The sequence below is a fragment of the Sciurus carolinensis genome, chromosome 5, assembly GCF_902686445.1.
Source record: "Sciurus carolinensis chromosome 5, mSciCar1.2, whole genome shotgun sequence".
Lineage (NCBI taxonomy): Eukaryota > Metazoa > Chordata > Mammalia > Rodentia > Sciuridae > Sciurus > Sciurus carolinensis.
The window spans coordinates 169,586,809-169,808,597 of record NC_062217.1 but is presented as its reverse complement, the minus strand read 5'-3'; the positions used below and the strand labels follow the sequence as shown (position 1 = coordinate 169,808,597).

Here is a 221,789-nt window from a genome sequence, read left to right as displayed (position 1 = left end):
CTCAGGACTCATTGCATGAATCCCTGCTTCTCCAGGAGGAGAAAAGCAGACAAAAGTAATACTTGTTTCTTAACAGCAGATGTGGAAAATATAGTAAAGGATAAAGAAGAAAATTTCTCATATGCCCCAAATCAAGAGAGAGAAACATGGATAAAATTTTAAGAAATTTCCAGAAATATAATATTTGAATTTATCATTATTGGACGTGGTTTGAGTGTGCATATTTATGGATGTGTTCTACCTTTTTAAACTCACAGTTATGATTTTCCTACATAATTATATGTGTGTACACATACTCATAAATATGAACACATACACAAACCACATCCTTAACTGTATTATAAACAATACTAGCATGAACATTTTTGTGCTGAAATCTTTCTTTCAGTCTCTAGTCAACAGTTTATCAACATACAAACACTACTTATAAATCTGTTTGGGAAATTCTCCTACTTCTTGTCCCTGGACATTCTGATGAATGGTGAGACATTATAGAACTCAACATGGAACCTGGACTCAGCATTCCTGAGGTAGACTGGCAGCCTTGCCACTGACTTCCTGTGACTTATACAAATCACTTAATCTCTCTGAGCTTCAACTTCCTCATCTGTGAGATTTAAATTAAGGGAATGATAATGTCTTCCCATCCTCTCAACACTCAGGGGTCATCATGAGAAGCAAATGAAGGCACAGATAATGAGACTCTGTATGGGTAAGGAATTCCCATCGCTTGCTGTACTCCAAAAGAGCTTTGCACACATTTTTCTCTATTTCAGCTCAGACCTTTGGCTTTGGTCTCTTGGAAAGGCACAAGATGACTCTAAACATAGGAAAAGAAGTCCAATAAACTGAGATAAAGAATTATTTCCCTTTACTTCATGAGACCCTTTGGGACAACTTGTGTACATATGAGGATATTTCATAAATAGGGTTTTGCTCAAAAAGCCCTGTGTTCCCTTAATCTTTATAGTAGCTACTCCACTTTTGGCTGCTCTTGATTATTAAGTTTCCATTTCCTGAAGAATCATTTGCACATGCATCCTGACTTTGGTTAGAACTGAAAACGGAGCCAGACATGGTGGCAAACACCTGTAATCCCAGCATTTCATGAGGCTGAGGCAAGAGGATGGCAAGTTCAAAGCCAGAGCTCAGCAACTTAGCAAGGCTCTATGCAACTCAGCAAGACCCTGTCTCTAAATAAAAATATATTTTTAAAAAAGGGGGGCTGGGGATGTGACCCAGGTTATTCTCCAGTTCCAAAAAAAAAAAAAAAAAAAAGAAGAAAAGAGAAAAGAAAAAAAAGGAATTAATAACAGGCCTTTTACCAATGTTTATCCCTGAACTTCACATATGAAATATTAGTTGGAAAGATACTCTTGCTCTTTTAGTCAAGTGCGTTGACTGGATGGGGTTCTCTCTTCTTTTATTAAGGCTATTTTGATAGCTTTGCAAAAAAACTCCTTGAGAAAGAAGCAATGGAGGGACAGGCTTACAATTTGGAATCTGATTCAATAACCAGTTCTTTTGCCAAATCCAGTCCTAAATGTTTTCTCCAGACAAAACTCGGAGACAATAATAACATTGCCATTTTTGGGGAACTTATCTTGAGATGGTCCTGTATCCAGGCCTGCCGTGTTCATTTCTGTTCCTTCATTAATCACAGCCATGACCGAGCAGTCTCCCCAGGCCAGACTGTGCTCAGCTCAGTAAGGCCCCCCCCCCCCTCGCCCTTGAGGTGGCTGGAGTGCAGATAAACCCTGCACTGCAGAGCAGATGTGTGCTGCGATAGAGGCAGGCTTGGGGGCCTGCAGTCCTTGTCCTGGAAGGCTCCTCACAGAAGGAGCACCTGAGTTTTGAAGGATGGGGGTGGGGGTAGAGGGCTTTCTGGCACTTTCTTAACCTTCTAGTCAGTATACCCCCTTTCTGGAAGAGGCTGAGCTTGGTGCAGTCGGGAACCAGATACTTCCCCTGCTGCTTGGCAGACCTCCTCAGCCAATTCTTTCCTCCCAGGTGCCATTTGCAGCAGAGCCCATACCCGCCCTGTGGCGTCTAGGTGTTGAGCAACAGTCCCTATTTTAGGTCATAAAGACTATGATATGGTTTAAATCGAAACCACAGCAGTTCACAGCTTCTCCCAAGGGGAGCCTGAGGGAGTCAAGGTCCATCTTTTCTGTCTCCCACACTCCACCCTCCTCAACCTGCCAGCTGCTCCCTGTGGCTCCCCTGGACTTGAAGCAGGGAGGAGGGAGGAGGGTCCAGAGAGGAGCAAAACTGTATGGTCACTTAGCTTGTTATTCTCTGTGATGGCAGATGTCAAGGTGCCCTCTCTCTCTCTCTCTCTTCCTCCCTTTCTCAGGATACACTGCAGGTTAGGGACCCACCCGCCCCTCCAAAGCTACCCCTGACATCACACAGGCCCTGATGCAGGTGAGTCAGTCAGGCTGACCTGTCCCAGTGCCCCCAGCTCCCAGCCCTCTGCCCACTCCTTCAGGGGTGGCATCCAGCCAACTCTGATTTACCCAAAGCTTTTCCAAGTTCACCACTAGTAGCTCTGCCGGGGAGAACTGCAGTTCTGCAGATGTCACCCTGAGGGGTAAGCCGAGAGTCTCCCCTTTGGGCAGCTCCCACTCCCTTGCCTTGAGGAGGGAGGGCCTGGGAAGACCCACAGCAACACGCAGCCCTTCCCAGCCGTTGGCGGCACCCGGTGGTGGGCTGGGCAGCAAGCCAGCTTGCGGAACCAGTCTGACTCACTTAGGTGTGCTGCTGCTGGGATGTGGCCCGTTCCTTTCTTTAGAGTGAGGGGGACTTTTGTCACCCACCAACGGAAAAAGTTATATAAGCAAATGAGACTCGTTTCAATCAACTGCTGAGGATTATTTGACAGGACTCACTGCAGGAAAGGGCTGTTTTGTTGTCAGTGTTGAAATTGTTTTCATAGCTAAACAGAGAGGAAAGCACCTGGAGTGCGGAGTTTGCATGGGTGACTCCATGGTCCCGGCCCAGAACCCTGCTCCCAGCATGGAGGAAGCACAAGCAGCCAGGGGCCGGGGCTCTGCAGGAGACCTGTCCCACAGGTCCAGCTGGACTGGGAGGGCTGGCTGGCAGTGACCAGGGCACTCTGTGCCAAGGCTTCTGGAGGCAGGGACCTTCAAGGAGCACCCATGGAGGAGCTGGAGGCCTGGCACAAAGCAAGTGCTCAAGTTTTCCAGTCCACATTAACCTTGCTCTTCAGCCAAGAGGAATGCAGTACTGTATCTTTTTATTAAGATTTTATTTTTTTTCTTTTGCAGTACTGGGGAGAGAAACCAGGGGTGCTATACCACTGAGCAACATCCCAACCCTAATTAAAAAAAAAAAAATTTTATTTTGAGACAGGGTCTTGCTAAGTTATTGAGACTGGCCTCAGACTTGTGATCCTCCTGCTTCCTAAGTCACTGGGATTATAGGCATATATACCTGGTTTTTCCAAGAAATTTTATGCAATTACTGTGAAGACAAAGCAAAATTTTTTTCAATTGTTCTTCAATTTCAACATAAGAACAAGAGAAATTGAGTAAAATTGGAACTAATATTTTATATCTCAGAGGGACTCACTTTAAATTTTTTAATTGTACTAGATTTGCCACATAGGAATAATCAGCATAATTTTATTTCATTCTTTACCAAGCAAGTAAAAGATATTAGAAGGGGTTTTGGGTTAAAATGATTGTATCTGGGCTGGGGATATAGCTCAGTTGGTAGAGTGTTTGCCTCACAAGCACAAGGCCCTGGGTTCAATCCCCAGTACCACACACACACACAAAAAAAGATTGTATCTAACTTCTCTTCTTCCTGAAATCTCACTAATACTGCAATAAAGGGATTAAAAACAAACAAACAAACACAATTAAAAATTTGTAAAGACAGGACTGGAGTTGTGGCTCAGTGGTAGATCACTTGCCTAGCATGTGTGAGGCACTGGGTTCAATTCTCAGCACCATATTTAAATAAATGAATAAAATAAAGACCTATCAACATTAAAAAAAAGAAAGTTATTTTTAAAAAATCTGTAAAGACAGAAAGAAGAGAAAAACAGCAATATTTTAGAAACTCGAAAGTCAGTGAACTAATAATGGATTTAAGAGGCCTAAGAAAGGTAACTCCCACATTAGCCTTGAAAGGCAGGACCTAATGGTAAAGGCAGTGCCCTAGACCAGGGGACAGGGTCGAAGCCATACCCTTGAATTCCTAGGTGCCCTCCTTGTCTATGCGACTGGAATTCTGAGATTTTGGCTAACCAGGAAAAAGTCCCAAAGTTACTGACAATAGGAGCTCCCTCAATAAGTGGCCCACCTGAATATGCTGTGGAGTACAAAGTCAACGAGTTCCACTTCTACATATAGAGCTTCCAACAAGGTTTGTAGTCCTTACTTTATCACAAATAGATAACTGAGGATTATTAAATATTTGCAAAAACCATAGGAAACCAAAAGAAACAAAGGGGAAAATACTTTAAAGGAAATAGAAACTAGGTACAGAAAAAACTAAATTAAAAAATATATATCATGAGAGATATCACATTCATGAAACAAGAACAGGATACAATGAAAAAGTAATATTCAAATTAAAAAACCTCTTGAAATGATGAGTACAGAAATTAACTCAACAGAACCCAACAAGTACAAAAAGGCAGCAAAAAAAAAAACAACAAAAAAAACAAAACAGAGCTGGGGATATAGCTCAGTTGGTAGAGTGCATGCCTTGCATGCACAAGGCCCTGGATTCAATCCCCAGCACCACAAAAACAATTTAAAAAAATACAAAGCATGAAGACCAGAAAGGAATAAATAAAACTGTATTTGTAGACATGATTGTTTACATTAAAAATCAAAATAATCTATAAAAAATGAGTAGAAAATGACAACTCTTACAGAAGAATTCCAGTTAATAAATGTAGAAGGAAGGAAAGAGTAATACAAGATCGCCATTAAAACACCACAGCAATAATTGTTGCAGGCAAAATTCACTGATGAATGCTAAATTAGTGAGCAAAAGTTTAAGCAGAAAGAGGATCTTTGCCTAGTCTCAAAAGTATTGTGTCCAAAATAATGATTTCAAAAGGAAAAATAGTAACTTTCAATGGAGAAACCCAGCAGACACCACTTCAGCCTGTCACCAATAAGACATTTTAACATCATTTTTTCATTGGAAGATGTGCTGAGCTGGACACTAGCCCTGTGTCATTCTTCCCAGGAAGGCACAACCTCAATCCAACAATTAGAAAATACCAGACAAACCCAAACAGAGAGATAGATGTTCTACAAAATAACTAACTAGTAGTCTTAACAAGTGTCAAGGGCATAAAGGACAAGTAAAGACTGTCCTCAGTCCCAGATGGGAAGAAACTAAGAAGACAAGACAATTAAATGCAATGGAGGCTCCTGAACTGGATCCTGGCTCCAAGGAAGACATTAGTGGAAAAACTGGTGAAAGAAAAATAAGTTCTATACTCTAGTTAATATTATTAAATTCTTACTACTGATTATTGTTCTGGGCTCTTACAAGGGAAGCCTTGTGCAGGTTGTACAAGATCTCTCTGTATATTCTTTGCAAGTCTTTTCTAAGTCTACAATGATCTTAAATTTAAAGTTGTTAGTTTTAAAAATAGATATTTGCATTCTTTTTTGTTTGAACTATCTGTCCACATTCACTCATTAAATTGTTTTCTTTTATAGAAAGACTTCTAAGCAGTCTTTTATTCATTAAGAACATGACTGTCATTTGTCTTTTTGTTTCTGATTAATTTTAAAGCAAAAACATTGCATCTGTTTTTGTTTTTTGGTGTGAGAGCTTGAACTCAAGGATGCTTTACTACTGAGCTGCATCCACAGTCCTTTTAAATTTTTTATTTTCATACTGGGTCTCACTAAATTGCTAAAGTTGGCCTTGAACTTGCAATCCACCTGCTTCAGCCTCCTGAGTCACTGGCATGCACCACCATGCACTACCATTATAGGCATGCACTACCATGCCTGGAAAAATTGGTTTTTTGTATTTTTTTTTACTGAGACAAATTTATTAGGTTTTCTTTTGTGGTTTCTGCATCATGCCTAGAAAGTGTTCTTCTAATGTATTTATGGTTTTGAGTTTTACATTTAAATGTTTTTTTCTTACTGGAATTTATTTTGGGATATTCATTTCAAATAGTTACCTAGCATTTTCCATATTTTTACTAAATTATTCAACTTTTTCTCACTGATTTGAAATGCCACTTGGAGTATGTACTATATTGATTTTTTAAGAAATTTTTTATAAATAGCCATGAAAACTCAGAAATGACTGTGTAATGAGGATGGAACTGAACCAACCTGGTGTTGGAGTATGTTGTAAAGCTACTAGTAATTATGACCACTTACGTACCAGACTATGAGTGCATTGACTACCAGGGCTAGTTCATCTCTGTGCACAGCACAGTCCTGGCTAAAGTAGGGTATCAATAAATATTTGTTGAATGACTAACTAAACGAGTGAACAGAACGAGAAAGGTAAAAGAAACTTGAGAATCCACTCTGTCTGGGGGGCTTTGCACTTGTGTTTATCTTTTCTTTTCATCCCCCTACCCAGCAGTCTATACCTGAGTGAACGGGCTCAGAATAGCTGGGCCAGGAGCATGGAGCTGAACTTTGGCAATGACTGATTGCCCACTGAACCTCCAAAGCCTCAGAGAAGCGTCCCCCTGACCCCTGACAGGCTTCTCAGCCCACCCACCTGGCCAGACCTTGCAAAACCTGCTCACTGCCAGCTATGATCCAAGCCACATCCCAGTTCATTGTGCAGGGACAGGGTCCCAGCCCAGGACCCATGGAGTGTTCTGGAATCCTAGTTTCCAGTCTCTCAAAAGAACAGTGGCCAACACCCCTGGGCAGGGACCCAGAAAGGAGCCTCCTGAGTCTGTGCTGGAAGGCCTGACGGAACAGCATCTGATGCACAAGCACTTGGGGGTGGGCAGGTGGGGTTCCAACCCAGGCCATCTGCTGTGCATCTTAGGCAAAGCCTTCCCCTCTCCGAGCCTCATCTATAGAGTTACTACCGTCTTTATTGATGTGAAATGTACAAACAGTGAAATTCACAGACTTTACAATTCAGTGAATTTTGACAAAGTATAAGACAGAACATTCCTGAACTCCAGTGAATTCTCTCAGTCAAGTCTCTATCCCTGAACCCCTTTGGTCCTAATCAGGTATTACCAGACACGAACCTTAACTCTTGGACTTCCTACCAATGGAATCACATAGCACACACTGGTGTGTGTGGCTCTGATCAGCGTATTTTTGAGGTTCATGAACATCACTGCTATCTGTGTATCAGCACATCGTGCCCTTCAGTCTACATCCATTATCACACACATACCATCAGATATGCGTCCCTTCATCCATCTGTGGACATTCTGACTGTTTCCAGGGGTGGTGGTTGTGATTAAGGTGCTAAGAGCATTTTTGTTCTCTTGGATAAATTCTCAATGGCTACAGCACACCCATGTCTCCTTTGAGAGATTTTTGAAGAACTGGGCACACCCAGCACTGCCCCTTGGTTCCCCTGCCTGTTCCAGCCCATGACTGAGGAAGGCAGGGACTCTGCTGGCCCATCCCTGCAGAACGCAGGCCTCTGCGTTGGCCAGGCTGGATGTTCCCAGAGCCTCACAGATCCTGGTAGCTCTTCCTACCAGGTCCTCCTTCCTGCCCTTCTCTGGCACAGGGCTGAGAACAGCATCCCCTCAGAGGGCTCGGCCTGCCCCTCCATCTCCCTCCTAGGCACTTCCTTTGTGCCTAACCCTGTCATGACACCCACCTCTTGTGAGACCCACGTAGCTCCCCCTAGGGTGAAATTGTGGGTCACGCCCTGCTGACGTGGGTGAGAACACGTCAGAAAGGTATGGGTGGCGTGGAGTGGGGCCTCTACCTGGCAGCATTGGCGGGGCAGGGAGGTGGGTCTGCAGCCTGGAACTGAGAAGGGAATTTCCTCCCTTGACCAGGTCAGGCCATGGGCCGGAGGCAGCAAGAAAACCCTCATGCCTGGGCAGAGGGAGAATGGGAAAAAAGGGAAGGAGGGAGCGGGGAGGGAGGAAGGAACAGAAAAACTGACAAATCATCTTGCTCTTTACAGGTTGTAAGATGTGTGTCACCTAACACATCAGCTTTTGATCTCAGAACGCCCCATGAAGGAAGCAGGTAATTACCTGTCCATTTAACAGGAGAGACTTGGCCTCTGCTCCCTAGAAAGCTTTGGTAAACCATTGTGCACTTTTGGGGGTTCACAGTCCCCTCTATGTATATTGGCCTGGCCCCGAATCCTCATGTTCCAGGTCGGCCCTGCTTTACAGACTCTCAAATGCCACAGCTGCTGAAACAACTTTTTTTTTTTTTGAGAGGCTTCTTGTGTCCTCCAGTTTCCTTCGGGTGACCATGGTGTCTGAGGCAGTGACCCACTCTCTCATGACCATTCGGTCGTCCCTTCTAAGTCCTTGGTATGCACCAGGCATTGTGCTGTGAGGTATGGATGGGAAATACCCGGCATATAGTGGGCCTCACCCTAGGAGCCAGTAGTGACCAAGACCCAGGTCCTGAGGGCAGAAGGGCATAGTCTGGGGCCCCAGCAGTGGGAGAGTTGTTTTTTTTTTTTTTTTTTTTTTTTTTGGCGGTGCTGGGGATCGAACCTAGGGCCTTATGCTTGCAAGGCAAGCACTCTACCAGCTGAGCTATCTCCCCAGCCCCGGGAGAGTTGTTTTGATTGCTGAAGGGGGCTAATGACTGCAGACAGCCCAGGGATTCAGGAGCCCAGCAGGGTGTGGGGAGTAACTCTGGGCAGTGTGGAGGTTCTTAGGAGCTGCAGTCATACATGAGTTTCTAGAAGGCTGGAAACAGGTTGGGGGCACCAATGGCTCAGGGAAACCAGGAAGTCACTGCCCAGAACAGAGGGGGATACAGAATGTTCCAAAGCTTCCCTCTGCCTGGAGCAAACCTCATCTCCATGTGGCTCCCTTCACTCAGCTCTGATGTCACCGCCCAAAGAACCTCGGGGGTTGCCCCACCTTACTGGCTCCCCATCCCACCCCAGCCTGGTGCCCCCAACCTGGTCCCCCTTACAGCACTTGTTACCACCTGAGATCATGCTGTTCTCTCCTCCCCACTGGAGGGGAAGCTCCCTGGGAACAAGGTCCACATCTGTCTTGTCCTCTAGGCAAGGCGCTGTGAGAAGTTGGAGAACGTCCCTCACCCTCCATGAAAGACACCCTCATCAGAGCTCATCAGAATCCCCAGAACTTGGGGCCGGGGCTGTAGCTCAGTGGCAGAGCACTTGCCTAGCATTTATGAGGCACTGGGTTCGATCCTTAGCACCGCATAAAAATAAATTAATTAAATAAAGGCATGTTACCCATCTACAACTACAAAAAAAAATTAAAAAAAAAAAAAAATCCCCAGAACTCAAGAATATGTCACCATACAAGGCTAAAGGGCTTTGCAGTTACGACTAAGTGTCTTGAGATGGGGACACATTCCTGGATCATCCAGGTGGACCCAGTGCCATCACAGGGTCCTTATGAGTGAAAAAGGAGCAGGAGCTGGAGTCGAGGAAGAGGTGCACATGGCGGAGCAGAGGGTTGCACAACCATGAGCCAAGGGAGGGCAGCCTCTGGGACCTGGGAAGGCCGGGAAGTACTCTCCCGCAACCCTCAGAGAGCCATTCGACCTGATTTAGCCCAGCAAGACCCACTTCAGACTTCTGTCCTTCAGGACTGTGAGATTTATGTGCTTAAAGCCACTGAGTTTGTAGCAGTTGCAGAATGAAGACCATCTGGAGCCCTTGGGGCCCACCAAGGGAGCACTCCCATCCCCACACTGAACTCTCTTGGGGAGACAGGAAGAAAAAACCTCTGTCATTGTCCCTGAGGGAGGAGGAGTCACTCCTTGTGAGGTGACCAGGTGAGGCCTGCCAGAGCGGGCAAGGGAGGGAAAGAGCAGGGGAAGGAGGTGGGAATAGAAGAGAGAGGACGGTAGGCTGGGGGAGGCAAGCTGCCACATCCCCCAGCTAGGGAAGGCGGCTGAAAATTGGCACCACCACCCTCTGCCAGCAAGGCCGGTCCCCATGGGGTCTGGCCCCACTGCTGGAATGGGGGAAGAGTGGAAAGAAAGCCTGCCTTGGGATTTGGGTTCCTACCTGGCTCTCACTTTAGAGCTCACCAAGGCCAGATCCTAGAGGTAGGAGAGTAAGTAACAACAGAAATAGGGCATCTCACGCGGTAACCTCAGGCTTAGGGAAGCTGAGCGATACCTGGCTGGGTAGTGTGTACGCTGGTTTTTTTCCTGTACATGAGTGAAATCATACTCCGCATTCATGTTTTTCCCTACTCCATATCGTGCATCTCCTTCCATGTCGGTGAACGCGCAACAACTTGATAGGCCCCCTTCTTCAGAGACACAGGGCCACGTTCCATGGAGGAGGTCCCACAGTCCAGTCCATGCATCCTAACTGAGGGACGTTTGGCTGAAAGTTTTCATGTCTAATGACGGGAGAGCACACGGCGCCCACAGATGGGTAGCCTCTCAGCCACATGCCACCACAGCCTTTGAGGCCACCTGACCTCTTCCACCTCCTCCCACTTTCCTCCTGGAGCCTAGCCCTATGCGCTTCAGCCACTGCCATCCAAGGGGCCATGAGATCTTCCAGTTAAGCACTACACCTGAGAAATAAGTTGGCAAGAAAGAAAAGTTCACTACCTGTGTGAGTGAAGTATTTTTTCTTTCTCAATATGCTGCCTGACTTTGGACTATTAAAACCCACACTGAATAAAACGACCTTGGAAACTTCCCTGGGGGGAGGGGTTCCTGTGTGGTTGAAACCCTGATAAGATATATTCAGAGAGCAGGAGCTTTGAGGGAGGATTCTGATGTATACTCACATTTTTCAAGTTCAAGACAAATTAAATGAGGAAAAAAAAAAATTCCAGCAGAGACTGGGTGTGCCTAACATTGTTCAAATATCTAGCATATGACTAAGGATCTTTTTTGGAATATTGGCTCTTCTTGTTCAAAAAAGCATTGCTGGCATGTAATGTGAGTAGTTTTGCCTTTTTTGTTGTTTTTTAAGCTTATTTCCCCCTGCTCCCTAGAAGCAGCAATCTGAAGTCTATTTCCTTAGCTAAATATTTCTTCACTGAGGCGCATGTATCCACACACATTGGCACTTGGGGGCAACTCCTATGCCCAACCAGATTGATTGCAGCTGTAAGATCAAATAAAAAAGAAAAAAAAACATACAAGATTTCCTTGAACTTTCTAGAGCTGATAGAAAAGTTGAAGGGACCCTGGCCACCAGACAAGGTCTCCTGTGTGGATGGCACCAGGAGAGGAACCCTGCCAAGCTCACCAAGGACCAAGTCCACAACATAGCAAGTAGCAGCTCCATGGCCAGAAGGTGGTAGGTGGCAGCTACATGTCCATATCTGCTGGCCCACATGGCGCCCCCAAGCCCCATCTCTTGTGTTCCCCACCACCCAGCAGGCACTTTCCAGGGCAGTCTCTCCCAGAGTCACTGGGAGAAGTAAAGACACAGGTGACTGACACATTTCCGGTGGAATCGGATGTTAAGGATATTTGTGATTAGTGGCCACTGTGTCAGAGGACTGAAACCGGGTCCCAGCACAGCTTTCAGGGAGGCAGTAAAACACCTTGTCCGGGAAGCCTAGAAGCAGGGCAGGAAGAACAAGCTGCTGTGGGCAAAGCCATTTCCTGCCAGGTTCACCTTGCTCCTCTCTGGGTGGCTCCATGGCTCCACTGGGTGGCCACCATCATCTGAGTGAATGATGGAGTGGCCAAGGCCACCAACTTGGCAGCCAAACTGCCTGAGTTCCAGCCTTGCTCCACCACTTAGACGTCCTTCAACCTAAGTGCACACAGGTTATCTAATCCCTCAGTTTCCTCAGCTGTAAACGGGAGCTAATGTTAGTAGTTGCCTTCTAGGCCATTCTGAGGGTTGAACTAGATACTTATGTGAGGAAGCACGTTCCCGACCCTTCGAAGGGGCCTGACAAACGTCAACTATGACTGTCATCCGGAGTATATCATCCCTAGACTAACCAGCCTATCTGAATCACAACAGGCCAGGGGCTGAAATGGACAAAAAGCACCAGGTCAGAAGTGCTGCACAGACTTGAGGGCATCGCTGCTCTTCCCACAGTGTTACGGTTGGGATATGAGGTGTCCCCCCAAAACTCATTCATGAAACAATGCAAGAAAGTTCAGGGTGAAATGTTTGGATTATGAGAGTTTTATAACCTAATCATCAGTGCATTAATCCCCCAGCAGGGTTTAACTGGATGGTATCTGTAGGCAGGTAGAGTGTGGCTGGAGGAGGGTGGGTCATGAGGACATAGCTTTGGGTTATAATTTTTTTTCTTGTGAGGACAGCTTTCTCTCTGCTTCCTGGTGGCATGTTCTGAGCTGCTTTCCTCCACCACACTCTTCTGCCATGATGTCCAGCCACACCTTGGGCCCTGAGGAATGTACTTGGCCATCTGTGGACTAAGACCTCTGAAACCATGAGTGCCATATAAACTTTTTCTTCTTTAAAATTGTTCTTTTGGTCATAGTGGTGAAAAAGTTGACTAAAACAGACAGTTATGCAGAAACATCAGCTCTAAGGACTTGGCAGACACCTGGATAGAAGTCCCCAGAACTGTTGTGCTTCAGAGGACAGAGAAGACTGAGGAACTTTTTAAGCCCTCCAGGTGGTCCTGAGGGTTGACCAGGTTTGTGGATGACCAGGCTGCTCCAGTTTCCACCTTGGACAGCTGGGAAACAGAGGGCCAGGGAGAAGTGGCTTGTCCAAGGCACCACTGTACAACTAGTGGCCATTCAGTGCCTGCCCTATGGTCCTCAGAGTCCATGGTCCTTCCTTCACACAGGGCCTCCTACAACATGTCTATGGAGAAAACCAGCAAGAATTCTTTGTGTTCTTCAAAGAACTTTTTTAAAAAAAATGTTGTAGTTGTATATGGACAGAATGCCTTTAATTTATTTGTATTTTATGTGGTGCTGAAATCAAACCCAGGGCCTCATACCTACTAGGCAAAGCGCTCTGCCACTGAGCTACAGCCCCAGGCCTCAGAGAACTTTAAAACTCAAACTGTAGAAGAGTGAATTTCCTGCCAATGTATTTAAAACATTTCTTTAAAGAAAGCAAACTTCATGGTGTTTGATTAGCAAAATCTGAGTGGGGGGCCTTGACCTGACTTTGTGGACAGAGAATCCCTGGCTAAGAGGATTGTTTCCTGGCAGTATCAGGAAGATGTGTGCTTAGCCGTCTGTTTAGAATTCACTCTTTTCAGGAGGAAGATAATATTAATCTGTCATTTTGGAAAGGGAACATATGGGTGTCAAATGACAACCATTTTCTTTTAATGGCAGACATTTGCTTAATGAATATATAAGTGTCCAGAGGTGAGGCTGGGAAAACTCAGCCATCACTGGGCAGGATTTCTTGGAAATATTCTTTCGCATTAAGGGACCAAATGGCATTTGGGTTGTCAGAGATGCCAAGGAGCAGAGAAGCAGGTATTTGCTCCTCCCTCCTGCAGAGACCCAGGGAGGGCCCTGCAGACTGACTTTCCCTTCCTGGAGGACGAATGGGACTGAATGCTCGGGTCTGAGTCAGGCAGCTCCAGGATGCCTCCTGACTGGTCACTTACTCCTGTGTGACCCGAAGCATGTGTCATCACCAGTGAGTGTGAAGGATGCCACCTGCGGGTGAAAATGCGCTGCACAGAGCCTGGCGGGTCGTGGGGTGTGTCGTGAGTAACAGTGGCTGTGGTCAAGCAGTCCTGGGCTCCTCCCATCAACCTGTCCTGCTCTGGGGCTAAGACGCTGGCTCACTGCCATGCTGTGATTTCCAAAGGGAATGTTGTACAGGTCACAGGCAGGGCGAGAAATAGAGCCTGCCATTGCAGCCCACGGGGCCTCGGGCCTCAGCTTTCCTGGGTGAGACTAGAAGGCTGCGTGAGGGGAACAGGGCTCCCTCCACTCTCAGCAGGACACACAGTGAGTGATATGGAGACTTGGATTGGCCCCCTCAGCCCTGACTGCTCACTAAGATGGCTGGAGAGCTCTCAAGTACACCAAGGGCCCAGCCTGCTCCACACCAGTCAGACCAGGAGCCCTGCAGGTGGGTCCTGGCGGTGGTGTTGGCGGAAGTTCCCTAGAGGGTTGCAAAGTGCAGCCGCAGGAAGAACCACTGATAAGACAGAGGAAGCTGAAAGCTGGGAGTGCTCTCTCACGGCCTGCCCACCCTACCACAGATGAAAGGGCATGTCTCCCATGGACTTGATGGTTTGGCCTCGCTGGGCCCAGCCCAGCCACGGGCCAAGGGAAGGGTTGCCACCCCACTGTGCAACCCCTCTGCTGCCCTGACTGGGAAGAAACAGGCCTGGAGGGGGCAAGACTCAGGCAGCAGTGCCTGGGGAGCAGAGGCCAAGCCTAGCCAGGCTGCCATCCCCGGCTGCTCCACTCCCGCCCTCAGGCTGCACACCGCCCTGGGCTGGAAGGGTAGCCCTTCATAGAAAGGACAAGCAGTGCCCCCTGCCTCCATTCAGGCCTCTTTCTGACAGCTGGGCCAGCCAGGCCGCAGCCTGTCAGCCCTTCCCAGTTGTTGGTGTCTGCAGCATGCCGAGGACAGAGGCCTGTGATTTCAAACCAGAGCATTAGCACCTCCACTGCCACCGTTTCCTCAGGGCTGGCAAGTGTGGCTGGTGCTACCTGCCTCACAGACATTAGCCACAGGTCAATTCCCACAGCAGCCTGAAGGTAGGTGGCCTGCTCCCCTACTCCACATGTACAGAAAGAAGCTTGGAAACTAACTCAAAGTTCTCACCAAGAGTAAAATTACTTAGCCAAAACGCATTCCTCAACTGACCGGCCAGCTCACCCAGACTCCTCTGTCAAACTTCCCTGCTCCTGTGTAGGTCTGTCTGCGGGGAGGTTGAGTCCATCACCCAGACCTGCATCCTGTCTGCATGTGCTTGGGGGTTCCAGCTCTTTGCAACTGGCTCTTTCAGCTCTGACCCACTTGCAATAAAGCCTGGTGCAAAGATCCTCAGGGATTCTGCTTCCTGCCGTGACATAGTCATTAGAACATGCTGATTTTCCCACTGAAAACAACTAGAAAACACATGTGTGTATGCGCACACACCCACACAGAGGAAAGGGTTAGGGTTAGAAAACCCTATGACCTGTGGAACAATATTCTATAGCTAAACATTTGTTTAGTTGGATTCTCAGAAAGGGAGGAGAGAAAACAGAAAAAAACACTTGAAGACATAATTACAACATTTTAAAAATTTGATGAAAAGCTATAAAGCCACAAATCCAGAATTCTTAACAACCCCTAGTAAGACAGATACAAAGAGCATCATGCTACAGCACATTATAATCAACCTGATGAAAACCAGAGAAAAAAGAAGTGGGGTTTTTTTTGTTGCTTTTTTGTTTGTTTGGTTTTGGTTTTTTGAGGCAGTTTTACTAAGGTGCTGAGGCTAGCCTCCAACTTGGATTCTCCTGCCTCAACATCCCAAGTCTCTGGGATTACAGGTGTGTGCCACTGCAGCTATCAAACTTTACACCAAAAATACAAAGAACCCAATGAATAAATGGGATAAGGAACTGGCAGACACTTCACAGAAGATATATAAGTGATCAACAAATATATTAAGAAATGTTCATCATCTCTAGTAATTAGAGAAATACAAATCAAAACTACCCTCCTCACTCCAATTAGAATGGTCATTTTCAAGAACACAAGCAATAATAGGTGTTGGCATGCATGTGGGGAAAAAGGCACACTTGTACGTTGCTGTTGGAGTTGCAAATTGGTGTAGCCATTCTGGAAAGCAGTATGGAGAGTCCTCAGAAAACCTGGAATGGAACCACCATTTGACCCAGTTATTTCACTCCTCAGTTTATATCCAAAGGACTTAAAATCAGCATACTACAGTAACACAGTCACATCAATGATTATAGCAGCTCCATTCACAATAGCTAAGTTGTAGAACCAACCTAGATGCACTTCAAGAGATGAATGGATAAAGAAACTATGCTAGGCCTGGGGATATAGCTCAGTTGGTAGAGTGCCTGCCTCGCAAGCACAAGGCCCTGGGTTCAATCCCCAGCACCACAAAAAAAAAAAAAAGAAAGAAAGAAAGAAACTATGCTATATATACACAATGGAATATTATTCAGCCATAAAGAAAAATAAAATTACAACATTTGCAAGTAAATGGACAGAGTTGAAGAATATCATGCTAAGTGAGCTAAGCCAATCCCAGAAAACCAAAAGTCAAATGTTTTCACTAAGAAGTGGATGATGATACATAACAGCGGGAGGGGATAAGAGAGGAATGGAGGAATTTTAGATTGTGTAGAGGGAAATGAGGGGTGGAGGGGGCACAGGAAGGAAAGATAGTGGAATGAGACAGACATCATTACCCTATGTACACGTATGATTACACGAAAGCTGTGACTGTACATCGTGTTCAACCACAGAATGAAAAGTTGTACCCTATTTGTGTACAATGAATCCAAATGCAGTGTATAAAAATAAATAAAATCTAATAAATAAATAAATACAGTAAAATACACACACACACACACACACACACACACACACAAAGGAAAATCTTGAAACAGCTTTTTGATGCTGTGATGGATGCTGCATATTCTGGCACTTGGGAGGCTGAGGTGGGAGAATCACTTCAGCCCAGGAGTTCAAAACCAGCCTGGGCAACATAGTGACACCCTGTCTGTACTTAAACGAATAGATAACTGAATAAATAAATTTTAAAATCCAGTCACAGTTGTTTGTTTTAAGCACATTAGGAACAGAGGAACAAAGAATGACTGTAGGCCCCCATCAGAAACCATCCAGGCCAGAGGATGATGGAAAAACATCTCTAACGTGCAGAAAGCAAAACGACTATAAACTAGATTTCTATACGTAGTACAAACATCTATTGTAAATGAACCTTTCTCAGACAGAGGAAAAGGGAAGCCAAGAGAATTCACTGGTAGCAGATCTGATCTACAAAAAAATATTAAAGGCAATGTTTCAGGAAGAAGGAAAATGGTACAAGAACGAAATCTGAATCTATACAAAGGAGTAAAATTTGTCAGCAATGGTTAGTATATGGGTAAACACAAAATCTGTGTAATTCCAATAAAGCCATACTTAGAGGGACATTTAGTCTTAAAGGTGCATAGAGAAAAAGAGCAAAGGCTGTGTCCATCAAAAGAAGCTGGAGAAAGGTCAATAATAAGTGAAACTCAAATAAACTGGGAAAAGCAAATAATAAAGATAAAAGTGGAAATTGATTTTTTAAATGTGCATTTGAGAAAAGCAATAAAGCCAAAAGTTTTTTTTTTTTAATATTTTTTTTGTTGGCAATGGACCTTTATTTTCTTTATTTTTATGTGGTGCTAAGAATCGAACCCAGTGCCTTGCACGTGCTAGGCAAGTGCTCTGCCACTAAGCCACAAGCCCAGCCCCAAAAGTTGTTTTTTAAAAACAAAATATATAGACCTACAGCAAGACTGATCAAGGAAAAAAAAAATCAGAAATTGCACACATTACCAATCTTGACCGAGGGGGCATAACTATCACACAGCAGATAATAAAAAATATAGCAAGAGCCCTCAGTCTAAGGAAATAAATATGCACTGCAGCATTTAAGGTCAAAGTAGCATGCTTCATCAACCTGCGCTCCATGAGTCAGAAAGGATGAGAGACCCAGCCGACAGGGATAAGGTCAACAATGGTGGATATGGGTGAAGAGCCAGCAGGGATTGTTTGTACTACTCCTGAAACTTTTCTATTTGTTGAAATTATATAAAAACAAAGTTACAGAAATAATATAATGATATAAACAAATTAAGGTCAACAATTTGAAATCTAGATGAAGTGGACAAATTGTGTGAAAAGTAAGAAGAAACAGGAGGAAGGGACAGTGCCATTTCTGCTAACTACATCGGGTCAGAGTTAACCTTCGCACACAGACGGCCCCCCAACTACAAATGGCTTCACCAGTGAATTCTTTCAAACAAGTTAAGAAAAATTTTAAAAAGCCCCGGCGTTACATAAACTCTTTTGGAAAGTGCAGGCAGATGGTCCCACAGCACCTCATGTTCCTAGAGGCAGCCCGGGGACCCGCCACCTGGGCCTCCCACATCAGACTCCTGCCTCAGTCACCCTCTGCAGAGTGCTCAAAGCTCCGTATGAGAAAGAACACCACCCAACTCATTTTACAAAGCCAACATGACCTTGATTTCAAAACCTGATAAGAACATTACAAAAAAGAAAAATTACAAATGAATCTCTGTCATGAATTGAAGCAAAATCCCTTAGCAAAATATTAGCAAACTAAACCCAGTGATGTACAAAAAGGTTAACACTTCTAACAAGAAAGTTGGTTTATCTTACAGATAAAAGGTGTTTTAACATTTAAAAATCAATCAAAAAGAAAGTTAGTTTATTCTACAAATGAAGGATTGTTTAACATTTAAAAATCAATCAGTGTAGCCCCAGTGGTGACACATGCCTGAAATTCCAGCGGCTCAGGATGCTGAGGCAGGAGGATCACAAGTTCAAAGTCAGCCTCAGCAATTTAGTGAGGCCCTAAGCAACTTAATGAGACCCTGTCTCAAAATAAAAAATAAAAAAGGGACTGGGGATGTGGCTCAATGGTTAAGTGCTCCTGGGTTCAATGGTTCAATCCCTGTATCTCCCTGGCTCAAAAAACCAATCAAGGTGATTTATCACATCTAACAAAAAAAAAATTTGATAAAATTAAATATAAATTGATAGTGATAAGAAGAAAATGTCAGTAAACTAGGAATAAGTTTTTAGAAAAGTTCAAAACTTCCTCACTCTAATAGGATATCTTCAAAAAACCTATAGTAAGTATATTATTAATATGAAATACTGAAAATTTCCTTTCTGAGATCAGGAATGAGACCAACACTTCTGTTTAACATTATATCTGAGATCTAAGTGCAGAAAGGGGAAAAAAAAAAAAAGAAGGAAAAGGTATAAAGACTGGAAAGAAAGAAATAAACTGTCTGTATCCACAGGAAACATGATCGTACACAGAAAACCTAAAAATCAGGAAAAAGACTTTTAGACTAATAAGTGAATTTAGAAAGTTGTTAAATACAAGTTCAATGTCAACAAAAATCACTTGCAGTTCAATGAACTAGTAACGAACAAGTAGAAAATGAAATTTAAAACACAATATTACTTATAATAATATGTGTGCATACACATATACAAACACATGTGGAAAAAACACACATCAACTGCCTTGGAATAAAACTAATTAGGCTACTCAAGACCTCTCCACAGAATACAGATCAGTATTTACATCTTTTAGACAGATGTATCTGGTTCACAGATTTTAAGACTTAATATTGCATAGATATCAATTCTTCCCAACTGGTCTATAGATTCAATGCAATATCAATGAAAATTCCAGCAAGGTTATTTGGGGGATTGTGGAAATGCAAAGAGCCAAGAAACGGCAAGAACAAAGTTCAAATATTTCTACTCCAATTTTCAACAGTTGTGACCAAACAATAGGAAGATGGATGAGTGCTAGAACAAAGAGTGTTCAGAAACAGATCTACATTTGATTTGTGACAATTGTGTCAATTTGGTACAATGGGGAATGGATCATCTTTAATAACTAGGACTGAGTCAATTATATTTTCATAGGGAAAAATAAACTTTGACTTTTAGATCACATAACACATAAAACATTGACGCTGACCTCACACCATGTACAAAAGTCAAAGAGTGAATAGTTAAAAACCATAAGGCATCTAGGAAAAAAAACCAACAGAAAAGTTGCATGACCTCAGTATAGGTAAAGATTTCTTAAATAAGATGCAAACACACTTAACCATAAAAAAGTTGCAAAACTGAATTAGATTATTATTAATAATTTTTGTTGAGAAAAAAATGAAAAACATCATTAGGAGAGTAAAAAGATAAGCCACATACACATATATCTTAAAAATTCATGTCTGGGGCCGGGATTGTGGCCCAGTGGTAGAACGCTCGCCTAGGAAGCATGAGGCCCTGGGTTTGATCCTCAGCACCACATAAAAATAAAATAAAGGTATTATGTCCGCCTACAACTACAACAAAATGTCAAAAAAAATTCATGTCTGGAATATACATGAATTCTCACAAATCAGGAGGAAAAAGGCAGACATTTGAAAAACAAGTCAAGTCACACAAAACCTCACAAAAGAAATTCTACAAATGGCCAATGAACATTTGGAAAACCGCTCACCCTCATCATTTCCAAGGAGGACCAACTACAAAACACAATGACCACTCACACTAGCCAAAGTGGCTAACATGGGTTCAACTGACCACACCAAGTGTGGGCAGCGACAGAGTCCTGGGACTTTGCTGTTGGGACTGTGCATGGGTGCCATCACAACTGGGAGGTGTTGGCGACCCCTGATAATGCTGAACGTTTGCCTACTCTGTGACCAGCAGTTCGCTCTAGCCACGCATCCCAAAGAAACGCAGGCTTACAGCACACTACCAAAGCACCTCGTGATGAGGACAGACCTGCATCATTTGCGTGCACATCCCCTGAGGATTCTCGATTGCCTGTCAACATTTGAACAACTGTTGGACTCCGCAATGGGTCTTACGAACACAGCGTGGAGTGAAGGAAGCAGGTGGGTTAGTAAACACACAAAATGATGTCAGCAGTCAGGAGAGCAGGGCTAATGACCTGACTGGACAGACGGGGACATTCTTAGGCTCAGGTCTGTTCTATTTCACCACCTTTGTGACAATTACATAAGTAGGTCGATTTTGTGAAAACTCAATAAACTGTTATTATTTGTGCACTTTTCTGTATTTATGTTATAATTTGATAAAAACTGGAACAAAAGAGAAAAGAAGGGAAGGAGGAGAGAGGGAGGGTGGAATAAAAAAAGATAAAGGCAAGAAGACACCAAGGAAACAGAGCCGGAAATTGGCCCCACCTGGTCCCCAGGTGCCTGGAGTACCCTCTCCAGCATCTGTGAGGCACAGTGTACTCACATGGCTTTGGTCTGGAGCAGATGGCTAGAGAGAGGTGCCAGGGCTCTCTCCCGCCTGCCCCTGTTCCTGAGGGCTTGGATGTCACTCAGCCCTGCCCGTAACTTTGCCCGCTCTCCCTGGGTGGATGGAGATTTGAGTGCCAGCCTCCGGATAAAGAAGGGGATTAATTTGATCCTCCACCTGGGTACCTCTTTGAAGGCAGGCTGAGGGAATGAGCAGGTGGAATGTGTGCATGAGCTGCAGAGATGGGCTTGACCTCCACTCGATGTAACCTTTCCTGTTTGATTCAGGCAGGGGAAGGAGTATGCTGGTCAGAAAAGGGGTCATCGAGATTGCAGCTACCCCAAGCAAGGTCCACTCACCCTTGCCTGTTCTGGTCTGCCTGCATCAAGGTGGCATGATGGTGAAGGGCATCACGGTTTGGGCAGAAGATAGCCACGCTCTCTGAGCAGTATGCCAGGCCCTATGAGGGCTGCAGAGAAAATGTGCAGCTTGTTCTTTGTTTACGTCTGTCGGGACAAATGCTGCCCAAGATGATGTCCGTTGTCCTTCCCTGGACTGGCATTCTCTGAGCCTACTGTGATCAGGAGCAGATGCAGCTGAAAGAGGAGACAGGAGGCCTGAGCTCTAGTTCTTTTACTGGCTTTGTGAGCTTGGGACTACTCCTGCCTCATTTGTCCCCTCCTTGTGAAATAAGAGCAGCATCATAGGCTGACCAATATGGTAGCCATGAGCCACATGGCATGCAGTGATTTAGATTTAGATTTAAATTAGTTAAAATTGAATAAAATTTAAAACTCAGTTCTTTAGTTTTGCCAGACATGCTTCAAGTGCTTAGTAGTTACATGTGAGTAGAGGTAATTGTACTGGAGAGTACAGAGAGAGAACATTTTTACCATGACAGAAAATTTGATCGGACAGTGCTGGGCTAGATGGCCTTTTTTATTCTTCTGGCCAAACCTTACTCAAAGCCAATCCAGTCAACAGATAAAACAAAGAGGCACCTAAGCCCCAGTGGGTCTCCATCTCCCACAGTAGCTCCAGATCTTACATGGGGCCCCATGTGTGGAACAGCTCTGACCACAGGGGCTAAGCTTATGGCACCAACACCTGCTGATCTGTGATCTAGAAAAGTGTGCATCCTTAAGGAAGACGAGGTTCCATACAGCAGTAGCCTCAACTTACCAGCACCATTGTCTTTCAGACTCTCATACTCTACCTCACTTGATCCTCACCATGACCCTGTGAGAAGTAGAATTACTCACTGGTGCCTACAGGTGGGATTCGGAGACTGAGCTGCTGGCCCCAGAGCTCACGGTCAAGGCAATGACAAGGTTGGAATTCACACCCCAAGTGGATCTGACTCCCAAGCCTGCCATCCTAAGCTATTTCCCAGATCTGAGAGAGGTGGGTGGGTAGACTCTGAGATCACCACTGCACAGTGGGGATCACTATCACCCCTGGATAGGTAGCACGTTAGTGCAAAATCCTGTGGTGCTTTCTGGGACAGCTGATGTGCTGGAGGGAGGGACTCAGGAGAGAAGCCAACGCTGCATGACCAAGAAATCCTCCAAGCTGGACCACAGAGGAAACCTGGGCAAGAGCGAGGAGGCTAAGAGTGCCTCTGCTTCGAGAGGAAAGAGAACAGGAGGGTCACTCTCCCAGAACACCATGACAGGTGAGATGGTCAGGATTACTTGTGGGACCCACTGGCTTAAGGCATTATGTGGACGCCAGTGCTAGGAGGCTAAACCGCCTCCCTTCCCCGCCTCATGGATTCTCCCCCTCCGCTTTTCCTTAACCCAAGGTTACGATTCCCCCAGGTGTGTTCATTTCTTCTCACCTATTCAGCCACAAGGGAATAACAGTTTTCCTGGTCCTGATTGACCTAGGATGTTACCAGGTGTTGTGGTTTGGATGTGAGGTGTCTCCCAAAAGCTCACATGTGAGACAGTGCAAGAAGGTTGGAGGAGAAATGGTTGGGTTGTAGCCTTAACCTAATCAGAGGATTAATCCCTGGTGGGATTACCTGAGTGTAACAGAAGTGGGTGTGGCGGAGGAGGTGGGAATTAGGGCATGGCTTTGGGGTATATATTTGTATCTGGCAAGCAGCGTCTCTCTCTCTCTCTCGCTGCTTCCCTTTGCCACACTTTTCCATCATGATGTTCTGCCTCACCTCAAGCCCCAGTGGAGCCGGCCTTCTATGGATTAAGACCTCTGAAACTGTGAGCCTTCAAATAAACTCTTCCTCCTCTACTGTTGTTCTGGTCAGATCTTGTAGTCACAGCAGCAAAAAAGCTGACCAAAACACCGGGCTTTGCCCATTTTTCTCTGAAAAGAGCAGTCCATAAAGCAGGTTTTAGGGTGTCCTACAAAACTACCATCCCTTTTTTTGGTAGGTACTGGGAATCGAATCCATCGATCCATAGTGGGGCACCCTACCACTCAGCTACACCCCCAACACTTTTTTTTTTTTTTTTAACTTTGATATGGGGTCCCTTAAGTTGCCCAGGCTGACCTTGAACTTGTGATCTTCTTGCCTCAGCCTCCTGAGTTACTGGAATTGTAGGTGTGTATCACCACAGGCTAAAACTGCTCTCCTTGAAATGCCATTTGGGTCCTTGGGTTCAGTTTAGACAAAAGTCAGGTGACCACCCATCTTGAGGGTATTCAGGACATGGGGATATTTAAAAAAAAATTGTTTTAGTTGTAGATGGATACAATACCTTTATTTTATTTATTTATTCTATGTGGTGCTGAGGATTGAACCCAGTGCCTCACATGTGCTAGGCAAGCGCTCCACCACTGAGTCACAACCCCAGCCTAGGACATGGGGATTTTGATGCTAAAGCCTGGAAATCTCTGGCAAAGCAGGAAGAGTTAGTCACCTGTATTAGTGACTGCTGCCCAAGAGCCTGCTTTCAAAATGCTGCTGGCCCATGGACTGCAGCACCTGAAGCCATTATCAGAATGTCACAGAGGGGAGGGTGGGGGCCACAGCTGCTCATCCATGCTGTCTGCGGCCAGCAGGGCAGGGAGGACCTGTGTCCTCTATGCGTATGAAGGTGCCTGAGCACTCAGAAGCTCGGGACCCCCTCAGTCAAAACTGAGCAGCTGCTGAAGCAGGAGGGGAAGGATGTGAGAGGGTAGCTGGGAAACAAAAGGCCCCAAGCTGTGGCACGGCAGGAATGGGCCACATGCCTGTTCTGAGAGGCTCAGGAAACGCCCCCTGGACCTCAAGCAGACAGAAGGACAGGAGAAAGCCCACAGGAGAGTGCCACTTGGTTTGCCCCCGCTGGAAGGGAAGCTGCTCTGGGTTTTGGGCGGGGGAAACACAAGCCAGCTGAGCTTCTGCTCCTCTAAACAGAAGAATGGAGTAGGATGCGGGGCTCACGGGGACAGCAGGTCCTCTGGGCACTGTGTGAGACCATCTTAAAATCCTCTCTCTGGGCCCTCTCAGGTAATTCCCATGGCAACTCAGAGGGAGGCAGGGTTGGATATCAGCCTCACCTCACTTTAAGGGAAGCTGAGGCGCAGAAGGTCATGGAGCTGAATGAAGGACACCGCCCAGTAGCATGGTCTAAGGCCTGGGGTTTCTTGAATGCAGACCCAATCCCTGCATTACTCCCATGGAGGGGTATTCACTCCATGGTGCCTCGCGCCTGCCGGACAAGGACTGCCCCATGCACTACAGGAAGCACCTCCCTGGTTGGCAGCAGTGGGCCTTGCCCACCACAATGTCCCTCCTTCAGCACTCAGCTATGAAACCACTGGTCACACAGGCAAGGAAGCCACCCATGGTCCATCCAGATGATGGAATAGTCATCAGCACTAAAAAGAAATGAGCCTTAGAGCCATGAAATGACATGGCAGAAACTTAAATGCATATGACAAAGTGAAAAAGGCCAATCTGAAAAGGTCACACACTGTGCATTTCCCACCAGATGACTCTCTGGAAAAGGCAAGATTATGGAGGCAGTTAAAAAGATCAGTGGTTGTCAGGGTCAGGGGAAAGGGAGGGACAAACAGGTAGGAACAGAGGGCTTTTAAGGCAATGAAAGTGACCTGGAGTACTGTAATGATGGACACATTATCAAGTATTTTTCCAAACCTAGAGCGAGTACAACATCCAGCATCAACTTTGGTCTTGGCTGATAATGACATGTCGATAGGGGTTCCTCGACCGCAATGAATGCCACTGTGGTGCCAGATGTCAATAGTGGGTGAGGCCATCTGTGAAGGGCTGGGGGCATGTGGGAACTCTGTTCTTTCAAATCACTTTTTCTGTGAACCTAAAACTCCTCTTAAAACAAGGCTCATGAATTAAAATCACAACAACAATCCTGGGCATCGTGGTGTGTGCCTAAATGCCAGCCTGTGAGAGCCTGAGGTTTGAGCCCGAGAGTTGAAGACCAGTCTAGACAACATGGTGAGACTCCAAATCGGAAAACAAAACAACCACCCAACAAGAAACCACTGACCACCCACTGAGCACAGCTAGCCATTTCCTGTGTCTCCATCTTTGTCCACATCATCCCTCTGGCTGGCTGGCCACCTACTCCCCCAAGTTCATACCTCTCCACCATGTCACTCTCTCCCTGCAGCTTCCCCTGACCTGCTCTGGGCTATTCCCATACTGTAAACATGTGTTTATGACTTCACACATCACACAGCATTCTAATAATTTTTTTCACAGCTATTGTCTTGTCTGTTCTCACCCTGGGGGCCTAAAGTGTGTCTGTGGATTGCCCTAAACCACTCAGCCTTCCCCAGACTCTTAGAAGTTCCTCTGAAACCCTCTCCCTGCACTACTTCCAGGTCCCCAATTATTAACTGGTTTTTCCTTGATATTCTGACCAATAATTAACACGAGACATTTATTTACCACAGGGAAGGAGGAGCTGTTAAGTGCTCTCTGGAATTCTAGACTGGAAACTCCCTGAGGGTCAAGTGTCATCAAGGATTTCATAAATGAGCCCTTTCTAACTTTGGTAAGAAAATAGTATTTTCCAGAAGGGCTCAAGTAGTACACTGTCAAAGGAAGAGCAGGAGAGCCCAGGCCAGGGTGGGCAGGAACTAGGACACCTCAGAGGTCTCTGGGATCTCAGAGGCAGAATTCCTCCAGTCATCCCTTTAGGCTATGGCCACCAGGTGACTCAGCTCTAACCACTGTCATGTTCTGTATATCTCCACTTCAGAATCAAATTTGTAGAGAATATGACTGGCTTAGTTTGGGTCAGGTGTCTACCACCATGATTAGGGGTTCAGAGTCTTCTGAGAGCTTTCTTGAACTACATGGAGGAGAAGGGGTGTGAAAGCATCATGTCCAATTGAAGCAGAGCAGGCAAAGACATCAACTAAGATTATGGCATTACATAAGGCTTTAGACCAAGAGGATGAAGACACTCTAATTTAAAGGATTAAATAATGATCATCATCAAAGGGGAGAAGGAAGCAGATCAAAAGACCCTTGCCACAATTAAGCTTCTCCAAAGACCCTCCCCATAATTATGCTTCTTGTCACCAAGATTTTACAGAGTGTCAACCAGAATGTCAGCAGGGTCTCTGCAGAGTGCACTGTGGTCTGAAACTTCCTCTTTCTTATAAATGCCAGGTTTGTGGACAAGGGTGTGATAGAGACTGTCTCAAAGAGGGCTTACTGCTATGCAAAAGATACTTTTTCTTGGTAAAAATTTGTAAAACCTCTGTCTAACCTAAGAATATGGGACAAAGAGTAACTGTTATGAACCCATCCACCTACATATAACCACCCCACTGAATGTAAAGTTTAAAGAATTTTCAGACTCAGTGTCCAGAATTTTTTAGGTATTAGTCCCTCTGAATGGCTGCAGCTAAAAATAAACCTGCTTCCTGAAAATTCCTCCAGAGTCCAGCTTCATCTATCCTACATCAGTAAAGCCAAACATAGCAGGCATTTGGATATTTGTAGATGCAAGAACCTGCTCTTCTGGGCCTTCAGCCATCTTCCTGTTCCATGCCAGGCTGTGCCCAGGACTCTGTCTTTTTGAAGACTGAGAATGGCCTCTCTCAAGACCTGCCCCTGGTAAGAAGGCACTGGGCATTGAACCAGCTCGTCAGCAGAGCCACAGAATCTGGAAGGCAAGTCAGACACAGACCCCTGCTTCAGACTACAGAAAGCCAAGCTTAGACACAAGATTAAGCCAGAGGAGAAGGAAGACCTGTCCTCCACCAGAGTCTACTCCAGGAGATGTTCCTCAGTGGTGGGCTCCCTAAGTACAACTAGATTTATGAACACTAACTTTGCCTGGAATTTTCCAGAAAAAATGGATTTACTGAAACTTGGAAATAAGGGAACCTAACAAGTCATCTATGGCCACCTTTTACTTTTGCAGAGCAAGAAACTGGAGTGAATGGTTTGCTTAAAATCATAGATTCCTCATCTCCTCATTTCAGTTCAGGATCGTTGTCATTGGTACTGTGGTCGAGCGAGCCCAGGGGCACTCTATGACTAAGCACACCCTCAGCTCATCTTTATTTTTTTATTTTGAGGCAGGGCCTCTCTAAGTTGCCAGACTGGCCTGGAAATTGTGATTCTCCTGCCGTAGCCTCCGAAGTAGCTGGCATCACAGGCATGTATTCAGGGCTCTCCTGGGGCCATGTGGGATGCTGGAGACTCCAACCTTGGGCCTTTCCTTGGTGACCCAGATGCTGACCAGCTTGGTCAGTTTGTGGGGGTGCTTTATTCCACTCTTCCCATCTTTTGGGTTGAACGATCCAAGCTGTTGATAGTTTCTTTTAGGGATACAGTGTCATGCACAGTGGAATTTCCTCACCTTCAATCAATGCTCAGTACTAATACCCAATCTTGCTCCCACCCACAGCTGGTAGCAACTGCTGCCTGACAATTAACCCCTAAAATGTAGTAGCTTAAAGTAAAAACCTTTTATTCAGTTCACTATTCTACAGAGTGGCAATTTCAGTTGGGCTCAGCAGGGAAGTTTTGGTCTTAACTCAGATCCCCATTCTTTCTACAACCAGCCATGAGATAGGTGGATGGATCTGTTATATATTTTAGGTTATTTCAAGAACTAAAGAAAATACATTAATTCATTATTTCTGTATTCATTTATATTCCATAGCAGTCATTGAATATTCTTAAAACCACCCCTCTAGGGAATAGTAGAGTAGAAATTATTAGCCCTGTTTTGTTTTTATTATTTCCCCTAACTTTGTAAGTGTGAAATGTTGAAAGAATAATACATAGATACTCATATCCCCATCACTCAGATTCAACAATTGTTGAAACCATCTTTGCCATTGTTGTTGTTCTCTGCTTGTGTGTTTTCATTTGTTTGTTTTTTGTTGTTGTTGGTTTTTTTTTTTTTTTTTTTTTTTGGTACTAGGGATAGAATTCAGGGGTGCTCTACCACTGAGCTCCATCCCAAACCCTTTTTATTTAATTTTTTGAGAAAGCGTCTTGCTAAGTTGCTGAGGCTGGCCTTGAACTTGCAATCCTCCTGCCTCAGCCTCTCTAGCAGGTGGGATTATAGGTATGCACCACCATGACCAGTTTGCATGGATGTTTTGAGCAATTTGAATGTAATCTGTAGCCTGGATTTCCTCCGTATCAGGAGGTTGTCTCTCTTACTTATACTATTATTTGTATGTAAGAAAACTCAGTAATTTCCTATTTTACTTTCTCCAAATGTCCCATATTTGTGTGTGTGCGTGTGCGTGTGTGCGCGTGTGCCCGTGTGTGTGTTTACACAGGCTTTGCGCATTCTAGGCAAGCAGTCGACCAGTGAGCTATATCCCCAGTCCAGTGTCCATGCTTTTTTTAACAGTTTTTTCAAAGTTGAAGCCAAACAAAGTTGCTGTTTCTATCATCTTTTTTGATCAGTATGGCCCCTTCACCATTTTTTCCCCATGACATTGACTTTGTGAAGAAACTAGGCCAATTATCTCATAGAAAGTCACACTTTATGGATTTGTCTGATGCTTTCCACATGATATAGGTCAATCTATTCCTGTGCATTTATTTCCTATAAACTGGAAAAAATCGGGCCTTAGTACTGGGTGAGATTTGTTAGAAAGTTAAGGGGAATATTTCACAGGTGACTGACACTTTGTAACTAAGTCATGTCGTAGGCCCATGGTATCACTCTGCTTCTGTCATTGATACTGGAACTTGTCACTTGCTTATGGGGGCAACAGTACCATCTCTTCACTACAAACAGACAGACATAGTTGAGATAGCCAAGGACACTGGAACATGGACAAAGTACTGGATAATATTAAGGAATTATGAACTTCATTAGAAGTGATAATGGGGTTATGTTTGTGTAAGAAAATGTCCTCAATTTTCAGTTGTGCACAGAGAATTCTTTAGAGGGGGTGAAATGATGAAATGTTGGGGAGTGATTTCAAAGAAGACAGTGGTAGTTTCTCAAGGGAAAAGGGGTAGATTAAGTGAGGGTGTCAAATGATGATTCTAGAAACTAAAGGAGGGAAAAAAAGAGTGGTTCTTTTATGATCCTCTCCTTTTTTTTCCCTCTCCTTTTTGTATATCTTTTAAAACATTAAAAAAGAGAAAAACAAGAATGAATGATTGATTTATTGATAAATGATGGTAAAATCAAACTCAGTTAAATCGTGAATAGTAACTAGTTCAGGCTTACGTCTCTTAGATCACTAATCACATCTTTGGTCTTGCTCAAATTATTTTCCTGTTCTCCTAGCATATCAAGCAAACATCATGCAGCCATGACGGATAACAGGAATATCATCACAATTGTTTTAAAGGGTGAAATCGGCCACTCTCCACTTTTTAAGTTTCATTCACACCTGTTTGCTCAAGGCCACAATATTTCTTAAAAATCATCGAAGGATGAAGTTAACGATAATGGCTATTTCTTAAAGGTAGGCTTTATTCTTTGGGTAATATCATTTGCATCCATTTTCTGTCCTGCCACAATAGGCAATTCTGCAAGCTGCACCAGTTTTTGGTTTCAAATGCAGTTGGCAGAACCCCAATACGACCTTGGAGGCAATCTGAGAAATGCTGCTGCAGGAACTGCTTTCCTGACCCTTCAAGGTTCTTTCAGGGGCTGCCAATCATCTCTTCAGATGATCTTGGCTTGTCAGTCATTTTACCTAGGAAGACACTAAAGTGTGGCTAGGCCAGCTGCCAGGTTATTGAGTATGTGGTGCTCCATAGTTTGCAAAGACATCTTTATGTACATTTCTCATAAATTCCCTCAACCATGCTGGAGGATGGGGGGCTTCTCCAGACACCACAGCTACTGTGGGGCAGAGTTCCCACACATCATCCGACAGCCAAGTCTCCTACCTTGCCTCTACACCGTGTGGACTTGTGCCTCCCTGCTACACTGCCTAGTGGCTCCACAAGGCCCAGGTAGAACTGTTCAAGAAGGCTTCAGTACAAGAGCAGTTTAACACAGTCAGAAATTGTGTTAGTCACCTCTCCACCTGCTAAGCTTTGCCTCAGTGCCTAATTCTTCAGACTAAATACACCTAGGACACAACTTGGTTTATCTGACTCCTTTTACTACTGTTCCTATTTTAACACTCAAGCAACAGGTGCCTACTGATACCCACTGTGCGCAAGGCTCTGGGAATTCTGGGATGCCTTGGTCACTGTCCTGCCCTCCATGCTCTGCCACCTCCCAGAAGGCACACTCAGTCCAGCTCTAGCCTGGGCCTAGTGCTGTGTGGAGTACATGCGAGGTGGTCAGGTCGCATAGTCCTCGGAGTGAGTCCAAAAGGTTTTCTGAAGGAGGTGACACTTGAGCTGGTCCTTGAACAATGAGGAGGATTGTGACAGACTGAGAAGATGGAGAACGCTTTGAGGAGTCAAGTTGTATAGAATCCCTCTCTTAACTTCCCATCCCATGTGTGCCAGGGATCTCACCTTGTGCTTATTATTTTTCCAGAGTAGTTGCTTACTGTTCCCCAGTTCCTCCGACATCCATACTTCAAAACTGTCAGAAAGGTTTTTTGGATGATCCACAACCTAGTACAGATAAATCACATCTGTTTGTAATCAGTGGAGACCAATGGACCCAGCTCTATTAACCACAGTTGGCTGGCCACAGCAAATGTCCCAAACAAGTAAGTGCCTTGCTTTAGAATCAATGCCTCCCAGACTTGTTAGTATGTGGATTGAACTAACCAGAGCTGAAACCTTCTAACACTTCATACAATCTAAAGTATCCCCAGCAGGAAGGGAACTGTATTTTGGGGGGGGGCAGGGTATTGGGGATTGAACCCAGGGGTGCTCTACCACTGAGCCACACCCCCAGCCCTCTTTATATTTTGTGACAAGGTCTTGCTAATTGCTCACAAAATTGCTGAGGCTGGCTTTGAACTTATAATCCTCCTGCCTCAGCCTTCTGAGTCACTAGAATTATAGGCATGTGCCACCACCCACAGCTAAGGGCACTGTAAAAAGAACAGCAGCAAGCAGGACACACAAATCTTGCAAAGAGAGTATCTGCAAGATCAAGGAAATCCTTCTTACATTTTCAGACTCCAAATATTCAAGTTGTAGTAAGCACCTTTGTCTTAGGGAAATATCTTTTAAAAATTCCTCTAATTTTGAATCACCTTCATTTTCTGAAGGCCTTTCTTAAGTGCTTCTTGGAAATTTAGGAAATGAATTCTGAACTAAGAAGAGTTGAATTGGCTCCAGATTTACTAGAAAAAAAAAATCAATGCAAAACAAAGTGTACATCTGTGATTTGTCTGGAAATGAGACAAAGGTGGAAGTGCAGGGAAGTTAGTGGCACCAACCAGGTTGATTTTTTATTGACTACAAATCTGAGCAAGTGGAGTGTATTGAAGAGAACCAGAGAAAGAGGAATGTTTCTAGAATCACCTCTAGGGTGATATACATGAAATAATTCATGTAGTCAATAACCATTGTTTCTGAGGATTTATTGTATAAAGTTGTTAACAAAAAATTAGAAAATGCACATAAGATGGAAGAAAAATCACTCTTATTGTCATGACCCAGGGGCAACACTGGTTAAAACTTAGGTTCCAGATTTGTTTTGGCAATACTGGGAATCAAACCTAGGGCCTCATGCAAGGTAGGCAAGTGCTCTGCCACTGAGCTACATCTCTGGCCCTTTTTAAATTTTTTATTTGAGACAGGGTCTTGCTAAATTGCCCAGGCTGGCTTTGAATTTATGGTCCTCCAGTTTCAGTCTTCCAAGTAGCTGGGATTATAGGTGTGGCCACTACACCTGACCCAAATGGTTTTTCTATCAAGAACAACCCTACAAGTCAGGCAAGGTAGCACAGGTCTGTAATACCAGAGACGAGAGAGGCTAAACAGGAGAATCCAAGTTCTAGGTCAGCCTCAGTAACTTAACAAGACTCTCAGCAACTTAGTGAGACACTGTCTCGAAATAAAAACAAATAAATAAGCAAGAAGGGCTGGGAATGTAGCTCAGTGGTAAAGTGCCCCTGGGCTTAATCCCCAGCACCATTAAAAACAAAACTACATTATTTTTTTTCCCTTGCAAAAACTGTATCATTTATAACATACTATTCAGAAACCTACATTTTTTCATTTAGTATCTGGAAATCATCTTTCCATGTCAAGAAATCTTTTGACTTCTACCTTAATATTTTTAATGACTACAGAAGCTGTTTTTTCTGGGGAATGTACCAAAATCTAACCATTTGACTATCAGCATGACTGTTACTTTGTTTCTTTGCTATTAGAAATATATGGCAATGAGCTTCCTTTTGCTAGATCTTTGCATGCAGAAAGCTACTTTTAAGTGCTGTTCTAGATTCTGACCACGGTGACATCTGGCATTCAAGGAGACATCTCCCTGTAGATGTTCAAAAGCCTCCTGTCCCCATTTCCCCATTTCCAGGGATCAGAGTAACCCCAAATAACCAGCTCCAATGTATTTCACATCCTGACTTTTGCCTTATTTAGGACATTACAACTGGAAAGAGGAAGACAGTTAGGCCAAATCCCAGGACGTTTTGGAAATCTGTTTGTCATCAAGTCGAAAAGTAAACATTTTCCATTATTTATTGGTACCACATTTGCAGGGCCATTGCCCTTCAGGTTTCCTGTCTGGCAGAATTCAAGTTTGCTGTGGGAAAAGACAAAGCAAAACCTTGTAAAAGAGTGAAGATCTTTTAGTAACTGAAGTGAAACCTATAGTCGAGGCAAACCAGATCCAGAGGCAGTTAATAACCTTTACTATTTTTACTGTATTTCTATTTTACATTCTCCCAGACTCTTTTTTCATCTCCTTAAAGTATGGTTTTCCAAGACAGTTAATTTAATTTTTTTTATTGAAGCAGTTAATGTCCCACTGCCTGGAATTTTAAAGTATATATCTTGAGTATTTGGGGATAAGATTTTTATGTGCTGATCCTACTCCAGAAAAACCCAATTACAACGTGTCATTAAGCATTTCCAGACTTCTAAGTAAGTAAAAGAATCCAGCCTTTCTTCCTCCAAGTACCTGGAGGAGATTCTACTGAACACAGATACCTTAGATTCTGGAAGAGACATTATTCAGCTGTACTGGCTCCCCAGAATCCAGAACACACTCGGTGGTCGAAAGATCCACCTTATATGAGCCCACCATTTCTAATATGCTTCCAAAAGTACCAAGATCTACACCTCAGCTGTTGGAGACCCAGGCTGGAGTCACTTCCAACATGAGCAGCTCTTCTGGGGACCTTTCTAAGACTCACTTTCAACTGATACTTAGTTTTTTGGTAACTGAACTGAACTTGGTATCCAACCTGCTTTCCTTGAAATCAACAAACTTTTTTTTTTTGGTGTTGGGGTGTTCCAGGGATTGAACTCTGGGGTGCTCAACCACTGAGCCACATCCCCAGCCCCTTTATATATTTTATTTAGATACAAGGTCTCATTAAGTTGTTTAGGGTCATTAAGTTGCTGAGGCTGGTCTTGAACTTGTGATCCTCCTGAATCAGCTTCCGGAGTCACTGGGATTACATGTGTGTGCCAACATAAACATTTTATTTTAGTAAATTGTGTTCTTGGACTTCTCCTGAAACCTGTCTGGCAAAAAGTCTGTATGGAGATTGGAAATGAATTTTAATACTCTTTTCTTAATTTTTAAAAATCTGTTCTAATCGGTTATATATGACAGTATTGATACTCTTTTTTTTTTTTTTTTTTTTGTGGTGCTGGGGATTGAACCTAGGGCCTTGTGCTTGCGAGGCAAACACTCTACCAACTGAGCTATCTCCCCAGCCCAACAGTATTGATACTTTTTTAAAAAACTCTACCATCTACCAAGAAATGGCAGAGTGAATCCATGGAGGCAAGACTTCGCTGGGTGCTGAGACAGACACGGAAACAATGGCATCATGATCAAATAAGTCTTTATTGTCACATTTAACTGCTTTGTCAGATATACAATGTAGATTTCAGTATGGCATAAAAAATAAAAATATTTTCCTGAATGTCAAAATCTGAACAGAGGAGATGGCAATGGCACTTGAAAATAAAAATGAAATTCATACTGGTGCTGAAGCTGCAAGTAGGTAGCTGATAAAAACAGGAACGCATCTGCAGTGAAGTGATCTGCAACATTTCAATCCAATGGCAGTGGCATAAGGCCAGCAAAACCAGGACAGCAGTTAATATGTAGACCCCACAGAGTGTACATCCAAAGAATGGCAGTTTCAGCATTTCATTTTAAAGTCCGTATTATATTGTCTAATTTAGTTTTAGAACCGGAGCTCAGCGAGTAAACATCTATCCTATAAAATGAAACTACTCTCTTGGAATGGAATTTAAGCCTTTCTAACAACTTCCTTATTCTTACAGGTTTTAACTAGTCCAAAGCAAAGGCAGTTTAGCTCCCAGTATTAACTTCATGGGCTGAAGTCCTCATAAACAGTGGGTCTTGCCATTTCCAAACCAGGCGCCCAACGTAATTCATGAATGTCTTAGTGGTTTCACACATTTTGGGCAAAACTAGAAAACAGGCAGTAATTAAATAAAAATATAAGTGCATCCCAACAGTTTCTACACATTCCACAATTATCCCCCAAATGGCAACTTAAAGTATGTTATTCAGATTTAAAACGAATCTTTACCAAGATTCCCAAACAGTTTATTAAATGTCTTTCCTCCGCAAATAAAACTAACACTAGGATTTGTCAGAAGATCTAAATGAGTTATATCCTTTACATGTGAACTCAGCTAAATCCTGTGTCTGGAATCTGTTCGTCATAAAACTCAGGTCTGGGAAAGAACTCCTTTTTGTGATCCACTGCTGTGTATCCTTCCTCTACGACTCCAGAACAGAGACCATAATGTGCTAGTGCAACACAGCAGTCACTGTCATTCACCAAAAAAAAAAAATAATCAACATTTTATGACATACTTATTTGGATGATTACTTACTGGTAGTTAGTATTTCTACTTTTTTTTTTTTTTTAAAGGCAACCATTTTAAGTGACAATACGTATCAGACTAGTAGAAAAAAGTTGAAACAAAGCCCTCTCTTTCGATCTCACAAAGTCATGCAGACAAGAGAAGGTATATCCAATTTGTTCCAATCAGGCTTCTTGGAATTAGCAAAATTTCTTTTCTGGCAAAGATGAATTTGGCTCATGATGGAAAGAAGTTCTTTGAAGGCTGCTGCTGCTAAACTTGTTTCCCTTTGAAAAAGTAAATTTCAAGGCATGATAGTGCAAGAGGTAAGTTTTTGATTTATTAGAACATTTATAGACTAATTGTGCTTAGTCTCTAATTTCCAATTTAAAGAACAGAAACTATACTGATAAGTTTTGCTTTGCCTAAATTTACCAGTACATCCATGAATCGCACCAGAATTAGGACAATTTGATTATCTGAATGATTCTGTCATGAAACCTGCACACTGCATCGAAGGTGAGGACCTACGGCAGAGGCTCCTACAAGTCCTGCACACGAGGACTCTCCTCTAATGAGCCACAACTATCTGGTAAAGCCGTTCTGTGCCCAGATTGAGTCCTCAACAAACTCTCAATAAGCAATTAAGAAAAACAGTGCTAAGTGGAGAGTTTCTTTTGTTTAGTTAAATCTGGGAGGTCTGAGTGTTCCTGGGATCCTCATCGGGATGTGTCATGGGTCGTGAATCCTTCGAATATGAGTATTCACTATTAGAGGGCTCTGTAGGGTCAATCAAATTTTCATAATCACTGTCGTCTGATTCTTCACCACTGTCTCCAGCTGCTCTTTGGGAAGGAAGAAGGTCTGCAACACTTCCAGGGTACTTCAGTCCGGCACTGGTGGAAGCATAATTAGAAGAGCCCACGGCTTGAGGTCGCGGCATAAAGACACTCCTTTCCATGCGTGAATGGCTCAGAGTACTCTCTTGATTGTTTGGGTGAAAGTCGGAATAAGGAGGAGGAGGGTCAGAGGGTTCCACATCTGCAAGTGCACTTCTGCCTTCGGCTGCAAACCCAGAAGAGGGCCTCCGAGGACTGAATGCAGGCTCCACACCCTCAGATGGCATCTGTCTGCTAAACACTGCCTGCTGCAGTCCTGGGCGAAGACAGGAAGAACATTCTAATACTTTCTATTACTTTCACAGCTTTTCATCAAGGCATTACACAGTCTACTCAAATATTCTGGAAACAGCATTGAAGCAGCAAAATTGATTGCTACTATTATTTTTCAACTGTATAATGTTATAACTTATATGACATTTCCCTATACATTAACTCAGTTATGCCCCAAACCACTTGAAGTGTTATCATCGTCATTAGCATCACTGTCTCCATGAAGGCTGAGCAGTCTGACTGGAGTGGGGCCCTGAGACACGGAACACAGGCCTCCTCACTCCAGATCCTGTGTTGTTTTGCCCACACATTGCTCACTATGTTCAAAACTTTGAGACTGAAGGATAAAACTGAAACCATTTTCTCCACTTTTTCCAGGTCACGTAAACGTGGGACTTTTCCTTGATAGTCTCATATCACATACCATATTTTTATACAGTTACCTGGTACAATGCACTTATTCAATTCCTTCATCTTACAGGTTTAAAAGTCCTAAGTTTAGGTGGTTGGTTTTTCAGGTCCTGGACCACAATTTTACCAGTTTTAGGAATGCTCAAAAATGGTCCACATCTATCTGTCTACACAGCCTTTCAAAATTGCTTTAGAGCCTGGGGGAGAAGCTCAGTAGTAGAGTGCTTGTTTAACATGTGTTGGTCCCTTGGTTGATCCCCAACACCACCAAAGTGACCCCAAAAGACAAGAAAATGCACCACAAACACACAATCATATATAAAAGATATATGATTATATATTATATATTGGACATTAATCCAAATTCACTTCAATAGTTGTATAATATTCCATCATCTATATGAAATCTTGTAAATTAAAAAAAAATTTTTTTCTATTTTATTAATTTATTTTTATGTGGTGCTAAGGATTGAACCCAGTGCCTCATGCATGCTAGGCAAGCACTCAGCAACTGAGCTACAACACCAGCACCACTGTGTGATCTTTTAAATTTTTAATTTTTTAGTAACTTGATAAATTATAGCTGCATATAGCTGTAATACACTATATATCTATATATTTGTATATCTATACATCATCTCCCTCCCTGCAAGGCATGCAACCATCACAGTCCCTGTACAGAGATCGTACTGGTGCACATCTGTGAACACATGACCAGCCTTGGTCTTTTTCTTCCAGTTTCTGAGACTTGAGCCAGATAATACAAAAAAGAGTACCTCCCTTCAGAAAAACTTCCCTCCCCTAACACACTGACTTGACCTGCGGGCTGCTGAGTACAGGATTCACGTCACTGAAGGCATAATCCATATTTAAAATGACATATTTTTCTGATATGGAATGGTAAAATTAACAAGGAACTTACTTCTTTCTTGTTCCTTTTCATTCTTCCTCTGAGTGATTTGTCTTCTTAATTTGTTCACTTCTGCCTGACAAGATTCAACAACTCGCTCACTCTTTTCTACATCTGCACACACTGCCTGAGAAAGTCAGAAGAAGAAAGGTTAACTTCTAGCCCAGCACAAGGTTGTCCATAAATTCAGCCTTGTTACAACCTTAGGAAAAGTCCAGGGGGTTAGGAAGCAGACAGGTAAGCAGAACAAAACTGTGAAGGCCGAAGAGACTAGTGTTGTACTTATTCACTAATTTTAAGACCATTCTTAAAAAATAAGGACAAGATGGGAAAGATACTATCTTTCCCCTTGATTAATCATTTTTATTGAAATGAAAAGGGAATTTTGGTACCAATCTAGTGTACAAAGAACAGAAGATAAGGCAGGAATGAGATGTTTCAACTTTTATTTATAACCAACAATCAAAAATAACATAAGACAGATTTATTCAACAGAAAATAATTACAGTGAGGGAAAGCTGGAAAAGAAAGTAAGTTTCCAAGTCGAGGTTTAATAAAAGATAAGTATTTGAGGTTGCGTCTATGTATTTCACCATTAATAAGCAAAACACTAGGAGCTATCAGTGTTAGCAGAGCTGGGCTTCTTCCAACAACAAGGAAATGGGTAACAGCTTTTTGAAGTCCTCTGGTCAGTGCTGATAGTCTGGAAAGGGCATGGTCATGAATTCAGAACAAAAGCCATTTTCCACTGCACATTCCTTCCATAGCAGAGATACCAGAGACTTCCAGAAAGTCTCTGTCATGAGTGAGCCTGCAGAGTTCCCTCCATGCAAAGGGCAGTGAGCAAGGAGGCTGGAAGCTGCCTGGCACTCTCTGTGCAGGCTGCTCTCACTGTGCTCTCCCCTCCTTTGGATGCTGCCTCTGTCCCTCTCTACTCCTTGGAGGCTTCTTAAAACTGGGCTTTCTCTAGGCCTAGGAGGGCTTCCCCAGCTTTCTACTTCCCTTCTGGGTTCTTTTGTGATTAGGATTTTGGAGCAAAGTACTCTTAAAAACACATCAGGGATAATGGAAAGAACGTGGGAAAGTACCATTAGCACCTAATTCAGTACCTAGCTCATTTGGGATGATTCCAATAATACTTGTGGCATGAAGGAGCAGGAATGACAGGCTCCACTGTGATCCTCCCACTGGATGGAGGCAACTGGGAGCAGTGAGTGGACTCGAACAGAGGAAGCAGAGCTCTGCTGAGTCATGGTAGCTTTAGATGTTGTCTCAACATCTGACTTAGAACTTAACTGAAGGAGAAGGCTGTGTTCTTAGCAACCTTCTTTAAACTCTACATTTTCCTAGGAAAAAAACCACTATTACAGCCAGCTGTGGTGGTGCACACCTGTAATCCCAGTGACTTGGGAGCCTGAGGCAGGAGATCCCATGTTCAAGGTCAGCCTGGGAAATTTAGCAAGACCCTGACTCAAAATAGAGGTTAGAAAGGACTGGGGATGTAGCTCAGTGGTAGAGTACTCCTGGAATCAAAACAAACAAACAAATAAACAAACAAACACACTATTACAAATGGGGTCACAAGGATTTAAAACAGAAGCATTGACAATGTACGTGAGCATTGCAAGTCAGGCACATGAGTGAGGCAGGTTATGGAAGGCGGTGGAAGAACCACTCTACAGATTTAAGAAAGCACATTCTCACTCTTGAACTACAATTCATTTGTCAGTTGAAACATTATAAAAAATTAAAAGCATTTGAGCAATAAAAATAAGATGAAACGTGTAAATCAGTTACCTGTACTTTCTCCTGAAGTGCATTATAAACCTGATAAATGGCCCTGATGTCTTTCATCACTCCATCCTTGTCAAAAAAGTCAGTACTAGAAGACAGAAGAGAAACGCCACAAAGTTACTAAAACTGCCATGAACCTGAAAGGTATTTCTACTATAATTTATTAAATTAATGCTGTGACTCCAAGGTGACAATATCTAAGCATAAAATGCCCATTCTACTAGAACTACAGAAAAGAAAAAAAAACACAAAATGCCAAAACTAAATATAATAAAAGCTATATACATTTTTCAGTGATAAATAAAAGCTACATTTAGCTTTTATTCTTTAAATGTGTGTGTGTGTGTATACACACATATACACATATATACACACAATTTTAAAAATATACATTTTAATTGTACATTATAATAATACATGATAGTGCACTGTGTTGTTACATATTCATACATGTACATAACATAATTTGGTCAATTTCATTCTCCATTATTTCTCCTTTCCCTCCCTAGTCGCCCATGTTTAGCTTTTAGAACCTGAGAAATACATATACCCTGTCCAAACTTTTGTATCAATCATTTAAAAAAAAAAAAATTGTAGCAAATGGGATTTTCTTTTTTAAAGTACAGTAAACCATCATTTCAATAAGAATAAACTTTGATATATGGTGGCAGTGGTCTAGAGAATTATTTTCTGTATTTTTCAGTTTCAGTCATAATAAATTTGGCTTTATATTTCTCCACACACTTAAAAAATTATTAATAAAAGAAGTATTATTGACAAAACAATGGGGAAAAAACTCATTTTACCTTTCAACTTACCCATGTTCTTTAATAACTTTGGCATAACTCTGAGAAGTATTTGGCACTGAAGACACTTTGTACTCTTGTTGGCTAGTATTGCCTAGATTGGGGATAGCAAGTGATATTCTTTGATTATACCTATGGAGAAAATTGAGAAAAAGAAAAGTATTAGAAGCACCACTCTTATTTTATCTTATTTTATTTTTTGAGACAGCTCTGGCTGTGTTGCCCAGACTGGTCTCAAACTCAGACTCAAATGATCTTCCTGACTGAGCCTCCCAAGTGCTGAAACTATAGGTGTGTGCCACCTTGCCTGAATTTAAAAGAACTGCTTTAAGAATGGGCTCTGGGGAGCAGGGGACATAGCTCAGTAGTAGAGTGCTTCCCCAGAAATAATGGTAAGGTCCAGGTTCCTTCCCCAGCACCACATAAACAAAACAAACAAAACAAGAATGGGGCTTGGCAATAGGATTCTTAGTCTCCGCCACCAGCAAACTAATGGAAGGTGTCATGGGGCGCCTACTTCTATGGACAACTCAAGGAGGCATGAATTAGCGATTTTTTCCTTTCCTTAAAGTAGAAATTCAACTGCAAACTACTTGAGAGTAGAGGTCATGTCTTATATGCCTTCTGCATCCCCATAGCAACTGACAAGGGCTGAAGAAATACCTATGAAATTATTAGGGGAATCTTGCAAATAGTTATTTCACAATTTATGATTATTGTCACTGATCTCAATTTAACTTACTCTACTACAAGTGATTTTCCAGAGGGAGAGTTTCCTGCTGTTTACAGGCAAACATGATCACATAATCATGTTTTTCTCACTTTAACGAATTCACAATGCAAAACCCTCATTAACCAGTAGATGGGTCAATTTTACAATTTTGTCTTTGAAATCTATGTTCTAAAATTACTGAAGCAATAAAACTGCATTTTTACATAACAGATTATGGAGAAGCAAATGATGATTTCTTTCTACTTCTATAAGAACTTACGCATAATAAACAAGTCTTGATAATGTTTATTGATCCCCAATCATTTTAACTTGCATGAATAACTGACATGGGAAACACCTTCTCTAACTACAAGGAGAACCAGCTAGAGAACAATAAAAGTTTCTCTTTTAAAATGCTATAAATGCACTCCAGTGCACATTTTCAAAGTCATCAATCTCAATTACTGTGTTAACATCTTTCTCTTTATGTGAAGCTGGTGGGAAAATGTTCTTTACCTGCGATTTGGTCTAAAGAGAACATACTCTAAAGCGTGAGTGGAATTGTTGGCAGTGGAGATGAAGCTGAAGAGAAGGAAGACAAGGTCAGGCACGCCAAGGATGCGGGTAAGCTGTTTATGGATAACTTGCTCTCTGTATGACATCTGTTGCTGTGTGTTTCGCCGGAATCTATACCACCCGATAACTTTCTAAAAAAAAAAAAAAAAGAAAAGAAAAAAGTATTAAAAGTTGCATGAAATCTTACAGATTTAATTACATATTCCATATAAACACTTGTACACAAATGCTCAGTTTGATAGCCCCAAACTGAAAACAACCCAATCGGTTCATCCACAAGTGAAAAGATAAACAAATGTGGTATATCATTTGTATATACTGGAATCCTACTCAGTAATAAAAAGGAATAAACTATTGGCACATACAACATGGATGAATCCCAAATTAATTATCCTGAGTGAAAGAAACTACGTCCAAAGTAAGTATATGAGTCTATTTTTTAAAAATTATTTTATTTAGGGACTAAAGTTGTGGCTCAGTGGCAGAGTACTAGGTTAGCATGTGTCAGGCCCCTGGGTTTGATCCTCAGCACCACATACAACTAAATGAATAAAATAAAGGTCTATCAACATCTAAAATATATTTTTAAAAAATTATTTTATTTATATATTTTGGCACTAGAGATTGAATCCAGGTGTATTTTCTTTACCACTGAGAATCCTTTTTACCTTTTATTTTGAGACAGGATTCACTAAATTGCTGAGGCTGACTTGGAACTTGTGATCCTTCTGCCTCAGTCGCCCAAATAACTGGCATTACAGGTATGCGCCACTGTGCCCAGCAAAGAAGTCTATTTATATAAAATTCTAGAAAATGAAAACTAATTCATAGTGACATAGGGTAGTTCGGTGGTTGACAAGGTTGGAGGTGGGCAGGGTGAGAAAGAGGGTTTAGAAAAGGGCATAAGAAAAACTTGTACACGTGATGAGTATTTCACTATTAAATTAAGGCGATGGCTTTGTGGTGCGTACATATGTCAGACTGACCAAACATACACTCTACATATGTGATGTTTACCATATGCTAAATATACCCCAAAACCTATTTTAAACGTTTACCCTACCATTTGACCCAGCTATCACACACCTCGGTTTATACCCAAAGGACTTAAAATCAGCATACTACAGTGATACAGCTACATCAATGCTCACAGCAGTTCAATTCACAATAGCTAGATTGTGGAACCAACCTAGATGCCCTTCAATTGAGGAATGAATAAAGAAACTGTGGTATATATACACAATGGAATATTACTCAGCCATAAAGAGGAATAAAATTATGGTATTTGCTGGTAAATGGATGAAGTTGGAAAATATCATGCTAAGTGAAATAGGCCAAGCTCAAAAAACCAAAAGCCAAATGTTTTCTCTGATAAGTCCATGACAATATGTAAGGGGGTGGGGAGAAGAATGAAGGAACTTTGGATGGTGTAGAGGAAAATGGGGTGGGAAGGGGTGTGGGACAAAAAGATAGTAGAATGAAACAGACAGTATTACCCTATGTATATGTATGATTACAAGAATGGTGTGAATCTACATTGTGTACAACCATAGAAATGAAAAGTTGTACCCCATTTATGTACAATGAATCAAAATGCAGTGTGTAAAAATAAAAAAAGAATTTAATTAAAAAAAAAGTTTACCCTTATCAGCTTTAACTACAATATAGCTAAACCAGCTACACGAATTAAACTCTCAGAATGATATGTCTCATAATGTGACCTGCTGGACCTGGAAGACAGATGACACTTGAGACATCTGGAAGCATGCAAAAATGCAGATTCCTGGGTCCACCCAAGTCTGCAAAATCAGCCTTTAAGGATAGAGTCAGGATTCTGAATTTAAGATAAGTTTCTTGAGTTATTTTTTGCATACTGAAATGTGAAAATCTCTGTTGTAAAAACAACTTAATTCTTTATTAGAACAACCACCTTCATAAAGCTTCCTTCTTTGAAATAAACTGAGTAAAGATTCTGTTTTAAGAAGTAAGGTAGAAGAGAAACAAGATGTATCCTATTTGTTTACAATAAAAGTAAATAAAAAAAGAAAAAAAAAGAAGTAAGGTAGAGGTTGGGTGTGGTGGCACACACCTGTAATCCCAGTGGCTTGGGAGGCTGAGGCAGGAGGATTGCAAGTTCAAAGCCAGTCTCAGCAATTTAGAGAGGCCCTAAGCAATGCAGTGAGACCCTGTCTCTAAATAAAATATAAAAAAGTGCTGGGGATGTGGCTCAGTGGTTAAATACCCTGGGTTCAATTCCTGGTACAAATAAAAAGAAAAAAAAAAAAGAAAGAAAAAAGAAGTTAGTTAAAACCATTAATTACTGTCACATTAAGTTAATAGTAAATTTAAATCATGCTCTGGCATTTTCACCTATAAAGGAAGTAAACTATTGCTGAATTCCTGTGTAAACTCACAATTGTTTTCTCCAAAGTCACACAACTGAATGACAGTCAAGGTGTAGAACTTGGCGGCCTGTCTCCTCCTGTTGTGCAAAACTAGCTTTCAAATTCTGCATTAGTTGCAAGAGAAAAAAGTTAAAAGTAGTTTTCTATTCAAGAAAAAGTGAACAGAAACTCATCAGTTGGCTAGAGCTATCAATGTATGTGAATATGGTGCACTTCACTCCAGCACTCAACCCTCTGTATTAACTGCTGGAACTACCTCCTCTGCAGGACTGGGGCACATCTCACGTTGCCTCTGTCCCTCTGCAAAGACTAATGGCACTCAGTACACTGGTTGTTTTCACAAAATACTCAATGATTAACAGAACCTTGCAAGTGGCTATAGGATAAGCAATCATGCTTTTCAGTGCTGATTCTGTTTTTGTTTGCATTTTCTAAAAAGTAGGAACTTTACGTCAGTTATCGACTGATGTTAATCAACTTATTGATTTGACACCAACAGTTTTAAACCAACTCTTAGCCATTTTGATCAATGAAGGATGAGATGTCAAATTAATATGCCCTGGTCATATTTACAATTCTACGTCTTAGAGCTAACAGACAAACTAGTTGCAAGATTACTGAGAAACTAGGTCTCTGTGTTACAAAGTACCCTTTGGACAGCTTTGTCTGGGCCATGGTGAAGAATCACGGCTCTCTCCCTACACTTCACCTCTGTTGATGCTTCACAGCCACTTTTCCACACAGACTTTGTTCTCTATTTTTCAAATTCATGTACATTTTCAGGAGTCAAAGCAACGACCCCAGTGCAGGGCACACTATGGGCTTAGCCTGTGCCCTTTGGGTTATTAAGGATAACAGGATGGCTGTTATGCTTCTTGTTACTGATTTCAGGGTCCGATGCTTTGGAAGATAGAAGTCCTCCTTCTCTCTTGCCTTGTTTGTACCTTTGCCTAAACCTGAAAATCTGTGGAAATGTCACAAGCTCAATACAGATTCTGACAAAACAACAAACAGCACAGCAACCTGACTACACTGTGCCTACCGGGGCATCTCAATGTCAAAAATATTAGCTTCTATCTCAACCCCAATGTGTTAATGCACCTTTAGGAGGTAGGATACCACCCTTTTGAGGTGAAGGTATAACTCTATGCTTTCCTGGGGGGGAAAATAATCCAAATTAGAATCAACTGTAAAGTCTTTTCTGTCATATAAATATTATATACATCATTTGGTGCTTTTGTGCTAGAAATCTGAATTTTTTGGAAAAAAAAAAAAAAAACCTTACAGAGTTCTATAAGTACCACAGGAAGTACAATGAAATATAAAAAACAGTTCCAAACCTCAACAAATTTCAAGAAAAACAACATAATTTCCAAATAATGCAAGGAATGTAACAAACATGTATTTTACAAAGGAAAACAAATATTTGTTTTAGCACAAAGTTCTACAAATAAAATAAAAAATAAAACATATCAACTTTCAACTTTAACTCCTGGTCCCAGGAAAAGCAGTCAATCACAGATAATAACCAATGAGTAGTCTACTGTCCACAGCAAATCCTATTTTATTCATTTATTTGTAAATTTTAAGACAGGGTCTTTTTTTAATTTTTTTAAATTCATTTTTATTGTAAACAAATGGGATACATCTTGTTTCTCTGTACATGAAGTAGAGGCATACCATTTGTGTAATCATACATTTACCAAGGGTAATAGTTTTTGATTCATTCTGTTATTTATTTTCTCCCCCACCCCACCCCCTAAGACAGGGTCTTGAGCTGGGGTTGTGGCTCAGGGGTAGAGCACTCATCTACATGTGTGAGGCACTGAGTTTGATTCTTAGCACTGCATATAAATAAATAAAATAAAGGTCCATCAACAACTAAAAATATATTTTTTAAAAAAGAACCTATTTGTAGTTAAATAAAATAAAATAAAGACAGGGTCCTGCTATATTGCTCAGGCTGGTATTGATCTTGCAAACATCCTGCCTCAGCCTGAAGAACTGATGGGATTACAGATGTGCACCACTGCACCTGGCCTCAGCAAATCCTATTTTAAAATCCTCAAATTGATTTGAAAGTGTGCCCCCACCAACTACTGAGAAGATTAAACAGAGGAGTCATTTTCTTTTTTCCAACTGATTTTCGATTGTAAAATATATGATCATTAAAAAAAAACCTCACCAAAATCTCTTCATCAGAGGCATCCCACCCTTTTTCCATTCCCCCTTTATGAATTGGCTGGCTTTCTTCCAGTCTTTTTCTGTGCATTTGAACTCTCACTCAGACTTCTGTTTTGAATAAAATGGGCTCAAATTGTATTACTGCTTTTTCCTGGGGCTGGGGATGTAAAGCACATGCTAAGCATGCCCAAGGCCCTGTGTTTATTCTGCAGCACCAAAACAAAACAAAAACCACCCGACAAACCACCAACCCCCTTTTTTCACTTGACATAACTTAGAAATCATTCTGTCTCATTAAATGAAAACCTCCCTCATAGCTGGGTGTGATGGTGAACACTTGTAATACCAGTTACTCATGAGGCTGAGGCAAGATTACAAGCTCAAGATCAGCCTGAGCAATTTAAGGAGATCCTGTCTCAAAATAAAGTTAAAGGGATGGGGATACAGCTTTATGGTACAGTGCTTGCCTAGCATATGTAAGGCCCTGGGTTTGATCTCTAATACCACAAAATAAAACAAAAAGATCCTTCCTAATTCTTTTAAAAGGCTGGTAGCAAGGACCGGTACCAACATAACTGACTTAATCATTCCATACTGGTGTACATTTAGGTTGCTTTTAAATCCTCACTATTCACCACTGAAGCAACAATATCTGTACCCTGGCTCAAGAGAATAGATTGCCTGGCTTAAACCTTGGCTCCATCATTAATGACCAAAAATCACTTTAGTCTCAAGTATAAAATGAGTAATCTGCCTTATAGGGCTGCTCTAAGGATGAAATGTGTTAATACACGATGAGTACGTAGAACGTGGCCCAGAAAAGAGTTAAACTGCTTAATAATGACAGCTTTTTCCATCTTTGTGCCCAGGCACACTAATTTTAGGGGGCCAGATTCCTAGAGTCAGGGCTATATAGTTAAAACTGTTATCGTAAAATCATCCTCCCAGTGTGTCCATTCACCAGCTGCTGCTTCCCCATGTCCCTCAGCTTTTCAGGACTGGTCATTACCAATCTGATGGGCAAAAAAAATGGCACCTCATCTGTTCCAATCTGTGCTTCCTGATTGAAGTAGAACATCTTTTCATTGACTTCTTGGTTGTTTGTAGATATTTTTTTTTTCTTTTGTGAATTTCCTATTCAATTCCTTTATTTTTATAGTTTAAAATTTTGAAATCTACTTAAAACTTCAATAAGAACCTCTATGGAAAAAATTTTAATTTTGGAAAACACAATAAAGCCTCCCAATCTACAGTATGAAAAGGAAGGAAGAAGTAAAGTGCATCTAAGAGATGAGGGATAAACAGCTGCAAGGTTCCAGAACACATGCCGCTGGGCGTACCACTGAAATCATAGAGCTGTAGTTGAGGCCTCTGGCTGCCCTAACACCCTTTGCCAGGTGGGTAAGTAGGTTGGTTGAACCCCCCAATGTAAAAGACATTTGCTGTTTGATAAGCTGAGAATTTTTACTGGTACTTTCCCCCCCTGAAATATGGTTTTATAACCAATCTATTTTTCTGGACTATCCAAGGCAAAAAAACAAAACCCAAACATAGTACAACAGAGTAAGTCATAAATAAAACCATCAGACAATACCGCAGCAGTAAAATTTGATTCATTTTCAGTTTTATTCAGATTTGCTTACCATATATAACCAGAACAGCACATGTATGTGTTGATGGAAATAATAAATATATGACCTTTTGGAAAAATATCTGTGTTCATCTTTAGTTGAGCTTGAAAGAGTAACATATCTAAAGATGTTTGAATGCAATTTACATTTTTTTAGAACTATTTTTCCTGATTACAAGATTAATGCATGTGTATTAAATATTTGCCAAATTATTTTTTAAATTACACAGTAGAAAAAACAAACTACCACAGTCAACTGAGCTATTCTTTTTCTTTTGCTGGTACTAGGGACTGAACCCAGGTCCTTAACCACTAAGCCATATCCCCAGTCCTTATTTTATATTTTTTTATTTAGAGACAGGTTATTGATGATTTACTCAATAAGTTGCTGAGGCTGGCTTTGAACTCGTGATCCTCCTGCCTCAGCCTCCTGAGCCACTGGGATTACAGACATGCACCACCACGACCAGCAAGATCAACTGAAATATTCTTTTTTTTTTTTTTTTTTGGGTGCTGGGGTTCAAACCCAGGGCCTTGTGCTTACAAGGCAAGCACTCTACCGACTGAGCTATCTCCCCAGCCCCTGAAATATTCTTAACTTCCCAGACTATAGTAACTTTTTCCTTCTCATTATTATATAATGGAATAATAAAATCATTTAATTTTCTTCTATCAGTATATTGTAACCATTGTCTTCCATCTGCAATTACAAATTACCTTTAAAATCTGCTTAAGTTGGGCTAGGGAGACAGCTCAGCTGGTAGAGTGCTTGGCTCGCAAGCACAAGGCCCTGAGTTCGATCCCCATTACCGCAAAAAAAAAAAAAAAAAAAAAACTGCTTAGGTTGACAGAACTCTCATGTCAGTATTGACTCTTCATTCTTACATTTTATATTTCTTTGTTTTTAAGTTTGGGTATTAAGAAAAGAAACTACTTACATATTGGACTGGGCAATAAATAGAACATACCTTTCTCCGATCTTTAAGAATTCTGTCCAAACTCTCTTCATTAACTTTGCTTGCGTAGTCATAAAAACTATTTTTTTTAAAAGAAGAAAAAACATTTATTAAAATTCCATAACATCATGACATGAATGTGCTTAGCTACAGGTGTCTATGGGGCACCTAACCCTAATAAAGATATAATTGCTTGCCTTCAAAGGTATATAAAGGACAATCAGTTTAAATGCTTTCCTTAATACAATGTATTTTTTGTGTCAAAGAATACTCAAGAGATTGCTACATTCAAAAGATATCACTTCCACACGTGGGAGGTACCCACAGCAAGTCAGTACAAAACATGTGGTTTCAAATGGCTGTGGCATCTTTTCTTCTTTTCTAAGTATCAATTACTTATGAAAAAAGATAACACTGCTTTATTTTCTGACACATGAAGATAGGAAATGAACATTTGTTGAAAGCTTAACATCACTAAGCTGCATGTTTTCTCATGTCAATTCTCATCATTCCTGCTTCAATGCCGGGAGGTATTAGTTTAGCTCAGTAATTCAACAAATTTTATTCCCATTTTTGTAAATAAAGATAGTGAAGTTAACTGACTTGCTCCAATCACAGAGCTAGCAGATGGAAGGGCTGCAATTTGAAGCCATGCCTGGAAAGCATCACACAACGTGCTTCCTTCCAAAATTACCAACGTGTGGCTGGGGTTGTAGCTCAGTGGTAAAGCGCTTGCCTAGCATGAGAGGCACTGGGTTCGATCTCCAGTACCACATAAAAATAAATAAATAAAATAAAGGTATTGTGTCCATGTACAACTTAAAAAAAAAAAAAAAAAGACCAATGTGACCAGTTTCCTGTGGTGAGCAGCCCAGGTGTACTAATGTAGTGGCTTTTCTATTTCTGGTCATGGTTCTCCAAATACCATCCTCCTCCTCTCATCATAAGCCCAGTCCCTAAAGGCAGAAAGAAGCTCAAGGTATGGGAAAAGCTCTGACTCAGGAGTCAGGAAACAGCTGCTCCAGCCCAGTTCTGCTTCTCACTGTAGGATCTGGGACAAGTCACTTAGCCTATCTGGTCTCCAACTCCTTTTTATAAGACAAAGAGTTTGAAAGAGACTAATGATTCCCATGGTTTCTTTCAGCTTTAAGAATGATGAATCTCTGAACTAAAGTCAGTCAAATCTTGTTCTGATTCTACTTTGCTGAGAGTGTTTTAAGGAATTCCTCAGAAAGGGGAGGCAGAAGCTGGACAGGGTGGCACGCATCTGTAATCCCAGTGACCTGGGAGGCAGGAGGATTACAAATTTGAGGTCAGCCTCAGCAACTTTGTGAGACTGTCTCAAAATAAGAAATAAGAAGGGCTGGAGAAGTAGCTTAGTGGCAGAGTACCCTTAAGTTCAATCCCTAGTACAAAAAAAACAAAACAAAAAAAAAAACAAAAAAAAACAAAAAAGCACCACCAACAAAAAACTCTAACAGGCCCAGATCAGATACTTCCACAGGCCAGAGAGAAGCAACATATGGGCTGGGTCTGAATGATTTCATTTGTTTTGATGCTTTTTTCCAAAGAACCCATGGTTGATCACCAAGCTCCCCACTCCTCTTCCACATGTGGGTGAATCTAGAAGAGGTGAGGTTCTTGGCTACTTTGAGGCTTTGTTTGCAGGTAGCCACCTTGCATGCTGATAATCCTGAGACAATCAATGGGTAGGAGTGTATGTGTGGGGTGAGCATGATACAAGTCCCCAGTGGTGCCTGGGTGTAAAGGAGGGAGGGTGTGTGGAGAGTAGCCAGGGTGAAAGCTGTAGGGAACACACACAGCAACAACCAGGCAGAAGGGCCTGCTGACCAAGAACACTGAACGATATGCATAGGAGCATCCTGGAAGAAGCACTGGCCTGGCTTCTGGAAAGGGGGAAGGTGGCCTCAGGAAGTTTAGAGAAACACAAAGCTGAGATCATACCAGCCATCAGGTGGAAGGGTTTGGGCCGAGCAAGAAGACAGAGGTCTGGGTGGTGGTGTGGGAGAAATCCAATGTGTGAGATACTGGACTTCCTCTCCTCACTCTTTCCTCCAGATAGCTCACTGCTGTTTGCTTTCTCTGTTTTGATTTTTTTCTCTTCCAAGTTTTTTTTTTTTTTGTCCTTTAGTTGGTTATAACATGGAACTGGTATATATTAAATAAATAGAAAAAGAAAGTTTTATGTTTCCTTTCCCTTTTTTATTTGAGATGGGGTCTTCTTATGTTGCCCAGGTTGGTCCTAAACTGCTGAGCTGAGGTGATTTTTCTGTCTTAGATACTCAAGTAGCCAGGACTCCAGTGTATGCCACTGCGTCCAGCTCCTTTCCTTAGATTTTAAAGTTGACCCCTGAACATTTTTCATTTCTCCCAGCTCATTCACTTATTTTTAATCAATCCTTTTAATAAGGACTAAACTCTCCTTAAAGAAGGATGTGGCCATCTGGCAGCACCCACTTGTAATCCTGGCAATTCGGGAGGCTGAGGCAGGAGGATCACAAGTTCAAGGCCAATCTGAGCAACTTAGTGAGACCATGTCTCAAAATAAAAAATAAAAAGGGCTAGGGATATGACTTAGTGGTTAAGCCCCCCTGGGTTCAATCCCTGACACCAAAATTACTAAAATTAAAATTAAAAAAAAAGAGGATGTGGCTTACCTAAAAAGTTTTGAACAAGGCTGATGGTTATGGATTTCTGTAATCAGAAAGAGGAACACATCTCAGTTAAGTATGTAAGACCCAGGCAACTATCAAATAGCTCAGGATTTTTTAAAATTAAAATCTCAGACAATAAAAAAAGACAGTCTTCCTCTCACAAAACAGGTGCTGTGTGTATATCAGGGATGGCAGAGTAGCTTCTGAGCAGTTGTACCAGAGACACATTCTCAGAACAGAGTAGACTGAAGAATGTAAGTTCTGTTTTCCTTTGTTCCAGTATGATGAGCACTTATTCAGATGAGCTCTTATTCAGAGTTCTTATTCAGGAACTCACGGTTATTGTGTGCCTTATTCAATCTTACCTATTTAAACAAAGCATCATAGGAAAAAGTAACCACTGACTGGAAGCACTTAATCAAATTAGATAAAAGCTTTGAGGACAGCTTGGGGAGAGAAGGCTTTAACCACTCTACCATCAATAATCAACTAACAACTCATGACAACTTGGGCCAGGTGTTTTGAAGGGGAAGGAATTCTGGAAGTCTACTAACCCTTTCAAAGTGGTCATTGCTGAGGGAGACAGTCATTTATAAGGCAGAGCAAAACAGCTTCTGAAAAGCTGCTGTGATTCAGCGGAGTGAACACTTCTTGAAGCTCACCAGGGGGCTTAGGGGCAGGGTTGGTTTCGTGTAAGACTGTGAGACTAGTTGACCATTTAACTATCACATGCTCTAAGACAGCAACTAATCACCTGCTGTTTAAGAAGCCACAGCCTCAGAGTTTTAGGCTACAACTTTACCTGAATACAAATGAAACCAGAGCCTTAAAGGTTAAAAAGCTTAAACACAAGTAGCTTCTGTACTTGTGTTCCTGCTGCTAAAATTCAGGCACAAATGCACTTCCACAGGAAAGAAGATGATTCTTTTGTCTAGCTATGGTGTTGATGTAGTGATGCAAATAAGAAAACCTCATCTAGAAGTATTTCCCTGTTCTGTCACTAACAATGATCCAGCATACCTCTTTATTTCAGAAATACTGCTAGTCATTAAGATGAGGAACAATTATAGCAAAAACCTTACTTAGAGTCAGGAAAAAGAAAAACTCACGTTCTGCTTTAAAGCAAAGGTTTCATTTAATGAAATCTCTAGAGTAAGTTCTGAACTCTGAATGCACACTCCTGTCATGCCACCTCTGCAGTTTCCTTCATAATTTACAACCCAGATTAGAAACACACGCTCCAGGGCTGGGGACAGCTCAGTGCCTAGCTCTAGATATCATGTGGTATTTTCTGCAGGAAATTAAAACTTTCTTAAGATTTTGTGTAAACACTAAGCACTCCATGGAAAAAATAGGGTGTTGATCTCAAACTCTATAAAGCTGCAGATGAAACAAAGTTGGGAGGACATGTTAAATGACAGGTGGACCTTAGAAAACAGTCAGAGCCTGGGCAGCTTTGCTTGGGACGTCAAGTTTTCTATGCTTCAACAGCAAATCCACACAGGAGAAAACTCTTCCTGTACTGTGAAGATCCTGTCAAAAGTTCTCACTAGGGGCTGGGGATACAGCTCAGTTTGTGGAGTGCTTGCCTTAGAAGTCCAAGGCCCTGGGCTCAATCCCCAGCACTGCAAAAAAAAAAAAAAAAACCCTTCTCATTAGGTGCTATGTTATTCTTGTTTCTCTTCTGGTTGCTGAGTTGAATAATTCCTTTTCCCCCTTTCCATTATTGCCAATGATTGTTGCTGACAGCTGTCCTCACCACCTAAGGACATTTTTTTTTCTGTTCCTACCTCCTCCCTACCATTCTTAAAGTGAACAGCTCTGCTTGAAACAAGTTAGTACAATTTCTTAAATGAGTATTTATTCAAAATAAGATGCAGACATTCCATGTTCAAAATGTGATATTCTATATAAAATCCTCTCTATTGCAAAGGGTAAGGTAAAAGGGCTGGGGGTGTGGCTCAGCGGTGGAGCACTTGTCTAGCATGTGTGAGGCACTGGGTTCCTTCCTCAGTACCACATAAAAATAAATAAAATAAAGGTATTGTGTCCAACTATGACTAAAAAATTATTTTAAAAAAAGATGCCTGCAAATGGATTTAGACATTTTCAATAAGTAACAAATGTGACCAATTTATTTTACTTAAACACCTTATGCTGGAGGGTCAGCTATGCCAGAAAATCTCCTCACCCCTCCAGTAGGGGATATTACCATGGCACTTGATCTCACATTTGACCTTTCAGGCAGGTTTCTAGTATCCCTGGTTTACATTTTCAAATATGTACTTATTTTTAGAAGAAAAATGTTAAAAAGGTAATAATATGTTTAATATACTAGCAAACAATCTGTCCATGAGATCTAGAATTGTTTTAATCAATGAACTAAATATAGCTAATAATTAAATATTATACGCAAAAGATGACTGTCTTGGCACTTTATTAACTGAAATTCTCTAATGCTGGGTACTTCTCTGTTATCTATGATACCAGGGAAGTTGGTCAAGAACCAGAAAGTTCACAAGAGTCAGAATATTATCTTGCATAGAATTTTAATTATTTGAATGAGAAATTTTAAAATTACCATTCTGTTTCTTTAACATTAAATAGCTAGAGGGGCTGGAGCCGTGGCTCAGTGGTAAAGTGCTTGCCTGGCACGTGTGAGGTCCTGGGTTCAATCCTTAGCATTGCATATAATAAATAAAGATTCACTGACAACTAAAATAAATAAATAAATAAATAGCTAGAATATTCTCAGAAATGTGATTTTGCTGTTAGTTAACTACATCTGGCAATTTAACTTTCATTTATCAGATTAATTTTGAAAACCCAGATGGAAATAATAAATCACTATACAGATGTTCTATGAAACAAAATTCTGTTTTAGAATTTTAAAGAATTAAGCAAAACAAAAACAAAATCCCTCTATGAAAGATTAACTACATCCTATACATATAACAAGTATTTTCTTAGCAGGGCAGTGTTGTGGTGAGTGACTTCTGCAGTTGTGACTCTTGGAGACAGTTATGGCACTTGGTGTTCCCCATTTCTAATCCCAGCTCAATTCTTACCTTTGCCCCACAATCCATGCACTAGAAGGCTATCAGTTCAGGGCCAAAATTGAGGATTTGGTCTCAAGGTAACCTGCCAGCAGTATTTCAAACCACAAACACTCATCTTCATACATCCTGTTTCAGTCACCCAGAAATGGGCCAGATGCCCTGTTGTGTTCTATTCTTCCTTGCTGTGCTCCCCTGAACACGCAGCCCACTGGCCCTAAGTTCATCTCCTTCAAGATGTCCTTACTGATTTCCCCACCAGCACTTTTTCTCTCAACTTCAGTTGGGGTTTTCTTTCTTACAGCATTTATCTTGCACTGTCAGGTACTTCTGTGTACTCCCACAGTTCTGGAAGACAGGGATGAATCTGGGTATTTCTTTCTGTGCCTAGCACATGCTTCACACATGGAAGTTCTTCATTCAATGTCTGCTGAAAATAAAGGTACCCCTTGCTTTGCCTGTATCAGAATGTGCTGCTTAATGATCTGCTCAAGGTATACCTGAAAGAACCACAATCTCTATCGATCAATAGGAAACTGATCTGAGGAGAGTGGTGCATCTGTTTACACTCCCTCATCTTCCCCAGTCCCCAAAGGGACTCCTGGGTGTGTCCCTCGGAAGGCTGGGCAGATGGAGCAAACATCTCACGTAAACAAGTGTGAACTTCAGATCTTCCTAGGAAGGAACAGCGTAACATAACCATTCTTTATAATATGAGGTAATACTGGCAATGGGGCAAGTTTAATGGACAAACTTGAGGTTCATTGTGGTTCTGAAGAGACTATAAAGGGGTCACATATGATTCAGTAAAAGGCCAGTTGGTGGGTAAAGATAGTTTTATAGAAAATCTACACTACACTTAAGTTATACACTGTAAGCTTCATTACCATAAAACATACCACTAGGGCAAATAATTTTCCTTTTTTATGTACTCTTTTAATACTTGAGATGAAAACCAGTTACGGGCCAAAGAATAAAACAAACAGTAAGTATGCATACAAAAAAGATATTTCTAAGGTCAATGATAAATTTACTTACCAATTACTTGCAGAAATTCCGTGTTGCTGATTTGTGAGTCACTTATGCTAAAGGTTTCCTCTTGTCTTACCTCTCCCAGCAAAAATCCTTCCTAAAAGAAACAAAAAAAAAAATAGTCATAGGCTAAATTTTTTAGCAAAATTAGGAGAAATTTAGGATATGTAATTTATAATTTCATCAATAATCAAAATAAGCTTGCCATATAAACTAGGAGTTATAAACCAATTAGACTAGAGCAATAAAAGTATATCTATTAATGGGATTGTATGAACAAAGGATTCCATAACAAGATAAAATATTATTTTAATCCCTCAAGTCTTCTCTGTTTTGGGGGGAATTTATCACTTAAATCCTACTAAGTCTCACAACCAATGTCAGAAAAGCTCAGGAAGCAGAACTATTCACTTAGGGGATATCTTCTTCATGTGTCCTTGTGCTTGTTCAGCAGGTACTCAGACAATAGGTAATAGGATTTAGGTTTTCTTGAAACCATACAATTTACTACATTGCTTTAAAATCCCTGCTGACAATTAAAGGATAAAGTAGTTAGTACAGGCTGAGCGTGATAGTGCGTGCCTATACACCCAGCTACTTAGGAGACTGAGACAGGAGGATTGCAAGTTTGAGGTCAACCTGGGCAACTTTAGCAAGACCCTGTTCAAATTAGAAATTATAAAAAGGATGGGGGTGTAGCTCAGTAGCAGAGCACCCCTGGGTTCCATCCCCAGTATGGGGAGGGGCATGAGGGAGAGTTAATACAATGACAATGAAGTGCTCTTAAATAGGCTGGCATAAGAAATTAGAATTTCAGGGGCTGGGGAGATAGCTTAGTTGGTAAAGTGCTTGCCTTGCAAGCACAGGGCCCTGGGTTCGATCCCCAGGACCGAAAAAAAAAAAAAAAAAAAAAAAAAAAAGAAATTAGAATTTCAGTAAACAAAGTCATATGATTCATATGAAAGTGTTTTTTAAATAAGCGTAGCAGTTAATTTATGTACACATTTGGAGATTACCTGTCACCACAACTGAACCGGATGATTTAGCCTATTACCTATTGTCTGAGTACCTGCTGAACAAGCACAAGGACACATGAAGAAGATATCCCCTAAGTGTCAAAATAACTTTCTGTAGAAAGGAAGAACTGATCAGCTGTCCTGGAGTCTCTCTCCCCAGATACTACCATGGCTTCCTCCTTCCCTTCACTCAGGTCTTTGTCCAAATGGCATCTCATCAGACACGCTTTGTCCGAAGACGCAAGAGAAACAGCATCTGTTAGGCATCTGTCCCCTTTAACCTGCATGCTTTTTCTTAGACTTCTCACTATCTGGGTTGGGGCTGTAGCTCAGCAGTAGAGTACTTGCCTAGCATGTTCCATCTGGAACAAAAAAAAAGAAAAAGAAAGGAAATCTTCTGCCATATTAAATATTTATAGAAATAAATAAATGCCTTTCCCAGTTAAAATGTAAGCTCCATAAGAGCAAGTACTTTGTGTTTGTTTACTGCTAAATCACCACATTTACTATGATGCCTAACATCTAGTAGGTGCTCAACAAAAACTAGTTGCATAAACTGGTTGAATCAAGGCCTTGAACTGTATTCCCTTCAATTCCAGATTGATCCACAAAATCAACTGCAGAAGTTTCCTAGTTTAAAAACATTGCCAGCAGAAGTACAATTCTGGGGATGAGAGGAAAGAGATGATTTACAGCCTCACTTTTCTATTTGATTTGGGGAAGGAGATACTCTAAATTCCCAAATTATCACATACAGAACATTCCTTAACTTGATAAACAGATTTCTTAAAAAAAAAAAAAAAAAAATACTCTCAGATCCAAGTGTCCACGAATACCAACTAAATAATCTTGTTTTACCCTATGAAAGTCTTTCAATTTTGAGTTCCCACTATAAAAAGCTTTGCAACAAAAAAAATTTTAAATCAAAGTGAAAAAAATCAATTTAATCTTCCCAAAGAACTTTAGCTTTTAAGGACACAGCTAGATTCCCAGCGTTCTACAATCTTGGGTTCCCAAATTTAGCAAAAAAGATCCAGTTAAATTTGAATTTCAGATAAATAGCAAATAACTTAGAATACATATAACCTAAGTATTACATAAAAATTACTTGTTTATCTGAAATTCAATTTAACCTGTTCTGCTTTTTACTTTGTTCTGGAGGTACTGAAGGTTGAACCAAGGGGTGCTCTACCACTGAGCCATATTCCCAGCTCTTTCTATTCTGAGATAGTCTCACTAAGCTGCTCAGACTGGCCTCAAACTTGTGATCCTCCTGCCTCAGTTCCCCACATAGCTGTAATCACAGGTGTGTGCCACCATGCCTGTTCATAAGAGTCCTGCTTTTTCTCTCTGGCAACGATAATAGTCCTCAGTATGAAACGGTGACATAAATTAATAGTGACATCAAAATGTTCTACAGTCAAGTGAATGTTTAGTTATCTACCAGTATGGACTATCTCATTGTTACTTTATGGCAGGAAACCGCTCCAATGCCTGTTAACATACTGCAAGTAAGTATGGTTTGTAAATTTTTAAATGATAGGAAAAAATAAAAATAGGAATGATGTTCATGAACTGTTAAAATTACATGAGATTCTTGCTGGGTACAATGGTGCATGCCTGTAATCCCAGTGGCTAAGGAGGCTTAAGAAAGAGGATCTCAAGTTCAAAGCCAGCCTCAGCAAAAGTGAGGTGCTAAGCAACTCAGTGAGACCCTGTGTCTAAATAAAATGCAAAATAGGGCTGGGGATGTGGCTCAGTGACCAAGTGCCTCTGAGTTCAAACACCGGTATCTGCCCCTCCAAAAATTACATGAAATTCTAATTTCAGTGTCTATAAATAAGGCTTTATTGCAACACGGTCATCCTCATTCATAACTGTCCCTGGTTGTTTTCTCCCTGTAACAGGTGAATTGAATAGTTGCTACAAAAACCATATGGCTCTCAAATCTTTAAAAAATTACTATTTTTTTTCACTATCTAGTCCTTTATGGTAAAAAGTTTGCTAACCCTAGCTCTTTAGAGTAAGGTGTTGTTTTAAATTCATTTCTGGACAAAACAAGTGTGTATTTTAAAAGTAAATTCTTAGTTCAACTTTAAAATCTAAATTACTTTCAATCATTCCACATACATAATAGTGGCAAAGCTATATAAACTACAAACAACTAGTACTGGTGAAAATATCCATGAAGTCTAGCACCATGCCTGGCACAGAGTAGGTATTAAGGAAAGAGCTCCTAAATCAAACTAATAATGGTCTAAGCATTATGGCCATCTTACCAATTCGTAGAAAAACTCAATTTTTCAACAGGTAGTCGCTTATTCTTACGATAAACTTGCCTTAAACATAAACTGTGATGTTACTAGGCATTCTGACATAGAATAAAGAAGCATCATTGAACCCGTATTTAATAGTTTATGTTTAGGAGTACCACATACCACCTACATACTCAACTGTATTACATTATTAAATACCTGGCTACAGTACCAAAGGCCAGGGTATAAAGCTGCCTCTAGAAAAACCTATGTTGTATATATTCCTATCATTAATCTCTACCACCAACACTGAATAAATGAAAAAGTACAGTAACTTAATTCCATTCAATTTACTAATGGAATGACTTGTGAAATTAATTTTTATTAAGGTAAGATTGCTGACATCAAGCTAAATCCAGTTTATCCTGAGGGGTATCATTTGCTTTGTAACGACAACCACAAAAATCCCACACACTTATTTAATGAATTTGAATCATTCACTATTAGCATCACTTAAAATAATCCTCAAATTTGGTAGGCAAATTAATACGTCTTGTAAGAGAAAAACTACCTACTTTTCACGAAGAATTTCCATCCAAAGATCCATAACATTACAAGGCAATTCATAAAACCTATACACTGAAACAGAGAGGCTCTGCTCCCACTGTGGGCTCCAAAACCTAAGCATTTCTGATCACTCGTAAGCGGGCCTGTCACTTCCCTATTTCACTGCGACTAGTTCCGTGGTCTTAACATTGAACAAGGAACCAAACATGCAACATCAAGGAAATGCAAACAGACCTGCACTTAACACTTTTGTTTACATTCTCCATTTTCCATAGGGGCGAAGAAAACACAACCGTGTTTAACAAGTATGAACAGTGACAGCCAGGGTTTCACTCGTGGTACTGCACGACAACCTGTAAGACCGGCGGGCGGAGCTCAGTGCCACTCCTAGACTAAAAACCTGGCCTCTCGACTGCTTCCCGACCCCGGGGTCCCTCGTAAGTCTGGAAGCCTGACTCAGGGAGGGGCAGGCGCTCAGTTTCCACCAGGCGACTCCTGACACTGCGGGGGACCAGGCAGGACAAGTTTGCTGGGCCCGGGAAGGCCTTCCCGGGGCCGCCGGGTGCTGAGTGCGGGGGCCCATCAGAGGCAAAGGAGCTGGCGGGGGCGGGGGCCGCTGGGTCACTAGCTCTCGGCCCGGCCCCAGGGCCCGGGGGGGCGAGGCGCAAGCAGTCCCGCTTTGGCCGCGGGCACTGGTCCGAGAAGGAGGTCGAAGCCCCCCCCCCCCCACCAGCGGCCGCGGCAGGGCCCCGGCACCTACGTGGTCCGCGTTGCTGTTGGCGCTGTGGAAACACACAGCGCTGAAGGTGTAGCCCGAAATGGAAGCCGCCATGATGGAAATCTCCAACACCCCCATCATGCCCCGCGAGGGCGCACGGCCTTCCGGCCGCCCGCCCCTAGGAATCCTGGGAAATGCAGGCGACCGGCCCGGGGCGGGGGCGGGGCGGGGGCGGGGGCGGGGGCGGGGCCGGGGCGGGGCCAGCGCTGGGAAGCGCTGGCTGGTGTGTCGCAAAGACCGGACACCGCCTCCTCTGTACAGTCTTTCCTTCCCTTAGTTTGTCCCTTTGGCAAATGAAACTTTTAGTATTAAAAGCCAGTATTTGCCAAGCTGAAGAATGAAAGGCGGAATATGATTCAGGCAGTTGAACGGTTTCGGGTTTGACACCTGAGTGACAAGATATGATTTCAACTGTTTAACGTCACCATCCTGCCTGGAAGGTTGAGACTGCAGTGCTGAGGGGAGGGAAGAGGGACAGGAAGATAGAACAGTGGACTCGTCATGATGGTGGCACAAGGGATGGAGGGTTAGAAGCGAATGTGGTGCTCTCTGAAAGCTTTGTTTAGTTAGTGCTGGATAAACATGTGTGCCCTGCCTGTCCCCAGGATGGTTGAGAGGATCAAATAATGAAGACACTTTGAATACCATAATGTGTTATACAATTTTTAAAATGTGAATGGTGGTAGTAGTGAAGGCAGAAAGAAGCAATTTGGGTACAAAAGAAAATTCTGGGTACAAAAGAACATAAATTTAATGAAAAATTATGGAAAGAAGAACAAAAAACAACAGTGAAAATTATCAAAGTGGTGGTGCATACCTCTAATCCCCAAAGACTCGGGAGGCTGAGACAGGAGGATCACAAGTTTGAGATCAGCAATTGAAGGGAGACCCTGTCTCAAAAATAAAAAGGACCAGGAATGTAGTTCAGTGTTAGAGGACCTCTCAGTATACCTATCTCAAAGTTAGAAAAAAGAAACTCAAGGAAGGAACCAACATTATTTTTAAAATATTTTTAGTTGTAAAAGGACACAATACCTTTATTTTATTGATTTATTTTTATGTTGTGCTGAGGATTGAACTCAGTGCCTTCCTTACACATGCTAGGCAGGTGCTCTGCCATTGAGATACAGCCCCAGCCCCAAGGAAGGAACCAACATTATCAATCATTATTTTTCAATTTGTTGAATCTTTTATGTTCAAAAATGATTTCATATAAAACTCCTTTGCTCACACTTTTTTTTTTGTACCTGGGATTGAATATTAGACTTTCCTCCACTGAGCTACATCCCCCATCCCCAATCCTTTTTATTTTTGAGACCGGGTCTTGCTAAATTGCCCAGGCTGACCTTGAACTTTAAGTAAGCTGGGATCACAGGCATGTACCATTATACCCAACTTCTCACACCATTTTCAAGCTCTGCAAATAGAATTGCTTCAGACAGTTACTCAAGTCAAAAACCTTGCACTCATCCTTCACACTTCCCTTTCTCTAACTCCCTATGTTTTTATCAGCTACCACAGTCTTCAAACTTTATCCAGAATGCTACAATTCACCAACAGCACATCTACCACCCGTATACAAACCACCATTATCTCTTTCCTGGTTACAAAAACACCTCCGCTGCACGTGGTGGTACATGTCTGTAATTCCAGTGACACAAGAGGCTGAGGCATAGCAAGTTTGAAGCCAGCCTCAGCAATTTAGCAAGACTCTGTCTCAAAATAAAAAAATTAAAAAGGGCTGGGGATGTGGCTCAGTGGTTAAGCGCCCTTGGATTCAGTCCCCAATACCAAACCAAACCAAAGAATAACAAAAGCCCACACCTCTAACTCAGGTGACAGTTTTGCCCCTCAAAGGACATTTGGCAATATTTGGAGACATTTTCTGATGTCAAACTCAGGGGAGGGGCTCACCACTCTGAAAAGTACCTATAACAAAGAATTATCCCCTTCCAAAAATGTCAGTGATGATGAGTTTGAGAAACACTTCCTTCCCGCTTTTGCCTTTAACTCCTACCTGGCCAAATCTGTTCTCAACACAGCAGTCAAAAAGGTCATGTCAACATTTAAATGTAAGGTTTAAATCATGTCGCTTCTGGGCCAAACCCCAAACCTTACAGTGACCTGACTCCACTCACTGTGTTCTCTGCATCTGTCCCCTTTGTTTACTCAGCTTCAGCTATGCTAGTCTCCTGCATTCTGAATCTCTCTAGCTCATTCTGTCTCAGGGTCTTTGTACTTGCTGTTTCCTCGACCATATTGGGGATTGAATTCAGGAGCTCACACATGCTAGGCAAGCAAGTCTAAAGGGTCATTTCAGTTCTGGGGTGCTCAAGGGTGAGTAGAAATGGGGTTTGCTGGATCTCTGTTGTAATGGTACCCCTAGCCCATCCATTTCTTTTACCCAGTGGTTGCTTCTTCCTCAGCAGGTGCTGTTGATCCTGAAACACTCCCTACGTCCTCTGCATTCTCTCCCTGGGAAGACAGCTGTTGACAGGCTGGGTTAGGTCTTCACTGGGTGCCAACCCTGAAAGAGCCCTTCCCTGCTCACCCTAACCAGGATTAACACCCTCTCACCATATTCTCAATCTTACTTTTCTGCTTTACTTTTCCCTTTGCCACTTAATCACCATCTAGCACCATCAGTTTTAGTCATTTTTCCTCCCCAGCAGCCAATTCTGAATTTGATGAAGATAAGCCTTGGTGTTTAATTTGCTTATTGTGGCATCTCCATTATCTGGAATAATACCAGCACATACATGCTGCCCAGTACAAAATTGTTGAGTAAATGTTGCATGGAGAGGTGCAAAGGGTAGGCACGGTGGTGCACACCTATAATCCTGGTGATTTGGGAGGTGTAAGCAGGAGGATTGCAAATTCAAGGACAGCCTGGCCAACTTAGCAAGATCCTGACTTAAAATAAAAAATAAATAAAGGTAAAAGCATGGGGGCTGGGGATGTTGTTTTGTGGCAGAGTCTCCCTGGGTTCAATCCCCAGTACTGCAAAGATTAAAAAATAAAATTGTAGGACAGTTCCAGCGAAAATGACTTGTTCCATCAATAGGTAGCTGTAGGGATGGAGACAAAAGAAAACTAATAAAAAGTGTGGACTTACTAATAAGGAGGTGCCTTGGTTACCGATTCAAGAAACAATTTGAGTTACAGAAGATGAAAGAGAAAGAGAGCCAGATGGCAGAGTTTGCAAAAGGAGACAGACTATGAAGAAGAGATGAGTAGCTCAGTGAGATTCTGGACTTTGGGGAGAGAGAGATGGGGATAAAGAGTTGTTAGGATCTGGTGTTGTATGTGCATGATGTGAACTCTCTTGGTTATCTTCCTCAAGTAAACCTTCTGCACAGCATCCATATTGACTGGTAGAGCATGCCTAGCTACGTGGTGGTTACGCTTAAAGGCTTTAGGTTGAACCCATTGCTTGGGTTCCAGTCTCAGTTCCAGCACTCACCATGTGACCCTGGGCAACTTCTCAGTGCCCTGGTTTGCTTCTCACGGAAATGAGTATAATACTGGCATCTACCTTGTGTGCCTATTTTCAGGAGTAACTGAGATAATAAGATTGGATATATTTAACACAGGTCCAGGATTGTAGTGACCGCCTGGTGATTGTTAGCCCTCATTTCTTTTTCAGAGACACAGAAGTTGATTTAGGAAAGCAGAAGTACGTTCAAGGGAAAATTTGGGCTATCTCAAGTGAGAAGCTTTTGGCATAGAGCAAGGACTACATTGTTGTAAAGCAAGGAATACGTTACATTCAAGGGAGAACAGGGGCCAATTCCAGAGGACAGACAGCCGTTAGCTCTCATTTCTAGTATTATGAAGTAGTTTAAAAGAACTCTATAGGTATTGACAAGAAAAGATCTCCATGTATAATACTACAGTATTGTTAAATGAAGATGCAAGTTGCAAACATTGCAAATGGGAAAATTCCATTCGTATATATAAAAATGAATTTCTGCTGCATGCATACACCAGAATGCCACTCTCCATGAATGGTTTCAGGAGGAAACAAGAAAGTTCAGTTTCATTTGGATTATGTCCGTGGTGTAGCTAAGGGAAATGAGACTTAAAAATTAAGTAAATTGGGGGGCTGGGGAGATAGCTCAGTCAGTAGAGTGCTTGCCTCGCAAGCACAAGGCCCTGGGTTTGATCCCCAGCACCCAAAAAAAAAAAAAAAAAAAAAAAAAAAAAAAAATTAAGTAAATTGCCGTAGGTCATTCTTGGAATGAACTAAGTTGTGATTGAAGTTCAAGTTTGCTTGACTTCATAGTCTGTGATCAGGCAGGAAAAAGAAAGGAAAGGAATGAGCGTTGTCAGGCACTGAAGGAGAGGAAGGATGGTTGCATCTTGAGGCCTCTCTGGAGGAAAAGGGGAGAGCCAGGCAGAGCTGAGGCCTGCCTAGGGGCTTAGTGCTGAATGGCTGCTGCTACTGACCCCATTGAACTGTGAGCCTGATTGGCCAGAGGAAGGCAGGGCAGTGGTAAAAGGAGGAAGTGCCTGAGACCTGAGAGGAGGGAGACTATAGGGAGGAAAGGACAAGGATGATACTCTACTCTGGGTGACTTTGTGGGTGGTCAGATACCAACTGAATACAGAACAAATTAGAGAGGTTCTGGAGGCATGGGGACTGGAGAAGGGATGCTGCAAGTGAGTTTGGTTTCATTGAGTTTAATGCAACAAACTGCAAGGGAAATCTGGAGCTGGGGCAAGAGGTTGCAATTGGGAGTCTCTACAGGATGAGTGTCTCTTAACTGAAAGGCTTGGGACCAGAAGTAGTTCAGAGTTTGGAGTTTTTGGATTTTGGAATATTTGTATAGGCTTCAATAGTTGAGCATCCTTAATACAAAATCTGAAATCCAAAACACTCCAAAATCTGAAACTTTTTTTTTTTTTGTATTGGGGATTGAACCCAGCAACTGAGCCACATCCCCAGTCCTTTTTTATTTTTTTATTTTAAGACAGGGTCTGGCTAAGTTGCTTAGGGCCTGGCTAAGTTGCTGAAGCAGGCTTGAACTTGTGATCCTCCTGACTGAGCTTACTGAGGTGCTGGGATTACAGATGTGCATCACTGTGCCCAACTAAAATCTGAAACTTTTTGAGTGCAACATTTCAGATTTTGGAGCATTTTGGATTAGGGAAGCTCAATCTGCAAAAGGAATGATAGCTAACATTTATTAACCACTGACTATATGTGGCCCTGTTCCAACCTCTTTACCTAGAGCATATTAATTTAATTTTCCCAAAACGTAGACCCACTTTAAATTCCACTTTGTAGTTGAAGAAACCAAGCTCACATTTACTGAGCATTTACCAGGTGCCAAGCAGGTAGGATTTGACTGGCTTGATTTCATTTATTCTCTAAAGCCATCCCATTTGATAGGTGCTATTATTGTCCTTGACCTAGCATGAGCAAACTGATGCCCTGAGAAGTTAAGAAACTTGCCATGCTTACACATGATCAGGCCAGGACTCAAAACCTGGAGATCCAACTCTAGAGCTGGTGTTCACTGCCCCTTTTCAGAAGTTCACTTTAGAGCAGGAGGTGGTGGGAAAACAAGGAGGGTTTTTCAAGAAATGTTCATTCAGTGGCGCTGACTGTTGCAAAGCCAGGAAAGGGAAAACCCTGAAATTGACCTTGAGCTTTGCCAATTGGGAAGTGCAGGAGAACACTTGGAAATGCAGTTTCATAAGAGGTGTGGTCGAGTAGGGTACCAATCTGCAGGGATCAGAAAACTGAGAAGCGGAGTGCAACCCGAAGTACTCTGTAGACTTGTGTCTCCCTCCTGTCTTGTGTAACTGGCACTCAGTAGGCAGGACTGTGTTCCTTTTTTTTTTTTTTTTTTTTTTTTTTTTGGGTGCTGGGGTTCGAACCCAGGGCCTTGTGCTTACAAGGCAAGCACTCTACCAACTGAGCTATCTCCCCAGCCCCAGGACTGTGTTCCTTTGCAGATTCTTGCTTCTCCCTGGTGATGGGCAGCTTGCTTGACTGAGCTTTTCCTCCTAACAAGAATCCTGGTGCCCTGGATGATCAGAGGTGGTGCCCCACACAGTCTCCAGGACTAAACACCCAGGATAATCCTGCCTGGAGACAAGGAAGGAACCCTATAAACTGTGGGTGGCTCCAGCACCCAGTTTTCATCACACAGAGCAAAACATCTTAAATACTGGCAGGACAACGGGTTGAAGATGGCCTTACCTGTCATCAGTACTTCTTAATTAGAACCTACAACTTTTTAACACCCACTGAGCACACTCAAGTTTACTTTCTCTAGCATCCAGTCTAGGAAAGATCAAAACAACCATTCGCCCAGGGCAGCACTAATTGGCCAGGGTATCCGGTGGTTTTATTACTCTGTAATAAGGTTACTTATGCTCTTTAAATTCCTTAATCACCATGCACATGGAGTCTCATCTGCCTTTTACTTTATTCTATCACCAGTGGTTGTCTGAAGATCTCAGGCACTGAGCCGTATAGGAAGATATGTACATTTAGGACTTCTGAGAGCTACTGAGGCTGTTTACCTCTACGGATTTGTTATTGGACTTCTGTCTGCCTAGGCAAAAGAAATGTGGCTTTGGGAATATCTTCTTTTGGTTGGAAGGCCTCTGAGGTCCTCGCCTATGATACTGGCTCAGACGTATTTCAGTCTTACTGCAGAAAATAATCCCAGACCCTATGCCCGAAGAATCTCTTGCATTCTACTGTAGAACTACTAATGGCAGTCAGACCAAGTGGTACATGTAACCTCAGGTTCACACACCCAGCAATTTTGTAGAACAAGTCACCCATCTATTTGGAGCATGGTTCCGGGGGCAAACTGAAGCAGAGGTTGAGATTTTGACAAGTCCAGGTGCCTAGTTCAGGCAGAGCTGAGACCTACTCTGGCGTTCTGACTCCCACCGTGGTAGCTACCATTTCTGCCTCAAGGAACTGATCCTGGTGGCTGGAACTGATACTGGGAGTCGTAGGGCGGCATTCATTTCCTTGGCCATAAATCCCACGTCCACGGATAGCATCAAGTGAGAAGAGGTCAGAGTTTTCACTCCAAGCTAGAAATCCGGCCACAAACGAAATTAGCCTTCTCGCTGGAAGCCAATAACGTGAGGAACTGTCCCACACCCTTTCCAGTTCTGCCCACGACGTGCCGCAATGAAGTGACTTGCACATTTGGGTTGCGAAGGATCGGTTTTAGGTGTTTCTGTGGCCTCCTTTTCCCGCCGTTTTCCAAAATGCAATATTTAGAATGCTCCCTTAAAAAGAGCAGTCTACAAATGAAGTCGCGCTGAGGCCTCAACGAAGGGAGTACTTCCGACGCCGGCTGGAGAGCGCAAGGTGGAAGCCGAGGTTCTGCCTGCCTACGCCGCACCGGGGGCACAGGGAGAAGCAGGGAAGCCGGCGCAGCTCGCGCTCCGCCCCCGGCGCCCTCGCGCAGGGCCCGGAGCAGTGGAGAGGGCGGCCTCCCGCCGCCTAGAGGCGCCAGGCCCGGGCGTCCGCTCTGCGCGCGCCGCATCTCTATGGCGACCCCTACGGCCGAGTAAGTAGTGGAACGAGATGAGCGCGGGCGCTGACGGCGGCGGCGCTGCGGCCGCGCGGTCACGAAAGGGCAGTTCCGCGGAGGATGGCTTCGTCCCGTCGGCACTGGGTACCCGAGAGCAGTGAGTGTGGCGCGGGACAGGAGGGCGGATGGCGCCTGCCAGCCTGGGCCGGGAGTGGGAGCGTGGGGGCGTGACCGGGAGGCTGGGGGCCGCCGGCGGGTGAGGGGCTTGCAAAAGGGCTACCCGAGCCGCCCTGGGGCCGTTAGCCTGTCTTCGTCCGCGTGGAGCCCGGGGGCTCGTGGGTGCGGGACGGGCTCTGAAAGCTTTTGGGGAGACCATTTAGGGGTCTCGGGTGAGGGGGCCGGCGAGTGGGGCTGGTGGGCGAGTGAGGGACCGTGGAGGGCCTCGTGTCCTCGGACCTGAGACCTGAGACGGGCGGGCCCTTAGGCGCCGGCGCGGGGAGGGGAGGGAGACCCGAGGAGCGAGACCCGGGGAACGAGCTAGGTGGCTGGGGGCGTCTTGCTGAAACGCGTGGAGGCCCGGCGCGGTGGCCACGCCTGGATCCCTTTGCCTCGGGAGGCTTAGGCAGGAGCACTGCAGGTTGGAGGCCAGCCTAGGGAGACCCTTCCTTAAAATAAAAAAGTCTGTGGCTGTGGCTCAGTGGTAAATCTACCCTGGATTCCATCCCCAGTACTGCAAAATACAAAACAGATGTGTAGTAGTTGTTTAGTGAATTATTAGATGAATGAAAAATGTGGAGAAAAGTTAGAAGGAGAAATAACTTGGAGGGGTAAGAAGGAGCAGGGATTCTAACGATGAATAGGAAAATGTTTTCTTAAAATGACTAAGAGAATATTTAAGTGGAGAATTAATTTTCACGGGGAGAGGTGAAAATATCAGAGGGAAGATACTGATTTAGAACTTTAATCTTAATTTAACCTTTAAGCAGATTTTATCTGTTGTGTTTGTGAGCAACTGCTGTACTGGTAGAAAATCCTGTCTCCACATTGAAAACCAAATGTGCAGAAATGACCTTGTGCCTGTACTGTCAATTTTGGACTTGGGTCTGGGACTTAAGAGATACCTGGGCAGTTGTCTCTATATTTTTTTAAGCTAAAGTTAATATAGCATTTATTTTGCATCGAATATTTTAAGTATTTTACATGTATAAACTTACTTTGCTGGCCCACACTTATCATTCTTTTAACCCAAGTATATTATGAAATTGAATTATGTGCACTCATTGATAACACTAATAATGTTTTAAATCTGATGTAAGTAACACTGTGTTGTATTGGATACATATTTGCTTCACAGTACAGTTTAATTCTAGAATCTTGCTTTGCATTTTATTGTTTATATAGTTGGGATGCTGTCTATGAGAGAGAACTACAAACTTTCCAAGAATATGGAGATACAGGAGAAATCTGGTGAGTTAGGAAAAAAAATCAATTATGATCCAGAATATTGTATATATATATATGTTGTGTACACTTATATGGAAGAAATCAAGCCTAAAAATCTTGGGAATCTTGGATTGAGTCTGGATTAAGTGGGTAGGTTTAAAGTATCTCTTTCCTCTTTTAATGACCCAGTTTTAAATTGGTTATAGTATTATAGTAAATTATTTTCATTCTGTAGTTATTATTTTGCAATATGCAATAAAATTTTAAGCCATGAACATGTACTGATGTCTTAGCAGTCATGGGATATTTTCAAGTGTTAATGCTATTGAAATATTAATAAATAATGTACTGACCTTATCTATTCTGTTGAGTTTTTGGAGATGTTTTCTCCTAAATAACAGTAGAGACAAAGCTTAGGCAGTTACAAATACCACTACTCACTTTCAAAAAAGACTTATTTGGATATAGGATATAAATAGTTTAAATAGAATATAGTTGTAACTTTTGCTTTGTATCTGTTATTTGTAACTGATTCTGTTTCTAACAGGTTTGGGGAAGAGAGTATGAATCGATTAATAAAATGGATGCAGAAACACAAGATTCCATTGGATGCTTCAGTGCTTGATATTGGAACTGGAAATGGTGTTTTCCTGGTTGAACTTGTTGGTACTTTTAGTGTTCATGTATTTAAACCAAGTTTTAAGTGAAATTCTTAAGTTGTAAAATTGAGGATATTAATCATCTATAAATATAATGAAGCAGTCATACCATCTACTCTGAGAAGTCACATGGTATGAAGGGATACTGCATGGATTGTAAGGAAGCACTGTAAAGGAGTAATGCCAGTCAGAATCCCAAATGCCATGATCCCAAATGTTGTAATCCCCAGAGATCAAAACCTGTAAAGTCTAAAATCCTGAGAATCACAATCTTGAAAGATTAAATTCCAAGTTTTTAGATCCTGAAAGCCAAAATCCTGAAAAATGGCAAGTTCTGTTTTTTTTTTTTTTCTTTATTTTTTTTATTATTGTACACAAATGGGATACGTGTCATTTCTCTATTTGTACATGGCGTAAAGGCATACCATTTGTGTAATCATAAATTTACATAGGGTAATGTTTGATTCATTCTGTTATTTTTTTCCCTTCCCCCCCACCCCTCCCACCCCCTTTTTTTTTTTTTAAAAGAGACTATATAAGAGGGATAGAAAGTTGAATTCTGGGGAAGGGATTAGTATGTTTTCAGTTGTGCGTATGATAGTTGCATTGTGCTAGGTGGAATGAATACTGAGAAACTTAGTTAAGCATTATTTTTGGTGTGTGTGAGATTTTTTTTCCAGAGGAGGTTAATATCTGAGTCTTAACTGAATCTGAGTTGGTGGGGAAGGTGTGGGTGAGCACAATTCAGTAGACTGGGAACCTTGAGAGAACAAACAAAGCTGAAAGCTGTTTTAAATATGAGAACTCCTGACCTTTGGACTCCAGAACTTAGATCAGTGGCCTTAGGCTTTTTGGCCTTGGACTAAGAGTTAACACCATTTTCTTCCCTGGTTCTGAGACCTTGAACTTGGACTAAGCCATGCTACTGGCATTTCAGACTTTGCAGCTTGCAGACAGCCTGTCCTGGGACTTCTTAGCTACCATAATTGTGTCAGCCAATTCTCCCAATAAATCCCTTCTTTTTTTTTTTTTTTTTTTTTTTTTGGTATCTTTTGGTACCGTGGATTGAACTTGGGGGGCACTCGACCACTGAGCCACATCTGCAGCCCTATTATTTTGTATTTCAATTTAGAGACAGGTCTCACTGAGTTACTTAGTGCTTTGCTTTTGCTGAGGTGGGCTTTGAACTTGAGAACCTCCTGCCTCAGCCTCTCAAGCTGCTGAGTATACAGGTGTGTGCCACTGTACCTGACATAAATCCCTTCCTATATGTCTATATGTATATATCTTAGTCTCACTGAAGCACCCTGATTAATAGGGATTTGGTATTGGGGAAGCTAAACATTGTTGTTCTTTTGTATTCCTTACAACACATGAAGAAATCTGGGATATTGTTCCCTCACAAAAAGGCAGTGATAATTTAAGTATACTAGTCTACTTAAAGATAAAAGGTTAAAAGCTAGTTATAATTGGTTCTGTGAAAACAAAAAATTACTTAATTGCAATGACCAAGCAATAACAACTTTCAAATGGACAACATGTACTTACAAACTTTGTAGATCAAAACTACTTTCCAGCCAGGTATGGCAGCGCACACCTGCAATCCCAGCAGTCGAAGGCTGGGGCAGGAGGATTGCAAGTTCAAAGCCAGCCTCCGCAACTTAGTGAGGCTCTAAGCAACTCATGAGACCCTGTTTTTAAATGAAAAAATATAAAAAAGGACTGAGGATGTGACTCAGTGGTTAAGTGTCCCTGGGTTTGATCCCTGGTACCAAAAAAGCCCCCACAACAAAACCCCATTCTTCATAAAAGTGCAGTGAGTGTCTCAAAGATTACAGGAGTGAAAATGCAGGTGAAAAGTACAAGAATCCGCCCCGTCAGTCATTCAGCTCTGTACTGCTTCTGTCCCTCCACACAGTAGCATGTTCACTTTCAAAAAAACACCCTTTGTCAGAGAATGCAAAGACTTTGACATACTCAGGGACATTCTGAATCAAAGATAGGTTCCTCCAGTGTCACAAAACACATTAAATGGTGAATTCTTCTTGCAAAGGGATTTGACTGTTGAAGAAGATACTTATTATGTTTAATGTAGAAAAATGAGTATATGCCTCACCTTGGCTAATGGATAGTAGTGCTTTCTAGGACTTTCAAAAATACCCCACTTAAATTTTATTTTATCACTTACATAAAGTTCATGTCCCTGTTGGATCTAAAAATTCAAGAACTTATTTACTCCTTTCTGTATTAATGACTAGAAAATGTGAAGCTTTTTGGGGGGGCAGGGGGATACCAGTTATTGAACTCAGGGGCACTCAATCACTGAGCCACATTCCCAGCCCTATTTTGTATTTTATTTAGAGACAGGGTCTCACTGAGTTGCTTAGCACTTCACTTTTGCAGAGGCTGTCTTTGAACATGAAATCCTCCTGCCTCAGCCTCCCTAATCACTGGGATTACAGATGTCTACCACCATGCTCAGTTAACGTGAAGCATTTTTAAAGGTTTATTTGAAGATTTGGTGGACTTTGAAGAAGAAAGTGAGTTTCAGTTAAGTTCTCATACCATAATGACAGATTTGGATTTAGATGTGATCAAGAGTTCAAAAAATGAATGTTAAGGTGTTACCAACAATTGTGTTTTCCATTCAACCCAGGGCATGTGACAGAAAAGTCAGGTGAATGTGTTATCCATGGATGTGATCCAGCAAGGATTAAAAAATTTAAAGATATGTCATTTGTCTGCATTGGCATTCCTTTCAGCTGATGAAATTCCAGGAGCTTTTCGTGAATTTAAAGCCATATTTACTTGAAGAGGCCAGTGAAGTCACTGACTGATTTTCAATGATTATGTGCTTGGTAGGATAAGATAGGCAATGATGGCCAGACACAGTGGCACACACCTTTAATCCCAGTGGCTTGGGAAGCTGAGTCAGGATGCAAGTTTGAGGCAAGCCTCCACAGCTTAGTGAGACCTTGTCTCAAAATAGAACTAATAAAGGGTTGGGGATGTAGCTCAGTAGTAGAACACAATTGGGTTCAGTCCCTTGTACCTCAAAAAACAAACAAACAAAAACCCCAAAACAAAAAACAGTTTTGTTTTTTTTTAAAGTGTTGTTTCTGCCAAACTTGTTCTCTGTATATTGAGTGAGTGCAGAAGGGATTTCTGTGTAATCAAAATAACATAGCATGGTGCAGAAAATGGCAGATTTTCATAGGGAATGCTTATGTTGCTCTATATTGAATCATAGAAGAATTTCAAAATGAGCAGTACGACAGAAAAGGAATGTGAATGTATTCTCCAAGGATAGCCATACTTAAAAAAAACAGCTATTTATCTCAGTGTAAGACTTCAAGATACAATTAATGATCAAAGTTGATCAGCACTTATGGACTACCTTTGTGCAGTTGCCTGTAATCTATTCTCGTAATACGTTTTCTTATATTGAATTTTCAGATTTTTTTTCCCTCTGCTTTTGTCAACAGTTTTTATAATTTGTTATGCTTTGTGTTTTATAGTCACATCATTTTCAATACTAGAGGTATAAATTATGTAAAGACTTTGAGAATACTAATTTGTTTTATGCAATTTTTTATAAATTCTGGAAACATGCATTATCACAATGTTGACTTAGTGTGTAAGTTTTGTAGTTGTATATGAAAATATTGAAAATTCCTCTAAATGAAGAGATGTCTTTTTTGTACATCTACATTTGTGAAAGTTAAAATTTCTCCATTTCTACTCTTTTTTTTTTTTTTTTTTTTTTTTTTTTTTGCGGTGCTGGGGATTGAACCCAGGGCCTTGTGCTTGCAAGGTGAGCACGCTACCGACTGAGCTATCTCCCCAGCCCTCCATTTCTACTCTTGAAGCAAGTGCATGTGTGATGCTAACCCACTGTGGGTTTTGATGTCACCTAAAAAGAAACAGGTTGTCTTTTGCAGTATTTCAGATGACCACAATTATAAAACTGGGTGTACACATTGTGTTTATATATTTCACTTTTTGACCTTTTTTTTTGGCACCAGGGATTGAACTCAGGGGCACTCAACCATTGAGCCACATCCCCAACCTTTTTTGTATTTTATTTATAGACAGGGTTTATACTTAGAGCCTTGCTAAGTTGCTGAGGCTGGCTTTGAACTTGGAACCCCCTTGCCTCAGCCTCCCAAGCTTCTGGGGTTACAGGCATGCACCACTGTGCCTGGCTATTCTATTTTTGTTTGTTTTGTTTTGTTTCGTTTTGTTTCCCAGTACTGGGAATTGAACCCAGTACTACCATTGAGTACTACATTGAACCCATTGTTCTACCATTGAGTTACATCCCCTGTCCTTTTTATGTTTCGAAACAGGGTTATGGAGGATGGCCTTAGCCTCTTCAGTAGTTGGGATTATAGGTGTGTACCATTATAACTAGTTTGATATCGTTCTTTACAAATATATGTCTGGTCATAACTGTTACACTTTTGCATCTATTAGTGTATCTCAATGTTAATGCTTGCAAAACATATGTTATTGTCTTTTGTTCTATAAACCGGCCTATGAAGCATTGTCATGTTTGTGTTTCTCAAATCTCTTTTTAAAAATGTAATTTTTTTTTTTTTTTTGGTAATTAGGGGACTGAACCCAGGGGTGCTTAACCACTGAGCCATATCTCCAACCTTTTTTATTTTTCATTTTGAGACAGGGTCTGCTTAAGTTGCTTCAGTCCTTGCTAAATTGCCGAGGGTAGCTTTGGACTCATTATCCTCCTGCTTCAGCTTCCTGAGTGGCATACACACCTGCACCTGGCTTGTGAAATATCTTTCTTTTAAAGATTATATTTTTCAGATTTTATTTTCAAGATTTTGATCTTTCAGGATTTTATACTTCTGGGATTTTGATATTTTGGGATTTCAGCATTCTGGATTAAGTTGTTTGGGATTGTGTCTTTTGGGATTTATCCCAATGCCTAAATGAGAAACCTGGGAATCTGAGTCATTCTTGGTTCTTGCTGTAGCCTTGACCTTGAACAAGCTACTTAATTTTTCTGGGTTTGGATTTTGGCTAAGTGATTTCTTTTGGTTACTTCTAGCCCAGAACTCTAGGAAGATGGCCGTTTGCAATCCAATAGGGCATATATACCTTACCTTAGGTGGGCCTATGGTTTGTAAAGAGCATTTTGTCCATGGAACTGAATTTTGATACAAGTTCACTACTGACTATATCATCACTATTGTGTGCCTACAGTGTGCTCATTGCTGTGGAGAAGTATAAGATGTAGACTGTTGTTAAGTATCAAGGATTTGTTGATTTTTATGTGTAGAATTAAATTACATACTATACCATTATTTCTTAATACCTCTTGTTGTTGATAAGTATATGTTGTCTTCAGTTTTTAGCAACTTAAAATAATGCTCCTGTCCACATTTTGTACCTGTGACCTATTAGCATGATTTAAAAAAAATCATTGTTATTAATAATATACTGACTGTCCGTTTCAAAAAACTGGAAGAAAGGCTTTTGAAAGTTTTCACCAGAAGGACATGATGAATATTTGAGGGAACAAATGTTTGACTTGATATAAATATTGCATAATATATACATGTGTCAAACATTCCGTAGTGCCCCATTAATGTGTATATTTTTACATTTTTTTTGTAACGGTTAAATTAAAATAAAAATCATTGTTATTGGGAAAAAAAAAAGATTTAGGCTTCATCCTAAAAGGTTTTACAGCCTGATTTGTAGACACAGATATGAATGAGTGAAATTTATTGAGTAATAATCATGTGCTAAGCCTTATGCTAGGCACTGGAAACATCAAAATTTAGATCTTGTACTTGAATTGTTTGCAGTTTTATAGAGATGGACTGAAATATAGTTAGTTAGGCTATAGCTTGATGTGTGTGGTAATAGATAGATATACTGAGTACAGAGGAGAGGCAACTGTTTTATATTTATTTATTTTTCTCTCCATACTAGGGATTGAACCCAGGTCTTTGTATATGCTAGGGAAGTGCTCTAACACTGATCTATATCCCTGGTCTGAGAGTGGTTAGCCCTAAAGAGGGATAGGGAATGGTCTTGAAGGAGTTAATGTCCAAAATGGTGGAAATTGCAGGGGCAGTGTATGGTGAGTGGGTGTCGTGTGAGAGAGAGAAAATTTCAAGCAATAGAACCAGTAAAGACATAAAGGTTGAAGCAGCATATCCTGCCCTGGGCCTATAAATAATTTGGTAAATTGAGATTTGAAGTATAGAGGGTGGATAGAGATGAGAATTAAGTCAAAGGTAGCAGCCATACCATATTTTGCCATGCTTAAGACCTTAGGTTTTGGGCTGGGATTGTAGCTCAGTGGCAGAGTGCTTGCCTAGCATGTGTGAGGCACTGGGTTGGGTCCTCAGCACCACATAAAAATAAATAAAATAAAGGTATTGTGTCCATCTACAACTGAAAAAAAAAAAAAGAACTTAGATTTTGCTTTTAGGAACAAAAAAAGTAAGCCATTAAGATGTTTTAATAGTGGAACATGCTTAGAAAAATTTGTGATAAGCTTTTTTGAAATATATACACGTAACACATATACCTTCAAGTGCACAAAATGTACAGCTCAATGAATTGTCATAAAGTGAGCACCCATGTTTTAACAATCATCCTGTTCAAGATGTAGTATATTACAGAACTCTAGAAACTCACCTTAAACTTCCTTTCAATCATAATTCCCTGTCTTCTCTAAAAGTAACCATTATGTTCTAACCATTGACCAAATCTTCATAGATTAATTTGCCTGTTTTTGAATGTGTAAGTGGAACTCTTTAGTGTGTGCTCTTATGTCCTTTATTCAGCATTCTGTGGGATTCACTCAAATTGTTTGTAACAGCAGTTTGTTAATTTTCATTGCTGTGTAGGAAATGTACTTTTTACAAGTATACCTCACTTTTATTTACCTCTTTTTAACCTGTAAATTCTTTTCAGTTTTAATAGTTTGCTTGTAGAAACTAATGATTTATCCTTTTGAGACTAAAAATCTATATATTTTTTTGAAGACATAACAATTCTTTTTTATTTATTTTATTTTATTTATGTGGTGCTGAGGAGTGAACCCAGTGCCCCGCGCATGCAAGGCAAATGCTCTACCACTGAGCCACAACCCCAACCCTCTTTTTAGATTTTTTTTACATACCTAATTTTGCACATTGGGAATACTGGTAGTTTTATTCAATCTTCCTTTTTAATCTTTTAAAACTTTTTTTCCTTCTTATTGACTGTCTAGGACTTCAGTAGAGTGTTGAAGTGGTGATAAAAGCCATCCTTGTCTATTTTTCCTTTTTCAGAGAGTGTTTTTAATTTCACTCATAGGTATGATGTTAGTTCATAGGTTTGTTTTGAAGTTCATAGTTCATATCATTTTGAAGAAGTTTCTTTCTATTCTTAATTTGCTGAGAGTATATTTGTTTCTTGCAAATTTTGTTAATTATCAGATGTTTTTTCTCTATCCGGATAATCATGATTTTTCTCTTTTAGTCTGTTGGTGTTGGTGAATTACATTAACCCATTTTTAAATGTTAAGTTCTTTCTTGGAATAAATCCAATTTCTATATATCATTGGATTCTGTGTAATTTTTAATTTTTTTAGGTTGTTTACAACTTTGTCCATGATAGAGACTATCTTGTAATTTTCTTATCATTTTCTTATCAAGTTTTGGTGTCAGGTTATGTTGGCCTCATTAAATGAAAGTGTGTGTAAATGTTTGGTAGAATTCACTGGTGAAACCACTTAGATATGGAGTAGCTTATGGGAAATTTTTTTCTTTTTTAATGTGAATTTCTTAAATGAAGTATATAATTTATATAGAAAAGTGAGCGTGTCTTGAGAATAGTTTTTACAAAATGAACACCTTAGTGTTTCTCACTAGACTGATAGAAATTTACATAAAACATTTCCAGTACCATAGAATCCTTTTGTGTACACTCCACTCATTCCCTTTACAAGGTAAGCCACCATTGTGATTTCTGTCATCACAAATGAGCTGTTTTTGGTATTAACTGTAGCAATTTCTTGCTAGGGTTTTAATTTATGTTTTTCTAAAGACTAGCAATATTGAACACCTTTTCAGTTGCTTATTTGCCACTTGGGTACAATTGACCTTGGTCTTGGAAATGTCTTCATCCAGTCTGTGACTTGCCTTTTCACCTTTTTATTTAATAGATTTTTGTTGTTGTTGTTTATTGGCCTCAAATTCAGTCTTATCTCTTCAGACTCCCGAGAAGCTGGGATTATGGGCTAATAGAATCTTTAAACAAACAAGTTTTTTGGTTTCAACAAACAGAAGTTCAATTTTTTTCTTTTTTGGTCCTAGTGATGGAACCCAGGGCCTTGTGTGTGCTAGGCAAGCACCCTACCACTGGGCTACATTCCCAGCCCTCCATATTTTTTGTCAGCTGTTGCTTTTGTTTGTTGTTTAAGATATCTTTGCCTGCCCGGAATTCTGGAGATATTTCCCTGTTTTCTTAAAGATGCTTTATTGTTTTCTTCCACATTTAATTCCCTCTCAATTGTTCTGGGTGCTTGAGGTCTATTTTCTTCTGTGACTATCCAGACAACCCAGCACCATTTATTGAAACGTCCTGTCTTTCCACCAGTGTACTGTAGCACCTCTGTCATAAGTCAAGTAACAGTGTATGTTTGGGCCTTTTCTGGATTCTCTGGTCTGTTCCTTTTTGGTCTTACGTTGCTATAATTGCTTCAGTTTTTTAAGTCTCCATACTTGGTTAATGTAAGTTGTCCAACTTGGGTCTCTTTGCCACTGTTGTGTTGTCTATTGGTAATTAGGCCTTTGCCTTTCGTTTAGATTTTAGAATTAGTTTTATCACTTCTAGAAAAAAAACAGCTGGGATTAATTGGAATTATTGTGCATATATGGATCAATTTGAGGAGACTTTACATTTTCTTTTTCTTTTGCAGTACTGGGGATTGAACCCAGAGTGCTTTACCATTGAGATACATCACCAGCCCCTATCTTTAAAACTTTTTGTATTTTGAAATGGGTCTCACTAACTTGCAAAGGCAGGCCTGAGACTTGCAATCCTCCTGCCTCAGCTTCCTGCATTGCTGGGATTACAGGTGTGTGCCACTATGCCCAGCTGTCCTGTGAACTTTAACACATGTAGGGATTCACGTAATCACCAGCACAGTCAGGATACAGAGAAGTTCATCGGAAAACGCATACTACACATGCCACACTTTTAGCCACTCGTCTGTTCTCATTATCAGTCTAGGGTTTGAGAATGTTCTGTGGAATGGAATTATGTGGTATATAAGCCTTTGAAGTAGTCTTTTTTACTTCAGCATAGTTCTTTGAGGGTCGCCTACATTTTTTGCATGTGTCAATAGTCAGTACTCTTCATTGCTGAGAAGCATTCTGTTGTATGGATGTATCACAGTTTATTCATCCATTTACTTATTGGAGGCCATTTGGGTTGATGGAAGTTTTTGGTGTCAGGTTTTTATTTGAACATATGTTTAATTTCTCTAGTGTAAATACATTAAACTTTATTATAAACTGCCAAACCATTTTCCATTGTTTGGCGGGGACCAGGGATTGAACTCAGGGTCTTAACCACTGAGCCATGCCCCTAGTTCTTTTTTTTCATTTTTTATTTTGAGACAGGGTCTCATTAAATTGCTGAGGCTGGCTTTGAAATTGTAATCCTCCTGCCTCAGCCTCCTGAGCTTCTGGAATTACAGGCATGTGTGACCATGTCTGACTTCATTCCCATTTTTTATGTATACGGGCAATGCATAATAGTTTCAGTTGGTCCATGACCTTGCTGATAGTTTTAATTGTCAATATTTTAAAAAATTTCTGTTAGCCATTCTAAATATGCATATAGTGGGATCAGATCATGTTTAAAAAAATTTTTTTTAGTTGTGTACGGACAGATTGCCTTTTATTTTATTTGTTTATTTGTATGCAGTGCTAAGGATTGAACCCAGTGCCTCACACATGCTAGGCAAATGCTCTGCTACTGAACTACAGCTCCAGCCCTTAAATCATGGTTTTAATTTGTATTTCCCTAATGGCTAATGGTGTTTAACCTGGGTTTCACTTGCTTAGTTGCCATCCATATATTGTCTTTGGTGAAATTTCAAGACTTTTTTGTCCCTTTTAAAAGTGGTTGTCTGTTTTCTTGTTGTATTTTGGAGTTTTAAAAATATATTCTGGATACAAGTCCTTTCGCTGGTATGTGATTACAATTTTTTCCCCTCCTAGTCTATAGTTTCCTCCTCATCCTCTTCCCAGGATCCTTCTTAGAACAAAACTTCATAATTTTATTTACTGAGTTTGTCTTTTGTATATTGTGCTTTTGGTGTCAAAGCTAATAATTCTTTGCTTCTTCCCCTTTTCCTTTTTTTTTTTTTAAGTTTTATAGTTTTACAACTGTAAATTTGAATTTTTGCATAATTTTTAATGTGTATATAAATATGTTTCGGTTGAGGTTTTCTTTTTTTTAAGCAAATAGATATCTAGTTGTTCTATTACCATTTGTTAAAAAGCTGTCCTTTCTTCATTGAATTGTCTTTCCATTTTCATGAAAAATCATTTGACCATATGTATTTGTGGAGTCTGTTTCTGGACTCTGCATACTATTTTATTGATGTATGTTGTCTATCTCTTTACTAATACTTGATTAACGTAACTTTTTAAATTTAATTTTAAAATTGAGTAGTATGATTCTTCCAGTTTTTTTCCCTCTTTTTCATTATTTAGGCTTATAGTCCTATGTTTCTAAGTTGAGAATTAGATTGTCTATGTCTGCAGAAGAATTCATGCTGAGAATTTGATTGGGATTGAACTGAATCCTTAATTTGAGAACTGATAACTTTTAGTATCTTGAGTCTTCCAATCCATGAACTTAATGTCTTTTCATTTATTTAGATCCTGTACATATTTTTTAGACATCTTTTTTTCCCCAGAGCTATTTTTAAATGGTATTGTTTTTGAGATTCAGTTTCTTAATTGTTGCCAGAGTGTGGTTATTTTTATATCAACCATATTGGTATTGCTTATTGCAAATTGGCTGAACTTGTACTCTGCAATATTGCATTTATTAATTGGATGAGTTTTATGGTGGATTTCTTGGGATTTTCTATGCAGATAACCATGTTGTTTGTACATAGGGGCAGTTTTATTTCTTCCTTTCCATTTTTTAGACCTTTGATTTCTTTTTAATTACTTTGGGTAGACTTCCAGTACAATGTTGATGAAGAGTTGTGAGGGGGTATTCTTGTTTGTTCCAGTTTTGGGGAAAGTTTCATTTTCTTACCAGTAAGTGTAATGTTACTTGTAGGATAATTTTTTTTTTTTTTTGATGACCTTTATCAAGTTGAGGAAGTTTCTTTGTATTTCCAGAATGAATGTTGAGTTTAAGGAAAAAAAATAAAATAAAATTAGATCAGTGGATATGATCATGATGTTTTTCTTCTTTAGATGGTTAGTATAGTAGATTATGTTGATTTTGTTTTTTCAGATGTTGACCCAACATTGCTTTCCCAGAATAAGCCCCAGTTGGTACATAGTGTATTCTGTTTTTATTTTCCTGGGATCAATTTGTTAATATTTTGATGAGAATTTTTGCATTTATATTTACAGAAAATGTTGGTAACATCTTCCTTTCTTGTACTGTCTCTGATATTGGACTTGGGACGGTGTTGACTGTCTTCATAAAATGATTTGGGGAACATTCCCTCCGTTTTGATTTTTGAAGAGATTGTAGAGTCCATATTGTTTCTTGTATGTTTGGTAGAATTATCAAGCCATTTAGCCTGGAGATTTCTTTCTTTTGTTTCTTTTCCTTGTTTTGGTTCAGTTTGCTCCATTTGTTAAGCTTCTTGAAGTGGAATCTTAACAATTTGAGACTTTTGTAATATAAATATTTAATGCTGTGAATTTATCAGTAAGCACTGTTACAGCTCACAAAGTGTGATATTTTGTGTTTTTATTTTCTCTCAGTCCAAAGTATTTTCTATTTTTTCTCTTTTATCCATGGATTATTTGGAATTCTGTTGTTTAATTTCTGAGTCTTGGGGGATTTTTCTGTTATCTTTTAGAGTACACATTTAAGATTTGCATGTTTTTATATGAGGGTGTGTAGATTGATGAATTGACCCTTACTATATAATGTTGCTTTTTAAACTTTGCTTTGAATTTTACGTTGATGGTAATAACCCATTTCATCTTTTTTATTTAAATTGAGATGTAATTCACCCTTTTAAAGTTTACAGTTAAGTGCTTCTTAGTATATTCATGAAGTTGTACACCTGTTTTAATTCAGAAATATTTTTTTCACTCCAAAAATGATCTCTGTACTCATCAGCATTCACTTTGCATGCTCATTTCCCTTTAGCCCCTAGCAACCACTAATCTGCTTGCTGTCTGTCTTTTTGAATTTGTCTGTTCTTGACATTTCGTATGTGGATTTTTGTGTATGGTCTCTTTCGCTTAACATAATGTTGCTAAGATTTATCCACATCAGAACTTCATTCCTTTATATGACCGAATAATCTGGTGTATGGATAATACCACATTTTATTTATCCATTCATTGTAGGTTGTTTCTGTTTTTGGCACTTATGAAAAATGCTGTTATGAAAATTTGTGTGAAAGTGTTTCTGTCTGTTTTTACTTTTTGGGGGTATATACCTAAGAGTAGAATTGTTGAGTCATATTCTGGACTTGAGGAACTATTGTTTTCCACCATGGCTGTACTGTTCTACATTTTAATGATCAGTGTAGGAATGTTTAAATTTTCCATATTCTAATTAGCACTTTTATTGTTTTTTCTTTAATTTAAAAAAATTTTAAAAATTTCTTCTAATTATATACACAGTTTGTCTTTTTGATAATAGCCATCCTAGTTGGCTACTTTTTGGTTGACTTCTTTTTGGTTAGTTTTGGTGTAGTATATTTTTTTCATCTTTTTCCTTTTAACCTCTCCTCATCAATTGTATTTGAAGTGAATTCTTGGAACCAGCATATAGTTAGGTCATGCCTTTTATCCATTCTAATAATCTCTGTGTTTTAACTAGTGTATTTGAGACATTTATCTTTAATGTTTTCGAATTTAGGTCTACATTTTTTTAAGGGGTGCTTAACCACTGAGCTACATCCCTAGCCCTTTTTATTTTTTATTTAGAGACGGGGTCCTGCTAAGTTGCTTAGGGCCTCACTAAGTTGTGGCCAACTTGCGATCTTCCTGCCTCAGCCTCCTGAGCTACTGGGATTACACACGTGTGCCACCATGCCTAGCCTTCCTGCTTTTTTTTTTTTTTTTGAACATTTTTTTAAGCATTCCATTTTAATTTATATATATCTTCTTGTATATAACCCTTTGCATACCTGTTTTAGTGATTGATTTGACTATATCTCTCTGTCTAGCTTTATTTAGTGGTTGCTATATAGATTATATTACATACAGTTTTTGCAAGTATACTCTTTTGGTACTGGGGATTGAACCCCAGGAGCACTTTACCACCAAGCTCCTTTTACTTTCTGTTTTGGGGCAGGGTCTCTCTAAGTTACTTAAGGCTTCCCTAAGTTGCTGAGTCTGGCCTTGAACTTAACAATCCTCCTGGCTCAGCCCCTCCCGAGTTACTTGGATTACCTGTGTATGCCACTGCACCCAACCACAGTGTACTTTTTTTTTTTTTAAATAATTGTTTTTTAGGGTTTAAGGAAATATTTTTAGTTGTAGATGAACTCAGTACCTTTATTTTATTTTATTTTTACGTGGTGCTGAGGATCTAACCCAGTGCCTCACACGTGCTCAGGCAAGTGCTCTGTCTACAACCCCAGCCCTGCAGTCTACTATGGAATGTTAAATCCTTATCATGTACGGGTTCTTTTTTTTTTTTTTTTTTTTTTTATCCACGTATGGGCTCTTTTTTGGGGGATTGAACTCAGGGGCACTTGACCATTGAGCCACATCCCTAGCCCTTTTTTGTATTTTACTTAGAGACAGGGTCTCACTGAGTTGCTTAGCTCCTCGCTTTTGCTGAGGCTGGCTTTGAACTTGTGATCCTCCTACCTCAGCCTCTGGAGCCGCTGGGATTAGAGGTATGTGCCACTGAGCCAGGAGGCCATGTATGGGTTCTTTATCTTGGTGTGTGTGTGTGTGTGTGTGTTCTCTGGGGTGCTGGACATCTAAATCAAGTCCTTGAGCATGCTAGGCAAGTGCTTTCCTGTTGAACTCTACCTTCTTGCCCCTTCCCTCCTTTATGTTATAGTTGTCTTAAATATAACTATTATGTACGTTGAAAATTCCATCCAAAGTTGATGACCCCTGATTCGGAGATTTTAAATTCTTTTGATTTTTTTGGCAAGTACATTTATAGGTGGTGGCATACATATGTGACTTACAATGTTTGGTTGTTTGCCTTTTTGTTATTTAGCACCTATTGATGACCATTGCTTTTTTAGTACTTTTCCATTGTTTGCCTACATTTTTGGAAGATACTTTTGCTAGATAAATTTTATTTCATGTCTTCTGGCTTCTATTGTTAATGACTTACTGTCAACTGTAAACCTGCTGACCTTTTGAAGGTAATCTGTCCCTTTGTGCTCCTCATCTCTACTCCCTGAATACTTTTGAGATTTTTCTGTTTTTGGTTTTCTTCAGAAATAATATGATATCTAAGTGTGGTTTTCTTTGTTTTTGTCTTGCTTTGCATTTATAGGGCTTCCTGTATCTGTGACTTAGGGCCTTTTGTCAGTATAGCAAAACGCTTAACCATATACCTTTTCTTTTCTACCCCAGTCTCATTTCTTCTTCTAAGTTTACATATATTTTTATATTAAAGCTTATATTCTGTGCCACATTAGAGTTTTTAGACGTTTTAATTTTTCATATCTTTGTCACTCTGTGTTTAAGAGGGATATTTTCTTCATTTTAAAAAATTTATTTTGCTGTGTCTAAACTATCAAGCCCACCCTTGAGTTTCTTAATTTAATTATTACATGTTTTAGTTCTGTTATTCAATTCATTGTTAAAGTTCTTAGTTCTCTGCCAGGGTTCTCCATCTTGTCATTGTCATTTATTTCAGTTGTTTTAAAATCTGTTTCTGGTAATTCTTTTATTTGCTTCTCCTTTGGGTCTGTTTCTAATGTTAGTTTCTCTCTTTAGTTTTTGATCATTTATTTTTTGCTTGAATGTCTGCTTATTTTTCATTGAGTGCCAAAAATTGAATGTGAGATAGTTTGAGGCTCCAAGTGATTGTTCTAGAAACCTAAAGTCTACATATTTTCAATAAGTTGTGCTATAAGAATAAATATGCAACCAGTGAAACTCCACATCATGTACAACCACGAGCATGGGAAGCAATATTCCATGTATGTATGATATGTCACAATATATTCTTCTGTCATGTATAACTAAAAAGGAAAAACAAAACAAAACAAAACAAAAAAAAACCAGGCATGAGAGAAGGAACGTTTAAGAATCAGTAGACTCATCCTGGGTTCTAGGCCTGATAGAGGAAAAAATCTTTGGGTTCTAGGCCAGATAGAGGAAAAAATCTTTGGGGAAAAGAGAAAAAAATGAAAATTCCAAGTTGGGAGGGAGACAGCTAAAAGTGTAGGAGGTTGGCATCAAAAAAGGAGATATTTAAACCTCAAGATTAAATATAAAAGTAATTAAAAGGAGAAAATGTCCTGTGGAAATTGATTGGTATATTTATTCATTGAATTTAGATTAGGAATCAGTCTCTTGGGGTTGAGAAGTCTAGGTAAGTCTGAGTGGGTGATGTGAGAGTAGGTTAAGTTTTAAAGGTGGTAACCATTTAGTAAATGGTGAAAAACACCAAGAGAATTTCGGGCCATAGTATTTTGCAGCTTCTTTTTTTTTTCCCCCCTCTTTTTTAAATGTATTTCCTTTGAAATTATTTTTAGCTTCATTGGTCTAAAACTGTTCATTATAGTTAGGGGATGGGATGAAGTCACCGTGCTTTCACATCAGGTACCACACACCCTAGCAGGTTTTATGACTAATAAACAACAAAACCCTCAAGTCCAGTTAGCTTTCTTTAACTCCTTGGCTTATTAGTAGCTGTCCAGCGAAATGCACAGAGTTTTTGTAAATTCTAATGAAATATATGGAATATTTAAAAAATGGAAAAGTACTATGCAAATAGGATGATTAATCACATGGCTAGTGGAGCATTGAATACTTATAATTACACTGAGGAAAAATTTTTAAAATCAATAACTTCCTACATATGCATTTAATTGATTCATATACTTTATTGGATTAAATAAAATTTATGACACATTTATATATGAATTGGTACAGATTAGCATCAGAAGTAAATATTACATTTTTCTGCCTGAGGCTCATACATACATTTTTATTATCTTTGAGAAAATGAATTTCCTTTTGAAAAAGAAATCAAGTATTTATAAAAGCAAATGAATTGTCACAGAAATGTAAACTTTGGGTTTCTATTTAGAATCTACAATAAAATTTAAACATGGTGCATTGTTGAATATTATATGCCATTTGATCTATAACAAAGTTAAAACAACTCCATTACTAAAGGAATGTTGTAATTCATAGACAAAGCATTATATTAAAACTTTTAAACTAAAGTATAAAATTGTTTCTCTGTCTCTAGGCCAAATTTGGTTTTTCTAATATTACTGGAATTGATTACTCTCCTTCTGCAATTCAACTCTCTGGAAATATTATAGAGAAAGAAGGGTTATCTAATATTAAGTTGAAGGTAACTATTTTTTTAATGTTGCTATAATTTTTGTTTATAATAGAAGTTATAAAATTTAAATGTTTCCAAAGTATATTTATCTGTTAACATCTTTTGAATTCAAAGTAAGTATAAATAGTACAAATTGAAACATTTAAAAATGACTATTAAAATTTTAATTTAGTTAGTTTAGGAGGATTACTCTTCTTCCTTGTGTATATGTGTGTTCATATACTACTCCTCAGCATGTTTGCAAAAACACAATAATACTTGTGGTCTAACCAGATTAAAAAGCTGTGGGTTCCTAGAATTACCATATGATACCCCCAAAGATCATTGAGTTTATTTTTGTGTCCTAGACTCTGTGAGATCATGACTCCTAAATGTGTATTTCTAGCCAAACCTCTTGTCTGATCTCTAGAATTATGTAATACCTGCCTAAAGTTCCACTAGAATAACTAATAGTCTCTCAGCTTGATTAGCCCAAAATGAAATATGCTCCTCCTTAAACATGCTTTTCCTAGTCTTTCCTATCTCTATTAAATATGATACCACTTTTCACCATCTTGCACTAACCCAAAACCCAGGGAGTCATCCTTGAGTCTTTCTTTCCTTTGAATCCTCTGTCCAGTTTTGTTAGTTTTATTTTTGGAGTATATCAGGAATGTGAACATTCCTTTATACTTAAACTGCTACCTGCTGAGTCCAAGCTACCATCATTTCTTGTGTAGACCACTGTGGCAAGAAGCCCTCTATTTTGCCGTATTTTCAAACTTGCAGCTCCGATGCCCATGTACTACAGGCTAGCCAGAGGGATCTTTTAAAATGTAAATCAACTGGACACTCTTGCGCATGCCTATAATAATTCAGTGACTCCAGGCTGAGACAGAAGGATCACAGGTTTGTGGCTAGCCTCAGCTATTTAGTGAGACCTGTCTCAGATTAAAAAAATATAAAAAGGACTGGGTGTGGCTCTGTGTTAAAGTGCCTCTGGGTTTAATCCCTAGTACCCAATAAATAAATAAAGTAAATCAATTCACATAATTTCCTTGCTCACAATCTGCCCTTGACTTTCCTTTGAAAAGGAACCCAAACCCAACCTCACAGAGTTGCTCATTTCTTACTTGTTTTCCCCTTTAACCATTACTCCACAGTCACCCTGGCTGTCTTTCTCTTCCTGACACATGTCAAGCGTGTTCTTTGGTCCTTATTCCTCTGCTTACACTCTTCTTGCCCCAGATCTTAGCAGTTTTGGCTTGTTCTTATCACTCATCTCTGCCCAAATATTACCTTAGAGATGCCTTTCTAGACTACTTCCAAAATATTTCTCTTCCCAGTCACCTACTGTCTTATTACTATTTTTATTTTCTTAATTGTCCTTTATTAAAATTGTTTAGCTTATGTCTTAGGGTATTTTTTTTTTTTTTTCTTTTTCTTTTTCGTAACTGAATACCACAGCCTGGGTAATATATGAAAATAAAGGTTTATTTAGCTCACAGGTCTGGAGGCTGGGAAGTCCAAGAGCATGACACTGGTGAGGGCCTTCCTGGATCTTAACTTTGCAAAGGACGTCACATAGGACGGGGCAAGTGTGCCACAAGAGTTTATTTTTGTTACAGAGCCACTTTTTCAATAACCCATTAAACCATTTATGAGGAGAACTCTCATGACCTAGTCACCTTCCAAAGGTCCTACTTCCAGACATATGACTTTGGAGGTTAAATTTCCAGTATACAAATTCTGGAAGACACACTGAAACCATAGCAGCTTATTAATTGTTTATCTCTCCCTTTATAAAATGTATGTTATATTCTAATAATGAACTTTTTCTGTTTAATTTACTGTTATATCTTGTGTTTGAAAACTACCTGCACATCAGTATAAACAGTCTTTTTGCTGAGTACAGGAGTAGATTTATACAGGTATTTGGTATGAGGAAGCGTCTCTGAAGTTAGCTTTTCAGGGTGGTAGTCATTACTTTGAGTATAATGAATTCTGTACTTTGGCTATGGGGGAGAGGAAAAAAACCATTTTCAAACATAAGTACATAATATGCACATGTTTAAGTCAGTTGGAGTTTTAGATAAAACTCTTTACAATTTATTAAATTTGTGTGACTAATCATGAACTAATTACTGAATATTTTTGAAAAGTAGCTTTTAAGAATAAAGACCAATTTATAAATTGAAAAAAATCGCTGTTTCAAATACTTGAATTGTATTGGGTCTTTGAAAACAGGTTGCTGATAACATGACTGTAAAAATCTAAAGTTTGTGATATTTACCAAGTTAAATAATCAAGCTTAAAACATTCATTTAATTTCTTAAGCTTCATGCCATTTATTATACTCAGTAATAGGTTTGTAGGCTGCTGCAAAGCAAAAGAACTTCTGATTTACCAGGTTTACTTTAGGTCACACGACTAGGAATATAAGTTAAAAATCTTATTTCCAGTGACCTGAATTAAATAAATTTTTGTCAGTTTGCTAAATATGTCAAATATTTTACTCTTTGTCAGAAACAACTTTTTCATAAACCAGACTTGTGAGCACCGTAATGTGCAAGTATTATTAGACAGTGCTGCTCCTGGTTTCGATTTGTTTCCTGATTTGCAGACATTTGGAATGTCCAGGAAACCCTATCAGCCTTTGGTACTAATCTTGGCTTCAATGATTTTGGAATGAAACTCATAAAAGTTAGCTATAAAATTGAAGATATGTTTATTATATGTAAAATGCCATTATAATTAATGGGTTTTTATTCATGACTTTTTACAAGTTGTCACCTAAATTCTTTAAAGATTATGTCTTAATTTTTCTCATACAGACATTGATTTTTAATTTAGGTAGAAGACTTTTTGAATCTTTCCACAAAGCTGTCTGGATTTCATATTTGTATTGACAAAGGAACTTTTGATGCCATCAGCCTTAATCCTGACAATGCAGTTGAGAAGAGGAAGCAGTATGTGAAATCTCTCTCCAGGGTGTTAAGAGTAAAAGGTTTTTTTCTAATAACTTCATGTAATTGGACCAAGGAAGAGTTGCTAAATGAATTCAGTGAAGGTAAATGGCTGCATGATATTTAACCATGTGCTTACTTCAGGTTTCTTGTATTTAAGTAGGTTTTCCCCTCGGTGTTATAGTGTTTTACTTTCCTGTTTGTGCAATTGCCTGCTTTTCTTCTCTGTTAATGACCTTGGTAATAACTTTTAACTATATATACAAAGCACAGAGAAATAACATTGGTTGAGATCCAGAGGCCTTTTTAAGAATTTCCCCAGAAATCCTGGCAGTTAAGTATTAAATATATGAGCCTATAAAAATCAAGTTCTTTAAGTGATACAACCTATTATTTTAGAGCATCAAAAAGTGTATATATTGTGCTTTTGACTTCAGTGTACTGATTCACTGGCAAATCTGTAATAATGCAAATGAATATAGTAATTTTTTAAGGTCTTACATCATGAGAATTTAAATTTTATAGTTATTCTATATATAATCTTGCTCTAGTGGTCATTTCAGTATTTAGTATTTGTTTTCAGTGTGTATAGAACAGTTATTTTTAACATCACAAGAAACAAAATTGAAGAATTGCGAGAAGTTCTTCCTACTTATTCTTGAGGAAATTTCTGCCTTTTTCACAATTTTGGTGCCAAGTCAATATCCTTTTTTGTCCCAATAGCCAAGTGTAATCAGTGCTATCTTTACTAATTGGGGTCTGGTGAGGATTGAGGAACTATAATCTATACACAGAGCATTTTGAGTTCTTTGACAGACTATTCCCTTGAATGTTTTAAGGAATATTTTATCTGCCAGTTTATTTATACAGTGCCCGGGCATTTCCGGGAAAGTATTTTGAGAATGTTTAGGCATTTGCTTGTTTCTTAGAATTCTTTTGAGATTGGCATTAATTTTTTCTTTTAGACGATTGGGAGGAATTTTCAGGGTGAAGTCTTAATAAGTGACGTTATCAGTACTAAATATTTGAAAAATTTTGATCCTGGCACAAGCTAATGACAATCCATTACCTTAAGGAAGCAGTTTACTGTGTACTATTATTTATTTACTTATTTCAAAATATTTTGTTTAGTTGTAGGTGGACACAGTACTTTTATTTTATTTTATGTGGTACTCAGGATTGAATCTAGGGCCTCATGCGTGTTAGGCGAGTGTGTTTTTTTTTTTGCTTTTCTTTGTTTTTGGTCCTGGGGATTGAGGTGCTTTACCACTGAGCCATATCCTTAGCCCTTTTCATTTTTTGAGACGGAATCTCTCTAAGTTCGTTAGGTCCTTGCTAAATGGTTGAGGTTGGCCTCAAACTTGTGATCCTCCTGCTTCAGCTACTGGAGTTGCTGAAATTACAGGTGTACACCAGTGCACTCAGCTACGGAGAACTCTTTTTTATTTTTTTAAATATTTGTATAGTTGTCAAAGGACCTTTGTTTTATTTATTTATATGTGGTGCTGAGAATTGAACCCAGTGCCTCAAGCTTGCTAGGCAAGTGCTTTACCACTGAGCCACAACTCCAGCCCGCTATGGAGAACTCCTAACACATGTCCTTTTGTGTTCACTCAATGAGTTTGACATGTTATATAATGTAAAACCTGAAGTGTTTGAGGCTGGAAATGTGAGCTTGTGGCTTCATTACCATTGCCTCTAGAAAATGAGAATTATTGTCTTTTATGCCATTAATTTTATTATCTTCCATGTTAAATTTGTTTCCTTTAGAACTGTTGAGGCCCAGTATCAATAATCTTTCCCTTTTCCTGAAGCTTGACAGTTTTAATAAATGCTCACAGTTACACTGTGTAGGGCAAGTTTCTTTCCTGGTTTTTAAATACAGGTGTTCTCTTTTACCCCTGGAACCAGCAGACAAAAACATATTTGTCTGTCTTTGATAATGAGGAACAGACTTCAGCCTGGTATAGAGTACTTAAAAATGTGTCTGTGTCTGAAAACTGTTGAGTAAACTCTTTACGTTCAGTTTTAGAACTAAATACAAAACTAAAATAAGCAAAATGTTATAACAGGAAATGTTTAAATCATTACATACCATTGAATGACATTTTTTAGGCATGAGTCTCTTAGAAAATGGTGTTTGGAGTTAGAGGTCAGTAAAAGAGGATCCTACCACTCATCACTGCTGAAGAAGGCCTGTTCAGATTGACCTTATTCAAAACTTGCCTCACCAGGCTTTTAAGATTCTTTGCTTCTTTCCTCATTTGAAATGTAAATGTTCATAAAACTGTTGAAATGAATCTTGAATTTTTTCTAGATAGTCCTACTCATATAGTATGACCATTTTGTGTTGTCATTCTAGTGAGGGATAACTTTAATCACTTGCCAGATACTAGGTTGTTTTAATTTGATGTCCAAAGAACTTGAATTTATTACAACTACTTTATTAAAACAACAATGTATTCTACTACAGACATAATCCTGAGTCTTTCTGAATAAAATTGAAAATATTAATAGCCCCAATACATAAGATATAGATATAATAAAATCATTTGTAACTATCAGTGGAATATAATCACTAGTTAAGATTTTGGTGCATTGTATACTGAAATATAAAAACTTAAATTCCGTAGGATTAGGTTCTGTGAGCTAAAAAGTTGTTTCTGGAAAACTGACACAGCTCTATTTTCTTGTGAAAATTTTTATTTTTAAGCATAGGTAAAAGTTTCTGAAAACAAATATAGTATGCACCCATGTACCCAACATAGTGGCTGTATTTTCCAGCATTAAAATATGTTATTAAATGTCTTGTTTTCCTTTGGAAGTTTTCTTATGATCAGTTTGTTTTTTCTTTTCCAGTATTGGGGATTGAACCCAGAGGGGCTCTACCACTGAGTTATATTCCCAGCCCTTTTTAGTTTTTGAGAATGGATCTTGCTACATCCCCAGCCCTTTTTATTAATTAATTTATTTTTTGTAATGCTGGGGATTGAACTCAGCAAGCAAGGCAAAGCTTGCGAGGCAAGCACTCTGTCAGCTGAACTATATCTCCAGCCCCCTTTTTATTTTTTAGAATGGATCTTGCTTAGACTTGTGATCCTCTTACCTCAGCCTCCCATAACTGGGATTATAGTTGTATGCCACTGTGCCCGGCCTTATCATCAGGTTTTAATGAGCATTTTAGTATTTAGTTATTAAGATTTGGCAAAGTTTAGTCAAGAATATAAATTAGAATATGTAGTGAAATAAAGTATTAAAGTCCAGTTGATACCATAATATATAACCTTTTTAACATTTTTTTTTTCTGTTTACCACACTTATTTGAGTGCAAAGCATGGAAGCTTAGGGAATGGAGAACCCAGTCACCCAAAGAAAAAGAAATCCTCACAACTATTAGTCATATCACTGAAGGAAACTATAGATTAACATTTTTAGTGAGTGACCTTCCAGCTTTATTTTTATTTTATTGTTATAAAAGATCAAACCTGGGCCTTGTGTAAACAGGCAAGTGCTGTATCACTGAACTATATATATTCTTGGCCCTGCTGTTACTTTTAAAAGACAAAGTAGTAAAATGTTTAATTTGCATCTTAATTTTATAGTTTAGAAAACACATCCATTTTTTTGAATCTACACAAAATCATTGCAAGTTCCACATGGGCATTAATATCTGTAACCTCCTTGTGTAGAACTTGGGATCCTGGAGAACGCACCTTTGTTACCAGTCGGCTTTGGGGTTCTTTTGCTTAGTTTTGAACAGAAATCCCAGAAAGGCAAAGTTTAGCTTTTTGATGTTGCCAGCTCATTTTGATGTTATAAGCTCTTAGTGTTACCAGCTCATTCAAGCCTTCTTTTGCTCCATTTGATATAGAAATCAAGAAGAGGCAAGCTCAAGACCATCTGAGTGAGGTTTTCTTGGGACTTCTGCTCGAGTACAAGGGAGATAGTTCACAGATTAGGGTTCCCAGATTGCTTCCTGAGTTTGAAAGGACCAAAGCTTATACAGATGAAAAGAGTGGGCTTAGAAAAGTATAGTCTGCTGTTGTACATGATCTTGATTTTTCTGCACATTTGCTGTTTGAACTTGACATGACATTCTGCACATGCACCTTGGGTTCTTCTGCATTTTGCTGGAGAAAAGATAGAGATGCTCACCACTGCCACCCCAGGAGGGCTGCATTGTGCAGGGTGGAAGGTGGCTGTGCTGGTAAGCTTGCTGGAGGTCAGCAGCTCCTGAATCTGGCCATTGGTAGAAACAGTTCTTTGAAAGCACTATGAAACCTTGGTGGGGAAACCAGGAACCTCTTTGCTGTCTTACTTTCATCATCATCTCTCTCAGTAAGAGGGAAACCTCAAACTTGAACCCAGGACATTTAATTCCAAGTTTTTTTTTTTTTTTTTTTTAAATCCACAATGTGCTGCTTTGAAAGTTACTAGTTTCTTTTCTTCCAAAACCATTCTACAGATTATTTTTTTAAAAACTGTGGACAAATACCCATAAGAATTTTACCATTTTAATCTTTTTTTCCTTGCTGGGGATTGAATCCAGGGACTACATCACCAGTCCTTTTCTTTTTATTTTGAGACATGCTCTGCTAAGTTGCCCAGGTTGGCCTTGAACTTGAGATCTTCCGGCTGGGGTTAAAAGCATGTGCCACCACACCTGCCTTTTAAATCATTTTTTTTTTTTTGGTGCTGGGGATCGAACCCAGGGCCTTGTGCTTGCAAGGCAAGCACTCTACTGACTGAGCTATCTCCCCAACCCTTAAATCATTTTTAAGTGTACAGTTCAGTAGCATTAAGTACATTCACATTGTCATGCAACCATTACCATCATCCATCTTCAGAATGTTTTTATCTTCCACAAATTAATTTTTTACTTACAAGTTATTTAGCTTTTTCTATGTGTGATGTACTTTTTCTATTTGTGATGTGGACTAATTATATTCCTACATATAAAAACAGTGCCTGGCACATGGTAAGAATGCAACACCATAGCTGCTACCTACAAAGGAACAGAGAAGTAGTCTAATGGAGGTGTAAGTAGGAGGGGATCGTGAACAGGAAGTAGAAGAAATGGGAGATGGAGAGAAAGCCTCTTTTAGTTATTTATTTAATTTTTTGATACCAGGGATTGAACCCAGGGTGCTCTACACTGAGCCACATTCCCAGCCCTTTTTATTTTTTGAGACAGGATCTTACTAAGTTTCTTTGTGCCTTGCTAAACTGTTGAGGCTGGTCTCAAATTTGTGATCCTTCTGCCTCATCCTTGTGAGCCCCTGGGATTATAGGTGTGTGCCACCATGCTCAACTAACCCTCCCTCCTTTTTTATTTATTTATTTTTTTTATTATTATTGTATACAAATGGGATACATGTTGTTTCTCCTTCTTTTTTTTTTGTTATTTGTTTTTGGTCTTGTGTGTTCCTTGTTCACTTCAAAATGTTTTTTTGAGTGTGTACATGTAAGCCGTGCACATGGTAAAATTGGGAAATCCAAATGAAATTCAGTCACCGTTCAGAGTTTGAAGTAACAGTTTTGTAAAGGATTTGAAAGTACAGTATTAATTTAAATCTTAACTGTGGAGTCTAATCCCTAATGAAAGTATTTTAATTTTGTCTGACAGGATTTGAACTTTTTGAAGAGCTGCCAACACCCAAGTTCAGTTTTGGAGGCAGATCTGGAAACAGTGTAGCAGCATTGGTTTTCCAAAAATCGTGAGACTTTTCCTGGGACAAGTTCAGGTAGCTTTTTTAAAGAAGCTACACAGCATAGTAAACCTGACATAAAATGCAAATGTCAAAACATGCTTAGTAAGTACACAGGATACATACACATCTCGAATGCATAGAATGGTTGGTAAAAAAAGAAATCATGAGCATGTAGTAGTTGGTTTTTAGAGATCAAACAACAGTAATTTTAAAATCTTTTGTATTTGAAATGTAAATATTTTTCTTTTTGATTTAAAATAATTTCCTGTAACTCTAAACAGTTAAAAACTTTAAAGTAGTAAATGAATTTACTAAAAGCATGTATTCTTGATTTTTGTGCCTCGATAAAGTCCAATTGACTTGAACTATTTTTGAAGATTTGATCAAACTATTCCAGGGCCAGATTATTAAGCAAAACAGCTTTCTTAGTGTTTTATTAGCGTATGAAACATGATAAGAAATACTACTATTGGGTAGAATGGTGGTTATTTTCAAAATTAACACCTGGGAAAACCTTGGCATTCATATATAGTTAAACAAAATTGGAGAAATTTATCAGTTGATCAAGAAATATTTATTGAGCCTGCATTTTGCAGCTGATGGCATTTTACACACTGTGAGAGATAAACACATAACAGAAGTTAAGAAAACTAAGGGATATTATTATATCCTAGCCCTGTTTTAAGTTATATTATTATGTCTTTGAATCCTTCCAGTATCTTCTTGGGCATATTAGGAAACTGAAGCTGAGAGAACTGAAGTTTTTCTACACACTGCTAATGCATGTTGGAATCAGAATTCTTAACTGGTCTGACTCTAAAACCCATTCTCTACTTATGTAGTCTGCCTCCCAGGGGCCAAATCTCTACCTTTATAGCATTTACAGGTGAGTAGGGAAACTAGGATTGTTACATGTAACATTCATTTAGAGAAGTCAGGCAGTTATTTTTAGGAGCTATGCAGCTCCTTGTTAGTGGTGTTTGCTAACAACTTGCTAGTGCTGATTTGTGTGCTCTGCATGGAGAGTCAGCCAACTCAGGCCTCATACAACCCTTCATTACTTTTCACCATCTCTTCACTTGTCTTGAAAGGCTTGCCTCTATGAAGAACTGGAGTTTTGTCCTTCTGTGAAAGGGTGGTGTCAATTATATAAGCCCTCAGGTATACAGAGACAAAGGGGTTCTAGTTAGGAGCCATAATTTAGCAAGAGAGTGAGTGTATATATCACTTTGGAAAAATAAGGAATGTTAGTACTTAATACCGTTTTGTGTTTGGGATAATATTTTAATGTTGGAGTCATAATGCAGGTTTTTAAAATATTATATAACTTTTGACAATTTTCATCTTTTCGGGCATATTGGGTTACAACACTGAAAACATTTTTAATTTTTTTTAAATATAAATATTTAAAAAAAATTTTTACAGGCTGCATTTTGATACACTGTGCACAAGTGGGGTAAAACTTTGACTTCTCTGGTTGTACACGAAGTAGAGTCACACTGGGTAATAATACATGTACATAGAATAATGATGTCTGTCTCATTCCACTATCTTTCATACCCTTGCCCCCCCGCATATCCCTCTACATAATATAAAGTTCCTCCATTCTTCTCTTACCCTCCACCCCCTCACCTCCTTTATGTATCATTATCCACTTATCAGGGAAAACATTTGACCTTTGGTTTTTTAGGTTTGACTTATTTTGCTTAGCATGATATTCTCCACTTCCATCCATTTACCTGAAAATGCCATAATTTTATTCTTCTTTATGGCTAGAATTTTTGTTTAATTGGTTAAGTATTCTTATACTACTAAGTCTTGTGCTACACCCTTTTCCTTTTTTTGACAAGAGAGGGGAGATGTAGATTTCATTTACCTGAACACTTGTTAAGGTTGATACTTGGCTTGCGCAAGATGGCTCAAGAAATTCGTATGGGAAATTTGGGAAATTTTGGGGAAACTTTTTAATGTGTAAAAAGTCAGAAATTACTTCAAAATGTAGGCAGTTTAAACTGTTTTTAAAAAATTGTATTCGTTTAAGACCTGAGATCTAAACTATGGAAACATAGCTGTATGGTTTTTTTTTTTTTTTTTTTTTTGTACCAGAGATTGGACCCAGGAGCACTTAACCACTGAGCCACATACGCAGTCCTTTTTGTTTTATTTTTTATTTTTATTTTGAGATGAGGTCTAGCTAAGTTGCTTAGGGCCTAGCTAAATTGCTGAGGCTGTCTTTGAACTTGTGATCCTCCTGCTTCAGCCTCCCAAGCCACTGGGATTACAGGCATGCACCACCCCATCTAGCAGTTGTATAGGTTTTTGAAATGATTGTTTTTTTTTTCCCCCCTGCATTAATAGCCTTTGATTCAAATATAGTAACAGTAAGTACTGATTTAGAATTTTAAGTGGTGAAGTATATGGTATTTTAAAGCACCAGTCCAACAAAATTTTTCTGTATAATTACACTGGAGTTTGATTTGCAGAAAACTTGGAATGGATCTTTGTTTCAAAAGCTCCTTGAGTCATTATGTGGGGTATGTTAGTTCCATTTGCAAAGGTGAAGCTTTTTTTTTTTTTTAAACTCTAACTTTTTTGACTCTTGGATTGTTGCTAAGGTTAGAAAGGAAAAGGGAATTGTCATTTTTCTTATCACTTTAATTATGTTAGAAGGCAGTCTCTTTAAGGATTGAAATGAGAACAAATGGAAGGGCCAGAAATGTTAACAAAAAATTAATATTTTCAAATAATACAAAGTTGTTAAAAACCAGGCCATTAAATACCCACAAGTTAATTCAGTAAACCATAAAAATACATTAATACCAAAGACATTAATACTAACCTTATGAAATATGGGTAACTGAATGAAATTATGCAGTTAAAAAAAGCAGTTATGTAGTGAATGCTGTTTTCTGTGGATAAGAAGTTGGAATTGTAATTTACTTAATCAAAAGACACTTATTTTGAGGAAACTTGTTTGAAATGCAAACGAGATTTCTCTTTCTGGGGAGCCTGTACAGAATTTGTTGCTTTTCATGTTATTGCTACATAACAGGCCACTTCTGTGTGTAGGAAGTGTATGTGTGCCATGGGTCCAAAGGGAATTGAAACCTGAATGGGCAGGTGCCACCAATGAATAAGTAGGAAGTTTTTAGAATATTCTGTATTAAGCCAGGTGCACAAGTTAGAGTTGTTTTTCAGGACAGGCATTTATGTATATGAGACTCAAACATGACACTACTCTGGGTAGCTTGACTAAAGCCATTTTGAAATAAGTACAAACTGTCCTTGATATTTTTCCCAATTATAGTAGCAACATACTTGCTGCTGCCTTTCTCTGTGATATGCATGCAATCTTTTGTTTATTTTGAGGTAAGAAGGGAGCTAAACATACAATTTTTTCTTTTTATGAATAATATGCTTCAGTTCACTTTATTTTTGAATTTCTGTTGTAATACAATACTGCATGTTGACCTCAATTCATATTCATCAAGAGTATAATAGAAACCTTAATTTTTTTTCTATTAGAAATTGAACCCAAGGGTCTCGTGCATGGCTAGGCAAATGCTCTACCACTGAGCTACATCCCACCTTTTTATTTTACTTTGAGACAGTCTTGCCAAATTACCCAGGCTGGCCTTGAACATGGGTTCTTCCTACCTCAACCTACCTATTAGCTGGGATTGTGTACCACCATGCCCTGCTAGAAACTTGAATTTTTAAGGAACCTACATTAAGTAACTAACTTTTGTATAGCCTGGAAATAATTTTCCTTAAATGGATATGCAACAAAATAGAATATCACTGCCTATGTTAATAGAATTTAATTTTTGTTTTCTTAAATAATTTTATTTTATAGGTGTGTGTGTGTCTGTCTGACTACGATGAAAATATGTATAAATGTGAACATTTTGTCTTCTGGATAAGGGACCTGGGTTTTTATTTCCTGTCTTTGGTTCTCTGAGCTAGAGTTTATGTGCTTTAGAGACAGCTTTCTGTTTTGACAGCAAGAGACCAATGTCTTCTGTTGCACAGTTGTAACTTCTTCTAGCTAATTGTAAGGGTGTGTGTGGATGGGCTGTGAAAGGAGTCTTGTCTGGTATATTTTACTGGAAGAAGGCTGCCATGATCTGGAGCTTGATTGTGGGAAGCAAAGATCATGTTAGGTTGAAAGACAATTGCATAGTGGGAAAAATTAGGAAATCATTATCATTTCTTTTAGGTAGGCAGGAAAAAGAGATGTCCTTAGAAGAAGGGGTAGTGTAGGAGCATGTTTTATTAACAGTTAATGGAAGAAAATTAATGCTAATTTATTCTTCATACATACTGTGCAATTTGTAGAAAAGTAAAAGAATAGTTTGAAATTCTTTGGTCAATTGATGGATTCTTGTGTTAGGGGCTTAGAAATGAAACTCAACATTAAGCAGACAAATACCCCAGCCCACAGGCTACATAAATACTGAATAAAACCAGCTTTACAATGGAACTCTGAAAAGCAACGGGTTAAGAAGCCTAATGAATGATTGAATATGACCTTAGCAAATCCCTGGAGTGTTGTTGAAAGATCATTCATTTCCATCTTAGATGTCAAGATGGGCTCCAGTAACCAGGAAAAAAAAAAAAAAAGACTTGAAGTTGGTGCTTACTGGGTTTTAAAAATCTTTATAACGGTACTTTAGACTAATCATTTGAAGGCTTTTTTTTTTTTTTAAGCTGAATTTTGAACTGTCACTGTGTGGACCTGTAGTGTAGGCCCAGTGAAACCAAATTAAAAAGATAGGAATAATTCCCAAGATGTGAATGTATCAGTGTCCTGCCTTTATAGAGTAGAACTTCAAAAACTGAATGTATAGGCTGGTAGAATGTACTTTTGTTATGTTGATACTATTTTAAGAAAGACTGAAACCAAGTGATAGATGGCACTTTACAGTTGTTGCAAATAACTTGCCTAGGTTATTAGAGGAAGGTATAAAAAGCCAAACTACATTTTTCAGAAGAAATTTTTTTCTTGTTTTTTGAAGAAATGACAGATTCTTCTCTGTTCATTTTAAAAATATGTATTGTTAATACTGCATCAGCAAATGTTAAGTATTTTAGTGAACAGTCTTTATTGTGCATACTCTCTGGAAGCTTCTTAAGAAAAGTGTTTTGTCCATTTGTTTTTTTCAAATATATAAACATTTACACATGATCTATCAATTAGCATATCCTGGATAATATCAGAATAGCTTAGAAAGAAACATGAAAATACTCTCATTGACTAAAGGGACTGTGAACTATATTTATTACTCTTTATTAATGTACTTACAGATAAAGCAAGTTTATTATCAGGGATGGGAGCAGAATGGAAATGGTGTCGGGATGGTTGTCTCACCCCTGCTGTTGCCTCCCTTACTACTTCAGAGAGGAGAAACTTGGGAGGAAAAGGCTAAATGTAGATGAGAGTGGGTGCTGCCAGTTCTCATTTGCCTCCTAACCCTTTTGCTAATGTGAAAATGTCAGGTCTTTGTTCCCATCTAATTTTAGTACATCCTGGCTAAAAAAATGTTAGGATGATTTCCAACTGTGGAACTTTGAGGGGCGGGTGTGGAGAGGAAGAGTAGAGGAAAGAGCAGTTTACATTCCATATCCTTCTGCCTTTCTGTGACAGCACCTAGCTCCTACTGTTGATTTTGATAATGAAATAAATTTAGATGCGCCGAAGCAGTGATAATTAGGTTTTCTTTCCACATCATTGGTAAGAAGCCTAGTTGGAGTCTGAATGGGGAAAATCATAGTATGGTATATAATAAAGCATACTGGGCTGAATTTAAGAACTGTGTGCAAGCTTTGGAAGGAAGACCTGAGTGAAAACTACATGTTGTGTTATACAAATAGGATGTTTCAGGTCCATTTGGGTTTCAGTATCAACTGTTTTTATGTTATTATTTTGAATGAGAATAATTTGTTGATTTTTGAGAAGCTGTCATAAGCAAGACACACAAGTCTGAGCCATTTATCCCCTCTGCAAACCCCAGTAGGCCTAGAGGAAAGCTCTGATTTCACGAAGGGAGCCATTTGGGTCCAAATATTGATAATATAGTTAGTTCAAGAGGTAGGATGGAATTCCACATGGCTTTGTAGTTGGAAGTGTCAATTACTGTGGTTATTATTTAATTAAAAAGTAATTAACTTAATTAAACAGGGCAGTTCTGAGTATTGGACCTCACTATGAAATAAGCTTGTTTCTAAAGGTTTGTTCAGTTAGCAAGCTGAGGTTTCCTATTGGAATCTCTGGATGATAAAGATGTAACTATAAGAGATCATTTGTTGAGTTCATTTGACTAATAATTTGCAACAAATAAAATAGATCATTTTCTGAGCTTGGAATTGAGTTGAATTGATCTGGGTTCTTTCATTTTATAATTAAAATCTGTTAAGTAATAGAATAAATATCAAAGAAAAATGATTTAAAAATACTAGATGGTCATGGGTGGAGTTCTGTGCTAATCTCAACCATTTGTGAGGCTCAGGCAGGAGGCGTGTAAGTTTGAGGCTAACCTGGGCAACACAGTGAGACCCCTTTCAAACAAACAAACAAACAACCACAACTGTTTGGTTCTAAGAGATTAGACTATGCAAATCATTCTCTTTTTCTGAACTTCAGTTTTTCTTTCTGTAAATCAGGAGCATTCAGTTGGTGATATTTAAAATTCTGTACTCCTGCAACTCAGGTTGTCATGATACAATACTGTAGACGTGGGGGGTCTTCATAGAAATTGCTTACAGAAATTGCTTTACAGAAATTGCTCTGGAGCCTGGAATTCCAGTATCTAGGTGCTGGCAAGGTATGTTCCATGCTGAAACCTTTTCCCTTGGCTTGTAGGTGGCTGCTCTGCCCGTGTGTTCCTGTGACACCTTGTGTGTGTTAGTGGGGAGGGAAGGAGAGAGAGAAAGGAGGAGTGCACAAACTGGTGCCTCCTTTTTTTTTTTTTTTTTGTAAAGGAGTCTCCTTTTTAAAAGAGAAAAAAAATTTTTGTAGTTGTAGATGGACAGAATTCCTTTATTTGTTTATTTTTATGTGGAGCTAAGGATGGAACCCAGTGCCCCACACATGCTAGGTAAGTGCTCCACCACTGAGCTACAGCCCCAGCCCAAGTCTCCTTTTTTTTAAGGGCACTAATCCACATTCTTCATGACCTCATCTAACCCTAAATTGCTTCACAAAAATCTCACCTCCAAATATCATCACCTCAGGGGTCAGTACTTCAGTGTCCCGATTTGGGGAGGAAACCAACATAATCTTTGAATATGATCTAAGGTTAAATAGATTTCTACTCTGGGGACATAAATACTCCAGTTTTTGCTAAATGTCATTTGTTAGATAACTTGATGGCTCTTTTAATCCAAGGTGTCTATATATGAAAAAATGTTTGTACATGTAATAAAATACTTAAAGTGATCAGATAAGTATTTTTCTTTTTTTTTTTGGGGGTGCTAGGGATCAAACTCAGGGCCTTGTGCTTACAAGGCAAGCACTCTACCAACTGAGCTATCTCCCCAGCCCCAGATAAGTATTTTTCAATCTAAAAAAACTCTGCATGCTTTGTTAAACTTTGGAATATTGATTGTCTCTGACATATATTTGATAATGCAATTTGTATTCATTTGACCATAGAAATGATTTATCCAGTAAACTCAGAAATTTACATTTTATTTAGTCTACTTCCATTTTACATGTAGAAGATAGAGATCAAAGTTAAGCCTACGGAAAATTGTGATAATCTGAAGAATCTCCCTGATTTGGTTCTTCTGTGCCCCAACACATCCAACTGCACACATTCATGGGTAACCTAACTACAGTCCCAGGGTTTGAGACTTCTGCCTTCTCATGTCACACAGACATTGGTTTTGAGTCTAGTATGTGGGTCTGCCTTTTGTACCCTCTCTACCTTTGTGAACTTCTGTCAGTTTGTCCTTGTAACTGCTTAGAGCTCCTGGATGAAACTGAAGTATAGTATTGCTAGCAAAGTGCCCAGTTGTATAATAGATACTTAGGGTTGTTTTCCTTTCCATACATTCTTTGAAGCAGCTTGATGGAGTGGAGAGAATCAGTGGTATAGTCTTTGCCTAATAAGGTTGTGAATATTAAGTGAGAAAATAAGTGTAAAGCAGCTTAGCATGATTCCTAGCACACACCGGTGCCAAATATTCCTTCCTCCAAGGACCCTTCTTTCCATTGGGTCTAATATGTTGAATTGTTTGGAATTTTACCACCTCAGTTAAAATATTCAGTTATGTTGAAAGGCTTTTGTGTTCTGGGTATGATTAAATGAGTGAAGATACTAGGAGGAATGGTAGATAAGTGAGAGGGAAAATCTTGGAACAGGTGGACTTTTCAAAACTTAAAAAAATCATACTGTATAGCTTCTTTTCCCCTTGTTTCTGGCTAGGGTTGGTGCTGGCACACCTTTTAGTTAGCTAAGGAATGGAACTGCATGTTGTGGTGCCAGATTTTCAGATATCCTTTATGACTTGTTTCAGCAGTGGCTAACACTGCTCAGATTTAGATAATTTGCAGTAATTAGTTATTCAGTAATAGATATAGTTATGATGGAGAAAATTTTAATATGGAGGCATTTGAATTGAAAAATGGACAAGGATATGGTGTACTTCCCTTCATTAGATTTGAGTGCCATGGTGTTATTCCAGGTGATATCAACAGGTACCCAGAGGCGGTCTCCAGATGATCATGCATTAGGCAGTTGGTAGCATCGAGTTTATTTTATTTATTTATTTATTTTTTTCCATATTTTTATTACTGCATTATATATAGAGAGCATTGGGTTTAAGTGGGAGTTGTTGAGTTGGATTTGAGTCTTTTACTGACTAGTTAGGAAGCAATGGCTAAGGTTTTATAATTTGTTTTCACCTTGCCTCATCCGGATTTGATTTCTTTGATCTCTGAGTCATGTTTATTTCCCTTACTGAGTTAATGCCATTTATACTGGTGTTTTTAAGTTAGATGTTGAGTAATATTTTAAATAGTTTATCTGATTTGTTCTTAGTTTATACTGGAACTGACAGTATAAATATGTAAAAGTGTGGTGAACCAGTTATTTATGCTAGTCTAGAAAACATTTGATTTTCAGATTTGTTTATTTTTTTAAACTTTTTATTGGTGGAAGTGAATAACTCAGTGTCTAGAGTGTCTGGTATGATAGAAACGTTGACCAGAGTGATGTTGCTTTCACTAGTTCCTTCCAAAGAGCTTTAGTCTTTAACTTGTTTTAAGAAAGTTCTATAGATTCAGCAATGTAGTGAGGCCCTAAGCAACTTAGTGAGACCCTGTCTCAAAATTTAAAAAAACGGCTGAGGATGTGGCTCAGTGGTGAAGTGTGTCTGGGTTCAATCCCTGGTCCCCTGCCCCTCCACCATCAAAAATAACTATAGTTTACAGAGATGAGATCGGTAGGACAATGGACCTCTTTAGAACAGAACATAATCAGAGCTTCACTTTTTTACATCAGGTGATTTAACAGTACAGTGGTTAACTAACCTGATTCTGATCAAGTATAAATTAAAGCAAAAGCTCTGTACTTTTGATTACTCTAACAGATTAACAAACTGCTGAGGAAAGTTTAGAAATTCACATGCTAATATGTAAGGTATATGGTCTTTTTGCTGTAATCTCAGTAACTTGGGAGTCTGAGGCAGTAGGATTCCAAGTTCAAGGCCAGCCTGGGCATCTTAGCAAGATCCTATCCCAAAACAAAAATGACTGAGGTTATAGATGTACCTCAGTGGTAAAGTGCCCCAGGATTCAATCCTCAGTACTGAAAACAAATCAAAATGAAAAAACTAACCTCTTCATATTGTTCCCAAGAATGTTCTCCCTGTTGGAACCAAAGACTGATTTTTCCCCCTTGATATTTTATTTGAAAATATTTTTTTAGTTGTCAGTGGACCTTTATTTTATTTACAGGCAGTGCTGAGAATTGAACCCAGTGCCTCACACATACTAGGCAAGCGCTCTACCACTGAGCTACAATCCCAGCCCCCCCGCCCCCCGATATTTTAAATCCAAAGGATTCAGTCTTTTAGAGTGAGCATTTAAGCTATGTGAAATCATGAACTATACCTGGGTTCGCTGTACCAGTTTTTTTTCTATCTAATGAAGGTGAAATTTTTTATTTTTAGGGAAATAGGATAGCAGTAATTTTAAGTATATCACTAGGAATGAATTTAAAATGAGTTTTTCCTGAAGCAGTGATTTGTATGGCAGATAGCTGACAGAAAATGTTTGGGCTTGTATCTCAAATATTAAATGTGAATTTCTCTAAAGAATATTTAAGAAAAAAAGTTGAAATGATTTTCATTTGTAGATAGTAACATAAATATTTAGCCTAGGTATACGGTTGAAATATTTTCTAGATTAAACTTAACAGATATACCAATATGAAGGTAGTATAACTTTTTTAAAGCTGTTTTTGGTGCCATTAGTGAGGCAAACTAGGTTATAGATGAAGTAATATCAGAGTCTGCTTCACTTGAGATCATAAACACATTAGCTTTTCAATCTTACTATTAGAATAGTAAAACTGCTTGGCAAATTTTCATATGCCAGTGACTGAATGTAGATAGTGAAAAGCCTTGATTATACTTTTTTTAAACCATGTATAAACTTTTCAATGTCTGCTTTTTATTCTTGTGTTTTCTTATAGCACATAACACCAGTAGATGCTATTAACTTTGCATACAAAGAGGTAATATGAAATTGAAATAAGTTTTAACTGTTACTCTGTTCTTTTTAGCTTACTTTACCCAGAGCTCTTCCATCCAGTGAGTTGCAAGCGTGACATTTGCTGTGTTTTCAGCACCTGCCAACTTGGAAACCAGGGTTTGTGCTCAGGACGTAGGCTTACAACCCACACTTTGTGGTGCACAATGCCGTCCCAGCTGGCATGCTTTCATACCTCAATGGTGCTAGACATTCAGTTACAAAGCTTGCGGCTTCGCATGCTCTGCTTTCAACTCTTATTTTGTATCAAAGGAGTGAGATTGGTATCATTAAATTCTCTGTGGTGGTGATTTTTCAATGAAAATAAATTTGCTTTATTTAATTCTTGGATCAAAAAGTAATTTTGTCTTGAAGAATCAAAGAGCCTCTTTAAAAAGGTTAAAATTGCACACGTGTGCCCATGAGTGTGTGTGTGGATCATATATATCTGTATATGACATATATAGCTATGTAAATCTCTATCTATATTTATATATATATAAATGATTTGAGCCAGAACTATAATTAATTTTCATTGGTTGAGATAAAGGACAACAGGAAAGAACAGAAGGATTAGTATGTCATAGTAGATTGGGCTATTAGTTATAGCTGGACATAGATGGGGAAATAAAGACTTGTTTTTATGAATAAGATCTGTATAAAATTGCCCCCATGATAGGTTCATTTTTGGCTTCTAGCTATAACCAGAAACTTCATGTTTTCCAAAAGAAGTATATTCTACTAACATTTTCAGTAGCCAGTCTCTTTGAAAGCATTTCAGGTGGATTTGGTGATGTCTGTCTTTCCATGATGTATTATAAGCAATTTTAAAAGGTTTTGCTTGAAAAAAGATCTTTTCAGATGTAGAAAGAACAGTGTGAAATGTGAATGACTGGCTTTTAATACAACAGTCGTGACAAAGAGGCAGTGGCTTTTAGAAACTGAATAAAGGGGTTAATACACATGTGTCTGCATACTGCTGTTGGGCCCAGTGTATAAGTGTTTGACATTTGTTTAGTTCACTTTGTTAGTCTACAAAGAATAGTGTGTTATTCTCTCATACCAGTTTCTGATTTTTTAGTGGTGAACTCTTAAAACCATAGGTACAGAGAGATTTGATGGGGGAATCTGAACATTCACTGGCACTAGCACTGATTTCAAAGCCTAGCTCTTTGTCATTTGAACATCACATTTATCTGGTTCTAAAGGCATAAAATTAAACACACACTAACTGCCTCAGACACTCCTTAGTGCATATCAGAACCCAACCTTTACCCTCCTCTGCACAAATGTGCTTAGGTGAATACTTTTATTAGCTTGTTGATACAAGTTATAGTTGGTTACACCCTATCTTAATAAAATACACCCTTATTGTCTTTTGTTGCTTAAGAGCTTTAAACTGGAATGAGAAGAGCTCTCTAATACAGAATGATGCTCAGTTTCAATCTCCAGGCAGTTTTGAGTGGATATATGATGCATATTGTGCACACAAGCACTCTTCTATTTGGTAGCCCTCCCATGGGGGATCTAGGAAACCAGTGTTTCTGTGCTTTTTCCCTGGGTCTCATATATTGGTCTTGGAGACTGTAAGTTATCCCTTCATTTTAGGTGTTCCATGGTCTAATCAGGCTAGTGTTTGTCAGAGATAATGGAAAAGATACAAGTGATAGTTTTCAGATTATTTATGAATTTATTCTTAAATTGAGGTGTGGATTTGTGTTTAGGTGCCTGATTATGCTCTCAATCTGGTTCTAATTTGGTTGAATGTTAAGGATTGAACAAGGTAGACAGTTGTAGTCCCCTACCCACAGATTGCAACTCACACAGTTTAAAATTCAGAGTTTGGATAACAACATTTTAGGTAGGATTTTTTTTTTTTTTTTAAGTGAAAAACTATGAAGATTTAGTACTAAGAAATGTGGGTATTTTATTATAAGACTTATTACAACGTGGGGAGAACCTACCGTATGGAAGCTGACACAGACCTCAATGTATATATTTTTAGCCTTTGAGGATTCACATTTAGAAGATGTGAAATAGCTATTCCTTGAAGTTAACTCAGCTTAAGCAGGAATTTTAGTTCTAAACATCAAGAAAGCCTCAGAACCAGAAAAACAGGCTGCTTTGGGTTGGAAAGAAGGAGTTACAGCAGAGGAGGTACCATAACCACCATCCTTGGAATTTTGTGAGATTAACATCATCCTGAAAGCAAAAAGAATAATGGTTGCAATAATTGTTTCCAGGCTTAGGACCCCTGGATCTTGTTTTTTAAGTTGAACCGATGAACTAGTAATTGTAGGAATAAACTGAATGTTTGCCAGCAGGAGTCACTCTAGTCCTCCTAATAAAAGTTAGCAAATTAAACTATATCCTTAAAGCTCTTAAAGGCTGAGGTGGTAGATACTGTGATAAGATAGCTTTAGGAAATACTTTTTTTTTTCCTTATGTGCAGCAGCCTGCTCAATTTAACCTTGTGCCTTCCTTTGTTCATTCTTGGTTCTTTTTTCTTTTTAAATTGGCCCTTTGTACATTTTTATTTATTTATTTATTTATTTTTTTGGTGCTGGGGATGGAACCCATGGCCTTGTGCTTACAAGGCAAGCACTCTACCGACTGAGCTATCTCCCCAGCCCCCTTTGTACATTTTTAAAAGAAATGTGTATGGGTAAGGATGTCAGTATTTAGTATTCTGCATATTAGCTTATTTCAGTTTCCCTGGATGAACTGATTATATCCTACATCATGTACTTAAAATGAATAGACTCATATCCTTTCTACTGACTGTTGAACCTCCTAATCTTGTACCAGAATCACTGGAGTGAGCTGTAGTGAGTGTGAAAGGAGATGTTAGCTCATGCTTTTCTGAAAAGAATGGGTCCAGTGTGATGACAAGCTGAAATATTTCAGCAATAGCCATGAAATATAATCGTTTCCCAAGTGCACACAAGCTCAAGAAGTTAATTGTTCATTTATGTTTGATACAGGGATTGAAACATTGGATTAAAACCAATTAAATGTTCCTAGAAGCAACAGAAAAAGTTTCCTGATTTATGAATAGAACCATTCAAATGGCGCAGACACAATCCATGTAAAGTAATGAGGTGTTTTGTTTTTTTGGCAAAGCAGAACACAAAACAGGCATAGGGAGTTCTTTTTAAAAACCTCTTTAAAAATCTTTTTGGATAAAAGGTCAATAAAATAACATCCATCAGTAGGAAGGAGTAATGGGAAATCTAGGGCTTCACTCACAAGGAAAACAATCCCCCTCCCCCAGGTGAGCTGCACAATGAAAATACTCTGCTTATTCTATCAGGGTTACATTCCTGAACTTAAGTCAACATCCTAAGTTACAGAGCTAAACATGCTCTGCCTCTGCTTAGCAACCACAAATCCTTCCTTCGCCAGTTGCCTGTATTTTGGATGTGGCTTCTGAAGTACACATTCTTTTATTTCGGTCGCGCCCGGAGTTGGGAAACTAGCGCTTTATGTTCCCTTAAGTGTGACACACTGAGAGGTCCCCCTCCCCTGCCTCCTGCAACCACAGCAACGATCGTTTCTTTTCAACCTCAACACCTAACAACCCGGAAGCTGGACGTCCGAAGCCCACGCGGCCCAGTTTTCGTTCCGGCTCCTGCGTGGAGGGCGCGGAGAGAAGCCCGTGGGGATCTTGGCCGCGAAGCTACGGTGGTGGCGCGGCCGGGGCCTGGGCCCGGGGCCGGGGGCCACTTCCCGCGTCCCCGGGCCTCGCAGGCACGAGCTCGCCCAGCGGCGCGCGGCTCAGCTCGCAGGACGCCCTCTAGCCCCGCCGGCGGCGCGCCGCGGCACCCCCACTCCCCGCCCACCGGCGGCTACGCGCACTGCACCCTCGCCCGCCGCCGCCGCCGCACGCCGCCCGGCTCCTGTACGCCGCCGCCGCCGCCGCCGCCGCCGAGCGCCCGGCCCGGGACGCTGCCCGCAGAGCGCCGGGCTGAGTTCACGCAGACGCGGTCGGTCGGCCCCGCGGCGGCGGCGGGCGCGGGCGGCCTGGCCTGGGCGGGTTAAAGGGACGAGTTGCGAACAGTTCAGGAAGTGACAAGTCGATTTCCTCCTCCCCGGGAGCCGCTCGGTACAAAGCGCTCGGCGCCGGCAGGAGAACGTGCGCGCGGCGGACGCGCGGCGGGCAGCCGGGACGACTTGGCGAGCGCCGGCGTTGACGGCGCGGGGCCCGCTCCCGAAGCGCCCCGCTGCGCACAGTAAGCGACCTCGGGCCGGGCGGCATCGGCGGCGTCAGGGGGGCTGGCCCGAGCAGAGCTCCCTGGGTGTGCGCCCGGCTCGCGTGCGCACTGGGCTTGTCGTTTTCCTTTCTCCTAATATTGTTTCCCCTTTTTTCCGCCTGGTTTCGCGGTCGCTTTGGGTCGGGTGGTTTCCGCCGGCACCGGGTCTCGCCCCTGGTGCAGGCGTGAGACTTGTCAGCGCGCAGTCAGGGGGACGGGCAAGCCTGGTCGCAGCGGAAAAGTCTGCGCTCCCCCGGCCCGGGGTGCCGCCTCTGCATCTTAACTTGAATCTTGGTTCGCCGCAGCAGCGAAGCCTCCGAGCCTGGGTATCTGTGCGGCCCCGCTCGCCCCGAAGTTCCGCATCGTTTGCAGACAACTCTTTTGTTCGCGGAAGTTTGCACCCGCCACCCCTGGGATGCGGGCGCTCGGCGATGAGCTCCACGACTGCTGGACTAGCCGGTGCGGTCGTGATGGGGGGTGAGAGGTCGAGGGCGTTCTGTCCTGGGAGGGCAAAGCCCGCGGGGTGGCTACGCCAGAGCTTGCGGGGTGGGGGGTCGCCCGTGCTGGCGTGGCTTTTGCACATGGCGAGGAGGGCCGTCAGTCACAGGCACACTGTTCGAGTCACATTTTTGCCAGTCCTTGATTTGCAAGCCTGTGGGAGTCGGGTTCCCTGCCCCGGCTTTCTCTTGGTGGGGCGGGGACGAAGGAGGGGAGGAAACCCAGAATCCGGGGAGGGTCCGCGGTTTGGGTTGCTCCATGCCCTTGCCCAGGAACTCCCCACCCTCGCGGACTTGGGGAACAATGCTTGTGGTGTGGAACTGGGTGCTGGAGCAGCGTTGAGTCGCGCGGGCTGGCTTGCTCGGATTCCGAGTCTTCGGACGCCCTCCGATGCCGGTCTCCCTCCCTCTGACCGCCCGGGTTCATTAACACGTACTGTACTTAGTACCACGGTGAACAAAGAAAAGCTCTTTGCAGCATTTGATGAATGGATTCTGCCTCCTATAGGCCACTCTCCGAGTCTTCCATACGGTGCAATCCCGACTCGGTGGTGTTGGGAAAGTGGCCCCCGCCGTGGGTTGCATTCCGGGGCTCCTGGGCAGGGCATTTATGCCGCCGTTGCTGCCGCGGCGCTCGCCTTGCCGGAGCTGGTGCAGATGGAGCCAGGCTGACGGTTGTTCAACAGGAACAAATGTTTGTTGAATTGTGTGGTGGAGAAAAGGGACTGTTTTCTATTGACTGCTGCAGGAGTTGGAATGGCATTGTTTATGGGCCTGGGAAGCCAGGCAAGCGTCTTGTGCTGCTTCAACATATTAGCAGACTTCCAAATGACATGCTAGCATATGTGTTCCCAGCAGTCCCCACCGGCTGGATGGAGGATCCCTCCTTGCTCCACACTATGGACTCCAGGTTAAAATATGCTACCTGGTTGGAGAACTTGGGAAGGAATGTAGTCCTCTCACCCTGGGAAACTCCCTGTCCTGACTGGGGCCAGGTTTTGGTTGCCTTTTGATTCATCCACTTAACTGTAACTTATCTTAGTTACAGTTTTGATACTGTATTGCAGGTCTGGAGATTTTCTTCCCCCTCGGGCATGGACTAGATAAAGAGCAAACAGCTACTTGTTCCAGTTGATAGGCCCCTTCTAGTGGAAGATGGTTTGGGACTAAGTTCAGGATTGGTAGCTGTGACTTCACATGGTTAGGTCTTGATGTTGTCACCCATCCTGAGGAGCAAGGCATGTGCTGATCCAGCTTCCAGGGCACAGTTCTAGGCCAGAAATCTAGGGAGAAGCTTGGGGAAGGCCTGTGGTTTTTCTCCCAAGAGCTCATTCAAAGAGCAAGGAGATTTTAAGACCAGTTCAAATGATTTTGTCCAAGAACTTATTTTCCCCTGAGGTGTGATTGATCTGTAATTATTTTAACATCAAAGACAAATTAAAATAAAAGCTCACAGTGTCATTGTTACAGAAGTGGACTTGAAGGTTGTCCCAACCATGTCAGGACAAAGCGGAGCATTTCACTGATTTGATTGGTAATGCTTTAAATCACTTTCTCCTTTCTGTTTTCAGCTTAGGGTATGTTGTACATAATAGTGTTTTAGAAGCTCATCAAGTTCTTTTGGAAAGAGCCTTAAAATACCTTACAGGGTGGCTAAACTTAATTGACATTTTACAGGAAACCCTGGTGCTATTTCCTGGGCTCTTTCTCTGCCCCTTTTTATTCTTTCTCTTCTCTGCTGCTGATTCTTTCATTATCCCCCAGCTTCCCATTCATTGAGTTCTGTTAAAACCAGTGGGTTGGGTGTCCTTGAAGTATGTCCGGTGAGCAGGGCCTGGTCTACCATGGAAGCTCAGAAAAGGCCAGTGGCTCTCCTCTGTTCAGGAGGCTGGAGAGTGAGGCTTCAGTGCTGGGAGCTGGCAGCAGGGGACGCTGAGGAGCAGCGAGATGTCTGCAGAGCTCTTTAAAAAAGCAGACCCTTAGGGAGATCAGAAGAGTAGAGGAAAGGGACCAGGGGGGGAGGGAAGAGAGAAGGGAACTGGAAAATACTGGGGAACATTAGCCAAATTATATTATTTCATGTGCGTGAACGAATATGTGACAACGAACCTCACTCTTATGTGTCATTATAATGCACGAATAAAAATATGGAGGAAAAAAAGCACACCCTTCTCACCTACTACTCCACCCGTGGGCACGGAAGACTGAGTGTCAGACGCACTGTCAGGCCAGTTGATGTTTTATCCAGGCAGTGTGCCTTTCTGGAGTTAAATTGAATACTGCATGGAAAATTTCTTATTCTTGCCCTTAAAAAAGGAAAAAAAAAAAAAAAAGGCTGAAATAAGCAAATACTCACTCAGATCAGCACAACCCCCATCATTACCACCACCATGCACACCTCTCTGATGTGTAATAAAAGAAACCTGCAGGCATAATTTGTTATGTAATATGCTGATAATACAAGTTTCGGTTTTAGATGGAAACCAGATGTGGAGGACTCTCTTTAATTGATCCAGCAAGGGGGAGATGTTAGTAGATGAACTCGGCCCTGCAAAACCCAAAGGTGGTTTATTTTTGTTTTTGTTTTAATTTGAGAGGCGAATCCCAGCCTCCGAGCTTTTCGGAGGTCTTTGCCTCTCAGCTTCTGCTTTGCTGCAGCTGTCCTTTCTGTCAGGCTCCTCCTCTCTTGAAAGAGCCAGTTTGTTGCCAACTCCAGGCACATGGCTGGCTCTGGTGGGGCTCAGTGCAGCTTAGCTCTGCTGGGCTCCACTCCTCCCGGCCTGGTCCAGCTGCTGCCCTGTCCTCCACCCAACAAAACAGGGCCTGCCTGAGGGACTTGGGTGCTGTGAGGAATGTTGACTGGTCTCCCTGGACTTCTTTTTAAAACATCTGATCATCCAGGGAGAGTTTGTTTAAACTTGTTCAATGAATATACTTTTCCAAAAATCACTGACTCCCCTTTTTGCTTTGTTTCCTGCCTAACTTTATGAAGATTCATATATATGTGTATATTCTTTGGGGGGAGGGTAACCAGGGTTGAACCCAGAGGCGCTTTACCACTGAGCCACATCTCCAGTCCTTTTTATTTTTTGTTTTAAAACGGGGTCTCGCTAGATTACTCAGGCCTCCCTAAGGTGCTGAGACTCATCTGGAACTTGCCATTCTTCCCCCTGAGCTTCCTGAGTCACTGGGATTACAGGTGTGTACCACTGTGCCCAGCTATGAAGATTCATTCTATACATAGTCACCTTTACTATGGCTTAGGGTTGCCTGGGATCACTGACTCCATTAACAGTAGTTTCATTTCGTGCTGGGATGTGAACTTTGAAAACAAACCCAGAGGCTTAGATATGCTGATGTGCCCTGAGACTTGCTTAGAAAATTTTTGTTTTAGTGCAGTTTACATTAACATGATTAATGACCACGCCACTGAAGTCTATATTCAAGAGCAATTTACAGTCCCCTAGGGTTCTTCTTATGGTAAAGTAATTTTCTTTGCCAAACAACATTGTTTTAAGGTAACTTCTTTGATTCTTAATCCAAACCTCCTGTGCATGTGGTTTTGGGTCAAGGTTTGAGCTTTGGAAATTTGGGGTTGTGGTTTTGGTGGTGCCTGTCCTTACCTTACCAAACTTTGGCCAGAGGGAACTTGAATTCTTTTCTAAGAAAGTTCTCTGAGATCCTGAGCAGCATTTGGTGCAGTATGGGTTTAGCATAGGAAGAAATATCCAGAGGAAACTTGGCTTCAGGGTGGCTTGGAGGGGATGCTGGGAGCCTGGAGCTGAGGACAGATTTTTTCCTTGAAGGGACTTGGAGATGCTTGAGCTTCTGAAAAATAGAGATGTCCTTGGTTTTTTTTTTTTTTTTAATTTTTAACTTTTTTAAATTGTTAAATGTAGGTTGATTGAGAGGGGAAATGCTGATGGGTGGGTCTGAAAGCAGCCTTAGGAACCCGAGAAAATAAAAACACATTTGAAGGACTCTGGAAGATTTTGCATTTCAAAGGGTCTACCTTGTAGACTTTCACATCACGTCAGGGGTTACAGAGAAGTGTGACAGGCACCCCCCCTTCTTTAACCATTCTCCCTCTCTCCTGCTGTGGGGGCTGCAGGGGAGGCTGCCTTTTTGCATGGGGGATGGGTGTAGCTTGTCCAGACCACGCAGGGAAATCCTGCAAGCGAGTATCTCTTAGGCATCTGTGGTCTCTGGAAGGACTTTTTCCAGGGTACCATTCAGGAAATAGAAGGCAAATCATGTTGGTAAACAGCTCATTTGACCCCAGAGTGTGGTGGCAGGCCAACTCCTGACATGTCCGCTCGCTCTTTTCATTCTCATGTTAAACAAAGAAACATTTTCCCTCCTGCATTGGAATGATGTGACTCCTGAGGATTTAGCCCAGATAGGTGCCATTTTTTAAGGACTCATAGTAGCACTCACTGGTTCTTGAAGGCGTTGCCTGGGACTGGGACTTTGATACACTCCTAATTTTCAAAGCCAGCCTGAAATTAAAGCTGAAGAAACTGAGGCTCAGAGGGGCCAAGTAACTGGCCCAAGGCTGCACAGCTGGAAGGCAGAGAAGCCAGTAGTACTATCTGGGTCTGTCTGGCTTCAGAGTCTGCTTGCTTTCCATAAGTTATGCTATCATTTGGGGTGTTCGTAAGATAGAGGCACTAGGTTCTGTTTTATCTGAAAGCATAAATTTTGTTTAGTCTTGTTAACACTGCAGGGAAACTTAGAAGTTTTAACTGCCTTTTCTCTCTGCTTCTCCCTTTCCTATGGCTTTTTTTTTTTTTTTTTTTTTTTTCTTTTTTTTCTATTTTGTAGTGATTGAATTCTTTATCTTCTGCAGGACCAAAGGCATTGCCTCAACTGGGGAGACTGAAATGTTTTGCTTCATCCTTACAAAAGACAGATTCACAAGAAAATATAATTATTCCCAGTGACCTTCTGGGGGAAACAGGAAATAAATCTGGCAGCTCTCTAGAAGCATCACCATTTATTCAGATTCCATTTTCTATTCAAAGAGATTGTTAAAAGGGTTTCAAACTTCTCCTTTTTTTTCCGTTTGTAATTCAGACATCTAAAAGTAAATTATGTGGTGGTGTTTGCCACCCCAAGTTTGTACAGTATCACATTTTATTTACATGCCTAAAGTAATCAAATAACTACACACAGTTGTATATCTTTCATCATGGAGGAACTTGGTACGCCCCAGCCAGGACTGAACAGAGGCCTTGCATTCTGTCTCAGGCAGATGGCTCTTTGCAGGTTGGTTCTGGTTTGTGTGTGTGTCTCAAGGTGGGGAGGGGTGGGCAGAGTGAGTCTCCCCATCTCAAGCAAGGACTGCCCACCTGGGTCCGCTGTCTTTCCTGTCCCTGAGGATTTTGTGGGGCAAGGCTGGAGCTCCTATACTCTGGGTTTCTAGAAACTAGAATAGTGGTTCTCAGCCTTGGCTGCATTTGAGTTTCTTGGGAAGGTTTAAAAAAAAATCTGGTCACCCAGACTTTGTCCAGGACCAATTACATTACAACATCAAAGAGAGAGAGTAGGACCCAGATATTGGTATCTCTAATGTTTTGAGTTGATTCTAAGGACCAAGGGCTGGAATAGACCCCACCATACCTGGTTTTCCTTTGTAGGGGGTTGGGGACCTTCCTATGCAAGAGTGGAGCAAACCTTTCAGATTTCCTGGTGCCACCACGTCTTGGTGAAGGAGAATCTGAAAGGTACCCACCCCTGGGCGAAGTGTCAGCTGTGGGAGTCATTTAGGTAATCGTGCTTCAGGGCCAGGCCATGGGCAGCACACACGCTTCAGCCCAGTCTCAGAGCCACCTGCTCTAGCCGGGCTGCTCCGGCCGCCCTCTTGGCCAGTTCTCCTACAGGCCTGCCTCCTCCCCTTCTTGGGGCCTGGAGGTTGGGCACATGGTCTGCCATGGGGCCTAAGGGAAGGAAGATGTAGTTTGGGTCTAGGGTGCATCTTGATGCTTCTCCATGAGCGCAAATTGATTCTTTTCACCCAGATTTGCAGGTGAGTCACTCTGTTAGCCACTTGGTTATACCTGGTAGCTTGGAACTGTCCTCCCACAGACTGACTAGGGGTCACGTTTCATAGGATCGTGTTTAGAATGGCCTGGGCCTTGGTGAGCCAGAGCTTCTCTGCCCTGCTTAGAAAGCTGCTGATAGAATCTGATGGAAGAGAGATCCACTTCCAGGGGCCAGGGAGCTCTCCCAGGGCCACATGCCCCTGCTTAGATGGGCACAGTAGATTCCCCGAGTCCTTGATCTCTGGAGTTCTCTAGGTGTGGGACCTCTTTCTGGCTCATAGGATGGTCTGCTTTTGCATAGACTAGCAGGCGAACTGAATCAGCATTGAGAATTCTTTAGTCAGGGAAAAATGTGCTCAGTGACTCTTGGGTAACTCTGGCAGTCCTTGCCATTTTTGACCTCCTCCACTGCTGTGTGCTCTGGGATCCTGTACTTACTGAAAGCTTAGGCTGAGACTCTGCTTCTCCTGCTGCAAGACGGCTGGATGGAAAGTGCAGAAATCCTGTGGGGCAGGCTCAGGGGAGAGGGCGTTGGCCTCTGCCAAGTCTATGCCTTGGCTCTTCTGTGCCCTGATGGTGGGGAGTAGATAAGGGCTCTTCCCCCTGCCAGGAGGTGGGTTTGGGCAGGCAAGGGGAAGGGAGAGTTATTTTTTTCAGGTCTGTTATTCCCACACTTGTCCACCAGGTGTTGATGGGACCCTGCTGAGCGTCCAGCAGGAGGTGGTTGCTTTGCTTCCCTAGTTCACTGGCTTCTGGGCTCAACCTGGCCAAGGGACAGCCCCATTTTGTTGCTAAAGGTGCTGTTGCTCAGAGACATTACCTAGTGCCATGGGCTTTGACTTCAGTCCTCTGTTCTTCCCATGATGCCACTCTTCCTCTCCATCCAGGGCCTACCAGTACAAAGGTGGCAGACTTCTTGCAGTGAGCAGTGGGGCTCACTCCATCACCCTGTGAATGTTCCCTGGCAAAACTGACCTGGCACCATACTGATGCTTGCAGGACAGGGCTGGGGCAGCTGGGCCGCGGGGCCTGCTGGGTGGGCCTCCAGCTCCTGGAGAGCTGGGCCTCTCTGGGGCCTCTGTGTGTCCTGACAGTTCCCTGCATAGAGGAGGTGGCTCGTGCAGGTTGCTGCTGCTTTCTGCCCTGTCTGCCTCACCCCATGGAGGCTACCTTCCCTCCCAGGCTGCCTCCTGGCTAAAACCTGAAGTGCCCTGCTGGACAAAGAGCAGCTGGGAGAGGCCTCTGCTGCGCCTGGAATTCCCCTCGCTCTGGCATTCATGTTGGCCAGGGGCCGGGAGTGCAGGGAGGTTCTATCTGCTGGCTGGGAGCAGCCTCTCTGGCATGTTTGGAGGTGGAAAGACAATGTCCTCTGCAGCCGGCACCTCCATGCTGTTGGTGAGGAGGAGCCTGTCTCCTGGGGACAGGGCGGGGGTGGGTAGGAGGGAGGTATGGTATGTAGAATGCAGGGGAGCTGCTCTGGCATGGTCCTGGGGACTTGGCCCTGGGAACCACCCTCCCTGAACTCCCTCTGGCAATCAGATGATTGAATTTCCCAGAAGGTAGTGGGTGTAATGCTGCTTGCTCCCTGGACCTAATTTGCCCTGGGCCTCAGGGGCTCACCCTGCTGGTCCTCTTCCTGATGTCCTCAGGAGCATCACTCAAGAGTCTGAGAAGCCCCTCACAAAGAGCAAGATGCTATGCAGAGGAAGTGAGGCAGGACAAACAGAGGTTCTGCTGTGAGGTCCAGGCAGTCTGCATGCTAACAAGGGCCTTCCTGTGCTGCAGGAAATTTGGGGATTGATCAGCATCACAGAGGAGCTTGGGCCAGAAGACCCAGTTCCACATGCTGTAGGGCCAAGGCGGCTTTCAACTCTGGACTCAGTGCCTGGCTTCAGATCTACCCTTGGTCGACAGCGTGTCCTCAGCAGGTGATGTCACCTCAGGTCGGCTTCCTGCATTTGAACTGTGATGAACGGAGAGATCTCAGCCCGTGGGTTCGGGGCACGGTGTGTGTCCGCGGGTGGGAACTCTTAGAGTCCAGTGGCCATTAGTGCTACTTGGAGGACAGATGGTGGGCTCCTAAGCTCAGTGGGGGTAGGACACAGGACAGAGCAGAGGGACTCACCCTTGAACCAAGCCTGGCTGGGGGATAGCCTTTGCTTCCTGGCAAGTTCTCTTCTCAGATGGCTTATGATTTTTTCATAAGGAAGGGCTGAAGGTTTGTGTTGTAATTAGTTTGTAGTGTATCTTTTAACAAAAAAGTTAAGACTCGTGAAATCTTTTAAGCTTTCTTTTTAGCAAACTAAATCTCTGTTTACCAAAAGTGATTTAATTTGGTCCATAGAAAATTAAATGTGTGTATGGGTCACAATGTGGCCTCTGAATCTTGGCTTTGCTCTGACTGGCAACTTCCATGAGTGAATTCTTTGGAAATCTTTATGGCTGCATCTAGCAAGACAAGGGTGCAGGGTCCACTTAACCACTTCTGGGTTTTCTTGAGATTCTCTGCAGCTGATGTCTTTGTCATTTGGCCCCTCTTTTCTGGTTGGGACACTGCCTTGGACAGCTCTAGTCAGCATCCTTTTAACTCAGGTTATGTGGCTGCTGTGGGGGTTCCACCCACAGATCCATGTGGGTGAGATCTGACTGCTCTGGACCCTAGCACCTGAGCATGACCACAGTCTCCTCACAGAGCAAGAACTTGTCTAAATTCATGGCTTTTCAAATAAGTCCTTGGCCAAATGGCAGAGCGCAGGGCCTGTAACCCCCAGTGGTGTCTTGGTTTCTCTTGGCACAGGCTGCCGATTGTATCTGCCTCTGCCTTTTGTATCTTGTGAGCATTGCTCCTTGCCTGCCCTGGCCCAGTGTTTTGTGGGGTGAGCAGGAGGCACAGTCTTGATGCATAAGATTTCCCACTGGACTTGGGGTAGCCTTGTGGGGGGGAAGCCCTTGTTATAGGAAAACTTGATATTACTGGGTCCTATGAGAGGACTCTGGTTTCAGGCTGTGGCGACCCTTTCTTCTAAGGAACTGTGGTCTTAGCCCTCTCCAGAGGGCCACGAGGTGGCTGGGCTTGGGTGGCTTTGACACAGACCCTCTTACTGGGCAATTTAGCCATGAAACTTTCTGATGGGCTGTAGGAGAAGTAACTAAGACATCCAGGCTGCCTCTGGTTCAGTGATGTGACAGCTCATCAGCTGAGCCCAGATGCCCTCTTCAGGTGTGTTGTTGCCTGTGTGGTGAGCACAGGACACATCTGCCATGGTGGTCACCTGGCTTGCCTCAGTTCCCAAGTAGTACATGCCACTGGGTCAGACCTTTCATGAGGCCTGCAGAGCCCGGAGGTGAAGAAACTGAATCCCATTTTCGAGGTGCTCCTGGGCTTGTGCTCTGGGTATCAGGCCGCGGCCAGTCTTGGAGTTCCTGCTGTGGGCCTGACAGTGTGCTAAGAGTAGGCAGGTGTGTGCCCAGCAGACCCTGTGGAAGCCATGGGAAGGCCTCTCGAGCTAGGCTCCAGGGAGGAGGGCAGGCAGGCTTCTTGGAGGAGACGACATAGGCCCAAGTCTTGAGGAGCGAGCAGGGATCAGACAGATGGAGAATGGAGAGGAGTAGACAGTCGCACCTAGAGAGCAGTGTGCACATACACAGTGGTGTAAGACGGTCTCTTGGGGCCTTGCGGGGCACCTTGGCACGTGAATGAGAAGTGTGCAGATGAGGGAGCTGAGCTGGTTAGGGTCAGGGTGGCAGTGGAGTGGAGGTGAAGGAGTCTAGTCTTGAACCCTGAAGTTTAGGCTAGAGCTAGCTCATGGTGTGCTGGTGCTTGCAATTTAGAAGGCTCAGCATCTGCAGAGATCAGCATCTCAGCAGAACAGGTTTGGAGCAACTTAGAAGCCACTGTGTGACCTGGGAGAGAGATGGTTGCCAAGGGCAGGGGGAGAGCCATGGCCAGGGGCAAGCAGCAGTCAGCCAGCTGGCGAGGGAGTGAAAGGAAGGTAGAAGGGGTCGGTCTTTTCCAGTGGGCCTCTCTAGGAGCAGTCTTTCCTGTGACACTGGCCAGGGGCCCAGCCCTTTTGACCTTGGAGTGACCTCCTGGGAGCGGTATGAAGCTAGCTCCTGGGGTGGCATTTTCATCTGGGGCCACTTGCTAGGCCAGAGAGATGTGCTCTTCGTGTATTTTTAGTTGCAGCTTGCGTTCAGCAGGGGCACCGGGATTCCCAAGAGCGCCCCACGCCTCTTGCCGGTGCCTGTACTGGAACTACAGAAGTCAACAGGAGCAGGACTTTTGGCATGGCAGGAGTTGAAGAAATCTGATTCATTGTAAAACTACCTTTCCTTCTTCCTTAAAGGGAAAAAAACATCTAACCACGTTAATGTGATTGAAAAAGGAGCTTCGGCACCCCTTGGGCTCTGTCGCAGCGTGTTCTCCAAGGGTGGGGGAAGTTGCTGACACAGACACTTGAGAATGGCCTGCCTGGGTCACCTGACCGCTGGTGGCTGGTGCTCCTGAGGCCTCACTGCCCTTAGATGCCAGCCCAGATTCCAGGCCCAGTTGACTGTGTGGCACGTGACTCAGGCTTGGAGAGGAGAAGTAGAAAAATAATGAGACTTCGAAGGGCATAGCTGGGGTCGGCAGTCCGTCTCAGCCTTTTGGGCAATGTTTCTAAGCCCCGTAGGTCTCCTCACTGACGTTCCCTCCTGAGGAGGGAAGGAAGTTAGTTAACTGCAAATGGACTTCATCTTGCCAGCGGGCCTCCCGTTCACTTCCTTCCCAGGGAGGTTAGCCAGGGCCTTCACCTCCTAGAAGGAAAGTAGAAGAGGGGTTGGGCCTGGCTGGGTCTAAATAGGCCAAAGGGTGAGCTGCAAACTGGAGTGAAAAGTGACTTGGCCAGAGATGGGAGCCAAGACCCTGTGTAGGTCAGACCCCAGCTGCTGAGTGTGCAATGTCCGCAGGTGAATGAGCTTTTACTTGCTTTGGGGGATTTTTTTCTTTCTTTCTTTCTTTTTTTTTTTTTTAAGCTTGTGTGAGGTTCAGGCATGTCCTTCTGGATTACTGAAATGGCTCCAGGAAGTCACTGTTATGGGACACGGTACTTTGGCACTGCAGTCTCTCCACAGCATGGCTGGCAGGTGTCTGTTCACCTGCGGAGTGCTCGGGCCTGTCAGCTTCCTGCCCAGCTGCCAACCAGTGTGAAAATGCCTGGCGCAGCCTGTGGGGGAACAACCCAGCACAGCCACTCCTGGGGGGTCACTGGCTGAGGGAGACCAGGTGATGCTCTCCTGATAGGCAATGAGTGGCGTGGCCAGTCTTCAGATGCCCCTGGAGACAGAGGGCCTAGTGTTCAGCCCTGAGCTGTGGCTGAGGAGCAAACTGGAGCTCAGGCATTGCTCCCTGTGAGGCTGGGTGCCCAGTTCCTGTTTGACCTTTGCTCAGTTTTTGGCCCAGCCCCTGGGACTGCTGGTGCCAGCATGGTGATCATGGTGGTGGTATCTTAGGTCCCAGGGGAGTACATGGTGACCCTGAGTACCCTCTGCTGTGCTGGGTATGGTCTTGGTAGACGGGGCTGAGGAAGGGAGGCAGTCTGGTGTCTCTTTACGGGCAGGAGTCAGTGTCATGCTCAGTAGAGGAGGAGTCCAGCCTTCCTTCCATTTGGCCGAGCCTGCTCACGTGTGGTCTCTAGAGCTCCAGGAGGAACCGCAGAGAGCGTTTCTTTTTGGCTCCCGTTACCAGGTAGGGGTAGTGGAGTCCCCTTGGGGCAGCAGTGCTGGGAAGAAGGACAGCCAGGCTTTACACGGCTCTGCAGAGCACCAGGCCTTGTATAACCCTGCCTGGTGGAGGGGCCACCTCGTGCAGTGTGCTCCTGTGGTTACTAGAGGTGACATGGGGCCCAGAACAGGAACTGGGAGAGCTCAATGTCTTAAAACCCTTAAGAAATTATTGATTTGGTGTTTCTTAATGACTTCCGTTACAGAAGAAACCACTTATAGTACAAGGCAGTACAAGTGAGTGTAGACAGGCAGAATCCTGGGGAGGGTGACATCATTTGTAAAAGAGAGGAGGAGAGAGCCCAGCATGGAACCAAGAAGTAGGAGCCCCAGCCCTATTTTTTCTAGTCCTGTTTGTTGATTGTGTCTGACCGTGAACTAGCTGCTTCACTTTCAGAGCTTCAGGTGCCGCGTCCTTGGACTGGGACTGGTAGTGCCTACTTTACAGCATTGGGGAAATACAGAGGAGAGTCAGAGCCCCCAGGACTTACTGTTTTCATCCCCTCTACAAGTACTTTTTAATGTCCAGTGTGTACTAAGTGTGTTGCAGGCTTCTCATTCGGTTCTTACAGCCACCTTTAAGAAGTGAGTACTACTATTGTTTGTTTTATGGGGTTCCTGGGTATAGAACTTGGGGCATCTTGCATGCTAAGTTTGTGTTCTACCACTGAGCCACACCTTCTGGCCCTTTTTCCCCCTTTTAAGTGAAGAATTTGAGGTCCAGTAAGATGCCCAAGGACGTCCACCTGGTTGAAAGTAGTTCTGGGATTTCAATTGCCCACTCTCTTCTCTCAGGAGTAGGTACACTGTAGCCTGGCAACCAAACCCGGCCCACTGCTTGCTTTTATAAATAAAGTTATGTTGGTACACAGCCACACCCATGAGTGTACACAGTATCTATGACTGCTTGGACACTACAGTGGCAGAGTTTGTAGACCAAATGGTCTACAAAACCTAAAATATTTACTCCCTGGATCTTTACAGAAAAAACATGTACTGGGGGTTGGGGAGATAGCTCAGTTGGTGGAGTGCTTGCCTCGCAAGCACAAGGCCCTGGGTTCAATCCCCAGCACCACAAAAAAAAAAAAAAAGAAAGAAAAGAAAAGAAAAAGAAAAAACATGTACTGACCTCTTCTTTATATGCACCCTCTGGACTTCAGACAGAGGCTGTTCAGTGTGGCAGCTGCTAGATGTATGGAGCTATTTAAACTTATTCTAATAAGTGAAATTAGAAATTTATTTCTTCAGTTGCACTGGCACATATCACGTGCTCAGTAGCTGCTGCATGGACATGTTTGGACAGTGCAGATCCAGAACCTTATCTCCACTGCAGAATGTCCCATTGGGCTGGGGGACTCTGGACTGGCTTCTAAGGTGTGGGGAGATCCAAGTTCAAGAGCCCGAGAAGTTTAGAAGAGGCATTCTTGGGAAAGAAAGGACATTGGAGCTTCCTGGCCAGAAAACAGAATTGGGAAGTCATTCGTTTGACTCTGAGGGGATGGAGAAATATCTGCTGTGGCAAAGGGAACCTGGGCCTGACTTGAGCTGCCTCCAGACCTTCTGTGTGACTCCATGAGCAGACCACTGCCCTGCAGCTCTTCAGCCTGTGACTGCAGCTCCCTTCTGACTCAGAGCTCCCTAGGGCCCTTGGCCTCCAGCTCTGTGTGTCTAGTCCCCATGTGTAGGTTGCATGCGGGGCCCAGTGGAAATCTGCAGAAATCTGCTTTCCTGTATTTCGATCCTGTTCTGTTCTGGACTATTTGGACCTGACAGGTTATACCGCTGTTCCTATGTGCTGGGGTGGGAAGATTTCTGATCTGATGCAGTTGCTATCTTTTCCACAGGCAGCAGATAAGGAACTGCTTTATTCACTCAAAACAGTGGCTCTTATGTGGCATGAGGAAGGAGGATGTGTTCCAGGTCCTTCAGCTAGCTGATGTCATGGTTCTTCTTAAAATGCTGTCATCAACAAACACTGATACAGTTTGGTGAGTTGCTTGGAGCTGGGCTAAACTGGAACTCTTGGCTTGCTTGGCCCAAATAGGCCTGGAATGGGACTCTCCTGGGAAGCTAATCAGGGACAGTGTCGTTTGGAGTTGTAAAGGCACATATGGAGAGCATGGATCTCCAGTCCATTGGAGCCAGGCATAAGCACCTTAGTGTCAGAACCATCTCCCCACCCTTGTGCATGCTGACAGCATGGAGGGAAGCTTTGTGGCTGTTTGCACCAGCCGGTCGTGTCCAGGCTGGCTGCACTGGCATCCCTGAGATGCGGTGCTAGGAGTCCACTCTGCAGGAATTCACTTCTTGGCCAGTGCCCACTACCTTTATATCGGGATGAAAATATTTGTAAAATGTAAGAACACCTTGCCTGGAGGACTTTTCAGGGCTAGGTCAGAGTGAAAAAAGGAGAATGCCAGATAAGCCTGGTAAATCTACCCCAGAATAGTTGCATGAAAGAAATGCCTAGTGAGGAGGAAGTTGGGGTTAGGAGGCTGTACGTGGAAGCATTTTCTTCCTTCAGGCTTCGAAAGGGGAAATGGCCCTGGAAGGCCAGACTTGATTGCATGTCTCCCCATTCCCTCTGCACCTTTGACATTCTACTTGCTTCCAGCTGGCCACTCCTACAGTGGTCTCCTCTGTCTTCCTTCTTTATCTGCTTTTGGAGGGTGAGATCATGGCAGATCAGGCTGTGCCTGGAATTGATCACTGCTGTCCCAGCACTCAAAAAGGGGGGCAAATTCTGTGTGTCCCCAAAGAACCCTGGTAGAAATAGGTATGGAAATGTCCTGTTTTTCACTTAGAAAAGTGGCATCTGTTGAGCACATACTGTATGCCACACTTTATATACATTTTTTTTTCCCATAAGATTGTTTCTTGTTCATCTGTTGGTGACTAGCCTCCCTTTATAGGGAAGGAACTGAGCTCGAGCCATGTCCCTGAGAGTGTGGACCACAATGGGCTGATGCCTGGCTTGGAACCCAGCTTTCCTCTGCTCCAAAGTCTTCCCTCTACCCAGTTTTGTCCCCAGTTGTGCACCAAGCTGCTCTTTAAAGAGAAATCTCGTGCTCTTTTGGATGGGTTCCTCGGTCACATTTTTATCCTGGCCTGTGGGCAGAGAAGTAGGTTGCTCTCTATGGGGTGACATTTAAGAAAGCCATCGAACTTTCCCTTTGAATGTGTTGTTATGGTACAAGAAGTCTTCATTTGTCCTGAGCTATTTTGAAATAAAAGGCAGGAAACTCCCCTCTTGTTTCTATATCTTGCATAGAAGTCATCAAAACAGCATCCTCTGTTCTGTGCAGTAGTGAGCAAGGAAGCAGCTGTTCTGTTCATGATGACCTGACCAGAACTGGCAGTCTGGAGATGTCAGGGTGCCAGGATTGTCTGTTCCATCTGCTGAGTTTACTTGCATTTGTTTAAAGTATTTGGCATGAAACTCTTTCCTTCCTCCATCCTGCTCGTGGGAGAGGCCAGAGGGGGCAGACCCCAGACCCCCTGTGCTCCACATAATGCCACAACTCACCCACGGAAGGATGCCACAGCCTTGCAAAGGGACAAGGTCAACCATCTCTCCAGCCCATGGTGGGGGTGGTGGACCTACCTGCCCTGGAATTGGGGGTTTCATGGGTCTACTTTCATGTACATGGAATTTCATGGTCTGAGCTTTCTAGTCTTGAGGCCTCTAGCTAACTCACAGAATGAGCCAGGGAGTGATGCAGGTGGATATCCGTGGCAGTGTGTTTGTTGTTAAGACCAAAGTGAGTTCACGTGGCTTTTTGAACCAAGGGGAAAACTTGTCTGGGTGTTTTCTGGGGTTTGAATAGTGAGCATCATTTAGACCAGAGTTTGTGTGTGGGTGTGCTGGGATCCAGGTGTGGTCCTCAGACTTGCTTTGTTTGGCCCAGTGATGCTTTCCTACTTTTTGAATTTCTTGATAACATTTGGTGATTATACAAAGAAGTTTAGTCACAATCTTTTCATAAGATTTTTAATATTAGCCTGGACCTTCTTTTCCTCACAGTTAGCTGTAGACAAAGATGTCCACTATAGACAGGACATGTCTTCTGCCTGCTGTTGTGGTTCTGGTGCTTGTGTGGCCCTAGAAGTCTTTTGAATTTGAGTTTTCTGGAGCGGTGGAGACATTCAGTAGACAGATTCAAAATTTCCGGCTCTCCAGGTTATTTGGTGCTGAAATGAATGGCAGTTACTAGTGGAAATGTCCAGGTCACTGTTTCTAGTGCTCAAGGTCATTGCCTCCATAATCCTGCTAGCAGTTCCACCTTTGAGTAAATTGACAGATAACCTGGAGCTCAGAGAAGTCAGAATGCCTCCATAGTAACTGCCAACAGGAACTCCAGAAAGGTCCCAATGTGTTCTTTAAGTCTCAGAGGCTCGTCTTGGCCCAGAGCCCTTCTGCCCCAATGTCTGCTCCAGGTTGCCCTGTGATGCGGAGTAACCCGGGGATTCTTTTTGTCCTTCTCCATACAATCACTGAGGCAGTTTGCCCAGTGTAATATTCTTAGTCTAAAAAGAGTCTCTGATTTTATCAGATGCTGTGGGATTTTTGTTAACAGAGATTTTTATCTTTAAATTCTCTTGATAGGGACTGGGGATGCAACTCAGTTGGTAGAGTGCTTGCCTTGCAAGCACAAGGCTTCTGCTGGGGAAAGAGGAAGATGGGTCAGTTAAACATGCTTCTCCGAGTCTTCTCAGCAGAGTCTTGGTGAAGTAGGTGGAAGTAAAGAAAAGGTTCTCCAAATGGTAATACATGTTTCCCAAGAATGGAGTTTTTCTCTTTATATTTTCTCACATATTTAATAGCAGCCACCTCTTCCATTACTTCCATTTTTCACTGAACCCTGTTTTTTCCTCCTCTTATAGCAAATATTTTGTACATGTTTTTTCCTTTTGATCATCATACATATTTCAGCATATGGTCACCTTTGGGCTTCTTAGTGTCCTTCTGAATTTTTTTGCTGAAGCTGAGAATTGTGTGGGCCATAAATCACATGGCCTGGGAGCCCTTCCTGCCTCCCCTGATTTGCAGCAGAAACATGACTTCCCTGTCTGCTTCCTCCTCCTTCACTGCTGAGTCCATTCTGGCCTTCAGGGTTGGTCTAGCTCCAGCTTGTGCTAGGACAGCCCCAGATTCTGGACAAGGGGCCCAAAGAACCTGACCGTGCCTGCGTTGCCTTGTGTGTATTCTAGGACTGTTGGGAATTCCTAAAGAACTCAGTTCCTTAAGGACTAGGTCATCTTCATCTAACCACAGGACCTGGCCCGGGGAAATGCTGGGGTGGCCCATAGGTCTCCCACCCTTCACTGACTCCTGGCTTTGCAAGAGACAGCCTTTGTGGGTCCCGCTTTTCTCACCTGCAGATTGTGTTCTTGTTTGCCTAATTCTAGGACCACATACTCTGACACGGTGGTTTGCAAACTTGAGGAAACAGCAATTACCTGGAGGTTTGTCAAGCCCTGGCTGCTGGTGGCACCCTGAGAGTTTTCTTAGGGGTGGGGGGTACTGAAATTTTACATACCTAATGAGTTCCCAGGTGCTGCTGCTGCTGCTGCTAGTTTGGGAATCACCCTCAGGGAACTACTGTGTTAAAACCATATTGTTCAGGCAGGTGTCAGGGGTACAGGCTGGTCCGCATGGGTCGCTGCTGCCTGGCTTGTGACTTCTCTTTCCTTTGATTGTTCTGCCGTGCAGTGGTGCACACATTCAAGACTGTCTTGGAAACTTAGATGCCCAGAGATATTTTGTTTTCCAGCCAGATGTTTTCATGGCTGCTGTTTGTCTTCAGACTCTCATTCTGGTCGGAGAGACTTTTATTCCCTACCTTTTGGCCATTCTTTCTCTTCTCTTCACCATTCGTCCCGGCTGCTCCTCCTTCATTATCTGGACCCTGGTTGCCAAAGAAGGTGACCTTGGTTAGTTTGAATTTTGAGCCTTGGTTTCTCAGATTTGTTTTACCCCTATTCACTAAAGAAAGGCTGTGGTTGGATTCAGCCAACAGTACTGGCGTGGATATACTGGGTTCCCCAGCTCTCCAGAACGTTTCCCATCACTTCCTGCTGGCTGCCATCAGTCCCCAGGCTGGCCTCCCTTTGACTTAGGTGCCCGGAGATCATTTTCCCCATGTAATAGTGGGAACTGGGACACCAACATTCCTGGAATTAACTTCTTTATCCCTTCTTTTTTTTTTTTTACCTGGCAATGGCCAGGCCTGGCCAGGCCTTTTGGAAGTGGAAGAGACTTTGTGGCAACTGGGGAAGCTGAGACCCAGAGCCAGGAAATGATGTGCGTAAGTGCATGTAGGGCCAGCTAGTGTTTGGGTCTAGGTTGCTAGTGGTGGTTAGCTGCCTACAAAGATTGGTTGCACTCTCCTTTGCGTTCTTTAGCCCAGAGGCAATGTGAAATCGTTCCTGGCCTTGTGTCTTTGCTTCAGGTGGCCTGGCCTAGCTGGTGGTGTTGGGCAGTCACCATCTTTACCTAGCTTTGCAGTTTCCTCTTGGTTGTGTTTTGTAGAGGAGGGTCACCTCCTTCCACTCCTGCTCCTCAAAAACTAGGAGACACTGTGTCAGTCATGGTTTGAATGGATCCTCTGCTGTTTCCTGGCCCCGCTGTTGCCCCAGCATCCGCCTCCCTCAGCTCCCAGCCCTGGGCAGCTGTAGCACGGTGGCCCTGGTGCTTTCATAGCCACGAAACCACGTGGAGAGCGCGTGCCCTGCTCATGCCTTGGGCATATATTTGTAGCTCTGGCATCCAAGAGGATGGTGACATTCTCACAGGGGCCTTGTGTGGCCACTCCCTTCCCCAAGGGAGAGCACAATTGTCACATTGTGTGGGCATTCTGGTTAGCTGCGTGGTCGGCAGGGATTCTTGGTATCCTGGGAAATAGAAATAACTGTTTTAAAGCTCTACACCCTTATGATGCCATTTTATGGAAGGCGGTTTTGGACACTGTCAGGATCCCCTGGGTCACTGGACCATTCAGCAAACAGTCCCTTGTACCCCTTGCAGCTCAGCTTGCTTGGCATTCTCCCTGCCAAAGGGGAGAAGTGGCTGGGTTTGGTGTAGGAGAGGGATGTGAGGGTGGGAGGGGTGGTGCTTGAGGCTTCCTGGTGTGGCAGAGCCCTGCACTGGGCCCTGTGAGGGGTGCTGGTATTGGCCAGTCACTGTGCTGCCTTACCTGTTTGGGAATCATGGGGCTCCTTCCACCAGAAACCGGGAGGGAACTCAACTCCCAGCTCCCCTGCAGCTTGCCGGAGAATCAGACCTGTCACTCAGTGGCTTCCATTTAGAATGCTCTAACCCCAACTCTGACTGACTGACTGCTATTCATCTGTTAAGGCCCAGCACTCCTGTCCCCTCCAGGAAATCTCAGATCTCTACCTCCCTTCTTGGGTTCCATGTTCACTCCTTTTGTTTTCATTTTTCCTGTGTTGCTGGAGATTGAACCCGTGGCTTTGTACATCCTAGGCATGTGCTCTGCCACAGAGCCACATCCCCAGCCTCACTCCTCTGTCCTTGGAGCTTATTTAATGATACTTATTATGTCTTTTGGTAGACTTATTTGAACATTTGGTGTTTGTGTGAACTTGGCTGTGAACCTCTGCCTCCATCCCTGCCTCCCTAGCACAACCAGCCCAGTGAGGGTTGGACTTGGGACAGGGCTGTGACACGAGGAGGAACTAATGACAAAGAAATACAACACAGGGTGTGCATAGGATCTGCCTGTTGCATTCAAGTACTGAGAAAACACTTTCTGTAAAAGTCTGTTCTGAAGAGCACAGCATCACATGCATATTTGACTCCTGGGACAGTCCTGCCCCTTGACCCTCCTTGTGCTCTGTGGCGGCTCCCAGGCCCTTGGGCCTGTTAGCTCCACCAGAGCTCCTGTGGAGGCCTGTGCTGTGCAGCCTCTGCCTGGCCCAGGGCTGGCTCTGCAGCCAGACTCTTTCCTCTAAAAGCAGAACACAGGAAACAGCCATTGGGAAGGGCTCTGGGCTCAGGTTTGCCCATGATGGGGGGTGAGCAGAGCCGCCTGCCACCCTTGCCCACTGAGGCTCTGATGAGAGTTTGCAGGCTCCTCAGGAGGTGTGAACAGTATCAGAAGTGGGGACTTTGTGGCAGTCTGCTAGCCACTGAGCATAACTGTCACGCTCTCTGAGCCCTGCCCCACAGAATCAGGAGGCGTGAGGCTTTGAATTAGTGTTAACAACACAATTTTCATAGCTGTGGGAAACCCCAAAAGCAAGAGTGATTTCAGCACCTTTTGTCACCAAGGAAGTTGAGACTTGACTTAGTGTGGTGACTGTTTTGGGTTTAGCAGACATTTTCTGAGCAGCTCTTCATGTCACATATTGGGGACTCGAGGGAAGGAGGTGAGCTTTGTGCCCTTCAGATGCTCACAATCTGTGGTGGTGACAGACACCTCAGGTCCAAGCTCTGAGTTGCTCAGAGGCAGAAGGCCTGAGTGGGTGTGCGATGTGGGGAAGGCTTCCTTAAGAGCTTGAGGACAGCTTGTCTGGAGACCAAGAAGGCTGAGAGGGTGGCAGGGGAAGCTGAAGCCAGTGCCCACAGAGGCACCAGCGGGAACAAAGGAATGGAAGCATGTGGTGCTTGGGGGAGTACAGGCGGTGTGTGTCTAGAGGAATTTTAAGTAACAGGCAGCATGTGCACAGACACAGCAGAGAGACGCTCTCCCATCCTGTCCCTTTGCACAGCGCCTCCCTTCTCTGGAGGAACTCCTGCTTCCATTTTCTTGTTTCTCCTCCAGAGATAGTCCACGCATGTGCAAGCCACTCTATGTCAACATCTATAGTTTATATTAATTGGTTCCTAAAAACATTTCCTGCTTTTTGCACAAGTTAATACCTGCATGTGACACAAAAAGTTATTCCTTAAGGAGTCTCCAGTCATTTTTTCTCTGCTGCCTATTTTCCCTCCCTGGAGACAACTGATGTTTCTTTTTATCCCTCCAAAGACTTTTCTATCATTAGTATAAAGTAGTTATTAAGTTTCTCCCCAGAGGGAGCTTCCTCTGCCCACTGGTCTTTGCTTCTCCCTTCTCACTGCTCTGGGAGATGGTCCCATTGGGGCACACGGAGCTCCCATGGCCTGTTGAAAAGCTGCATATTGTCCTGGGCACGAGTGTCCCAGCATCCATTCATCCTGCTCCTCCTGGGAGTAGTCAGGGTGCTTCCCGTCTTGGGTCTGTCAGATGGCACGTATTTTGTACCTGAGCAGGACTTCTGAAGGACAGACGCTTTGGCATTTCAGGCTCCCGTGGTTCAAGGTAGAGGGTGACAGTGGCGCAAGCTCTGGGGGCAGATGTTGCGCGCTCATCTTGAGGTTGACTTGTTCCTCTTTGTAAAAGGCAATTGGCTTTTAAATTGGATTCTGCTGAATTTTGGCGGAAACTATTTTATTCCTTAGCTGCCTCCCATTGGTGACTCCTCTGCAGAAGGGGCTTAGGTCTGAGTGTGGGCTCTCAAAGCAAGACTGGCCCAGGGGTGTGATCAGTGTGGCTCAGAGGCTTCTGCACTGACTCTGACCCTCAGGCCATGCCCAGCAGGGGCACGGCCAACCTGGGCTGCAGCAGCCTGCATGTGGCTTTGCCAGCCTCTCCTGTGTGTGGAAGCTTCTTCTCGGCACATGTTGGGCTCTGCACCTCATGCGTGTCTCAGCCCTGACTCATGTTTTGTTGGCTTACTAATGATGGGAGTGAGCCCCAGCAGAGGACTGCAGGGATGTGGGAGGGACCTGCAGAGGTGCAAGAGGACCAAAGTTGTGATGCAGATTTCTGTGCTTTAAAGGGCCGGCTGTGTTGTGCTGCTTGTTAAGGGTGCACCCTGCCTCTTGGTGCATTCTCCTCTACTTTCAGTCTCATTTGTGCATCAGCCATTAGCACTCTCTCCTCTGTGGGAGCAGAACTGTGACTCCTGTGTGTTTGTGTCTTCCCACCCACTCTAACCCCACAGGCAGAAAGCAGGCACTCAGTAGGGTTGGTTGAATGGGTGAATGCACACATAGACTTTCCAGGGCCAACAGTGTGCTGTCAGCTGTTCGCCCAGTGAACCTGGAACTTGGTTTTCAAGTGGGAGTCTCGACCAGGACCTGTTAAATTGCATCCCTTCTGCTTCTGTCCAGTTATTCAGTCTGACAGGCTTTTTTTTTTTTTTTTTTTTTTTTTGACTTTATAATTACCTTTAAGTCCATGAATGATAATCATCTGCCACTCCTCTTGTCTGGCCCTGGTTGAGGTGAACTGCGCTGGTGGTCTGTGGGAGCCTTCTTCCTTCTGTACGTTTTCTGACTCCTCTAGGTGATACCAGGGGAAGGTACCACTTGACCAAGTGTGAACTGGTGTGAGCACGCTGCTGCCTGAGAGTGCTGTGAGCTTCCTGAGAGCGAGGGAAGTCTGTACCAAAACCTGATTTAGATGGTGACACTAGGGGGTGGTGACAGTCATGCAGCAGCTACAGCAGAAGCAGGCACTCTCCAGCACTGTTAGGCGTGTTGCGGGCACACAGGAGAAGGAACCTGCATCTCTTCTGGGCATTGCCGTCCTGCCGAGGATCGGGCACGCCTCCTTGAGAGCTGGGTCAGCTCTGACTCCATCCGCTCAGTCTCCTGTGAGCTATGCAGAGATGGGCTTCAGGGCCTGGAGAGTTCACTGTGGCTCCCCAGGGTGCCTGCCTTTTAGGCCGGGTGATTTTGGTTGGCCATGTCATTTCCTCTTTACTCCACCCCAGGTCTGTGTGCGTTTGCTTTTTAGAAGGCCTAGGTGTCATATCCAGAGTGCTAAAAGGAAGTAGAAAAGAATTTGCAAATGATGTACCCTTCCTCCTGCCCCCGGCCCTCTGCCAAAAAGTAAAGAAGTTCAACATCCAAAGAGCAGCTGCTTCCCCAAATTTTTATATTAATTCTGTGACCCTTTTGAAGTAACTTAGAGCCCAGTGCCTGGACTTAGCTTTGAATTAGCACACAGCAAAACCCTTAGCAAGAGTCCCTTTCTCTGTCTAAAGAGAGAGGTCGTCTGGGCCTATCTCCAGACAGATGGCAGCTACTGCACGTAGAGAGGCTCCCTGCATGGGGCTGCAGCTGAGGTGGGGGTGCTGCTGCCCAGAGTCCTCCCTACAAGTAGGGACCAGTTGGATGGCTTCCGCAGTCAGACCTGAGAGGTGCCACGGAGTTTGGGTGTACTTGTCACATGACAGACCTGTCAGCAGCTCCAAGCCTTTCTGGTTTTCTTTTGGCAGATGATGGCATTCTTGAACTTGAATGTGTGGTAGAGCTTTCCGTGATGTGGGACAGAGGGGAGAAGGCAGAAGACTTCACTTGTGATTGGTTAGTCTTTTGATTAGTTTCTAGACCAGACTCTCTGAAACAGATTGGGAGGTTTGACTCAGTCAGATCAGGAGGGGGAAGTCCTGAAGTGTGAGCAGAGGTCAGGATGTGCATGACCTCTGAGTGGGTGGCAGTTGGAAACCTGGTGGCCCTCCTGTCTGCAGTGGTTCTTACAGAGCTTATTGGTCTCCTCCTACATCACCTCCAGTGTTCCAGTGTGATACTTTCGATACTGTTTTTGACCAATGTGTTGGGGCCACTGGTCCCCAGGTCTCTGAGATAAAGAGATCAGTGCCCTTCCAGCTGTGTCCTAAGTGTCAGCTGCTGGGTGATTGCCTTCCCTCTATGCAGTGGCCCTGGGGTTCGGTGAGAACAGCACCGGCATGTAGCTGTGGCCACCGACAGGAATGCTTTCTCCTGCCTGCAGAGCAATTGGAATGACTGGTAGGAAGGCCTGGTGTATCCCAGGCCCGGGTGGGCCTGGTCCTACATGGGGAGAGGTCTTGCTGTCTGAGGGCTCTGAGTCCGTAAGCGTTCAGCAAGGGAAGAGTAGATTCTTGTCCTGGGAGATGGGAGAGGAAGGTGTTAAACTGGTCAGTGGCTAACTTCCTGGCCCTCTAGGTAACTCCTCTAATTACCTGAGATGCTAAGGTGCTCCTGTGTGTTTAAGGGCTGAGCTTGGAGAATGCACTTGCAGGTTCAGCCTTCAGCCCACCTCAGATACATGCGACAGTGGACGGCTCCACAGGCCTACCTCCCCCTCCCACCCTGCCTGTTGCCTGCAGATTCAAGGGTCAGGTGTGGCTTCCTCCTGCTCTAACTCAGCTGATTGCAAAGTCCTGGCCATGCCACTGTGGCTGCAGTGGAGGATTTGGCTCTGCTGTTGTACAGTTTCCTGGGACCTTTCACACTGCTAGTCAGATTTGAGCAGAACCGAGAAGGCTGGCCTGTGCACGTAGGAAATTGAGACTCAAAGAGGTGTAGTGACCTGGATAAAGCCCAGAGTGAGATGTGGCTGCACTTAGACTCTTACAAGTCTGAAATAGTGCTTGTCTGGCCCAGCCTGCCATTTAGTGGGTCAGAACCAGACCTAGAGAAGGGAAGTGACTTGACAATGTGACATTAGACCGAGCTGGCCAGTAGCCTGGCCAGGGTTGAAACTCAGCGCCTCCTAAGTCTGACTCTGTTAGCACAGACCATGCAGGTTCTTGTTTGGTTTATGTTTTTAATTTATGTTTTTAATTATTTTACCCTCATCTCTTGGTTTTTAATCATGGTTGGTTAAATTCAGTATGCTCGTAAATAGGTCTGACTGAAGAAGAGGTCACAGTTGTCTTAGGCTAAGTGGCTTAACACTACAGTGGATTATCTTTGGGGCCCCTTGCTGTCCTCTCCCCATCCTCTGGTTCTCTGCCCATTTTCTCCCTCACCCTGATTTGGAGGAGAAGGCAGCATCTAGCTCTGTGCCCGCTCCGTAAGTATAGTACCCCTCACCTCTAATCCCACCATTTCCTCCCTTCCGAGCTTGTTCAGCAAACTCTCGTCTGTGGTGCACTCTTCCCTCTTAGCGTTTGGTGGGCTGAAGTGCCGCGTACAGTAGCACATTATGGGAGGCTGTAGGGACTCATCTCTCAGCTAGCTTTCATTGATGAATGAACTCTTGACAAGTCACGCGTGCAGTTGGCTTCAGTTTTGAGAAACGACTCGGGCTGTCTTGTTCCCATGTGCAGATTTGCTTTGGCTCTGAATCTCAGTACTTTCATGTCCCTGAACAATGTCATTCCTTCCCTCCTCTCAAAATGTTATTTGCTTAAAAATGCAGAAAATCCCCATAGCACTGAGAGTGACATGGAGAGTCCTGGAGAGCAGAGCCCTGACTTGATTGAGCAGTTCATTTTGTGGTTCTGTGTTGTTTTTTTCTCCTCCATTAAGAGAGACCCACACGGGAGATGGGGTTACTTTGTTCAGCAAGGGTCACAGGCCAGGTCCCTTTCTAGTCATGTCAGATGACTGGCCGTCCTTCCCCAAATGTGGGCCTCTTATGGCCTTTGATTAGCTGAAGGACTAGGCTAGGGATTTATCCCAGTTATTGGGAAACGCCTCCAAAGACATGCCTTATTCTGGAGTGAAGGGCTGGGATGGGGTGAGTGTACCCCTTCATCTAAGGACAGCAGGTGCTTTTTGACTGCAGTAGGAGGGTGTCTCTCATCTCCTGAAGGTCCAGCATCCAGTCCCTGGAGTGAGGTACTCAGAGACACAAAAGCATGTTCCCTGTCTCCAGCATCTCATGCTGGGCTGTAGGCTTAGTAAGTAGCTACTGTGTGCTAGGGATTGTGCTCACCTAAGGTTTTCAATACTTGCCGAGACCTTTCTGTAGTGCCCCCACCTTACAGGGCTTTACCTCCTGAACCTTCTTAGATCTGAGGTCAGCAGAACAAGGATAACTTCTTATATATTACAAAGGAAGAAAAGGAGCTTAGTAAGTTACGTAGCTTGTCCAGGGTCACACAGCTTTTCTGAGATGGAGCTGGGAAGGCGACTTCTGGGCTTGAAGTCCAGTGTGCTACCCCACTTTCGTAACTGACTTAGCAGATAGGCATTGATAAGGCTCTTGCTGTGGGCAGGCTCACTGCTGAGACCAGAGTATGTCTGTGGCAGGTCACACCTAGTCTGCCCAGGTGGAGGGCAGGACCCCCTCCCAAATGCTTAGAAATGAACTTTGAGGGAAGGACTGTGGTGGACATGGAGTCGGGGACAGAGGCCCAGGGAAGATGGGGATGGATGGATGCAGATTCCGTTTGGGGTTGCAACCAACTGATGTGACTCCCTCCAGGCCTGGAAGCACCCTGAGTTTTCTGGGTGATAGTGCACTTTCTGTGTGCACCCAGCTTAACCAAGCATCTGTGCAGTGAAGGTTGGAAGTGAAGGCTCTGTGTCCCGCTCCACCTTCTCCGAGACGCTCCGCTCCCTGCAGCAGGACCCTGGGCGCCATGTTTCAGTATTAAGTTCTCCAAGGCTGATGTTTGGCCTGGATTCACTCAGGATGAATTGCATTTGAAGTGGGGTGTATTGCAAACTCAGTGTCTGTGTTTCTGGGTTTGACCATTTAATGTGAGAAAACAAATATGTGCTCATAGGGTAATCATGAAACATGTTGAGTGGCTTAGATGTAGCCTTTGGTGTTTGGCAGGTATGGATTGAGTTTTGGTGTCTTGCTCACAACTGGGTGATGGTTGGCTTGGGCCTCAGTTTCCCCCATGTAAAATGGGCTAACCACAGAGCCCTTCTGGAGGGAGACTTAGAGGATGCAAGTACTCTGTGTCGAAAGATAGACTAGGTGTTACCTGTTATTTCTGCAAATAGAAACCAAGAAGAACTAGTTAAGTGTAAAAGAAACAGGTGTTTTTTTTTTGTTGTTGTTGGTTTTTTTTTTTTTCCTCCCTCCCCTGGATGCTGTCTCTATTCTGGAGTTTCCTTAAATGAATATTGAGCATGTTCTTAATGTTAAAGTATTGACTAAAGAGGATTTTTTTTTTTTTTTTGGTCTGTTTTTCTGTCTTTGATCAGTAATCTCTAGTTGTGGCCAGGATCCGGGGCTGATGGAGGTAGCTGACGTCGTGTTTGCTCTAGAGGGGAACGCACATTCCTGGGATCTGTTCTCTGGCTGGAACCCCAGTCTGTCTCCCCAGTGTCAGTCTGTCTGGAGAAGTGCAGCTCTGGGTAAAGTTCCCAGGCAGCTTTTCATTTCATTCCTCCAACTCAGGTGACTTAGTTGCACGGGGAGCAAGGGATGGGTCTCCCAGACACATTGAATTCCTTTCTTTTGTGGGTGGGGGCTTGACTCTTGGTTTGTCACAGCATCTGGCAGAAGACAGTGCACCCCATGGACAGATGCCCTTCCCGGGTTCCTGTCTACAGATGACTTTGTTATGCCAACAACTGACGTTATGAAAGTTTCAAAGTGCGTGAGGCCTTCACAAAGACCCTGTGCAGTTGCTGTTTTCCTCCCATTTCCTTTGCTTAACAGGACAGGGAAATGGGAGATCTGAGAGCAGCGACCTGCTCCAGCCAGAGTGTCAGGAAAATCACTCTTGGCAGCCAAGGTCACGTTTCAGTTTTGGTCAGAGTAGTTTTCAAGGTAGTGAGATATTCTTCTGTGAAACTAACATGGGTGAGTAACACAGGCTAGATGAAGACACCAGAGGAAGGAAAAGTCTCGTCTTCTTCATAAGCCCTTCAAGAAGCGTTCTGGAAGCCTTCAGTGAGGTCCTCTGGTCTTGAGATTCGTACTGAGCTGTGGAGTCTGCAGAGCTTCCTCGTGGCAATTCCTTTACCTGGTGCTCCTCTTCCAATGTGCTCGCACCACGCAGGCTCCTTCCAATTCTCCAGAAGCCCAGTCGCAGACCTCGGCCATCTTGTAACTGTGTGAAGGGTCATAGACACAGGAAGGCTCAGTCAAGACCAGAACAAAAGCAAGAACAGTTTGATGATAGGAAGGAGAGAGCAAAACCCACCCTGCCCCATGTTGTCGGATAGGAGGCTGTAAGGTAGTGGGAAAATGGTTTGATTTATTTTCTTGAAGTCCCAGTCTTCTCATCTGCAAAATGGTAACGCTGCTGTTAGCAATGCCTGTCCTTAGGAATGTGAAGAGTACGAGCGAGCCTGGTCTGCGGTTGATGCCAGGCGGGTGCAGTTGGGGGCTGCAGCCTGCAGTGCAGCTGTGAGGGCTTGTGGAGGGAGGGGGGGCTCTGAGGCAGGTGCTTGGGCGCTGGCCCTGGGCCTCTCACTGTGGGGTAGCCACTGCCCATGCACGTGTCCTCTTCCCTATAGGGGTAGCCACTGCCCATGCACATGCCCTCTTCCCTGTAGGTCTGGCTTTAGGCACAGTGCTGGGGAGTGTGGGGCTGTTGTGAAGATGCACCCTTGGGTCAGGACTTGGCAGTGGCTAGGTTCTCCCTGCCAGCACATCTGTGCCCAGGGACCATGAGTGTGTTCACAGAAGTAGGATCAGGGATCAGTGGAAAGTCTGACTTTGGCTTTTGCTCCTTCATTGAAAATTCTGGTTAAAATGAGTCACTGAGTGGGGACTGTGTCCCTCTGTTCATTATTGGGGTGCCAGCTAAGGGGAGTCCTTCCCTATGATACTGGGCAGCCCTAGAGGTATGTAGAGCCAGGGTGGGAGACCCTCTGTCTGTGTCTCCCAGAAAATCATGGCATTGAGGTGGGAGGAGAACGTGGGGACTTGGAAGTGACAGTTGGGGATTTAAATACATACCAAGGAAACCGCAGAAGACGTGCCAGGGTGGTGTTGGTGGATGGAGTTGCTGCACACGGGTTGTTCTTTACGTGGAGGGGAACAGACACCAGCGTCTGGGTCCTTCCAGCAGTCCTAGGCAAAAGGTGTTATCGTTGCCACTTTGAAGATGAGAAAATGAATCAAGCCACGTGGTCAAGGTGAGGGCCAGGGCTGCCAACTTCCACAGCACACCTGGCCTCCCCACCTTTGCATGTTGTTGCCCTGGTGCAGGCAGGGATTCCCCCCCCTTTTAAATTTACATATAGTACAGTTCATTCTTTTGCTGTTTTGTTCTGTGAGTTTTGACAAGTGTGTACATCAAGTGAAGTTTATTTAAGTATCTTGAGTTCATTTTACCTTCTTGCAGTTGTAAGAAATAACGCAGAGAAACCTTTTACCCTTTACTCGTTTTCACCCCAGTAGTAACATTTTGCAAAACTAGCGTGATCATGAGGAAATCGAGCCTGACACTGTCAAAATATGGACCGTTGCATCTCTATGAGGACCCTTCCTATGGCTTTTCTAACCACATCCCAATTCCAGCCCTCCGACAGCCACCTATCTGTTTTCCAATTCTGTGATTTTTCTGATTTTGAGAATGTGATATAAATGAATTATGTAATAATTCACATTTGGGGGTTGACTTTTTTCACTCAGCTTATTCTTTGGAGATGTATCCAAATTCTTGTGTGTGTTCATGGCGTGATGGACCTCAGTTTGTTTGACCATTTACCTGGTGGAAGACATGGTGATTTCCTGGTGGGCTGTTACAGGAAAGCATCTGTGTCAGTTTTTATGTGAACATCAGTCATCTTTTCTTTGGGATAAATACTAAGGAGTGCAGTGATTCCCCGATTTTTTTGTAGCTGCCTGAGTGTGCTTCTGAAGGGTATGGGGTTTTTGTTTGTTTGTGGGTAGGAAGTTGGACCCAGGGCCTTGTACCTGCTCGATAAGCACTTTACCACTGCGCTCACCCCCAGGCCCCTGAAGTGTGCATTTGGGATATAGAAGTGAGCACTGGTAGGAAGCACAGGTCTGGGGGCTAGTCCATCAGACTCATCCCAGCTTTGAAGCAGATTCTGGTGAGGTACTTCATATGACTATAAAATGGGGATGATCAAGCCTGCCTTAAAGCTAATGTGTTTAAAGCACTTGATACACAGTGGATGCTTGTATCAGTCCATTTTCTGCTACTTTAATGAAATCCCAGAGGCTGGGTAACCTTATAAAGATCAGAGGTTTATTTAGCTTACAGTTCTTGGGTTCAAGGGTATGGTGCCAGCCTCAGCTCAGTTGTGATGAGGACCTCATGGCAGATGGCATCATGTTGTGTGCAAGAGGGAGACATCACATGGTGAGACAGAAAGCCAGGGTGCTGGGAATTGGCCAGGCTTATTCTTTTCTAACAGCTCCCTGAGAAAACAAGCTCAGGTCCCACAAGACCTACCTTCATCTTTTCCAGAGGGCAGCATATTTTGTAAGGCCTAAGAACTTCCCGCTAAGCCCCACTCTGAAAAGTCCCGCTTTCTCTTAACCTTGTCACACGGGGAACCAAATTTTGAATACATGAACTCCTGGGGAGCACGCGACACCCAGACTGTACCTGTGCTCAATAGACAGAAGCTGTACTTGGAAAGGTTCAGAGAAAGCCATGAGGCACAGCACGGGGTGCACTGGAGAGGCGTCCTGTGGACAGGCTGTGTCAGGGGAGCAGGTACCCCCTAGTTATCACCTGGTCCAAGGCCAGACCCTGGCTTATCTCTGAGAAGACCCATCTCTTTTCTTGCCCTGGTCTAAGTCTCTGGACAGGCACTGGCATTCCCCGATGAAGCTGGCCAGGGCCATGCCACAGATCACAGGAATCTCAGGGAATTCCAGATTGCACCAGGCTCTGCTGGTCTGGATTAGCCTCACAAGGTCTGAGCATGTGCCCAGACTATTTCAAATATCGCTGTGTCATAGCCCAATTCCAGAGACATGTTCTGGACTTTTATCCTGTGTGAGGCCCTGTGCTATGTTGCAAAGGATGCAGGAACCTTGCTGTCTTCCAGCAGATGGAGCTTCCTGGAGCCCCGTGGCTGCAGGAGAAGGTCTGCGTTCAGTGCCATTTTCAGAGCTGGTCGTTGCTTGGGTCAGTCACTCCAGCTCCTCGACCTGCTGCCTTCCATGTGCCCTGTGCACTCTGCTCCCCCATTGTGTCCTGACTGCTTCATTAAAACTTTTTGGAAGGCCACTTGCTGTTCCTTTACTTAATTACACAGACATTTATTCAACCAATCTCCTGTGGCTAGGCATCCAGGTGGTCCACATTCTTGGTCTCTTGCGGCAGTGATGTGTCCTGGGTCCCTGTGCAGAGGGGTCTCTTCCAGCCCCACTGCAGCGCCCCTTCCCACTGCCTTGCCTGTATGTGGTGCTTGCTTCACAGTGCTCTGTCCCAGCACCCCGAGGGCAGGGATGTGGCCAGACTTCCTCCCTGTAGGGCCCACAACTGCTGACCCCCAGGTACCTAGGAGCTTTGGTTGCTGAGGTACTTATCACCCCTTGTGCTGCCTCTGCCACCCTGATCCCTTGTAGGGGCTGCAGTGGGGACAGAGCTGGTGAGAGCCTGGAGGCCCTCTTGCTGCCTCATTCCACCTTCCTGCTTTGTGCAGAGCTGTGTCGGGATGGACTGACGAGTTTCCATGGCAACAGTTACCAGCCTCCCACTGTTTTACCAGAGGGATGAGCTCTAAGATAGCCAGGCCCCTCCTGATGGGATTCAGACAACTTTGAGAGGATGACTGCCTGGGTGTCTTGCTGAGAAAAGGCTCTGACTCACAGGCTCCCCTGTGAAGCTGCAGCAGTAGTTGCCACCAGTGGGCAGTGAGCACGGAGCGGGGGCTCCACTTCTGTAGGATTCAGTAACCTTACGAAGCAGGCACTGTTTCTGTGTTTCACAGAGAGGGAAACTGAGGCACAGACAAGTCAGTTGACAAAGCTTGCTCAGTATATTGTAGGAACCGGGAAACCAAATTAGGTGTGCTTTGACTCAGGACCTGAACTTGGAACTACCAAAGCCACCTGCCTCCTTAGAGAAGAAATGGGTGGCCAGAGGTGGAGGACAGGTCACCTCCCAGGCCCTGTGCTGGTAGCTGGCTGCCCTAGAACTGAATCAAGGCTCATACCCAGAAAGACAATGGCAGTTATCAGACCTCTGCCACTAAAGTGGCACAAAGGGCCCCTTAGCGGGGTGAGCTTGACTACTCTCTGGGCCCACTCCTGAACTGAGCATCCAGGGGGCCAGTGGGCGTTTCTGTCTCCGCTGTTCAGCCAGAACTCAGGGGTGTGGTCTGACAGATCACACCTGGTTAGGACGTGCCACTTCTAGATGACATGGTGCTGAAACCACACGTCGGGTCTCCTGGTGCAGCGGGAGTCTGCAGACCTCCTGGGCCTGCCTTCCTGAACAGTGGAGCTTTGAACACGTATTGATTTGCCCCCCCACCCTTCCTGCTTTTGCACTTTGGATGAACCTTGTTTTCGAAGAACAGTAGAAGGTAATTTTCCTGTGCTTGCCAGCTGGCCTGTAATTGAGCAATTTCAATAACACCCACTGTAAAGTCTAATCGAAGTAAACAGGAAAATATGATTTACAATCTGGATGGCAAGTAAATACCAGTGTGCAATTAATTTTTACGCAGAGCAGCAGATTCTAAAACATTTTCCTGTGCTGAGCAGTTTATTTTTAATTACGCATTAGGAGTTGCCTATTTATTTATTACTATTACCACTGTCAGTTTTAGTTTTTGATGGTGATCTTTGGATTCCTTGATTCCATGTGATGTTCTTTGAAGGTCTAACCACAGAAGTGTGGGATGGGGAAATAAGAGCAGAGAAATCAATCGTAAGGAGCAATTTTTCAAACTAGAACTGAAGGCTGCGCTCTTCCTGCATTTCCTTCCTGGGAAACGATGGTGGGTAGGGATCTTGATAGGCTGCCAGGTGGCCATGCCAAGGGGCTCTTTCATTGTGGAAGGTCACTGAGTTTGGTTCACTCTGGGGAAGTGGCTGAAGCTACCAGCTGTTCAGACACGTTGCTGTTGAAAGGTGGCTGTGCCAAGGACAGGAGCTGTGGCTCTAAGTGGCAGACATTCCTGACTGGTGGAGAAGTGCGTCTGCTCGCCACCTGTGGGTGCCCTACTGCCAGGCGGCTGCCTGAGCCCAGTGCTGGGCACGGCACAGTGAGGTGTGTTCCGACCCTCAGCCATGCCTGACTTGTCCTGGTGTACTCTGAAGATGGCTATAGAACCAGCTTGGTGGTGGGGTGTCCCCGCGAGCACTTTGCCAGGATCATAGCCCCGAGAGATCTTAAAGGAATCATGTGACTGAACTAAATTTGTTGTTCCACTCAGCAAGGCATTGACTTTGGGGTGCCCCAAGGCTGCCATTGGGAGGGGGAGGCTCTGAGATGGTGACTCTGGACCTTGGCCCTTCCAGAATACTGCTCCTTTAGTGAGGAGGTGGTTCTGTTCCAGAGGCTTTCCCGGCACAGTGGTGGGGGCGGGCGGGCGGGGCACTGTTCTTTCAGGGCCCTGGTCTTGCCTGGTCTTGAACCCCTCTCCTGTCTTTTGTCTCTTCAGGGAGTTGGCTGTACTCGGCCTTTTCCAGGCAGGGCCCCATCCCGAGGTGAGCGCCTGATGGGGACCTCTTTCTGCTGATGTCCTTCTACTGGGTTGCCCAGGCATCGTGGCTGCCCAGGTCTGCCTGCCCGAAGATGGCTTGTGCCTGCCCTGGGATGCAGCCCCGCGCCTGAGGTCCTTACCATGGTGATGATCTTGAGGAGAAGCCTTGCCAACCAGGGAGCCGACTCCATAGCATGCAGGACCTTCCGCCCTGAACTGGTGAGTGGTGAGGACCTAGTGGGCGTCATTTCTTTGATGATCTTCTTTGAGGCCTGAGGTGCAGGTGGGCTGGGGTGGGACATCTGGACCTGGCCAGCTGGGCTCAGAATGCCTGCGAGTAGAGTTCTGTGAGAAGTTCCAACCTGGGGCCGCGGGCCACAGGTGCCCAGAGTGTGGCAGCTTGCTCGCAAGGAGGAAGTGGCCCAGCCCAGATGAAAGCACATCCTGTAAGAGAGGAGGGGAGGCCGTCACCTGGGAAGGCACTACACAGGGTCCGGCCACCCTGCCAGGCCGGGTCCAACTTCCCTTCATCTCCACTGGCAGGGGAGGGGACTTCAGAAGGAGGGTAGTGCCTGAGCAGGGCCAGGAAAAGACAACCTCCGCAAGGTGAGGCGGGAACGTCAAGACTGGGAGTCGGCACAGCTCCACAGTCAAGCTCGCAGACATGGCGACAGCCACCCCTTGGCTGCCCTCCGATAAGGTTATCCTCTGACCAGGTGGTGGTGGATTGGACAGGGAGGCGGCAGGTTACTCGACCTTAGGCTGTGAGCCAAACCCTGGGGCAGGCCCCCTTCCCAGCCGGTTCCTCAGTGGGGGCTGCTCCCCTGCAGAGGGAGGAGTCGTGCTCAGCCATGAGCGCCTTCGAGGAGTTTCACCCTTGGCTATGCCTGCAGAACTCTCTGTGGCTTTCATGGTCAGCAGGGGTCTGGTCCACCATCCGGGGTTATGGTGCCTGGTACCCTTCTGAGCGCCCACAGTGAGCACCCTCAGCAGCTCCCTTTCCTGGTCTCTTGCCAGGAAGACCATACTCAGAGCAGACAGGCCGAGATCCTGAGCCCTGGCTCGGAACACCGCTGGGACCTGTGTGCCTTCCACAGCCTTCATAGCACCCTGGTGGCATGGGTATGGGCTGGGGGAATTCAGGAGCCCGCGTGACCTGAGGAGGGTTGTCCCTTCTCACCCTTGAGCAGCTCCCTGCCTTGAGGGTAAGGTCACTTGGACAGACGTTAACACAGGACCCCGCTAATGGTCACTCATAATGGAAACCCCATGAGTGTGGAGGAGTGTGGAGGAAGCTGGCTTGATGGTCGCACGTCAGGGAGACCTCACCGAGCAGGGTGCTTGGCGCAGTCTTCAAGGGTGAGCAGAAAGGGCTTATAAACTGTCGAGTCCTCCCTGTTCATTTCACAAACGTGGCAACCCAGACCCAGAGCAGGGCCATAACTGCCTCACCCCTCGCACCCTGTGCCTGGCCTCCTCACGTAGCTCTTCCCTGGGTCTCTGGTGTGACTGGAGCAGGGCAGAGACTGGGCACCTGTAGCCTTTGCTGGATGCAGCCTTGGCCATTGTAGCTGATTGAGCCTCATGGCAGCTCTGTTTCCTGCCATCGCGACTTCCTCTGCAGTTTGCATCTTGGAGATAGCTGCAGTTGATCACTGATTACCAGCCCCGGTGTCACCATCCTCGCCCCACGAGCCAGCCTTTCTAGCCTGGAGTTCTGTGGTACTCGGTCCCCTACTTCTGGCTCTTTTCACCTGTTTTCTACCCAGCTGCCAGAGAAAATGCCATTCTCTGTTCAGAACCTTCCACTGGCTTCCCACTCATGCTGAGCAAATGCCAAAGCCATCTCTGGGGTGAACAAGGCCCTTGGAGTCTTGTTCCCCACAACCACTCTGACCTCATCCCTGCTGCTCTTCCCACTCATTCCACCCACGCCGCACTGGCCTCCCGCCTCAGACGCGACAGGTTCCTGCCCCAGGGCCTTCGCACTTCTTCTATAGCCTGAAACTCTCCCCGCTTAGCAGAACTCTCTCCTTCTCTCTCCCTCCCTCCCTTATTTCCTTCTCTGGATACTCAGCTTAAAATTTAATCCTACCGTCACTCCCTGCTCCCCTACCCCTTCCACATGTGCCTCCTGTCCCCATTCCTTGCCTGTTTTCCCTCGTGGCACTCACTACTTTTTAGCAGTTCACTGTTGGTCTTGTTCATTGAGCGACTCCCTGAGCTGGAGTGGGAGCTTTATAAAGCAGGACTTGTGTCTCTTCTGCTTGTTGCTGAGTCCCAGTGTCTAGAGCCAGCCTGCTGCCTCTAGAGTAGCTGCCCTGTGGCTTCTTGGTCCTCTGCAGCTTGTTCACAGCTGAGTTGCTCCATTTTTGTTGGTGGTGACTTTCTTCTCTGTGGAGGCTGAACAGCACTTTGAGAGTAGCTCTGGCAGAAGGAGTAGCCTCTGGGCAAGGGGCCCTGAAGCCATCTTGGGGAAGGTGCCCTCCCTGGGTCTAGCTGTGCTTTCGGCCTCTGAGGCTGCCACTGTGTGCAGTCCCTTCTCGGAGGATGACTGGCACTGGCCGCAGGCTGGTTCCCAGGCCCATGGGCCCGAGGTCGGCTGAACTGCTGCAGCGGGAGCGTGGCCTCCCAGCCTCATCCTGGGAAGGAAAACTTGTCTTCTCAGAACAGAAAGAAAAAAAGTTGGAGGAAGAGGCAGGCTTGTGGAAGGGAGCCACTTGGTTGCAGATCAGGGTCTTTGTTTTCTTCCCGACTCTCTCCCCTTCCTAATGGATGTCCTTCTTTCTGCTACTTCTCATTGCTGGCTGATCTGGGCTCAGAACCACCTGGCAAGTGCTGTGGGCCCATCTGTCTCCCCCTTTTCCTCCTCCTCCCCTTGACTCCAGACGGCAGGTCAGTGTAGGAACGGCCCTTTGGAGAGGGTCTTTTGCATCTGTGAGCTGGCTGACACCCTGCAGGTCAACTCTTGCCACACGCCAGGCCTGGCCCAGCACTGCCTGTGGGGCAAATGGAAGCCCACTGTGGGCCCACGGAAGGCTTGGTGAGCCCCTGGGGAGGGTGCTTGGGGGCCAGAGCTGCTTGCTTCTCTGCAGAGGGCAGGGCTGCATCCATCTTGGTCCCTTCCTCAGGCAGAAAGCTGGCTTGGAGAGTGTAAGGCAGGATGCAGAGCACCAACCTGTGAGCAGGGCACCAGGACAGGCCTCAAGTCCGTCAGCTTCTTCCAGTACCTTCCCTCATGTGCTCAGCCCTGGCCGTGGAGGCTGTGGTCACCTCGGGTCTCCAGGCCTCAGGGGAGAGTTGCTATCAGTTATTAAAGAAAGACCCCAAATAGTCTGTCTAGTGATGACGTACAGGAGACGGAATGTGAGGTCACCCAGTGCCGCTGTTCACTGTGAGCAGGCCCAGTGGGGTGGCTTCAGCTTCCCAAAAGCTTCAAGATGACAACAGGAAAGGTGGGAAATAATTCTCTTGTGTTCTAATCAGACAAAGGTGACAACGCGGGAGGTTTAAGATTTAAAAATAATCCAGTTGCAGTGACAATGATAGACAAGCCTATCATTTCAGCTACTAGGGAGGCAGGAGGGTCTTAAGTTCAAGGCCAGCCTCAGCAACTTAGGAAGACCCTGTCTCAAAATGAAAAGTAAAAAGGGCTGGGGATGGAACTCAGTGTTAGGGCACTTGCCTAGCATATGCGAAGCCCTGGGTTCACTACCCAATACTGCAAAAAAAAAAGAAAAAAGAAAAATCCATCAATTCCTGGTACCACCCAAACAAATCAATTAAATTACATAAGAAAGAAAACCTGATTCTGGGGATGCTGGGAAATGTGCAGGCACAGGGCACTTGAATCTGGGAGCAGGTGCCTGAGGTACAGTCCACCCTGGCCCTGAGCTGGTCAGCAGGGAGGACAGAAGGTCTCAGGCCTCAGGGGAAAGTCACCAGGGTCTTGGAGCCCTGGGTGTCATGGCAAGCCAGAGGAGAGCCTGTAGGCGCCACTCTGGGACCTGGTGAGGAGCCAGAGAACAGCCTCATCCTGCCCTCCTACAGGTCCTCATAATGGCCCTCTCATTCTCCTTTTCAGAAAACAAAATGCTGGTGACAACGTGACTATCCCTACACCAGAGAACAGTGTAGGAAAAAGAGTAAAAGCCCTGACAAGCTTTGAGCAGTTCCCTTTCCAGGCTCTGGGGCCCATGTGCCCGGGAGAGACTGCCCAAGGCACGGCTGTGCCCACACTGGCAGCCATGACGGTTGGTTCCCCTCCCTGCTCTGCCTGGGGCTCTCGTTGGTGCTCTTCCTTCTCCTGGCCTAACATTAGCTGCTGCCATGGGAAGGGAGCCCAGAGATTTGACCCTGGAGCTCTGTGCTCCCCCGACTCCTTCCCGCACGCCCACGCACAGGACAAGGGCTTGTTCCCTCGTCTCCAGAGTGACCACCTCCCTTGGCAAGGCCTGCTTCTCTCCCCAGCAAGTCTCCCAGCCCTCTGTAAAGTCTGGAGACCAGAGGGAGCTGGCAAGTGGCCGCTTCTGGACAGAGGGCAGTGTGCGGCTCTGGGCTGCTTGACTTCCCCTTAAGGACCCACTGCAGTGTTCTGGAGGAACTGATCCTGGAGAAGAGTGGGTGCTTCCTTCTGCGCTTGTCAGGTTAGGAAGCCAGGGCTTGACCGAAGTTCCGACTCAGAAGTACGCAGCAAGTCTGGGAAAGCCTGGTGCCTTTCACCCTGGACTGGCAGAGATACCAGCGCCCTCGAGCCTAGGTGTCCCCAGAGCCTTGGAGTCTGGGCTACCAGATCTCCATCAGCATCTTTGAGAGTCCCAGGATGCTGTTCCATTCTCCACTTCTTGCTCTTTTCTTGGGCCTGTATCTCCCTTCTGCTTTCTATTGCCATAGTTTCATTTGTTCAGAGCGTGGGTGCTCTGCTGTCCATGCCCCCCACCCCGCCCCCAGTGTATGGGTGTGAGCTGTTCCTTGTACACTGTGTCAGGAGAAGGAAAAAGTGACTCAATTGCTTTGGTCCATAATCTGCAGAAAAAGTTGCGAAGGACCATGGATAAGGCCTAGCATTTTCTGAATGGGCCAATTCCTCATTTGGAGCCTTGTGTCTTTAAGGCAGAGTCTCTTTCTTTAGTTGGACAAATGACTCAGAAACCTTGATTTCTTCTCTAGCTTTTGCCTTTCCTATGAGTTTCTGATTCCAAAGATCTCGTTTGTGTAAGGAGGCTTATAGAGACAGGCCCTGCCCAGGGTGGGCTAGGAACAGAGACGTGGTAGAGGGATGGGTACAGAGGGGACACATGCTCTTGCCTTCCTTCACTGCAGACCTCAGCCAGAGCTTGGGAGCACTTCTGTGCAGACCCCAGGTGTCTGTGAAGCTTCAGGGGCCAAGCGTTACCTTGGGCTGGTGGGTCTCAGTGCACAGTGATCTGCTGGTTCTCCCTCCTGTGCTGTGGGGCTCAGAGGAGTTGAGGGAAGGACTGACTGACTATGGGAATGGCGGGCGCCCTCCATTTTGTCACATTCTGGGTAGATGGGAATAGGGGCTCTGGTCAACCTACAGGACATCATCGAGTGGTTTGGGTCTGCGTGGGGCCCTGCACTGTCAGAGCTGTTGGGTGTGGCGTGTTCTGGCCTGGCTGCAGTTGGCCGTGCCTCACAGAGGGGGCTTAGAAAGCAAGACAGGGCCCGTCCCACTGGAGGTCCAGCACAAAGCCAGTGGCTGCTCCTTCATCAGCCATGGAGGTTATCTCCAGCCAGCTGACACCCAGGAGCGCTCCCTGGGGCAGTGGCAGATAGCTTGTTGGCTGGAGAAGAGAGCTGACTCTGGCCCCTGAAGAGCTGGGTCAGGCAGCGGGGAGGACACAGAGCCAGTGTGCATGGCAGACTGAGGAAGTGGAGACTCATACCTTTAGGCTCTGATGTCTCATTGGCAGCCATCCTGGTTCCCTGGCCCCTTTGGATGGGGAGTTAGAGGCTGGTGTGGGGAACTTGGGCAGGCCTTGCAGGGGTGGCCCTGCCTCTCCCAGGCTGTGTTTTCTCTGCTTCCTTACTGAGCTTCAACTTTCCAGGAGCCTAGTGATTTGGGGAGGCAGTAGGTTCTGCCTGTGATAAATCCATATCTCTTGTTCTGGTGTCCACTGGGTGGCTGAACTGTGGAAGCAAGACAGGCTGTCAGCCCAGCCCCGGTACCCACTGTGCTGGGATGTTGGGAACAAGACAGACCCTGCCCCCAAGAGGCCTCCACTTCCGGAGCAAAGAATGCACGTGGGACAAGTGCACTGGTCCTGCTGGCAATGTCAGATCCCTAGGGGGGAGCGTGAGAGGGAGGGCACGGACCCAGCCAGGATGCTCAGGTAGGGCCTCAAAGGAGGCCTGGTGACAGTGGGGACACAGTACGCAAAGATCCTGGTGCAAAGGCCCCAAGGTAGCAGTAGCTGGCAGCAGGAGTGAGGAAGGGTGGGCAGAGGGAGTGAGGAGGCGTGGGCTTAGCTCACGTGGGCCTGGTGGACTGTGGGGAAATGGGGTCACTTGGCTTTCTTGCTGGTTGCTGTGGGAAGTTGTTGGAGAGGAATGACTTGGTCTGATCTCTGCTTTAAAAAGATGATTTAGGGTGCTGGGTGAAGAATAGGGGCCAAGGGCACCATGCTGGGTGGTGGAGCTTGGAGGAGTTTGGAGTGCTGAGAGCATTCTTCTGGCTTGGGAAACAGGCAGCTGCTCTGGGGATCTGGAGTAAATGCTGACACGTCCCTGTTGAGCAAGCGAGCAAGCGAGTAAGCGAGCAAGCGAGCGGGGTCCTGGAGCCCCGTGTACTGGCTAGGACATCCTGACACAGGCCTTGACTCCAGCCGATAGTCCTCCTGCCTTGTTTGCAGGGTGGTGGTACCCACTCACGTGTCCACATTCCCTGGACATGTGTGGGTCGGGAGCATCCTGAGATGCCCCTGTCTAGATCATACCAACTCAGTGGAACGAAAGGCCATGGCACTCTCCCATCAGCAAGGCGGGGCTCGGCTCTGCTCTGCTTCCTGCTTTTGTCTGTCAGGCTCCAGGTCATCCTCTGCAGCTCTTGCTCACCAGTGAAGCACACAGGCTGCGACAGCCTTCCTGCTCCTCCTGCTTGCTGCAGTCCCTGTCCTGCAGTAGACTTCTGTGGGCTCCCTGCTGGGTTGCTTTTCCACCTGTTCAGCGCAGGAGGTAGTGATTGTGGTTCCTCACTGTCCTTATATCTGGATGTTTCCTGAGTGCTGGGAACTGTCTCCCTTGGCAGGCCTGGCACCTGGCAGGGGACGGGCCCCATTCTCTCTCTGAACCCTTTCCCTGAGAGTAGGGCTCCTGCCTCGGTCCCGCAGCCTGTGCCCCCATCTGTGATGCTGGCATAGCCCAGTGGGGTCTCTCTTGTTTTTGTCACCCACTCTTCATTGGCTTACTTTGGTTCGGCTTTCAGCTGTGCATCTTGTAGTGTTAACTGGGTCAACTGGGAGGGAGGCAGCTGTAGTTTTCTTTAACACTTTCCAGATATTTCCGTGAATGGCTATAGAGTAGGAGGTTACATCACTTGGAATCCTAGCCTGATAATGTAAGGATTGTTGTCAAGAACTGCCCCCCACAGGTTCCTTCTGGTTGATGAACACCCGCTCAGGTGTTTCCCTAGGAAGCCAGCCCTGACCTCCACCCAGCACGCACGCCCTGGCCCCCATCTCTGTGTTATGTAATGGTTTGTGTACATGATTGTGTCTTCCATGAAGTGTGAGTGCTCCTTCACCTGTAAGTCCCAGGCTGGTCAGGGTGCACACTGAAGAACTGATATAAAAGCAGTGGTGACCAGGTGCAGAGGTCCTTGGATCGGGCAGATGGGGATGGGTGAGGGAGCTCATGACATGCACCCTCTTATCTGGGTGAGTCAGGTGTTCCTAGTCAGCCCCACCCTCCTTGTGGGACTTAAAGGATTGGGCCCTGGGCTCCTGCCCACTTCTCAGCCTAGAAACCTTGCCTGTTCCTGTTATGGGGGAGGGAGGGGAAGCTTTGGGGGCTTCCCTCAGAAGCTGCAGCTAATTTAGCTTCTTGCTCCGTGGCTTGGTCAGCCCCTAGCACAGCCTGCACATAGATGGTTGCCAGTTCCTGTGGGTAGGCAAATGAATGAGGGAGGGAGGGAGTTAGTTTTTGGAATACTTGAGGCAGACTTGCTCCTGGTGCTGATTGGCAGACCCCTGCTCACCAGCAGCCAGAACAGGCACACCTGGATGTCAGGAAAGGAGTTCCCAGAATAGTCCACGCTCAGATTGCTGTGTGGCCATAGAGTGAGTGCAGGGGCGTGGGCTCTTCAGGCCTCCTTGGCCTGTTCTCCACCCAGTGGCCATCAGTGTTCAGTGGAAGCTAGGCATGGGCTGTGAGGGAGGATGGAGGTTGCTCGCAGTGGAAGGGGAAGCTGTTGTGAAAATATGGCAGCCAGGAGTTCCAAAGCCATAGCTCTCAGGTTGCGACCAAATGGAACCAGCGAGTTTCTGTTCCAGTTCGTGAGAATGACGGGGGCCTGTGGTGCTGCAGCTGCAGAGCACCTGTGGAGTGAAGGCCAGCGCAGGAAGCGGCCCTCCTGTCTCCAAGGGGGCTTCTGGCAGTGGGAGAGGGCCCGCTGCTCTCCCTGCCAGGAGGCTCCGCCTTCCCAGCCTCTTGCAGCCCTGTGGTGAAGTTTGTCCTACTCTTTACCATTGAACCTCTCCCTCTCACTTAAGTGGGAAGTCCCCTTGGGTCCGACGTCTTGCGCCTATTAACTTGATGGATCCACCACTTGCTGGAGATGTGGGGCAGAGTCTAGGTCCAGTTCTGTGCAGTTGTCTCTTGGAAAACTTCTTTCCTTTCCCTGATCTAATACCAGCAAAGAGCAGTTTCCCTTTAATTGTGACTTTAGCAAGAGATCAGTGCAGAGTCATGTGTGAACGTGCTTCTTGTGACTTGAAGAGTGAATAGCTTTTCTGGTTGTTTTCAGCACACGCCAAAGAAGATGAGTCAAGGACCTACCCTTTTCTCTTGTGGAATTATGGGTGAGTAACCCCTCGGCCAGGGGCCGTCCTGCTCTGGTTGTCGCAGCCAGGTGAGATGCTAAAAGCACTTTCTGCACACAAGTCCCATGAGAGCCCTGGGGACCCTCTGTGTGTTTTAGCTATTTCCATCCCAGTGGTGCTGGAGTGGTCTGGGGGCTGCTGGGGTGAATGAGTAAGGGACAGAAACTGGAATGTGGTTTTACAAAACCATGTCCAACTCTTAACATTGAGAGTTTCTCTCTGATTACTGTAATTCATGGCATTTTTTTTATTCAGAAGATATAGCTCATGTATAAAGTAAAAATCTCTTATAACCCCAATTCCCAGTGATAACTGTTGATATTTTTATGCACGTTTGTTTTTTTTTTGCATTTTTTAACATAGACGAGTCTATGATGAACATATAATTATATAAAATTGTATTTGTTTGCTTTTTCACTTGGTAGTTCCCGCAGCATGAAAATTATTCATTCCATGCATTTCGATGGTCTGCAGTACTGCATTGTGTGAATGTATCAAAATGTCCTTAACAATATAACTCCTGAGGCTTCTGGGTAAAGGTGCTTTTGAATTTGCTGTTGTCATTATGTGACCAAGTGTCCGAGTCTTGTCTTTCACATTATTCCTTGGAGATAGTTCCCAGGAGAGGAGCAGGGAGGCCAGAGGGAAGGGAACTCTTTCAGGCTCTTGATTCCTGCTGTTGACCTGCCTTCCACAAAGGGTGCCTCCATCTTCTCTTTCCATGCATGTGTGAGTTTCTATTTCTGATAGGGACCAAAACAAGTGACTGTACTGATTATGTGGATTTCTTGATGCTTCAGATGATTGGGCCCAGTCTCTCCTTTTGCCCTCTCTCCATGACTCTCCTGTCCCCCTTTGGGGTGTTCTTCTCCATGACACATCAGCACAGAGACTGGACTTTGACAGTGGCGTTTGCTGCAGGTCTTGGGAGGAGCATATGAAGCTGGTCCTTGCCTTCCTTTCTCAGCCCCTTTCCTGAGTGTCCAGTGTTTCCTTTTCCTTCTTTTGAGGCATTTCCTGTAGCTGAGACCTTGAGCGTAGGGGGTCTGTTGTGGTGCACACTGTGCTGGATGCTCCCTGTATGCTGGATGCACTCCAAGGATGCACTCGTTCACGCGGGTTGAGGGGACCCTCCCCAAGGCCCCTTGGAGGCAGACTTGAACCAGGTGGTGGAGAAGGAAACGTTGCCTTCTCGGTCACATACCACAGCTCTGGGAGAGCTGGGTGGTCCTCTTTGATGCTACCACCCGGAGGAAATGGAACCGGTGATCACCTGGCCTTGGTGTACTATGTGACACACTTCTGAGGCCTGTCCCCACGCGATTGAACACCTCCTTAGTGGTTAACGGTTTTCAACAAACCCTCTGCATCCTGGCATGTGGCCCAGAAGCCTGCTGCCTCTCCTCTTCCTGGGACAGTGTCACCAGTGAGATGCCTTCTTCCATGTTCCCAGAGAGAGAGGGAAGGGATCCTGGCATGCCCAACTCCCAGCCAGTTACTCAGATTGAAATAGCAGGACTGTTAACGTGGGCCATTGGGATGGTGGCCTTGGTTCAAGGCTGTTTGTGCTTTAGGCGTCCCTGGGCTTTATACCGTGTGAATCGTAATAGGGTGAGCCTTCATGGGTGGTGGGAGGCAGTGTTGGGTAGTCACACTGAACTTCTCAGCTTCTCTGAGCCTTAGTTTCCTCATTTGCAAAATGACCATCACGATAGTACCCATGTTGTAGGCTTGTCATGAGGACTCTGTGGCATTCTTTTGTAAAGAGATTAGCACAGGAGGAGCATTCCAAGAGTAGTAAGGAGAGGACTGGTACCTAAGTTGAGGATCCCACTTCCAGAGAAGGGGCCTCCATGTCTAAACAGAGGGACTGCTGTGGTTTTGTTTGGAGAGGGGGTGTGGGTGGGGAAGCTGCCTGTGTAGGGCTGGATTCTCAGGCCCAGAGACCGAGGCAGAGGCCTGGGGAAGGAGGCTTGTGGGCAGATGCTTGGATTACCCAGGATGATCTGCCTAGAGGTGCCACTAGCTTCCCCCTGCCTCCAGCACATTCTGGCACCTTCTGGGAGGGGGTGTGTCAGCAGCCAGAAGTCCCCCCACCCCCTGTGCTGGTGGAAGCTCAGGTTACTCCAGCCCATTACCCCGAGGGTCCAGGTGTTGTGGCCCTGACCTGCTCTCAGGACTGGGAGTGCACCTGGTTGTGAGAGTTCATCTTGGGTGGGGCTGCCTTTCAGTAGTGGGGAAGAGAACACCCTGAGGGACCAGCCAGCCTTTGCGAGCAGTTTTGGGCCCTTCCAGGGCTAGACAATGCTGAGCAAAGATAAAGTGCCAAATTATTATAATCCCCCACCCCCAGCCTGTCTCCTGGAGATAAAGAACTCTAGTGTGGGCCTTGCTCAGTGGAATTCTCCCATGAGGGCTGGGGACAGTTGGCCCTGTGACTTGGGGGTTTCCCGTCACCCCATGTAAGGGTCCTAGCTGGAAACCAGGATGAGTTTGGATTTCTTAAATTCTCTGGAAATGCTGGCAAGTGCATTGGCAGCATGACTGTTGCTGCTTCTTAGAAGGCCCTCTTCTGAGTGACTGGGCCTCCTCTGCTCCCACCCAGATGAAGTACGTTACTAGCATAAGTGCTCACAGCAACAGGTTCCCCCCTCCCAAGTACTTCATGCTTTGTGATTTCGGGCTGGATACCAGGCCCCTCGCCGCCCTCACCCCCAAGTCCAATTTGGTCTTGGTACAAAGAAGTGGTTTTGTGCTTTTCCAAAGTAAAGGAAAAACAAAGCCAGGGCGAGGTGTGCATGGGCCAGAGTGGAGCCTAACCCTGCCTTCTTCTCTGTGCCTGACTGAGGGCCCTTTGGGGCACCAGGCTTGCTCTGTCACTCTGGTCCTTCTAGCAGAGGCCAAGTTTTGTGTCTTGGTTTCTTTTCTCGCCTCTCAGATCATCCCCAACCCAACTTCTGTGCTGAATTGAAATTTCCTCTGCAGACAGCTTCTCTGGGGAAGAGCCATCTACCTGACCATGGACCGTGCCTTGACACAGGAAACCTGGGCCATGCGGCAACTGGGTCAGTTGGCCTGTCTGGGAGCCAGCCTCCTGTTCCTGCCACTGACTCCTGCTGGGTGCAGAGACAGGGGTCCTCCTGGGTTGGGCAAGGCAGTGGCTGCACGTGAAGCCTCAGTTGCTGCTCCATCCGATCCTCTGCCATTTGCAGTGGGGGCTGCTTCTTTATGCTGGCCTGGGGTCACATGTGTACTGGTTTAATCTTTTTCGGTAAAACAGGGCAAGTGGGGTGAGAGCAGCCTCCATTCACCACCCTCAGCTAATTGCAGCCATTAAACGAGTTCTGTGTTGCAGGGACAATGAACACCACACATTCCATTTTCCTCGCCACTCAGGCGAGGAGAAGACCTGGAAATCACGTAAAATGTGAGAAAGCAAAGGCAATGCCAATTATTTCAAAAAGGCCACTAGGAAAAGTCTTGTAAATACAAGTCAATGGACAGAGAACAAAACAATTCATATGCTAAAAAAAATTGGCTGGAAACCCGTAATTACTTTAGGAGTTATGGTGATAAATTATTTATTAATGTAAATGATTTCACAGGCAAAGAACATAGAGGGAACTTGAGCAGAAGGATCATACATTATGTATAAAAAGGAATTGTAAAAATATTACAGCAGCCCTCCTGTGCCGCTCGGCTCAGGTTAGTCGGCATTTTAATCATGAGCCCTTACTTCAGTGTTTAATTACTTGGCTGTTAAAGTCTCCTCCATACATAAGAGGGCTCTTCCTGGGGGCACTCTCTGGACGGATTTCCACAGGGAAACCGTGGACTATGTGGAGCTGCGCAGGATGCAGAGATTATGCTTTGAGATTCAGTAGCTTGCTGTCTTCTGACTTGGCCACTGTTCGTCATCGAGAGTGGAATGTGATCGCACCTTGTGTTCAGGAGCTGGCATTTAGAGGCTGAGTGTTTTGGTTTCTTAGAGCAAACAATCAAATGAATGGAACACAATGAAAAACAGCAAAAACAAAATCAGCTGCTTAGGCCCCACTTTTGGTCTCTGTGGCCTTTTCTGTCTTTCAGAGACGGCCCTTTTGAATGTGGTCATTGGGTCAGGGCCTCCTCTAAGAAACTGCTTATTTCAACATAGGCCAGTGTGAGATTTGTTCTCACTGACTATTTGACATCCAGACACAAGTATGCATATGTACAATTTTTTAAAATCACTTTAAAAAATATTTTTAATTTACCTTTATTGTGGTCTATGACTTTTTTTTTTTTTTTTTTTTTGTGGTACTGGGGATTGAATCCAGGGCCTTGTGCTTGCGAGGCAAACACTACCAACTGCGCTATATCCCCAGCCCTATGTATGACTTTTAAAATCTCTAAAATAGTCCAAGTTTTGTCTGTACAAGGTGCTTTAAATTCTTCCTTACACCATTTATCAGTTTCAGACCGTGTTTCTGGAATAAAGTAGGGAATGGAAGTATACATGGAATGGAGATGGCACGTGATGGCTGTTTACAGTGACAAGTGAGGAAGGGTCCTCCTGGGCTGCCTTTTCACACAGGTTGGGCTGACTTGGGACTGGGAGGACCACAGTAGTGCCAGAGGATAGACAGTGGCTACTGCAGGCTGCCTTTGGGTGCTGTGCCCTCCATGGGGAAGGATGGTCATGGTACATAGCCCCACCGAACTCAGGAGCATGGCCTTGGGATTGCAGGTTAGGTTTAAGTCTGAGCTCTGGTTTGCTAGCAGTGTGTCCATGGGGGAGACTTGACACTGCGCTGAAGCTTGGTTTCCTCATCAGTAGAGAGGAATTGCTGTGACAACTCTTGAGATGAGTAATGTGCTTGGGTCACACACTCATGCTCTTTCCCAGCTTCAGCAGGGAGCCCAGTTCGTAGTTAGTAGTCAGAGTATTAGTTAATGAACAGTTAACCTGCATTTATTGACAGTTTCCCAAAGAACTCTTCCCACTGCCAGTGCCCTCGGTAGGCAGCATAAAGCCCCCACCTTGCTGTGCGCAGCCATCCCTTTCATAAGCTCGGCACACCACGTTCAGGGAGGACTCCAGAGCCATGCACCAGACTGACCTTTCCGTTCCTTCAGAGTTTCGTTGCCATGGTGAACACTAGCTGTTCCCTACACATTTGTGAATGCTCCTGGGGATGAAGGAGGAGGTTCCAGCCAGAGCTGAAAGTTCTGTCCCAGGGCCTTGGTTGGGGAGACTGAGGCCCACACTCCCAGCTCCCAGCCTTGTTTGTTTTCTATACCTTGGCCATCTCACTGGGCCCCGTTTTGCAAGTGCGAAAACTCCCCAGAAGCAGTGGGAGCTGCCATGGGCCAGCCCTGCTGTGCAGCGGAGTGGCGGGCTCTGGAAACCACTCTGAACCCCTGTTTTTGTCCTTACCAGCTTCTTTGACTTCTTTCAGAGTCCTGCAGGTCAGCCTCCTTCTTCCCCAGTTAGGGTCCTGGTGGAGTGCCTCGTCCCTTGTATGAGGAGCTGGGTATCTTGTGTCACTGTCTCTGACACAGCTACTATTTTGCTATCCATTGCAGGCACGCAGGCAAGATGAGGCTGCAGTTGGGCTGGGGAAAACCCGGGGACCTTTCCTCCCAACACAGCTCTCAGTTGAGTCTCCATTCTGGTGACATAAGCAAAGGGGACTTCCAGTGGAATAGGAGCACTGAAGTCCTTTGAAAGAACAGATGGCCTGGGGCTGGGGCTCAGTGGTAGAGAGCTTACCTCACATGTTTGAGGCACTGGGTTCCATCCTCAGCACCATATTAAAACAAATAAAATAAATGTCCATTTACAACTAAAAAATATATGAAAAACAAAAACAAAAAAACCAGATGACACTATTGTGGGCACTTTCATGTCTTACCCTGCTTGTCCTCTCTTGTCTTGTCATAAGGTCACTTGAGCAAAACTGCCTTCAGAAAGACACATCAGTTCTTTTGAGTTTCCTGGGGAAGGGCTGCTGAGCTTCCACCTGAACCAAATAGAGTCCTTGCAGCCCTAGCCAGGTTAGCATGGGTCAGCCCCTAGAGCAGGGAGAGAGAGAGAGACTCATCAGTATAAGCAGACAGGTGCAAAAGCCAGGCACTAAGCACGGTGAGCTGGCGATAGCTGGCTCTCTGGCCTCAGACTCTGCAAACATGGTGTCTCTTGGTTGTGCGCTTAAGGTCTGACCCTTTTCTAGAAACCGCATTCTGCTGTGGTTGTGTCACTTTAAGGGACCATTCAAAACAACACAGAGATCTCCAGAGTTGTAAAATTCCTCTATCTTTTGAACATAAGAAGGCTTATAGTTCCTCAAGAATCTAGGCCCCTGGGAATTTCCCTTCAAGTTTAAGAGCAGAACTGGAAACAAGAACATTTGAGGTCAAATGCCATTTGTGTTGCTTTGAGTGCTTTTTTTCCTTTTCTTTCTTTGTTCCAGATTTGTGCACCAAAGACCCTCTGCCCTCCTTGGTCAAGGGTTGGCAGGACCAGATCCTTTTGAGTGTGAATTTGGAATTTGAGTCCTTGTCTCCATGCATGTGGGCATTTGATATTGTGGTACCTTGCAGAGTAGACAAAAGTCAGAAACTTGAAGCGTAGTCCTTGAGTATCAGCTTTGGAAGAGTCCTTGGTCATCTAGTTCATCTGAAAAAAGAACTGGGCCCCAGGGCGGCTGCGTGGTTTGCCCTCCTCTCTGTAGGCAGCCTGTTAGACTGTATGAAATCGTGCACTCCCATATATAATTTTAGATTTGTAAAGGGGGCACTCTGGGGATACTGAGAAGCTTTGGGTGGTCCTGAAGGCTAAAGTAACAGGGATGGTACAGAGTGTGACCAACTGGTGCCCACGCTTAGGCTGGGTGCTATTGTGCTGTGCTCAGGTCTGGTGGTGTCTTGGTGTTGGGCTTCAGGTGAGTGGCGAGCTCCTGAGCTCCTCGGGAAGCTTTAGGCCACAGTGTATCCTCTGGTAGACAGATGGTGGGTGGCTGCGAGTACTTCCTACTCCCAGCAGTCAGCTGCCTCTTAGGCCTCTGCCTGTGGTTCCGTTCAAGCTCTGCAACTTGAAGCATGGAAGGGCCCCACCAGCCTGTGAAATATGGGCCTGTAAAGTGATCCTTGTCTATGGTTCTACTTCCTATAATCACCCAAACCAAAAGCAAAAAACAAACCCTGACTTTGAAAGATGCTGAGTTCAAATTTTCAGGGACTGGAGTCTTTGACCCTGCAGAAATTTCCTGGGTATGGTTGGTGTTCTGACTGTGCTGCTCTCCACAAATGCTCCAAAATGCTGAATGGTTCTCAGCATTTTGTATTAAAGTAACCCAAAGAGCTTATTAAAATGCAGATTCCTATCCAAAGGGATACTGGTTTACCGAGTCAGGGATGCAGCCCAGCAATCTGCATTTTAACAGACAATCCCCCTCCCCAGGGACCATCCCACAGATGGTCCCAAAATCACACTGGTTCAGAAATCAACAGAGAATACAGATTCCGTTTCCAGCCTAACTCTACAGAGATTGATACCTGACTGCAGAAGAACCAACCCTCAAATATAATAATGTTTTCCAGGCCAGAGCATGGTAGTGCACACCTGTAATCCCAGCGACTCAGGAGGCTGAGGCAGGAGGATTGCAAGTTTGAGACCAGCCTCAGTAACTTAGCGAGGCCCTAAGCAATTTGGCAAGACCCTGATCAAAATGAAAAATTAAAAGGGCTGAGTAGGTAACTCAGTGGTAAAGAACCCCTGAGTTCAACCCTAAGCCCTCTCTCCCTCTACCAAAAAAGAACATTTTCTGGTATTGTCATACTGAAATTAGCATAATGATGGCCACCAGTTTTGAGAGTCTGTTTCAGGACTTCTACTTGGCCCTTATTTTCTCTTCACAGCAGCTCTGGAATTTGAAGAACTGAGGTGTGAACCCAGGGCCATACCCTTTCCACCACACAAAGTGACTGTTGCTCAGTGGACCCCACATGTCCACAACTTGTCAATTTTAAGGAATTAGGGTTTTTGTGTAGAAGTAATCTTGCCTGGAGGGACAGGGCACCTAGTGCATCTTCTCAGAGCCCCACGGAGGCCCTTTGTGAAGTGCTATGTTAGGGCTTAGCGCGTGGGGCAGCTTGCCATTAAAAATTTGCTTCTATTGTGTTTCTTTTGTCTGGTGACCTGACCCAACAAATTGCTTTCTGTTCTCTGAGTGAAGGGGGAAAACATAGGGCTAAACATAGCCTTGGTTGTTTTTACTTTCTCCTATTGTACTTCTCAAAGTCATAAAGATAGTAGCAACTACAATATTATCTACTCTGCAGACAGGACAAGTGGCCACCTGGCTTGATGTTGATACACAGTAGCAGTGCTTTGCATTTTCAAAGTATCTTGGACATTAACCAATCTCCTCCCCTGCTTCACATGTAGCCATCTATGGCCCAGATGGGGTAGAGAGTTCAGGTGGGACCTGCCTGACCAGGGAAGGGTCACCTGTGTCAAGGACAGATGACAAATAAGATGCGGTGAACCCCTGTGACGTCCTCTGCGGCTTTGGTCTACATTTTTGTTACCCATTTCTTCCGTCGCCTCTCCCCACCATGCTGCATCCCTCGCTCAGTGCTGTGCACTGGGAACCATGCTGGGCTGTGCTCCAGAGCTGGTGGAGAGTGGTAGACATGTAAGCAGATAATTAAGCCTCCTGTAACATATGAGCTGCATAATTGGAAATCTAGGCGAATTGCTGTGGGTGCCCAGGGGGCCATATGGAGGAGGTTTTGGTGACTCTTAAGTTGAAGACTCAGAGGCTCTCTTGGTGGAAAGAAGATAAAGGCAGAAGAACATTCCAGGCCTTTGTGAAAGCATAAGGGTGTTAAAGAACTAAAGTTTGGGAGAGGACTGCGATTGCAGTCACATTGTGCTCTCATAGAACTAAGGACTGAGTTGAGAACTGACTCTTTGTTGTTTCCCTACAACAAAGAAATCTTACATATTAAGGTCATATAGGTTACTGTTTGCACAGGATGGAATAGGACCTGTTGGCAAGCAGGACATGTTAGAATTCACCATTCAACCCCAGGACCCACTGGGGACTTGTAGTTAGCCTCAAGTCCAAGCAAATTTGACTCTCAGCCCTCTGTGCTTAGATTTACCTATGCTTATTCCTGCAGTCTCATTATAAATTCTTAGTTTCATAATGAATTGCTGGCATGTAAGAATTACTCTTCAGGGTTGTTTACCCAGACCAGGAGGGGTATGGTTTGAGGGCTGACTGGGGAGTTTCAAGGGTGATTTTGATTCTACATGATTGTTGTCTGACCTCCAGTGTCCTAAGAAGTTTGGTGTCTGGAGTGGAGGGTGTGCTGGGGAAACCGTGGGCAGGCCTGCATGCCAGACTGAAATGTCTGTGTACCAAGAGGCCTGACCACAGTAGGTGGGGGCCTCCGGAAATTCTCTAGAGGCAGTAAGGAGGTAGAACTGTGGTTGGGAGTCCCTGAGGAATCCAGTTAGAAAGTTCCAGTATCATGGGGCAGCCTTGGGACAGGGTGGCACTGCCAGGTTCACATTCATGTGGCTCCGAACTCTCCCTTCTCATGATGTCTCTTGAGATTGTGAAAATTCCAGGCCATTGAAACAAAAATGGAACAGTAAGTGACATCCTCAGAGGATGGGATCAACCTCTTCTCATTTCATGGGGTTCTTGAAGCCTGGCCAAGACAATCTTGCAGGTGCCATAGGTGCATAAATACCAGCCATGGGACCACCTTGGAGTACTCACTGAGCTGTGACTGGGTGTACTGGTTCCTTTCTTAGTCCGCCATGTTCCTGGCCCATGTGGCACCTCAGTACCTCGCCCCAGAAGAGAATTGGTGACAACTTCTGTAAACTAAAAGGAGCAAACGCAGAGGAGGATGAGGGTTAGGTCCTGGCTGGCTCTGGTCCTGGCCCTGGTTTACTTCCTGAATTAAACCAGAGCACAGCACCAGGGGACTTAGTGCTAATAGCCCTCACATGCTGTTAACACAGTTGTCCTCATAGAAAATCTGAAAACTATAGAAAAACAAAAAAATAAAATATAAATCAACCAAACATTGACTGATCATTGACTATTAGCTATTAACATTTTGGTTATTTTCATCTTCACATATAACAGTACATTTTTATTTTTACTAAATAAAAATCAAACAGTTTTATATTCTGCTTCTGTGTGTGTATGTGTTTGTGTGTGTGTGTGTGTGTGTGTGTGTGTGTGTGTGTGTTTTACTGGGGATTGAATTTAGCCTTGCCTGTTCTAGGCAAGTTCTCTACCACCGAACTACTCCCCCAGCACTTTTGATTTTGAGGCAGACTCTCACAAAGCTGCCGAGGCTGTTCTCAAATTTGTGATCCTCCTGCCTCAGCCCCGTGCTAGCTGGATCACAGGTGTGTGCCATGGTGCCCAGCTTCTGTCCTGCTGCTTCTAGTATCACACCAGCTGCATTTCCCCACATCATTAAGTAGTCCTTGAAACTGTTTTTCACGCTACATGCTATTCCTTGACAATGTATTTAACCAGCCCTCTTCTGTAGGACTTTTGAATTATAGTTGTCATTTTTCTGTCACTCCTGTCATTGTGATGAACATCATCATGCATAGATCTCCACTTTTTCTTAGGATACCTTTCTTCCTTCTTCATAACATATGGTTAAGACTCAGCCCATGTTAGTTGATGTTTCTTCTCATTTTACTTTTTTTTTTAGTTAGCTGAACTTTGACCTGCTGACCAATGTCAAATTGAAACTTTTAAAGGACTGGGAAATACTCAAGGGGAATGCATTCCATGAGGAGTGAAGATGTATTTGAATGACATAAGTGTAATTTGCAAAGAGAGGTTTTCTGGTGATATTTGTGTTTGGAAGTTATTCATCAAATGCCACTGAAGACACAGGCAGGGGACTCACTGTGCTCAGGGCCTGGGAAGATTCTGGGATGAGGTGAATTTAGTGTTTAGCCAGTGTTGCTTTCTTCTCAGCTGGCTTACAGAAGATCTCTCTCCTGTATCTCCGTCATCCAAGATCCTCTGTGTCTCCTGTCCAGGGTCCCAGCCCCTTGGGCTCTGTCTATAACGTGGCAGGTGCCTGAGAGGAAGGAGCATCACGTTTAGCCGTGATTTGACTTTCCGTTGGCTCCTGGACTCCCCCTTGGGCTGCGTTGTTCATCCCCCTTGAAACCAGCATGGTAGAGGCTGGTAGTGATGTCTGTTCAGGACCTGTCTCTTGGTGCTCTTTGAGAAGTGGCCATCGGTAGACGAGCTATGCTGGTAGTCTTGCTGCTGGAGTGTGTATCGCGTGTGCGTTGAATCACAGTTTTGAAAGCCGCAGCACAGCTTTCCTGACCTGCAAGCTCCTCGGGCAGGGCTGGTATCGGGCTCACTTGTGCCTCCCTGCAGCCCAATGGTGAAGTGAAGAGAGCACGGGCTTCGCGTCATGTCACGTGTCAGCCGTAGACCTGGGCCAGTTACCCAGCCTCCCGAGCCTGTCTTCCCACCTGGCCCTGGTGGTCCCTGCACACAAGGCGCGGTGAAGATCTTATGGCCCAGGTGGATGCTCAGTGACTGATCCACCCTGCTGAACAGCGAGTGCATTCAAACACTTGCTGAGCGTCCTTTTGGGTTTTACTTCTATCCTGCTGTGCGCCTGACACAAGCTATTCGTATTTACAAAATTTATAAATGTATACAGGTTAGAAAAGATAGGAAGTGCTGATATGTTGGTTCCTGAAAGCGTAGCATATTTCTTAACTCTGCTTTTGTACTCTAAGCTTGAATATGGGAACTATGTCAGATTTATATTTGCATCTTCTAAAATTCCCAATGTGTACTTCATTCTATAGTAGAAAAACTTGAATACTTCAGTAAGATAAAAGTTCAAGGGCAAATTCAGCATTTCATAGCAGAGTTAGCTTTTTTATTCATTCATTCAAGTAGAGACCTGAATGTGTAAATTTAAACTGAACCCTTAAGTCTGTGCAGCCCAAGACTTGCTCTTATAGATTTTAATTGCTTTAAATATCCTAAGTTTCAGGAATGAATCAAGTGAGCACAGAACGCATTGTGTTTGGCAACTGTTTTTGATGTCGAGCATTTCGACGGAGGGAACGTAAATCAATAAAAAATTCAGGTTTTGTTATTAACCAGGGGGATGGAATTCGGATGAAATAACCTAGCAGCACCCCGGCTCCATTTTAATGTTGACCATCTGAGATGCCAGAAGACTTTGGTCATGGTCTTCTAACCAGGATATTCAATCCTGTCCTAAGAGCCACTGAGACCTGAATAGGAACTTAGTAGGTGTATTGCCCGAGTCTGCCACCAGCCAGGGCAGGGTACAGAGCAAGATGTTTCCTACCGGAAAGATGAGAAAGAACTTGGAGTGAAAAACAGGGCTTTGCATTTTCCTGAGAGGCAGTGCAGTACTGTGGGAGAAAAGCCCCTCGGAAACACCGGCTGTCTGAAGCCTAGACCACACTCTGCTTCCAGCTCAGCGTGCTTCCGCCGTCTGAGCGTCAGTTTCTCATCTGAAAAATTAGGTTGAACTGGATGTTGTTTTTAAGGACCTCTGACTCCCATGTGGAAAATAGGCTGTTGGTGTAGGAAGAGAGGGCTGATGTGAAGGCCTCTCAATCCTGTCTCTTCTTTGTCATTTATTTATGCACCAGAAAATGACAGATGGCGAGACCTGGACAGGAAGTGCCCTCTTCAGGTTGACCAACCGAGCGCCAGCATCTGGGAATGTCTGCCAGAAAAGTGTCAGGACGGCCCACTGTGGCACCGGGAGGCTGTGACCGCCTGTGCAGTGACCAACCTGATCAAAGACCTCAGCATCAGTGACCACAATGGGAGCCCCTCAGCACCCCCCAGCAAGCGCCAGTGCCGGTCACTGTCCTTCTCTGATGAGATGTCCAGCTGCCGGACATCATGGCGGCCCTTGGGGTCCAAAGTCTGGACTCCTGTGGAGAAGAGACGGTGCTACAGTGGGGGCAGTGTCCAGCGCTACTCCAATGGTGTCGGCACCATGCAGAGGAGCTCCAGCTTTAGCCTCCCTGCCCGGGCCAATGGGCTTTCCTCGCCCTGCCACCAGGCGGTATTGCACCACCGCTTGGGGGGACAGCCCTGCCAAGGGGCACCAAGCTTGGCCCCCGGTGGACAGGCAGGTGACACCTGGACCCCCGACCCACACCCCACAGGAGGGGGCCGGCTAGACCTGCATCGGTCCCTCTCCTGCTCACATGAGCAGTTTTCCTTCGTGGAATACTGTCCACCCTCAGCCAACAGCACACCTGCCTCAACGCCAGAGCTGGTGAGACGCTCCAGTGGGCTCGCCCGCAGCCGCTCCCAGCCGTGTGTCCTTAATGACAAGAAGGTTGGTGTAAAACGGCGGCGCCCGGAAGAAGTACAGGAGCAGAGGCCTTCCCTAGACCTTGCCAAGATGGCACAGGTAGGTGCCCCAGGGGCCTGAAGGGGGCTGCGGAAGCACTTGGCGTTCACTGGGGCGCCTCCGTTGGTTCTGGTCTGTTCTGGTCAAGTGCACAGTGCCACTTTTGGAAATGCCCAGGAGTGGGTTAATTCCCTTGTCTTTAACATCCTGTTCAAAGAAAATTGATTCAAGTTCATTTTATTTAAGTGTCTATTTCTCTCCATTTAAAATGAGACACGCTCTTTCCCTGTGGTGCGCAGTGCTAGTGGGTAAGAGCAGACAGATGGCAAGAGGCGGGCGGTGGCAGGCAGTCCAACGGAAGCAGTGAGACCCCCCCTAGCCCTCCAGGCAGCCCTCTCAGGCGCCCCTGCAGCCTCTGGGAGACACACTGCATTCAGCGTCTCTCGGATTATGCTGATCCTGGGGTCGGGCAGTGGATAATGGTTTCTGAGAGCAAGTTGGGGGGGGGGTAGCTCATTCCTTTGATTAAACTGTTGAAAATGTTAGACTGCCAAGAAATTGTGACTGCTGTCCTCTGTGCCACCTCTGTGACCATCCTTGCTGTTTACTATAGGAGAGGCCTCTGGCCACGTGCCTGTATCCTTGGATTTTACCCTCTTTGTCTTGGGGCCTGCCCTGTGCCAGCACTGATCTTGGGTACTGATCTGAATGAGGTGATCTGAATGAGTCAGTCCACTTCCTCAGGACAGTCCCTGAGTCCAGGGCTAGCTGCGTTTGGTTCTTGCCTGGGAAGTCCAAGGATGCCAGCCTGGTCAGTGAGGCCCAGGGTGCTGTTGACTCTGGGGTGGGTGGATGTGGTGGACAGAATGTGTCCTGCTGTTTGGGTTCACTCAGGAGGTGCTCCCTTGCTCTGTTGCCACTGATTCTGGTCTTAATGCAGAGAAACTCTGATCACTGCGTGGTTTAAGGGACCAAGGTCTGCTTGTGGTGAGGATGTTCTCAGTGGCATTGGTCTTCTTCTGCAGCACTGTGGTCGATCCATGGTGGCAGACTGGTGGTGCCTATTCTGTCCAAGGTGGGCATAGCTGACACCCTTCACAGCCCTGTGCTGTTGTCCAACCTGGGCTTCCTTCTACTTTGGAAAGAGGATGTTGCCTTTTCTCCCCTTTAGTCCCCCTCCCAGCTTAGAGACCCTCACAAAAGAGGTACAGGTCCATCCACTCTAGAGCACCTTTGCTCAAGAGCCTGGACCCTGGGAGAAGAGGCTGGAGGAGCCTGAGGCAGAGCTATTGCCCCTTTGCCCAGCTTCCATGTCTTCCCTCTTGACTCTGGTCCATGCCCTTTCTCCTTGGTATATAGTGGATATTTGAACTCACCTCACTAGACCGTGATTGAACATATGCATTGGATATCAAGAGGAAGTTTCCTTCCCCAGAGAAATTTCAATAGGAAAAAAGGCTGAACAGGTGACAGCTTTGGTTAACTTCTAAAGGACACCTAGAACCCTGAGTTCCCAGCCTCAGTTAGATTTTTAATGCTGAGCTTATTTTATTAGCTAATAAGCTAGAGAGGTAATAAAAACAGCTTACACGTGTTATTATATTTTACTAGCTACAAGTTGGGGTAACACCACTGGCATCGTTGGAGATGGTTTCCAGCCTCACTTGGGTGGAAACCGCTTAAAAATATCTCTCTTGGTGGGGTGGTGCCCAGATGTATAGATTGCTTCATGGGCTCCAGGCAGGCCTCCAAGATCCGGGAGGGTCCTCTGGAGCTGGAGGAACCTGCCCTGGTTCAGGCCCTCTGTCCTTGGCCGCCTGCTCAGCAGCAAGTCCCAGGTAGGACAGAGCATAGGAGAGGTCCAGAGGGGCTCCTGGGAGGGGTGTGTACCTAGTGTCCTGTGACCAAGAGCCCTGGAGATGGAGCCTGTGGACCCTGAAGCATCTCCTTCTCAGCACTGGACCCTGCCAGCCCTTCTCCATGGGGCTCTGGGGCTCTGCTTGTTTTCACTCCCCCACTAGATGCTTTATAGCCCTAGGAGTTGAGCCTTGTTTTTCCAAGGGGCCCTGAAAACCAGGCCTAGGGCAATTCTTAGGTGTTTAAGAAGAGCCTTGGACTGAGCCAGGGCAATGTTGGACCCTTGGCCTGGGTACCTAACGAGTGAGAATGTCCCTGGTATAGAGGGACCTGCATGTTGCCAGAGTGGCCGAGGTTGGCCAGTTGCTCGAAGACCCCAGTCCCCATGTGCAGGACTGCCCTCAACGTTTGCAAGTTCCAGGAGGTGGCAGGGTCTGCGCCTGTGGGAGAGGGGTTTGTGGAAGGGTGGGCTTGTACCTAGGTGGGGTGCCAGCCTGTGCTTCCTTAAGCTTGCCCAGAGACCTGTCACAAGTCTTTGATCTTGGCTTATACCTTTGCTTCACTTGAGCATTCTTGTGAAGGGGCCCCTTTGCACGTGGCTTCTGGAACCAGGTGCATGAACACTTCAGATTAAAGGTGCAGAGTACCTTTTCAGTTAGGAGTGGCCAGAGTAGGGCTGGGGTCGTAGCTCAGTGGGGAGCTCGCCTAGTATGTGTGAGGCACTGGGTTCAGTTCTCAGCACAGCATATGAATACATAAACAAAGGTCCACCGACAACTAAAAAAATATTAAAAAATAAGAGAAGAATGACCAAGTGGTGGCAAGAGCTGGAGCCCACCCCTTCTGCTGGGGAAAATGGGGCCGGGGAGAGACCCAGCCGGTAGGGGAGGCAGAGAGCGCTGAGAGCCTAGCCTCGCCTTCACACGCATGCGCTGGGTTTAGCAGGAGCCAGTGTCCTGGGTATAGCCTCTGGCAAGAGCAAGTATGATCTCAGGACTTGTCCATTCTGGCCTCTCCTGGGGAGATGGAGGCTCTCCTGGTTCCTAGGCCTGCCAGGCCCTTCAGACATGGTCTTCACTTTAGGATCTGCATGTAGAAGTGAACATTGACAAGCCAGAAGGCCTCCGGAAGAGGGACAGGAGGCAGGAGCCCTGGGCAAATTGCTTGACATCACTGTGCAACAGATAGCATAGCCATCAACAGAGGACTGGGGGAGGAACAAGGAAACTACTGTGCATGTGGGATGGCTTAATGTACGTGAGTGCCTATGTGCGCACGTGTACCTCTACCTCTGTGGGTGTGTGTCTCTGTGGGCACGCATATCTGCACTGGTATGTGTGTGTAGCTCTGTGCACACACGCACAGAGTGCACTGACTGGCCCAGGGTGAGCACTCACAAACACGGATTATTCCCCTCCCATCCCAAGGCCTGAATGAGGGAAAGTGGGGGCTCTGGGTGACGCCAGAGGCCGAACTGAAGGCCGAGGGGGTCCTGGGAGGTGTACTCAGACTATCGTAAGAACTCCCGTTTTTCTTTCTTTCTTCACCTTTCCTCCTGTCCTTGTCACGTCCTGCTTCTTGTTCCACATTGCTTTGCCTTTCTAAATGGAAGGAGGCCTACTGGCCACAGCCGGCCCCTCAGCTCAGCCCGGCTGGCCATGAACTGTGTGAAGAGCCGAGGCTTATAGAATGGCGACAGCATCAGATTTGCCCCCTACTGGAGGAAGATGGTGTTTTCTCATCTGTTTGTCCACCTTGAAGCAGGGTGGAAGTATCCCAGGAGGCAATGGCTACCCCTTTCCCAGCTGCATCCCTGGGGCACAGCTGTCATGAACAGCAGTGGGACCCTCCTCTCAGCGGTGAGGACGAGACGCAGTGGTGGGGTGTAGACATTGCTGTCCGATGATCTTTGCTCAGTCTTGCAAGAACCCAACTGCCTAGATGGTGGGTGCAGGTGCCCTGGCTGTCTGGATCCTGAGTGAGGGAGCTGATGGGATGAGGAGCGCCCCAGAGGGGAGAAGATGCCAGGACTGGTCCGGAGGTATCTGCCCTTCCCCGCTCCCCAGAGCGAGCTCCTCCAAGTCAGCGTGCTCCTGTCTCAGTCCTGCTGCCCTCCCCACATGGTTGTCCTCGTGTGGTCTTCCGAGACCCTTCTGCCTGGAGTTCATGTGAAGCCACAGCCTTCCCTTTGCGCAGCAACGGTGTGCATTGAGGGCGAGGCCTGGCCGAGCCGAGGACTTTATCAGCAGGGCTTTTGCTGACTTTATTAGTTACTGCTTATTTGAGACCTGGTCTGACCAGGCGTTGGTTGTCTTCTGGCAAGGCTTGAACCATGCCTGGCCATTTAGATGTGGATCATGTGTGTGAGCAAAGATTACAGAAAAAGCAACAGTTAATGAGATTACCCATTGAATGCTGTGCCCTGGGTGCCACAGTCCTTGCCATAGTTTTAACTCCAAGCTGGTCAGCTTGAAAGAGCAACAAATTGCATTTTTCAACAGTGCTTCAAACAGAAGCAAGACCTTCATCGGGAAGGGTCAGGACGCTGAGACAGAGGTTCGATTGATCACAGCTGCCCACATGCATCCCGACCTTCCCCAAGGAGGCCTCAGAACAGGCTGCAACTGTTGTTAGCAGATGTGTGAGGGACCCGTGCAGTTTGGGGTGGAAGAGGAGCACGAGGACACTAGTGTGGCAGCACAGCAGGGAGCTGCTGAGGGCTGGCCTGTGAGTGGGAGCGCCGGGTTGCCGGGGCCACGGGCTCCACTGGTTAAAGAGCCCGTGCAGTCAGCAGAGGGCTGTGCCGGCGTCTGGCAGTCGTGCACAGCTCTCTGCTGGGCAGGGCCTCACTGGGTGAAGCTCCCTTTGGCCAGCCTTCAGTCTCTGCCCTGCGTGCCACTGGGGCTACTTTTAACAAGGGACAGTGGCCCTCCTTGGTCGCCATGTGGTGTAGCTCTTCACGCTACTGGCTCCTTGACCTTCTTGAACAGGCAGCCCTGGCAGCTGCAGGCCAGCTGTGTTTTTCCTTGGCCAAGTCCCTGGACTGTAGGGACTGGCCTAAGCCTTTGTGGCCTTCTCAGCCAGTGGCTGTCCCTTCACCTGTTTCAGTTGCCTGCTGCTTGTGCCCTGTTGCCTCCCCCGCCCTGCTTCCTGCCAGGAAAGGAAACTGTGCTGATGGCAGGGAGAGGAGCTGAGCTGGATCACCCTTTACAACATAGAATGCAGACAGACATGAAGATCTGCTCAGAGAAGTAGGCATGGAAAGGCCTAGAATTCTAGTTGGAATGATAGAAGCACTCGATGAGAGTAAAGGCACGTGGAAGTAGGTGCTCAGTCTGAAGCAGTGAAGATGGGCTTGCACAGAGGGGAGTGAGCACCTGAAGACCTGGGCTCTCCAAGTTTAGGGTACGGGCAGGGCAGCCTGGCCAGCTAGCCTCCTTCTGTGCTGTTGGCAGGACTGCCCAGCAGAGTTCTCGGTGACCTTGGAGGAGGCCATCTTGACAGCCACTGCTGATTGACGAGTGGCTGAGCATCGCCTGCTGCATCTTTGCTCTGATTCTCCCCTTACTTGAGGAGAAGGCCTCCAATGGGCAAGTCACCTTCAGTCAGGAGCCACGGAAGGCTAGAACCTGGGCCTCCCCAGTCGGGTTTATTGCTCCTGATGTCGTGCTTTGGCCTAGGTGAGGACTGACTGACTTGCTGGCTTTTCTGGCAACTGACACTTGGGACATGGAACATGTGTGGTATGAATCGGGAACTTCACAGTCAGGTCGATCGGGACTCTGACCCTGTCCTGCCACTTTTGAACTATGTGCCCTTAAGCAGTCACTTAGCCTTTCACATCCACGTCTTTAAAATGGGAATAACAGTTTCTTTTCTCAGGGACATAGGGAGGATTCCTGTGGTGTGGATCCAGCTCAGGCACATGGTTGGCACCTGAAGAACACAACTTTGATTATAAAAGAAAGCCGAGGCCTTAGCCCTTCTCCGTCACTTGGCTCCTCGCTGCTCCCCTGATACAGCCATTCCAGGCAGTCAGTGGGGCCCGTTGCTTTTGGTGAACCAAGATCCTGCCAGCTGTGGAGTGGGCTGGGTTGGGGCTCAATCCCTGGTCTGTCTTTTCCTTTTAGATCAGTGCAGTAGGGGTGCTGGAGGACTGAAAGGGGTTCTGGTACTTTGAGGGAACCCCTCCTCAGATACCTGGATTGCTTCCTGCTATTCCCAGTTACTGTCCCCAGGTTGCATAAGGAGTCTGCTTAAGGTCGCTCGAATTGGGGCCCAGTGTTGACACAATAACTTTGATCTCCTGGGGAAGAGAAAAGTAGAAGTTCAGCTGGGGTTGTGCCAGGGAGGTGGCATTCACACCACGGGGTGCTTTTCCATACCGCAGCTGAGCCATTCTGCACAGAGTGTGTTTGGGAGGTGTGAGGAGAGCTGGGGGACCTGAGGCTCTCTGGAGTGGGTGCTTCTGACTCCTAAGACGGTTGCCCAGGTGAGAGTGCAGTGTGCTCAGTGCACCCATGACTTGCCAAGTAGGCCCTGCTCTGGATCTGGGATTGAGGCCTGGGAGATCCTAGAAGGCCCTGTCTTCTGGAGGCCAAACCTGTGGGCAGGAGGGAGAACAGAACTTCCCAGCCAGGAGGTAGCACCTCTAGGGACGTCTCCAGTCCTGTTTTGAGGAAGCCAGTGTAGGAAAGGCCTGGGGGCCAGCTGGCCCTTGCCTCTTTGATTGGCTCAGCTCCAGGGGCTCACAGAGGAGCATTCAGAGAAACCCTTATGTCATTCCCAGGCTGCTAAGGAGAAGCAGAGTGTGTGGGCTGGGACAACGAGGGAACAGAGGGCGGTGTGAGCAGTGGGCCTCATGCTGGAGCCCTGTCTCTGGGGCAGCTGGTTCTTTCCTCATTCTGGGCAACTTGGGTCACCTCTCTGTTCCTCAGTTTCCCCATCCACAAGGAAGGGTGGCAGTACCTTTTCTCATCACATTGAGTGCATCTGTTTCTGTAAAGCACTTGGCGCTCAGGGCCATGTTTGCCCAGGATAAGTGCTGAGTTTAGGTTAGCTGCCATATTGGGAGTTGTGTTTTAGGACCAAGGAGAGAAATTTGTCAGGAGGGAACCGCTACTCATCAGGGGTAATTGCTGCTCACCTCAGGAACTCCCTGTCTCTACAGCCCTGAAAGTCTGTGTCTGTTTCCCAGAGAAGGACCTGGAGCCCAGAGGCTTCTGTGGCTTGTCCAAAGGCCCAGCTGAGTTGGGAGTTAAGGACTGGGTGTGAGCCTGGCCTCCATCTCTGAGGCCAGCATTGTGCCTAACATGCTATACAGGAGGCAAAGTGTGGCCTGTCATTGGAACAGAGTTGCATCTAGAGCTAGAAGACTGCGGGTTGCGACCTGGCTTCGCCATCTGTGTGTATTGCAACTGAGTCAGTTGCCCCTCTTCTCTGAGCTTTGGGACTTCTAACCATATGCACACCTGCCCAGGTACAGACATGGACGACAGAGTTACCTGGGAAACCAGGACACCATTCCTGGGTCTTACCCCAGAGAATCTGAATCGGCAGGTCTGGGGCAGGGCCCACACTGAGGTTGGGCTCATGCCCAGACCAATGGACTCCGTAGAGGCCCAGGGACTGGCTTATCTTTTATGAAGATGGTATTGACAATTAAGGCCCCTCAGTTAGAAGGGAGCAGCTCAGCCTGGACTCGGAAAAGCCTGATCCAGAGACTGAATTCCAGAACTTTCCAACTGCCAAGGCCTAGTATGAGTACTCACAGAGCTGCTGTGCCCACCAGAGTAATGGCCCTCCAGAGCACCAAGAGGTCTTGGGGTGGATTTTATACTGAGTTAGATAGAAGGCTGCTTCAGAAATATCTGGAAAAATTGTTCTCAAATATGATACTGGACATCTCCAGTGTTTGGGTTGTTAAAGGCCAGTTCCATGTCTCTGTTTGGTATCCCAAGGCTTATGTTTGGCAGCAGAGTTAATGACCAGGAACCTGTGTGCTCTGTCCAGTTGCTGTGTGTGGGGGTGTCTCTGGCCCCTGGTAACTGTTCAAAAGAGGCTAAGATTCCAGAGTGTTCTGAGAGTGCACTGAATCAGTGCTGTGAGGGAAATGAGTCAGGGGCAGAGACAGGGCCATGGTAGGGTAGGTGAGCAGCCTTCTGGAGGAGGGGCCTCTGGGCTATGTCTGAAGGTGTCCCAGAGCCTGTCAAGGAAGAGGGCAGTGTCCTAGGCAAAAGTGCACATGTGGAGGTTAGTCGGGAAGGCCTGGAAGGTGTGAGGGGCGTGGCGGGCCTTCTCAGTAGGTTCCTCAAGAGATGTTTGGCTTTTATTCTGAGTGCAGGGTGGAAGTATTGGGGCATTTGAATCGGGAGAGCAGCAGTACCCCCAGGAAACTCCTTCAGGTGGAGATGTGCAGCATGAACTGCCAGATGGAAGGCTGTTGGCAAATGCCATGTTGGCTAGACCGCCGTAGGGGCGGTGGATGTGGTGATTTGCATTAAGACCTCAAGAAACATTTTGAGTGTGAGACCAAAAGGAACCACCAAAGGGTTAATCTTGTTATCAGCTTCCAAATCACTCTCAGCATAGGCTTCTGGGGGCAGAGCATCAATTATCCTAATTCCTCAAAGTGGTTACTTCTTTTAAATTATTCTGTTTAGTACTTGCTGACTATAGGTCCCTCCTGTTATCTGACCTGCAGTCCTCACTTTGACTGTATTTCTTCTTGATCTCTTCTTAGTAGAAATGAAGTCTAGTGGATTACCATGGCTTACTTTGTTTCTACAATTATCCACAAAACCATCTCACCCTCAGTCCTCCAGCCTGGGCTGCCATTTCTTGCTCTGAGGAGGTTCAGTCCCTCTGCTGAGGGTTCTCTGTCCTTTTCCATCTGAAACTGTGTGCCCTGCTCTGAACTCTGCTGGAAGAGAGCTGGTAGTTCAGGGGCCTGGGAGGGTTCGTTTGTGGTTTTGATGTTTGTTACACCAGATCTCGTCTCCACATCTGATCAGTTCATGGCAGCTGGGAAGCCTCTCTGGAACCCAGGGGCCTGAGCTACCTCTCTGAATTTCCTATAAAGCCTCCAAGGTTCAGTGGAAGGAGATGCTTGGTTTTGTCATTCCCTGTCCTGTTTCTGCTCCCTCATCAGGGACTTCAGGAGAACCCTCCTGGGAAGCATCTCCAAGCCCTTGTGTGCATGGGCCCGTAGGGCCAGTGCGCGCTCCATTGAGGCTGGAGCAGGAAAGGAGAGGTGTCCCGGAGACAGACACGTGACTGATGACCAAGCCAGGCCCGCAGCCGAGCTGTCTGATGCCTGCCCATGCTTTGCCGGAGACCACGCAGGCTGCCAGCTGCCATGGCCCGCCATGGTGTGAAACCTTGGCAACCCATCCTGCCACGTGGGCACCGTCCTCTGTCGTCTCAGTATTGTGTCAGCAGGACTCCCCTGCTGACCTCAGCCATGAATCCAGGACATTGTTGTGGCCTCAGCCATCCTGGACTACAACTCGGTTTTGCAGTTTGAAGCCAAAGTTGAGACCTGAAGAAAGCAAATACCACCCAGAAGAGCAAACCCTTCACTGCCATCCTCATGCCGCGGGCACGTGGTCTGACTAGACTCAGAGGTGCTGATGGTCTGTATATGGCCAAAGGATTAACAGTGCCTCCTTTGAAAGTTATAGTAGAACTCTTGGGTGATTCCTTCTTGGGAGTGGGTAGGGTAGCTGTTTTTTCCCCCTTAATCTTTTGGGAAACAAAAGAGTGGTTGGTTCCATCAGAAGCTTATTCTGTGATCGGCAGCAGTAGCTCACATCTGTATGTGTCACCACAGGTCATCAGGCACCTGGTCCCTTCCCTGGCACTGGACAGAGCATTTGCTCCTCATGAAGTTGGTGGTGGCACAGCTGTCCCTTTGCCAGAGCTCTGTGCATGGGGAGAGTGCAGCAGACCCCCTGGACCAGCTAGGGCCTGTTCAGACAGAAACTGCCCATTAGGTTCAAGAAGTTCACAGAGAACCATGGTGGTTAACTTGGTTTCTAACTAGTGAAAAAGCCAAGATGAGAATTCTGGGTGGCAGGAAGCTGCTCCAGCCAAGGCCAGAGACATACAGCATGCAGGCCCCTCCACAGGGCTGGGCAGGTAGAGGACAGGAGGACAGGAGGGCAGGGAGGTGGGTCTGAGCATGCTGGAGAAGCACCTCCTGAGAAGGGAGTGGACTGCTCTGGTTGGGCCATGCATTGTGGCTGGGTGACAGGGACGGCACAGGAGGCAGACAGGAAGGGCAAGCCCTTGCTGCTCCTCTAGCCTCTGCCTTCCCTGGGCATTGTCCAGGGTGGCTGGAGTTTGCCTGAACTCTCCTCTCAGCCTCTGCCATTCCATCTGTTCTTCACTCGGCCAGGCCTTGGGCATGTTTCTGCTGGACAGGAAGAGGTGAAAAATGCATTGCCAGATAGCAGACAAGGCCATGACGGGTCCAGTGGTGACATGGACTACAAAGAAAACCAAACAGACCAGGGGGATTAGGATCACCTGGCAGGAGGAGAGGAGGGGAAGTAGCCAGCTTTAGAATGAGGGATGGGAAGGCTCCTTGAGATGACATTTGTGCAAAGACCTGGAGAGCAAGGGGAGCATCCTCCTGGGAGAGAAAGCAAGACCCACGTGTGGAAGAGGAATGGGTGTGGTGAGTGCAGGGCACTCCAGGACTCAGCCCAGCTCCAATGGGACATCCATCAACTGTGCCTCACTTTGTTGCTGTGGTGGTTTCCAGCCTGGGGGATTTGATCTCAGGTACCCCAGGGAAACCAGGGTGTAGAGAGTTCATGGGGGGAAGGCGTGGGAGGGGAACCATGCAGAAGGAGGCAATGGCAGGACAGCCCAGGAGCCAGGGGGAGGGAGGAAGGTGCCTGTCATCGTGAAGAGTGCCACCTCCTATCCCTTGCTGCTTGCCAGAGGCATCAAGTGGCCTGCAGTCCCAGGGATGCCCCTGAGTTGTCCTCTCCCTGCACACACACCAGCCTGTCCTGGCTTTGAGAGTCTGGGTCCCAACTCCTGTGGGCCAGCATTTTTGGTCATGTGATTCTCTCAGTGACCCCAGAAGTGGTTCCTGTCATTTCGGGGGAAGAAAAAGAAATGTCAGGGCCATCTGTTCACTTATAAGTGGCAGAGCAGTGAGTGGTGCAAAGAGTGAGGAGTGGCCTGTGGGCACCCCCTCTCCAAGGGCTGCCATCCCGAGTTACCACTTGTGAACCAGGGGACCCAGGCAAGTCTGGGACCGGCTCTCAGCTTTGCTTTTTGGCAGGGTGGGGATGGTAACGTCCTCACCAGAGGGCTGCTTGTGACCTTTGGCCCAGGACCTGTTACACAGGATGTTCTCAAGTGCAACTGATACTTAGCATGAACACTAGCCTCATGAACTGAGGGACCCTCCAAACCTGTGGACCCAGCCGCCTCCTTGCACACACCAAGCAGACTTTGCACTTCTTGAGCTGTGAGGTTTGGGGATGGCAAACCAGGCACGGAGCACAAAGGTGCGGAGGTTCAGCTCTGTGACTGCTGGGTGAGTGAGTGTTCGGCTGGGCCTCACCAGAGTTCAACTGACCTGTGCCAGGTCCTGGCATGAGGCCAGGCCCAAGAGAGAATGGCCTCCCCATCTGGCCGCCTGCCATACTGAGTGGAGGCATGTGGAAACGTCTTAATTGTCCCTCAGGTGAACTTAGCCATAATTTACAGTAGCTCTTATTGCCCCAAGCAGAGCCTTTGTGACCTATTTTTTGTGACTTTGCCAAATGATCTCTAAGCTGGTGGCCACTCCATCCACCCTCCTGTCCACCAAATGGCTCATCCTGAGTGGTGGTGGTGAGTCAGCTGGCAGGGCTCTGGGCCTGTTCTCAACTCTCTGGCCACTTGGCTGCCATTTTGGATGCAGCTCTGCTGTTCCCCATTCTTCCCTCCAGCGTCTCCTCCTCCTCCTTGAGAGGTGCCTTTGAAGTGACCGGAGTGCAGGGCACTGGGCAGAGGCATGAGAAGTTGACTTTCTGTGGCCCAAAAGAAAGATGTCCACCAGACCCCAACTGAGGTGACTCCTGACTGGCAGGAAGGACAGGCCCTTGCAGTGAGAGTGACTGTGCCACGCCAGGCCCTGTCTGCTCACGTGCGGGCAGCATGGCCTCTTTTCTATCTCCTTTCTCATGTGGTGTCCCAGCAAGGTAACGTGATGAGGAGAGGGCCTTCCCATCGTCATGGCTTTCTGCCTCATGTCTCGTGTCCTTTGAGGCACTCAGTGCCATGGGCAGGTCCTCCTGACAGTTCTGTGCGCACTCTGAGCATGCACAGGAACCCTGCGTCAGCCTTGATGACAGGCCCAGCTTTAAACAGGCATGGATGTCCACCTAGGAGATGTCCACCTCACTGTGTCTGTAATAGTCCTGGATAGTGGAGTTTTTTGAGACTTGTTGACAAATGAAAATGGGAACAAATATGCAGTCAGGGGGCCCAGCAGAAGGAGACCCTTTAGGGGGGTGTTGTGTCGGCTTGCTCAGAGACCACCCAGGTAAAGGGGTAAGCCAGCATTATCTGGGAGCACGTTTTAGCGCATGTGGACTGATGATGTGGTGTGAACTGTTGGGCACGAGAAGGAGATCTGATCCTCAAGGCTGTCCCTCAGCAGAGACCCCAGCTCTTCAGCTTGACTCATGGGGGAGACACATTGTCACCGGCATCAGAGTCTGCCTGTCCTAGGACAAGAGGAAACAGGCTGGGGTGGGCAGGCTTCCTCTCATCCCCAGCCAGCTAGGCCTGGCTTGGAGTTTTGGTGAGCCACTTAGCAGGCATGGTCTCAGGGATGTCACAGCCCCTCCCTGGTCCTGCGTCTCTTCCACACAAGGTAGTGACTCAGCATCCTCCTGTGTGGAGAGCTCCGAGAACAGGCAGGTGTGTAGGGAGCCCTTGAGGACATCCGTTACGTCATTGGTACTTTTTGCTTTGATGGTGAAGCAGGATCACTGTTTTTTGTAAGCTTTCCAGTTTGAAGATGGCTGGGGGCGTCCCCGTCATCAGCTTGAGGGCTGGCCCAGCGAGGGAGTGGGACTGTGCTGTTGTGGGACGTGCAGGCCACACACATCATTTTAAATTTGCCAGTGACCACAGTTAAAAGAAGGAAATGGGTGAGATTAATTTAGTAACACATTGTTTTTAACCCAATATTTCCAAAATACTATCATTTCAACATGTAATTGATGTAAATAAATCATTGATGAGGTACTTTATGTTCTTTTTTAGGGTTTTTTTTGAATACTGGGAATTGAACCTGGGGGTGCTTTACCACTGAGCTACATTCTACCCTTTTTATTTTTTATTTTGGCCCAGGGTCTTGCTAAGTTGCCTAGGGCCTCATCAAGCTGCTGAGTCTGGCCTCAGACTTGTGATTCTCCGCCCTAGCCTCCTGAGTTCTTGGCATTACAGGTGTGCACACTGCACCTGGCTAGTACTGAGCTGCTGAGATCTGGGGAGTGTGCTCACCCTTCAGTGGGTCTCAGTCTGGACTGGCCACATTCCCAGTGCTCAGCGGCTGTGTGTGGCAGTGACTCCCTTTGGTGCATGGTGCAGAGTCATGTCATTGGCCTGAGGTCACATTGCATTGGGTGGCTGTACTGTGAGATTCCAGAGTCTGTGGCATAGCAGGTAGAGAGGTCTTGGGTGTAAGAGGTGAGGTTCTTTTTTTTTTTTTTTAATTTTATTCATTTATTTATATGTGGTGCTGAGAATCGAACCCAGTGCCTCACACATGCTATGCAAGTGCTCTGCGATTGCGCCACAACTGCAGCCCCAAGAGGTGAGATTCTGAGTCACCTTTGGTCAAAGTGATTTGGCTCTGCCTCTCCCTGTCCTTTGGTAGACCCCCTGTGCACCTGGCAAGGGAGGAGTTGGACAAGAGACCCCTGCTCTGCTGCGCTGGGTTCTCTGGGCCCATGCCCTCACTGCCTAATGCCTGGGAAGAGCCAGTCCTGGGACGCCTGAGCGCCAGAGAGCCTAGGTGCTGTTGAGGGTGGAGGCTCCATCCGGGAATTGGAGATGCACAGGCTCCCGTGCTCTGTCCCCCTTGTGGGCACAGTCTAGGAGGTTGTGGGGAGGCTGCCCCTTCTGTGAGCATCCTGCAGTGCTCATAGTGACCATTCCCCTGCAGCCCCACTCAGCCTCATGTCCTGACGTGTGGCCAGAGAGGGCTGGGGAGATGTGAGGAGGTCCGTAGCTGGGTGGGCTAGGAAGGCTAGGGCATTCTGTGGGGTCCTAGTAGGGAACCTTAGGAGACAGCTGTGCAGTGACAAGCCCTGGCCATGTCTCCCTGCTCTGGATGCTGGGCTGTGCACTCCTCCTCACACAGACCCTCAGTGAGCCCCCTGAGCCAGGCTCCACACAGCCGTCCAGCTAGGACCTGCCTGCAGGGAACTGTTGACGGGGAGCATTTTAACAGTGGCGCGAGCCTAGGAGGGTACAGCAGGAGGGGCAGGGAGGGCCCGCAGTGGAATGTGGCCACTGAGTAAGCAGAAGTTTCCAGAGCCGTCCTGTCCTTGGTGCTTGGGAAACTCCTAACCAGAGTTTTCTGGAAAATTGCATTTATGGCTCTGGCTTGGCCTCCCTTCCAGGAGGGGTTTATAGAAATGTCTGACTTGTTGCTTCATCAGCCTGCGAGCTTCAGGCACAGGCCTCCTCCACCACGGGAACTCTCTGGGCCCTCAGATTCCAGCTTCCAATAGCCTTGTAAGGGGCTGGGGCCGTGGCTCAGTGGTAGAACACTTGCCTAGCATGTGTGAGGCAGTGGGTTCAATTCTGAGCACCACATATAAATAAATGAATAAAATAAGGGTCTATCTACAACCAAAAAAATTTTTTAATTAAAAAAAAAATAGCCTTGTAAGTTGATTCAGTCAGCATACATTGACTGAGCACCAGCTGTGTACTAGTGTCCAGGCAGGGGTACCAGGGTACAAGGTACTTGCAGTCTGGAGAGGGCTAGATGGAGGCAGCTCTTACAAAGCCAGCTTTAAGCTGAGTTAGCAACTTGGGTAGGCACACCTTTGAGGACCTGCATTCAGTTCCTCAAAATTTGTTCTTCTGTTTAGCCACCATTTATTTACCAAGCACCTACTGGGTGGCCACTGTCAACTCTAGGGATGCAGCAATGGAGAGGGCAGGTATCCTGGCTTCCTGGAGGTGCTGGCACCAATGTCATTCTGTAGACTCACACAGAGGGCCAAACCACCTGGCCACGTGATCGGTGCTTGGAGCTCCGCCCTCTGAGCCTTGCTCTCCGCACCTTCTATGGCGGATGTTGGAAGATGAAAGCACTCACTTGGCACTTAGTACACGTGCAGGAGTGTTCTGGGGGCATCTAAGCCCAGCTTCGCGTGGGATGGCTGGGGATTCGAACCTCACTCTCTTTGTGGCAGGGAGGGAAGACTGCCCATGTGTGTGGTGCCTTCAGTGGTGAAAGGGGCTTAAGGAGCTGTGCAGAGTGGGGGGCTGTGAACTGTTTGGGCCCGGAGCCCTCAGGGAATTCCTGGTCTGCCCACAGGTCCAAGAGCCCAGGGCCTGATGCAGACAGACTCTGGCCACTGTAGAGTTAACCTCTGTGAGGTAGCTCAGGAAGGCCTTCCTCTCCCTCCCAGCAGGGAAAAGGAGCTTCATGTTCCTCCTCCAGCAGGTGAACTGAGTTAGAAATGGCTTCCTTTTCCTCCCAGGAGCCGTGAGGAGGGTGGCTGTGGGAGCTTCCTCTGGCTTCAAGCAGTGATGTGATGGGGCATGTTACTTAATTTTCTGTGCTTCATTGAGTTTCTTGATCTGAGAATTGGGAAGAGGTGCTTCCTGGGCTGGCACATTAGAGAACCGAGTGGGGCCCATGTGAAGCTCATGCTTGGTAAATTCCTGCTCTGGAACTCAGGACTGCCCTGCTCCCCTTGGGTGGCTGAGGACACCAAGAGAAAGCCCAGACCACCTGGTTTCAGGCACAGCCTGCCTTTTGCCAGTCTTCCAGGAGACTGGGTTGTGGGGGCAGCAGCTGACTGACTCCAGGCCACATACCTGGAGTTGTGCCTGGAGCTGGGGAACCTGGCAAGGTGGGCAAACATTGTTGAGTGCAGTGGGGTCCACTTGCCCTGAGAAGGGGGATTCCCCAGGTAGTGGACCCCAGCCTTGAGCCAGGCAGAGCCCTGGGCTGCCTCGCTGGGATCCACGAAGGGGGTGAAGCTTGGAAGTCTTGCAGTCCCATGCTGGCATTGGTTGGCGCTGGGGGCTGCCCCGGAAGGGGCCTGTGTGTTTAAGTTGTCCCTTTTCTAGAGTGGAAGTGAGCACCTGCTCACGCCAGGTGCATCGCGAGCTGCTCCACCCTAGTGCACTGTGAGCTGGAGGTGTAGCCCCGGTTGAGCACTGACCCCGTGTTGGTTCGGCAGCCTCCCAGGGTTTGTGCAGCCTGTTTACTGCCGGAGAACCTGGGGCACAGAGGTGTTTGATACCTTGCCCAAGGGACCTTGGAAACTTGGCCCAGAGCCTCCAGGTTGGTGGGAGAAGGAGAGTTCAAGGTCTTCCCATCCCCAGCAGGCTGGGAGCAGGTAACTCCGGTTTCCAGAGAATCCTAGGGCGTGTATGGGGCGGGGCGTGGGCTGCTGGCATGTCCCCTGGGGGAGAGTGAGTACTGGGGTAGGTTAAGGCCACAGGGAACTCTCCTTAAGGGCCTGAAGTCACCATGGGAAGTTTCCAGCGTGCAGTGTGGAAGTTCAGGGTTTGCCCCACCCCCGCCTGCCATGGCAGAACCTGTATTTTAACAGGCTTGCCACTGTTCGCGGGCTCCTCAGCTGTGAAAGCTACTGGAACGTGGGCAGTAGCCTCGGGAGGGGGTTGCCTCTGTTTCACCTTTGATCCTAAGCAGCCCCCTACAGGCTCCTCTTGTCTAGGGATGGGGGATTGTCCCTGAGCGAGACTCCCTGGCAGCCACCCTGCTGCCTACCTTTCCTCGCCTGCTCTTTATCCTGCCACACTGCCTTCTCCCCAGGAACGAGGACAGTTTGGTTCATGTTGGGAGCCACACTACCCTCATTCTGGCCTAGGCTCCATCCCTGGAAACACCTCCAGGGGCTCCTGTCCTGTGCAGGTCGTGTGCTTGCCCTTTGTGTACACGTCTTGTGCTCCACCATGTTCTATGGGGTAGGGACGCAACTTGCCTGACCCCTTCTTGAGGAGTCAGTGACAGAGATAGCCTGCTGTGTGGTGACATCCACAGCTTCTGTGCCAGGCTTGCTCAGGTCGGTGGAGGAAGGGAGAAGACAGATGGAGACCAGGGCCTGGATGACTTGTGATCCTTTGGGGCAACACTCACATGACTTTCAGAGACAAGGACAAGAAGAAACAGGCTTAGGCTTGAACCTTGTCCCTCTGTGCTAATACCCTTTGACTCCTGCTTGTTTCTTCAGCCTCTTTTAATGGGTTTGGGCTTATCTACAGGCGGCGGTCCTGGAGGTGCAGTGTCCTGGCAGTGGCCAGGAAAAGCCCCTGAACTCTGTGACAAATGGGGAAATTTGCACTGCGAGCCTGTGGAGAGCCCGTGCCTGTCTGTTGGTCAGATGTTGGAGAAATGCCAGTGGTGATGAATGAATGCCCCCATCCCCAAGAAGCAGAGGGCCTGGACTCTTGCCCTAGTGGGCAGATCAGTTCCTGCATTGGTGATTCCGAATAAGGGTGACACTGTGCTTATGGGCCTAGGGTGACAGACACTGCGCTGTTTATTTTGTTACATGTTGTCATCATTTCACCACTGGAAAGTGTCTATATGCTGTGCACATTTTACAGAAGAAACTCGAGTTCAGAGTAGCAGCCAAAGGTACAAGGCCAGGAGTGAGTGCAGGGCCTAGCTGGGTCTAGGTAGGGCTTGGGGTTCAGGGCCAGTGGGAGCTGCAGTCCCAGAGCTGAGGGTGGGCCGGGCCTTCCCTTGGCTCTCATGTATAAAGATAGCCAAGCAGTCAGGCTCAGGGATCGGCTCCCAGTCTGAGGATCTCACAGGACATCGTCCAGGGAGCCCAGTCTGCTGCGCCAGCTGTTGGGGCCATGTAGACAGTCTGAGTTGACAGTTGTCCTTGTTCTGGATGAAGTAGGCTAAAATTGGATTATTACCGAAATCTGAGATTGAGTTTGAAGTGGATCGAGTGGCACTGAAGTCAGCCCTGCTGAAGCCCTGGAGCCCCCGGAAGGAAGATCCCTGGGAGCGGGTGGCGTGGACAGAAATGCCTGGCCATCCCTGTTGCCCCAGCCTCAAGGTCTAGAGAGACCCCACAGTGCAGCAGGGTGGCCACGAGATTGTCGCAGAGCCCACTCCTAGGAGGACAACACACAGCCATTTGGTCCTCCTCTCAGGTTTCAGGAGTGCATCCGGCCCTCTCTGGCTTCCCAGGTAACTGGCCTGAGATTTTTCTCCTTCTGTAGCCTCAGGTGGGTCAGAGGGGAGCTGAGAGCCTCTCACCTGGAATTCTGACTTTCAGTCCCTTGAGGCTGTGCAGGGAGGGGCTGTGGCGACTGCCCCTCGTCCTGGAGCAGGACCTGGGGAGCCCTCGTAGGGATGAGGCTCTCTGAGGGATGACACCTCCCTCTAGAGCTTCCGAGTGGACCCCAGCACCTCCAGTGGGGATGATAGGTGGTGGTCTGCAGTGTCTTCCAGGAGTAGTGACAGCCCTCACTCAAACATGTAGATCAGGTGTCAGCAAGCCATGGCCCGAAGGCCGGGTTCCTCCGCTGCCTTTGTCTGTAAATAAAGTTTTATTGGCGCACAACCATGCCTGTTGACACTCAAGTTGTACGGAACCGTGTTCCTTCTGTAACAACAGGGATGAGTAGTGTCAAGCCTGAGCAGGCCCTGTGGCCTGCAGAGCCTAGCTAGTCACCATCTGGCCCCTAATCTAGCTGGCCCAGTGCCTCAGTTTCCCTGTTTGCAAAGTAATTGAATTTGCTTGGCCAATTCTCACCAAAAACTGACCCTTAAAAGGGCCCAGAACTACTATCTTGGTGCTCAGGAATGTGGCTCTATGTAAGGGGACCTGCCTGGTTTCTCAGGCTCTACCTGCTCCCAGCAGCCCCTGTGTGGCTGCTTCCTGCACACCTCAAGTGGCAAGTAAGAACCCTGGCAAGCAGGGATCGTGACAAAGGAGCGTCCAGAGCTTCTACACTTCAGGACCCCTGTGTCAGAATGAGCTGAAGGTTCAGCTTCTCAGTGCACAAAACCATGACTTAAAAAATGAATGAGGCGCCACGCTCTCATGGCTCCCTCCCTCTGCCAGTGTTGGCGGGCGACTTGTGCTGGTGTCTGCTGCTCCCCAAGCTGTCCTCGCGCCGCTGCCGTGCTTGGGAGTGAGGCCGGGCAGGGATCGTGCGTTTCCTCTGCCCCCTCACTGCTCCACTTTCTCCTGTCCCTCGAAGAATTTTGGTGGGGCAACCCTGGGGTTCAAGACAGTCCCCCAGAAAGGTCTCCCAGGTTGGGGACCGAACTCTTTTTGCTGCCAGAAGTATGACTGAGCTAGGCAACCAGTTCAGAAGGTTCTAGAGGAGATTGATTTATGATAACAGAAAACAGAACTTGACATCATGAGGAGTTTTCTTTTCTTTTCTTTTTAAATTTTTAATCTGCGCATTCCCCGTGAGGTTTTGTGAAAATAAGGGTGGGGGTGGTTGGCGCTGACATTTAAAAGCCTCACACAGCCATGGTTTTATCCTGTCCCACCTCCACAGAGGCCTGTCCAAGGGCTTCCTGTCTGAGTGGCCTGCAGCAGCCAGCCCCAAGCCAGAGAGCTGTTCATGAGCTGGGTGTTTTTGGGGACCCAGGGATGTGGTTGTAACCCAGAATCACTTCCACCGTTGATGCTGATATGGGCCCTGGGCAAAGAAGCTGGGGACAGAGGATGTCAGGAGCGAGGCACAGAGCTGACAGTGAGTCATTGTGCTTCTCCTTTTTAACTGACGACACCACCCTGGGATTCTTTTCTTTCCCTCCTTGGCCCCTTGAGGCAGTTTTGTTCAAATTCTGAAATATGTGCTAAACTGAGGCCCAAGGACATCAGGGGTCCCTGAGAGAGGCCCGGGCGACAACAGTGTAATTGCAAATACTTCTCTAGCACTCACCCAGCATATGCCATGCACCTTTCTAAAAACCATGTGTGTTGTGACCCATTTAATTTTCATGTCGCTCTGTGAGATAGATGCTGTTCACTGTCCTTCTGACTACTGCCAAGGACGGAAGTAGAGACTTGATGAAATGACTCACCCAAGGCCAGAGCGCCAGCCCCAGGAAGGTGTGGGATTTGAATGCAGACAGCGCTGCTGGGAGTGTGTGCTTGAGTCCGTGTACACGCCTTGGGTGCAGGGCGCAGGGGCTGAGGCCCAGAGAGCTGCAGGAGTTCTGTAGGCAGAGATGGAGGAGAGGAGTGTGACCTCGGTGTCCCCCCACCTCTTAGGCCAGGGCCCTTTTTCTTACAGCATGGTGACTCCTACCTGGGTTGTTGGGATGGAGGACAGGTTAGTTTGCCAACATGACTGGCCCACTCTTAGGAATCTGGTCTACACCAGTTTACCAGAGCTGAGCATGTGGCAGTGCACCGGAGGGAACCTACTCAACATCATTTCTGAGGACCATGGCCCGGGACTCCTGCTTAGGTAACCCAGAGCTTCTGGTCCTAAACCTCCTTGGGGTGGCACAGTGCGTGGCAGCTCAGAACATTGGTAGGCCTCCACATTTGCCAGGAGGATCCCCATCCCCAGATGCTCCCATGTTTTCTTCAGTTTAATGTCTAGCAAAGCCCCTTCCCAGGCTCACTGGCCGCCTCTGCCCCTGCCCCTTCGTGGGTCTGTCCGCTGGGCAAGGCTGAAACCCACCTGGTTCTGACTGTGGGAGAAAAGTCACTGGTCACAACCTGGACACTGCCAAAGTGCCCACCCAGTTCTGCAGTCTGTAATATTTGTGGTGTGGGTTACACGTCATCACAGCTGCCTTCAGTGACCAGTGAGGAAAAGGGCGAGTGGGCAGGAGCTTCCAGGCTGCCGGCACAGGCTGACTGGGAGCGAGGACTCGGAACGAATGGAGGTGGCTGTGGATGTAGCTGCGGGACTTTGAGCAAGTCACTGAATTTCCCTGAGCCTCTGTTTCCTCGTCTGTAAAGTGGGAGTACAGACAGGGAATTAAGTAAAACAATGTCTGGCTCACACTCAGTACTTAGTGGCACATAAAAGTACCCATTCATGTTAAATGTTAACATTCTTGTGTGTCAACTCAAGGGAACTTTCTAGATTCATTGACATTTATTATTTCTTTTGGTTACAAAATTAATGCATACTTTTAAGAAGTTTAAAGTTCAAAAGGAAACAACTATAGTTCAGAAATGAAAAAGCACAAAAAAAAGAAACCCCTCTCAAGTTCCCTATAGAGGGAACCATCTTTGAATGTTTGGTACAGACGCTCGCAGTTCTTTTTCTAAACAACTGTAACACTGGAGACTTCCACAGGTTCAAGTACAGGTTTCAGTAGTAAGCATATGACATGTGTGGAGCAGTGCTAAGAAGTAAGAGTTTGGTCCTCTAAATGGGGGAGATGGAAAAACCACTAATTAACCAGAAAGTCTATGAACTCAGCGCTGGTTTCTCACACTGTAATAAAGAAAAGCAGATACAGTTTTAAAGAAAATATTCTTGACCCTGTGCAAAAAGAATTGAATTCTTTTTTTTTTTTTTTTTGCGGTGCTGGGGATTGAACTCAGGGCCTTAGTGCTTGTGAGGCGAGCACTCTACCAACTGAGCTATCTCCCCAGCCTGAATTGAATTCTTTTAATCTACGCAGGCCAAGACTTAGGCTGATGCTCTTGTACCCTTCATTTGTAAGGATTTGTAAGATTTCCCTTTTTACACCTACGTACACAATTTCACTAGTGCAGGCAACGTATCGTCTTGTCCAGGGGATGTGTTGGCTGGCTTGGAAAGCTGAGCTGGCCTGGCCCCACCAAACCCAGTTTGGCCAGACCTTTACAGCCTGTTCACAGAGTCCTTTCCACTGTCAGTCCTTCAGCAGGACTCTGGAGGACCAACAGGGCAGTATCCACAGTCGTCATGGTTTTGTTCTCAGTGAACAGTCTGCATCTGAGTTTAGGGCAGCTACTCAGACTGTGTCATTTTCTCCAAGCCAGCCCTTCTGAGATGGCTGTGGTACCAGGAATGCCTGCACTCCCAGGAAGGCAAGAGTACGTGGGACCGGCTGTGTCTCCACACTGCCAGGCACATATGGGCTGTGTGTTTTAAGTGAGCAGACCCAGATGCCCCTGTTGGGTGTCTGTCTCCCAGGGTCTTGGGACCCAGCTCCAGTGAGCAGGATCCAGGCTTCCTCCCAAATTTCCTTCGTACCTGTGAAGGACCTCTTTCAGTTCTCCCTGTCATTGTTTAATCCAGCACGTCTTTCTGGTGACCTGCTGTGTGCTGGGCACTGCCGAGCAGGACAAATGGAAGCAAGACCCTCCTTCCTCCAGGTGGGCCCATTCCGGGTCAGTTCTGCTTGTTGTGTTCTTGTTGCATGGAAGCACTGCTCTTGGCACTCAGGATAGTGTGGAGCAGGATGACCGAGGGCCCTGCTCTCTTTAAGCATCTGTCCAGTGTGAACGGACTGACAATAAGTGGAATCAAAGACCATATCAGACAGGAAATTCTGTGAAGACAGGAGCATGGCCATGTTTTGCTGCTGTTGGCTTGAGAAAGTCCTTGTGGGGAAAGGTTAAGAGGTGTCAAGTTCAAGGAGTTCTGGTTTTCCTATTGACATCCAAGAGGGCTGTGGCTTTTAGGCCCCTCACCAGCCCAGCAGGTCTTGGTTCCAATCCCCAAGTAGTGTGGAAACACTGAGCCTCCCATCAGACTGTCTGTAGTGTGAGCAAGAGTTGTCCTGGGGTGGGGGTGGACTCTAGCCTTGCCTCCTGAACGTAGTAGGACACAGTGAACGGTTCACCTCTCCAGCCCACAATGTCCAGTGTGACTGTGAAGTTATAAATGGGCCCCTGGATGGGGCTGGGTAGGCAGTCCTGGACACTGGAGCTCAGATCTGTGTCCCCATCAGCTAAAACAGCGTTGCCCTAAAGCCTGTGACCTGTGTGTGCCTGGGGCTCCCATAACTTGGTACTATTTTGGGACCTGTGGGCCGTGTCATTCTTGACTGTGGGCAGTTTAATCATTGTTCCCATCTGTCTTTGATTGATTGATTGCTTGAGTGATTGATGCTGGGAATTGAACCCATGGGCGCTTTACTCCTGAGCTATATCCCCATTCGTTTTGTGTTTATTTGACAGGGTCTTGCTAAGTTGCTGAGGCTTGCCTCAGACTTGCTATTCTCCTGCCTCAGCCTCCTGAGTCACTGGAATTTCAGGCGTGTGCCACTGCACCTGGCCTGTCTTGATTTTAAAAGAAACACAGTGACCTAATGTGAATTCACCCCATCTGGCTCCCCAGACCAAATGTGGGGAGGGCACAGAGTCCCACAGGGACTTTCTCCTCCCTTCCCCCCAGGGCTTGCTTGCAAACTCAGGCACTCAGCACTGGGAGAGCAGAAAATCAGAGGCCTTGGAGTCCAGACCACTTGCAGCCTTACCCAGAAAGCTGGGCACGTCCTCAGAACTGTCATTCCTCAGTACAGAAGGGAGCTGCACCGAAGCTGCAGCTTTGGGAAGGAGACCACTCCTACCTGGAGCTGGGTTTCCTATCCCAGGCCATCAGTTCCAGAGCACCTACTGTGTGTATGGTGCTGCCCTGGATCCAAGCAGGACGGATGTGGGAAAAATGAATCAAAGGCGGGTTCTCCTTCCTGTAACTCTGTTGTGTTGTCTAGTGGAAAACCAGCCCTCCCCAACCCCATCCCATCCTCACACCTGCAGACCTTTGGGGGACCAGAAACCCTCCCTGGGTGCGCCCTTTCCTTCCCATCCCCCCCAGAGTGGCAGCAGTCAGTCGGAGGCATCCTTTTCCCAGAGCTCCTGTCTCAGTGTGCTCTGGTTCCAGTCCTGGTGTGGAGAGGAGAGGGGAACGGCCTTGCTCGGACCTGGGCTGGGCGGGACCTCCTGGCTCCAAGCATCGGCTCTTTGTTTTGTGATCTTGCTGAGCATATTGCTGTATGAACGTGACAGTTGTATTTGGCACATGCTGGGCGCAGTGTTCAGCTCGCAGCATTAAATTTTCCCATTAAAGCTTTCTAATTATTTCCTTTGGTAATGGTGAGCTTAGAGAAACACCCCAGAGTTTCCACAGCTACTGTTTTCCAAGTGAGGGGATATGGTGGCCTAGCTAGTGGCCAGTGTTCAGTAGGTGCCTTCACAGCACCAAGCGCCTATCCTCCCTGTGTCCACACAGCAGCCTGGCAGGCTTCAGCCCAGGAAGGTGCCTGGCTGGCTTCCGGGAGCCTGCCAGGTGGAGTGTAGCCCAGGAGGTTTACCAGCTGAGTCCCTGACTGGTGCCAGAGTCCAGGAGTGCTAGCCTTGAACTGGACAACTAGTATTCTGGACCTTGCCATTACATAGACTTCTCCATCTGTGCCACGTCTCAGAGGTCCCAAAGCACGTTCATATCATGTACCTTCCTTCTTTCTCCTCATGGGACCCCTCTGGGATGGGATCTGCTCACCAAGCTCAGATGAGCAAAGTGAAACTCAGGCAGGAGAGGGACCTGTGCAAGGTCATATTGAGGAGGGTAAGAGAGACCTTCAAACCCAGCTCACCTGCTTGCTCTTCAGTCTGATCCCACCATGGCAGTGAGATGCAGCTGGACCCCTGTGCTCTGCAGTGTTAGGTTCCCTGGCCACAGATGGACAGTCTGTCTGTCCTGGGCTCTTGGCTGAGCCTTTTGAAAGCAGAGAATGGAGAGAGGTCTGGTTGCCTGGGACGGTGCAAGGCCCTACTGTACCCAATCCTCCTGACATAGAGGAAGTTAATCCTCCTGCCTCAGGCACAGCTCTTCCTGAAATCTGGAAGATACTACTTGCTGGCTGGCCTTGAGCTTAGGCCTTGTGACAGGAACTTATCAGGCCTGCAGGCTTCTCTCCCTACAAAAGGCGGATTGGAGATCATATCTAAGTTGTTTTTTAACAGCGAGACCCTAAAAGTGTATTTGGGGTACATAAAATGCAGGCAGGCAGCCTTTGGGACTCTTCCTCCCAGGTTCTGTGCATGATCCTGAGGGACCCGGGTGAAAAGCACTTCCCTGGTGTCTGGCAATAAAATCTCAGTATCAAGGCATCGGGGTACCCAAGGGAAGCTGGCCCTTTTGTCTGCACTTCTTGGAAACATTTGCTCGAACCCACCTCAGTACGGGGTGTCCTGTGTAGTTTCAGGCATCGTCTGGGGAAACAAAAGAGGTGGCCTCTGTGTCCCAGGGTGAACCCGTGAGTTTCAGCTGGGGAGATGGTTGCTTGACTCTTCCCTGGCTCCCCTCCATCTTGAAAGAATTGGGTTCTGACCTGGGAGGTGGCAGGAGAGGGAGCTGTTTTAGGCCCTCTGCTGTGATACTGTATGATTGTTAAAATACACACCATCCCTTCCCACTAGCATCAGATTGTGCTTATTAGTGCCTGGAGGTCAGCAACAGGAAATACTGCATGTCTCTTGCCTCATTCAACTCCTTGACTCTCTGCAGGTGAATCCACTGGGGCCTGAAAGAGAAAATGGCTGGACCATGGTCACTCAGCAGATTGTCACCACTGATAACAGGCTGGGACCGGATCCGAGGGCAATTGTGGCCAGTCTCCTGTCCAAAGCTCATGACAGAGAGATGTGACCACAGCCTCCTCTGTGACTTAACAGCACAGCATGGACTGGGCATGCCCCAGTGCTGCCCAGGGCCTTGGTTTCCTGCTCTGTGAATTGGGTCTGAGTTGCTTGCCTGAGTCACCTCATGGACAGGGCAAGGGTGGAGCTGAGCCCACACGCTCAGCTCCGGTGGGCCTGCATACTGCCGTGTGGCTCAGCACTCCTGGGTGCAGACAGCTGGGGATGGATGATTCTTCCCTCTGCAGGTTTCACAGCCATTGCTAGGCTCAGGCAGAGTAAAACTGGCGAGTCCCATGACCCAGGTGGGAGAGAGGGCTGGATGTGCAAAATTGGGCTATGATGCCATCCTCAAGGTCCTGCTCATTCATGTGGCACCTGGGTGAGGCCGAATCTTGCTGGCTTTGAAATTCTTCAGGCATGCCCTTGAGGAGGGTAGTCCTGGAAGGTAGGGGCTTGTCCTGCTGGTCCCCGAGTCCACTTGCTCAGGACAGAATCTGGTGTACAGTGGGTGCTTCACAGATGGGGGAATGAGTAAAGAGCTAGTGAGTGAAGGCCCTCTGGGTTGAACATGACCCTCAGTCTCTGAGTGTCCAGCTGCTGGGCAGCATGAATATTCCGGGCCTGGTCTCCACAGCCAGCCTGTGGGCTGCTTATCTCTGCCCTGCTCGGCGCTCAGATGCCCAGCCCACCTGGAGCAGGGAGGTTAACCTGTCAGCTTTTCCTGAGTGTCAGGCCCCGCGATGGGAAATCAGCTGACTGTCTCCACTGTGCTCCCTGGAGGCAGTGAGAGACCTGGGCCTGGACTGTGCCGGGGAGACAGGGCAGGAGAGGGATGCTCAACCTCAGCCCCTGGGCCTCTTGTGGACTCCTGTTTTCCATCAGCAATCGGTGACTGGGCTTTGGGCTGCAGGGCCTGTGGGTCAGGAGCGAGACCTGGCCACCAGCCTGCTCTGCCTCCCTCACCACCATGGCCCTGCTGCCCCACAACTCAGAGGCCCATGCAGGCCCAGCAGGACTCCATTGCACCCTGCACCTCTTGGCCTCCCCCTGCACCTTTAGTGCCAGATAGAAATAAAATAAGGGAAGAGAGTTAGGGTCCTTGTGTAAAGGCCACAGCAGAGGCTCTGAGGGCAGGGGGGGGGGGTCACCCCTTCCTGTCTCCTCATGGCACAGAGGCAGGGACAGAGGATTTGGCTGTGCCTCCGTGCTGGAGTGCAGCTGACCCTGCTCCGTCACTCTGCCTCACTGCCACCGTCACATTGCTACTCTGGCCTTGGGTGCTTTGAGCAGGAAATGACCTCTAAAGGGAGGTCAGAGGTCCTCAGTGTCTAACACAACTGTGCCACATGCACAGAACCCCTCAGTGCCTCCCAGGATCTGTGGGTCCCCGCGTCCACCTGTCCCAGTTGTCTGGGCAAGTTTGCTTTCACCTTCCTTGAGAAGACAAGAGGGAGTTTAGGACACAGAAAACTGATTCTGTAAGAACCTTTTCCTTTCCGGTAAACCTCTCTCTTAAAACAAATGGCCGATGTGAAGGGCCGTCGAGCGGACAGGGAAATTCAGGACGTTGATACCGGGGATAGAGTCCGGGAATTGTTCATCTGCAGAACGGGTCACTGGAGCGGGCCGCTCGGGCATGAGAAAGGAGAGAGCAGTGCCTCGGGAGTCCAGCAGCCAGGGTTCCAGCCTCAGCCTTACCACTCCTGGCCGGGTAAGCACCCAGAGCCTCAGTTTCCTCATTTGTAAAATGGGGATAAGAACCACTTGCCTCGAGGGTGGGTGTGAAGATCAGATGAGGTGAAGGGCATAACGCACCTGACACTCTGGCCACACCAACACCCACTGTCACCTTCATCACCCTGTTGCCACTACTGGCATCCCATTACCATCATTCTCTAGCATGGAGAGACCAACAGGGACTCTTGGAGGACTCAGGTCGTGCCTGGCTGCCTAATTCAGAGTGACAGACACCTATTCACTCAGGCACTTCAGCAGCCTGGGCTCCTGTCACTGCAGGAAGGCCTCTGTCACTTTTGGCTTCCTCCAACTAGTAGGAGGTTCTTCCCTGTAGGGAGAGATCTGTCTCCTTAGCACTTAGTCTGAGTAGGGCAGAGCCTACAGCATTGTAAAATTATCCTATACTTAAATTATATTGCTAAGAATAAACCCTTCTGTCTCCATTAGGGAGAAGAGTTGTCTGGTAGATGATTATTCCATCTGTGCCTGTCGCCAAATCATCTTGTTATAACTTTAGCTCCGAATGCTATGAAGATCCTAGTAGGTGACTGGGGTCTGACAGCATGGGAGGGGAGCTACACTGGGAGCGGGAGGGCCTGGGTCATTCCCAGATCTGTCGTTCACTAGCTGCAGGATCCTGGATAAGTTACTCCTCTGGCCTCAGTTTTCTTATCTGCAAAATGGGGACAGTGCTGCTTGCCTCCTGGAGGCATCCTGAAGACCTAAAACGTATGGCACCATTCCTGGGGCTTGTGTGCACTTGATAAGCATTGGTTGCTTTGGAGTCTGAAGGAATAGAGAGAACGAAGCTCATGCCTTCCGGTATGTCCAGGTCCAGGGAGGGCTGCTCCCGTAATCCTGCCATCCTCCTGTTGGGCACCACCCATGGCAGGCGTCCTTCTGACGCAGAGTAAAGGCCGCCCAAAGCTTGATCTGGAAGCCCACATAGAAAGGGCACCATCCACTCTGTCATGTTGAGATTCGGTCAGTACCCATGTGCTGGGGGCAGTGAGTGGTGGCAGAAGCAGCTGCTTATTCACGTGGAGGTGGCAGGCCAGCCTGCAGTCCCCTTCCCATTGCTGCCCCCATGCCTGAACCAGCATGTCCCTCTCAACCCTGTGTCCCCTTCTGCTTGGTCAGGTGGGTGGTCAGAAGGGGCCCACCTTGTCCAGCATGCACAGGGGCCACCGTTGTGGAGACGACGGTGTCTTCCTCCGGAAGACATGGGAACTTCTGAACAATCAGGGCTGCTTTCCTCACTCCCAGTTTTGAGGTTGAAGTCCCAGCTGGAGCCCTTAAGCCTCAGAGCTTGAAGGAATCTGTCATTGTGTATCCGGGGAAACTGAGACCCGGGGAAACTGAGACCCAGGGAGACCAGACCCTTTGTCCAAGGTCACTTAAGTTAGCTTGTTCTTTCCCCGCCACCCGCCCCCCCCCCAAAAAAAAAAAAAAAGAAAGAAAGCAAGTCTGCAGCTGCCTGTGCGAGTTGAGAGGTGGCTCACCCCTTGCACCGGTTCCATCCTGCCTCCTCTGTCCTCGCCTGGGCCAGGGTGACTGCTTGTTTTGGCAGCACCTTCTGCTGGTCTCCCGTGACACTGCCCTTCTCTTCCCAGGGCTGCTCCTCACAGCTAGGGCAGGTCCCTTAGCAGCAGAGGAGCCCCGATCCAACAGGGTAGGTGGGCTTTCAGCTGTAGGACTGTGGGTGAGTTAAGTAACCTCTCTGAGCCTGGACGCTCATCTGTGAAGCAAAGAGCTCCTCCGGGGGCTGTCCTTGGTGCACACAAAGCGCCTGGCTGGCTGTCTTGAGGGCGTGGTCTGGTCTCTCCCTCCTGAAGCCTCACGACAATTGGTGGAGGTCACACAGCAATCCTCCAAGGTGACTGGACAGAGGCCACTATTGCCATTTTACAGATGGGGAGGTGGCAGGTCTAAGGGGAAGGGGATGAGTGATGACTTTGTGGCAGGTGGTGGCAGAGCTAGGCCAAGGACACAGCTGGCCAAGCTCATCCTCCCCCATCACCCCAGGCCTGTCCGCTCCATGGAGCCTCTAGGCTTATGAGTGCTGGGTACGTGACTCTGGAGGTGACCACTGCCCATCTGTCCCTCTCTGTCTTAGAAGTGTCGTGCCCCAGGCTTGGCCCTCTGCCATGCCCCGCCTGTAGTCCCCAGCTTGGGGTTTTCCGACAGATGTTCCAAGAGCTGAGGAGCCTCAGTATGTGTGTCTCCTCTGCAGGCGGGTGCCCCAGAGATGCCAGGGAGACTCGCGTGGAGAGCCCAGTGCACTGTCCTGCCCTGTGGAGGCAAGCAGATTTTTAATGTCTGAGGGAGAACTAAGAAGATAGAAGTTTGGGGGAGGCAGCCAGGCCTCAGCTTGCTCCGGGGCATGTTCCAAGTGCATTTCCTGTTGACGCTATCTTTACCCACACCCACTTCCTTTCCCATCTCTGACACCACCCTGAACCCCTGCTGGCAGCTGCAACTGCCGCCATGTTCCACGTTGCCTCCCTGTCCGTCCTGGGTGTTGTATGGCAGGATGAGCCTTCTGCAGCACTGTGACCTGGGTGGCAAAGCGCCTGCTGTGTCTCTGGTGAGACCAGCAGTGTTCCTTGACTCATCTTAGGCAGCCGTAGGGTCCACATGCAGTCTTTCTAGCAAGGAGCGGTGGGGTGATCTGGAAAGAGTGTGGGCCTCCCTGTGCTCTGCTGCTTTCTCACTGTGACGCTGAGTGCAGACCCTCCTCTCTGAGCCTCAGCTTCCACATGTACATGTTGGTGACATTTATTTTCTCTTGAGGTTGCTAGGAGGACCTGACTGTGCTCTTGTAAAAGATCCAGCACCGGGGATCCCCAGCAACAGTCTCTCTCTTTCCTTTGCCCGCTCATCTGAAGGCTGCTTCTGGTTAACTCGGAATTCCAAATGTGCAAATCAGCCCTCACCTTGTGACCTTGGAGCCCCATCATTGCCACCTGGGGTGTTGGGTTAGGAGCAGGAGAAAGTGCCGTGCCCCAGGCCCAGGCATGGTGGGTGGGGGGTATTTGGAGTGGTATTCAGCTAGCTGCTCACTCAAGTCACTCAGGCCCAAATTCCTCATTCATGAAACAAAGATGATAATTGAGTCCCCTAGAAGTGGTACAAATTAAATGAGATGATACTTTCAAAGTGTGTGACTGAGCGCCCAGCACAGATTGAGTGCCCAGCCACACTAGCCCTAGACCTTTCTCTCAGTCCCCCTGGTGGGTTCTGCTCTGGGCTCCCAGTGCCTGGGGCAGAGTCAGCCAAAGTTGGCTTCATGCATGGTGGTGGCCTCCCGGAGGCTGATGTATCGTCTTTGTCATGACCCCTGGGCCGATTTTGAGGGTCTTGGATCCTGTGGATGTTTGTCTCCTGCTTTAGACCTGGAGAGAACAGTGTCCGTGCATCCAGACTTTGACTCTGCTTCTGTGGCGGGGAGAGAGGCAAGCAGTTTGCCCAGAATCCCTGGGCACCCTCAGGGCTCCCTTCAGCCTCCCCCAAAGTGGTCAAACAGAGCGCCCAGTGCTGCAGGCTCAGAACTCTTGAGGGTCGGGTGGGGGCTGGGGCGGAGCAGCCACTGCCACATGGGCTGGAGGACAGGCTGTGTGCCTCGTGCACCATCCACCTTGCCGGCTGCAGACCTGTACCTGCCGGTTGTCTCCAGCCCCGGGCCTAATGTCACAGAGTTCAAGGCTGGAAGCAGGAGGACTGAGGTGGAGTGGAGGGTGCTGCCTGGCAGCCGGAGAGCCTCAGTTGGAGGCAGACATCTTCAGAAAGCAAGCCGGTTGGTTTCAGTTCCTCTCTGCTTGACGTAGAGTCGCATGCTTTTCTTGCCCTCTGCTGTCAAGCATGACAGGCTGGGGAAGATGTTGGAGCTCTTTAGCGGGGGCCAAAGCAAATAGGCTGGTCTGCACTGAAGCCACGATGGGAACCTTCCTTAAAGCACATGGCAAGTGCCTAAAGAAAGGAATCTGCCCTTCCGAAGGCATTTGGTGGGGGGAGGCCCCCTGACATTACGCCTGCGTGCTCTTGACATCTGGGGCTTGTTCTTTATTGAGCAGAAGGGAGCTGTGCTTCATCGTAAGATCCTGCTTCCACCCACTGGATGCCAACAGTATCCCCACACACGCCCGTTGTGGCAGTTGAGGCCACCAGGAAGCAACATTGCCATGGTTGAGAACCACGGAGTGTGGAGTGGAAGACTGACCTCTGGTGACTGCAGTCATTGAGGCCCAATGGCCTGTCTGGTTCTCGGGAAGGAAACCATCCTTTTGACTCAGGCAGTGGAAGGAGAGGGCCTGCTGCTGCCCATGCTCCTGAATGCAGGCAGGGTGGGTGGAGCTGAGTGGCAAAGCGTCCTGCTCCCTGCAGACACAGGTGCACTGCAGGTTTGGTGCCCCTGGGAAGGAGTTGGTGCCATTGTGGGCCCCACATTTTGTTTTCTCCATCCCCAAGTCCAGGTCCCCAGGAGCTGGGAAGGATGGTGACATTATCCAATAGCTTCTCAGTCCAGTTCTGCTGGCTCTGGATGATTCCAGGGTCTCCCATGAGCCCCTCAAATGAGGCCAAGCAAGCAGGCTTCTTGCCAGACAGTCGCCAGCAGTGTGCGTCGCTGCTTTTCATAAGAAAAGGCGCCCGAATCCCACTGCCAAAGCAGAGCCATCTCGCCCATTAATCAGGATTTCAGGATTCCTGGAGCGACCTTAGCAACTGCCTGGCCAGAGCCTTACCCATTCACCGTCACCCATCTGCCTCCAGTGCTGGCTGTTATCCACTGCCCGCCCCTCCAGGCTGGGAAGACTGTCCAGGGAAGGGGTCAGGGCCGGTGGGCCTAGACCCACCCCTAACCCCTGGAGCCTATTTCCAGGTTCAAGACTGCATCCCTCAGCAAGGAGCAAGGGAGGTTTTGGTTAGTGTTCGTGTTAGTTTTATGATCGCTCTGAATTTTTCATTTAAAAATGTTGAAAGAGGAAGTTGCAATTCCCCTGAGGAGTTGAGAGAACCGATAGGAGATATGGCCACGGGGCGGAGGTGGGCTGTGCACACCCAGTGCCCAAGGCCTCAGGGCGGTCCCGAGCAGACCGTGTCTGCCCTTCCTACACTGAGGGCTCAGCCAGCGCCTTGTGGAGCCACAGGCACCCAGGGGCTCCCACCTTGAAACTGAACCTGGTCATCACTCTGCTGCTGCCCCCAAGGCAGGTGACTACTGCTGAGTGTCGTCACGGGCCTGGCTTCTGCCCTGCAGGCCACTCTCACATGTTCTTCCCTGGCATTCAGGGGAGAGTGAGGCAGAGCCCTCAAGACTCTGGATGCAGCAGGGCCACTCCCACCCACTGGGAGGCAGATGTTCTGGGCAGTGCTGGGTTCTGCAGCAGAGGAATCTGCCTGTCTCTGCCTCACCAGTGGAGGCTGTGGATGGAAAAGCCAGTCCTCGCAGCCCTCCTCTGCTCCCCGCCCCCCCCGGTTCCCATCACCCTGCCACCCCAGGACCCACCTGTCCTCTCATGTCAAACTCCAGGACTTGATCAGTCTCCGGAGCCCTTGCCCTTAGTCATCTGGGATTGAAATCCTGAGCCTCTCCAGCAGGCCAGGGAGATTGCCTCCTCAGTCTCCCTCTGTGGCTAAGACCTTTGAGCCCTGCATCTTGGGACTATTCCTGTGGGAGGACCCTGTGCTCAGCACCTCGCATACCCTGTTAGTTTGGAGAAGTGTTGCTGAGTGCCAGGCAGCTCAGCCGGAAGTAACGTGTTTTGCTGAAAGAACTGAGTGCCACCCACATCTTCATGTCTGGGCTAGGAGCCGGTCTGGAATTCCAAAGGGAAGGGGGCAGGGAGGGCCATGAGTGCCTCCAGTCCTATCTTGGGGGTTCTTATTTACCTTCGAAGACCCAAAGCTCCTTGGTTTGCTGGCAGAGCATCTAAAGGAGCTATGGCCACCGGTAGTGCTGGGTTGAGGCCTAGCTGTCACTGGGGTGGTGGTGGCCATGTGCCTGATGGTGCTGACCCAGCTGACTTGACAAGCTCTTTCCTTCTCATTGTCCAGTTATGAAAATAGACTCAGAGGGGCAGAGTAACCAGGCTGTGGATAAACAGCTGGCAAGTGGCCGGACCTGGGTCCCCTCTTTCCCTAGCTTTGACTGTCTCGGTAGCAACCACAGACTGGCCAGCTCACCAGGTGCCAGGGTTTGGGGCAGGGTGCTGGCAGTGGACATCAAATTCACCTGGGTCACATGATTCCTAAACAAGGCTATGTAAGCTGTAGGTTTCCACCAGGTTTGGAAGCCTCCAGCAAACGCAGGGAACAATAGAGTATCCTAGAGACCCAAGGGGCCATCCTTTCCTGGGGTCAGAGGCCCAGGTTGGAGGTACGAAGAGAACCTGTCCTCGAGATGTGCACACGGTGCTTCATCTTCCGAGCCTCTTGTTTTCCTTGTCTCCAAGAGCCACCTGGGAGGGAGCCACGCTTTTAATTAGCCTGGTTCAGGGATGGTGCACTAAAGCTCTGGGAGGTGAATGCAGCGCTCTGCCTTTGGAACCTGCTGCCAGTGGACACAATGTAGCTGTAGGAATGAAAATGAGAAAGAGAAAGGCCCACAGGCTAGGACTTTTAATTGGCACGGTCCTCCGGGCCCTGCGCCCGTCCGTTGGCCCTCCCGGGGCTCTGTTTGGGCGGCCGGGTCCAGGCGGCGAGTGACGGGGCCTTTCACAGCTTCAGACTGATTTAAGTGGACCTGTATAGATTCCTGCAGCCCTGCTGAAAGAGCCAGGCGCAATCAGTGAGCTGAAAACCCTGGGAAATTTGTCAGCCACCTGCGAGTGGTGAATAGCAGGAATTGCCAAGTGCCCTGCAGAGCTCCTGGCTCAGCGGCCCTGGGCCCTGCCTGCCGCCCAGAGAAGAGTTTTCCAAAGGCACAATTAATTTTTTTCTCCCAATCCATTGGAAGTTGCTTTTTTGCTTTCAGCTGGCTGAGTGGAATCCTTGATTCTGTGATTCTCTGTTAACCTGAACTGCAACAATTGATGTTTCTCTCAAGAAAGAGAGCTGGCTTTAGTTCTTGTTTCTATGAAAGGTCATCACAAGCTAATAGTGAGGGAAAAAGGCGCATGTGAGCTGTTTCTCCTGCACAGGTCCCACAGTGCCTTCAGGAATGTTGGTTTCTCCTGCTTGCATGAAAACACTTCAAGGTCTCACTTAGAGGGGACAATGGCCAAGATTGATGAGAGAAGGGCCCAAGTGAAAGGGAAAGAGGCAGTCAACTGCGGAGCAAGCTGGGTTCTCCGACTTGCCCCACCCTGCTGAGACAGTCATGGGGAAATACTTGCCTCACACTTGATTTTGCAGCGAGAATTGATTTTCAGTGTGTGGGATGCTTTGTCTTTCTGGAGTCGCCATCTTAAAGCTTCTGTAAATTGCGTGTGTTCTTGGGGAGTGTTGGCCCGCAGTGATTTCCAGTTACTTGTTCGTTCGGGACATTACTGCCACAGGACGTGGGCTGGCCTCACTGTGGTTGTGACTGAGCACATGCCTGAGCACATGCCTGTCTGCTGGGTCACCAGGGTAGCACTTACGCCCTCTTGCAGGAGGGAGGCTACAGATGAGGAAGGGTGGCATCCATGTCTGTTGTGGCAAAAGCATGTCCCTGCCCTACCACCTGCTTATGCCACAGCCACCAGGGGGGGCCTTGGTGTAAGAATGGGACCTGACCCTGGGAATCTGTGCACACGCTGGCTCTGGCTTTTGTCTTCCCCTTGTCTGGATCCCAAACCTTATTGAGAACTCCCTGACTGGGCTGGGGTTGTGGCTCAGAGGTAGGGCACTTGCCTCCCATGTACGAGGCACTGGGTTTGATCCTCAGCACCACATAAAAAAAATAAATAAATAAAAGTATTGTGTCCACCCACAACTAAAAATTAAAAAAGTGTGCTAACCTAATTAAAAAAGAAAGCCTCCCTGATCTGCTCTCGGGGCAGATTGCCCACGAAGCCGCGCCTGGCAGGGTGGTGTCCTTGAGGGTGTGTGAGAATAATGACCGCTCTGTGCCCAGCCCCTGCCTTGCCCTCTGGCTGCAGTTGTGGTGACTTGCCAGCTCCCTCTCCGTGAGGAGCATGCATCCTGGCTTTGTTCAGATGGAGAGTGACCCAGGTGAGTGCCTGCCCGGGCTCTGCAGCCTCCCTGTCTCTTCATCCCATGGTAGTGTGGACGTTTGCCCTGGGGTCCCGAGGAGCCTGTGAGGTGTCCGAGGTTCTTAGTGCGGGGCCTCGCCACCATCCGTCCTTCCAGGGCGTGGTGTTGTCAGCTTGCCACTCAAGAAGTACATGGAGGACAGGGTGAAGAAGGAGCCCTTTTGCCAGTGAGCTGTGGGGTACTCTTCCCCTAAGCCAAGGTGGAAGTTCCTTGGGAGATTGGGGAGTCCCTTCCAGAGTCGGCCCTGTTTTCTGAGTGGACATGGGCCTTGGCCAGTGACACTGTGGTAGCTCCTTTCTATGGTGTTCTTTGCAGATGGAAAGTGACTTCCCCCAGGGTTCTGTGCTTTCCCCAGATCACTTCCTGACTTGGGCTCAGCCAGTAGTGGTCGTAGGTCAGAGGCCCATGGCCTTCCAGCTTGGGCACTTCCTGCCCTCGCTGCTCTGGCACTACTCATGGTCTGCACCGTGAGAGCTGTGGGGGCTCAGCATCAGATTGGCCCAGCACCACTGGTCATTGCAGGCGTTGATTCCAGGATGGTAGATGGAGGGGTGCATGCCCACACCCGTGAGCTAAGGGGAAGAAGGGAGCGCGGGCCCTTCCTTGGCACTGTGTGTATCTGAGGGTGCTCTAACTGAGTACTGCTTTGTCTTGGTTTTGCCTCCTCTGTGTGAACATGTCACTCATCACCTGGGCTCCAGGGGGAAGTGGCTTCCATGCAGCCTTTGCCCCTTTCTCTCACCTGGCTGAGGACTTGCCCAGTGTTGGCTCAGCAGGCACAGCCCCCACCTTGCGGCCTATTGGACCGCTACCTTGCTGGCTCTCCGGCAAGGAGGCCGGTCCTCTCCGGGCTCTCCTTCCTGCTCTTGGGGCAGCGTGGCATGGTGCTTAGCACTTGGTCCTGGAGTCAGGCCCTGGGGTTCAGATGCTTTCCACCTTCTTTCTTTGTGATCTTGGCAAGTCCCTCAGCTGACCATGCCTCTGCTTCACGTGACGTGCAGGTCTAGTGGGAGAACCCTTGGAGGCTCAGAGTATGCGCTTAGTAAATGTGGAGGCTTCACAATTGTCGGAACGTAAGAAGGAGCCCCAGAAATGTCCTCAGTTCCCAGATGAGATGCCAGGAGGTGATGGCTGGGTGGGCGTTGAGGACACATCAGCCTTACGCATTGGTGTTCTGCACAGGAAGCAGTGTGTGCGTTCGGGTGTGACTTGGGAAGCTCCAAGTCCTGTGCCTTCCTCAGGAGCCGCTTTGCCCCGCCCTTGTCCCAACCACTGCCTGTCCTATCCTGGGCTGAAGTGCGACTGGTGAGCAAACAGAGCCCCCTACCCACCTGCAGGGTGGCAGGGAGGTGAAGAGGGCCTGAGGCCATGCAGGAAAGCTGGAAATTGCATCTGTATAGAGGCGTGGCCTGGGGGCTCCCTTGAGCCACTCTCTCTTGCTCCACTTGGTGGGGAGATGGTGCCCAAGGGCCTTCTGCCCTAGTTGTTGGAAACTTTTGCCAAGTAATGGGCAGAGATTTCTGGAAGCTCTTAGAGGGTGGAACTGAGGTTGAATTTCTACTGTCTTGAGCCCCAGTATTGACAGTGAGTGAAGAGGCTGGTTAAATCCCATGCTTTGGACAGCAGATCCAGATTTGAGCCTGGCCTACAGGATGCCCCATGCTGGGAGTTTGCCCAAGCCAACCTCTACCTCTCTGGGCCTCAGTTGGAGCCGTGGGGCCGATGGTGAACTAATGGAGGTGAGAGGTTCACCGGCACCTGCCCCAGGCGAATTTCTTAGGCGCTTTACCTTGGATGGTAAGCTTGCTTGGACCTTCTAAATGCCCTGGGAGGCAAGTGCTGTTTGTAGATCCTGCCAAATGTTTAAACAGCAGTGAACAAAAGGGAAAAAATAGAAAGGGAAAAAAATAAGCCTGTCAGGAAGTTCACAGTAGGTTGAGGTGTGTCCCTGGGAAAGTCAAAGCAATGGGGACGCGCCCAGGCCAACCCTTCCGGAGCCTGTAGTGGGGCTCCAAGTGGGGGCCATGTTCTGCTGAGCTGGGGTGTCCATGTGTTCCCCTAACCCGGTCCACAGGCAGCCTCCCGGCCAGAGTCGCCACTCCCCTCTGCTTTGCCCAGAGCCTCACAGCTGCCGGGGGCAGACCTCCGCCCCAGTCCAGGGGCGACGAGCTTGGCCTGGGCCATCTCCCACTGCCGAGGGAGCGCCGTTCTTGGCAGCCTCTTGGGAACCTCCTGGCACCTCTGGTGCCCCTTAAGGAAGCAGCTCGGGGTGCTGCATGGCATCCCCGCCTCCTGGGGTCTGTGGTGGATCCAGCCTGGTCCTGACACGCCCTGGCTGCGTGGGAGCACCACACTAGGACCTCCCTGTCAGGGCGTGAGATCCGGTAGGAGAATTGGGACTTACCCAGGCCAGGGGCAGGCCATTCCAGGAAGGGTGCCTGGTGAGCGAGCGTCTAGGGTGTCCCTGACGTTCCCCTTCATAGCTGAACAAGTGTTTTGTTGGCCTGCAGATTAAGCCCCAGGAAAGGGAGTCTTACAGCGGTCCTCCAGGACCCAGAGGGCAGCGGCCACATGCTTCACCTCTGCCATTCACCTCTGGCTCTGTGGGTGGGGCCAGCTGAGCCCAGAGAAGCAGAATGTGCTCAGGAATGTCCTGCCACACCCACCGCCAGAGGGCATGTCCACAGCCATCTGCCCTGCCTGGGCACGCTGGGACATGCCGACCATGCCCTGTGGTCTCCCCATCAGGACTCCAGTGGCCAGTGAGAGGAGGCAGCATGGCCTGTCCCCTCCAGCATGCTGGGGATTTCTGCTTTCAGAGGCTGTGGGTGGAGTAAGTGGGCGCCTTGCTCTGCTTACCCCTGGGCTACTCGCCGTCCATCTTGGCGTAGTGGGGTGCCGTCAAATGGTGTTTAAATCCCTCTGAGCCAGGCACCATTCATGGTCTCTCTTCAGCCTTATGACAGTCCCTTAAGGGCCATTTTACTTCTCTTTTACAGATGGGGAAAGCGAAACTTGGATTGCATAGTGTGCCAAGGAAACCCCAGTCCTGTAGTTAGAGGCAGGGTCCACCCTGGGTGGCCATCATTTTAACCTTCCATTTGTTCCATCGCCCTGCCCTGTTCTTCCAGGCCTCGGTGGAGGCTGGCCCCCTGGCTGAGGTCCTTAGGCAGGCAGGGCCAGAGCTCCCCAGGGTCCCCAGCCAGCTTGTGGCGGGCGTGGGGTTCCTTTTGCAGAGCAGAGGCACCAGGGAAGCTTTGTGGGGCAGGGTTGGGCATTTCAGCTGACCTTTGAAATGTGTAGTTTCTCAAGGGGGAGAGAGGTTTATTGTGGGCAGGGGGTGATCCTGACCCAGGGAGGGCACCGTGGGAGAGCTCATTGTGAACAGGAGGCTGAGTGGGTGGGAGCATGTGGTAAAACAGGAATGGGCTGTGGACGGCACAGCAGGCTGAACCTTGGGGCCTGCGGTCAGGCATTTGCTCTTGGCTCTGAAGGCTTGGGGAGGAAGGTGCTGGATCAGGCTGGAGACTTGTTGGGATATCTGCACAGACATACATACCCACTGGGTCTGGAGCTCAAGGTAGGATTGGCCTGAAGATGGCTCCTTAGGGCCATGACTGTCAGTGGCACTGGTCTAATTTGGGTTAGGTGCCAGGCCTCAAGTCTCATCACAGTTGGTCTCCATGTAGCAGCCTCTCAGGGCAGGCAGGGGCCACCCAAGGCTCATGCCCACGACTCTCCGATTGTGGAAATGGGCCCAGAGCAGGCAGGACTTTCCCAGGACATGCCTGGTACAAACCACCTGGAGCCAGAAACCAGCTGCCCTTGGAGTGTGTTGATTGCCTCCCACTACCTGCAGGCTGCTGTGAGTCCATAAGGGTGACTGGTGACCACATCTCAGAATAGAGGACAGGTGAAAACCCAGAGAGGAGCAAGGTTTGTCCGAGGCCCCTAGAGGTGTGTCGAGACCCCATGTCTAACTGGACCCCCTATGTGGAAGGAGAAACACTTCACCAGCTGGAAAGGGCAGCCTGTGAAGAGTTGGGGTGACTGTTGCTTCTGGAGTTTTCTGTGCTGAGACCTGTTGGGGCAGATTAGTTATACAGTTGTGCATCTGCAGTGTTTGCCTTTTCTTCATGATTTATATTTTATCGTTGGGAGGAAAGAAGAATTCTCTACCTGCAATTGAAAGGAAGTCTAGCTGATTCTCACATTTGAACTTGGCCTGTGCATCTCATCTACCAGGTGTAGGGATAGCACAGGTGGAACTTGGGCTCCATCTTCACATGCACCAGACTGTAGCCATCTGGCCCTACTCTCTGTCAGTGGTGTGTGTACCAAAGTGTTTCTGCAGCCACCAAGGCTACTCAGAGACAGGAGGAGCCTTTCCCCCTGGGCCATTCGTGACAGGAGCAGCCTCCTCCTTTCCTGAGATCACTGACTTCTTGGGATGAAGCAGGCAGTGTGGCCTTGGGTCTTCCAGCTCTTCCCTGGATCAAGAAGCCCCAGACCAGCTCCAGGTGGGTGGGTGGCAGCAGTTTGTGACCCTCCACAACTGCAAGTGCTTCCAGGATCCCCCCCTTCCCAGGGTCTGTGAAAGCCACAGCCATGTGCAGAGGCTGCCCACCGCCTGGTGCAGATGTCTGCACATGTGGCCACTGCCATGTGGGGAATGGCCCTTTTGAATGCTCTCTCCTTCCCAGCTTGTGTGAGACTCAGGTTCACTGGTGTTTGCGACTGGTAGGGATTTTGCCCACACAGTTTTTCAGAGTCATTTTTAAAAAATGCAAAATCTTTGTTCCTACCAATAAGGAAAAAAGAGAATTGTGGAAAAGAAACAGCAGAGTCTTAACATGAAAATGCGGCCAGGGCTTCTCTTTTGAAAGGTGCAAGTCACCTTGTGAAGATTCTGACCTTTTCTCATTTCTGACTTAGCATGCCCCCTCCTCATGAAGGAAATGCTTGTACACACAGGTGCGTGTGTTTTATTCTGGGATAGCATGTCACATGTTTGAAAATCAGTGGCACGTGGAGCAAACCGCGACCTCATCTCCCCACCCCCAGGCCTCACGTTCACGGCTTGTTTCTTATGCTGTGGTTTAGTTAACTCTCCGTCACTGTGATAGGAGTACCTCAGATGAACCATTTATAAGAAAGAAAGACTTACTTTGGCTCACATTTGCAGAGCCGTGGCTACTTAGTCCTGTTGCTACAGGCCTGTATCATCAGCGTTGTGCATGATGGCGGGAGTGTATGGCGGAGGTCTGTTCACCTCATGCTGACTGGGAAGCAGAAGAGAACATATCTAAAGCCTATTTTGTGTCCTTTTCTGTCTTCTCTTTACTTGTCCTTTAAAAAAATGGAGCCATTGGTCTTTTTCTTTTTAGTTGTTTCTTGGGGAGATTAATTTTGCCTGTGGTATGAATTGCAGATATTTTCTTATAATTTTTTATTTGTTTTCTGACTCTGGTTTTTGGCATTCTTGGGCTTTACTGAGATATAGTTCATATACCACACAATTCGCCCATTTACAGAGTACAATTGAGCGTTTTGTGGAATATTTATAGGGTTGTACCGCCATCACCACAGTCAGTTTCAGAACATTTTATCACCCCCAAAAGCAGCCCTGTACCCATTGGCAATCACTCCCCAGCCCCTGGCAACCACTGATCTGCTTTCTGTCTATGGATTTCTTTATTCTGGAATGTCATATAAATGGAATCACAATATGTGGTCTTTGTGTCTGGCTTCTTTCACTTAGCATAATACTTTCAAGAGTCATCATTGCTGAGACATGTGTCAGTACCACATTGCTCTCTCTGACCAGATAATACTCATTGTACAGATATACCACATTTTATTTAATTGCTCACCAGTGATAATAGCCTTTGGGTTGTTTCTGGCTTTTGATATGCATACTACCGCTATGAATGTTTGTGTACAAATGGGCCTATGTTTTCATTTCTCTTGGGCACATCTGTAGGAGTGGAATTGCTGGGTCTCATGGTAACTGTGTTTAGCATTTTGAGAAACTGCCAGACTATTCTCCAAAGTGACTGCACTATTGTGCTTTTGACATCTTTTGACATGTATGTATTTTTATCAAACTTATTGATCATTTCTTTTGTGGCTCTGGATTTAGAGTTTTAGACAGGTCCTTCTACCCCAAAAATATAAGGGATTCTCCTGTTGCCTTCTGGTTTTTTATTGTGGTCTTGGTCCATATGGAGTTGATCTTGTGAATGGTGTAAAGTCCAAAAGAAGAGCCAACCTCTTTTTTTCTTTTAAATACTACTACCCATCTGTGGCACTGCCTTCTGTTGGAAAGTCCATCTTTTCTTCTCTTCTTTGACAGTTCACCTTTATGCTTTACTAATTTGGGTCTGTTTTAGAGTATTCTCTTCTATTTCATTAGCCACCTTATGTACTCAAGTACTAATATGCTCTTAATTATTGAGACTTTGTAATAGGTTTTAACATGTTTTCTGGTTATGGGCTACTCTTCTAAGGGTTAGCCTTTCTTTATAGAACTTTCCTGACCAATCTCACCTGTTTATTTTTCTATTAAAAACTTGAAACAAAGCAACTTGTCTTAAAACCATTGGGGTTGGAAGTGCCGTTGACCTTTCCGGTTGGAGTTGGTGTATGAATTCATTCCTTTTCCAGGCTGAGTTTCACATCCTCGACCCAGGATGTGTTTGTGTTCAGTCCTACTTTGCTGTTGTTTTCTTCTATCAGTTTTGTGGGTTCTTACAAAAGTCTTCCTAGATAGTTCATCTTTTGTGTTGCCGACCTGTCTTCTTGCTCTTGAAAGCAAGTTTTTGTTAGAAACTAGGGCAGTTGGGAATAGATTCAGTACTAAAAGCCAAGCTCCTGGGCCTCTTTGCTGTGCGTTGCTGGGTGCCCAGAACCATGAGCATGCCCTCCAAGCCCAGTGTGGAGAGGAGGTGGAGAGGGAAGGTGGGCTCTCAGGCCGGCAGCACACATCACACCTGGTCTCGATCACCGAACCCTGTAGGTGAGACTGTGGCTTTATGGGGGACTCTTATTAGCCTGGTACAGATGAGAAACTAAGACTCAGAAGTTGAATGGTCTGTCCGGGCCCTAGCCAGCTGGGAGCAGAGCAAGCTGGGATTGCCCCAGGCGTCTGCAGCCATTGCCACGCTGCCTGCTGCCGGAGGGCTGCGTGCTCTCCTGAGTTCGGCCCAGAAGTCCAGAGAGCTGATCTCCTAGCTGTAAGATTTGGGACAAGTCCTTCCTTCTCTCTTGCCTCAGTCTGCCCATCTACAAAATGAGATGGCTGAACCAGGTGGTGATTTGCTCACTTTACCACAAAGGAGTCCTCCTCTCCAGGTGTCCCTCATGGAAGCCCACATCTGGACTGGAGACGTGGCTGCTGGAACGAGGCCAAGGGAACCCCGGTCCTCAGGAGCCCTGCCCTTGAAGTGGCTTGTGGAACACCAGCTCCAGGCGGCTGAACACCAACTCGTGGCACCGTCCCCTCTGAGGGCCCTGGACCCACCTCGGTGCCCCCAGCCCTACTGCAGAAGCCACTTTAGTGTCCTGCTGACTGGTTCTACCCAGAGAACTATGATCTCAGGCACATTAGCTTTGGCTCCCCACCAGAGCCCTGTGTGTTTTGGAGAGGTCCCTTGATTTTTGTTAGGCAAAGAATTCTCTTCACACCAAGTGGCAAGCAATACAGTTGTGCAAGCCCTGTCCTGTGTGTGCCGGCCCGAGTGCACCCCGCAGAAACATCGCAAGGCTCTGGGAGACCTTTGGTGTGAGCCTCACACCCTCAGTGCTTAGGCTGAGCCGCATGCCATTCTGGGCCTGATGCAGAAGCCACGCCCACTGCTACGCAGTCTGTGGGCACCAGCACAGCATCCTGGGTGCAGGAGCCCCACTGTGAACCAGTCCCTGGGCTAGGCAGTGGGTGCAAGGTCAGGGCTCCCCGCATGCCTGATGAGACCTGGGGGCTGCTTCCAAAGGGAAACGTGGCTGACTGGGTTTGGTGGGCAGGAAGGCGTCTGCCAGTGAACAGGGAGACACGGGCTGGGCTGCTGGAACGTTTGGCCGGAGAGGGGAGTTCACGTGACAGAGGAGCCAGAGCACCTGTGAAGAGCAGCGAGGTGGGCGGGGGCCAGCCTGCCTGTCATAGAGGTTTGTCCAGCAAGTTTCGCTCCAGGGACCTCTGCCACTCTCTAGGCCAACTAGGTTGATTTTTGAGGTCCCTGTTATGAAGAACACCCCTACCCTGGCAGCCCACCGGATGACTGGTGACAGTGGAGGGTCTTCTGCAACCCGCCGTTACCCTCCCTGGGTCTGCCTCAGGAAGTGGTAGCCTGGCCCCTCTGCCCTTGGTTGTTGGGTGCCTGTGCCTGGGAATGGGTTACCCCCAGGAATGACAACCCTGGCCTTCAGGGCGGTGCGTCACTTCCCTGTAGTCCTCATGTCCAGCTGGGCCCAGGGCCTCGAGTCACCAGAGGCAGTGCTCCTGCACGGAGAACAGGCAGGGCAGTTACTCCCAGAGCAGCACAGCAGCCCAGGAGAGCCCAAAGAGCAGGAGTGGCCAAGGCCAAGGACGGTCGTGGGGGCAGTCCTGGAGGGGAACCCCAAGTTGGTGTTGCTCCTCTTGCTGTGACTCTCAGGATAAGCTGGACCTTGTGGCCAAGCAGCATACTTGTTCTGGAACTCGCTAGGCCTGTAAGACTAGAGGTAGCGTCAGAGACTTGGAGCCCATCACTTCTTCTGACCCTCTTCCTTTTTCTGTAAGAAGAGACAAATGGCTATGTCCCATGAGCCTGACTAGTCTGAGCTGAGACATTCTCTCTGTAGTCTGTCCCCCACTGGTCTGACATCTGGGAGGGGTGGCCACAGTCCTTCCAGCCCATGGCAGGTGCTTGGTGAAAGGTGTTGGCCTGTGCAGAGTTTAGCTGAGGAAGCAAAGAAGGAAGGCAGGGACCTCCCTAGTGCCTTCTGCCCACACTGGGTCATTTGCTCCTAGAACCCGTGATCTGGAAGAGCCTGGAATATTCAGCTCCAAAACAGTGGTGCTGCCTGGGCCCTGGAGGCCTCCGATCCCCCAGGGCTTTATTTCCTATTTTCAGGCCTTGGCAATAGGGCTTCCCCCACCCGAGTTTTGCAGCCAGCCTTTCCCTCATTCCCAAGGGTAAGGAGGCCATCCAGCCTCAGCAGGGCCCAGAGATGAGACTGCCCAGAGATGCACTGAGCATGCTGCCCCTTTTAAAGAGTTGTCACCAACGCAGACCCAGGCAAGCTGCTGGCCTCCCGGCACAGGAAGTAGTGAAGACAGCTGCCCAGAAGGCAGGGCCTGCCGCGCCGGGAAGGGCTGCCGTGCTCTCCCGCACCTGCCACCAGACCCACGTGGGGCACGGCAGCCTCGGAGCAAAGCCCGCCACCTGACCCTCAGGCCCCAGGGGTGGTGGGGGTGGCAGCTTCCTGTGGGACAGTACAGCCTTCCTGCAACATTCAGATTTACCAGAGATGGGCCAAAGATAGGCCAAAAGCGTGTGCGTGCCTTTTTTCTTTTCTGAGATAGTTTTTGAGAAAACACCCCAGGAAACCACACTCCTCACTTTCTTGCCCGTTTCCGAGCCAGCCCCGCACCAGGGAGAACATTCCCAGGCTGTCCCTTCTCGTAGCCTCGTATTTTCTCGACACTTGGGCAGTTCTGGTCTGGTATGTGTGTGCATCTGGGAAGGAAACGCCTGTGCTCCAGCAGAGCCGCGGGCCCAGCGGTGTCCACCAGGGCGACACCCGCCTCACGGGCTGGGCTTGGCGATGCCCGTTTCTTAGATTCTAGGTGACTCCCTAAGACCTAATGACAATGTGGCCTTGAGGTTGGATTAAAAGGAGAGCGATGGCATTGAAAAGAGAAGTGAACGTGGCAGCCTTGAAGAGCAGTGGCTGCAGAGGGGCGGCACTTCTTGCCTGAGAGAGGGAAGCAGGCACAGGCCTGGGAGACAGATCTGCCCAGTCAGAAGCCAGGAGGAGTCTCATGTGGGCACTGTGCTACGACCCTGGTCACTCAAGAAACGGTGTCCCCGGCAAACTGGTGCAAACAACTGGACTCCTGACAGGGCCCAGTAGTCAGTCTCTGCCCAGGGCTTGGTGTCCTATCCTAGAAAGAACAGTGGTGCTGGCAAGCAGCTGGATCGTAGACCTTAGGTTAGCACTTGGGCCACCTTGACTGTGGCCTTCGGCAGGCGGCAGAGTCCTTACGAGCAGAGCCTGAGCCCGGGATTACTAGGTGAGCGATGGAGGGCGGGAGGCTCTGGGGAGAAGCCCAGAGTCATGGCAGGGTGCCCCTGGGATGGGGTGAAGCCAGCAGAGAGGCCAGCACAGCAGAAGGTGGGCCTCAGCCTGGTGCCTGGGAGTATGACTGGCACCTGGGATGTGATCCTGCCCGCAGTGAAGGGCAGCATGTGCACATAGACTGGTCATGGACCAGGGCTGCCCCAGTGGGCTTCCCAGCCCAGAACCCTTCTGGAAGGGGTCGCTGTGAGCTGTCAGCAGCCATCACTCGTGGCCTGGAGAGTTGGGACTTCTGTGGATTAAGGGATCCAACAGCCCCGATTTACCACCATTTGCTTTGTATTCCTGAGACGCTTTGTGAAGCAACTGGGTCAGAGATGACAGTCCCGTTTCCCAGGTGAGGAACCAGGAAGTGAGGCTGCTGGCTTAGCGGAAGGTCCCAGTGCTTCCCTCTAGAACATGCTCCCTGCCCTCCTCCTCCAGCCCTGCAGGGGGAGTGAGGAGGACCCTGCTGGGAGAAGAACCAGGACCCAGGGGAGCTGCGTCGTATACTCTGAGACACATCGCTGGCTAGCCAGCCTGTTCTTGTCCTTGGACACCTGATCCTGTGTGTGGGGAGGAGAATCATGGGTTTGGGGACCTCTTAGCACCCAGCCATCACGCCCGGAAGGAACTCTGTTGTTCTTCCCTGCCCCACGTAGGCCTTACCCTCTGGGTCCCTACTTAGGAATCATACTTCAGCAGCTCAGATCTTCCTGGAGTCCCATTAACATGCTTGCTTGATGGTTCCAAGGCTCAGCAGGGCACGTGGCCCTGCATTGGCTGCAACAGAGAGTGAGTATCTTCTGTTAATGAGTTTCCTGAGGGGCAGGGTTCAACTTGCACCTGGAAAGCAAGGCCCAGGCCACCTCTCTCTCTGTCCCAGGGCGCAGCCTGGAGCCAGGAGGAGTATTGCAGAACAAGTATCTGCTTAGAAAAGTCCCTAAGAAGAGGGGCCGTTACTACCAGTTTGGAAGCCCTGGGGAGACTGGGTGGGGTGGGCTGAGCTGGAGAGCCAGGCTGGGCAGCCAGGAGTGGGCATGGCCTTTGTCCTGGCTGGTTAAGGCTGAGCTCTGGTGGGTCTAGTGGAAAGCTCAGCACACAGGACCTTCATTCCAAACTCACCCCTACACTAGCCTACTGTTGTCTGCCTCTTGCAGACTTTAGGAGTGGAGTTATGATCTCTGATCATTGGTCTGAGGCCACATAGACTGTTCTCACTGGGCTTTGTTATCTGGGCAAGCCTATGCCCTAGTACGTGGCCTATTCCTGGGCCTGGCTGGGCCTCAAGAGAACAGAAGTTGGCAGAGGAGGGACAGTTTGTCCCAGAGCAGCGATTTCACCTTGGAATGATGTGTTCATGTGGCACTTTGAACTTACCCCAGACATTTTCGGGGGCACTCAGGCCTCTGGGCCTCCAACAAGTGCATGCAGCTTCCTGGGAACAGGCTGGCAGGCCCTGCCTGAGGGCGTGGTGGGCCCGGGCAGCTGCGGCCTGGCGTGGGTGTGCTCTGGGTGTCTGCTGGAGTGGGCTCACCGGGAGTGGGGTTCTGGGCAGCGTGTACACTGTCCCATTGTGGCAGCCACATTCCTCCCTGGCAGTTGGGACAGACCACCAGCTGGGGCATTCATTCGTGGCTCTTGGTGTGACTGAAATGGCTGAGTTTCAAGTCAGCAGACTTTTCAAGGTGATACCTGGCTTTGCAACCGAGGAATATTGGTGTTGGGGGTGTGCATCCCATGGTTTTTGTGACAAGAATCACCACCAAGACCTATGACTTCTCATCCTGCTGCAGAGCAGAATGGGCCCATTATTCCTAATGGCTAGGGCAAGGGTGGCCCTGGGTGTCCTTGACTATCCTTGTCTTCCAGACAGGTCACAGCCCAGAGGTTGGGGGGGGTTTGTCTGAAGCCATGGTGTCTTATGGGGTGAAATCTGCATCTGTAACAGCCTGTCTGAACCTGGCCCTCTCCAGGTCCGGCAAATAGGGGTCCCCAGCACCCTCTGTGGGCTGTGGCCAGTACTTAACATGGGTCTTTGTCATTTCTGGATCCTCCAACAAGACCTTTGAGTCAGGAACTTAGGAACGATAGAAGTTCATTTTTTTAGTTCTGGTGGCCAGGAAATCCATGACTGTGACCAGCAGGTTCCAAGTCTGGGGAGGCACCCTCTCATGTTCTCACGTTTGCATGTGGCAGAAGGACCGATGAGCTCCCACAGGCCTTTTTTTAATCAGGATATCGATCCCACTCACGAGGGCTCCTCCCTCGTGACCATCACTCCCAAGACCCTACCTCTTAATGCTGCGTGTGAGGATGGGGTATTGACGTGTGGAACTGGGACACGCGCTCAGACCACACGCATCGTCACATAGGCACAAAGTCAGGACCTGCCCCTGCTCCTCAGGTGGTTTGCTGGATAGGACAGGCAGGAAGGGGGAGGCGCAGAGCCTGGTGCTGAGTGTGGAGCCACTTCTGTTGGTTGCCCATGGCCTGCCTTGTCCACGTTCCATCTTACGGGGAACAGGGATGTGTTTAGGCATCTGCGCTCAACAGACATGGGAAACCCATGGTGGTGTCAGAGCCTTGTCACCCATAGCAGGTCACTGAAGGCACTCGGGCCTGGACTGGACATTGTTTATTCTTTTTTTAAATACCTTTGTTTTATTCACTTATTTATATTTTATATGTGGTGCTGAGGAGTGAACTTAGTGCCTTAGTGCCTCACTCGTGCTAGGCAAGTGCTCCACCCCTGAGCCCCAGCCCCAGCCCGTGTTTATGTTTATTCTCGCTCAGCCTGGGATGGGTAAGGGCAGGTGTGGCTCCCTGGGCTCCTGCGCCCTTGTCTGATCCTGGCCCTACTCCAGGGCTTACTCCAACCAGGCAGCCTGGCTCAGCGAGGCCAGGATCACATGGGTTGAGACTGCTCAGGCTGGGCCCTGTCCTGCTGAGGCTGGTCAGAGAGATCCTTCCTTCACAGGTGTGTGAAACCTCTGCCCCTCCAGGTGTCAGGTTTGCTCAACCTGGAAGTGTCACTGGAGGGGAATGAACGTGCTCTGCACACAGGGGCTGTGTCAACTCCCAGGGACTTGCAGCTGGGACCTGGCCCCTCTCTCCTAGATCCCAGTGCTGAGCCCCTTTCCCACTTATCAGAAGACTCCAAGAGAAGCAGACTCCTCAGAGTCGTTTGCAGAGCGTAGAGGACCAGCACGCAGCCCATGGGCACCCTGCTTTCCTCCGGGGGAGCGCCTTTTATTTTCCATCTGCCAGGACTGTTCCAGCAGCTTGTTTGCTGTGGCAGCTGGTGGTCATCTTGATTTCAAAGCAACACACAAACACTGGACTTTTCAAGGACCAGGGCTCTTGAGACAGGTCTGTGCTCTTGGCATTGGCATGTGTGTGGCACAAGAGGCGGCAGGTGCTGCAAGTCCCCGGGTACAGGGAAAATACCAAAGCCTGCCTCCTCTCCCTTCCCTCTGCACAGCTGTTCTGTGGCTGTCCATCTAAGCGACCTCATGGCTGTGGGTCCCGTCGGGACTATCTGGGGCTAAGCTGGGGGCGCTCCTTATTGTCACGGCCTCTGTCCTAGGGAGAGGAAAGCCAGTGTTTAACCGTACTCAGCTGTGCAGTGGTGGGCCTGTCCCTTCAGGTCATGCCCAGGCTGCACCCACTGCTCTGGCAGGCCTCAGACTAAACCCACACGGGGCAGTGTTGGTGGCAGGGGAGCTCTCGGGCAGCCACACTTCCTTTCTAAGGCCTCCAAGGGCTGTGAGACACAGGCAGGGACTGTCACGCATGTATTTCAGATGAGGCCGCCGAGGTCCCCAGCTGGCGAGCACCAGAAGCAGCTTGGCCCTCCTCCAGCAGATCAGCAACCCCACTCCCCCGTGCCTGCAGAAGGCCAAGAGGGCCATTGCTTTCCAGAGATGCTGCATCTCCACCTCCAGGCAGGGCCTAGAACTCTGGAACCAGATCCCTGGATGGTTCTGATCTCACCCAGTGGTCAGCAGCCAACCTGTCTTGGTCCTGTCTCACCTTGTGGATCATGGGAGCTGGGTGGTGGGATTCCAGCCCTTCTGTGCAGCATTGCAGCCTGGGTAGGCTGCTGTGTTATTCAGGCCTCTCTCCACGAGCATGGCTCTGTGTCAGTAAGCTCCCTCCTGCCCTGTCCGGTGTGATAGTTGTGTAGTGATCCCTGTCTGAAAACACACACTTTTTTTGACCATCCTCACAGGGGATTTTCTTTTTCATTTTATAATGACTAATGTGACTGAGAACATTCATGTCAGACCTGAGGTGTAGCTCAGTGAAAGAATATGTTCTTAGATGCTCAAGCCTTGGCTTCAGTCCCTAGCACTGAAAAAACAAAGTTCACGTTGCTGAGTCTTTGCACGTTTTAAATGGTTGTCTGAAGGTAAAATCCTCATTCAGTCAGTCATCCATGGGTTCTGCTTCCTCAGATTCAACCAACCTCGGATCAAAAATATTTTAAAAATAATTGCATCTGTAATGATCATGTACAACCTTCTTGTCATTATTCCCTAAACAATACAGTATGACAACTATTTACATAGCATTTATGTAGTAATGGGCATTGTAAATAATCTAGAGATGATTTCAAGCATTGGGAAGATGTGCGTAGGTTCTGCACAAACTCTACATCATTTTACATAAGGTACTTGATTGAGCATTGAGGAGGGTTCCTGGAACCAGTTCCAGGACTCAGGTGCACTCCTGCCAGGTCCCCTTTGGAGAGGCTGCGCCCGAGGTGTTTTAAGTGTACCTGTTTCACTGTGGAACTGGGTACCATCATGTTTCCGTTTTTTGCCAGTTACATTGGTAAAGAGCTAAATTTTGCATTCCTTTATTAGCATATTAGTGTTCGCTGCCCAGGGCTGTGTCTTCATGAGTGAGTCCAGGATCCAGCAGTCTTGCTGCAGCCTGGCAGACCAAGTGCCAGCAAGGTTTAGCCCAGCGAGGGGTGTGTGGTCCTGGGTCCAGGAGGGGTGCAGCCCTGCAGTAACCTGTGTGTCTGCCCCTCCACAGAACTGTCAGACCTTCAGCAGCCTCAGCTGCCTGAGTGCGGGGATGGAGGACTGCGGCCCCCAGAGCCCCTTCGCCCTCCACGTCAGCAGCACCCGGGCCTGGACCGCCCTGCTCTCAGCCTCAGCCTCCAGCCCAGGGGGCAGGACCCCTGCTGGGACCCCGGTCCCTGAGCCTCCTGCCCGCTCCTTTGATGATGGCCTCACCTGCCAGGAGGACCTGTCTTGCGAGGAGTCCGACGGCTGTACCCTGGATGAAGACTGCAGCAGAAAGCGGGAGTCGGCCGCAGCCTGGAGGGGCCGCGGGGCTGCTGGGCACAGCCTCTGCTCCCTGGACGGCGAGCTGGACATCGAGCAGATAGAGAACAACTGAGGGCGAGTGAGCCCTGGTCCAGGGCGGGCACAGTCGAATCAGCGGGTCTCCCTCTGGGCCCTTGGTGGACACTCACAGGGGTAGCCCAGCTCGTGGGTCTGACAAAAGCTTTCTGAGGGTGTTGGGTCCCAGGGAGGCTGCCCACCGCCTCCTCAAGTTCTGTGAAGGCTGAGTGCCTCACAGTGGGCCGTGTCAGGCTCCCAGCTGTCGAGGGCGTCAGCCACCAGGTCCATGGAACTGCTGTAGCCCACAGAGCAGCTTTTTGGTTTGGTCTTTTCTGCCTTGTTTCTTGTGGGGTGTCGGACAGGGCTGGGCCCGTGCTGCATCCCTTGGGTGGGGATGCTGGGGGCCCAGGCTTGGGCAGGGGCCAGGGTCTGTTGGGCCGTGTCCTGGCCCTTCTTGGCCTCACTCAGGTTCACTCTGGGAGTTGGCCCATAGCATCTTTCACTTAGTTTATTCCGTGCCTTCTCTCCCAGGTCTCCCTGCTCCAGGTCTGGGAAGGTTCGGGAGACATCCCTTCCTGTAGTAACACCAGAGCCACTTGGCCTTAATCCCATGCGAGGGGACTGGTGTGGGCCACAAGCCGGGAAGCCATGTCCACTGTCAAGGCCAGGGAACAACTCTGGGTGCCTGTTGGAGGCCATCCACGTGGGGTAGAGATGGTGAATCTGTTGGCCAGAAGACACACCCACCACCCCTCCCCACACCCCACTGCTGCAGGGGCCGTCGTGCGGGGCTTCCCGTGGCTCCTTCCCTCGTTCAGGTGAGTGCAGAGATACCATGACACACACGCAGCCTCTTGCGAGTGCCCTCAGGAGTCAGGAGCTAGGAGCAAGTGCACAGATCTAGGCCTGTGGGCGTTTCAGGGGTGGAAGGTATCTCCTGCCACTCTTGGGCCTGGGACCCCTACAGTACTTCCAGCATGTTCTCCCGTGTTCACGGGCACTCTGGCTTTGATCCACACGCACTGCCTGCCTCAGGACATCTGCCTCTGCCTCCCGCGGGATCCCAGGCGAGTGCTGCCCCTGAGGCAGGCCTGCCCTAGCACAGCTTGCTTCGCTCGCATCCTGGCTCCCCCTCCAGCACCGCCCCAAGGTGGGCACTTGGGCAGCTCCCACCCGCCTTGCAGACCCCACAGGCTCTGCACTCTGGGAACCTGGCTTTTAGCAAACTTGGCATCTTCGTAGACAAGAGCAAGTGAGCTGGCTTGTGAGCAATTGGCTCATTTTCCCATAAGGCCAAAAATAGCTGGCACATTCTCGCGAGTTCACTGACGCGATCACGGCACTTTCGTAGTCACTTTGCTTTTGCTCATCTCTATAAGTGAGTGAATGCCTCACCTCTGCAGGTTGAGTCCTGTGGTTCTCACCTTTCTCCTCAAGAAAGACCCTGTTTGGGAAACTTTGTAAACCTTCACTTTTTACTACATCCAAAGGGTAGTGGCTCAAATTCTGATGTATAGGTGGCATCTTTTAAAAATCAGCCACAAGATGCTTGCAGGAAGCCCCTACACCCCAGTGGCCCTCAGAGACCCTGTGGGCAGCCTCAGGCTGGCCATATAATGGTTGCATTGGGTGGGGCAGGTCCAGCAGGGGTAGGGGTTGCTGACACTCCCACCAGAGGTACTGCAAAGCCAAACCAGAGAGCAGTGGCTCCAGGGGACAAGGCTCCGATCCCTGTGTGCCGGGCCTTGGGGCCCTGTCTTCTCAGAGCAGCCCTAGAGGAGGCGGGTAGTTGTCGAGAGACCATGGTGAGCACATGCAGTGCCTCATGTCCCCAGAAAGCCCAGATGGGAGGTTCTGGCATCTGGAGTGGCCATACCAACAGTGACCACCGTGAACGCAGCCCTTCCTGTGGTTCCCTCCCCCGTCCCCTGCACAGGGCCAGCCAAGGTTAAGTCAGGGAGTGGCTGCCAACTGCCTTTCCTTAGGGGCAGGACAGGAGGCACCTGGTGGCAAGTGTGTGTCATAGGGCAGTAGTGGTGTGGCCTGCCCTCAGACCCTGCCTGCCCCTACCCGAGGCCTGATGGCCGAAGGGCAGGCAGTGGAGTTGCTGAATCACAGCCTCAGCCTCCCCAGGCCACTTCCAGGGCACTTCCAGGCAGAAATGATCCAATCCCAGGACAGGGTTTGGCCCTTTCCACTCTCCTCACCCCTCGTGACTGTTCTGTCCTACCAAAGCCCCTGACCCAAGCCCACCATAGCAGCCGTCAGCTGCAGTTGGTGAGAAGATGGCAGGTGTCCTTGTTTCTTGAAGGAAGGCCTTCAGTTGGATCCTGGTTGCCTGTGACTGGGCAGAGCAGGCCCTGCCTAGAAGGTGCCCCACTGTTCCCTTTGCAGCTACGCAGCCCAAAGGCCCTTCCTCCGCCCCACTCCACTGGCCCCGGGACTCGGTCTTGGAGCTGTTGGGAGGGAGGCTTACCTGGGAGGCTCCCTCTGGCCCCCATGTGGTTGTCCTCAAGGGTGGTGGGCACCACCCCAACCTGCATGGTAGCCCCCGCCAGTGGCAGCAGGAGCCCCGCCTTCACGGGGCCTGCATGTGATTCCTGCCCCCACATAGGCTAAAGCGGCGCAGGGCCCGGAGGGTAGGCTGTACCAGGCCCTCTGCCTGCTCAGAAGACCTGAAGGGTGAGAGCGGGGCAGGGTTCCACGGCTGCGGGGAAGGGGCTTCCTGTCACATGGCACACCCCCTCTCACTGCAGAAGCCACTGGACTGACGGGAGCTGCTGTCTGCCGGGCGCCAGGCCTGGGCTCGGGGCCGCAGCCTAACTGTTTACATGACCGCACACCCTCTTGCCTTACTCGCGGGTGGTGGGCCGCAGCCTGGCCCAGAGTCCGTGGGCAGACGCGTGCAGGTCCCCAGGGAGCCTGTTCTGACCATACACACGGATTTTCATTCTCAGAAAGCCTTACTTTTCAACAAAATTTTTGTAGCAGGAAAGTTTTGTGAATTTGTATGCTGAAAGAAAATTTAAATAAAGGAAAAGTCCACATTAAAAAGAAAACAAATCCCAGTTTCCAGGAGGGTCTCCTAATACTGATGGGGGTGATTTCTCACGCTCTGATGTGGCCGAGGTGCATTCAGGGCACTGCCTGTACCTACAAGCTTCCACAGCAATTAGCACACACCCCAGGACCCTGCACCCACGTCTGCCAAGGAGGGTAAAGACACATGTGCCCTGTGGCCATGGGGTGGTCAGCTGAATATCAGCGACCACTTCTGACGTCATCACCTGGGATGGTGCCACCCAGCCAGGTGCCGGGGCCCAGGGAGCCCTGGAGGGCGGCTGCCTTGTGCAGGCAGCGGGGTGACACCACGTCTCAGCCACGCTGCAGCCACAGCCTTCCCACAGTGCCAGCCAGAGGAAACCATGCCTCTTAAGAGACGTTGGTTTGTTTGTTTTTTTTTTCATTACAGACAGAAATGGAGCTCTTGTAGCCTAGGTAGGGTAGTCTGACCTCCTAGCATAGTCTTGTTGGCAAATGAATTGTGACGTCAGTACGTGAGGCGATGTCCGGGGCTTGGGTGACAGGTGGCCTCTGGGCTGTGCTAGGGTTGTGCTTTTCTCTGCCCCGACCCACGCGGTGTTGGTGCTGCAGAGCTTCAGGAAGCGTGGCGGTCAGCAGAGTGCTGGGCCAGCCCCTGCAGGGGCCAGGCGTCTGTCCCCCACCCACCGCAGCCTGTCCTCCCTGCGCAGGCCATGACTGTCTTGCACTAGAGCCGCTCTAGTCTCAGGAACTTGCTTGTTACTTTTACTGTGTAAATAAAGCTTCCTGGTGCATACCCGTGTGCCTGGGCACAGCTGTGTGGTTTGTCAGTGTGATGACCTGGCAGACCCGCCTCCCCTCTGCCACGGGAGCCTCA

The 221,789-nt window shown here is 46.4% G+C and overlaps 3 protein-coding genes and 1 non-coding gene across 12 annotated transcripts; 3 read left to right on the top strand and 1 right to left on the bottom strand.

Annotated features, from left to right (window-relative positions):
• The first annotated feature begins 3,719 nt into the window (after positions 1–3,719).
• Positions 3,720–3,793, top strand: Trnav-cac (transfer RNA valine (anticodon CAC)). The gene has a single exon. It is a non-coding gene; the product is annotated as a tRNA-Val (tRNA).
• A 30,723-nt stretch (positions 3,794–34,516) lies between these two features.
• On the bottom strand, positions 34,517–60,579 carry Abraxas2 (abraxas 2, BRISC complex subunit). Its single transcript, XM_047554594.1, has 9 exons — positions 60,451–60,579; positions 55,859–55,949; positions 51,768–51,804; positions 49,102–49,168; positions 41,855–42,045; positions 40,639–40,758; positions 39,824–39,908; positions 38,039–38,153; positions 34,517–36,688 (listed from the first exon to the last, which is right to left on the bottom strand). The coding sequence occupies exons 1-9, from the start codon at positions 60,547–60,549 to the stop codon at positions 36,219–36,221; spliced, it is 1,275 nt and encodes a 424-aa protein (XP_047410550.1). The 5' UTR covers positions 60,550–60,579; the 3' UTR covers positions 34,517–36,218.
• Positions 60,580–68,012: 7,433 nt separating this feature from the next.
• Positions 68,013–106,582, top strand: Eef1akmt2 (EEF1A lysine methyltransferase 2). 8 transcript variants are annotated; one of them, XR_007108691.1, is made up of 8 exons: positions 68,013–68,139; positions 69,384–69,449; positions 69,973–70,087; positions 86,732–86,839; positions 89,663–89,879; positions 95,402–95,519; positions 96,203–96,372; positions 106,277–106,542. XR_007108691.1 is itself a non-coding variant. In XM_047552179.1 (7 exons), exons 1-6 carry the CDS (start codon positions 68,036–68,038, stop codon positions 95,494–95,496), a joined length of 705 nt encoding a protein of 234 aa, XP_047408135.1. In that variant the 5' UTR covers positions 68,013–68,035; the 3' UTR covers positions 95,497–95,519; positions 106,277–106,582. The 8 variants fall into 8 exon arrangements, 7 of the variants coding, with proteins under 7 accessions (XP_047408135.1, XP_047408136.1, XP_047408134.1 ...); XM_047552179.1 differs by lacking the exon at positions 96,203–96,372 and having other exon boundaries at positions 106,277–106,582; XM_047552180.1 differs by lacking the exons at positions 95,402–95,519; positions 96,203–96,372 and having other exon boundaries at positions 106,277–106,582.
• Positions 106,583–109,826: 3,244 nt separating this feature from the next.
• On the top strand, positions 109,827–218,198 carry Fam53b (family with sequence similarity 53 member B). Of its 2 annotated transcripts, XM_047552176.1 has the most exons (6): positions 110,117–110,474; positions 124,644–124,787; positions 144,074–144,334; positions 153,099–153,153; positions 165,872–166,650; positions 217,557–218,198. In XM_047552176.1, exons 3-6 carry the CDS (start codon positions 144,257–144,259, stop codon positions 217,923–217,925), a joined length of 1,281 nt encoding a protein of 426 aa, XP_047408132.1. In that variant the 5' UTR covers positions 110,117–110,474; positions 124,644–124,787; positions 144,074–144,256; the 3' UTR covers positions 217,926–218,198. The 2 variants fall into 2 exon arrangements, with proteins under 2 accessions (XP_047408131.1, XP_047408132.1); XM_047552175.1 differs by lacking the exon at positions 124,644–124,787 and having other exon boundaries at positions 109,827–110,474.
• Positions 218,199–221,789: the final 3,591 nt, after the last annotated feature.

Bases quoted from the DNA above. Each gene is read 5' to 3' on its own strand.
- Eef1akmt2 (XM_047552179.1), top strand. From the start codon at position 68,036: ATGAGCGCGGGCGCTGACGGCGGCGGCGCTGCGGCCGCGCGGTCACGA. The intron at 68,140-69,383 runs GTGAGTGTGGCG...TTGTTTATATAG, and splicing joins GCACTGGGTACCCGAGAGCA to TTGGGATGCTGTCTATGAGA. The intron at 69,450-69,972 runs GTGAGTTAGGAA...TGTTTCTAACAG, and splicing joins GGAGATACAGGAGAAATCTG to GTTTGGGGAAGAGAGTATGA.
- Abraxas2 (XM_047554594.1), bottom strand. From the start codon at position 60,549: ATGATGGGGGTGTTGGAGATTTCCATCATGGCGGCTTCCATTTCGGGC. The intron at 49,169-51,767 runs GTAAGCCACATC...TAAAAAAAATAG, and splicing joins CCTTGTTCAAAACTTTTTAG to TTTTTATGACTACGCAAGCA. The intron at 36,689-38,038 runs GTAAGTTCCTTG...GTCTTCGCCCAG, and splicing joins TGAAAAGGAACAAGAAAGAA to GACTGCAGCAGGCAGTGTTT.
- Fam53b (XM_047552175.1), top strand. From the start codon at position 144,257: ATGGTGATGATCTTGAGGAGAAGCCTTGCCAACCAGGGAGCCGACTCC. The intron at 144,335-153,098 runs GTGAGTGGTGAG...GGTTGTTTTCAG, and splicing joins GGACCTTCCGCCCTGAACTG to CACACGCCAAAGAAGATGAG. The intron at 153,154-165,871 runs GTGAGTAACCCC...TTTATGCACCAG, and splicing joins TTTCTCTTGTGGAATTATGG to AAAATGACAGATGGCGAGAC.